This window comes from Geotrypetes seraphini, chromosome 8 (assembly GCF_902459505.1).
Source record: "Geotrypetes seraphini chromosome 8, aGeoSer1.1, whole genome shotgun sequence".
Lineage (NCBI taxonomy): Eukaryota > Metazoa > Chordata > Amphibia > Gymnophiona > Dermophiidae > Geotrypetes > Geotrypetes seraphini.
The window spans coordinates 35,286,672-35,531,604 of record NC_047091.1 but is presented as its reverse complement, the minus strand read 5'-3'; the positions used below and the strand labels follow the sequence as shown (position 1 = coordinate 35,531,604).

The 244,933-nt window shown below is 45.5% G+C and overlaps 5 protein-coding genes across 9 annotated transcripts; 3 read left to right on the top strand and 2 right to left on the bottom strand.

The window, feature by feature from the left end:
- Window positions 1-14,086: 14,086 nt before the first annotated feature.
- PDIK1L (PDLIM1 interacting kinase 1 like) lies at window positions 14,087-18,700 on the bottom strand. Of its 4 annotated transcripts, none has more exons than XM_033956868.1 (3): window positions 18,396-18,700; window positions 16,475-16,776; window positions 14,087-15,242 (listed from the first exon to the last, which is right to left on the bottom strand). In XM_033956868.1, exons 2-3 carry the CDS (start codon window positions 16,757-16,759, stop codon window positions 14,502-14,504), a joined length of 1,026 nt encoding a protein of 341 aa, XP_033812759.1. In that variant the 5' UTR covers window positions 16,760-16,776; window positions 18,396-18,700; the 3' UTR covers window positions 14,087-14,501. The 4 variants fall into 4 exon arrangements, with proteins under 4 accessions (XP_033812759.1, XP_033812758.1, XP_033812761.1 ...); XM_033956867.1 differs by lacking the exon at window positions 18,396-18,700 and adding an exon at window positions 18,059-18,381; XM_033956870.1 differs by lacking the exon at window positions 18,396-18,700 and adding an exon at window positions 17,747-17,975.
- Window positions 18,701-67,472: 48,772 nt separating this feature from the next.
- On the top strand, window positions 67,473-85,012 carry TRIM63 (tripartite motif containing 63). 2 transcript variants are annotated; one of them, XM_033956801.1, is made up of 9 exons: window positions 67,473-67,768; window positions 68,263-68,429; window positions 68,854-69,019; window positions 70,028-70,123; window positions 73,302-73,535; window positions 74,316-74,338; window positions 77,005-77,129; window positions 82,653-82,751; window positions 84,495-85,012. In XM_033956801.1, the coding sequence occupies exons 1-9, from the start codon at window positions 67,610-67,612 to the stop codon at window positions 84,503-84,505; spliced, it is 1,080 nt and encodes a 359-aa protein (XP_033812692.1). In that variant the 5' UTR covers window positions 67,473-67,609; the 3' UTR covers window positions 84,506-85,012. The 2 variants fall into 2 exon arrangements, with proteins under 2 accessions (XP_033812692.1, XP_033812691.1); XM_033956800.1 differs by having other exon boundaries at window positions 68,851-69,019.
- Window positions 85,013-87,791: 2,779 nt separating this feature from the next.
- SLC30A2 (solute carrier family 30 member 2) lies at window positions 87,792-127,119 on the top strand. The gene is made up of 8 exons (XM_033953900.1): window positions 87,792-88,047; window positions 90,657-90,874; window positions 93,427-93,573; window positions 102,418-102,571; window positions 108,626-108,806; window positions 109,742-109,847; window positions 110,030-110,164; window positions 126,636-127,119. The coding sequence occupies exons 1-8, from the start codon at window positions 88,001-88,003 to the stop codon at window positions 126,779-126,781; spliced, it is 1,134 nt and encodes a 377-aa protein (XP_033809791.1). The 5' UTR covers window positions 87,792-88,000; the 3' UTR covers window positions 126,782-127,119.
- An 8,619-nt stretch (window positions 127,120-135,738) lies between these two features.
- Window positions 135,739-167,752, bottom strand: EXTL1 (exostosin like glycosyltransferase 1). The gene is made up of 11 exons (XM_033956788.1): window positions 165,676-167,752; window positions 150,798-150,891; window positions 146,058-146,165; window positions 143,024-143,143; window positions 142,336-142,468; window positions 142,124-142,242; window positions 141,919-142,014; window positions 140,294-140,380; window positions 139,958-140,118; window positions 138,387-138,558; window positions 135,739-136,211 (listed from the first exon to the last, which is right to left on the bottom strand). Exons 1-11 carry the CDS (start codon window positions 166,608-166,610, stop codon window positions 136,023-136,025), a joined length of 2,214 nt encoding a protein of 737 aa, XP_033812679.1. The 5' UTR covers window positions 166,611-167,752; the 3' UTR covers window positions 135,739-136,022.
- A 21,659-nt stretch (window positions 167,753-189,411) lies between these two features.
- Window positions 189,412-244,447, top strand: PAFAH2 (platelet activating factor acetylhydrolase 2). Its single transcript, XM_033955631.1, has 11 exons — window positions 189,412-189,535; window positions 202,255-202,367; window positions 204,105-204,255; window positions 204,565-204,661; window positions 209,693-209,761; window positions 228,285-228,426; window positions 231,296-231,409; window positions 232,773-232,864; window positions 240,992-241,162; window positions 242,726-242,874; window positions 243,728-244,447. The coding sequence occupies exons 2-11, from the start codon at window positions 202,278-202,280 to the stop codon at window positions 243,820-243,822; spliced, it is 1,170 nt and encodes a 389-aa protein (XP_033811522.1). The 5' UTR covers window positions 189,412-189,535; window positions 202,255-202,277; the 3' UTR covers window positions 243,823-244,447.
- Window positions 244,448-244,933: the final 486 nt, after the last annotated feature.

The window sequence follows — 244,933 nt, the reverse complement described above, 5'->3', positions numbered from 1 at the left end:
CTCCAGTAATCTCTCTCTTCTAATAGTGTGACCAATATAAGACAGTCGTAACTTCATTATCAATGGCGTAGTAAGGGCCCTTGGCATGTTGGTGGGGACACTAGCACCCCTCCTCCTCTCTATGCTCCCGCCTCTTCTGACTCCTCTGCTCACCACGCGCGCACCCCCTTCCCTTCCCCATATTTCTAATTGAAGTTGTTGCTTGCGGCGGTCAACAACTTGCTCCTCGTGACCCCATCGGCTTTCCTACTGACATCATTTCCTGGTGCCACACATAGGAAGTAACATGAGAGGGAGAGCCAACGGGGTCATAAGGAGCACGTGCTTGACCGCCACCTTTGAATATCTTGATGAGAGCCTTCATTGAAGGGCGACCAAGCGCTATTCTGTGGAGTATTTCCTCCCTGCTAGTTGCTTCTTTGTTTACAAAAGAGCCCAGGAGATTGAAACCCTATAACATGTATTCTATCGCCTTCAAGCTCAAAATCTTCATCATTTTCTGTGTTCATGATCTTTGTCTTGTTTATGTTCAGTTCTAATACCATGTTATGACTTTTCAAGTTTCAAGTTTCAAGTTTAATATGTATTTGATTAATCGCTTTGTCATTATTCAAAGCGATTTACACGTAATTAAAATTACAATATAAAAGAAATTTTAAAATAGATAAGGGCTAACGGGACACCAACAATTACAACACGAACTGGAAACGAAGGGATAGGTGGGGGAAGAAATTACAATATATTATAGCAGAGTGGGAGACAAAAATGGAAAACACATATGGAAGGGATAAAAATAAAGATGATTGAATAAAGGTTGTGGAGAAAAGAAAAGGTTATTTCCAAGACTTATAAAATATTATTAAAAGAAATCAATAGTGTTAAATTGCGAAGGCATCGTTAAAAAGGAAAGTTTTCAGTTTACTTTTGAATTTTTCTAAGTTGATTTCTTCTCATAGATAACTGGGGAGAGAATTCCAGGTTTGGGGCGCTGTGACTGAAAAGATATACTGCCGGCGCGTATTTATTATTTTTAGCGAGGGGATCGTTAATAAATGCTGTTCATCTGATCTTCAAGTTCTATTAGAAGAGTAAGGGATTAATAATTTATGAATAAAAGCCGGAGTTTTGAAAAGAAGAGATTTAAATGTGAGTAAGCTAAGTTTGTATATTATTCTGTGGGCCACTGGAAGCCAATGGGCTTCCTTAAGAAGAGGAGTTATATGCTCAAATTTTTTAGCTTTTGAAATAAGCCTAATGGCTGTGTTTTGTATAATCTGTAGACGTTTAATTTCTTTTTGTGCTATTCCCTTAAACAAAGCGTTGCAGTAATCTAATTTCAAAATAACAAGTGAATGAATGAGAATTTTCAGAGAGTCGGTACTGAGTAATTGTGAGATAGAACGTATTTGTCTAAGTCTAAAGAATGAGGACTTAATGACGCTACTGATATGGTCATGAAAGGAGAGTTTGTAATCCAAAATTACTCCGAGTATTTTGGTTTTTTGTACAACTTGTAAAGGAAGCCCATTAATAGAGATTGGTAGGATAAGTTTAGGATTATCTTTCCAGGGAAAGAGCAACATATTGGATTTATTGATGTTTAATGCAAGTCGGTTATTGTTTAACCAGTGGTGGATTTTTCCGAGTTTTGTATTAATTAAAGTTATGTCAGATGAGTTATTAGTATCTATGGGATGCAGAAGTTGTATGTCGTCGGCATAAGCGAATGTATTAAAGCCGATTGATTGACATAAAGTCAACAGAGGTGCTAGAAATATATTAAATAAGAGTGGAGACAATATGGAACCTTGAGGAACGCCGTGTGTTGTAGAGAAAGTATCAGAAATTGTATTGTTGAAGAAGACGGCTGAAGAACGATTCGAGAAATAAGATTGGAACCAAGATAAGACTTGGTCTGTGATGCCTATTGATTGAAGCCTATATAATAATAAATCATGATCGATCGTGTCAAAAGCCGCCGAAAGGTCTAGAGAGACTAGAAGAACGGATTGATGATGGTCCAAGAAGTAATGGCTTTGACTTTGCTCAGTAGATACAGCACGTCTTCTTTGCTGCTGGTGATGAGCGTTGTATCATCGGCATAGCGCTGGTTGTATATATTTCGGCCACCAACTTTGAAACTGACACTCTCTTTTTCCAAATTTGCTTTTCTGAAGATGGTTTTGCCGCACAAGTTGAACAGGTAAGGTGACTGGATGCATCCTTGTCTGATGAGAAGTTTTATTGGAAACCAATCAATGTTGCTGTATTCGGTTCTCACTGCAGCTTCTTGATTTTCATATCGGCTCTCTATCAGCTGAGTTATGTGTTTGGGTATTCCCATGGGTAATTGTAACAACGGTGAAACTAAAGTAAATAGAATTGCTAATCAATGCGATGGTTTTGCTTGTTTTTGCGTGCAAATTAACTCAAAACACAGCTTGATAGTCGACAAGCAAACACGCATTTCATCATCCACCATCTGCAGTCATTCTCTCTTTTTTTTGGTTTTTGATCAAATTTTTGTCACATCTGAAAATCCAAGTTCGTAAAGATACTGAAAGGAGATGTAAACAACAACAAAGTCTTGATTGATTTGTTGCTCAAGTTAGGATAACTACCGCATAAAAAAATTTTAAAATAAAGCTAACATTACTGGCTGTTGGTTTTCAAGGACCAATCGCATCAAAGAATGATGCTTATCTGGGCGGTTGTATCCTTATGCACACAGATGCTCATAACTTTGACACTCTTGTGTACGCGACGTACATGTCATCTGTTCTAGTGTATATTTATGAAGGGAATTATTTAAAAAAAAAAAGTAAAATTCTGGAATCTCTCATGCCACACCAGGAATCTCCTCGGGGCACATAGATTGAGAGACCCTGCCTTAACAGAAAGTTCTAAGGTAGCTTGAAACCATCTCCTAACTTCAGGTTTCCTCAAAACCTCCAAAACTACTTGGAATCATATTTGAAAATAAACTTAGTTATCACCAACAGCTAAGTGCAACAGATCAGAAATGCTTCAATAGCTTAAGCATGATCTGCTCCCTCATAAACCTCTTAGATCAATCATCACTAAACATTCTAAGATCCTCATTAGTAATCTCAAAACTTGACTACTGTAACGCGCTCTATAAAGAAATAACTCAAAAAGAACTCAGAGCGTACATTTAATTCAAAATACAGCAATCAAGTTGAGAACAAAAGCAAAAAAGTATGATCACGTTACACCTCTCTTTATCAATGCAGATTGGCTTCCCATCTCTCACAGAATAACTTATAAAATTCTACTTCTAGCTTTTAAAATATAATCCTCCCATTCACCACAATTTCTAGATAGACTTCTAACCCCCTATGCTTCCAACAAATCTCTCCATTCAAGCAACCAACAACTTCTAGCTATACCCTCAATGCGACAAATTATATATGACACCACCCGCTCATCTATCTTCTCAGTTAATGGCCGGAATTATGAAATTCCAAGCCAATTCACCTAAGAGAAGAATCTTCACTTGACCGCTTCAGATCCAATCTAAAAACTTTCCTTATTAGAGATGCGTTTGACTTGTGATTTCTCTTCATCCGCAATTTAGACTAGCACATCCAGAATCCCTCTCCTATTGTACTAACCTTTCATGTTTTACTCTCCTATTCAATAATGCCTACCTTGACTCACACTGGCTACCAATATGTGCTCAAATCCAATTCAAATTTTTTTGTCTACTATACAAAGCGATAAACAGATCTGCACCCACCTACCTCAACAACCGTCTAAATTTCAATTGTACATCCAGAATAACAAGAACCCAGAATCTATTCGCCTATCCACCGCTCAAGGGAACTCAGGGAAAGAAGATGTACGATGGCCTCTTAGCGACGCAGGCAGCGAAACTGGACCCCTTTATCTCCAACTTGTTATCAACTACAAGTGACTTTAAATCATTCCGAAAAGAAATCAAAACCCTACTATTCAAAAAAACTATACAACCTACCAACCGACCCAACAAGTAGCCAACCCTAAACTCTTCTTCCCTACCAGTATTCCTCAATTCTCCTCCCTTCCCCTTCTTCTCCCCTCTGCCTCCTTTATTAAACCTTCCCTAAGCAGTAATCCCCCTGTATCTATTATGTAAATGTCCCCTAAAATGTAATGCCTGTATCTACTGTGTAAACATCCCTCCCAGCTTTCTTATACTATATCCCGCTTAGAAATGTAAGCATCCCCTAAATTGTAACTTCCTGGAAATGTCCCGCTGTCTTATATTGTAATCCGCTTAGAACTGCAAGGTAAAGGCGGAATATAAATCACTAATGTAATGTAATTGTATTTCTACCCTTCATCCTTATGTTTCACCTTGTTACCTTAAATTACCCAAGTTTGTCTGTCAGGCCCCTTCCCTTGTTTAAAAGCAGACTGAAACCCCACCTTTTTGATATAGCTTTCAATCCTTAAACCCTACTCCCTCTGCCCTCCAACCCAGCCTGCTGATTATCCATTTCCCTTAATGTATCCATGACATCCTGTTTGTCTGTCTTGTCTACTTAGATTGTAAGCTCTTTTGAGCAGGGTCCGTTTTCTTCTTCTTGTGACTCTGTGCAGCGCTGCATGCATCTGGTAGTACTATAGAAATAATTAATAGTAGTAGTACAGTACTCCCCCAGTATGTGCAGGGGTTCCATTCAAGGAACCCCCGCAAATCTTGAAAAAACGCAAATACAGTTTTTCATGGGGGGAGACTGGAGAAGGCAGTGGGAGAGGCAGGAGAGAGTAGCCGGAGCGCTGGTGAGTGAAGGAAATTGCTCACAGTATGCTCCGACTGCCCTCTTCTGACTCCCAGCTGTCCTCTCCTGGTCGAAGGTTTGCGGTCCAAAAATACCACGAAGGACCAGGACCGCAAACCGCCAACCGCGAATTTGCAAGGGAGCACTGTAGTAGTAATACTGTCATGTCATCTAACATTCTTTTGCAGTATAATTGTAATCTCTGATTTTTCAATATATACACCGCTTAGAAATGTGATAAGCAGGTCAACTAATTTTAATAAACCTGAAACTTGAAAACAGCTGAGGGTTGCTACTCATGCCCAATTTGTAAACCTACTTGAACAGCCATTCTGAAAATAGTGAGTTATCCAGCTTGTGTGCATACCGTCAAATGCAGCAGATTATACCACTAAACCTGTAGCAGAATTATAGGGCCTGATATTCTGATATCCTGCTAGACGTATGCAGCGCTGAACATTAGAACATCCAATACAGTCCCTTCTCAGAAGAGCTTACAATCTAATTAACAGACAACATAAGAACATAAGAAGCGCCATCTCCGGATCAGACCTTCGGTCCATCAAGTCCGGCGATCCGCACACGCGGAGGCCCTGCCAGGTATACACCTGGTTTATTTTATAGCCAACCATACTTTATATGCCTCTCTCAAGGAGATATGCATCTAGTTTGCTTTTGAAGCCTAGGACTGTCGATTCTGCAATAATCTCCCCTGGGAGAGTATTCCAGATGCCAACCACTCTCTGTGTGAAGCAGAACTTTCTGACATTAGTCCTGAACTTGTCCCCCCTTAGCTTCATTTCATGTCCTCTTGTCCGTGTCAAATTGGACAATGTAAATAATCTTCTCTGCTCTATTTTGTCGATTCCTTTCAGTATTTTGAAGGTTTCGATCATATCCCCACGCAGTCTCCTTTTCTCAAGGGAGAACAATCCCAGTGTTTTAAGTCGATCCTCATATACCAGTTTCTCCATACCCTTCACTAGTTTGGTTGCTCGTCTCTGCACCCTCTCCAGCAGTTTTATATCCTTCTTTAGGTAGGGAGACCAATGTTGGACACAGTATTCCAAGTGGGGTCTGACCATTGCCCTATAAAGCGGCATTATAACTTTCTCCGATCTACTCGAGATTCCTTTCTTTATCATGCCCAACATTCTATTTGCCTTCTTTGCCGCTGCCGCGCATTGTGCTGACGGCTTCAGGGTCCTATCTATCAGTACACCCAGATCCCTTTCTTGTACACTTTTTCCCAGACTTGCACCTGACATTCTGTACTCGTATTCCTCAGGGAGTTCCTCAGGCATGGGTGCTTGCAAGGAAGTGGGGTTAGGAGATAAATGCAACCTTGAATAAGTGGGCCTTTAGCAAGTTTTTGAATACTGCCATGGATGGAGCTTGATGTAATAACTCAAGGCAGTTTGTTCCAGGCGTATGGTGCAGCAAGAGAGAAGGAACAGAGTCTGGAATTGGCAGTAGAGGAGAAGGGTACAGGCAAGATATGATTTACAACCAGGAGAGGCTCTTGGTTGTTTAAACCACCTATTTGGGTCTAATCGGGCATTTTCAGCTCAACTTACCAGGACTGTGCCGCTAAAAATGCCGTTATTATTCTGTGGGCAGGATCAGCACTTAATCAGTTAAATATACCACATAAAAAGACAGTCCTTTCTTTATGCGTTTTTTATGGCCGGTTAGTGCTATCGCACTTAATGGGCTATATTTTGGCCAGCTCCATATCCCCAGCAATTCAATGCGAGCCTAGACATGGCCCAGCATTGAATTTCTGGGTATGATGTGGTGGTGATCAGCAAAACTCTGATCACTGTCAGCTATCGGGCCTATAGATTTTCAAACAAAGCAGAGAGATATCATATCGACTCAGATATAGAAATAATGTATAACCATATGGAAAAGCGACAACTGAAGTCCAGAAAATCCTGAGTGGTGTAGTACGGGTAAAAGTGGATTGTTTTTGTACTCCATCAAAAATTACAAAGACGAGGGGACCGTCTTTTTTTCACTCAGAGAATAGTTAAGCTCTGGAACTAATTGCCAGAGGATGTGGTAACAGACAGTTATTGTAGCTGGGTTTAAAAAGGGGCTGGGCAAGTTCCTGGAGGAAAAGTCCATAGTCTGCTAATGAGAGAGACATGGGAGAAGCCAATGCTTGCCCTGGGATCAGTAGCATTGAATGTTGCTACCATTTGGGTTTTACTATGGAAACAGAATACTGGGCTAGATGGACCATTCATCTGGCCCACTATGGCTATTCTTATGTTCTTAAGATTTATGAACATGTACCTAGTTGAAAGGGGAATATATTTAATGACAGGTGAAATCTTACAGAAACTAAATGGTATAGATCAGGGATTGTAAGCGTAATCAATCATGCTAAAATTAATAACACAGTGGCTGCTAAACATAGGGAAGAGCAACCCTGTGTTAACTAAACAAGGAGAAGGTATTATTATAGGCTCCTTTATAGGTGACATGGAAATCCAAATTACTGGGGGGATTGGGCCAAGCACCTTTTTGCATCACTGTTTAAGGGAAGTTCCACTTGTTGGTTGAAATTCCACTAAAGGTACTAGTTGCAGCCATTGTAGGTAACAGAGTTGCCTAAACCTGCAGCAAATGTATGACCGTATTTGGGAAAAGGTGCCGAAAGCCTCCAGCTATCAAACACTGAGGGGAGATACGATAAGAAGTCTATAAAATACTGAGTGGAGTGGAATGGATAGATGTGGATTGCTTGTTTACTCTTTCTAAAATACTAGGACTAGGGGACATGGGATGAAGCTACTAAGTAGAAAATTTAAAACAAACTGGAAGAAATGTTTCTTCATTCAACATGCAACTAAACTCTGGAATTCATTTCTGGAGAATGTGGTCAAAGCAGTTAGCTTAGCAGGGTTTAAAAAAAAAGGTTTGGATAATTTCCTAAAAGAGAAGTCCATAATACATTATTAAGGTGGACTTAGAAATAAGCAGTGGATTTCCCCAGGATAAGCAGCATAAAATGTTTCACTCCTTGGGATCTTTCCAGGTACTTGGGACCTGGGTTGGCCACTGTTGGAAACAGGATACTGGGCATGATGGACCTTTGGTCTGTCGCAGTATGGAAACTCATGTTCTATTAAAGCAAACAAGAGTCCAAGCCCCATCCTTTTATGTAAAAAAAAAAATAATAATAAGATAGTTACAAAAGTTCAAAACATGTAACTTTTACAGATTTTTTTTAAATGTCAAAGGCCCATAAGCAATCAACCATAAGATCCACTACAGGCAAAGTCACATACAGAAAAACACAGAACATTGACGAGGCCAGAATTTAATATTTCAGGAATATAGTAACATAGTAGATGATGGCAGATAAAGACCCGAATGGTCCATCCAGTCTGCCCAACCTGATTCAATTTAAATTTTTTCTTCTTAGCTATTTCTGGGCAAGAATCGAAAGCTTTATCCGGTACTGTGCTTGGGTTCCAACTGCCGAAATCTGTTAAGACTTACTCCAGCCCATCTACACCCTCCCAGCCATTGAAGCCCTCCCCAGCCCATCCTCTACCAAAAGGCTATATACAGACACAGACCGTGCAAGTCTGCCCAGTACTGGCCTTAGTTCAATATTTAATATTATTTTCTGATTCTAAATCCTCTGTGTTCATCCCACGCTTCTTTGAACTCAGTCACAGTTTTACTCTCCACCACCTCTCTCGGGAGCGCATTCCAGGCATCCACCGCCCTCTCCGTAAAGCAGAATGTCCTAACATTGCCCCTGAATCTCCCACCCCTCAACCTCAAATTATGTCCTCTGGTTTTACAATTTTCCTTTCTCTGGAAAAGATTTTGTTCTATGTTAATACCCTTCAAGTATTTGAACGTCTGAATCATATCTCCCCTGTCTCTCCTTATTAAATTCTAGGAAAAATGTTGATCTAGGGGCATTAACAAATTTTCACAGCTTAAGTCAGGAAGGATATTTTCTCACTCTACTGTGTCTTCCTCTGGAGAGTTGTTAGGCATTTAGGGGAATATCAAACTATATCGATCTCTCCTCAACAGAAGTGTAGATTCTAACCAGGCAGAGTCCACTCCCTTTTCTTTTAAGGATTTCTCCCTCTCCCTTCCCCAAACACACTCTGGAAGCTCTTTCTAATTTTTTATTTGGAGGTCACTAATTTGAACTTCAGCCTTTGCTCCTGTCTTTTTTCCAAAAATAATCCCAACATAAATATAGATGACGTTGGAAGAACTGGTCCAACTTGTTAGCACATCGTATGTAGGTCAAGCCTGGGGCACTCACCCTGTCCTGCCTCATAAAGTACCATCCATTCAGTTAGGAACTGCGGCTGTGTTGTGCCATTTTACATTACAGTTACCAAATGACTCCACTTCAGTAGCATATGCTGAACCAGGTCCTGGTTTTACACATCCATATCCTCTTGGGTTTGTGCATGTTAAAAAAAAACCAGAAACTAGAACAAGCTCTGAACTAGAAATGGAAATAAACCCACAATAACTTCTAACGAGGCAGTCTTGCTGTTAGAACAGAGAGAGGCTTGATAAGAAATCTCTTTACAAATTTCGACACACCAGAAAACCACACTGAAAGATCTAATCTGTATAGAAAAGAGTAAGAATTTGAACACCCCAATTGGGACATTCACAATTCCAGCAGCATTTTTAGAAAAGGCTCTGTCAAATGCAAGCCTGTGTAAGATTCAAAAAAGGATATACATGAGGGCACATGTTAGTTACCCTCATATATAGCAGGAACAGTCATTTTGCAAATGTACAAGCACACAGAGTATCAGTAACTTGGCAGCTTCCACATAGAAGTGGATTTCACCACTTCCATGTGTGTCAGCAGTTATACGTATAGAAGAATCATTTTACATACCTATGCAATATAAATACTGTCAACAAGTGAAGCAGCATTTTTTTTTTTAATTGGGTGGCAGAAATTAAGAATGACTTGCCTAATCCCTGGACAAAACAAGCTCTTTTTTTAACTCTCTCTTGAACTGATGGGGAATATTTTCCATATATATGTATTCTTACTATAAGATAATAAGACATAAAAATTTTCAGCCTACCCAAACCATGCCTCCAAGTCTCTGCATCCTTTTTTTTTTTTTTTTTGGGGGGGGGGGGGGGTGTAGGGGATCTATAAACAGCAGCTTTCTGAAAACTGTGTATATGCTACCATTTCCATGTGTAGATACTTTGATTATTTTGTGTATAAAATAACTTAAAAAGCAGGCTCTGAAGCCAGTGAAACTCATATTTTACCTGATTTTGCATAATCAAGTATTTATTTAAATAATATAATTTATGTTCTTATATTTTCCATCTTCTCTGTACTATAGCCCAACAATAAATACTGCTTTTTTTCAATTTGGTCTACATATAAATCAGTCAGCACAGGCTGTGTGCTTCTCATCCTACAGAATCAGTAGTCTGGCACAGGAAAAGAAATGTGACTGAAGAATGGAGGGGAGGGGGATTAACACCCTAGCACCTGACCCTACCAGTGGCAAGTTGATGTAATGAACATTACCAATAAAGGGAGGATTAAAGTCCCTGCTAAAATTGAAATACAGTACTCATAATAGAAGGCTCTACTTAGATGACCTGTAAAGACTCCTGACAGTTCTGAACCCTAGAAGAGGAGTGGCTGCTTGTCTCCATGACAAAGCAATGTGTTATCAAATACCAGACTCGAGGTTTAGCGTGACACTGTAGTTTAAAACTAAAGAAAGATTGGTTCAGCCTTTCAAAAGAGCAACATTTAAATTAAGAGGAAAAAGCAAAAAAAAACAAACGCACCACTACATTCATAAGTACAGCTGGCCAACTGATCTGTACAGTCAGTCACACCCTCTCTCTCTCCTCATAAAATGGAAACAGGAAAGCATTGTGAAAGACAAAACCTATGCCTTCCTGAACTACAGAAAAATATGGTGGTTAGGTAAAGGTAAACAAGTTATTTTACATTACACTATGGGCTCCTTTTACAAAGCTGTGATAGCGGTTTTAGCGCATGCTGAATTGCCCTGCGCGCTGGACACTAACGCCAGCACTGTGCTGGCCTTAGTTCTAGCCGTGTAGCGCGGGTTTAGCGTGCGCTAAAATGCTGTGTGTGCTAAAAACGCTATTGCAGCTTAGTAAAAGGAGCCCTACATTTCTTGTAATCCACAATTACCTTCTAGTTCTATGCAGAATTACAAAAATAAGGAGGCTAGGTCAAAACTAGGTATTACATAGCAAGGTATAAAAATATTGGGAAGAAGAAAATATTTCTAAGAGAGGAAGGTCTTTACTGTTTTTCCTTTCAGAACATTCTACACAGAACAAGCATACTTTCTGGGACAATGCATGCAGAAATCAGACATTTACGGCCAATTAGGCTCAAGGCAGTGCACACTTTAAACTACAATTCCCTACAGATCTTCCATTTTTCCACAACAGCTGTCAAAATCCCATCAGACCCTCCTCATATCCTAGACAAATGTTATTTTTAAAAAAATTAAAGTTGGGGATTGATCTTCTTCCCAAATAGTAAAGTCCCTTCAAATTTCAGAGAGGATGAAGAGCCTATTCCATAAAGTGTAGTTACTTACCTGTAATTTAGGTTCTCCGTGGACAGCAGGATAGTCAGCCACATATGGGTCATATTTACCAGTCCTTTAGATTCAGAACAAAAAATTTAAAGCCCAATATCAGTAAGTCAGAATCACAGAGTAGAAAAGTAGAGTAATTGGAGTCAAGAGTCAAAGGTTTGGCGTACTGACTCCATAGCCTAGGTTTCTGTTGTAGCTACTGTTGGCTTCTCTTCCAGCAGAGGCCATAAGCACATGACCTCCATGAACCTGGAATGATATTTTTATTGAATATAGATTTAAAAACAAACCCCCTCTTTTATTAATGCGTAGTGTGGGTTTTAGTGCTGGCAGTGGTGGTAACTGATGCTGCTGGCACTAAAACCCACGCTATGCGTTAGTAAAAGAGGGGGAAGTTAGTAATGATCTGTGGTGCTGATATATTAAGACATTTACTGAACACAATTTCATTTCTAAGAGTCTCCATTTTTAATTTAGACTTTATTTCAGTCAAGAACTTAATAAGTTACACAATCATTTTTCCCTTTTTGAAAATTTTCTTCATAAAATATAGTTTATAATTTGTAAAACAAAATGTAAAAAGATTCTGTTTTGCTCTGTGTTTTCCCCCTTACTATTTCAAAGAAGTGCTGAATCATTAGTCCATTTTGTGCTGGTGGAGTCGCTCGGGAGCTTCTAAAACAGTCAAATTTTTATATTTCTCCATCTCTTAAAAGGACTTTTTATTTAAAAAGGGGAGGGGAACCCCCTGCACAGTTCAGAAGTGCTCCATGCTAAGCTTAAAAATAAGTAAAAGTTGTAAACTAAGAGCCTGTATTCTCCGAGATTCAACCAAACAGATGCCAGTGTACCTCAGATTATTAGGTATGCTATCCTTCTACTACTTCCTATAAAGGGCTAAAAAATAAAACCCAAATACTATGTTCTGACACTAGTATTCACTTACTGACACGTTTTTCCTTTATACACACGCAAACATACATTATTTTAGGATGACTTGTTCTAAACATCTGGCTTCCTGCTGTAATACTGAACAACCTGTGCACCAAAGACAGTGCAGGGATTAGGCATTCATTTTTTCCTACTACAAAGGTGTGCAGCATTAAAGTAGTGAGGCATGTGCTATAATTCCGTTGAACCCAGAGTACCCTTGGTACACAGGATGTGCAGTAAAATGAACTCTAGGAAGAGTGGTCTTCCACCTCGCACTCTTTTTCAACAGAGATACATAGGAAAGGACCCTACAAACATGCATTACAGATATGCCTGGGAAAAAGCACTGGTTTTTGAAACAGGCTGAAAACTGGAGAAACATTTAGCTGCAACATGGTCCAAATAGAATCCATTTCACTTCCACTAAATGTGGAAACAAGTGCAAAAAAACCCCCAAAAAACAATTTAAAAAGCTTAGAATATTTGAAGCCACAATTTCACTGGACTTCCACTGCATTCTTGAGCAGCACTTTCAGTGCCTTATGACGCCCAGCACCAACTGCAACGGTTCCATCAGTCTTACCAACATGGTTCTTGTTAATGGAAGCTTTGGGTCTGATCAATCTCAAGGATTAAAAAAACAACACTAATCAAGCAGAACACTGGTAAAAAGGACTCCACAGGTAGCAGTATAAGGAACTATCCAAAATCCAGGCCAGTCTTTCAAGGAAACTTTTCAATAAACAAAAGATTCTTATGTAAATTGAAAGTTTCTATTTCTGAACTTCCCCCGCATTCAAGAAGCCTGTTTCCCCCAAGCATTAGAACTGGATTGACAGTAATCAGTGCTGACCTTGAAAAGAAAAGGCATTCCCAAAGAAGCAAAGATGGGTCCTAACACTGTCAGGTCCCTGAGATACTAGAACTCCTTAGCTGTAATGTCAGGAAAACTACCTGATTCCTGAAGCACATACTAGCCCTCTATTGCAGCCTCCTGCAGAATTCACACCTGTAAACAATAATGCAAACTGGTGTATACCCCCTTTGTATACTTGATGAAGAGAGGGAAAAAGACTATTACATCGCCTTAACACATTATATTCTTATTTATAGTGTGGGCTTAAATCTTAACCTGTACTAGAGATTTACTACTTTAATGTATTGCAGATGCTAGTCTTTCAGCATGCCATGTTCTTGGGTTGCAAGTATTTACCTTCCTGAAAACAGAATATGAATTTACAGGCCAATGCTGTAAGTTACCTGCTTCCTACTCCAATTAATTCTATCCGTTACAATGGCCTTACTGACCTAAAGAAATAACTGTCTTTTCAGTGGATTTTAATCAGATGAGTTCATTATACTCAGTGTCTCTGTGCATAAGAAAAGTGACTAACATCAAGCCTTCCAAAACCTTCTGCCTTTGAAGCAGGAGCAGATAAAAATAATTCACCCTATTCATAACTTATCCAGGCATGTTACTAGCAACACAAAAAATGGGCTTTACATGCCATAAGAGCCATAGATCATCTAAAGTGACCAATTAACATTTTCAAAGCACAAAAAATATCTCTTGTGTATGTACCTAGATAAGTATGAATGAGGAGTGTAGGGAGAGAAGGGGGAAACCCATGTCTCATTTTGTAACCCAGCTCAACAACAGCCACAAGCATCCTAGACCTGAAGTAAATAATTTAAGAGAGGCAATTTTCAAAGTCTGGAATGAAAAAATTCACACACCCATACAGACAAATATATACATAAATATTTATAAATTTTACACCCCCTCCCCTCCCCAGATTTGCACTGCCAGCATGCAAACCTCTTGCCCCAGCGGGTTTTCTAATACTCCTGCAAGATAGCGGAATGTTTAAAAACACTGGGTTAAATGGCTGGAAACCAGGACTTGGAAACTTCCTGTTTTACGCTCTCAACTCAGGTATGGGATTAAGGTTATACCTGCAACACTGGTTCTATACAATCAAAAAGTCTAGCTTTCTTTTTAAATTAAAAAAAGAAAAACATACAGGGAAAAGTTATTACACCTTTAAGGTTTGAGTTTGGCTAAGTATTTTTTTTGCTTTGCTCAGTAAGACTTTACACACTGCTCTCCAAGTCCGTGCCTCACTCAACAAGAGGTTTGCATATTCTGCAAACGTCACGTGTCCCAGTTGGTATCTTTAAAAGCGATTTGGACAAGCCGGAGCTCAAGTTCAAAGGCGTCTGGCCGATCCTGGGGATTGGCAGCCAGCATTTCCTTAATTAGCTGTTTCATGCGAGCGTTCATAGACTTTTTCTTTACAGGAATCAGCAGCTCCATTTTGGGATTTTCTAAAAGTGCCTCCCCAACAGGCACAATCTCAGTTCCTTGTTTTACATAACTCCCTAAGAGCTCTTTCTTTGTCTCTGTGTCCACAATTGTGATTCGTTCCAACATGGCCCAAATTATAATCCCTAGTGCAAAGATATCTGCTTTGGCGGTGTAATGGCCTTCCCAAACCTCAGGGGCCATATAGAAATCTGTGCCACAGGCAGTGGACAAGAAGCATTTGTTCACATTCACAGGCTCTTCGGGATTCAGTCCCGAGGTAGAACACACTTTACTCAACCCAAAATCAGCCACTTTCAGAGTAGGTTCTAAATTGCTGGCATCCATCCTGGTTTGAGAGATCAAGATGTTGTCTGGTTTCAGATCACGATGGATAATCTGATTCTTGTGCAGAAATGCTAGGGCACTGCCTAGCTGCAGCATGAAACTGGTATTGGTTTTTCGACTGGGCTTCCGAGACAGCAGGTACTCATTCATGTCCCCTCCATCACAGAAATCCATCACAAACCACAAGTAATATGCACTCCGGGGATCGAAAACAATTTCCCCTTTTAATGAAGTCTCTACAAGCTGAAAAGAAAAAAAAATATTTCACATATCTTCAGAAATAGAGCACAAGTACAGTTTAGTAGAAGCTAGCTAATAAAGAAAAGTTATCATCATCATGTGTGTAACAAGCCCTATACCCAAGGCTAACCAGGTAAAAACTTACTCAACGTCAATTAACTAAATCTCCCCAAAGGTGCTGTGTAATCTAGAATAGCCAAACCTTTGCATTTAATACCCTTTAAACTACAAATGTACAATAAAGCCAAGCTATTGTTATTTCCTGATGCAGAATATTTATTCAGTTCTTTGTTAATTAAATAAATATCCTGCCATTGGAAGCAAGCAGGTCTGAGTCTACACCACTCAAGTCTTTGCATCACACCTTGCAAGCAACATCTAACCCCTGGAATGACTAGCTATGAATCTCGTTTACTCTTTCCAAAACTACAAGGACTCAGGGGCACGCAATGAAGCTACTAAATAGTACATTTAAAACAAATCAGAGAAAATATTTGTTTACTCAACTAATTAAACTCTAGAATTTGTTGCCAAAGAATGGGGTAAAAGAAGTTAGCTAACAGGGTTTAAAAAAATGATTTGGATAAGTGCATTTTCAGCTGAAACCAAAACTAATCCCCACCCATGCAGACTAAGTCCTGACAGCCCAAGCCAGTCATGCCCCCCCCAGAAGAGAGCATGTGCCACTAAGCTAGTCTCTTCCCCCAAACCACTTGGAGGCCCTTCCACGTCTACTTGTAACCACTCTGGTGACAAAGTGGTCTCTTTGGGGCAGGAGCTATTTCAGTTACTCCTGTCTCCACCAATTCCTCTATAAAAATGGTTGCAGACGTTCATTTAATGTACCATTTTACATAGAGTTAGCCTCTGCAAAAAAAACCCACATACACTTTTCTGCAATTTCATCCACAAAATTGTGCACAGACACTGCACTAACCCCACACCAACATCTGCACACCGTTGCTGCATCAGTCCCCTGACAGTGCAGTGCTTGTTTCTTCACCTTTGTCACCTTTGATTACAACCAGATTCTGCATTTCAAAATATTTTACTGAGCAGTGGAAAAGCCTTACCAGCAGCATTGCAAATCTTTGATCCTGAAATGTAAAATCTGCATCTCAGGTAAGGTAATTTTATTCAATTTGTTATGTGTATTGTTTGAAGACCATACTGCATTTAAAAATAAAGGAACTAGTGTGACCTCCTTTGCAACATCTCTGCTCAGATCTCCATACCTGCAAATAAAGGGAGGAACTGGAGCCATGGGACATCCTCTGCACCATACCGTCCTTCTGCAAGATGCACTCTTCTAGATGAATCACGTTTGGATGTTGACTCTGAATGCTGCTGAGCGCCCAGAACTCACGCAATGCCAGCTCCACATTTTCTGGAGCATGGCATCGGATCTTTTTAACTGCCACCCGTGTGGAAGTTTTCCTAATGACTGCTTCATACACCACGCCGTAACTGCCACGACCAACCTCCCGAATTAGGTCGTACTTTGGCTGACTACTCACCATCTTCAATATCCAAATCTCTGCAAAGAAAAAAAATAGCACAGGCCCTTAGGAATGTTGCTGGATGGCCAGTCATCTCTCATTAGAGCCTTTCTATTCCAGGCTCTCTGACACAATTTTTACATTGTGAACTATGAAACAAACTATCCCCAGAAGTTAGAAACAATTATATGTTATTACGGGCACAACACTGATTAATGGAGGGGAGCTCAGGAAGGATGAAAAAGGGGCATAGCCTTCGGGACAGATAGGGAAGTTCTAAGTACCTGTATTTTATTGTTTACAGGTACTTATGATCTGTAATATACTTAAATGGTACATCAAATGTTAATAAAACATAAACTGTATACTAGGAACACCTTTCCTGTTAGCTTCTAACACAGTGGTCTCAAGCTCCAACCCTTTGCAGGGCCACATTTTGGATTTGTAGATATTTGAAGGGCCGTAGAAAAAAAAAAAAAGTTCATGTCTTATTAAAGAAATGACAATTTTGCATGAGGTAAAACTCTTTCTAGTTTATAAATCTTTCCTTTTGGCTAAGTCTTAATAATAATATTGTAATTTATAGCTAAACAGACATATGATTTTAAAAAAAAAACTGTTTTATTTTACTTTTGTGATTATGATAAAAGATACCGAGGTGCTTCGAGTTTGAGACCACTGTTCTAACAGACGCCTCCAATTTCGCTGTGGCCTGCATGCTTTCGCAATAAACACAGAACCACTACCCGCTCTGTTTTGGGTTTCTGAAAAAAAGAGCAGTTACCGATCCAATATACTACGACAGGAACGGCAGCAAAGGCTCCTGTGTCTGTTTCAATACATGGGACGGGCAAGGGGGCGGGTACAAGTCACACAGATCTGTTAGAAGCGAGGCGCTCCGCTCACCCCCCCTCCCCCTCCCGGGCTCTTTTTCACGGCTCTCGTCTCACGAAGCAACCGACAAGAAGAGTCGCACACCCCGCTGCCCCCCCCCCCCCCGAGCCTTACGTGGAGCGCCGTGCAGGGCCGCGGGAGGTGCAGGCGGGGGGGTCGGCAGCCGAGATATGACCGGCCGGGAGCAGGACAATGGGGGGGGGGAGCAATGAGCCGGGCAGCGCAAATAAAGAGCTGCTCCAGGGATACGTCGTTGCAAAACGGGAGGCGGGCGACAAGGCCCGGGCGCTGCGGCGACGACGGCGGCTTCAGGGCACACGGGGGGGGAGGGGGAGAAGGCCCGAGGCTCGCTGACAGCTAGGCCGCGCGAAGCAAGAGGGTCCCGCCCCCCCTTCCCTCGCCATTTCCGCGGCTCGCGGTCGGTACCTCAGCGCCGCGGGCTCCTGCCGTCCTTTTCTCGCGCTTTCGATTTCCTCGCCGCCGCCATCATCCGCCGGCTCGCGCGCCAGCCTTCCTGCTCGGCGCGCGCGCCTCTCACTCGCTCTCCTGCCGGTCTCGCGGACACTCCTCCTCTCCCCCTCCCCTCTCTCGCTCAATCTGCTCGAACCTTTTCCCTTCGCGCGAGCCCAGACGACGACTTCCGGCAAGCGCGCGGGAAAATCAAGGTACCCCTAGATGAACACCCAATACGCATGTGTTTTACGGCCCGTATAGTTATTGATTAATGCATTTGTCCAGCTCGCCCTTCCCTCCTTATCCTCACTTTTGTTAATGCCGTCGCGCGCAGCGGCGCGTGCTTCTGTTTACATCGCGTCCTGTCACTTCAGTCCCTTCCCCTTCCGTCTCATCCTCTCCTGTTCTTCCTCCGAGCCCCGACCCCCTTGTACTGCACAACAGCGCCCAGTACCCGCCCCTTTCGCGGGCATAACGAGGGTTTAAATTCGGTGCACGCGCTGGGGAATGGCTCAGACGCGCCTCTCCAGCGACGAGTGGAGGGGGGGGGAGGTTGTAGTTGTAAGCCAAATGCCAAGCGACACGAAGGCGAGGCGTGCGTTTTTTTTTCTTTCGTGACGTCCACGTTTTCATTGAAATATTTTATCATAAGCAGGTTGCGCGGTTGGTTTGGCGTGCTCTAGGTGGAACGAAATAGAGGCGTCCTGAAGCTCCCCTCCCCCCATATGGTACGATCCCGCCTGGTTTCCCGTCTCGTTGTGGCGCAAGGGGACGCGGGGGTCTAGTCTATTGAATTAATGGGGGAGTGGGTCTCAACTTTCACCTCTCATTGTCCGTTTTGTAGAATGTGGGGTAATTATTGATCCTGTTTATATCAACACCAGTGTGTGGTGATATAACGCTGATTTTATGTTACACGGCGCTAGTGGGAGCTTGATACTTGTATTAAACACTAGTGGTCGACCACCCCGTCTTGCTTGGTACGTCCCGTCCAGTGACTCTTTATTAACGGGCGGAACGCGCGCCTTGGGAACAGTTTGTGTGTAGCGCTTGGGTGGGTTTATTTCTTCTTTCTGGTCGTGGTATACTGTAGGTTCAGTCAAAAAGTGAATGAGAACTAAAGGTCCTTCCTCGCTTGTCGTTCTCTTCGTCCAAATGCACCGGCACAGCCGCCATAACGCTCCTTCCCAGTTCTCCGAGCGTTACCTTTAGTCTTTTTTTTTTTTTTTCTGAAGGGTGACAGCCAGGCTGCCCCTGTTTCCACGCTTGCTTTATAAAGACAACTAAGTAAAAAGTCTAAATACACCATAACACTCGCAAAATAGAAAAGAAACACGCCCCCCCATCATCTCCATGATTTTCCTTCTACTTTCTGATTCTGTATCATAAACAGAAAGCGTGAAGTGGATGAGGGGGATGAGCCACTTGCTTGAAGGACAAGGCGTTTCCCAACAGATGTAGAAATAAAAACTTAAAAGGAAACCAAATATAATACAGGTAGTCCTCGACTTACGATCTATCCAAGTTACGACTGACCTTACCACGTGACTTCCGCTCTCAGAAGAAAGAAAATGTTGTTAACAGATTGCTTTAAGATGATTAAAATATCATTACCCAGTCTAATATTCTTGCCTTAATTTAACATATGCCGACTTACGTCCTGATCCACTTACGACCTAGCAGTCGGAACCAATTGTGGTCGTACGTCGACGACTACCTGTACCTTTTTATTGGACTAACCCTCCCTTTTACAAAACTGTAGTGCATTTTGGGTTTTTTTTTAGCGCCGGCCATGGCAGTAATAGCTCCAACGCTCGTAGAATTGTCGGAACTGTTACCACTGTGGCCGGCACTAAAAACCGCACTACGGTTTTGTAAAGTGGGGGGGGGGGGGGCCTTAATGGAGTTTATGATTAGCTTTTGAAGGTAACCCTTTTTTCCTCAGATCAGGGTTACTTACCTTCAAAAGCTAATCATAAAGTACAGTACATTAAGTTAGTCCAATTAAAAAGGTATTATATATTTTTTCCTTTGTTTTTGTTTTATGTCTACATATTACTTTGCAGTGTGGACTAACTGGCCACCACACCTTTTCACCAATTGATGAAGAGCATGCATTTGGAAATTCATACCTTCTTGAGGAGAACCCACTGAAAAGTTTGAAGGTGGGCTGCTGGAGATGGATATTGATGCACACTAGTCGGCACTGTGGCTCCAGTGATATGTTTGATTTATTAGGATTTATTTGCCATCTTGTTGAAGAAATTCAGCCAGGGTGGTGTACAGTGAGACTGAACATAAGCAATTAGCAAATAACAATATGCATTATGGCACAGTATGCTACCTAAATACTCATAAAATCATCTTATTAGCGTGGAGGGTGCCTAATTCTGAGGTTGGATGTTTTGTGCAAGACATCCAAAAACCCAGTAGGAAAAATGTCCATTTTCAAAACTGCCATACATCTATCTTTTATTTTTGAAAATAAGCTAGGTATAAATTTTGGTCCTTAGGATGTCTGCCTTTTTTGCCCGTTTTCAAAAACGTCCTTGTGAAAAAAGCAAATTTTGTATATGTATCCATTAACTACTCTGATTGCGGCAGAGGAATCCCCATTAGCTGAGCCAGTTTTGGGGGTTCCTGGCGGCTCAGCTGATGGGGATTCCCCCTGCCAGGATCAGCTGTGCTACGGAGCCCTACACCCCTCCGCCTGACATCTCTGCCCCCCCCCCCACACACACACACACACACTCATCCTCCCAACATTCTTGGGCCCCACCCACATACTTTCAGATGAGAAAACAGCAGGAGGGAAGCCCACTCCTTCCTGCCTAATGTCATGTGCTGCAAATGATGGGGCTTCTACCTCCCAATGCATCTTGGGATGCAGTGGGAGGGGCCGAAGACCCTGATTGGCTCAAAATCCCAGGAAAGAGCCTTGAGGTACACCAATCGATAATGGGAAGGCTGTGGAGGCGGAACCACCATTGCACACACTGAAGGTACAATGGGAGAGAGAAGAAGAAAACCAGGAGAGGGCAGAACCCTGTAATCCCAACAAAGACAGGGTATCAAGAAGTAGGCGATGATCAAAAGTATCAAAGGTGGCAGACAGATCGAGAAGGATGAGGACAGAGTAGTTACTGTTTGGCCTTTATGCCATCATGTTTCTAGGTGTGCTGAGATCCAGCCCTCAACAAGCAAGAAGATATACACAGGACAATCAAAGTAACCACAGCTTTTGGCAATTCCAGCCGCATGACTTTAAACATTAGCACAAGTATCTTCAACTGAATTCTCCAAGCTACTGGTAACCAATGCAACTTGGCCAGCAAAGGCATTACAGAAAGAAGGTGGCATTGGCACTCTTAAGTGAACTCAATGGCAGATCTACGTGGATGCATAAAAGTGGCCCATGCCATTTGCACAACTTATATTCTATAAGATACATGTGTCAATACCCAGCACATGCCCATGCTCCACCCTCATGCAGTTGCACACTAAGGAACTTAACTGCACATTTTAGAGAACAGTATCAAGCACTTATGCGTGCAATTACTACTACTGCTAATTTATCATTTGTATAGCGCTGAAAGGTGTACGCAGGCTATACATTTAGCATTCAATAGATGGTCCCCTCTCAGAAGAGCTTACAATCGTAATTTGAATAGATAGATGGGGCATCTCAGGGTTGGGGAATTTATAGCAGAAGGAATGATACAATGGGTAAAGGTATCTGACGGTGAGTGGGAGAAGTCAAAAGCAGCTTCAAAAAAAAAGTGGGCTTTTAGCTTGGATTTGAATACTACTAGAGATGAAGCATGATATATATATATTTTTTTTTTAATTTATTTATTTACTTATTTTTTTTTTATTCTTTATTATAATTTGAAATAATATACAAGCATTACAACTTGTGCAGGAAAAACGAAAGAAAACAATTGACAATCTCAGAATTAACTAAGAATAGTGTTAGAAACAAATTATTTTCTTCTTAGACCTCAATAATTTCTAGGGAGGGGTCATAATGCATGGGACTAGAATTTTTATAAATGAAGAAAAAACCAAATGAAAAAGGCTTAAATGGTGACTCCTTTCTATCTACAATTCCATCTTTTTTTATCCCCTGGAGATCTTTAAGTCTAGAAAAGTCTGCAGATGGTCTGGAGCATGATATATTGACTCCGACAGCCTGTTCCAGGCATATGGTACAGCAAGGCAGAAGGGATGGAATCTGGAGTTGGCAATGGAGGAGAAAGGTACAGATAAGGGAGACTTACCAGATGAATGGAGTTCACGGTGGGGGGTGGGAGGAGGCAGAGCATAGGGGGAGATAAGTGAGATTGAGGGGCTACAACGTGAATGCACTTGTAAGTCAATAATAGGAGTTTGAATTGTATTCAGAAATGAATGGGGAGCCAATGAAGTGACTTGAGGAGAGGGGTAATGTGAGCGTGGCGGCTCTTGCAGAATATGAGTTGTGCAGCAGCATTTGGTATAGATTGAAGGGGGAGAGATATGGTTGAGTGAAAGACCTGAGAGAAGTACGTTGCAGTAGTCTAAGCGAGAGGTGATGAGAGCGTGGATAAGGGTTTTGGTAGTGTGCTCAGAGAGGAGAGGTCAGATTTTGGTAATACAGAGGAGGAAGCAACAGATTTTAGTGGTTTGTTGGATCTGAGTGGAGAAGGAGAGAGACGAGTCAAAGATTACCCCGAGGTTGCGAGCTGACAAGACACAGAGGAGGAGAGTGTTATTCACAAAAAAAGAGAACGGCAGGAGGGGGGAGGTGGGTTTAGGCGGAAAGATAGGAGTTCAATTTTAGATGATGGTGAGACCTTCAAGCGTCTGTGTCGGACAGGCAGGCTGAGATTCAGGTCTGAATTCCTGTAGAGATGTCTGGTGTGGCGCTAATCTTACATGTAAGAACTACTATTCTATAAAACTGTGTGTGTTATTAGCGTATAACTTTAGGCATACTTTGAGACAATGGAGGTTAAGTGACTTGTTGAGATCACAAGGTGCAGCAGTGGGATTTGAACCCTGGTTTTCAGACCACACTGCTCTAAGTTTTAAGTAAGAAAAAAAATGAATTATATGCCAGAAAGTAAATGCTGCCATAAATTATCCAGTATAGCTAAATATAGCAACCTCCACCTAGTCTAGGAAAAAACACATTTGTAGCACAATATAATTGCATATACAGTACATTTTAACTATTATAAGAACATAAGAATTGCCGCTGCTGGGTCAGACCAGTGGCCCATCGTGCCCAGCAGTCTGCTCCTATGGCGGCCCTTAGGTCAAAGACCAGTGCCCTAACTTAGACTAGCCTTACCTGCGTATGTTCTGGTTCAGCAGGAACTTGTCTAACTTTGTCTTAAATCCCTGGAGCATTCCAGTTTTCTACCACTCTGGGTGAAGAAGAACTTCCTTACGTTTGTACGGAATCTATTCCCTTTTAACTTTAGAGAGTGCCCTCTTGTTCTCTCTACCTGTCTTTATCTACTAAGTCTATTCCTTTCATTATCTTGAATGTTTCAATCATGTCCCCTCTCAGTCTCCTCTTTTCAAGAGAGAAGAGGCCCAGTTTCTCTAATCTCTCACTGTATGTCAGTGGTTCCCAAACCCTGTCCTGGGGGACCCCCAGCCAGTCGGGTTTTCAAGATATCCCTAATGAATATGCATGAGAGAGATTTGCATATAATGGAAGCGACAGGTATGCAAATCTCTCTCATGCATATTCATTAGGGATATCTTGAAAACCCGACTGGCTGGGGGTCCCCCAGGACAGGGTTTGGGAACCACTGCGGTACGTCAACTCCTCCAGCCCCTTAATCATTTTAGTCGCTCTTCTCTGGACCCTTTCGAGTAGTACTACAGCGACCAAAGCTGGATGCAGTATTCCAGGTGGGGCGAATCATAGCCTGGTACAGCGGCATGATAACTTTCTTCGATCTGTTTGTGATCCCCTTCTTTATCATTCCTAGCATTCTGTTTGCCCTTTTCGCAGCCACCACGCATTGCGCAGACAGCTTCATTGACTTGTCAACCAGTACTCCCAAGTCTCTTTCCTGCGGGGTCTCTCCGAGTACCACACCAGACATCCTGTATTCGTGCAGCATTCATCAGTAGGAAATTACAGAAGCAATCAGTACATTAGCATGTAGGATGCAAATGTGATATCAACATGGCTTCCAAGGAGAAAGGAAGAGAAGAGGGGAAACAAAGAGAAGATAGAAAGTGAAACAGACAACACCATTACCAAAATCCAGAGTCAAGAGTGAGAGAAGAATAGGGTCAAATTAACCATCTATTTCATATCTGCTGCCGTATGGAAGAACTTGGCCCTTTTCCCTTTTTGAGTTCTCAAAGCTAATTTATTTTATTCACCTTTATTTCTGTACATTCAAGTGGACTAACAGTGGCCATGGACTTTTATCCCAGTGGGCACTGGAGTAGAGCAGTAGCAGGACAAAAGTGACATCTACTGGTGAGTGAGGTTACTGTTTATAGCACAAATCCCATAATCCCATTCAGTGAGTCGATGACTCATAATCCCCTCTTATACTGTGACTGTTCAATTCATTTTATGGTTTAATTTATAACCCAAGTTTCTTTGGTATGATTATCTCTTACAGACCTTGATTATATATGTATTTAGTCTAGCTTACCAATTCACTCAAGGTGAGATACAATATGTAGGCCAAGAAGTGTGAATAATACTAAATCTGAGATCCTCCCATTGCCTCTTAATTATTTTCCCATCTCCCATAATACCACACTTTTTTCCTCATCCATTCTCAATCCACATTTTGATTTGGAACACCAGAATGAAACCTCCCCATCAACCCTCATTCCCCAAAAGATAACATATTGAATTGTGACTGTTCTAGTAGCTTTACTGAGTCCAAAAAAATGGCATTTTTTTGCAGTTTCAAAATTCTTCAGAATGAATAAACTCCTAAAAAGGACTTCCTATCATTCATTTTGTATTCTGGCTTTTTTTTCTACAATGAGCCAGAATACAAAATGAATGATTAGGAAGTCCTTTTTAGGAGTTTATTCATTCTGAAGAACTTTGACACTCCTGAAGCAGGCCATTTGGGCTAAAACATATACATGTCGGGTCATTGATTTTCTGGATGAATAAAGCACTTTTTATGAAGATTGAGTTCACCAGGTTTTCATTGGACATTTCCACCCTTCATCTTTTGTCTTTGTTCTTTGTGGATTTGGTTCTCCTGTTTTTTTGTTCCATTTTTTTGCAGTCTGTCATATGACGGAAGATAAGGACCAGAAGGTCCATCAAGTCTACCAAATTCCCATCCCTTAATACAATATCATCAACTTCACCCTGTCTCTGTCTTTCTCCTTTTTTTTTGTATAATCATGTTTATTAGGCATAGCAAACCATGTACAGCAAGTCAAGCATTAGTACATAACCGGTGAGAACAATCACTATGAAAGAAGTAATGCAATTATACATGGAAACATGGATAACAAGAATAGTGCTACATGGCTTAAACCAGCCCAGTTTTTTCTTACGATGAAGTGCTTACAAGCAACGAATCCCCAAACGATTCACTCAATGGTTCTGCATACCAACATCCATACACCTATCATACCCCAGTCTCACCCAACCATTCAGAGGACGGTCCTGTCTTGGACCGTCGTATCGCCATCAGGACCATCACAACTGTCAACCAAGGAGTACAGTAGAAATAGAGACACGTAACATAAACGGGTGAGTAAATATCAACCATCAATAACCCTCGGTATAGTGAGCATAGAACAAGGCAAAAAGCATGTCATTTCAGTTCAAGGTAAGGGCATAGACAGGAGACGCTGCCATAGGGTGCAATAAGCAACCCACGAGATCTGTGTTCTGGAGGTATATGTGTCTAGTTCAAATCTGGCATGCGTCTTCATTCTGGCCAACCATATAGGGAAGGTAGGGGCTTCCGTTGTGGACCATCTCTGTAATACTAGCGATTTGCCTAGAAGGATAGCGTGCAGTATAAATTTTTGCTCCGAAATGTCCAGGCCCTGTTGCGTTAAATCTTGTACATCCCCTAATAAAAGCGCTGCAGAGTTCCAGGTGAAAGAACAGCGAAGAATATGTTCAAGGCATCGGTGAATTAGGCCCCAGAACGTGAGCGCCGGGCATTCGAAGAAGGTATGGAGAAATGTACCCGGAGCGGATGTGCAACGGACACAATTAGCGTCAGTCCACAAATGCATGCGTGCTCCACGTACTCTAGTTATGTACCCTCTATGTAGTAACTTGAATTGAATTTCCTGTAAAGAAACTGCCTTCACCAACAAATAAATGTTCTTGAAAAACGCATGTAAATCTTGTACAGTGACACTTCTTCCCATTTCATGCGACCAGTCCCTGGCCAAGATCACCAGAGACAGCTCGGGTTGATGATCCCGACAAGCAGAGTACCAGCGAGAAATAGAGTTCATGGAGAATGGAGTCTCCAGTAGAATGTCATCCAGGGACCCACTCTCCCATCGGCCAGCATAACGGGCAATCTGGGGGGCGATATAGTGTTGAAGTTGTAAATATGTGTGAATGTGTCTCGAGGGTAGGCCCCAGGCTGTTTGTACCTGAAGAAAAGAGGGGAAACACCCTCCCCCCAGGTTTATAAGCGCCCCCACTGTAGTGTCCCGCACTCCCCGTGTTGATAGACCCCCCAGTCGTGACATACCAGGAGGGAATTCAGGATTGCGGAGTATAGAGAGAAAAGGGGAAAAATCGGGCGTTCGGGTCTGTTGTTTTCTCCACCATACCCAGGCCTTTCGAAACGAGCTCAAAAATGGCAACAAGGGTAAGGACGAGGGGGAAGAAGAATGTGTACCTGAACGCCCACCCGAGCATCCGTGGATAAAGGAAGAGAAAGATAAGGGTAGGCAGCATGTGTCCAGGAGGTCCGCAGGGGAAGGAGACGAAGATGGATCCGGAGCTAGGTGTGCGTGCATCCAACGAAGCAAGGCTGCTACATTGTACGCACGGATGTTGGGTAAATTCAGGCCGCCGTGTTGTTTTGCACATAACAATTTGGAATGACTAATGCGGGGCGCCCTGTCTCGCCAGATAAATGATCGAATAGTGGCGTTGTACGCACGTTCATCGGAGGGCGATACCCAAACAGGAATGGCTTGTATGGGGTATAAGATTTTGGGAAAAAGTATCATTTTGACCAGTGCGACTCTGCCCATTAAGGATAGAGGCAGGGCCTTCCATCGGTGACATAAGGTTTTGATTTTACCAATTGCCGTGGAGATGTTAGCAGCATATAGTCTCTTGGGGTCACAATACAACATGATACCCAGGTATTTAAGTTTCCCTGGGGCCACTCCCACTCCTAATTTCTCGGTCCAGCGAGGGGTACCCGTCACCCCAAGAAGTAGTGCCTCTGTCTTGTCGAAGTTTATCTTGAGGCCCGAGAAACGCCCAAACAATTGTATAAGAGACATGAGACGTGGCATGTTGGAGTCCGCATGGTTAATGTAAAGGAGCATGTCGTCTGCGAATAGACTGATGCGGAATTCTCGCGTCCCCACGCGGAGGCCCTCAAGGTGCGGATCTTGCCGTATACGCTGTGCAAGAGGTTCTAAAGATAGTAGAAAAAGAAGAGGGGATAGCGGGCAACCCTGACGTGTCCCACGGCCTAGCGGGAATGGTGCCGACAGCTCCCCGTTCACCAGGAGCTGCGATGAAGGACGCGTGTAGAGAGCCGTGATCCACCCCACAAAGTCGCCAGAGATGCCAAATCTCCCCAGGGCCCAAAAAAGATGTTCCCATGAGACCATGTCAAAGGCCTTTTCAACATCCAAACTGGCAATAAGGGCTCTTGCCTCAGAGGGGTGGGAGGTCTGCAATACCGACACGACCTTCAAGAGGTTGAGGGAAGCATGTCTGCCGGGGACAAACCCGACCTGATCTTCGTGTATCAGGTGCGGAAGGAAAACATTCAATCGTTTCGCAAGTATGCTGCCTAATATTTTGACATCCTGGTTAAGGAGTGATATCGGTCGGTATGATCCCAATTGGTCCTGCGGGCGGCCCGGTTTGGGTAGGATAATAACATGCGCTCGGTTGTGTGTATCCCCAGGTGGGAGAGCGGTTAAGAGTCCGGTATAGTAAGATTGCAAGGCTGGGAGGACCGTGGGGGGCAGCAACTTGTAAAACTCCGGCCCCATGCCATCAGGGCCTGGAGTTTTTGCAAGGGTGAGATTTCCAATAGCCGTCTGGATCTCCTGCCCCGAAATAGGGGAATTCAATGTGCGCTGTTGTTCCTCGGTTAAGGATGGTAAGGATAGATGTGTAAAAAATTTCTCTCTAGCTTGAGGGTCGTCCGGCGATGCCGAGTAGAGGTCTCTATAGAAGCTGACAAATTTCTCAGCAATATCCCCGGGATCGGTGTGGAGTCGACCCGCCTTATCTTTGATGCTAGTGATGACATGTCTGGCCTTTGGCGGTCTTACTAAATTGGCTAGCATACGTCCCGTTTTGTTGCCCCATGCGTGCAGCTTATATTTATAGAAATATATGCTTCTTTGAGCTCGCGTGTCAAGGAGGTGATTAATCTTATCTTTCAATTGTTTTAAAGAGGACCTGATTGAAGGGGTAAGATTAGATATGTGCACCCGACGCATCTCCTGAAGCTCTCGAGTGAGGGCAAGGAGCTCTCCCTCGCGGCGTTTTTTCAGAGCGGAGGAGTATGCCAATATGTGTCCGCGCATGACAGCTTTCGCGGCTTCCCAGTAAACGACCGGTCCCACATCCAGCACAGAATTGGTACAAAGGAATTCCTCCCATTTTTTTGTGAGGAATTCATGGAAAGTTTTGTCTGTGTATAATTGTGGGGACATGCGCCAGATTCGTTCTCCAGAGGACCGCAAGAATTGGAGGGCGATGTGCAGTAGAGAGTGGTCAGATAGGGTTGGAGCAAGCATGGCAGCCGATGCAAATTTAGGGAACCAGGCTTCTGATACAAGGAAATGATCAAGTCTAGAGTAGGACAAATGAGGATGGGAATAGAAAGAGTAATCGCGTTCCTCGGGGTGGAGAGTTCTCCAAACATCCAACAATCCCAATTCCCTCATGAGATAGTTCACACCCTTATCAAAATGCGCTTTGGGGGCACGTTTCGCTGGATGACAATCCAGTGCGGGGTTAGCTGTTATGTTAAAGTCTCCCCCTAGCACAATTAAGCTGGATGTGTGAGGGGTCAGAAGCGTGACCAAGTGTGAGAAAAAATCTGGAGAATAGATATTAGGGGCATATACATTGCAGAATACAATCTGCTGACTCCATAGGTCACCCACTAGCATGATATATCTCCCCTCGGGATCTGCCACCTGGTGTTGCACAGTGAACGGTATTCGTTTGTTTATGAGAATGGCCACACCCCGTTGTCTAGAGCTATAGGAGGCAAAGCCAAGCTGTCCCACCCAATCCCGTTTCAACTTACGATGTTCGTCATCCGTGAGGTGTGTTTCCTGGAGAAATGCAATGTCCGTGTGTTCCCTTCTGAGATATGCGAGGAGCTTGGTTCTTTTTATGGGAGAGTGGATCCCGTCTACATTAAGCGAAGATATTTTCAAAGAAGACATATTAGTACATATGCATTATAAACAAAGCAGTGAAATACAGAGAAAATCATGGAGCAGGGGACGTCCCAGCTAAATCCCCCCTCCGCAGTTATTGACAGCAATAGATATTTCATAGATTTAATGAACATCCGGTCCTGGTGGCGATAATCAGCAATCCCATTCAACCCCCCCTCAGACATTCTCATGCACACCCCCCATTCATTCCTCCCCCCCACTAGCAGAACATAACAGAACAAAACCCCCCTCCCCCCCAAACCATGTAACCTTCCTAAAGTGCCCACTGAAAGCGGGAAAATCGAACAGTGAACAGAGAACCGCCCCGGGCCACGCCCCACTTGCAGTGCAAAATATGAACACAATGAACAAAGAAAAAATGCCCTCTTGGTATAAACCCTTTTACAATATATCTTCATGTCAGCGGAATGTAAAAGGAAAAAAAAAACAAAAAGAAAAACTGGTTACAGAGGTACAACCAAGAGAGGTTCATAGAAAGAATTAAGGCATTGAAGGACCAAACTTAGGGATTCAGAACGGTCACTGTGCTGTTCACGCACTAATCTTCTGTGTAGAGGCAAATGGGAACGTGCCGCTGTGCAAGTCCAAAATTCCCCTCTGTCATCCATTTCCGACCCGCAGCAGCGGGTTTCAGATGCCAGGGTACGAAGCAGAGACTACAGTCATTGTTTGTGGAGGTTCAATGAGGATTATTGTCCGGAGGAAGTGGCGCAGGTAACTGCTGAATGAACTTCTCCAAATCTCTCGGAGTTTCAAAGTAGAGGGTTTTGTTGTTATAAAGCACCCTCGCCCGGGCAGGGTAGAGCAGGGACACCCGAATATTGCGTCGATATAGTGTATTGCAATGAGGCGCCATCGCCTTCCGCCGAGATGAGATAAGGGGAGAAAAGTCTTGGAATATCAGGATCTTTTTGCCATCATAGAGAAAGTCTACCCCTTTGCGGAAGTGCGCCAATATCCGTTCCTTTATCGCAAAGTTGAGAAACCTGGCGAGGACTGGACGCGGCCGCGTGTCGTCCTCCGCCCGTTGGCCCACATGGTGTGCTCGTTCTATCTGAACAAGTAGGCCCGGGTCTGTGTGTTCCAAAATTTTCATTAGCCAGTTCTCTAACCCCTTGCGTAAATCCACTTCCCGGATTGTTGCTGGTAACCCTATGAACCTCAGATTCTTTCTTCTCCCTCGGTTTTCGTGGTCGTCCACGCGGTCCTGCAGGGATTTGTTGGAGGTTTCCAGGGTGCGTATTCGTTCTTCAAAAGCAGCGGCCTGATCTTCCTGGCGTGCCACCCGATCCTCGACCCGCTGCAAGCGGCCTGCGTGGTTGTCTAGGCTTTCTTTGATGTCTTCCATGAACGTGTGTATTTTAGCCAGCTTATCCTCCATTACTAACGTTAAGGATCGTGTCAATTCTTGCACTGCAGCCTCCTGTAACGTGAACATAGGCACTTCGTGGGTGTCCGCCATTTTTGGCTCTTGCAGCTTCGCCTTGTCTCGTGTGCCCCGTTGCGGTTTGGAGGTCATCGCTCGCGCTGTGCACCCTGAAAAACCGTCAGCGCGGTCAGCGAAGTGAGGGGTAGTCAGAGGTCCGTTCGAACACGGAGAAATGTCGATTTAGTTCAGGTAATGTGCAGGTTTAGTGCAGCGCGGCCCGGAGCCGTGGAGAGACACGTCCGCTCAAGCGCACGGCATCACGTGACCCCCTGTGTCTTTCTCCTTTATAGCTAATGATTCTCTGTTCTTATCCCAGGCTTTTCTGAGTTTTTCTTTGCCACCTCAACTGGATTGACTTCTTTTATCCAGGAACCAATGCATGGATATTAACATGCAATAGGCAAACCTTCAACCTTCTTCCCCCCCCCCCCCCACCAATTAACTTTTACACCCTTTGCCCATCCCCCAATAATCATATTCATTCCAACACCACCCTTCCAGAATAATCTGAGTAAATGGACTATTTGGAATGTGTTGCCCTGCTGGTAACTTTGAGTTTTGTGGTTGTTGTCGGTATTACATTACTGTGTGTTGGCAGGTCCAGAGTGCAAGCAAAGGACTCTGGGATATTATATTAAACAAATCTGACCCTGGGAATGTTAGTGCAGATAGACTGAATAGCTCCTGGTCATTCAGTCTTACAAAAGACATTAGAATACCACTAACCCCTGGATTCTGTAACTGGCGCCCATGTCGGATTACATGTCAATCACGCAACAGCGACAATTACAGAATCGCGCCTGATTCAGCTAAGATAGGTGGCTGAAATGTAGGCTCAGAAAAACCCTGGCCTATATTTCAGCCATCTATCTATGCCACCTCAGAATCCTAAAGACAGCTCATAGCAGTGGAATTTATTTTATTTATTTCTTTCTTCCATTTGTGCGTTGCACATACCTATACAAGCTCTTGGTGACAGTACAGAGGAAGGGGTTAGAAGAGGGAAGGGAGGACAATGGAGGGCAGGAAGATGCAGGAGAAGAAGAGGATACAAGTGATTAGGTATCAAATAGATGAGTTTTCAGTTTCTTCGGGAATTTGGTGTGGTTAGGTTCCGTCCTGGTCATTTCAGTAAGGTCATTCCAAGCTTTTACACTTAGAAAGGTGAGCATGGAGTGGAAAACATGTTTGTATTGCAGATTTTTTGTGGAAGGGAGATTTAGAAGTATTCTGTTGAGGGTTCTGCAGGAAGTAGGCCATGCCTTGGAAAAGAGCTGGATGAGAGGAGCCGCAGAGTTTTCGTAAAGTATATGGTGAATGATGCATGAAGTTTTGAAGCTGCCAGCTCAGCTGATCAGGGATAAAGTCCACTGCCGTGATCAGCTTAAGGCAGCTGCAAGCTGGCTTTAGGATCCTGCGGTAGCATAGATAGGTAGCTGAAATGTAGGCTTGGTATTTCTGGGTTTTTAATGGTGGTTTTTCAATTAACTTAGCCGCCAACTCCTAAAATACCAGTATTTGAGATTAAGAAAGTACCCTTGGCATAGTATTGGGGAGTATCCTACACAGCCCTGGAATTTCAACAGATGCTTAAGGAAATCAGACAAAGAATGGCTCCAGTTGTTCTTAAAGACAGGTGCTTCTTGACAATTGAAAGCCATTGTTTCAAACAGACACCAAATTATGACAGAAGATAGATACTATTTTTAGAACAAACTCAAATCTTTGTAAAGACAGGCTGCAGCACCTTGATCTCTCTCTTGCTTATCTCTCTCGGCCTCCCCTCTTCTCTCTCTTCTTCCTCTTCACACCTATACACCCACTATTCAGAAACACACATACACCATTCATTCAGGCAAGTCATAGACATACACACACTGAAACAGCTCTAACTGTATACTCTATAATTGTAAAAGCCTATATCTATACAAAATATATTTTTTATGTACCACCTGTCTGTTTCATAATTCCACTTCCCACTGCCTCTTTGAGGGTTGAACCCAGGACCCAAAAAAACAGAAGAGAATGTAAAAACACAAAGATTAAAGTTATCAGGACCTATTGTTTTTCTCTGAATGCAGCTGCTCTTTTGCACCCTCCAGAAGCTGTTGCCCATTGCCTATTCTTGTCTAATGGTTGGGCCAGCCCTGCTTTTGTACATATTATCCAGAGATGATGATATCCATGAACTTTGGATACTAGATTTTTCCCTTCTTGAGATGTTGTCTGTGTAATTGATGGCATCATAGTTGACGTAGAGGGTCATTTTATATAAGGATATCTATAAAAATAGCTTAAAATGATAACTATTTTATTAAATCATACTCCATGGCCATCCACATTAGCAGGAATGAAATGTGTGATTGATGTTTATTTCTTAGACTTCCTGACCCCTGTCCCTTTCTGAATTTCTTATATGACGGAGAAATCAGTGTTAGACATGCAGGGGATCAGGAAAGAAACTGGGGAGAGAGCCCCAAATCCTGCCTGTAGACTAAAGTATGCCTCCTCCTCCTTAAGGCAGGCTTGGAGCACCCTGTGGCATAGGAGCCCATGGCAAGTGCCCTATTTCTCATCCCCTAACATCAAAAAGCCTAAGAATATATATATGTATAAGGAGGGGTCAGTCTCAAGTGCAAATCAGTCCCAAAGACCTGCTCCTAGTCCTTTGTATTCTATCTTTGCATACGCAGAGAAAGGGGAGACATGATCGAGACGTTCAAATATATCATGGGCCGTATCGAGGTGGAAGAAGATATCTTCTTTCTTAAAGGACCCACGGCAACAAGAGGGCATCCACTGAAAATCAGGGGTGGGAAATTTCATGGCGACACCAGAAAATATTTCTTCACCGAAAGGGTGGTTGACCGCTAGAATAATCTTCCACTACAGGTAATCAAGGCCAGCAGCGTGCCAGATTTTAAGAAACGATGGGATTGGCATGTGGGATCTCTTCATGGAGGGGGTGGGTCACAAGTGTGGGCAGACTAGATGGGCCGTGGCTCTTTTCTGCCGTCATTTTCTATGTTTCTATGCACCCTTACCATTCAAAAGGAGGAAATTGTATTAAGTTAAATTTGATGTGGTTTACACAGGGTGACTAATCAGCTCATGGGAACTTCCTAAAACCTTTTTATAAGGAGTTCACCTGGATATATCCTCAGCACAAACATCACCTTTACCCACAAACATCACCTTCCATCACCCCGTGAACCTTTTAAGTGCAAAAGTGCCTTTTTTATATACCCTAACACCAGCCCTGAGCAAAGAAGATGAAATCCCAAAACTACAAACAGGAGAGAGTCAGAAGGCTGCCTTGTGGGTTCTGATTAAGGGCTCCATGCTAGAGAGTTGCATGGGGACAGAAATCCCCACCCGTCCCCGCTAGGATCCTCTCCGTCCCCACCCGTCCCCGTCAGGATCCTCTCCGTCCCCACCCATCCCCGCAAGGAATGGGGATGGGGATAGGAAGGGAGTGATTAAGGAGGATAAAGAGGTAGCTGAGAGGTTGAACACGTTCTTCTCGTCGGTCTTCACGAGAGAAGACACATCTAATATACCGGACTCAGAGGAGCTCATGAGTGGGGAACAGGCTGAAAAATTGGAGCACATAGAGGTAAGTAAGGAGGATGTCCTCAAACAGATAGACAGGTTAAAATGCGGCAAATCACTGTGCCCGGACGGGATCCACCCAAGGGTTCTGAAGGAACTAAGACAAGAAATAGCGGGCACAATCCAGCATGTTTGCAACCTATCCTTGAAAACTGGAGAGGTACCAGAGAAATGGAAATTGGCGAATGTCACACCTATCTTCAAGAAGGGATCGAGGGGTGACCCCGGGAACTACAGGCCGGTGAGCCTGACTTCAATTATAGGGAAGATGGTGGAAGCTATGATCAAGGACGGCATTTGCGAGCACATCGAGAGAAATGGCCTACTGAGAACAAGCCAGCACGGATTCTGTAAGGGAAGGTCGTGCTTAACGAATCTTCTGTACTTCTTTAAGGGAATAAGCAGTCGGGTTGACAATGGGGAACCCATAGACATCATTTACCTCGATTTTCAAAAGGCTTTCGACAAGGTGCCACATGAAAGGCTGCTTAGGAAGCTGTGGAACCACGGGGTGGGAGGGGATGTGCACAGATGGATCGAGCACTGGTTGTCGGGTAGAGTGCAAAGGGTCGGAGTAAAGGGCCAATATTCTGACTGGCGGGGAGTCACGAGCGGTGTGCCAAGGGATCGGTGCTGGGGCCGTTACTCTTCAACATATTTATCAATGACCTGGAAAAGGAGGCAAAGTGCGAGGTTATAAAATTTGCAGACGATACCAAACTGTGCGGCAGAGTTAGCTCCAGGGAGGAGTGTGAGAACCTGCAAAAGGACCTAGACAAGCTGGAAGACTGGGCAAACAAATGGCAAATGCGCTTCAACGTGGAAAAATGCAAGGTCATGCATATAGGGAAAAAGAACCCGTTGTTCAACTACAAATTGGGGGGGGGGCATTGTTGGGAGACAGCAGTCTTGAGAGAGACTTGGTGGATGCATCACTGAAGCCATCTGCACAGTGCACAGCAGCCTCAAAAAAAGCCAACAGGATGCTGGGCATCATAAAGAGGGGCATAACAACCAGAACGCGGGAAGTCATCATGCTATTGTATCAAGCGATGGTGCGTCCACATCTGGAATACTGCGTTCAATATTGGTCGCCGTACCTCAAGAAGGACATGGCAGTACTTGAGAGAGTCCAAAGGAGAGCAACGAAACTGGTAAGAGGGCTGGAACACTGCCCATACGCCAAAAGGTTGGATAGGCTGGGGCTCTTCTCTCTGGAAAAAAGGAGGCTCGGGGGAGATATGATAGAGACCTTCAAGATCATGAGGGGCATAGAGAGGGTGGATAGGGACAGATTCTTCAGGCTGAAGGGGACAACAGGTACGAGGGGGCATTCGGAGAAACTGAAGGGAGATAGGTTCAAAACAAATGCAAGGAAGTTTTTTTTCACCCAAAGGGTCGTGGACACTTGGAATGCGCTACCGGAGTAAGTGATCAGGCAGAGTATGGTACAAGGATTCAAACAGAGACTGGACGGATTCCTGAGGGATAAAGGGATCGTGGGATACTGAGAAAGCTAACCAGAAAATAAGTATAGAAACCCAACCAGGTCGTGCATGTGCAAGACCTGAGGGTTAGGACTTCGATGGGAAGATAGGACTCAATAGGAAACCAAGGTGGCAAGGGGGCCCCTTCTGGTGATTCAGACAGGCAGGAGCGGACTGCTGGGCAGGATGGACCTATGGTCTGACCCGGCGGAGGCACTGCTTATGTTCTTATGAATTACCTCCATCCCCGCCCGTCCCCATAAAAAGCAGCAATTACTTCTGACAGGATCATCAATTCCACAGTTTCTTTTGTGTTTGCGCTGCTGTTTTCCTTGTGGAATCTCTTTGATGGAACCCTTTTTTTGTTTTCTGTTCAGGTAATTAACTTATAAACCCCCTCTTTTACTAAGGCTGACGTGTCCATTATATTATATGGACGATCCTGCTTCCAAAGCCTTCCATCCCTGTGGGAGTCCCTTGGGCTAGAGGGGGGTCCCCATGGGCCAGAGGGGGGTCTCTGTGGGAGTCCCGTGGGTTAGGGTGGTATTTCCACAGGACCCCCGTGGGACCTGCAGGATTCCCGCGATCCCCGTTCCCGTGCAGACCTCTACTCCATGCACAGAACTAAAACACTGGGTTGGGAGCGATTTTCATTTGCCAGGTGATGCTCAATACAAACAGCAGGCAAATTCTGTGAACATTGTTTGTGTTGTGTATCGTGGTGAAAGGGAGAGGAACTGTGCCTGGCGCCTGCACATAAGAGTAGAATTCAGAGCTCTGAAAATGTATATGTGATGAGATATATAATGGTATTTGTCATCATAACGTTAGAAATTAACAAGAATCTCTATACTTATCATCTGGTTACCCCATTCTTTATTATTTAATGTTTTACATTGGGGAGATGTTTTTAAGGCTTTATTCTGTTATATCTAGAAGCCCAAAGAGTAGCAACGTTCCAGAGCTGAGATTGTGATGTCATAATGCCTCATTCCACCAATGCCTAAGAGCCAACCTCATCAATGATGTCACAATGACTTGATTGTCCTTTACTAGGCTCACATAAGAACATAAGAGTTGCCATACTGGGACAGACCGAAGGTCCATCAAACCCAGGATCCTTTTTCCAACAGTGGCCAAACCAGGTCCCAAGTATTGGCTACAATAATCGTAGTTGCATGGTATGCTTTTGAGTGTCTGCACCTTTCCTTTGAACTTGTTAATCTTCATCTGCTCTAAGAGGCAGAGCTGTGGACACTATGGAAATGACAGACAGCACACGGTGACTGATGAATTTATCCCAGCATCATCAGCCCTTCTTACCACATGATTCAAGAGTCAAGGCAGCCCAGACATCTGGTGTACCTTCTACCATCCTAGTTAACCTATTATTTGCACTATAAAATCTCCTTGGAAAATGCCTTAATAGAGTTGTGGTAGATCAAAGCAAAACCTTATAAGCAGATGGCACCATTTTATTCAATTAAGCCTCAGCTTCAGCTTAGTCCTCTGGTCCCAGAGACTCATGTAAGTCTGTGTCTGGAACTAACATGGTTTTATTATAGCCCTATCCTTTAACTTTGTTCTGTCCCAGTAGTGAACATTTGAAGTCCTTCTGTCTTTATTTTTAGCACATTTCAACATGTCTAAAAAGAGCTAAGGGGTTTGGTTCAAACTATTTATTCATATGAAGGCATAATAATTTATGTACGCTGAGGGAGAAAGAGGAGTGGATCTGCCTGGGTTCTACACAGTAGTCTTAACAATGATCTAATCTTATCAGATTCCATTTACCATATTTGCCAGCATATAAGATGCACCCTCTTTTTCATACACATTTTTAAGAAACAAAATATGTGCGTGTACAGTGCCGCCTTCCCTGTCAGGCTCTGCACCCAGCCCCCTCCCTGCCAGGCACTACTCAGCCCCCCTTCCCTCCCAGACTTTTCACCCTGTCCCCCCTCCCTGCTTTGTCTGTCCTACCTCCTCTGCTGTTGGAATCCCTAGTGGTCCAGAGGTACAGCGGGCAGGAGCAAGCTTTCCGTGCTCCTGCCCTGCTGTTAACCCGGTCAGTCGCTACCATGGCTGGCCCGAGTTCTTCAGCTGCTGAGCGGTACTGAGTAGGGGCATGCTGTGGCACTGCTGCTTGACGCTGAGCGGCTTCCTGAATGGATCCCATGAATTCTCTCGGGGCAGCGACCGGGTTAGCAGTGGGGCAGAAGATCTCCACTCATCATCGAAAAACTACACGAATACAGCTGGGAGGTGTTACCTCATGCTCCCTACAGTCCAGACATGAGACCACCAGACTACGACCTTTTTCCAAAGTTGAAACAACCTATGCGTGGACATCATTTTGCATCTCTGGAAGAGCTTTCTTCCGCCGGTACCCAAGCCATTCGGCAACTGAACAAAAACAGTGTCTTGGATGGTGTCCCAGACGTTGGGACTCGGTCATTGCAAATCAGGGAGACTATATTGAAGTATTGTAAAGAAATACTTGAAAAAATAAAATAAAACATGTAAAAAAAAAAAAAATAGTGTGCATTATTTATGAAATGACCCTCGTAGGTCAGAGTTTTCCAGGCCTACATTTTCAGTGCATATCTTTATCATGAATAGCACCTACCATAGTAGGCCGCTTAATGCCACTTCTGGCGTTAACCATGCCCACAATGGTGTTAGGCGGCTGGTGCCGGTAGGTGTTTTATTGTCAACATTTTTTGCCATTTTAAACGGCGTTTCTTAGTGAACTTTAAGACCTAAGTTTAGGCTCCTTTTGTAGAATTTCCCGCTAAGGGCTTAACACCGTGTAGTAAAAGGGGCCCCTCAGTACCCCTGTCATTCATTAGCAGGTTACAAGGGAAATGCTGTACATTAAAGCATCTTGTGATACTTTGCTTTTTTGCATGTGCTAATCAGCGGTGCAAGGCCTTGGCTGAGCTCACATCGGCTGCCGCTTCTCCACTTGTGTGGCAGGTGGCACTGCGGCTCTTCCCATAGGGGTTTAGGATTTTGATATACCGCTTTTCTGTGGTTCACATATTACACAGAGGTAGTTATTTTGTACATGGGGCAACGGAGGGTTAAGCGACTTGCTCGGAATCACAGGGAGCTGAAGCAGGAATCAAACCCAGTTCCTCAGGTTCTCAGGCCCCTGTGCTAACCACTAGGCTCCTCCCCCACACACCTCCTGTTAGCCGTCTGGTTCTAAAACTCAGTACATAGGAAGAGATGAGAGGGCCAGAGCCAGAGCAGTTCCTTCTCCAGCTCTTCCTCCAGCCAGAGAGTTGTCTGCCAGTAGCATCCTACCTCCCTCCGCACAGTTTTGTCTCTACATTTGCAAACAAGGCTAAGTGTATGGACCATAAGAATAGCCATACTGGGTCTAGCCCAGTATCCTGTTTCCACAGTAGCCAATCCAGGTCACAAGTACCTGGCAGAATCCCAATAGTAGCAAGATTCTAGAACTTAAATTGTGATGTCATAATGCCTCATTCCACCAATGCCTAAGAGCTAAACACATCACTGATATCACTTGGCTCATATAAGAATAGCCATACTGGATGAGACCAAGGGTCCATCTAGCCCAGTATCCTGTTTCCACAGTAACCAATCCAGGTCACAAGTACCTGGCAGAAACCTAAGTAGCAGCAACATTCCACACTACCGATCCCAGGACAAGCAGTGGCTTCCCCCATGTCCGTCTCAATAGGAGACTATGGACTTTTCCTCCAAGAACTTGTCTAAACCTTTTTAAACTCAGCCACATTAACCAGTGTTACCACATCCTCTGGTGACGTGTTCCAGAGCTTAACTATTCTTTGAGTGAAAAAAAAAAATATTTTCTCCTGTTGGTTTTAACTCCACTGAGTGTCCCCTAGTCTTTGTAATTTTTGATGGAGTAAAAAAAAAAAAATCGATGAACGAACTGATAAACCGTCAGTAATGGAGTAATTGTCAGTAATTGTCGCCTAGAGCTTGTATATGTATGTGCGACGCACAAATGGAATAAATAAATAATAGATGTTATTGCTGATTCAAAACATGCCTAAACCTGAAATGCATCACCTTCTCATTCCTCCTTTTTTGCAGAGGCAATGCTTTATGGTTGGGCTCCAGTGAGCAAGTTACTGCATGCGGAGCCACGTGCACAGTTATGGGAGGAGAGGGTGCTGGGGGATGAGGTGCAGTTCCTAATCCATTCACTGACTGAGATTGGAGGAATGAAATAGGAAATCCACACCACACCTTTAAATAACAAGAGATCCTCAGAGTCAGCAACAGATGCTCCTGTCACCCTCTGGCTCAATTACAAAAGAGCAAGTTGCAAAGTAGAATGGAGCCTGCCCCTGTTTCACCCTCTGCAAGGGAGCTTCAGTATAAATGTCCTGCCCTCTCTTTACCCTTCCTATTCCACTTTCTTCTTGCTCTGTGGTAGTGATGGCTTTAGTCAGATGCCCCCATCCTAAGGCACTACAGGGCTGGTGCTGCATTACCATATTTCCTCCCAAACCTCCACACCCTTCTCTCCTTACCACTGTCTCCCACACTCCCCTAAACCTAGACTAGGGGTAGGCAATTATGGTTCTCGAGAGCCGGAGCCAGGTCAGATTTTCAGGATATCCACCATGAATATGTATGAGATGGATTTGCATGCACTGCCTCCTTGAGATGCAAATGCATCTTTATTGTGGATATCCTGAAAACCTGACCTGGCTCCGGCTCACGAGGACCGGAATTGCCTACCCCTGCCCTAGACTGTAGTGAATGCAAGGATCACAGGAGCGAACCTTACAAAATGCTTGGACATGGTGCTGTGGATGCTGATGTTTTTGGCTAAGCCTGAATTCACAGACACCATCCACCGCACAGAAGTAGCAGATCCCGTGCATGCAAGTTTGATCCTCATAGTCACTGCAGTCTAAGGGTTTTCTGGAGAACAGGTCTTGGGAAGAAAGGGGGAACGATGGCAGTGGGAGGGGCAGTTTCAGAGGCCTGGAGCAGGTAAGGGATATGAAATTTTGCCACTCTAGGCAAAGGCCTAGCAGACATGTGTGAACCCAGGCCTGGAAGAAAGAAGGAAGCAAGATCATCTGTGCATCCTCTAATCCTACAAATGACAACATTTCAAAATTATTTGGTATGCCAAATACAATACAACTTACCCCTCTCTGGACATAGTAAGGAACTTGCTCTATATTGGAGGTACTCGACAGCCACTGGTTCCTACGTCAAGATGCCTTAGTTGGTCATGTCTAATATTACCGTTAGAATTTCTACCAAGACTTTGCTCCATAGAGGCTGGCTGGAAGGATTATTCAGCTAGGAAAATTATTTCACTTCCAGTTTGTCAAAATGTTTAGCTGCTTTCTATCTAACAATTTCAGCCCACCAAGATTGCCTAATCTCTACCTACTATAGTACTGCAGATCCCATCTTCACCCTCCCTTGCTTAAGTTAGGCATGCAACTGGCACAATTCTGTAAGTTGTGTGTCTAACCGATTTGTCGTGCTCTAAAGATTAACGCATGCTAAGGCATCCATTATATTCTATGAACGCCTTAGCATTTAGCGCGCGCTAAATCGGTTAGTGCACCTTAATAAAAGGACCTCTAAAAATAGGAAAGCAAAAGCTTAAAAAGAGACAGAACGAATAATGCAGACAAGAGGTTTAAAATATCCTTCGTCAGTTTTCCTGTATATTAAAATGAAATAGTCCTGATTCAAAATAGGGACCATGTACTGACTATATAAATAGGCTAATAATTAGTAAAGTGCTGGATCAGCCATTGAAAGTGGTGGGAAATAAGTGAGTCTTTAGTCCAGTTTTGAATTTAGATTAAGAGAGTTCCGTAAAGAAGGTGCTAGATAATAGAAGGCAGAAGAGCGTGGTGAAGCTAGCCGTGCTTGGGACGGTGATGGAAGAAGTAATTTGTGATCATGAGTAGAACAGGATGGAGTACGGGATGGAGTGTAAGGAGGATAGGTATGATACTGAGTACAAGGTACAGTAAACGCACAATGAGTAAGGACCTTATGTTGAATGCGTCGAGCCACCGGGAGCCAATGATGTTCTTTGGAAAGCGGTGTCACATGATCGAAACGCCCTGCTATGCATAAAAGCCAAATAGAAAAATGTTCAACCTTTTCAATAATGCGTTTTGAGAGCCTTGCATAAGCCGCATTACAGTAGTCTAAACTACCACTACCAATGACTCAGAATCAAAGTAAGCTGTGAGGACTGATCAAAAAAAAAAGAGTATATGAAACAAAATTGTCTCAATGCCCAGAAGCATGCTTTTACTTATGAATTAACCTGAGGTTCAAAAGACAGTCTATTGGCAATGATAATGCCTAGATACTTAAAATTCTTGACTAAAGTACAATAATAATAATAATAATTTATTTTTTTGTATACCGCCCCACCGGTAGTTCTAGGCGGTTTACAAGAAGGGAACTGAGACATTTCAGTAAAAAAATACAGTTTGAAAACAAAACAAAACACATTGCTACTAAATACAACATCAGTTAAATACATCAATTAAAAATACAATTACCATAAATGCATGCACCATCGTAAATATGCTAAGAATGTTGTTTATCAAATAGGTAAGTTTTCAGTAATTTCCTAAATGTAAGATAAGAGTAGGCTTGGGCAGTCAAAGGGCTCATCCAGGAATTCATCTTCCCTGCTTGATATTCTAATGTCCTGTCCAAAAAGGTTTTATAGCGACAGGCTTTTGGGGTAGTAGGGAAGAATTTCTGGTGCATGTCTTTGACTTGAACAATTTCAAGTAAAATACCAAATAAGAAGGTAATAAACCAAAGAGAGCCTTATAACAAATGCACCCAAATTTAAAAAAACGCTCTGGCCTCAAATGGCAGCCAATGTAGTCTGGCATAAAAAGGACTGATATGATCATATTTCTTAAGATCAAAGATAAAATGGACTGCAGCATTCTAAACTAATCAAAGTCACCCAGAGGGTGGTGGACGCATGGAACGCTCTTCCAGAGGTTGTGATAGGCCAGACCACAGTACAGGGGTTCAAGGAAGGTTTGGATAGGTTCCTAAAGGATAAAGGGATTGAGGGGTACAGATAGAAGCAGAGGTAGGATATAAAAATGGTCAAATCACTTCACAGGTCAAAGGACCTGGTGGGCCACCGCGGGAGCGGACCACTGGGCGGGATGGACCTCTGGTCTGACCCAGTGGAGGCAACTTCTTATGTTCTTATGTTCTTAGTAAAAGTCTTTTTTGGTAACTCTAAATAAACGATATTACCAGTGATAGAAGGACTGATAAACAGCTGAAGAAGGCAACCCATGATCCCAACAGCCGACAGACTTGGTCATATTAAGAATCAAATGATTGTCATGCACCCAAGAAGCAGTAATATCTACATTGGGAAAGATCAAATGGACACAAACATGAAAAGCCTTGGGGTGCCTCTCTCTATATGTTACCTCTGCTGGTGGATAATACCAGGCACTGACCACCCTCCCAGTTCCGCTGAGTCCTGCTTTCAGTACTTTTGCAGTTATGTCTCGGTGCCCATTGAGAGAGGTAGTGTTAATCGAAATGAATAGGGATCTGAACTTTTTGATGTTACATAAGAATTGCCACACTGGGACAGACCGAAGGTCCATCAAACCCAGTATCCTGTTTCCAACAATGGCCAACCCATGTGCCAAGTACCTAGCAGGTTGCCAAGTAGTAAAACAGATTTTATGCTGCTTATCCTAGGAATAAGTAGTGGATTTCCCCCAAGCCATGTCAATAATGGCCTATGGACTTCTCTTTTAGGAAATTATCCAAACCTTTTTTAGACCCTGCTAAGCTAATTGATTTTGCCACATTCTCTGGCAACAAATTTGTGTTTAATTACATGTTGTGTGAAGAAATATTTTCTCCGGTTTTTTTTAAATCAGCTACTTAGTAGCTTCATCATACGCCTCCTAGTCCTAGTATTTGTGGAAAGAGTATTGTGACCATATGGCTCCAGAAAAAAGGGGACAGATTGAGACATCTGGGTTTTACTTCCATTGAAAGCAATGGAAGAAAGGAGAACAGATTGAGACATCTTGGTTGCTTTCAATGGAAGTAAAACCCGGATGTCTCAATCCGTCCCCTTTTTTCTGGAGCCATATGGTCACACTAGGAAAGAGTGAACAAGCGATTCACATCTACCCTTTCCATTCCACTCAGTATTTTATAGACCTCTATCATATCACCTCTGAGCCGTCTCTTCTCCAAGCTGAAGAGCCCTAGCCGTTTTAGCCTTTTATTATAGGGAAGTCATCCCAACGCGTTTTTCATTTTTGCTATATCTTTTTTGAGTTATGGCAACCAGAATTACACATGGTATTTGAGGTGTGGCCGTACCATAGAGCGCTACAAGGACATTATAACATTTTCATCTTTGTTTTCCATTCCTTTCCTGATAATTCCTAACATTCCATTTGCTTTCTTAACCACCACCGCAAATTGATCTGAGGGTTTCAATGTACCCTCAACAATGACACTTAGATCTGAGAGTGTGGCACAAGGGTTATAGGTACAGCCTCAGCATCCTGAGGTTATGGCTTCAAACCCACACTGCTCCTTGTGACCCTGGGCATCACTTAATTCCTCTTTGTCTCAGGTACATTAGATAGATTTGAGCCCACTGGGACAGACAAGGGAAAATGCTTGAGTACCTGAATAAATTCATGTAAACCATTATGAGCTCCCTTGGGAGAACAGTATAGAACATTAAATTAAAAAAATAGATCCTTTTCCTGGCCATTAACTCCTAACGTGGAACCCTGCATCCCATAGCTATGGTTGGGTTCCTCTTTCCCGCAATGCATCACTTTGCACTTGCTCACATTAGACATCATCCACCATTTTGATTTCCAGTCTCACAAGGTCCTCCTGCAATTTTTCACAATCCTCTTGTGATTTAACAAAGTGGAGTGAGATCTGTGGGAATTATACATCTGTCTATCATCAGTAACCTGTGACTAGAACAAGATATAATTAACCTGTCCCTCTGCCAACCTCCACCCCTCAGTTCCTGTTGCCAAGAGTGGCAGAAGGCAAGTCAGCTGGAAGAATCAATATTTATGACCTGGGTTCCTGGAGAAATTTGGAAGCGAAGCTGGACCATGTGAGCCTGTTGTTGTTATGTTATCTGACCACCTTCAGAACTCCCTGCCCCACATGAAATTCATCCCTTGTTCGCTGGACCTGTCCTGCCTTGGCTTTCTGGGAACCTTGTGAAACAGCAACTGGACGTAACCCAATCTTCTCTGCTGGGCTTTTCCTCTTTCCAAAAAATAACTGCTGCTGTTTACCCCTAACTGGCACTCTCTTTGCGAGCCATCCTCCAAATCAGGCTTGTACAGTGTGCAAATTAAAAAAAATGACTGTATAAAGCGACTGCACTTAATTGCCTTCTGGGTGTTCACTACATTTTAGAAAATTGCTGGAAACTTTTTTTTTTTCCCCCACAAGCATTGTTCTGTTAGCTGTACCTAATTTTATATTGAATATTTAATCATTTATTAGAATGAGGATGATATGGGGCTCCTTTTACGAAGCCGGGGTAGCGGCTTCAGTGCGCACGACTTTTCATCACGCGCTAACCCCCGCGCTAGCCAAAAAACTACCGTCTGCTCAAGAGGAGGCGGTAGCAGCTAGCACGGACAGCGGTTTAGCATGCGCTATTACGCGCATTAAACCACTACTGCGCCTTCGTAAAAGGAGCCCATAATGTTTACATTGAGACCTCCATCTTTTTTTTTGCTCTTGTCTGTGATGAGAATTTTAAGATTTTTTTGTGTACTTAAGGGTTCTGTAAATTAACTGTGAGCCGCTTTGAGTAAAAGCGGAATACAAATGTTTTAAATTTAATTTAAATGAATAAAGCTATATCTGCATAGCATTGAAATGTATACTTCTGAAGTGGCTGGAAGTGGATGGCCCTGACTTGTCGTTATGGAGGACTCGACTGATCACGCTTCTGATGTGGGAATGCAGAGATATTGTAGACTTCACCTCGCTTCAGGGACGGTTCTTTCAGCGGGTGTGGAAGCCTTCTGGAATACAATGACTCCCTTGGCATGGAGTCGCCTCTTGAACTCTTAATTTTCGCCTGTATTTCTACTACTGTTAATTAATCCCTCTGCTGTTGGTGTACTAATTTTTTGTTTGGAGACACCCTGGGGGGAGGGGGATGGGTGGGTGGGGTGTAGCGTTGATATGTTAAAATATTTTGAGCTGGCTTTCATTTGTAAGATTTTTTTTATACCTTTGGCGTATTGAGCTCACTTGATGAAGTTTCAGGGAAATATTTTTAAAACCAATAGGAGGAAATATTTTTTTCACTCAGAGAATAGTTAAGCTCTGGAACGCATTGCCAGAGGTTGTGGTAAGAGCAGACAGCGTAGCTTGTTTTAAGAAAAGTTTAGACAATTTCCTGGAGGAAAAGTCCATAGTCTGTTATTGAGACAGACATGGGGGAAGTCACTGCTTGCCCTGGATGGGTAGCATAGAATATTGCTCCTTGGGTTTTGGCCAGGTACTAGTGACCTAGATTGGCCATCGTGAGAATGGGCTACTGGGCTTGATGGACCATTGGTCTGACCTGGTAAGGCTATTCTTATGTTCTTATGTGAGCCAAGTATAGGACAATCAAGCCATTGTAGTATCACTGATGAGGCTGGCTCCGAGACAACGTGGAATGAGGCATTATGACATCACAATCTTAGCTCTGGAATGTGGCTCTCATTGGGGTTCTGGAATCTTGCTACACTTTGAGATGCTGGAATGTTGCTACTCTGGGTTTTGGAAGGAACCGTATATGCTGGGAGGAGAGAAGCTGATATGCACGGACGGGGAGAGGGACCTTGGGGTGATAGTGTCCGAAGATCTAAAGGCGAAAAAACAGTGTGACAAGGCAGTGGCTGCTGCCAGAAGGATTCTGGGCTGTATAAAGAGAGGCGTAGTCAGTAGAAGAAAGAAGGTGTTGATGCCCCTGTACAGGTCATTGGTGAGGCCCCACTTGGAGTATTGTGTTCAGTTTTGGAGACCGTATCTGGCGAAAGACGTAAGAAGACTTGAGGCGGTCCAGAGGAGGGCGACGAAAATGATAGGAGGCTTGCACCAGAAGACATATGAGGAGAGACTGGAAGCCCTGAATATGTATACCCTAGAGGAAAGGAGAGACAGGGGAGATATGATTCAGACGTTCAAATACTTAAAGGGTATTAACGTAGAACAAAATATTTTCCAGAGAAAGGAAAATGGTAAAACCAGAGGACATAATTTGAGGTTGAGGGGTGGTAGATTCAGGGGCAATGTTAGGAAATTCTACTTTACGGAGAGGGTGGTGGATGCCTGGAATGCGCTCCCGAGAGAGGTGGTGGAGAGTAAAACTGTGACTGAGTTCAAAGAAGCGTGGGATGAACACAGAAGATTTAGAATCAGAAAATAATATTAAAGATTGAACTAGGCCAGTTACTGGGCAGACTTGTACGGTCTGTGTCTGTGTATGGCCGTTTGGAGGAGGATGGGCAGGGGAGGGCTTCAATGGCTGGGAGGGTGTAGATGGGCTGGAGTAAGTCTTAACAGAGATTTCGGCAGTTGGAACCCAAGCACAGTACCGGGTAAAGCTTTGGATTCTCGCCCAGAAATAGCTAAGAAGAAAAAAAAAAAAAAAAAAATTTTAAATTGAATCAGGTTGGGCAGACTGGATGGACCATTCGGGTCTTTATCTGCCGTCATCTACTATGTTACTATGTTACTATGTTACTATGTTGACCAGGTACTAGTGACCTGGATTGGCCATCGTGAGAATGAGCTACTGGGCTTAATGGACCTTTAGTCTGACCCAGTAAGGCTATTCTTATGTTCTTAGAGAGGACGAGGACGAGGCCTACATCGATGGACTAGTGCAGGAGCTGTCCCAAATCACCGAACAGACCCGTGACAGGTCCCTCACTGAGACACCAGGGCCGTCGACGCCGAGTCCAATTGTAGGAATCCAGGAGATGGCTGGAGACACTGACTCCTGGCAGTTAGTGACCTCCTCCACAGGTAAACATAGGAGAACCCCCCCCATATCTACAATTTCTTCACCTCCTTATTCTTTCTCTTACCAGGGTAGCTCCACATCGACTCCACAACTCAACCTGAGAAACAGATTCCAGGTCTTGCAAGAAGGGACTATCGACGTGAAGCAGGAAGAGACTACCGACTTTCAACAAACGACTCCATCTCCGGTCACAACAGATCGACCCCCCCCAGAGGAAGCGCAGAGTAATAGTCATCGGGGATTCCATGCTGAGAGGCACCGAGGGACCAATATGCAGACCGGATATACAGTCGAGGGAGGTCTGCTGCCTGCCAGGAGCAAGAATACAGGACGTGACCGCCAGACTTGATAGACTTCTCAGCCCCCGGGACCACTTTCCCATGCTGCTCATCCACGTTGGAACAAATGACACTGCCAGGAACGTGCCGGAGGACATAGCTAGAGACTTCGGAGCTCTAGGAGAAAAGCTGAAACAGACAGGAGCACAGGTAGTATTCTCTTCTATTCTTCCTGTTAGGGGCAAGGGAAGGGATAGAGATGAGCGCATCCTGAAGACAAACGAATGGCTACAACGATGGTGCCGAGAATTGAACTTCGGATTCCTAAATCATGGAGAGGCACTACAGGGACTCCAGGGACCAGACGGACTTCACCTGACCAGCAGAGGTAAGAACGTCTTCGGACACCGTTTAGCCCGCCTACTTCGGAGGGCTTTAAACTAGGTAAGTCGGGGGAGGGTACCCACTTATATACCAGTGCAGTAAGAAACAATCCTGATGTGGTGATCCAAAACAGCGCTTCTAAGTCCGAGGTAAGTACTCTCACTGCTAAAGGTTCACTAGGAGACACTTTGAGTCAGACAAGAATCTCTCTACAGGGATTTAACAAACGCACAGAGTGGAGAGCTATGTATGTTAACGCACATAGTTTAGGGAATAAAATTTTAGAACTGGAAACAGAAATTGTGAATGCCAACTTAGACGTGGTGGCTATATCAGAAACATGGTTCACGGACTCCCATGGGTGGGATACAACTATACCAGGATACAACCTGATTCGACAAGACAGGGAGGGTAAGCTAGGAGGAGGGGTAGCACTTTACATCAAAGAGAACATCAAGATAACCAGGATCACAGATGTTAAGTACACCGGGGAATCCATCTGGGTTAACCTGGCCAGAGGTGGAGAAAAGTGCCTGTACCTTGGTGTGGTATACAGACCTCCAAGACAAATAGAGGACAAGGATAACGAATTGACTGAAGACATTGAAAATATTACTCTACGGGGGGACACTGTTCTGCTAGGGGACTTCAACATGCCCGATATAGACTGGAACACACTCTCAGCAACAACTTGTGGTAGCAGGAGGATTTTGACGTCCATGATGGGAGTACAGCTCAAACAAATGGTACTAGAGCCCACTAGGGCCGAGGCCATCCTAGACCTCGTACTTACAAACGGCGAGAGTGTCTCGGAGGTCTCAGTGGGAGAAAAGCTAGCTACCAGTGACCATAACATGGTATGGTTCAACCTCAGGAAAGGTTTCCCTAAATCACAAACTAAAACGAGGGTACTCAATTTCCGGGGAGCTGATTTCGCACGTATGGGAAATTTCGTCCAGCAGACGCTGCAGGATCAAGAAGCAACTGATAATGTGGAAACCATGTGGTCAAACCTGAAATTGACCCTACACGAGGCAACTATCCGCTACATAAAATTGGTACATAAACAACAAAGACACAAAAAACCCCAATGGTTCACTGAAGAGGTCTCGTACCTCGTCAGGGAGAAAAAAAGAGCATTTCTTTCATACAAACGCACGGGAACAGATGAAGCTAACATTGAATATAGGACCAGGTCTGCAGCAGTCAAAACAGCAGTCAGGGAGGCCAAGCTCGCAGTGGAAGAAACTCTAGCAAAGAACATTAAGAAAGGGGACAAATCCTTCTTCAGGTACATTAGTGACAGGAAAAAAAACACAAACGGGATAGTACGCCTCAAAACTCTGGATGGGAATTACGCGGAAACAGATCCCGATAAAGCCAAACTACTGAATGAATACTTCTGCTCGGTTTTTACCTGCAAGGCTCCAGGGAATGGGCCACATCTGGAAGCAACGTCAAGCATGGAAGACCCATTTCAGAATTTTGAGTTCACACCAGCTGATGTCTACAGCGAATTGTCAAGACTCCAGGTGAGCAAAGCCATGGGTCCAGACGAATTGCACCCAAGAGTGCTCAGAGAGCTGTGCGAGGTCCTGGCGGAACCATTAGCCATGCTCTTCAATCTCTCCCTAGAGAAGGGGAGAGTCCCCCTGGATTGGAAAACAGCGAACTTTGTTCCTCTGCATAAAAAGGGATGTAGGGCAGAGGCAGCAAATTACCGACCAGTGAGTCTCACATCGATCGTATGTAAACTCATGGAAACACTAATTAAACGTAAGTTGGACATTATCTTGGATGAGGGGAATCTTAGGGATCCTAGTCAACATGGATTCACTAAGGGTAGGTCGTGTCAATCCAACCTCATCAGCTTCTTTGATTGGGTAACAGGAAAGTTGGACTCAGGAGAGTCTCTGGACATAGTATATTTGGATTTCAGCAAAGCTTTTGACAGCGTCCCACACCGCAGGTTACTAAACAAGATGAAATCAATGGGGTTGGGTGAGACGATAACTGCATGGATCAATGATTGGCTGAGTGGTAGACTTCAGAGGGTGATGGTCAACGGTACCCTCTCTGAAACATCAGAGGTGACCAGCGGAGTGCCACAGGGCTCGGTCCTGGGTCCTCTCCTTTTGTAATATATTCATAAGGGACTTGACACGAGGGCTGCAGGGTAAAGTGACATTATTCGCCGACGACGCAAAACTGTGCAACATAGTAAGTGATGGCGTTTTACATGATAGTATGACACAGGACTTTCGTACGTTGGAAATCTGGTCCTCGACATGGCAGCTAGGCTTCAATGCTACGAAGTGTAAGGTCATGCACCTCGGTAGCAGAAATCCGTGCAGAACTTACACCTTAAATGGAGTAACATTAGCTAGAACCTCAGTAGAAAGAGATTTGGGAGTAGTCATCAGTGCAGATATGAAGGCTGCCAAGCAGGTGGAGAAGGCCACATCCAAGGCAAGGCAAATGATGGGATGTATCAATAGAAGTTTCGTCAGTCGGAAACCAGGAGTCATAATGCCGCTGTACAAGACCATGGTGAGACCTCATCTGGAATACTGTGTGCAATTCTGGAGACCACATTACCGTAAGGACGTGCTTAGAGTCGAGTCGGTTCAGAGGATGGCCACTAGGACGATCTTGGGATTCAAGGGTCTCTCGTACGAAGAGAGACTGAGCAGACTGCGGCTCTACACTCTTGAGGAGCGCAGGGAGAGGGGGGACATGATTGAGACATTTAAATACATCACAGGACGTGTCGAGGTGGAAGATGACATCATCTTCCCCAGGGGACCCTCGACCACAAGAGGGCATCCGCTTAAACTCAAAGGGGGGAAGTTTAGGGGTGACACCAGGAAGTATTTTTTCACGGAAAGGGTGGTGGATCACTGGAATAAGCTTCCGGTGCAGGTAGTCAAGGCCACAGGCGTTCTTGACTTTAAGAGCAAATGGGACATGTACGTGGGATCCCTACGTAAGACGATTCACTAGCATCTAGACTTATTAGGGTGGGTCAGTAGTGTGGGCAGACTTGATGGGCTATGGCCCTTTTCTGGCGTCATCTTTCTATGTTTCTATGTTTCTATCTTATGTGACTGGTAGTGACCAGATGTGACCAAGGAAGATCAGAAGACTGGGAAGGACCGGGAAGTGACCAAAGAGACTGGGATAACCAAGCCGCAAAGGAGATGGTTTGGGTAGGCTAGAGTAAGCTTCAATGGCAACTCTAATGGAACCTAAGGACCGTACTGGGTGGACTTCTATGGTTTGTGGCCCAGAAGAAACTAAGAGAAAAAAAAGACAATTCAATTCAGTCATGAAATTATAACGCATGTAGTTACAGGGCAGACCGGATGGACCGTTCAGGTCTTTATCTGCCTTCATTTACTATGTTGCCTTGCATATATGCACAAAAAATTCATCAGGATCATCTTTGCTGTATTTTAACATGCTTTGTTGGTTTTCTGGTTCCAGTAAAGTCGACTCATCGATATCATGTAGGGAGGGTGGCTCCCATGACTACCAGTCTTCTGGAGCCCGCCTACGTCCTTTTCACGTGTCCTTCAGATTTATACAATTTTTCAAGAGACTTCTCTTACAGCTTATATTCATGAGAAGAATTCTAGGATTATTGCCAGTTAAACCTATTTTTTTCTTCTAACTAATGAAAATGATGAGCATGTTCTTGGAGTTCTTCATTGCCAATGGGACAGGCATGGACTTATCCTAAAGACAGAAGAGTCTATAAAGCCCATTATAGCACAACTGTGACTCAGTTTATTCATCTCTTTACGTCTTTACCCACTAGCATATATAAAGGAAGAACATCGCATCCGGTAAACTCTGTCTGAGTGAATGTCGAAGCCAACTCAATATGAAAACAATATCAGCACCACTGGCATCACTTTTTTTTTTTAAGCACAGCCAAATTTTTTCAGACTGCTCTCGGAGAGTTACAGACCATGTTGTAGACACCCCTCTGGATAAAAACCGGATAAACTTTCAAATTGTAAGAAAGAACTATGGATCTTTAAACTAGATCCAGTAATCCAAAATGGTCTTAATATGGAAATCAATTGATCCTTGCTTAATTTGCCTCTAGCCAGGGTTTATTCCCATTTTATCATTTCCATCTAGCCCCAGCCATCATCACAGCAGGGTCATTGTCAAGAGTGGGCAATCAGCAAAATTGCCTTCAGCCTCATGTCCTTTCGGGCCCCACAAGAGCCCAGTCTTGCTATCTGACATCTCAGGAGTACCAAGAACAGCAGAGGAAGCTCATGTGGTAGGGTACTGGAAAGTACAATTCCCTTCTCCCCATCCCTTGCTCTTCAGTCTTTGGGAGGGCCCAAGTTCAGCGGAAACACCCTGGGGTTTGCACTTGTATTATGTCAGCCCTGCATTGCAAACTCTGACCTTGACAGGACAACAAAGGACTTGGAATTGGCAGCAAAATTTTAAACGGTAGCGCGTCGGCATCTCTGCTCGAGAAAAACTTGCCAAAGGCCATAGGTGCATTTTCCTTGAGCAGAGACACCGACGCGCTACCATTTTAAATTTGCTGACAATTCCAAGTCCTTTGTTGTCCCCTGAGGAAGGCGACGTAGTCGCCGAAACTTGGATCTTTGTTGGGACCATATTCTCTTTGCTCATCAAGGACTTGTTTTTGGACTTTTGACAATGTGCTAATAAAAGAATATGTAACTGGAAGTTGGTTTAGACATCTCTCGTGCCTCATTTTTTGGTCGTTCTGTCTTACCCTGAGGCTTGGTACCTTTGTTTTCTTGGCCAGGGATTGTAGACCAAAGTTTCTTCTAGAAACTAGGACAGCCTAGCCTAAGCCTAGCCACTGGCTGTTGTATAATGACTGAGATTCTCTTACCACTCTTCCCCTTCCCCCCAAGCACCAGCTGGGCCAAAGAACAGAAGCTAAGCTCAGGAATCAAAAACCAAGTTTCCCACATGACAGCACTGTCGTTGAGCTTCTGAGCCAGGCCGACCCACAGATGAAAGTTTTTCTCCTCTGTCCTTTGCCAAGGTGAGTAAGGGAGCGCTGAAAGTTACATTCACCATGATCCGATCTGGAATCTCACTAATCTTTCTAGCCTACCAAAGGCCTCTCCATGCAGGCATTTGCTGAGAGGCTTTATAGTGCAAGAAACCAGGGGAACCAAAATTAGCAGGTTCACTCTAGCTGAACTCCTAGGCCAAGACTGTGAACTCACGGCCCCTTTGGGTGAGAAAAAGGGGAGGATTCTCTTTTATTAATAGACAGGCAGCATGGTGAGAATATTCCCGGAGCAGCTGCACTCAAAAAGATGAGGATCATTGATGCAGCAGGATTTTATTATTTTGTATAATTTTATTTTAGTTTTTTTAAAATTTAACTCATTTAAAAAAAATATATATATATTAACTCAGTTTTTGTTTAAATTTAACTCAGTTTTTTTGTTTTTTTGTTAAATTTAACTCAGGTATATAAGCTACTAGCTGATTACCTGGCATTGCCCAGACATTTATTTATACCAAAATGTCTCCCCCCACCACACACACACACACACATATCCTACCCTCCAAGTGTCCCACAGGAATGTACTTCTCTATGGGGCTGAACTTGGACTTAAACGGCATCGTTAGTGTCAATATTCATCTCAGTGAGCCTGAAAACTATCTGGTAGACACTAATATCTGTCGTTTTTGATCATTTTTATATGTCATCCCCTTCCCACCCCCACAGTATTTTTCCCAAGATAGTAAGTCATTTGTATACCAAGTTTGGTTGAAATCTCTCTATGCGTTTTGGAGTTATGCTGGAACATACACAGATTCATCCAATTTCATATATACAGTAAAACCTTGGATTGCAAGTAACTTGGTTTGCAAGTGTTTTGCAAGACAAGCAAAACATTTGATTAAATTTTAATTTGATATACAAGCAATGTCTTGCAATACAAGTACATACAGTATAAACACATCACAACTGAGCCGATGGTTCTTCTTTCTCTGACGCTGCAGGAGTGTAGTGGCTGTTCTAAAGGAGCCACGTCTTGCAATACGAGTATGTGTGGTATTTTGTATTAAAGTTTTTGGGTTGAGCTATTATTTCCTATGGGAAAATTCACTTTGATATACGAGTGCTTTGGATTACAAGCATGCTTCTGGAACGAATTATGCTCGCAAACCAAGGTTTTACTGTATAGATTTTCCTTTCCCTGAGGGTTCAGTTTTTGTACCAGAGGCAAGGGCGGGATGCAGTCTTCTTCCTTCTAGAAAAAAATAGATTTTAAGTCCCTGCATGCAATGGGGTAAACCTAGGGCTGGATCAGTTGCCTGTCGGGCAAATCTGGATCCAATTGGTCACCTTAAATGGGAACTGAAAGTCAACCAATCAGATGGAAGATCTCTTCTTACTGGACTAATACAATGCATCTGTGGCTAAGGGGGTCCTTTTACTAAGGCACACTAGTGCATCTTAGCGTGCGCTAATTTTTAGCACACGCTAAGATGCACTAATGTGCCTTAGTAAAAGGACTCCTTAATCCAGGGGTAGGCAACTCCGGACCTCGAGGGCCGGAATCCAGTCGGGTTTTCAGGATTTCCCCCAATGAATATGCATTGAAAGCAGTGCATGCAAATAGATCTCATGCATATTCATTGGGGAAATCCTGAAAGCCCGACTGGATTCCGGCCCTCGAGGACCGGAGTTGCCCACCCCTGCCTTAATCTCAAGGCCTCAAGTACAAATTGTTGATGAGTTTAATTTAAATGCCAAGGCCAGCAGTTGAAGATCAGGCCAAAAGTAATTAATGATAATGTTTTACTGGCCTCACTCTAGAGCAGTGGTTCCCAACCCTATCCTGGAGGACCACCAGGCCAGTCGGGTTTTCAGGATAGCCCTAATGAATATGCATGGAGCAGATTTGCATGCCTGGCACCTCCATTATATGCAGATCTCTCTCATGCATATTCATTAGGGCTATCCTGAAAACCCGACTGGCCTGGGGTCCTCCAGGACAGGGTTGGGAGCCACTGCTCTAGAGCAGTGTCTCTCAAACTGTGTGCCACAGCACAGTGGTGTGCCCCCCCCCAAAACTCTGGGTGTGCCACAAGAGATTCCAGAATTTTACTTTATTGTTAAAAATTCCCTTCCTAAGTATACACTAGAACAGATGACATGTACGTTGTGAATACAAGAGTCTGCCAGTGTTCTGAGTGTCTGTGTGCATAAGGATACAGCCGCCCAGACAAGCGTCATTCCTTGGCGCGATTGGTCCTTGAAAACTAATGGCAAGTAATCTTATTTTTATTTTTCTACGCAGTAGTTATCCTAACTTGAGCAACAAAACAATCAAGGCTTTTGCTACTGTTTGGATCTTCTTATCTTTGCGAGCCTGGATTTTTCAGCTCTGACAGAAATTAAATCAAAAAAAGAGAACGGCTGCAGATGATGGATGATGAAATGCATGTTTGCTTGTCGACTATTGAGCCATGTTTTGAGTTAATTTGCACTCAAAAACAAGCTCATCCATTGAACATAAGAACATAACATAAGAATTGCCGCTGCTGGGCAGTAGCGTACTAAGGGGGGGGAGGTCCGCCCCGGGTGCAAGCCCTGAGGGGGTGCTCCCGGTCTTGGCGCTCAGTCCCCCCCTGAAGGATCGCTCGCCCCCCCTGGCCTCCCCGCACCACCTACGAAGCAGCCCGTAGCGGGATCGCGATGCCAGCGATCCCGGTGCTGCTTCCTCCACTGCGGTCCCGCCCCTCCTCTGATGTCAGAGGAGGGGCGGGACCACGGAGGAGGAAGCAGCTCCGAAGCAGCGCCGGGATCGCTGGCATCGTGATCCCGCTGCGGGCTGCTTCGTAGGTGGTGCGGGTAGGCCAGGGGGGGCGAGCGGTCCTTCGGGGTGGGTCGGGGCATCAGGCCTTCAAGGTGGGGCGGGCGGGCAGGTAGGCAGGCAGGCCTTCAAGGGGGAAGGGGGGTGACAGGTAGGCAGGCCTTCAAGGGGGAGACAGGCAGGCAGGCTTTCAAGGGAGGGACAGGCCTTCAAGGGGAGGGACAGGCAGGCCTTCAAGGGGGGGAGGACAGGCCTTCAAAGGGGGGACAGGCAGGCAGGCCTTCAAAGGTGGGACAGGCCTTCAAGGGGGGGGACAGGCAGGCAGGCTTTCAAGGGAGGGATTGGCCTTCAAGGGGGGGACAGGCAGGCCTTCGGGGGTGCAGGCATTCAAGGGGGGGGACAGGCCTTCAAGGGGGGGATAGGCCTTCAAGGGGATCAGGCAGGCAGGCCTTCAAGGGGGGGCACAGGCAGGCAGGCAGGCCTTCAAGGGGGGGCAGGCCTTCGGGGGGGCAGGCCTTCAGGGGTGGGATGCAGACCTTTAAGGGGGGGACAGGCCTTCAAGGAGGGGGGCCCTGGTGTAGAAATACACGGAGGGAATAGGGGGGTTCAAAGAGACGCGCATATGCCAGACTTTGGGTGGGAAGAAATAATGGGTCTGAAAATAGAGAAGAGGGAGAGAGATGATGGCCCATGGTTTTTAGAGAGGGAAGGAACAGAAAGAGAGAGAAGTTGGACACAAGGGATGGTGTGGAGGGGGGATAGAGATACTGGATAAGAGGGTAGTTGGGAAAAGAAAGGGAGAGATGGTGGACCCTGGGATGGTGGGGAAGGAGGGAGAGATGCTGGATGAAAGAGTAGTTAAGAAAAGATGGATCTGTGGAGGGAGACGGAAAGATGCCAAACCTCCTGGGGAGGGAAGGGAAACGGGGAGGACAGAGATGGCAGATGGATGGCTAGCATGCAGAAAGAAGGAAGAAGGGAGACCCTGGCAAGCAAGTTATCAGAAGACAACCAGAGCCTTGGACCAACAAGATTTGAAAAATAACCAGACACAAAAGATAGAAAAACTAATTTTATTTTCAGTTTTGTGATTACAATATGTCAGATTTGAAATGTATATCCTGCCAGAGCTGGTGTTAGACCGCAAACGTGAGCTAGGATTTAACAGAGAGAGGAAAAGTCCGTTTGTTTCTTTATTTTACTTACACCACAGCGCCAGTGTGGTTAGGAGAAGCCAAAGGGGGGTGAAAAAGCTATAAAATAAACCCACCAGGATGTTTGAAAAAAAAAAAAAAAAACCCACCCAATTGGGCAGGACAGTTGAATCGAAAAACCAATTCAATAGGATGAATCGAATCGAAATATTTTTTTTTTTTTCTTGAATCGGGCAGCACTAGTTTGCGCTACTGTCTTAGACTTTAGGACCTGGGATTGGGGAGAGATGGCATCCTCAGTACTTTATAATGCAAGTGAAACGAGGATTTGATCAGACTTTTGAAGGGTCTGCAGAAGAAAAATATTGTATAGGCCGGGGACATGAGACAGCAGGAAACGGGAACTTTTCTTCCTTCTATTTTTGTGAATGGCAAGGCTGAAGATGTCAGAGAGTTCAGTTAAAATATGTGCTTGATAAGAAAATATAATAATGTGTTTTATAAAGTTTTTAAGCATTGCTGGCATACCCAGTGAGGTGTTCCTAATGGTGGTGGTGGTGGCAGCGTGTCAATGTGTTGAGAGGAAGAGGTGGTCTGGGAAATTCTGCTGAGCAAACTCCGGGCCCATTTCCACCCCCCAGTTAGTCCACTCCACTCAACTGGTTCACACACTGAGTGGGTCTTTGGGTGTTGTGTCTGGGTAGTTGTTTTGGGATCTCTTCCAGTGGTTTGTCAGTATCTCCTTCTGGGCCAAGGAAGGAAACTTTGTTAACCTTAGCATTGACCTTCAGAATATGTTTGTAACAGCGCTGCTTGTGTGGCATTAGGCTATGTAGTGATCGAAAGAAAAAAACAGACCTTTGCACATTTTTGCACTATATGGTGGGTATATGAGGAGATTCACATTTCCTGCACAGCTAAGTCCTTGTGAAGTTACCTTGTTCTTTCTGTATTTGACATCTAGCAAGGTCTCTGTTTGGAAGGAAAGATCTAAGCTTAAAAATGAAGTGACCAGAAGTTATAGTAAAAGCAGATAGCGTTGCTGATTTTAAGAAAGGTTTGGACAAATTCCTGGAGGGAAAGTCCATAGTCTGTTATTAAGACATGGGGGAAGTGTCTGCTTGCCCTGGATCGGTAGCATGGAATGTTGCTACTCTTTGGGTTTTGACCAGGTACTAATGACCTGGATTGGTTACCATGAGAATGGGCTACTGGGCATGATGGACCATTGGTCTGACCCAGTTAGGCTATTCTTATGTTATGTTCTCATCTGTAGGGACCTTTGTTTTCACTTCTTATTTTAATGTATTTTTTTTCTGGGAACTTATCAGTGTTTTTTAGAATGGGAACAAAAATGGAAGATAATTAATTTGTGTGGAATGGGGAGGGGTTACTAATTTCTTCAGCTAAATAATTAAATTCACCTCAACCAGACATAGGAGAATTCACATACCATTCACACACCCTCCATCCAAAATTGTCAAAAGAAAAAAACTGTTCGACAACCTCCTAACACTCGACCCCCAACTCTACAACCTATTGACCTCGACCACAAACTACAAAACCTTCAAAAAAGAAATAAAAACCTTTCTATTCAAAAACACATAAAACCGAACTAACACAATCAGAACTGTCCCAAGCATCACCTGCAACTACTCCATATGTACTTCTGATGTCATGACAATTCAGACATAATTTATGTTATGTTTGGAATAATGGTTACATATATGAGGTTCAATAAAAGAAAATTTTCAGAGCTTGTTTCTATTATGACCATTTATTTTTCATGGTTATTACAAAAAATATTTTTTTACATGGGGGGGTGTCAAAAAATGATGGGCCCCGGGTGCCACATACCCTAGGTACGCCACTGCTGCTGGGGCAGACCAGTGGTCCATCGTGCCCAGCAGTCCGCTCATGCGGCAGCCCTCTGGTCAAAGACCAGAGCCCTAACTGAGACTAGCCCTACCTGTGTACGTTCTGGTTCAGCAGGAACTTGTCTAACTTTGTCTTGAATCCCTGGAGGGAGTTTTCCCCTATAACAACCTCCGGAAGAGCGTTCCAGTTTTCCACCACTTTCTGGGTGAAGAAGAACTTCCTTACGTTTGCCCTAACTGAGACTAGCCCTACCTGTGTACGTCCTTGTTCAGCAGGAACTTGTCCAACTTTGTCTTGAATCCCTGGAGGGTGTTTTCCCCTATAACAGACTCCGGAAGAGCGTTCCAGCTCTCCACCACTCTCTGGGTGAAGAAGAACTTCCTTACGTTTGTAGGGAATCTATCCCCTTTCAACTTTAGAGAGTGCCCTCTCTTTCTCTCTACCTTGGAGAGGGTGAACAACCTGTCTTTATCTACTAAGTCTATTCCCTTCAGTACCTTGAATGTTTCGATCATGTCTCCTCTCGAGGCCCAGTTTCTCTAATCTTTCGCTGTACGGCAACTCCTCCAGCCTCTTAACCATTTTAGTCGCTCTTCTCTGGACCCTTTCGAGTAGTACTGTGTCCTTCTTCATGTACGGCAACCAGTGCTGGACGCAGTACTCCAGGTGAGGGCGCACCATGGCCCGATACATTGGCATGATAACCTTCTCTGATCTGTTCGTGATCCCCTTCTTTATCATTACTAGCATTCTGTTCGCTCTTTTCACCGCTGATTAGCAATTCTGTTCTATCTACTTTTAGTTTCACTATTATTACAATTAGCCATACATAGCTTAAAGAACTTGAAATAAATAACTCTCAGATTTAATTTTTTGTTGGTTTTGCAATTTTGTAATTCCAATTATAATGTGCTGCGAAAAATATTTGCTCCATTTAGTATGCCGGAGCTAAAAAAGTTCAAGAGGTTGCTCTGCACGACTGCACAGACTGTTTATCTGTCCTTTCTGTGTGTAATTTCCAGTTCTGTCCTCATTCTGTATATCTACAGAGATAAATGGCTTTGGTTATGGTAGGAGAAATGCAGTGCAGATTAAGGGCTCCTTTTATGAAGGTTCATTAGCTGTTTTAGCGCAAACTACAGTGCCGCACGCGCTAGACGCTAACGCCTTCATAGAGCTGACGTTAGTATTTTCCATGTAGCGTGGGGTTAGCGCACGCTAAAAACGCTGGCGCACCTTCGTAAAAGGAGCCCTAAGTGCTGCTGTAAGTCTGGCCATTGGAATTCTGAGTTCTGAGCTTTGCAGTGAATTCTTCTCGACATGGAATGTGGCTGCTTGACTTATAACCGGTACTAAAGGGTATAAGTCACCAGGGTATTTCACCAGTTTTGTTAGAGGCCCATACAAAACGTAAGATGTTAAGGTTCTCAGTGTCTTTACCTCTTAAGAGCATAAGAGTTGCTATTACTAGGACAGACCGATGGTCCATCAAACCCAGTATTCTGTTTCCAATGGTGACGAAACCAGGTCCCAAGTACCTGGCAAGATCCCCAGGATTAAAACAAAATCTGCTTATCCTAGGAATAAGCAGAGGATTACCTCAAGCCATGTCAATAATAGCCTCTCTTTTAGGAAAGTATGCAAACCTTTTTTAAACCCTGCTAAGCTAACTGATTTCACCATATTCTCCGGCAATGAATTCCAGAGTTTAATTACACATTGTGTGAAGAAATATTATTTCCAGTTTGTTTTAAATCTACTATTTAGTAGTTTTATCACATGCCCCCTAGTCTTAGTATTTTTGGAAACAGTAAACAAGCGATTCATATCTACTCTTTCCGCTCCACTCAATATCTTCCCTGAGCCATCTCTTCTCCAATCTGAAGAGCCCTAGCCGCTTTAGCCTCTCCTCATAGGGAAGTCATCCCATCCCTTATATCAGTTTTGTCACCCTTCTCTGTACCTTTTCTAATTCCGCTATATCTTTTTTGAGACGTGGCAACCAGAATTGTACACAGCGTAACACTTAGCTGTTGTGCAGTCACTTATGTGTGTAAATGTACACGTGCCCATGAAAGTGCATTTATTGTGTACAATCACACGTGCAGTGGGCGCTTAAACATGGGCAACCCCGCTGTAGAATTTGCTTTTTGTAGTGATCTGCCACTGTTGTCGTTTTGGTTCAGCTTCTCTGTGCCACTAACTCCACAAGCCGCAGGAGCTGCTGTAAGTGCCAAGAATAGACACAGCAGAAAATGCTGGACAAAGGCTCTTCAGGTTTCCCTCCCCCCCCCCCCCCCCCCCAGCTCTCTGCTGTTTTTCTGCCCAGGACCTCTTGCGTGTCCTACTCAGGCCTCGGCAGCTGATCTATCATCTGACGGTCGCCTCTTTCACAAGAGAAGAAATTTCCAGTTAGAGTCTGTTTATCAGTCCCATGCATTTGGACTTTTTTTTTTTTTTTTTTTTTAATTGAATGAAGCACAGATTCATCAGATAAAAGGACTCGGTGCTCTCTCACTGAATTGCACTGTGATCCTGGACAATTTACCTTCTCCCCTGATGCTTTGATCTCCCCAACTGTAAGAGAGTCTGATAGCCACGCTGTTCTTTCTCCCTTCTTTCTTTTTGAAGCTCTCATAAAAGTGACTTGCCAGAGGCATATTGCCAGGCTATGCACCCTAGATATGGCTGCACACACGCTTCGCAATTTCATTTAGCAGAGTGGCATCATATGGAAAAACAAATAGCTGTTTTCTGCAGTTTTTGCTGTGAACAATATAAATCTTGTTCCTGTCCAGACAGACACAGTTTAGGAGAAGGCAATTTCTACAGTCAGAGCAGCACTCTAACTTAATGGGGTGGGACAGTAGAGTGGGCAGACTTGATGGGCTATAGCCCTTTTCTGCCGTCATCTTTCTATGTTTCTATGTTTCTAAACCTCGAGTTATGGTTGTGGGAGCTGCATTTTTCCTAAAATTCCCTTGTAAGTGCCTTCTAACATATGGGAATGACAAATTTATTTTTGTAGATCCATTACAGTTGGAAAATTTCTTGAAATATAAATCTGTGCAGAAAATTTCAGATACTAATTTGGTTGAAGGTAAAAAGTGACTTATTTGATTGAGGCCTATTTTGCCTGCCAGGAATACAGTACTCCCCCGATATTCGGAACCCCCGCGAATCTCAAAAAATCATGACTATGGTTTTTCATGGGAGAGCCTGAAGAGGGCAGCAGGAGAGCAGCCGGAGCGCCGCGAGTGCAGGAAATCACTCGTGGTATGCTCCGACCGCCTCTTCCTGCACTAAGTCGGGCCTTATCCAATCAGGAGCTGCGTGTCAAAGCAGCTCCTGTTTGGATAAGGCCCGACTTAGTGCAGGAAGAGGTGGTCGGAGCGTACCGCGAGTGATTTCCTGCACTCGCGGCGCTCCGGCTGCTCTCTCCTGCCTCTCCCGCTGCCCTCTCCTTGTCGGTGGTTCGCGGTCAGAAAATACCATGAATGACCGGGACCGCCAACCGCGAACGACCAGGGAAACACTGTACGCTATTTTGTTTTACTTTCTTTACAACTAAAGTGTAGTAGTATTTGGCTCCATTAATGTGGACTGGAATTGAAGTCTATTTTTTCCTGATCAGATTTATATTATGTATGACATTGTTTATTTTCCTGTATTTGTTATCTTTTAATAACAAAAATCAATAAAATACAAAGTAAAAAAAAATATATATATATATATAAAAATCTTGTTCCCTCATGTACTGAAAATGTCACAGAGCAAAATGTCCTCTATACTAAACTGGTCTTAAAACAGTTTTATCAGGTTGAGTAACCCGCTGCTATTTGGGTGCTGATTAGATACCAGGGTAACTTGTACCTATGTTTATGCAGTGGCATAGTGGGTGGCCGGCGCCCAGGGTGGTGATGTGCCTCTCCTGCCCTCTTCCTTGACCCCCCGCTGCGCGCGCATGACCACACCTCTTCCCCATTCCTTTTTAACTTCGGCGTGAGCAGCAATGTCGGCGCTTTCTCCGATGTCACTTCCGTCTCACCCTCACTGCGCCACCGAGAGGGTCGTTCAATGTCTTCATTTCATCCAGTGTGGGTCTCCTTTTAAAGACGGCTAAGAAGTGCAAGTCCTTTTTAATTATTTTTATTATGTAGTACTTTCAAGAAATAGCCATCTCAAGTTTCAAGTCTATTTAAAATTTCTTATACCGCCCAATCAAACCTTCTAGGCGGTGTACAAATTCATAAAAACATAAAGCATACTTTAGCTAAAATACAAGTTTAAGCTGACATTGCATCACCAAACAGTAACAATAATTTTCGAAGACTTTTAAAAACAAAGACAAACAGGAACAAAAGGTAAAAAGGCAAGAACTACAATAGTCAAAGTAAAAGAGAACAATTAAGGAAAAAACAATAGGAGGAGAGGCTGCTATCAATAATGTTGAACTCAATTGCCCTGAAAAGGACAGTTAGGTCTCGAAGGCATCAAGAAAGAGAAATGTCTTTAGCTTTGTCTTAAAATTATTAAGAATTGATTCTTCGCGTAAGTAATTTGGGATACTATTCCAGAGAGAAGGGGTGGCGACAGAGAAATAATAGACCTCATTGTATTTATATACTTCAGTGACGAAATAGAGAAAAGGTTATTGGCTGTCGATCTTAGAGTCTTAGAAGAATTATAAGGAGTAAAAAGATTATTAATAAATTTGGGTTGATTGTTTTGTCTGGTCTTAAATGATCTGGTATCTAGAGCGGTGGCATTCACTCCCTGTCCTCAAAGGCCACCAATGGGTCAGGTTTTCAGGATATCACTAATGAATATGCGCGAGAGAGATTTTCATGCAATGGAGGTAAGTAGGTATGCAAATCTCTCTCGTGCATATTCATTAGGGATATCCTGACAACCTGACCCACTGGCAGCCCTCGAGGGCCAGGACTGAATGGCAAAGGTCTGCAAGGAGAATACCAACTCAGAGTTTTGGCACAGTTCAGTTACAACTAAGGAGGAAGGAGTAGTGTAGTGCTTAGAGCTCAAGCCTCAGCACCCTGAGGTTGTGGGTTCAAATCCTGCACTGCTACTAGTGACCCTGGGCAAGTCACTTAGTCCTGCATTGCCCCAGGTATGTTAGATAGATTGTGAGCCCACTGGGACAGATAGGGAAAATGGTTGAGTACCTGATTGTAAACCTCTTAGATAACTTTGATAGGTGGTATATAAAAACCTGAAATAAAATAAATAAGCTCTAAGGCAACAGGTATCAAACCTGGGGACAAAGGACCGTCAAGTGGAGGGGGTTGGCACAGGTTGGCACTGTGGAAGCATAATTTTGGAAGTGTATTTTGTCTTTCAGCGCCAAGTATAATTTATAAATTATGAAGCTTGAGTAATTAATTCACTCTATAATTACAAATTGCAGCAACAGAATCGATAAACTTGCTGCTTTCCACGGAATGTACTCCCTGCCCGCAGTAGGAAACAGAGTAGAGGCATCATCGTTAATTACTAAACCACACACACAATAAAAAGGAAAACCCAGCAAATGCAGTTGCTAAGATAACAGACGTTTCAAACAGTACCTGCCTCTTTCAAGTGTCTAATCTACCCCACCCTCAAACCCTAGAAATTTTCCACCTCAGCCTGCAGATTCCCGATGCTCCTCCTCTCTCTTGGTAGGGACCATCTGTTTTTGACACCGTTTTTTAATTGTAAATTTCAGAGATTTACAATCCAAGTAAACAAGAACTGGATGCATGCTAAATTTCAAAGAAAGTGAAACATATAGGCAGTCATGACGCAACACCTGAGCAGCCCACTTAATCTAATCTAGTCTAATCTGGATTTCTGAATCACACTTCTCCAGTACAGGTTCAAGGCGATTTATAAGCTAAGAGGCCCATATACTACATAAGAATAGCCTTACTGGATCAGACCAATGGTCCATCAAGCCCAGTAGCCATTCTCACGGTGGCCAATCGAGGTCACTAGTATCTGGCCAAAACCCAAGGAGTAGCAAAATTCCATGCTACTGATCCAGGGTGAGCAGTGGCTTCCCCCATGTCTATGGACTTTTCCTCCAGGAACTTGTCCAAACCTTTCTTAAAACCAGCTACGCTATCTGTTCTAACCACATCTTCTGACAACGCGCTCCAGAGCTTAACTATTCTCTGAGTGAAAAATAATTTCCTCCTATTGGTTTTAAGAGTATTTCCCTGTAACTTCATCGAGTGTCCCCTAGTCTTTGTAATTTTTGACAGTGAAAAATCGATCCACTTGTACCCATTCTGCTCCACTCCGGATTTTGTAGACTTCAATCTTATCTCTCCTCAGCCATCTCTTTTCCAAGCTGAAAGCCTTAGCCGTTTTAGTCTTTCCTCTTACGAGAGGAGTTCCATCCCCTTTATCATCTTGGTCGCTCTTCTTTGAACCTTTTCTAATCCCACTATATCTTTTTTGAGATACAGCGACCAAAAATGTACGCAGTACTCAAGGTGAGGTCATACCATGGAGCAATAGAGAGGCATTATAATATTTTTAGTCTTATTTACCATCCTTTTCCTGATAATTCCTAGAACTCTGCTTTTTTGGCTGCCGCCACCACATAGTACACCAAAAATTTCTTTTTCTTGGGTACTGACTCCTAGCAACAGATTAGCATTCATCCCGAGGTGCATTGACTTTGCATTTATCCACATTAAATTTCATCTGCCATTTGGATGCCCAGTCATCCAATTTCCTAAGGTCTTCCTGAAATTTTTCACAGTCCTCATGTGTTTTGACAGCTTGGAATAGTGTGTTATCTTGAAATCTAATCATCTCGCATGTCATTCCAATTTCCAGATCATTTATAAATATGTTAAATAGGGGTACGCCAAATCAGTTAATAAAAATGTAACATAATTCAAGATAGATCAAAGGGAAATGAATTTGGATTTAATTTACACCTTGTCAGTAGTAGTTCAAGACAAATTACCCAGACGGCTTACAATGTAAATATGTACCTTAGGTAATGGGGGGGAGGGTTAAGTGACTTGCCCAAGATGGCAGCATATGGTACAGGGATTCGGATACTGGTATCCTCAGCCCAGTGCTCTAACGAGATACTCCTCCATCCCATTAGGTTTATGTGTTGTGAGAAGGTTTACGTTACCCTTCCATGAACCACAGTTGCTTAATACACTGACTTTAGACTGCGTTCATTAAATGGGTAGATTGCAGGGGTCACATTTGGTTAGAAGCTTAAGGGAGTTAAGAAATGGCATTGTATTCATGTACTGCTAATTCTCCAATGTCATCCACAAACTCTCCAGAGATCCCTAGAAATTGCCGCTTTGTTTCCGTATCCAGTCTGGACAAGACGTTCTCATTTCCTCTCCTGTTTACAGACCTGCATGTCCCAGGATGGGCGATTGCTCACTTCTGCATGTGACACTGAGGCTGTGTTTCAGGGGAATGGAGAAATCCAAAGTCCGCCCATCAGATTTGGGCAAAGGAATCTGTGACAAGTCCTGTCCATCCCAAGGACATGTGACCCTGAGACAGGCTATAAATAAACAAGTAATAAGATCTGGAAGTAAAGGCAGTCTCCAAACTGGGAACTGGGCAGAAGAGCAATCTCTTTCTGTGAGTAAAGTGAGAGCAGAGGAAGCCGAACAGATTTTCTTTTAGGCACGTTATCGGAAGAAGAACCATTCACAGGATCTTACTTGGAGGCACCAGGCAATATCATGGATTACCAGCCAAGCATTATCGGGGACTCAAATCCAATGGACAATCTGGAGAAACAGCTGATTTGCCCCATCTGCTTGGAAATGTTCACCAAACCAGTGGTGATTCTTCCATGTCAGCACAATCTGTGTAGGAAGTGTGCCAATGATGTCTTTCAGGTCAGTATCTCCAAGTGTTAGAAACCAGCCGCATTGAACGGAGGCAGGGCAGCGGCCTTCCCTGGCGGCTGCTTTTCACTCTCCGTTCTTCTCTGGTTTCTCATACTTGGTTCTCCTCAAAGTTCTTTTCTTTTCTTTCCCCTTCTCCAGCTTGCATTGGTCCAAGTCGCCTCTCCCGGCTAGTATACGTTCCCCCCCTTTCTTTGCCGCTGTAGGCTACTATTTCTAACCTCATGAACAGTAGCTGTTCTTGAGTTTTGCCAGGGAAAGGCTGTGTTCCAAGCAAGAAAATAATGGAAGAAGCAGTTTGTATCATAAGCTGGGATAAGACATGGTAAAAATGGCTCCTGATGTAAAGCTAGGCATAATGAGACCAGAGATCTATGGTGGTGAACGAGAGACTATAGAAAAGACACTGTTATGATTAAGACTATAGATTGGTCATTGGTCTTGGAAGCCCATTGATTGTGTCATTCTGTTGATGGTTCCTGCAGGCAGGTAACCCATATTGGCAGTCCAGAACCAGCTCCATCTCAGGTGGGCGCTTCCGTTGTCCTTCATGCCGCCATGAAGTCATTTTGGACCGTCATGGTGTATACGGCCTCCAGAGGAACCTTCTAGTGGAAAATATAATTGACGTCTACAAACAGGATTACTCAAGGTTTGAAACACTGCTATTTTCTTTTCTTTTCTTTTTTTTTTTTTTTTTAAAAAAAAGGCTGTCCCAAGCTCATTGTCATCAAGCTGAACTGAGTTCAATGATTCTGTACATTAAGGACATAGAGAAAATTACAAATCCACAAAGCTTCATTAATACCTACATTTATATATGCAGAACCTGGTCTGCAGTTCCTTCTGTGAGAATGATTCTGCAAACTCATATCTTACTTTATAAAAATATCCTAATCTGTATTTCCATCTAGTTTAGATGTCCTGTGTTTGGTAACGTTCCATCTATATGCATTGCTTCCTTTTCTGCAGATAAGATGTAGTTCTCATTTCATTTTGTGTCTTTTGTAGCCTGTGACGTAGGGTCTATGATTTTTCCCAGTATGACTAAACCTATTGCTTGCTTTGTTTAGCAGACCTCTGAAGAAAGGAACGCACCCTATGTGCAAGGAACATGAAGACGAGAAGATTAACATCTATTGTATGACTTGCTCAGTCCCTACGTGTTCCATGTGCAAAGTATTCGGAGCTCACAAGGACTGCGAAGTCGCTCCACTTCAGAACGTCTACCAAGGACAGAAGGTACAAATCATCTCTATACCCTATGGCCATAGGTGTCCCCTGATCGTAAGAAAATTGATCATCAAAGCTTGTAATGCAAGAAATGTCAAAATGTTAGAAATCTGGGAGTTTCTGTTGTGAGCAACAGCAGGGCTTGTGGTGTAGGGCTCGATTGGATGTTGGAGGAACTTGAGGACTTCAGGAATCAATGGGAACAGAAAAGCTGAGAACAAGCTGAGGGTCTTTCACCATACATAGTGGGGTGTTGGGGAAATTATACCCTGATAGGGGAGAGAATATCGAGACTTTTTTTTTTGCTTTTGTGCTGATGAACTATGAACTTCAGAAATAGTCCCAGAGCTCGGAGATTGTTGGGTATAAATAGAAAGAAGTGACTGCAACCCTGAAGAAGCTGAAGTTTAGGTCACAAATTTATATTTAGACTCACCAGAGCTGCATTGCAGCAGTGCCGGGGTCTCCAGCAAGCCCAGGGAGGGCTCCTCACCAGTGGGAACTTGCTGGATTGTCTTCTGAGGTCCCCATGGCCTCCTCACCAGTGGGAACTTGCTGGATTGTCTTCTGAGGTCCCCATGGCCTATCTGTCCAGTGAAAACTTCCACTTTCACTACAGAGATTTCTAAGCTGAGATATCTAGCTATGTAATTTCCTCCAAGACCAATGTACTGTACATAAAAACCTGGGGAAAGGTAGTGATAGGACAGCTTTGAATGTATTGTCATGGAAACACTGATTGTTGCCATCATGATAGTATGAGATATCAATGTTTGTGCAATGTGAAATTATATAGCAAAGCCCAGGCCCTTTTTTTTTTTTTAACCAGTGTTATTATTAGCTATTTGTGCTTCATTTTTCTACTGCCTATTTCACTCCTGAAGAGCTGCAAACTTTGAACAGTGCACTTTTGTCCTGGCTCCATCCTTCTAACTTGCCTCTCTTCTTGCTGAGATCTCATTTATCCCTGTCCAGCAGTACAAGAGTTAATTTCATGTTTGTCTCCATTTTTCACAGACAGAGCTGAGCGGTTGCATTTCCATGCTGATGGCTGGAAACGACAGAGTTCATACCATCATTAGCCAGCTGGAGGAGTCCTGCAAATCCATTGAGGTGAGGAATGGGGGAAAAAAATGGCCAACTCCTAGGAAACATGAGTGATTGCGATGAAACCCAATGCCTTGACATAGGTGAGCTCAGGGCTGCCCACAAGGGTCTTCTGCACCAGCCACAGTTGGAGTGTGGTCTCCAGGAGCCAGCTTCCATAGTTTTTTAGGATCAAATGCCCAGTTTTAGTTCATTGATTTATTGGTACAAGTGGTTTGTGCTTGACGGTTGACAATTCGTGTATCCCAATAACTCCCAACAAATGAAAGATCAAAGCGGTTAACAAAAACGAGAAGAAGAAACAGAAAATATGAAATTATAAGAGGTATTTTCTAAATAAATAAGTCTTGAGGTTTTTATGGAAAATATCACAAAGGCAATGATGTTCGTAAATCAGGGGGTAAGGAGTGGACATAAGAATAGCCTTACTGGGTCAGACCAATGGTCCATCAAGCCTAGTAGCCCGTTTTCATGGTGGCCAATCCAGGCCACCAGTACCTGGCCAAAACCCAAAGTGTAGCAATATTCCATGCTACCAATACAGGACAACCAAAAGTGAACAGCCTGCCGGCTAAAAGAGCCACTCCAATTTTTCTTAAAAGAATCCCTGAGAAAGATGGAAATAGAATTAGAAAAAAGTCTCTAGTCCTGGACTCTGTTAGATTAGATGGGAATGATAGCAAACTCTATAAGTAAAGGTTCACACTAACAGCTGGTCCCTGGTGCAAACACATCTTGAGTATGGTATACAATTCTGTTCACCCCCATTTCAAAAAAGTATAGTGGAACTAGAAAAAGGTTCAAAGAAGGGCAATGATAAAGGGGACACGACAGCTCCCTTATGAAGAGAGGTTAAAGCAGTAAGAGTGCTTCTTCTTGCAAAAGAGATCACTGAGGGGGGATGTGCCAGAATTTTTTCACATCATGAGAGGAATGAAATAGTGAATGGTTGTTAATCTTTTAAATGCCACAAAAGCAAGCGGACACTTATGAAACTAATGACCAGCAGGCTGAAAATAAAATGTAGGATGTATTTTTCCATGCAGCACAAAATTAGGACGTGCTCAAGATGATTACCATAACAGGGTTCAAAAGAGGTTTGGGAAAACTCCTTGAAGGAAAAAGTCTATAAAAATGAGTAGGATACCCAAAAGATTATATTGGGAATAATTCTTCCTTAAATCCAGGTGTATTGGGCTACAAACAGATTGAACTTAAATACACTGGGAAATCAAACAATTATACCTCTATAGAGGTTACTAATTAGTGCTCAGAGAACCGTTGTTACTAAGAGACCGTTGGGTGAGCAAAATTTGCCCACTATCACTGCACTAACTGTACCTTTAAGACAGGGGTGTCAGTCCCTCCTCGAGGACCGCAATCCAGTCGGGTTTTCAGGATTTCCCCAATGAATATTCATAAGATCTATTAGCATATAATGAAAGCAGTGGATGCAAATAGATCTATGCATTTTTATTGAGGAAATCCTGAAAACCCGACTAGATTGCGGCCCTCGAGGAGGGACTTTGACACCCCTGCTTTAAGATGTTCAAAAATTGGTCTTCTTCTCATATACAAAAACATGCTTTATAACTTTAAATAGGTGATAGACTTCGCTTTTGGTGAAGACTTCATTGGAACATTACATTATAAATTCAGTGGTCCTGATGCGTTTCCCTAATTGCTGCTTCAGAGAACCCTTGCCATTACAGGCATTTTTTCGCTCCTGCCCACACCGTGTCTGGAACAAAAGATAAATAACAATGAAGTGCACATTCATAACGATTTACAACAATACTACTCAAGACAAAAGCTAAGTCTGTTTATCACCTGTTTAAAGTTATAAAGCAAGTTTTGTATATGAGAAGAAGACCATTTTTTGAACATCTTAAAGGTACTTTTAGTGCAGTGATTGAGAAACGAGCCGTTTTAGTATCAAAATGAGTAACCAGGTAGACTTAAGAGAGCCAATGCTCAGCCCTAGAAATGAGCTATAAGGAATTGATCTACGTGTTTTTGGGATCTGCCAAGTACTTGCAACCCTCCCCCCCCCCCCACTGGCCACTATCAGAAACAGAATAATGAGCTCAGTGACCTTGATCTGACTCTGCATGGCTTTTCATTTGTTCTTCTGTATTTATTTATTTACTAGTTTTTTAGCTCGTTACAGTAACGGGTGCTAGAATAGATGTATAGACTTAGGCATTTCTTTCTTTCTTTCTGTCTCCCCCCCTATCCAGCAGCATCCCTTCCCTGCTCCCCCTGTCCAACAGTAGCCCTTCTCCCTTCCTTTTACCTCTCCCCTGTCCAGCAGCACCCCTTCCCTGCTCCCCCTGTCCAGCAGTAGCCCTTCTCCCTTCCTTTTACCTCCCCCTGTCCAGCAGCACCCCTTCCCTGCTCCCCCTGTCCAGCAGCAGCCCTTATCCCTTCCTTTTACCTCCCCCCTGTCTCTCTTAGGCAGGCTCTCCCACCCTTTTACCTCCGGCTCCTTCACAACGCCGAAGAGCTGCGGTCATGTTTCCACACGCTGTCTGTGCTCTTGGCAGCGGTGCCTTAACCCCTAGAGGCCTGGACATTTGCTGTTTGTCGAGGCACATTCTGGCTGGGGTGTGGGAGAGGGGAAGCCATTGCCACATATGTGCATGAGAACGAAATCGCCACAGGTTCCTACTGTGCATGTGGAAGCACGGAGGCACGGAGACACGCAGATTGAAGTGTGCATGTGCGCTAAGGGTTTTATTATAGCGGATGGTATTTATACACTACTGCCTATCAAAGTTATCTTAGCGGTTTACAATAAGATGCACCAGCATTTTCCTTATCTGTCCTGGTGGGCTCACAATCTATCTAATATAGCTGGGGCAATGGAGGATTGAGTGACTTGCCCAGGGTCACAAGGAGCAGTGTGGGATTTAAACCTACAACCTCAGGGTGCCGAGGCTGTTGCTCTAACCACTACACCACTCCTTCCTCCAAGGGAACGACTGATATCAAAAAGCAGAAGAGGTAGAATAAAGTTTAAAAACTAGAGATCAGATGCCACCGGTGTCCTGAGCAACTGATTCCACCAATACCCCAGATAGACCAGTTGTTTTTCTGGTGATAAAGGGCCCAGTTTTCTAGCTCACCCACCACATCATTTTTGAAGTCATCTACTGGAAGTGTGTCCCAATTTCTTCTGCAGGACAACAGCCGGCAAAAGAAGGAAACACTACAAAAAATGTTTGACACTCTCAGTGAAATCCTGGAAGCAAAGAAAAATGATCTTCTTCAGAGGATCACCAAGGAGCAGGAAGACAAGACCGGATTTGTGCAAGCCTTGATACTACAGTACAGGCAACAGCTGGAAACATCTGCCAAACTGGTGGAGAAGGCCATTCAGGCCATGGATGAAACAGTGGTAGCTGCTTTTCTCATGGTAAGTGACCCTGCTGCCTTTTGAAATTGTTGGGGCATTGTCAATGGATCACTCTTGAGGATCTGAAGCCCTGATGGTCATTTCCAAGTAGGGAGAACCCCTTGTTCTTTTCTGGAAATTAATTTTCATTGAATCTTCCTTTGGTGTCACCCAGAGGCCCTAGAAACCCAGGCCGGATTGCCACATGGGACTCTGCACCTTCCATCCCTTCAAGGCATAACCAGGGCCTCACCACTTTAGAATCAGGCTCACCCGTTGAGCAGCAGTAGCAGGAATATCTGAACCACCTCGTGCCCACCCATGTTAACCTCAAGTCCTAACCTAAACTTTAGTTCTGGCTAAACCACTGTTGTCCTCTTATCTCATCATTTGCTACTCCTTCTGGTGCCCTCCTGCCACGTTGAACCCAAAGCTGGATTTTAAGCTTACAAAGCCCATAAACTGGGCTGATGGGCAAAGGAGTCAAGAGATTGGAGGAGGAAGGCCTAAACCCCAGTTTTGGATGCCTTCAAAATTTGGTGCCTTAGACATGGGCTTATGTCGGCCTGTGTCTAAATCAAGCCTTGGCCGAACCCCCTTTTGTACCCAACAGGTTGGGTAAATTTTTTCATGAAAAATGCAGCCAGTATTTAAAATCATTTTCTTTTTATTTATTTCTTTTAACATTTATTTTCTTGCCTAAAACCTCTTTCTTCTCTCTCTTTCCAACTCTTCACTTTGGTTTTCTGTCCCTCCTTTTCGACGCTTGAACTCTTCTTTGGGCTGTCTCTCCACTTATAGGATGCAAAGCAACTCATTAAAACGTAAGTCTTTGTCTGCTGAAACTCTTCATACCCTGTCTCCCAAAAGTGGAACATTCATTATCTAGACCCATCCATTAAGTTCTGAACTTTAGTTAGCACCGATTCACTGTGGAAATGCACTTGAAATGCAGAATTCAATGAAATGGAAGAAAAATTAAATTTCTGCCTAGAATCCACTGCATTAGGGCCAAAGTAATTCAGTTCATTTGTCCTTTTTCCCCATTTTCAGACTTTTGCCAGTTTTCTACATCTTGTTTTTAATAATTTTTTTAATGCAAGCAAATCAGTGGTACACATGTTAATTTGTAAGTTGACGTGTCAGATTGATTTTGTATGCATTAAAATGTTTAAGATGTATTAACAAACCAAATAGACTGAATGCCTCCTAGCCACTAATGACTCTCCAGTTGCTGTGGGAAATGCAATCATAATGGGTCTCGTTATGAGGTCCTGGGGGGGGGCTCCAGTCCTGTATGGAAGGATTCGGTGCTTTGACAGTGGCTATATAATTCCATGTCAAAAGCGCTAGGCTGATTCTGTTCTGGTTTACCCCATGGTAGGGGGGGGAGGTTAAGGGTAAAGATTTGCCTATGACTAGAGAAAGACATGGGGACAAATTTTTCCCCATTCCTGCGGAAACTCATTTTCTCGTCCCATCCTTGCGAGTTCTTTTCCTGTCCCTGCCCCATTCCTGCAAGCTCCGTCCTCATCTGCACAAGCCTTAAACACTTTTAAATCCTAAGTAGCAACATTCTAGAGCTGAGACTGTGATGTCATAATGCCTCATTCCACCAATGCCTAAGCTCCGTCCTCAACTGCACAAACCTCAAACACTTTAAAATCCTAACTAGCAACATTCTAGAGCTCAGATTGTGATGTCATAATGCCTCATTCCACCAATGCCTAAGCTCCATTCTCATCTGCACAAGCCTCAAACACTTTAAAATCCTAAGTAGCAACATTCTAGAGCTCAGATTGTGATGTCATAATGCCTCATTCCACCAATGTCTGAAATCTGTCCTCATCTGCACAAGCCTCAAACACTTTAAAATCATAAGTAGCAACATTCTAGAGCTCAGATTGTGATAATGCCTCATTCCACCAATGCCTAAGCTCCGTCCTCATCTGCACAAGCCTCAAACACTTTAAAATCCTAAGTAGCAACATTCTAGAGCTCAGATTGTGATGTCATAATGCCTCATTCCACCAATGCCTAAGCTCCATCCTCATCTGCACAAGCCTCAACACTTAAAAATCATAAGTATTCGAGGCTTGTGCGGTTAAGGCAGAGCGTACAGGAATGGGGCTGAGACAGAGATGGGATGGGGAATTTGTCCCCATCCCGGCAGGAATTCAATTTCCATGCCCCTTTTGCTCCCAGGGGTGCTGGGCAGTACTGGGCAATTGACGTTCCCATGGCATCATATCCGGTCCAAGGTTTTGAACTGTTGTTTAGAAATTAGACTTTACAATGGGTAAACAAAAGGGAGAGTAGCTAAGGAGTTTTCTGGGCAAGTCACTAGACCATTCTCTGCTATGCTTCAAGATTTTCACCCCAGAGTTTACTATTACTAACTTATACTGTATAATAATAATAATAATTTTATTCTTATATGCTGCCATACTGAAAAAGTTCTAGGCCAGTGGTAGGCAATTCCAGTCCTCGAGAGCCGGAGCCAGGTCAGGTTTTCAGGATATCCACAATGAATATGCATGAGATAGATTTGCATCTCAAGGAGGCAGTGCATGCAAATCCATCTCATACATATTCATGGTGGAGATCCTGAAAACCTGACCTGGCTCCAGCTCTCGAGGACTGGAATTGCCTACCCCTGTTCTAGACTGTTCACAACAAGGTGAGCTAATACAGTGGTTCCCAACCCTGTCCTGGAGGAACACCAGGCCAATCGGGTTTTCAGGCTAGCCCTAATGAATATGCATGAAGCAAATTTGCATGCCTATCACTTCCATCATATGCAAATCTCTCTCATGCATATTCATTAGGGCTAGCCTGAAAACCCGATTGGCCTGGTGTTCCTCCAGGACAGGGTTGGGAATCACTGATTAATACATGGGATACAGATAAAATACAAATTAGAAAAATGGACTTAAAGACAGGAAGCATTTACAATATAATGCAGAAATTACCGGCATGGCAGGGAAAGAAGTAATACATAAAACCGATCAAATACATCAAGTTGAATATAAGGAACTTGATGGAAAAAAGGAAGCAGAATGCACTGTACATATTTATATGCCGGTGCTTTCTCTGTCCCTAGAGGGCAATGGAGGGTTAAGTGACTTGCCCAGGGTCACTAGGAACTGAACCCACTTCTCCTGGATCTGCTGCAATAACCATTAGACTACTCTGTATTCTTGGGGGAAGTAAGGCATGCGTGCCTCTGAGCATAGTAGCCACCCGGGGATCAGACACTTTTAATTCAGATCTTTTCAAGATTGTTAAAAAAACAAACAAACCCCAAAAAAGCCCTGCCAGCTTTGTGGCAATGCTAAGGGCAGTGGAGGAACAGGATGGACTCTTGATAGACAGGGCAACTGGACGGACGCCCCGGGCCAAGACTGCCTTAGCTACCAATAGCTGTTATGTGGCGGTGCTTTTTGCAATAAGACAGTCATCACTGCCTCCTTGTTTTCACACCTCACAGAATCTTGGATGCTTCAAAAGGCTGTCAGCTGGAGAAGACTGAGCCGGGCTTCGAAAACATGGACTACTTCACCTTGGACTTAGATCACGTCATTGCGGACATGAAAACAATCGATTTCGAAACAGGTATTTGCTACTATCGAACTCATCAGTGAGCAGTGGTGTGGCGAGGGTGAGACATGCCCCTTCCCCGCCCCCCTCTCTGACGTTCCCGGTGCGAGCAGCAAACCCCAACCTGCTGCTTGGGCCAGCATCGGCTCTTCCTCTGACATCACTTCCTAGGGTCCAGGAAGTGATATCAGAGGACGAGCCGACTCCGGCACGAGCGGCAGGTTGGGGGTTGCTGCTCGCGCCACGAACGTTAAAGAGGTACGAGGGAAGTGGCGCACGGTAGTGGGAGGGGGGCAGGGAAGGAGTGGGGGGAAGGCAGAGAGGAGGACAAAATGTGGCTCCTTGTCAGTGGCGTAGTGGGAGTGAGTGGCACCTGGTGCGGTGGCACCCCTCTCCTGCCCCCCTTCCCCGTACCTTTTTTATCTTCAGCGCGAGCGTTCACAAAGTAGCTGCTTGCGTCAGCTTTGGCGCTCTCCAATGTCATTTCATAGGCACAGGTCCTGGAAGTGACCTTAGAGAGCACTGATGCGAGCAGCTACTTTGTGGCTGCTCGCACCAAAAATAAAAAAAGGTACGGGGGAATGGGCACGTCCTGAGGAAAACTGCGTCTGGGACGGATGCCCCCTTCCCCCTACACCTCTCTTACTACGCCACTTCTCCTTCTGTCAGGAGGGGAAGAAAACTGCAGCCACTTCCATTCTTTCGAGCACAAATGTCTAGGCCAGTGGTCTCAAACTCGCAACATTCCAGAGCTATTATGATGTCATAATGCCTCATTCCACCAATGCATAACAGACAACCTCATCAATGATGTCACAATGGCTTGATTATTTCTATACTTGGCTCACATAAGAACATAAGAGCTGCCATAGTGGGACAGACCAAAGGTCTGTGGTCTCAAACTCGCGGCCCAGGGGCCACATGCGTTCCGCCGGGTACTATTTTGAGTCCCTCGGTATGTTTATCGTAATCACAAAAGTGAAATAAAACAGTTTCTTGCTCATATGTATCTTTAGCTATAAATGACAATATTATTATTAAGACTTAGCCAAAAAGAAAGATTTATAAACTATAAAGAGTTTTACCTCATGCAAAATTGTCATTTCTTTAATAAGACATTAACTCTTTTTTCTGCGGCCCTCCAAGTATCGACAAATCCAAAATGTGGCCCTGCAAAGGGTTGGAGTTAGAGACCATGCCAAAGGTCCATCAAGCCCAGGATCCGGTTTTCAATAGTGGCCAACCCAGGCCCCAAGTACCTGGCAGAAACCCAAAGAGTAGCAACATTCCAGAGCTGAGATTGTGATGTCATAATGCCTCATTCCATCAATGCGTAACAGACAACCTCATCAATGATGTCACAATGGCTTTATTATTTCTATACTTGGCTCACATAAGAACATAAGAGCTGCCATAGTGGGACAGACCAAAGGTCAGTGGTCTCAAACTCGCGGCCCACCAGGTACTATTTTGAGGCCTTCGGTATGTTTATCGTAATCACAAAAGTGAAATAAAACAGTTTTTTGATCATATGTCTCTTTAGCTATAAATTACAATATTATTAAGACTTAGCCAAAAGGAAAGATTTATTATCTATAAAATCTTTTACCCAATGCAAAATTGTCATTTCTTTAATAAGACATTAACTATTTTTTTCTGAGGCCCTCCAAGTACCAACAAATCCAAAATGTGGCCCTGCAAAGGGTTGGAGTATGAGACCACTGGTCTAACCGGTAGTGAGGGGAGGGGGGGGGGAAGAATTCCCTTTCAAAGAGAGAGAGAAAGCAAGAGGAATTAAATCCAAGACACAACAGCATTTCAAATCTGAGCTGTTCAAATGTGCGTCACTTCAGAGGCTGACACTCGAACCATTTGCACTGATATGAAGCAATATCTTAGTATGGTACAAGCATTATTTATTTATTTAAACATTTATGGACTGCTGCATCCACTGTTCTGCACAGGTTACATAAAAGCACACATAATGAAATTATAACATACAACAATCAACATATACCCCCCCCCCCCCCGTTACAAAACCGTAGTGCGGTTTTTAGAGACAGCCGTAATAGTAACAGCTCCGACACTCATAGGAATTCTATGAGCGTCGGAGCTGTGACCACTGTGACCAATGCTAAAAGCATGCTACAATTTTATAAAAATGGGGGGAGGGGTTAATTAGGTATTTATATACCTCCTATCTAAGCGGTTTTCAATCAGGTACTCAAGCATTTATCCCTCCCTGTCCCAATGGGCTCACAATCTAGAGTTACCTTTTGAGGACATGTCCGGGGGTCCAGATGGCTTTTCCAGCACTTTATCCAGGTTTTGAAAAGCATCCAGAAATTGCGTCGGACAGGGAGGAAGTCCGTGCATGCGTGGATGCCACGTAATGACATCACACGCCTGCGCAGACTTTCTCCCTGTCCGGGGGTCCGGATGGCTTTTCCAGCACTTTATTCAGGTTTTGAAAAGCATCCAGAAATTGCGTTGGACAGGGAGAAAGTCCGTGCATGCGTGGATGCCACGTAATGACATCACACGCCTGCGCAGACTTTCTCCCTGACCGACAAGAGCAAACAGCGGGAGGGCGCAGGCTAGGGCGGGATTAGGGTGTTTACAGGGCGAGGCTGGGTGAAACTGGGCAGCCCTGGGGGGCGGGTCAATGGGTCCGGATATTCCAGCTGGAAAATCTGGCAACCCTGCTCACAATCTATCTAATAAGAGGAAGTGGAGAATTCAGGGTCACAAGGAGCAGTGTGGGATTTGAACCCACAACCTCAGGGTGCTGAGGCTGTAACTCTAACCACCAGGCCAGTAGAAAACACAGAGTCAAGAACGAACTGGAACCAAAGGAAAGAAAAAGCTATCGGAAGGTGTTCCAATTTATCCAGGATAATTGGTTAAAATAAAGCAAAAGGATGGGTAAATTTCCTTGATTAAAATTCACAAAGTACCATAAGAACATAAGAAGTTGCCTCCGCTGGGTCAGACCAGAGGTCCATCGTGCCCAGCAGTCCGCTCCCGCGGCGGCCCATCAGGTCCATGACCTGTAAGGTCATCCTTGTCTAAAACCCTTCAATCTATACCCTTTCATAATCCTATCTCTACCTCTCTCTAAATCCCTCAATCCCCGCATCCTTCAGGAACTTGTCCAATCCCTCTTTGAATCTCCTTAATGTACTCTGTCCTATCACAGCCTCCGGAAGCGCATTTCTGGTGTCCACCACCCTCTGAGTGAAGAAAAATTTCCTAGCATTAGTTCTAAACCTGTCCCCTTTCAATTTCTCCGAGTGCCCCCTTGTTCTTGTGCTTTCCAATAGGCTGAAGAATCTGTCCCTTTCTACCTTCTCTATGCCTTTCATGATCTTGAAAGTCTCTATCATGCCTCCTCTGAGTCTCCGCTTTTCCAGGGAGAAGAGCCCCAGCCTTTCTAACCTGTCAGCATATGAAAGGTTTTCCATACCTTTTATCAGTTTCGTCGCTCTTCTCTGAACCCTCTCAAGTATCGCCATGTCCTTCCTGAGGTACGGTGACCAATATTGGACACAGTACTCCAGATCCCACGATACAGTGGCATGATCGCTTCCTTCGTCCTGGTTGTAATACCCTTCTTAATAATACCCAACATTCGGTTTGCTTTCTTTGAGGCTGCTGCACATTGTGCCGTTGATTTCATTGATGTATCCACCAGCACACCCAGGTCTCTTTCGAGGTTACTTTCCCCTAGCACTGATCCCCCCATTTTGTAGCTGAACATCGGGTTCTTTTTCCCTATATACATGACCTTGCATTTCTCTATATTGAAGTTCATTTGCCATTTATTTGCGCACTCTTCCAGTTTGTTTAGGTCCCTTTGTAGGTAAAGATCAGGTTGAAGCTAATCAAATATATATATATATATATATAAAATAAAAGTGTGTAAATGTTTAATAAGATACACCGGAATTAAGTATATCTTTTATATTCCTTAACATCTTCGTAGCTTTCTGGATGCCAAGAAAATGCTGTAAGGGTAGCAGTAATTGAAGGCCGGATGTATATAACACGTTAAGCCATTTCTTTATAATTTTGTTTTTTGCTTGTGATCTCCCTGTGTCTGAAATCTGTCTTTTTCCCATATTTGAGGTCTTCCTAAGAGTTTATAGTTATTCCTGGGGAAAATGTTTTTCAATTTAAAAAGAACTGTACTGCAAAGATTTTCTTTTGATTTTTATGTTAATATTGGAATTTACTTGGTTGTTATAGGATACTCTGATTTGCTGTAACAAGTGGATACTTGTGATATAGTCTGAAAATGCATAAATAAAAATATTTTAAAAAATTAAAAATTAAAGTGTGTCAAATGGTGGAATCCATTTAACTGAGCCATAGAGACGAACCTTCAAAGACGAACCTTCAAAGACTCCAGCGGATTCAGAATGCCGCTGCTAAGCTTATCTTCGCAAAAAGCAAATTCGACCACGTCTCACCGCTTTTGTCCAAGCTCCACTGGCTTCCGATAATCTCCAGAGTCCACTTCAAATGTGCCTGCCTTACTTTCAAGATCCTACACGGCATCCTCCCCCCCTTTATTCCTCTTTCTTGGAATTCCTCTAACCCCAATTCCACCAGATCCACCCAAAAACTGAAACTCTCCTTTCCCTCTCTAAAAGGCGTCTTCCTTGTAGGAAAACTAGGTTCCTCCCTTCCTTTTAGAATCACTGAGCTCTGGAACAACCTTACCTCCCCTCTTAGGAATCTGAGCTCCCTCCAACTCTTCCATAAACATCTGAAAACCTGGTTATTCTCAAAAATGTAACTCTTCCTCCCTCTCTGATTATTCTAGTCCTCTAAATTTCCTCTTCATCCTTCCCTCCTCTGGAGTTCCTTTCTACCCTAACTCCTGTTAACCGTGTCGAGCTTTGCGAATGTAGAGATGATGCGGTATACAAACCTAAGGTTTAGTTTAGAACTAACTTATCTTTTTAAGCGCGGAGCTCCGTATTCAGCATTCCAGCTTAATCTCTGGCTGGTTGAATATCCACTCGCCGTAAAGATATCTTTAAGCGACTGCTAAACATTAACCCCACAGGGGTTTAATTTTAAATATTGCTCCTCTGATATTTGCCAAACTTGAGAGCAGAGAGATAGAGGGAAGGTGGCGTTGAGAGTCGCATGACTTTCTGTGATTCCACCATATTGAATTCTCTATTCTAATCCATGCGATAATGCTTCCTGAGGCAAACAGTTAGTGTGTCAGCAATTGCTCACTACGACATGACCTACTGGAATATGTTATTTTTTGATATTGTTATTTAGCTGTTGTTATTACACTCACGTCTTTTAAAGTAGTAATTCAAGGTGAATGACATTCAAATACGGTAGGGATTTCCTGGACCCCAGAGGGATTGTATTCTAAATTTGAATCTGAGGTAATGGAGGGTTATGTGATTTCCCCAAGGTCACAATAAACATCACTGGGATTTGAAACCCAGCTATTTTGGCTCTCTGTTGGTGCCTGCAGTGCTTTCTAAACAATTTGTTTCTTTTGTGAAGGTGAGGAGGAGGAGGAGGAGGAAGAAGAAGAAGAAGCAGAGGTGGACGAAGAGGACAATGACATGGAAGATAGGGAATCTTCAGAAGGGCGAACGGAGGGTAAGCAAACACCCGAGGAACTTGAACTGGGGCATAAGCTGGGAAACTGGATTCTGAAAGTATCTGGGAGGTGTCTGCCCCCAAATTGGCTGGGCACATCATTCGAATGGGCGAAAACAAAAACATCCTTTATCTCAGGGCTTATGTCCTGGTTGGCTAACTGTGGCCAAGAGCATGTTTGAGAGCATAGTGGACAACAAGTATGAAGAAAGATTGCAAAGTCCCTTCAAGGACAATTAAGAAATGGCATAGAAATTTTTAAAAATTAGGCTACGCTGGTTAGGGCACTTTAATTTACAGATGTGCACGAGTTAGGCCTCCTCTGGAGATGGTTTTCAGTGTTCACTTGCGTCTAGATCAGTGGTTCCCATCCCTGTCCTGGAGGACCCCCAGGCCAGTCAGGTTTTCAGGATAGGCCTAATGAATATGTATGAGAGAAATCTGCATATCATGGAGCTGCCAGGCATGCAAATCTGCTCCATGCATATTCATTAGGGCTATCCTGAAAATCCAACTGGCCTGGGGGTCCTCCAGGACAGGGTAGGGAACCAGTGCAACAGATGGTCCCTGCTCAGAAGAGCTTACAATCTGATTTGGGGTTGGGGAGTTTCTCGCACCTCTCTCTCTTCCCTCTGCAGTTGGGTAGGGAAGGATGCAGATTTGGATTCAGGATTTTGGTGTCCTTTATCACAAGCATTGGTGTTGGTGGGGGGGAGGGGGGGGGGAGAAGCTGTTGGTTTATGGGTAGAGGGTGCTGATGCAAAATTTGGCTCAGGGTGCCACAGTCCCTTGAGCCTGCCCCATCATGAGGACCCCTGCCCTAGCACCCACTGTAAGGAAACTACATGGTCTTTGTCTGTGAATCCCCTTCTCCTCTCTCTGGCCAGGATTTTCAAAAACCCGCATTACTAAGCGACGGTCTGCTACCACAGCCGTTTTGATGCCGAATCTAAAAACCCGAGACATTCTTTAAAAATCACGCACGCAAATAAGATCGGCGGACAGCAGCAAAGATTTCCTACATTTGCATGTGCCCATCACTGATGAACGCATGCGCAGAAAAACGCCGTAAAAAACCCTCACCACTCTCCTGCTACACTATTGGACAAATGGAAGGGAGAGCTGGGGAGAAGCAACGTCGACTTTTTTGAATCACGCATAAAACATGCCTTTCTCTCCCCAAAACTACTATAATTCAGGTAAATCTTACAATTTGTTTTTAATGTAAAATTTAATCAAGACCCACAGCCAGAAACACACAAGACAAGTGTATCATACATGCACTCAAGAAGAAACATTGGCTTTTAACAAGCGTGCATAAAACATGCCCGTCTCTCCCCAAAACTCAAAAGAAGCGTGATTTTACTACCCTCCACTAAAAATATATAGATTCACTTTTGTTTTTCATTAGCCAGAGTCAAAACACAAGTGCTGGCATTGTAACAGCACCCCGAGACCAGTCGCAGCTTTTTGTCGCCAAAAGCCAACGCCGCTCTTCGAAAATGCCTCGGCGATTTTTAAGAATCCACCAGAGGGCTCATTTCAATGTTAAAGAGCCCATTTGCACGCCATTGTCGGAGACTGCTAGAAACCTCGCTAAACACAAGAGAGAATCCGTTTTTGATAATCCGCCGCTAAAATGCCGGAAAACAGTTTAGCGATGGCGTTAAAGTTTTGTGAATCTTGCCCTTTGTGATGTACTTCTCTCCAGCGTGTTACTCAGACTCTTGTTCTTCATTTCAGGGCAGCTGTAATTTACTGAACGAAAAACTAAGATGAAGATCGCCCTCCCTCCGGCACAAAAATTCAGCGCGACTGAGCAGGACGACAGCACAACCAGCATCTTCAGGGAGCTTCGGGGAGGGCGGTTAGGAAGACGAAGGCATGTGAAAGTCACATGAGTCCGGAATACTGAAGGAGAACTTGCTTGAAGCAGCTACAAAGAACACTTTTCTATAATGTATGATATTTCTCTGTATATAATTGGACAAAGATTTATTTGTATTTTGTAAGGAAATATTTATGTTTTGGTATGTGGTAGGCCACTGCTGACCTTATGGTGCACTTAATGATCAGCGTTCATAGCAGCCTGCATGAAGCGGATGCTGGCTGGCATACTGGTGAACGTGGCACCCTGCAAAGTCTAGAAAGGAATGCACTATGCTTGCTTTATTGCATCTCTGAGGTTTTAAGTCATTTTTTTATTATTTATTGCCTATGTGCTGTATTGCCTGTGGCTAGAATAAATCCAACAACAAACTCAAAAAAAAATCATGCATTTGTCCAAATTCTGTATAAAAAGCTCCCAGGCTAGAAGGAGATGGCTCACTAAACCTTCTCCCCCCCACCTTGATTCCTTACAGGGTAATTCTGTAAAAGCCTCCGTTATTGAAAAGCACAGGTGCACTTTGAAATCATGCAGACTGCTGAATTTTCCAAAAGCGAAGGGACACGTGTGTACATTCACTTTAAAAATCCCCAAGGAACACTACACACGTGCATTTCTAAAACTGTTCTTAAGTCTGTGAATAACTTTTCCACCATCTACACAAACCCAGGGAGCAGGAGGGGCTGCCTCCATCAAACTGTAGACTCGGGGTTTCTATGAGGAATGGGAGGGAGCTCTCCAAGATTAGATGATGGTAATGGGAGGAAAGGGGGAATGAAGCCCTGTCAAGATGAAGGCCAAGTAGGGGACACCGAGGGGTTAGATGGACAGGTAGTGGGGAGGGGTGGAATTTTTGTAACACTACAGTATTTTTTTTGCCTCAAAGAACATTCTAAAAGTTTCCAGATACAAGTGCATATCTTGCTTTACATATTTGAGGAATAACTGTGAAGAGATTTTGTTAATATTTTTGATATTCCTTGCAAGTATCCCATAAAAGATGGTACAGTAACACTTTTGGAAACTTTCTGTGGGTAAAGTTAAGGCATACACACTGGGTGGCCAATTCCTGAGGGTAGCCTGGGAACTTTACAAAATCTACAACAGTGGTGGAATAAGGTGGAGTGAAGCATCCCAGTGCCTGGAGGAGTGGGAGTGGGGGTGGGGCTGCATTGCATCCTTGCTTATGTTTGCAGGAACAGGGAGAGGGAAAAGGAAGGTAAGGAGGGCCACCCATCTCCCCTAACACACCCCAGACTAGAAAGTCAGGGAAAGGAGGGTGCGGAGGATCCTGGTTGTGGGCCAGCAGTTACAATACATTATAAATTGTGACTTATATTCCGCCAAAGTTCTTACAAGTTCATGGCAGCTAGCAATATATTTCTGTTACTGGGAACAAACCCAGTTAAACTTAAAGCAATGACAAATATTCAAATAGAACATTAACAGTAGAAGGTGATACATTTTGAGATAAAAATATTTTAAACAAGAATGTCTTTAAAAGTTATATTGACCTAGCCATCTTATTAAAATAGGGAGATCATTCCATTGAACAAATGATCTAATTGTCTTTGGTGAGGGAAATTGAAGCTAGAATGGCTTCCGTACAATATGACCTGGTCTTCCTGCTAATAAAGAAATCAATTCCACTAAATTCTATATGGCGCCATATTAATAATGGCTTCTAGACTTTAGGACAGGGGTGTCAAAGTCCCTCCTCGAGGGCCGCAATCCAGTCGGGTTTTCAGGATTTCCCCAATGAATATGCATGAGCTCTATTAGCATACAATGAAAGCAGTGTATGCAAACAGATCTCATGCATATTCATTGGGGAAATCCTGAAAACCCGACTGGATTGCGGCCTCGAGGAGGGACTTTGACACCCCTGCTTTAGGAAGTTATCCAAATCTTTTTTAAACCCTGCTAAGCTAACTGCTTTTACCACATTCTCTTTGTCATCAGGCATAAACTTACCCTCAGCTATTCAGCCTGCTGCCATTCATGGGCTCAATTAGACCCAGTTATTCAATGCCAGGGTACCCACATTAAATATCCACATTCCAGTCAATCTTTAATCGAGCACTTACTTGGTTAGCAAACTGAAAATCACCACTAGCCAGGTAAATCCTTGCTCACACCCACTGTCTATTAAGTGCTCCCAGCCAAGGTGATTTGACTAGGTAGGAACCTGTTACCAGGGCAGGATTAACCAATAAGCGAAGTAGGCACGTGCCCAGGGCCCGAAATGGTCAGGGGGGCATGATGAAGGAGGGCATCAACATTGTTTTTTCCAAATGGCGATGAGCCCCTCCAGCATCGATCGCCAATGCGGGCCACCCCCGATCGGCAACGCGGGCCCCCCCATCAACAGAAAGTAAAACAAGCAAGCAACGCGGGTAAGAAAGGCAACGGGAACTATAATTGTGCAAGCGGTGCTGTTTGCCCAAAGCTTCCCTCTCATGCAGCTTCCTGTTTCCGCCTGGGCACCTGGTGGGGTGGGGCGGGGCAGGGGGCCCAGTGTATTTGTGTGCCTAGGGGCCCTCGACAAAGTAATTCTGCCCTGCCTGTTACTCAGTTAAAACATTCTGAATAAGATTGTAAGCCCACATGAACAAGGAAATAACTTGTGTCTGCCTTAAGCTCAGATTTGGAAATAATTAGTAATTGTGGATGGCATGAGATGTTCCAATAACTTGCCCTGACAGTTTGCCATAATAAATTAATAAGGAACTTGACATCAGCTTTTACAAATATGATGCCATATGTTATGGGATATTTACAGGGAATATCCAGCAAATCTGTTCAGGCAGTTATTTCTCTGGATATGAATTAACCATCACGCTTTTGATCTGGAGCAAACTGGGCCACTTCCAAGGAAAAATACCACCCCCTCCCCTCACAAATTTCGGGACCCCCAACCCCCACAATTTGAAGATCCTTCTCAGTACCACCCGCCCAGACAATTGCTGTGACCCTCCACGGGACGGCTGAGGGGGGGGATGGTAAAGTCGCCCTCCCCCCTCCAGCAGTATGGGGAAGAGAGGGTGTGGCTTCATGGGACCTGGAGTGGTTTCTTTCAGTTGCGGACAGTCCAGGATTTCTAGCACTGGGGGAGAGGGAGGGGGCAGGATCCTGGCGGAGGGGGGTGGAAGCGTGGTCCGGCTGCTGGAGGGAGGAGGGAGGCCAGGTGGGGAGAAGAGCAGAATTTGCAGCCGGTTTGCTGCCCTGGCTTTGGAAGTTTGCACACGACTCGGGCAGCGCTACACACGGACCCCGGGAGAGAGATAAAAAGCGTTACACGCGGGGCGGCTGAGGGCTTAAGAGACACCGGATAGGACAGGGCTGTGATCCCGGGCCAGGGATGGAGGGAGAGGACGAGAAGCGGCGCCTCCTGGAGGCCAAAAGCCAGTGAGTACGGGGGGGGGGGGGGGGGGGGTTATAGTCTCTGCTAACGCTCTGGTGGGTTCGGATCCCCAACTATCTTTGGGGGGTTCCAAACTGAACCCCCTCTCTAACTATGCACTCCCAGAGTTAGGTCAAAGGGCAGCTAATTTGGAAAAATGTCCAAAATGCATCATTTTAAAAAACTTTTGGCTGTGATGGCATTTTATCTGTTTTTTTTAAATCATATATTTAACTCGGACCATTTCAGCAGTAGCTCAAGGCATTGCTTTCAGGGAGGCTAGGTAGAACTATTTTGGGTGTGTTTTGGGTTTCTTGAAGATCACTGGTCCAATGAAGGTAATATCAGCCTCATTTACTCAACTCTTTAAGCCAACGATTGCTTTTATGAAATTCATCTCCACTTAACCACTCCCATAGATATTAATGGAAACAAATTGGAGCTGCTGCTGGGCTGATCGTCATCAGAATAGGGTTAGCAGATTTCCTCTTAAAAAAAAAAGGACACCTGGCCCCATCCCCTTCTACTCCGCCCTGTTCTGGCCCTAGCTCCACCCCCCCACATGAACATGTCTCCTTTAGAGAATTTTACTTTAACTAACCACCAAATTAATGGGCTATAGGCAAGCCGTAACGCATGAATTCCTCAGAGTGCCACACGATTTTAACGTATGGTAACTGTCCTCATAGGAATCTTTATATTATGCGATTTTTTCCTATTATATTTACTTTTTTTCAAGTTATAAAGTGCTTGCGCTTAATATTGTAGTAGCAAATATATCTATTACTTAGCTTTTTCATAAACGAACTGGGTCTGGCTCAATCCCCACCGACGCGTTTCATTATTTCATCAGGGTCGGGGAAGGAGAACACAGAGCAGTATGTTATCTTAGCAAAATGCTAAATCCTTAGTTTGCGAGCCGGAAGGATTTAGCATTTTGCTAAGATAACATACTGCTCTGTGTTCTCCTTCCCCGACCCTGATGAAATAATGAAACGCGTCGGTGGGGATTGAGCCAGACCCAGTTCGTTTATGAAAAAGCTAAGTAATAGATATATTTGCTACTACAATATTAAGCACAAGCACTTTATAACTTGAAAAAAGTAAATATAATATGAAAAAATCGCATAATATAAAGATTCCTATGAGGACAGTTACCATACGTTAAAATCGTGTGGCACTCTGAGGAATTCATGCGTTACGGCTTGCCTAAAGCCCATTATTTTGGTGCCTAGTTAAAGTTTTGTTAATTGACACGATAATTTGTGCACTAGTTTGTTTTTGAATTCCTTTAGAGAAATGACACAGGGACAGAATTTATCCCTGTGTTGGCAGATAACCACAGGAAAACATCTTTAGTGTCTATCTCGACCTCAGTCCTTCTACACCAGCATTCTTCAGTGCATGGCTTGAGTGTCAGTGGCTGAGCCCATTCACACACTGATTCTTATGTGAGTCAAGTAAAGGATAATGAAGCCATTGTGACATCACTGAGGTTGGCTCTTATTGGTGGAATGAAGCATTATGACATCATAGTATCAGCTCTGGATACCAGACATATCCGAGTTTTCCTGGACATCTGGCAGCCCTATATCAGAAGCTGTGCAGATATCAAGCCATGTATGTAGAGAAACCGGAAAGTTTTTTATTTGGTCTTTATAGTTAAACAGGTAAGCTGCATAAACTTTGTAGGAGGACATAGAGAAACAGGTAACATTTTAGTAGCATCACCTGGTAGATGAAATAACTCCCCTTTAATCTGATCTCTTATTTCCTTTCAGATATTTATTTAATTGTTTTTCCTTTAGTTTATTTTTTATTTTTTAAAGCTTTTTTATCCAAAGCATTTCCGCCACACCAGATTTAAACAAATTGCTGCTCATCAGAACAATCCTTCCCACCCAAACACAGTTGTGTGCAATATTTCTGGCTGGCTCCAAGGAAAGTAGGGAATAAGAGTCTCGCCCCTCCCCCCCTCAAAGAAGAACAAAAAGTTTATCGATTATAATAATTAAAAAAAAAAAAGAGAGAACCCCAAGAATAAGACCAAACCAGAAAACTTCTCAGCCAAGCAACAAGATTTACATTTTGAGGCTTCTGTTTTTCCTGCTGCAGAGTAGAGGTCTACATGGGAACGGGGATCGCGGGAATCCCACGGGTCCTGCGGGGGTCCCGCGGGAATCCCCCCTAATCCACGGGACTCCCACGGGGACCCCCCTCTGGCCCACGGGACTCCCACGGGGACCCCCCTCTAGCCAATGGGACTCCCACGGGGATGGAAGGCTTTGGAAGCAGGGTTTGGTTCGTCCATATAATATAATGGACACGTCAGCCTTAGTAAAAGAGGGGGTTCCACCAAAGAGATTCCACAAGAAAAACAGCAGCGCAAACACAAAAGAAACTGATGATCCTGTCAGAAGTAATTGCTGCTTTTTATGGGGACGGGCGAGGATGGAGGTAATTCCTTGCGGGTACGGGTGGGGACAGAGAGGATCCTGGCGGGGACAGGTGGGGACGGAGAGGATCCTGGTGGGGATGGGTGGGATTTCTGTCCCTGCGCAACTCTCTACTGCAGAGGACTGTGGATTAATTAAGACCTTTCTGTGTGATGCAGTTCGTATGCAGGATTGCCCAGCAAGGACTTTCACGGCCAGGTGTTCACCTACAACATGCCCGATCTGAATTCCATTGAGTTTGGCCGCCAAGGGAACCAGCACTGCCATTCCAGCCGCAGCTCGGGGAATGGCTATGATCCAGACAAAATCAGGGCTCGGCGCAGGCTCTATGTAGCGTCTGTGGTCTGCCTGGTCTTTATGACTGGCGAAATCATTGGTAAGAAAATGAGGGAACTGAGGCATGCAGTGGGTATGGTGTGTGTTTGGCGCTGTTTCATTCTGCCAATCCGATAATTGACATAGAGCTTAGAAAAATATATACCTACGGATTAGTGTTAAATGTTTTGATCAGTTAAATTTCATACACGGAGACTGAATTTAGAGTCACCCCTGGTTGGAAAATGTCTTTTGACCTGAATGGGTCCTGTGCTAGCTTGTTTGGAAGGAGGGCACTTTGCTTTGCCTGATGGGTGGATCTATGTTGTGTTGTTAGCAACAAGGCACTCCATGATGTCCGCATGTTACCCTCTCCCCTTGACCCCCCTCCCATCTCCAAATACAGAATTTTAAGGGCAGGGCAAGTCACATTGATTGCTCCAAGTTAAACTAGGTTGAGACTTGCCTGCCTCATCTACAACTCGTTAGCTACCCACACTTGGTTGGATTATAGGTCATCTTGAGTTCCGAGCTCATGTTTTCCCCTTGGAGAAGATGAGCACATGAATTCATTCTCTCTCGGAAATATAGAAACTGGATTATACTTAAAAAATATATATATTTTTTTTAAAAATAAAGTTTCAAGTTTTAATTAAAATTTGATAAAAACGCTTATAACGTTTCTAAGCGATGTTCACAATAATAGAGAATGTAAAACAATCACGACATACAGACAAGACAAACTTTGGCTAACAAACGTAACGGGAGCAAGAGGAAGGGAGGGAAGAATTTCTTCAATAGTATTAGGAAACGTTAACAATAAAGGAAAAAATTTTGGGTCGGGGACACGACAAGAGAAAAATTTCTTAGTAAACAGAAGACGTTTAGAGCTTAAGCATTATAATATTTAGATGCGACGAGGCTACTCCGCTTAAATTTCAAATGCGTCCTTCTAGAGCAGAGTATCGCAAACTGTGTGCCACGGCACACCAGGGTGCCTCCTGAGATTTCTGGTGTGCCGCAATATGCTGGCGAGGAGGAGAGCCGGCCACGCCGGCTCCCTGCCTGCAAGATGGGCCTCTCGTGGCGAGAGGCACGTCCTGGAGGAAGTCAGCCAGCGTGGACAACTCTCCTCCTGGCCGGCGTCTCTCCTCTTCTCCCTGCGCCTCCCAGATCCCTGTAACGGTGGGGTCGCGGCAAGATGGGCCTCCGCTTGCGCGGACGTTGACTTGACATCGCATCGACTTCCAGGTGCCTTCCGGCCGTGGCACTGCATTTAGTGTGCCGCCGGCCGGAAAAGTTTGCGGGACTGTTAGAGAGAGAGGTTTTCAGGGAGAAAAATGAAGGCAGATATATCCTCTCCAGTCTGCCTGTCCATACCATCTACGCTCCCTTTCATTCCCTTGTAAATCCTATGATTTACTGGTCCCAAGCTTTCTTGAATCGGGAACAGTTTTCATCACTACTGGGAAGGCTGTTCCATGAATTCACCACCCTTCATAAGGAGCTGCAAGGGGGGGGTCTTAACAGTTCCCAGGTGTTCTAGATTCACAGTCCTAACCCCTAGGCCACACCTCGACCGGGCTCATTCAACAGACTCGGTCTCTTGCTTCGGGACCCCCGTCTCCCATGCAAGAGTGGGACACTCTCGCCACTGCCTCTCCACTCTGGCACAATGAGCAAACCCTGCTGCTGACCTTGTGATGCATGACGTCAGCCACCGAGAATGCCAGTCAGGAGGTTTTGAGAACCTGCTGCTCTCTTCCCATCCCTTGGCAGCAGTAGACTGGAGGCCAGCCAGAGGGTGCAGCTGAGAATCTCACCAATATTACTCTCCCGTGGCCGCTCTCTATGTGCTAGACTGCCCTCTTGTGGACATTCATTATATTTCATCTACTAGCAGACTTACATATGTGCGTAGAGGGTGAAATTCTCTTAACTGGGCACTCTGGTGCCACATGAAGACAGCCTGTTTTGTAACAGCATCCGGGCACTCGGATGTCATTATAGAATACTAGCATAGCCCATCATTTGTTCATTTAACATTTGCATACCTTCAATTATAGCAGACAGTTCTGTATAAGTTGTGCATGAAAGTGGCAGCTCTGTCCATGCATCACCTTTGCAATTATATACTCTCCCAGTTACAATGCAGCCTTATAGAATAGAACAGTGTCTCGCAAACTTTGCGAGCCGTGGCACACTAAAATGGCAGCTGCGACTTGAGGGCACCTGGAAGTGTGCGGATGTCGAAGTGATGAGGTCATGCGTGCGTGATGTCATGACGGCATGCGCAGAGGCCCTCCAGACGGGACCCTGAGCTGCCAGGGGGGGGGATGGGGGAAAACAAGAGACGCCAGGGAGGAGACGAGGTGCTGGTGGCGGCTGACTGCTTAAAGGATGTGCCTCTCGCCGTGCACTGCGGCACACAGTTTGCGACACAGCGGAATAGAGGCTAGTCACTCTGCTGACAGTACGTGCTTAGGTGTGCACTTAATCCGTGGAAGTGCTGGTGTTCCATTCACATATACGCACCCACTCGACAGAATTGCCCTTACAGGGCGCTCCAGGCCGTCTGTTCTCTCAGCTTGTCTCTCTGCTCCAATTCTTTAGGTGGCTACCTGGCCCACAGTCTGGCTATCATGACGGACGCAGCTCACTTACTGACGGACTTTGCAAGCATGATGATCAGTTTGTTTGCCCTGTGGGTGTCCTCACGCCCAGCTACGAAGACTATGAACTTTGGCTGGTACCGGGCAGGTAAGATATGTGAGATGAGAATTCCTGCTTCCCTGAAATGCCAGCGAGGGAGGTGTGAGTATGCAGGGAAACCTAGTTCAGTGGAATGTGCTATGTTTTAACCAGGGTGGAACCTGGGGCCGATGGTGCTAGAACACAGGGGAAAGCTGTGGTGTTAAAATAGTGAAGATCTTGGGCAAATCACATAATCCTCTGTTGCCTCCGTTACAAACTCGAGCCCTCCAAGGGCAGAACAAACTATTGTACCTGACTGTACACGTTTTAGTAGCTTTCAGGATTGCAGATGCTACAGTATATAAGAAGAAATATCCACTTTGAAAGCAGACAAATAAGAATGACCTGAGTTACTTGAATTAACTGTTATTAATAAGTAGGAATATTTATTAAACATAAGAACATAAGCAGTGCCTCTGCCGGGTCAGACCAGAGGTCCATCCCGCCCAGCAGTCCGCCCCCGCGGCGGCCCAACAGGTCATGACCTGCCTTAATCACCAGAAGGGGCCCCCTAAGTTTCTCATCGAAGTCCTATCTTCCCATCAATGTTCTAACCCTCCGGCCTTGCACCTGCACGACCTGGTGAGCTGTCTATACTTATGCAACACCCCAGCACCTCCCTCAGAACCCCACGATCCCCTTTTCCCTCAGGAATCTGTCCAATCCCTGTTTGAATCCCTGTACTGTACTCTGCCGGATCACTTCCTCCGGGAGCGCATTCCATTTGTCCACGACCCTTTGGGTGAAGAAAAACTTCCTTGCATTTGATTTGAACCTATCTCCCTTCAGTTTCTCTGAGTGCCCCCTTGTACCTGTCGTCCCTTTTAGTCTGAAGAACCTGTCCCTGTCCACCCTCTCTATGCCCCTAAGTATTTTGAAGGTCTCTATCATATCCCCCCTGAGCCTCCTCTTTTCCAGAGAGAAGAGCCCCAGTTTATCCAGCCTCTCAGCATATGGGCAGTTTTCCAGCCCTCTTACCAGTTTCGTTGCCCTCCTTTGGACTCTCTCAAGAACTGCCATGTCCTTCTTGAGGTGCGGCGACCAATATTGAACGCAGTATTCCAGATGTGGGCGCACCATCGCTCGATACAGCGGCATGATGACTTCCCGCGTCCTGGTTGATATGCCCCTCTTGATGATGCCCAGCATCCTGTTGGCTTTCTTCGAGGCTGCTGCACACTGTGCGGATGGTTTCATGGATGGATCCACTAGCACACCCAAGTCTCTCTCAAGTCCGGTGTCTTCCAGCAATCTCCCCCCCATTTTATACTCGAACAACGGGTTCTTTTTCCCTATGTGCATGACCTTGCATTTATCTACGTTAAAGCGCATTTGCCATTTGTTTGCCCAGTCCTCCAGCTTATCGAGGTCCCTTTGCAGTTCCTCACACTCCTCCCTGGTCCTAACTCTGGCGCAGAGCTTGGTATCGTCTGCAAATTTTATAACCTCACACTTTGCCTCCGTTTCCAGGTCATTGATAAATATGTTGAAGAGTAGCGGCCCCAGCACCGATCCCTGCGGCACACCGCTCGTGACTCCCCGCCAGTCAGAATATTGGCCCTTTACTCCGACCCTCTGTAGTCTACCTGACAGCCAGTGCTTGATCCATCTGTGTACGTCTCCGCCCACCCCGTGGTTCCACAGCTTCTTAAGCAGCCTTTCATGTGGCACCTTGTCAAAAGCCTTTTGAAAATCGAGGTAAATGATGTCCATGGGTTCCCCTTTGTCCACCTGACTGCTTATTCCCTCAAAGAAGTACAGAAGGTTTGTCAGGCACGACCTTCCCTTACAGAATCCGTGCTGGCTTGTCCGCAGTAGGCCATTTTTCTCGATGTGCTCGCAAATGCTGTCCTTGATCATTGCTTCCACCATCTTCCCTATAACTGAAGTCAGGCTCACCAGCCTGTAGTTCCCGGGGTCACCTCTCGATCCCTTCTTAAAGATAGGTGTGACATTCGCCAGTTTCCAGTCCTCTGGTACCTCTCCAGTTTTCAAGGATAGGTTGCAAACATGCTGGATTGCGCCCGCTATTTCCTGACTTAGTTCCTTTAGAACCCTTGGGTGGATCCCGTCCGGTCCCGGTGATTTGCCGCTTTTCAGTCTGTCAATCTGCTTGAGGACATCCTCCCGACTTACCTCTATATGCCCCAATCTTTTGGCCTGCTCCCCACTCATGAGCTCCTCTGAGTCCGGTATATTGGACGTGTCCTCGCTCGTGAAGACCGACGAGAAGAACGTGTTCAACCTCTCAGCTACCTCTTTATTATCCTTAATCACTCCCTTCCTATCCCCATCGTCCAATGGCCCCACCTCCTCTCTCACTGGTTGCTTCCCCTTTACGTAACTGAAGAATGCCTTGAAGTTTTTTGCCTCCCTGGCCAGCCCCTCCTCGTATTTCCCTTTTGCTTTTCTAATCTCTCGGTGGCATTCCTTTTGGCATTTCCTGTGCTCCTGGTGATTTTCCTCCGTTGGATCCCTTTTCCATTTCCGGAAGGACACTTTCTTGTCACTGATTACCTTCTTTACTTCATGTGTCATCCAAACCGGGACTTTTGACCGCTTGTTCTTGCGGCCTTTCCTGAAACTGGGGATGTACAGTTTTTGCGCTTCCTGCAGTGTGTCCCTGAGAAGGGTCCAGGCGCTCCCTACAGTCTCCATCCTAAAGCCGTTCCTGAGCTTCCTCCCCACCATTTTCCTCATAGCAACATAGTTCCCTTTCCTGAAGTTGAGCGCAGTCGTTGCGGTCCTCCCCACTATGGGTGACCCCCTTTCTAATGTGAATCTGATCACGTTGTGATCACTGTTGCCTAGTGTTCCTCCCACTTCTACCCCTCTTGCAGGCCCCCCTAATCCGTTAAGGATGAGGTCAAGAGTAGCATCCCCTCGCGTCGGTTCCTTGACTAGTTGCTCCATGAAGCAGTCCCTCACAGCTTCTACGAATCCTGCTTCCCTCGTGGAGTTGGAGTGTCCCGTACTCCAGTCTATCCCCGGGTAGTTGAAGTCCCCCATCACTGTTACACTTCCAGTCCTGCATTCCTGTCTCAGTTCTGCTTCCAAGTCTTGTCCTATTGTTTCTGACGCACCAGGCGGGCGATAATACAGCCCCAGCTTTATGTCTGCACTCTTCTTTCCCGGCAATTTGACCCATAGCGATTCTAGCTCCTCTGCCTTTGTTGCCGTATCGATCCCAATCGAGTAGATATAGTCCTTTATATACAACGCTATGCCTCCCCCCTTCTTGTGGGTCCTGTCCCTCCTGTAGAGCTTGTACCCTGGCAGTGCCACATCCCATTGATTTTCCTCTGTCCACCAGGTTTCTGTAATTCCTATTATATCCAGGTCCTCCCCCTTGGCCATGACTTCCAGTTCATCCATCTTAGCCATGAGGCTTCTTGCATTTGCGTATAAGCACTGTAGGTCCCGGTGTTTGTCCTCCACTTCTGCCTTTACCTGGGCCGCCTTCCCTTGGGTCTCGGGCCGTTTTCCCGCTCCCGGTGCCTCTGCTGTGCCCTCCGCCTTTACCCTCGCAACTCTCTTCCTCCCCATGTCCCCTCCACCCTACCTCCCCGCTTTTCCTCGGGGAGTACCAGCCCCCTCCTGTGCTATCGTCCCCTGGGCCTTGGTTTGTTCCCCCTTGCCTTGTGTCTCCCCTTTGCCCTGTGGCTCCGCCTTATTGCCTTCTGTTTGCACCCTGGTGCCATCTTGTCCTCCTGAATCCCCTGTTTTCCCCTTCCCCTTAGACTTCTCCCAGCAAGTTGCTGTTACCTGGTGTTTCCCTCGCTGTCTGATCGTGAGTTCCATCGGACCCCCGTCCTCCTCCCTGCAGTCAGCCCATTCAGCATCTTTTCTTGATACTGCTGTCCGAAGCGTCATCAGGTCAGCTGTCGGCTTTCCCCCTCTCTGTAGTTTAAAGCCCTCTCGATCTCCTTCTTTACGTTGGCTGCTAGTATTCTTGTTCCCGCCGTGCTCAGGTGCAGGCCATCTCGCCTGCACCTGAGCACGGCGGGAACCTTTTATACTACCTTTTTTTTGAAGATATAATAAGCTAGCTTGCAATTTAAAAATCAACAGGAGAGTTACTGCAGGAGAGAAACAGGAGAGTAACTGCAAAAACTTGCAAACCTGTCAATCAGAACTGGCCAGATACCAGACGATTGGAGGAAAGCGAACGTCACGCCAATTTTCAAAAAAGGATCGAGAGGAGAACCGGGCAACTATAGACCTGTGAGTCTTACATCTGTCCCCGGCAAGATGATTGAATCACTGATCAAGGATAGCATAGTTCAGCACTTGGACACACATGACTTGATGAAACCCAGTCAACATGGATTCAGGAAAGGGAAATCGTGTTTGACGAATTTACTCCAATTCTTTGAGACCGTGAACGAGCAAATTGATAGTGGAAAGCCGGTGGACATAATATACTTGGACTTCCAGAAAGCATTTGACAAAGTTCCACATGAAAGACTTCTCAGGAAACTACAAAGCCATGGCATAGAGGGAGATATACAAAGATGGATAGGCAAATGGCTGGAAAATAGGAAGCAGAGAGTGGGCATAAATGGGAAGTTCTCCGACTGGGAGAAAGTGACTAGTGGTGTACCCCAGGGCTCGGTACTTGGGCCGATCCTTTTTAATATTTATATCAATGACCTGGAAAACGGAACAACCAGTGAGATCATCAAGTTTGCAGACGACACAAAACTCTGCCGGGCAATCAGATCGCAGGAGGACAGTGAGGAACTCCAGAGCGATTTGTGTCGGTTAGAAAAATGGGCGGAGAAATGGCAGATGAAGTTCAACGTGGAGAAATGCAAGGTAATGCATTTAGGCAGTAAAAATAAGGAATACGAGTACAGAATGTCAGGTGCAACTCTGGGAAAAAGTGAACAAGAAAGGGATCTGGGTGTACTGATAGATAGGACCCTGAAGCCGTCGGCACAATGCGCGGCAGCGGCAAATAAGGCAAATAGAATGTTGGGCATGATAAAGAAAGGAATCTCGAGTAGATCGGAGAAAGTTATAATGCCGCTTTATAGGGCAATGGTCAGACCCCACTTGGAATACTGCGTCCAACATTGGTCTCCCTACTTAAAGAAGGATATAAAACTGCTGGAGAGGGTGCAGAGACGAGCAACTAAACTAGTGAAGGGTATGGAGAAACTGGAATATGAGGATCGACTTAAAACACTGGGATTGTTCTCCCTTGAGAAAAGGAGACTGCGTGGGGATATGATCGAAACCTTCAAAATACTGAAAGGAATCGACAAAATAGAGCAGAAAAAACTATTTACATTGTCCAATTTGACACGGACAAGAGGACATGAAATGAAGCTAAGGGGGGGCAAGTTCAGGACTAATATCAGGAAGTTCTGCTTCACACAGAGAGTGGTTGACATCTGGAATACTCTCCCAGGGGAGATTATTGCGGAATCGACAGTCCTAGGCTTCAAAAGCAAACTAGATGCATATCTCCTTGAGAGAGGCATATAAAGATATGGTTGGCTATAAAATAAGCCAGGTGTATACCTAGCAGGGCCTCCGCGTGTGCGGATCGCCGGACTTGATGGACCGAAGGTCTGATCCGGAGATGGCGCTTCTTATGTTCTTATGAAACAAGAATAGCCTTACTGGGTCAGACCAATGGTCCATCAAGTCCAGTAGCCCGTTCCCACGGTGGCCAATCCAGGGGCTCCTTTTACTAAGGTGCTCTACTAATTTTAGCACATGCTAGATGCTAACGCCTCCACAGAGCTTGCGTTAGTATTTTTCGTTTAGCGTGGGGTTTGCGTGCACCTTAGTAAAAGGAGAACCTAGGTCACTACTACCTGGCCTAAACCCAAAGAGTAGCAACATTCCAGCATCTCAAAGAATAGCAAGATTCCGGAACCCCCAATGAGAACAACGTTCCAGAGCTGAGATTGTGATGTCATAATGCCTCATTCCACAGTGCCTCAGAGCCAGCCTCATCAGTGATGTCACAATGGCTTAATTGTCCTATACTTGGCTCATGTAAGAACTTAAGAACAGCCATTCTGGGTCAGTCCAATGGTCCATCAAACCCAGTAGCCCATTCTCACGGTGACAAATCTGGGTCCCTAGTACCTGGCCAAAACCCAGAGTAGCAACATTCCATGCTACTGATCCAGGGCAAGCAGAGGCTTCCCCCATGTCTTAATAAGACTATGGACTTTTCCTCCAGGAATTTGTCCAAACCTTTCTTAAAACCATATGTTTAAAGAGCAATGTAATGAAAAAGGCCTTGCCGTGGCTGCTCGCAAAACCTTTATAACTGTCTCAGACCTGCTGAAATAAGTAAGTCTGTAAAGCAGCTGAGCCGCTCTTAAGTTTAGAAAATGAGACGTTTAATGGGTCAGTTCACTGCGTTATTGATTATAGCATTTCTACAATATTTGAATTTCAGCAAAATATAAATTATAGAGGTTTTTGTAGTGGGAAGGAGCTCGGTCAGTAATTTCCTTTCTCCAGTGTCATTTGGCAGTTCGGACATGGGGCATTGTAATAAAGACCATTGTGATATCGAGATTTATTTCTCTCTAAAGGAGGCCGATGAGAACATAAGAATTGCTGCTGCTGGGTCAGACCAGTGGTCAAAGACCAGTGCCCTAACTGAGACTAGCCTTACCTGTGTACGTTCTTGTTCAGCAGGAACTTGTCTAGCTTTGTCTTGAATCCCTGGAGGGTATTTTCCCCTATAACAGACTCCGGAAGAGCATTCCAGTTTTCCACCATTCTCTGGGTGAAGAACTTCCTTACATTCGTATGGAATCTATCCCCTTTCAGCTTTAGAGAGTGCCCTCTCGTTCTCCCTACTTTGGAGAGGGTGAACAACCTGGCCTTATCTACTAAGTCTATTTCCTTCAATTTCAATCATGTCCCCTTTCAGTCTCCATTTTTCAAGGGAGAAGAAGCCCAGTTTCTCTAATCTCTCGCTGTACGGCAATTCCTCCAGCCTCTTAACCATCTTAGTCGCTCTTCTCTGAACCCTTTTGAGTAGTACCGTGTCCTTCTTCATGTACGGCGACCAGTGCTGGACGCAGTACTCCAGGTGAGGGTGCACCATGGCCCGGTACAGCGGCATGATAACCTTCTCCGATCTGTTCGTGATCCCCTTCTTTATCATTCCTAGCATTCTGTTCGCCCTTTTCGCCGCCGCCGTAACAAGAGTGAGGCTGACACTTAGTTCTATGTAGTTGGTCAGGAACAGCTCCCAGCTGGCTAACTTTGCACGTGGCCAGTTATCCTGCGGTATTCAGTGGGAGATAGAAGGCTATGTTCCATTGAATATCCGGCTTAGCGGATTGGCTGGTGACCGTCTTTTGCGTGACATATCCAGTCACCGTCAGTATTCATTGGTTTGCAAGCTAAAGTCGCCAGTCAAATAGAGTCAACTAAAAGAGTGATTTCTTTGGCCATTCAGATTTAGCCAGCTAACCAACAAATTTTGGCCTAATCCAACTATGTCTGTTAGCCAAAAATAGACCGTAAATTCAGTGCCTGTCGCTGGATACAGCGTCTGCATTGAATTTCCAGGTCACTACGGACAACAGGAAATCGCCAGCAATATAACAATGTGAAAAGATTGACGAGCTGGAATATAAGGCACTGAAGACTTTTGCTCTGTTTTTGTTAATTTCTGAAAAAATGATGTGCAGTGGTCTGCTTTTTCTGCGCATAATTTTCCCATTAGAGATAGTGTACATATCTCCAGTCTCACTCTTTCCCCTGGAACTCCTCTTTACAATGTGTAAAATTTACTTGCATTGTCAAATAATATGCGGAGAAGCTAGCCGTGACGTCCCTGGGGGGAACACCATTTTACCTATGGGGAAGGGTTTTGATTATTGCCTTTCATAGACTAGGGGGAAAATCAGAAGTTGACAGGTGCTCCAGGGAGCAGTGCTGTTTACAATATTTAGAACTGGTAATCAAGTGGTGCTTTGTTAGGGATGGTATAAATCAAATATGGTAAAGGTTCTGTGGAAAGAAAAGCCACGCTTTGGAGTAGAGAGTTGCGCGGGGATAGAAATCCCACCCATCCCCGCCAGGATCCTCTCCGTCCCCACCAGGATCCTCTCCATCCCCACCCGTCCCCACAAGGAATTCCCTCTATCCCCGCCCGTCCCCATAAAAAGCAGCAATTACTTCTGACAGGATCATCAATTCCACAGTTTCTTTTGTGTTTGCTCTGCTGTTTTCCTTGTGGAATCTCTTTGGTGGAACCCTTTTTTTTTGTTTTCTGTTCAGGTAATTAACTTATAAACCCCCTCTTTTACTAAGGCTGACTTGTCCATTATATTATATGGACGAACCCTGCTTCCAAAGCCTTCCATCCCCGTGGGAGTCCCATGGGCCAGAGGGAGGTCCCCGTGGGAGTCCCGTGGGTTAGAGGGGATTCCCGCAGGATTCCCGCGATCCCCATTCCCATGCAGACCTCTACTTTGGAGTTGCTAGGGATAGAAATTCCAGGTGTGGCAGAAAGGAGTATAACAGTTGGGGTTTTCTACCATCTAATTAAGGTGGTAAAGTAGACTGAAATGTTATTTGTAGTAATTTTGTACACCATGCTTGTGCCTTTCTTAGACTGTCCCATTTAGCGACACCCTTCCCCCTCCCCCCCCCCGGTCACTGCCAGTTTAAGCCGTGACATGGACCATCTCTGGAATCTAATCTATTTTGTTAATTGTTCAACAATATTTCCCTTTTGGTGCCAGTCTGCACTCTGGTTAAACATGTGCATGCATAAGGTTTGTTAAGAGGATGGTCAGTACCTTGCCTTGTGGATCTCCAGATCTGTTATCCCTGTGTTTGGATTTTCTCCCCCTACAGAGATTCTCGGAGCGCTGTTGTCTGTACTTTCTATCTGGGTTGTGACAGGCGTCCTTGTTTACCTAGCAGTGGAGAGACTCTTATCCAACGACTATGAGATCGAAGGAGGGACCATGCTCATCACCTCTGCCTGTGCTGTGGCTGTGAACATCATGTAAGTTCGATCTCCAGAGTGGTGCAGCGGATGGAGGAAGAGGATGGCAGAATTGCAGCTTGCCAGCTGAATGGCCGTATTATTCACTGAGCAGTGTGGTTTGTGCTGGCGCTGTGGGATGCCCTGCCAGATCCTTTATGCCCAGAGCTGGAGACTTATCAACTATTTCTTATTTAAAATGATTTGACCACAAATATCATTATTCATATTTGCTTGAATAATAGTCTAAAGCTGAATGCTATGAAAATTTCACACAAGATTTCTCTGGTGTCTGTGCTAGGCTGGCACGAAACTTTCTGTACACATCACTTGACCTTTTGTGTTGTGAAGCTATTGCTCTTATCTTGTGTAAATTTGCCGCCTGGATGTCTTGCCGCTAAAACGGAGCTGCTCATCTTCCTGCCTAAACCCACCTTCCCCGTTCTCTTTCTCTGTGGACAAAACTCATCCTCCCTATTTTGTCTGCTCGCAGTCTTGGGGTCATCTTTGACTCCTCGCTCTCCTTCACTTCCCGGATGCAACATATCGCTAAAACCTGCCGCTTCTTCCTGTATAACAGGGATGTCAAAGTCCCTCCTTGAGGGCCGCAATCCAGTCGGGTTTTCAGGATTTCCCCAATGAATATGCATGCGATCTATTTGCATGCACAGCTTTCATTGTATGCTAATAGACCTCATGCATATTCATTGGGGATATCCTGAAAACCTGACTGGATTCCGGCCCTCGAGGAGGGACTTTGACCCCCCCTGCTCTATAATATTACCAAAATCCTTCCTCTCTGAGCACACTACTAAAATCCTTGTCCTTTATCACCTTGCGCTTAGACTACTGATACTCTCAGACCTCCCACTTAGACATCGCACTCCCTTCCAATCCATCCAAAATTCAGCTGCAAGACTCGTGTTCAGTGAGAGCCGCTATACTCCCGTTACCCCTCTCCTAAAGTCACTTCACTGGCTTTCTGAATACAATTCAAACTCCTCTTACAAATGTGCTCACTCAGCTGCCCCTCCCTATCTCTCTTCACTTATCTCCCCCTATGTGCTCCCTCCCCCGCGAGCTCTTCTCAGCTGGTAAGTCCCTCCTATCTGTGCCCTTCTCTTCCTCTGCCAACTCCAGGCTTCATCCCTTCTACCTTGCTGCGATATTGCTTGGAAAAAGTTGCCCAAATTCCCACAGCAGGCTCCGTCTCTGGCAGTGTTCAAAGTGCCTTCAACTCCTAACTCCTCTCACCTTGGGTTCTGCATCTTTAAACTCTGTATGTATGTCATGTCATGTCTGGCTGGCGGATAGGAAACAGAGGGTTGGAGTAAAGGGCCATTACTCAGACTGGCAATGGGTCACGAGCGGAGTTCCACAGGGGTCGGTGCTGGGACCGCTCCTGTTCAATATATTTATTAACGACCTGGAGGCAGGAACAAAATGTGAGGTTATTAAATTTGCGGATGACACCAAACTATACAGCAGGGTCAAAAACATGGAGGACTGCGAAGATCTCCAAAAAGATCTGACAACGCTGGAAGAGTGGGCCAAAAAGTGGCAAATGAGCTTCAACATAGGGAAATGCAAGGTCATGCATGTGGGGAAAAAGAACCCGATGTTCACTTACAAAATGGGGGGATCACCGCTAGGGGTGAGCAACCTTGAATGAGACCTGGGAGTGATGGTAGACACAACATTGAAGGCGTCGGCGCAGTGCGCCACAGCCTCAAGGAAGGCAAACAGAATGTTGGGCATCATTAAGAAGGGTATCACGACCAGGACGAAGGAAGTCATCCTGCCACTGTATCGTGCAATGGTGCGCCCGCACCTGGAGTACTGTATCCAGTACTGGTCGCCGTACCTCAAGAAGGACATGGCAGTACTTGAGAGAGTCCAAAGAAGAGCAACTAAGCTAATAAAGGGTATGGAGGAACTCTCATATACTGACAGACTGAAAAAGCTGGGGCTTTTCTCCCTGGAAAAGCGGAGACTTAGAGGAGACATGATAGAAACCTTCAAGATCATGAAGGGCATAGAAAAAGTAGACAGGGACAGATTTTTCAAATTATGGGGGACCACAAGTACAAGGGGGCACTCAGAGAAATTGAAAGAGGAAAGGTTTAGAACAAACGCCAGGAAGTTATTTTTCACCCAAAGGGTGGTGGAAACATGGAACGCGCTACCAGAGGATGTGATAAGCAGGAGCACGCTACAGGGTTCAAAGAAGGTTTGGATAGGTACCTGGAGGACAAAGGGATTGAGGGGTACAGATAAGAGTAGAGGTAGGTTATAGGGATAGGATTAGAGGTAAGTTATAAAATTAGTCAAGGACCACTGTTCAGGCAAGTAGGCCTGATGGGCCGCCGCGGGAGCGGACCGCTGAGCAAGATGGACCTCTGGTCTGCCTCAGCGGAGGCAACTTCTTATGTTCTTAAGTTAGATTGTAATCTCTTCTTAGCAGGGACTGTCTATTAAATGTCAAAATGTACGCCTTTCGGTGCTATATAAGTGATAAATAGTTGGTAGTAAGAAATTTGGCTATAAGTGGAATATTTTTGGCTTTTTATATATTATAGGAGAGTGTTGTTTTAAATATTACCTAAAGAAAATGAAACAAAGTCCTTATGGTAGTTGTCAAAGACCCACCAAAGTTCTATGCATCATATATAAGGCATCAAATTCTCACGGCATAGGCCAATTGAAAAACTTTACAACCTCCACTTTAAATAATTGTTAAAGCACAAAGTGAATATAAGAACCTGGAAAGTCAACTGAACTTAAGCAATTTTATGTCAAAGGAAAAGCAGTTGGACACAACCAGCCCAGAGGGCTGCAGGTTGCACATAGCTCTCAGTAAAATGATAGCCATTGATGTTGGCCTTTCTCCATTGCAGAAGGCATTGACTAAAAATCTGGCATTCACTCTAGAGCAGGGTTGTCCTATGTTGGTCTCTGAGGGCCATGATCCAGTTGGGTTTCCAGGATTTCCCCGATGAAATTGCATGTGATCTGTTTGCATGCTCTGCTTCCATTGTATTCAAATAGATCTCATGCATATTCCTTTGGGGAAATCCTGGAAAACCCGACCTGGTGAGGGCTGAGGTTGGATGGCCCCTTCTCTAGAGCCTAGATGCAAAAAGACAATATTTCAGAAAAGGTTATCCTGCCAGTGTATGACTAGTTTTAAAGATACTTTGCAAAATACCATTAATTAATGCTATGAGAATCCCCACCACCACCACCACCACCACCACCACCACCAATTCATGGACTTCTGAGAAGACAACCGAATCCTTTTGCAAGACTTACCACCCGCCGGATCAATGATGGCTTCCAGTAAAAGTTTACTGTTTTGCATTGCGAGTATTTTTTCATGGAAGTTGCACTGGAGTTTGCCAGCTTTTCTGACAGAGCTTCGGCAGGCAAATTGAAATCTTTGGGAAAAATCAAGTTCACGATGTTTTAGGAGATAAGGGAACCGACGTGAGAAAAGCCCTGAGGGTTACAGAGGTGTGTGATCTGAAGTGCTTTGCACATGCATTCCAGTTAGGCATGCATGATTCTTTATTTTCCCAAGCTTCCATAACAACGTTAACATATTATTAAGAAGACAAGTTGGACCCTGGCCAATATTGTGACTGGATAGAACTCAAAACACAGGATAACATTTTTCAGCGTTAGAACATAAAGAGGGCCACGCTGCCTTACCTCTCTGAAGTGGATGATGGTAAGGGAGTAAACATTAAGCAGTGGGCCTCAAAGAACGGTTTGATATCCTCTCTTAAAGCCTTTTGAACAGTTGACCTGTGAAGCAAATAATTCTTTGTCGTTAACTCCAATTGCTTTGCTTACAGCGAAGTCTTCTCTACCTCTGTAAAATCTTTGATGGAGTAACGAAAGTAGTTTCAAAGAAATCGGAGTAATTTTTTCATGTCTTGTCAGAGGATGTATTTCTTGCGGTTGCCACATGCATCGACCCGAGGTTTTAAATGACAAATAAGAATAGATGAATTTAAAATGGACTGAGGCAAAAATAAAATTTTTCTCGACTATACGTGAACTTGTTGACTTTTCACATGACTTAAGCCAGCCTTGAGATAATCTGGAATTAACTGAAACTGGAGATTAGAAACCTTCCAAAACTAAAGTCCGGAAATTCTTTGGAATGCATCTGAGTTGTTGGTTTTGGGTTGTTTGTATTTTGTTTTTTTTGGGGGGGGAGGGGGCTGCACGAGATTCTATTTTTATCGTTAAGGGCTCCTTTTACGTGCGTTAGTGATTTAACGTGCGTAATAGTGAGCGTTAAACCGCCGGATGCACTAGCCGCTAATGCCTCCTCTTGAGCAGGTGGTAGTTTTTAGGCCAGCGCAGGGGTTAGCGCATGATGAAAAGTCACGCGCGTTAAACCCGCCAGTGCTGCTTCGTAAAAGGAGCCCTAAATGTTCTGATTTAGGAAAAATTCCATCAAAAACTGAAATGCACAACAAATTCCTTGCAGAGCCGTGTTTTCCAAGAAGCGAAGACCCAGTTCTGTGGTGGAAACTTTCCCAGGCCCGAGGATATAAGCTAGACTCGCATGTCTGGCCATTCCTTCCACAAGTGCGCCACGTGACAGGCTGAGCAGCAGCGTCGGGGCCATATTTTCCGAATCGAGAATCTGACTTTCCCGTGAAAATGGAGAACGTTTTGTTCTTTCTGAAATCAAACTTTGCAAATGTTCAATAGGTCTCTTAAGAGCACTTCTTAGTTGTAAGGGAGAAGAAAAGAACAATAGTGGAGTTATTAAAAATCATAATAAAAGATTCCCTATGCACGTCACTAACCGTAGTAATATCGTTTCATTTTAATGTACTGTTAATTATTTGTGTTCATTTTTCAGCCAAATAATGTCCTCAATTATTTGTACTGTATTCAGCTATTCATTACAGTAAAAAAAAATCCCTCTCCTGTTGCCCCCACTAGGGGTCTCTTCTTTGTACTTTGCACTAGACTTTTCTTCTCTCTTTTTTTTTTTTTTCTATCGTTTCCTGTCTTAACATTGAAGTTCTACCCATTTGCCAGAAGCTTCTAATTTTAGCTTGTAACTATTTCAGTGTGTCAAATGTGAAAGAACTGCCCGACATTGCCACTTGGATGTCTTGCCACCATCTAAAACTGAACTCCTTATCTTTCTGTCTAAACCCACCTCCCCCTTCTCGCCGTTCTCTCTTTCTGTGGATAACACTATCCTCCTCCCTGTCTTGTCCGCTCGCAATCTTGGGGTGATCTTTGACTCCTCTCTCCTTCTCTGCTCAGATCCATCAAACTACCAAATCCTGTAACTTCCTCCTCTATAATATTACCAAAATCAGTCCTCTTCTCTTTGAACACACGACCAAAACCCTTGTCCACGCTCTTTATCACCTCGCGCTTAGACTATTGCAACGTACTTCTCTCGGGCCTCCCGCGCGCCTCTCGCCTCTTCAATCCGTTCAAAATGCTGCTGCGTGACTCGTATTCTGTGAGAGCCGCTATTCTCACATTACCGCTCTCCTCAAGTCACTTCATTGGCTCCCCGTCCATTACTGAATACCGTTTAAACGCCTCTTGCTGACTTACAAGTGCATTCGCTCTGAAGCCCCCCCATAGCTCTCTTCACTTATCTCCCCCTATGCTCCTCCCCGTGATCTCCGTTCATTGCGCAAGCCCCTCTTATTTGCACCCTCTTTTTCACTGCCAACTCCAGACTCCATCCCTTCTTTCTTGCCGTGCCATATACCTGGAACAGGCTGCCTGAATCAATACGTCGTGCTTCCTCCCTAGCAGCGTTCAAATCCAAGCTAAAAGCCCGCTTTTTTGAATCTGTTTTCAACTCTTAACTCCCACTCCCTGCTGTCAGATACCTAGACCCACTATAATCTCCCCAACCCTGAAATGTCCTGTCTAAATTAGATTGTAAGCTCTTCTGATCAGGGACTGTCTATTGTATGTTAAAATGTGCAGCGCTGAGGACGCCTTTCAGCGCTAAAGAAATAATAAATAGTAGGAGTATATAAGAAATATAAGCGGGCATATTCTGTTTCTCTGTTGCAGAATGGGGATCAGTCTCCATCAGCCTGGACATGGGCATAGCCATTATGGATCTTCAGATTCACATTCCTCAGATTCTAGGGACCAGCGGGACCCCAATGTGCGAGCGGCTTTCATCCACGTGCTGGGGGACCTGCTGCAGAGCATTGGGGTTCTGGTAGCCGCTTTTGTCATCTACTTCAAGGTAAGAGTTGGTTCTAGCGCCTCTTATGCCTGAAGGAACACTGCACGGCTTGTATGGCGCTGAATTTAAACATTATTGTGCGGCAGCGCTGGCATTTGTGACGCTCCTCAATCCCTCTCTGCCCAATCTCCAAGACACTGCAGTAAGAAGAGGAAAGGCGTACGACTGCGCATCGGGTCATGTTTTCCTCTGCACCCGACTGTTCGTTTGAACAATGCTGGTGTCCAAATAGCTCTGTAGTTCAACGAGCGGTTGGATCTAGGCTGGCAGAGGAGGAGCACGTGACCTTGTGTGCGTTCAGGAAAGAGGGGAGAGGTGGGAGCAAACCAAGCTCTCAGATAGGGTGATGGTCATTGATGCAGGCTGGGGATGCGCTGGAGGGGAGAGGGAAGGCTTAGTGTATGCCATGGGGGGCAGAGCAAGATTGTGTGTTCATGAAAATTGCTCTGTCTCTTCCCCCACCCCCCAATTCTGAGAGTTTGTAAAGGATACAGGATGGGAGAGAGCAAGCTAAGAGTTCCACTGGATTGTGGGAATCAAGATTGAAGGTGCCCATGGGGGAGGGTGGGATGGAGGAACAGTGAAAGCTAAGGAGTTGGGGGAGTGCCTGGGGGGAAGGGAGAATGAGAGGTTGGGGTATTGCATGTAGAGATAGGATTAGGGGCGTTACCGGAATTTAAAATGAGAGAGCTGCAGGTGGAGTTACAGGGAACCGAGGAGAGAAAAGGTGGAAATCATGGAGAATGCAGATGAAAGGCTTATTGTGTGTTTGGAAATATCTCTTCCAAACGTTCATTACAGCCCTTAAAGCAATATCCTCTCTTCATGTTTGTGACTTGAGAAGAGGACAGTTCTCTGCAATTACCGATGATCTCTCTCCAGCTGAAATGGTAGGATCCCTCTTCATCACAAACGTAACCTTTCTCTCTTTCCAGCCTCAGTATAAAATGATTGACCCCATCTGCACATTCCTCTTCTCCGTCCTGGTTCTGGTGACCACACTTACAATCCTCAGGGATGTCTTGCTGGTGTTGATGGAAGGTGAGAAGTTCAGGGCTTCCTTTTACCTAGTTACGCATGTTCTTCATCTCTCTCTAGACTTTCAAAAGAGGGACGAGAGTAATGAAATTTCTCTCACTGAAGACCCTTCCCACCCCCAATCTTCTATCTATCTTCTTGTGGGTGGATTTGGTACTTTTTAACCCAGTATTTACCTTCTGTAGGGACACCAAAAGGAGTGGATTTCAATGACGTCAAAGAAACATTGCTTGCAGTGAATGGCGTGAAGGCCCTTCACAGTCTCCACATCTGGGCTTTGACAGTGACCCATCCTGTTCTGTCTGTCCACATTGCTATCCGTAAGTAACCTAGATTCTCTGGCACCGAGAATCGGGGACAGCTATATTTTCTGCAGGGCCTTTCACACAAATTTGACCCTATGGAGGTAGATATAATAGACATTTCAGAGACTTGGTGGAAAGAAGACATTGTGTTATCTGGGTACAAATTATATCTCAAGGATAGAGTAGATCATATTGGATGGGAGGTTGCGCTATATGTTAAAGAGGGAATTGAATCAAAACAAAATAAACATTCCTCATGACATAGATAACAGTGTGGAATCCATATGGATAGAAATTCCATATGTGAAGGGAAGTGTTATACTACAGTCCCCGGGACAGAATGAGCAGACAGATGTTTGCAGAGACTAGGAAAGCTGGGGAATTGGGCAAAAGTTTTAATAATGGGTGATTTCAATTACCTAAGTACACTATAGAGGATAATTGGTTATCAAACAGTCATACAAAACCATGTCTCATATATCCATTAGATAAGTTTCAAGTTTATTCATGGCTTGATATACCGACCATCACATGTATCTGGGTGGTTTACAATATTAAAAATTAGAAAGGTCTAATATAATTTTTGATTTAGATGGGGTAAAATAAAAGTAGGGTAAACCTAAAACTATGACGAATTAGGACTGATTAGAAACAAAATGTTTTGGGGGATAGGGAAGTTTTAATTACAATGATAAATAAAAATAAAAGGAAGGGAAGGGGGAGTAACGAAAGGGAAACAGAGATGTCGCTTCTTAAAAGCTTCCCCCCCATACACACTTATTGGTAGGCATCTTTAAAGAGAAATGTTTTGAGATTTGTTTTAAATTTACTTAAGGAATTTTCATTGCGAAGATAAAATGGCATTGCATTCCAGTGCGAGGGAGCAACTACTGAGAATTTCTAGTATAGTATAAGGTCCTTGATTGAAAGTACTGTCAATAGGTTTTAATTCGTAGATCTAAGGACCCTAGGAGGGGTATATGGAATGAGATATTTATGTAGAAAGACAAGTAGGTGAGAGGCCTTGATTTTAAAACTTAGAAGGAGAATTTTATATTTAGTTCAGTGAGAGACCAGTAACCAGTGTAACTCTCGAAAAAGTGGGGAAACATGATCATATTTTTTAGCCTTAAAAATGAGTTTGATTGCGGTGTTTTGGATCAGTTGTAATCTACGGATTTCTTTTTGAGTTATACCATAGTAAAGAGAGTTGCAGTAGTCTATATGTGAAATAATTAGAGTGAATTAAGAGTTTGGATTGAAGAAGGTTCAAGAACAGAGGTTAATGGAATGAATTAAACGAAGTTTGTAGAAGCAATTATCCCAGGACAAGCAGGCATGATATTCTCACATGTGGGTGACGTCATCTACGGAGCCCCAGCGCGGACAGCTTTTCAAGCAAACTTGATTGAAGTTTCAAGTTTGCTACACTGCACCACGCATGTGCATGCCTTCTTGCCCACTAGAGGGCGCATCCCCACCTCGTGGTCCTCAGTTCAGTCTTTTCCGCGGAGCCAGAAGCCCTGTGGAATTTGTGCTCTTCTTGTTAGCCTTCTGACACCGCGGCTGAGTGTTTTCCTCTCGGTCGCTGTGCTTACTTTGTTTTTTTATTTATTTGTGTAGCGGTTTTCGTCGAAAAAAAAAAAAAAAACAACTTTTATTTTTCTTCCGTTCGGCTCCGGGGGCTCCCGGGAGCCGCGGCCGCAGGACCTCGTTCGTTCCCGGCCGGGTTTCGTGTCCATGTCCCGTCCCTTGACGGGTTTTAAAAAGTGCACCCGGTGCGATCGTCTCCTTTCGATAACCGATCCTCACCGGTGGTGCTTACTTTGCCTAGGCCCTGAGCACCCGACCGACTCCTGTACTCGGTGCTCTACTTTTCAAATCAGGGCCCTCCGCCGCCGTCGCGCTCGTATGGCGGAGCTCTTTGCGGTGGACGCCGGGGCGGGGAAGGCCTCGACGTCGGCCTCGGTTTCGGCCCCGGCCTTGACCTCGGCCTCGTCTCTCTCGACCTCGCCCCGACAGCCCGCTTCGTCGAAGCCGGTCTCCTCGACCCCGAAGTCGACGAAGGGTAAGTCTTCACTTCCTTCTTCTCTTCCAGCCTCGAAGAAGCCATCCTCAGGCTCATCGACGGGGGCGGGTGGGTCGTCCTCGGCCCCGCCCCGAGCGTCGAAGTCGGGTGCCCCGCGGGAATACTCGAGACCGAGGTCGCCCTCGAGGAAGCACCCGCCGGCCCCGGATCTACCTGCCATGATGGCGGTGCCGGCCTTTCAGGACTTACTCCGTGCGCTCATTACCTCGGAGCTGTTCGGTGCCCTCGCGCACCTCCAGCCGCCTTCGGCGGCCCCGGCGTCGGTGGCCTCGGTCTCGGTACCCTCGACTTCGGCCCCCGGGACGGCTTCGGCCTCGGCCCCGGCCTTGCCCTCGACCTCGGCTGACCAGCCTGAGCGGAGCGTGCGGCCTCGGGACAAGGTGCGGAGGGTTCGGAGGATCTCCTCCTCTTCCTCCTCGTCGAGATCCTCCCGGGGCTCCTCGCCCTCGGGTCGGCCTCGGGCGAAGCGTCGATCAAGGAAGCCCAAACGTCAATGGGTCTCTCCTCGACGACGCGGTCGCTCCTCGCTGACCGGGGCCGAGACCCTTCGGGTCTCCGAGCTTCGCCTCGATAATCCGAGGCTTCTTCGTTCCTCCAAGGTTGAGTACTCGAGGGACTCTTCGCCAAGACGGAGGGGGCGTGCCTCGGTCCCCCATACCCCGGGGACTTCCCGAAGGGGTTCCTCGGGGCATGGCCAGTCCCCGACCCCATCGAGGTCGCTTGGTGTGGCCTCTTGGGGTTCGGGTTCGGGCACGGGGAAGGAACCTCGTTATTCTCGTGAGGCTTCCCCTTCCTGCTTGGCGATGAGGGCTTCTCGTTCTCCCTCGCCGCCTTCGAAGCCCTCCTCCTTTTCACGATTTGTGCTGGATATGGGGAGGGCTTTGGACCTTGATCTAGCGTCAGGGTCGCAATACACGAAGGAATTTTTGGAGGAGCTGGATTTGCCCTCTCCTCCCAGAGAGACTCCCCGGCTACCTCTTAACAAGGTTCTACACCAGACCTTCCTGAGGAACTTGGACTCCCCTCTTACAGTCACAGCAGTTCCATCTAAGATGGAGTCGAAGTACCGCACAGTCCCTTGTAAGGGCTTCGATAAAGCGCAGTTGTCTCACCAGTCGTTGCTGGTTGAGTCGGCGTTGAAGAAATCCCAGCCTTCTCGGGTCTCTGCTGCGGTTCCCCCCGGGCGAGAGGGGCGGACCCTGGACAAGTTTGGTCGTCGCCTCTATTCCAACTCCATGATGGCTGCCAGGGTCCTTAATTATGTTTCCAATGCACAGGGACAATGTAACAAATAGAGTCAGAAAGACAGATTAAGCAATGAGAGGAAACTGACTCAATTAGTAAAGCCAACATATGAGAAGAACCTCCTAGACTGCAACGTGGCTCAGAGATATATATAACTCTAAAGAGGGGAAGGCAACCCCCTCTTGAACTGAGAGTTTTTTCATCCAATCATAGCTTGATATACAGTAAAGGTAGGTTCAACTCAAGAAGGCATTAACTTATAACTGTATTCAATAATTCTGAATGTTACTGCTTTCAAAAATTTTTAACAGAAAAGGAATTGCATCCAGATTGCACAGAGGGTGTAAAAAATACACTTAGCTTGTATGCAAAATAACTTCTCAGGGTCCCGACGTGGCCCCGTTTCGGCGACTGCTTCAGGAGACCCCGCCACTCGAGAGTTAAAATTTTGCAAAATGTCACAATAGTGGAAATGTTCAAACTGTGATCTGTAACACAACACCACAAATACGAGTAAAATGCATTAGATACAGGCGTAGAACCTCAAAAACTACTGTATCTGTGCATAATTCATAAGAATTACCAGCTGACAAGAGAGGAGAGCACAAAAATAAGATGAATACATACCGGTCAAAGAGCTGAAAAATTCTGAGCAACGGAGAACGCCGACTCCCGCTCTGGTATTTAAACCCAAGGGGGGGAGGGGGTGCCCGTGCAAACGAACGTGATGACGTCATGAGTTCACAGTGCAGAAGAAAAAAATTCCTTTATTTTTGCTGATGATGCAGAACGTAAAGAGACAGAAGTGGACGTAATCAAAGGAATGCTATCCATTCAATTTCGTTATTGAGGCCATTCGGGTGAAGGGAATTCAAATTGAAGATCCATTTCTGTTCTCTTCTCCACAGGATGCGGGCAATATCTCCACCCCTAGGGCAAATTATACAGTCCAGAACCGTGAAGATAAAATCTTCCAAAGTATGATGAGCATATTGCCAATGTTGAACCAAGGGTGCCTCCTGCACCCCTGTGCGAATACGACTCATATGTTCACCAATCCTGAGTCTCAACTGATGGGTAGTGCAACCAACATAAATGAGCTGACACGGGCATGAAATAGCGTACACAACATGATGTGAATTGCAATCTGTACTTGACTGTGTATACTTCAAGTGAGAAGGAAGTTGCATATGTTGGACTGTAACACTGTGAGGGCATATTTTACACCGCCCACACGGAGAATGTTGCCCCCGTGGGGATTGTAAAAGAGGTTGACTCAAAAATTGAGAATGAGTGAGTTTCTGTTTAAGATTCAAAGCTTTTGAAAACGCAAACCTGGGAACCTCATGAAAAGCTTCATGATACTGTAAAATTGACCAATGACGTTTGATGATTTTCTTAATTTGAAACGCATGAATGGAATATGGTATCACACATACCAATGAACAAGGTTTAGGTTCAGATGTTGATTGTAGTAGCAAAGATCGATTGGCATATAAACCTCTTTTGTAGGCTTTCTTAAGTAATGTAATGTAATGTAATTTATTTCTTATATACCGCTACATCCGTTAGGTTCTAAGCGGTTACAGAAAATATACATTAAAATTATAGGTAAGGAAGGTACTTAGAAAATTCCCTCACTGTCCCGAAGGCTCACAATCTAACTAAAGTACCTAAAGAGAATAGAGAAGTGAGAAGTACAGATAGATGAAAGAATAAGAAATAAACATTCTAACAAGATTGTATTGAATTGAGTTTTTAGAAGGCAAAGAGAGAGGATAGAGAGGTATAGATGCAGAAGATTAGTAAGATTAAAAATAATTAATAAACTGGAAAAAATAAAAAATAAAAAAATAAACATCAGTCTACAGTTTCAGTTTCAATGATGAAGTGGATCAAGTAAGTTTTGGAGGAAAGATGACGTTCCCATAAAAAGGACTTCTTTATGTAAGAGGTTTGGTTGATAGTCCAGGTTGCTAAGACTCCTCGTCTGTGATGGTCTTCTTTATATAATCCTTATGACTCACTGCCCTTGCTTCAGCTGTTACTATGAACGACTGCTACAAGATGACTGCCATAGATGAGGCATGTGGTGAGTGTTAGTGTTCTTCTTCTGCATAAAAGCCACCCAGTACTAATTTTGGTGTAAGTAGGTGCCGCAAGATCTGGGACAGACAGGGAACTCCTGCTTTGCAGCTGCTGCGATCTCCATAGCACTCGGTTTGTGCGGCCTCGGTGGGAAACTCTTAAGAAAAGCTGAGCTGATTGATGTTGTGATTTCAGTGCAGAAGCCCTCAGACTCAGGATGGACAAGCGCCGAACAGGCCATTGTTGCTGATGCCAGGAGTGCAGGAAATAGGGGGAAGCAGCGAAGATGACCGCAACGACCACGGGACGCCATGGCCGGCGAGTCATCCGCTCCAGCATGATCCACCAAGCACATCCGGTCAGTGGGCTCCGTGGGAGGCGCCTCTCAGCTCTCTCATCTGCAGACCATCTACCGCAGCAACGCATCAGCACAGCTTTCGCCCCAAGATCCCGGCTCGACCGCTGCCTCCGGCCGCCTGCCCGAGATCTGCCACCTCTCTCCCCGCTTCCAAACAGGGGCAAACTGCAGCACGTAGTCTCCGGTACACAAGTACTGCTGACGGATAGCCTTTTAGTAAGAATCTGTGCCTGACTTCTTCTGCCTTGTACACATATTCTTCCACCGTAGTACACAGTCTCCTAAGGCGTAAAAATTGTCCAACAGGTATATTATTTCTTAGATGTTTAGGGTGGAAACTATCATATTGAAGGAGATTATTCCTGTCAGTGGGCTTACGATAAATTGATGTCTGAAAACTGCCCTGATGTAAAATAATCTTGATATCTAAGAAGGAGACTTGATGACGATCCTTAGTCATGGTAAACTGGAGATTAGGATCACAACTGTTGAGCCAATCGAAAAATGCCGACAGGTCTGACTCTGTGCCAATCCAAACGGCAAAGACATCATCAATGAATCTTCTCCAAAACAAAAAATGCTGCCAATGCTCAGATGAATATAAAAACCGTTGTTCAAACTGTGACACATATAGGCATGCTATAGAGGGGGCCATTTTAGACCCCATAGCAGTACCCTTAATCTGTTTGTAAAATTGCTGGTCAAATTGAAAATAGTTCATACTGAGTGCCACTTGTGCCAACTCCAACAGGAAATGGGTCCTGGATGTAGAAAACTCCAAGTTATGTAGCTCTGCTCGAATAACTTCAATAGCTTCACGCTGAGGAATATTAGTGTACAAAGCAGCAATGTCAAAGGTGAGTAAGATGGCATCCTGGGGTACATCTTGAAAAGATGACAAAAAATGGATGATACTGGTGGAGTCCAAAACATAAGAAGGAGCAAGCGGGACCCTGTCCTTGAGGTAAAAGTCTACAAAGGCTGATAAAGGTTCAAGGAGAGATCCAATGCCAGATACAATCGGTCTGCCCGGAGGGTTAGATAAAGATTTATGTATCTTCGGAACAAAATAAATAACAGGTATCCGAGGGTATGGACAATTCAAAAATCTGAATTCCCTCTCAGTGATTACCCCCTTTTCAAGAGCTTGAACCAAAAGGTGAGAAATGATGTCCTGTATAGATTGCGTAGGGTCCTGCTGCAACTGCTCATAATATGTGGAATCACTAAGTTGACGATGTGCTTCCATAATATAATCATGAATATCTTGAATAACCACTCCCCCTCCCTTATCTTTGCTACTACAATCAACATCTGAACCTAAACCTTGTTCATTGGTATGTGTGATACCATATTCCATTCATGCGTTTCAAATTAAGAAAATCATCAAACGTCATTGGTCAATTTTACAGTATCATGAAGCTTTTCATGAGGTTCCCAGGTTTGCGTTTTCAAAAGCTTTGAATCTTAAACAGAAACTCACTCATTCTCAATTTTTGAGTCAACCTCTTTTACAATCCCCACGGGGGCAACATTCTCCGTGTGGGCGGTGTAAAATATGCCCTCACAGTGTTACAGTCCAACATATGCAACTTCCTTCTCACTTGAAGTATACACAGTCAAGTACAGATTGCAATTCACATCATGTTGTGTACGCTATTTCATGCCCGTGTCAGCTCATTTATGTTGGTTGCACTACCCATCAGTTGAGACTCAGGATTGGTGAACATATGAGTCGTATTCGCACAGGGGTGCAGGAGGCACCCTTGGTTCAACATTGGCAATATGCTCATCATACTTTGGAAGATTTTATCTTCACGGTTCTGGACTGTATAATTTGCCCTAGGGGTGGAGATATTGCCCGCATCCTGTGGAGAAGAGAACAGAAATGGATCTTCAATTTGAATTCCCTTCACCCGAATGGCCTCAATAACGAAATTGAATGGATAGCATTCCTTTGATTACGTCCACTTCTGTCTCTTTACGTTCTGCATCATCAGCAAAAATAAAGGAATTTTTTTCTTCTGCACTGTGAACTCATGACGTCATCACGTTCGTTTGCACGGGCACCCCCTCCCCCCCTTGGGTTTAAATACCAGAGCGGGAGTCGGCGTTCTCTGTTGCTCAGAATTTTTCAGCTCTTTGACCGGTATGTATTCATCTTATTTTTGTGCTCTCCTCTCTCTTGTCAGCTGGTAATTCTTATGAATTATGCACAGATACAGTAGTTTTTGAGGTTCTACGCCTGTATCTAATGCATTTTACTCGTATTTGTGGTGTTGTGTTACAGATCACAGTTTGAACATTTCCACTATTGTGACATTTTGCAAAATTTTAACTCTCGAGTGGCGGGGTCTCCTGAAGCAGTCGCCGAAACGGGGCCACGTCGGGACCCTGAGAAGTTATTTTGCATACAAGCTAAGTGTATTTTTTACACCCTCTGTGCAATCTGGATGCAATTCCTTTTCTGTTAAAAATTTTTGAAAGCAGTAACATTCAGAATTATTGAATACAGTTATAAGTTAATACCTTCTTGAGTTGAACCTACCTGTATACCTCTCAGTTCAAGAGGGGGTTGCCTTCCCCTCTTTAGAGTTATATATATCTCTGAGCCACGTTGCAGTCTAGGAGGTTCTTCTCATATGTTGGCTTTACTAATTGAGTCAGTTTCCTCTCATTGCAGGGTCCTTAATTACGCATTCATCTTCTCATCCTATTTAAGGCAGATGGTGAAGGCGTTGCCCAGGTATTATGGGGACATGCCGGATTCCCATAAGGAGGATTTTGGAGCCTTTATGGCCAATTTATCTCAGCTGCGTCTCTACCTCTTTCACGTAGTTTACGATGCCTTTGAGTTGGCCTCTCGCGTATCCGCCTTTGCGGTAGCGATGCGCCGTCTCGCATGGCTGCGCACTTTGGACATGGACCCGAACTTGCAAGAACGTCTGGCCAATCTCCCCTGTGTTGGCTCCGAGTTGTTCGATGAGTCCTTGGAGGCGGCGACCAAACGCTTGTCCGAACATGAGCGCTCTATTGCCTCATTGGTCCGTCCTAAACCCCGGGCTCCGCCGCAGAAGCCATTTAGACCTCCGCCCCGGCGTCCCCCGCAGCAGGGCAGAGCGTCCCAACCAAAGCCTCAGGCGCAAGGAGCGTCTAAACCCGCTCCGTCTTTTTGACGTGATGCGCGGTTGGTGGCGGGCCCCCTCCGCACTGTCGAAGGACCCCCTTCCTATCGGGGGCCGCTTGCAGGCCTTTCTTCCAGCCTGGGCCGAGATCACGTCGGACGCTTGGGTGCTCCGGATCATCTCCGAAGGTTACTCACTCAACTTCTTAGCCAGTCCGCCGGAACATCCGCCGGGGGCTTCTCTTGGCTGTCGAGACCAGCTTCCTCTTCTCCTGTCGGAAGCCAAGTCCTTGTTGAGCCTTCGGGCGGTGGAACCTGTTCCCCCGAACCAAAGGGGACGGGGTTTTTACTCCCGATACTTTTTGGTCCCGAAGAAGACAGGGGACTTACGCCCAATTCTGGACCTCCGAGGGCTCAACAAGTTTCTTGTCCGGGAGAAGTTCCGTATGTTGTCCCTCCCAGTCCTGTACCCTCTGTTAGACTCGGGGGACTGGATGTGCTCCCTGGACCTGAAAGAAGCATATACTCATGTTCCGGTGCATCCCGCCTTCCGCAAGTTCTTACGGTTCCAGGTGGGGGAGTTGCACCTCCAGTATCGCGTCCTTCCCTTCGGGCTGGCCTCGTCTCCTCGGGTGTTCACGAAGTGTATGGTGGTGGTTGCGGCTGCCCTGAGATCTCAGGGGCTGCAGGTCTTCCCCTACCTGGACGATTGGTTGATCAAGGCTTCTTCCTGGGAGGGGGTTATCTCAGCGACCCGACAGACTATCATTTTTCTTCAACGTCTGGGGTTCGAGGTGAATTTTCCCAAATCGCAGCTGTGCCCGGCTCAATCCCTTCAGTTTATCGGGGCCGTGCTGGACACGGTTCGCCTTCGTGCGTTCCTTCCCTCGTCGAGACTGGAGGCTCTTCTTCGCCTGGCCCGTCAGATTGTGCGGCAGCGCTCCATTTCTGCACACAGGCTGATGATTCTCCTTGGCCACATGGCTTCGACAGTTCATGTCACGCCGTTTGCCCGATTGTATCTGAGACTCCCTCAGTGGACCTTGGCCTCCCAGTGGCGTCAGGATCGAGACCCGCTCTCCCTTCCTGTGACGGTGACTCCTTCCTTGAGACGATCGCTCCGTTGGTGGACCAACTCTTCCAATCTTTCCGGGGGTTTGCTCTTTCTCGTCCCTCCACATCGCAAGGTCCTGACCACGGACTCTTCGGAGTACGCGTGGGGAGCTCACCTCAACGGTCTGCGGACTCAAGCGCTATGGTCGGCGGAGGACCGTCTTTGTCACATCAATGTGTTGGAGCTTCGTGCCATTTTTCTGGCAGCTCGTGCCTTCGGTCATCTGCTGCAAAATCAGGTGGTCCTGGTACGGACGGACAACCAAGTGGCAATGTATTATGTCAACAAGCAAGGGGGGACGGGCTCTTGGTCCCTGTGCAGGGAAGCTTTGCGCCTTTGGGAATGGGCGACCTCCCAGAACATCTTCCTGCGGGCGGTTTACATTCAGGGAGAGAAGAATTGTCTGGCCGACAAACTCAGTCGTCTTCTCCAGCCGCACGAGTGGTCGCTAAACTCCCGAGTTCTGCGCAAGGTCTTCGACCGCTGGGGGACTCCTCAGGTGGATCTGTTTGCCTCCCCGGAGACTCGCAAACTGCCCCTCTATTGTTCACGGATTTACTCCCAGGACCGTCTCGAGGCAGATGCCTTCCTTCTCGACTGGGGAGGGAGATTCCTTTATGCGTTTCCTCCTTTTCCTCTGATCTTGAGGACGTTGGTTCACCTCAAGTCATCCAGAGCCACTATGATTCTCATCGCGCCTCGTTGGCCTCGTCAGCACTGGTTCTCCCTGCTCCTTCAACTCAGTGTCAGGGAGCCTCTACTTCTGCCTGTGTTTCCCTCTCTGCTGTCTCAGAGTCGGGGTTTGCTGTTGCATCCCAATCTTCGGTCATTATATCTGACGGCTTGGTTCCTTTCCCCCTGACTTCGGCGGTCAGGGAGGTGTTGGAAGCCTCGCGCAAAGCCTCGACTCGGCTTTGTTATTCCCAGAAGTGGACCAGATTTTCATCCTGGTGTACCTCACACCATCTGGATCCGAGTTTGGTTCCGGTGTCCTCGGTTCTGGAATATTTGTTGCATTTGTCCAAGTCTGGGCTGAAGACGACTTCCATCCGGGTACATCTCAGTGCTATTGCTGCTTTCCATCAGCATCTAGAGGGACGTTCTCTCTCTCTTCATCCTCTGGTGGTTCGTTTCATGAGGGGTTTAGTTAATGTTAATCCTCCTCTGAAACCTCCTCCTGTGGTTTGGGATCTTAATGTGGTCTTGGCTCAGCTGATGAAACCTCCTTTTGAGCCGATTGATAAGTCTCTTCTTAAGTTTCTCACTTGGAAGGTGGTCTTTTTACTTGCGCTTACGTCGGCTCGTCGGATTAGTGAGCTACAGGCTTTGGTTGCGGACCCGCCCTTTACTGTGTTCCATCTTGACAAGGCGGTTCTTCGCACCCATCCTAAATTTCTACCTAAGGTTGTGTCTGATTTCCACCTCAATCAGTCTATTGTTCTTCCGGTGTTCTTCCTGAAGCCCCACTCTCATCCTGGAGAGGTGGCGCTTCACACGCTTGACTGTAAGAGGGCGTTGGCTTTTTATCTCCAACGTACCAAGTCTCAACGTACCAAGGTTCCTCAATTGTTTTTGTCCTTTGATCCTAATCGGTTGGGACATCCTGTTTCCAAGCGCACCTTGTCCAACTGGTTGGCTGCTTGTATTTCTTTTTGCTATGCTCAGGCTGGTCTTACGCTCCATGGTCGAGTCACGGGGCATAAGGTCAGAGCTATGGCAGCTTCGGTTGCTTTCCTCAGGTCTACTCCTGTGGAGGACATATGTAAAGCTGCCACTTGGTCTTCGGTTCATACGTTTACCTCCCACTACTGTCTGGACACTTTGTCCAGAAGTGACGGCCGGTTTGGCCAGTCGGTGTTACGTAACCTGTTTTCCTAAATTGCCATCCTCCCACCTGCCCTTTTTTGGTTGGCTTGGAGGTCACCCAACATGTGAGAATATCATGCCTGCTTGTCCTGGGATAAAGCACAGTTACTTACCGTAACAGGTGTTATCCAGGGACAGCAGGCATATATTCTCACAACTCGACCGCCTCCCCGGGGATGGCTTCTTTGCTGGTTATGGAACTGAGGACCACGAGGTGGGGATGCGCCCTCTAGTGGGCAAGAAGGCATGCACATGCGTGGTGCAGTGTAGCAAACTTGAAACTTCAATCAAGTTTGCTTAAAAAGCTGTCCGCGCTGGGGCTCCGTAGATGACATCACCCACATGTGAGAATATATGCCTGCTGTCCCTGGATAACACCTGTTACGGTAAGTAACTGTGCTTTTTGGTCACAGAATAAGAGCTCACACAGCACGTAACCAACCACACTTTCTCATTGCAGAAAAAAGCCTCAGATTAAAAGAGCATTCAACCATAAGTTAAAACAATGGTACGTAGAATGGAAAGGCTCATCTTCGTTCATAGGCAAAAAAACTCCACATATAGTCAAAAATATTCAAACATAGCTCCTTGCATATGAATAAAAGTTCTTTTGTGTGTAAGCTCTTCTTATCAAAAAGTAGAAATATGAAGCCCAAATAATTCTGCATACACTGGATATTTGATTTACTCCAATCCTGTATTGGCGTTAAAAGAAACACCAGTACAGTTCTAACATTTATCTATCAATCAGCTTCATCCATCCAGGTGGAAGTGTTGATCGCGATGGAGTTCCTGTTTCATGGTAAAAAAAAAAAAACAACCACTGCCTCGGTGAAAAAAATCAACAGTTCAATCTCACAGGCTTTCATTCAGCAGAGCCGGTTTTGTATGATTTTAATTACTCCAGTATTGACTGGGTACATTTTTTTTTTAACATCAGGAAGTGCTAGGGTGATAAAATTCCTAGATGTCATAAATGACTGCTTCTTGGAACAACACAACTGGTTCAGGAACCAAAAAGAAGGGGAGCCATTTTAGATTTGGTCCTTAGTGGAATGCAAGGCATGGTATGGGAAGTAATTGTGTTGGGTCTGCTGGGAAACAGGGATCATACCATGACCATATTTGAGCTGATATCTGGAGTGATGTCGCTAAAGAAATCTACTGTAGTGGAAAAGGTTCCAAGAAGAGCGACCAAGATGAAAAGGGGATGGAACTCCTCTCGTATGAAGAAAGACTAAAGAGGTTAGGGCTCTTCAGCTTGGAAAAGAGACGGCTGAGGGGAGATAGGTTTGAAGTCTACAAAATCCTGAGTGGAGTAGAACGGGTACCAGTGGATCTATTTTTTTTTTTTTTCTTTCGCTATCAAAAATTAGAAAGACTAGGAGACACTTGGAAGTTACATGGAGATAGTTTTAAAACCAATAGGAAGAAATATTTTTTTTCACTCGGAAAATAGTTAAGCTTTGGAATGTGTTCCCAGAAGATGTGATAAGAGCAGTTAATGTAGCTGGTTTTAAAAAGGGCTTGGACAAATTCCTAGAGGCAAAGTCTGCTATTGAGACAGACAGACACGGGGGAAGCCACTGGATTGGTAGCATGGAACGTTGCTCCTATTTGGGCTTTTTGTCAGGTACTGGTGACCTGGATTGGCCACCATGAAGATGGGATACTGGCCTAGATGGACCACTGGCCTGACCCAGTAAGGCTATTCTTATGTTTTTATTATTCCTGATGGGATACTGCGCAGTGCAGCATTTCCGCAGAATTACGCAATCGTACAGAGTTGTTCTTTTCCTGTGTAGAATCTCCTTCAGCGACGGTGTCGGCTTCATCGGGTTGTGGTATTGGCAGCGATTCCCACACGTTGCCTTGCCGCTAAACCGGAAGCCTCTCTGTGGCAGAGGAGAGGCTTCCGGGTTAGCGGCAGGCAGGGTGCGGGAATCGCTGCTGAAGCCATGACCCGCTGTAAGCAACTTTAGTTAAGGAGAGAGAATACAGGGGAGAGGAAAAAGGAAAGACACTGGCATGAGGGGGTTGGGGTGAAAAGAAGGAAAGATGCTGGCACCAGGGGGTTGAGATGAAAAGAAAGAAAGACGCTGGCATGAGGGGGAGGGGTGAAACAAGGAAAGACGTTGGCATGAGGGGGTTGGGGTGAAAAGAAGGAAAGAACGCTGGCATGAGGGGGAGGGGTGAAAAGGAAAGAACGCTGGCATGAGGGGGAGGGGTGAAATAAGGAAAGAACGCTGGCATGAGGGGGTTGGGGTAAAAAGAAGGAAAGACGCTGGCACCAGGGGGTTGAGATGAAAAGAAGGAAAGATGCTGGCATGAGGGGGTTGGGGTGAAAAGAAGGAAAGACGCTGGCATGAGGGGGAGGGGTGAAAAGAAGGAAAGACGCTGGCATGAGGGGGAGGGGTGAAAAGAAGGAAAGACGCTGGCACCAGGGGGTTGAGATGAATAGAAGGAAAGATGCTGGCATTAGGGGGAGGGGTGAAAAGAAGGAAAGACGCTGGCACCAGGGGGTTGAGATGAAAAGAAGGAAAGATGCTGGCATGATGGTGAGGGGTGAAAAGAAGGAAAGACGCTGGCACCAGGGGGTTGAGATGAAAAGAAGGAAAGATGCTGGCATGAGGGGGAGGGGTGAAAAGAAGGAAAGACGCTGGCACCAGGGGGGTTGAGATGAAAAGAAGGAAAGATGCTGGCATGAGGGGGAGGGGTGAATAGAAGGAAAGAACGCTGGCATGAGGGGGAGGGGTGAAATAAGGAAAGAACGCTGGCATGAGGGGGAGGGATGAAAAGAAGGAAAGATGCTGGCATGAGGGGGAGGGGTGAAAAGGAAAGAACGCTGGCATGAGGGGGAGGGGTGAAATAAGGAAAGAACGCTGGCATGAGGGGGTTGGGGTGAAAAGAAGGAAAGACGCTGGCACCAGGGGGTTGAGATGAAAAGAAGGAAAGATGCTGGCATGAGGGGGAGGGGTGAAAAGAAGGAAAGACGCTGGCATGAGGGGGTTGGGGTGAAAAGAAGGAAAGACGCTGGCATGAGGGGGAGGGGTGAAAAGAAGGAAAGACGCTGGCACCAGGGGGTTGAGATGAATAGAAGGAAAGATGCTGGCATGAGGGGGAGGGGTGAAAAGAAGGAAAGACGCTGGCACCAGGGGGTTGAGATGAATAGAAGGAAAGATGCTGGCATGAGGGGGAGGGGTGAAAAGAAGGAAAGATGCTGGCATGAGGGGGAGGGGTGAAAAGAAGGAAAGACGCTGGCATGAGGGGGAGGGGTGAATAGAAGGAAAGAACGCTGGCATGAGGGGGAGGGGTGAAATAAGGAAAGAACGCTGGCATGAGGGGGAGGGATGAAAAGAAGGAAAGACGCTGGCATGAGGGGGTTGGGGTGAAAAGAAGGAAAGACGCTGGCACCAGGGGGTTGAGATGAAAAGAAGGAAAGATGCTGGCATGAGGGGGAGGGGTGAAAAGAAGGAAAGATGCTGGCATGAGGGGGAGGGGTGAAAAGAAGGAAAGACACTGGCACCAGGGGGTTGAGATGAAAAGAAGGAAAGAACGCTGGCATGAGGGGGAGGGGTGAAAAGGAGGAAAGACGCTGGCACCAGGGGGTTGAGATGAAAAGAAGGAAAGATGCTGGCATGAGGGGGAGGGGTGAAAAGAAGGAAAGACGCTGGCACCAGGGGGGTTGAGATGAAAAGAAGGAAAGATGCTGGCATGAGGGGGAGGGGTGAATAGAAGGAAAGAACGCTGGCATGAGGGGGAGGGGTGAAATAAGGAAAGAACGCTGGCATGAGGGGGAGGGATGAAAAGAAGGAAAGACGCTGGCATGAGGGGGTTGGGGTGAAAAGAAGGAAAGACGCTGGCACCAGGGGGTTGAGATGAAAAGAAGGAAAGATGCTGGCATGATGGTGAGGGGTGAAAAGAAGGAAAGACGCTGGCACCAGGGGGCTGAGATGAAAAGAAGGAAAGATGCTGGCATGAGGGGGAGGGGTGAAAAGAAGGAAAGAACGCTGGCATGAGGGGGAGGGGTGAAACAAGGAAAGACGCTGGCATGAGGGGGAGGGGTGAAACAAGGAAAGACGCTGGCATGAGGGGGTTGGGGTGAAAAGAAGGAAAGAATGCTGGCATGAGGGGGAGGGGTGAAAAGGAAAGAACGCTGGCATGAGGGGGAGGGGTGAAAAGGAAAGAACGCTGGCATGAGGGGGAGGGGTGAAACAAGGAAAGACGCTGGCATGAGGGGGTTGAGGTGAAAAGAAGGAAAGACGCTGGCACCAGGGGGAGGAGATGGAGACATCCTTGTACCATCTAAGCCAGACATGGGCAACTCCTGTCCTCGAAGTACGGAATCCAATCGGGTTTTCAGGATTGCCCCAATGAATATGCACGAGATCTATTTGCATGCACTGCTTTCAATGTATATTCATTGGGGAAATCCTGAAAACCCGATTGGAGTCAGGCCCTCGAGGACCATAGTTGCCCTGCTCTAAATTCCCCCATGTGATGGTAGCCAACCCCGGCCTTTCCTCCTCTCTGAAGTCACCTCTACTTTGAGACTGAGCCTCTTAATTTTCCTTTTCGTGCTGCTTTGCTATTTCATTTCAGATGAAAACACAGATGCCCAAAAGGTGCTGAAAGAAGCCAGCCGTCAGCTGCAGAATAAGTTCAACTTTTATACCACCACCATCCAGATCGAGAACTATTCAGAGGATATGCGGGATTGTAAGGAGTGCCAGGTCCCCTCGGACTGAGTGGGGGGGAGGGGGCCGATAGTCCTCATTGCGGATGCTCGTGAGACAGCCTGGAGCCTGGGTGCTATTACTGCCCCAAAAAACAAAAAAAAAATTGCTCTTCTTGCTTAGGCCAGTTGGTCTGTTGCTCCCGCTTTACAACGAGAAGGAAACCCGTGGCTGGGATTGCAGAAGCTCCAGCCCCTGCACCTGAAGTGTTTTCCCTCCATCTTCAGCAGGCTTCAGTCTAAGCAAAGGCTCAAAACTGAACTGATACCGGATCTCTTAATGACTGTTTTATGCCACGTTATAATGCTGGAGGCAGCTCTTGATACTGTAATAAAGTGATTGTACTCGTATCTCCCTCCCCCCTCTTACTTTAATGGCTCTCCAGCCTCCTCTTGATGATTAAATGGGCAATTGTGTAATGGGGCTCCACATTCATATGCCCAAGGGCGGGTAGAGAGAATTGCCACATGTGTACGTGGTAGCAGAGCTCTTAAGAGCTGTTTTGTAGGTGTGTGTAAGTGGCACAGCGGCGTATTTGCATGCGTGGAGCACGGAGGGGGCGGGGCATTCTGTTATGGGAACTTGCAGGGCACAGCTGGGCGTGTTCCTGCTTCATCCACATGATGACCACGGTTAGTCCTGCTCTGTGGCTGCTGTAAGTGTATCTGGGCTGGTTTCCAACCCTATCCTTTTTCGGGATAGCCCTAATGAATATGCATGAAATGAAGATGATAGGAATGTAGATCTGCCCTGTGCATATTCATTAGGGCTGTCCTGAAAATCCGCCTGGCTAGTGGTCCTCCAGGACAGGGTTGGGGCCTACTGTACTACATGATGTCCAGGGAAAAAAAGACCCCCCCCAACCTTTTTCCAAATAATCCAAAAATGTCCTACAGCAGCAGAAACATCTGCCTGAAATACAAAACATTTGCATCATTTATTTTTCAACAGGATGGAGCTGCAGCACATCAAGCTCTGAGAAACATGATGGCAGATAAAGGCCAAACGGCCTATCCAGTCTACACATCCACAGCATCCACTATCTCCTCCTCTCCCTATTGGCTAAGGCATTGTGAGGTCATAGAGCATTATTGTTATAAGCTAAGGCTCTTAACACTTGCATTGTGAGGTCATAAAGCATTCTGGTTATAGAAACATGGAAATAGCTCACAAAAGGTTCCACAACATAACCCCTATCTACGTTACATCCAAACTACACCAGTACACCCCCAACCGCTCCGAAGCAGAAAGACAACTAAGCACCCCTCCCCCGGGAAGATCTCTCCAGATGGAAATGGCATGCAAGTGCTCCTACAGCCAATTTATACTGCAGCTTTGGATCCAGCTGCCTGACCAGATAAATCACAAAACTCAGTGATGGCATTCCGAAGAGCAACTGACGGACCCTCTTTGTATCTCCCCTCCTATGTACCTCCCTATCCTTCCCACTTACGTCCCTGATCTTCTGTGATTGTTAGTTTTACTGCAACTATTTTCTTTGTAATCCATTCTGAGCTTCCGGGAGGATGGGGTAAAAACCGAAATGAATAAATGACGGCAGACAAAGGCCTAAGGGCTCATCCAGTCAGCCCGTCCACTATCTCCTCCTCTCCCTGAGAGATTCCACGGCTCAGCTGATCGGGGACTCTCTTGCCACGATCAGCCCAGCCGGCCATGCCTACTTTTTAACATTTGAAATGTAGGGAGATGCCTAGGGCCACTTAAACTCGCCCAAAACCACTTCCGGGTGAAACTATGCCCACACCCAGCCTTGGGCGAACTTAAGTGTCCCATCTCCAGAGACCTGCAACAAATGCTTATAGTGTAGGTGCCTGCCTCAGGGTATTTTTTTAAAATACCATGCATCCCGATTGGCTGCCAGTTTATAGAATCAACCCCTCAACGTCTTAAAAACAGGCGCCTAACTGGGTAACATAACTAAAGTGTACCGACAATTCCACGTGACATTTGCATGCAGGAGAAATGTGTGCCGCTGCTTCCGCCGTTCCCGCTGGTACTCTGAGAGGAGGTATGGGGGGGAACCCTCTGACTACACTTAGAAGTGCTCATGCTCCCATTGGGGTCCCCCCAGTACACAGAAAACTCCCGTTCTCCTTCCCTTTTTCGGTGTTCGGGAGTTTTCAGAGTTGTGGGGGGGGCTCCCCCACACACTCACTCCCCTCCCAACAGGATCGCGAGCAATTGTAAGTGTAGTGGGGGGGGCCCTTCCGAGCATCCCCTCGGAGTGCAAACGGGAACGGCAGAAGCGTCGGCACGCATGTGTCCTACACGCAAATGTCACTGCGGGATTGTCGGCGCGTCAAAGTCCTGCACGCTTTTGACGGGTCCCCCTTTAGGTACACTTTAAAGAATTTGGGGGGTTACTGTGAAGCACTGGAGGCACCTAACGAAAGTAAAGACTGCATAAATAAAATCAAATTGATGTTATTTAATTATATTTTCAAGCCATCTGATACAATTCATATAGAGTGGTACCTTGGATTACGAGCATAATCCGTTCCAGTCGCATGCTCGTAATCCAAAATGCTCGTTTATCAAAGCGAGTTTCCCCATAGGAAATAATGAAAACTCGCTTTGATACGTTCCCACCCCCCGAGGCCAGCGGCGCTGCTCTATTCCCCCCCACCCCCACCCACAAGAACCGGCACTGCTCCCCCCGAAGGCACCCCCTGCGATCGGGCACCCCGCCCCCCCCGCCGCTGCTTACTGTTTTCTGGGCACCGGCACTGGCATGTCCTGTGCGTTGGTGCCGGTGCCCGAAGATCGGCCTCCTCTTCTTGCTGGGTCTTGAGCCTCTGCGCATGTTCAAGGCCTGCGAGTTCACGTTCTTTCTGTGAACTCGCAGGCCTTGAGCATGCGCAGATGCTCAGGGCCCAGCAAGAAGAGGAGGCCGATCTTTGGGCACCGGTACCAACACACAGGACATGCCAGTGCCAGTGCCCAGATGACAGTAAGCAGCGGCGGGGGGGTGCCCGATCGCTGGGGGAGGATGCCAGATCGCGGGGGAGGGGGGGTGCTCATAAATCGAGCCATGCTCGGTTTCCGAGGCACCGATTTTGCAAATGTTTGCTCGTCTTGCAAAACACTCGCAAACCGGTGCACTCGAAAACCGAGGTACTACTGTACTTTTAATTGTTATTTTGACTTTATTTATGCAGTCTTTACTTTCATTCATGTAAAGAGTATTCTTTTCAGACCAAAAGACACACCCCTGAGACAGGCCGCCACCTGGGGCCCGAAACACAGACTGTGTCGGGTCACCAACCGGATCCTTTCAACATAAGGGCATCACGTTCATAGGACTCTCTACGTGTGCTTTTAGTCATTTGTTTCTGTATTTATTTTGAATTTATAGAAATAAAAGATTGTTTGTCTCGAGGCTGACGGGTTCTGTCCCACTCCCCCCTTCTCTCTTTGTTGGAGAGAAGATTGGCCATATCTGAGCACAAATCAAATTTTCACTTTCTGCCCTCTAGATCTCCCTTTTTGAACTCAACACCCCACAACCGCTCCTTCCAGAACAGTCCTGCAAAAGATACAACTGGACATCTTTAAATTAAAAACTTTTCCGCTTGTAATGTACATATGTTATGTATAAAAAAAAGTTGCCCAGGAAAATGATCAATTTTAAAATGACTTATCCTCCCTGCCTGTCTGTCCTCTGATGGTTTTTGGAATTTGTGTTCTTGTAGCTCTATTGTTTGTTTGTTTTTTTTGTTTCTTTTTATTACAGCTGCTGTTTGTTACATTATTTTATTGCAAATTACATTGGTTGCTTGTGGAGGCTCAGTATTATTGTTCAAGTTGGGCTGTTTTTGTTACAAGGTTTTATATGGTGCAGCCTCTACTTATCTGGCTAATAGTTTTTCCATAGCTACGCACAAATGCAGTAGAAAAACTCATGCTCTGTTAAATTCCCCTTCTGTAAAAGGTTGTAAAAGCAAGAAATTCCTAAATCACTCTTTAGCATCTCAGGCAGCTTTTCATGAAAAAGAATTTTGATCATTGTTGCTCACAGCTGTTTCTTACAGACATTTTAGAAAACAGCTAAAAACCTATCTTTTCTCCAAATACCTGACTAGCTGACTCTTTCAAATATACGATTATGTTTAATGTTTATAATCTTTTGTAAACCGCATAGAACTTTTTGGTAACGCGCTCTGTAAGTATAATGTTGCCCCTCCACTCCTCACTTTTCCTAATGGTTAAGCTAGTCTGGTACGGGAATTCCAGAGCGCGGGGGTCGGGAATTCTCCAATTATTCTGAAATGCTGGCATCTATGTTGCCAGCCTGTCCTGCAGGGACCAGAAGTGGGAGGGGCAGTTCCTCGGCCTCAATCATTTCTCAAAAGTTTTCACACGACGCTTTCCCATGGAGTTATTTCTAGATCTGGTGAATCAGCCAGGAACCAAACTGTGTTGCTGTCTTTGGGCAGCAGAGGGCGCCATTGCCCGTGCTCTAGCTGCTCTTTGTGTGCTGATTTGATTGGGTCTGACAAAAAAAAATAAGCCCTCACTAAAGATAATTGGTATTAAGCATCTAGAAATTTTTTCAATCACTACACTTCAGCTGTGGAACGCTTTACCTTTATACCTAAGAGAAGAAACAATAATTGATCATTTTAAAAGTACAGTCAAACTTTGTTCCAGCAGCATGCTTGTAATCCAAAGCACTCGTATATCAAAGCAAATTTCCCCTTAGGAAATAATGGAAACTCAGGTGATTCGTTCCACAACCCAAAAACTTTAATACAAAATACCACACGTCCTCGTATTGCAAGACCTTGTTCGTTTAGAACAGTCACTACACTCCTGGAGCGTCAGAGAGAGAAGAACCATCGGCTCAGTTGTGATGATGTAACATAAGAACATAAGCAATGCCTCTGCTGGGTCAGACCTGAGGTCCATCTTGCCCAGCAGTCCGCTCATGCGGCGGCCCAACAGGTCCAGGACCTGAGCAGTAATCCTCTATTTATACCCTTCTATTCCCTTTTCCAGCAGGAAAATGTCCAATCCTCTCTTAAATCCCAGTACTGTATTCTGCCCTATAACGTCCTCTGGAAGCGCATTCCAAGTGTCCACCACACGTTGAGTAAAGAAGAACTTCCTGGCATTTGTTTTGAAACTGTCCCCTTTCAACTTTTCCGAATACCCTCTTGTTCTTATATTTTTTGAAAGTTTGAAGAATCCGTCCCTCTCTACTCTCTCTATGCCCCTCATGATCTTATAAGTCTCTATCATATCTCCTCTTCTCCAGGGAAAAGAGACCCAGTTTCTCCAATCTCTCAGCGTATGAAAGGTTTTCCATCCCTTTTATCAGACGTGTCGCTCTTCTCTGAACTCTCTCGAGTAACGCCATATCCTTCTTAAGGTATGGCGACCAAAACTGGCACGTGTATACTCGTATTGCAAGTGTATACTCGCTCATTTAGAAGTCATAGTAACGTAGTAAATGACGGCAGAAAAAGACCTGAACAGTCCATCCAGTCTGCCCATAAGTTATACTCATTAAAAAAATATAGGATTAGATTAACTTGTCTCTTCTTTGATATTTCTGGGCCGTAGACTGTAAAGTCACTACACTCTTGCAACGTCAGAGAGAGAAGAACCATCGGCTCAGTTGTGACGAGTGTATACTGTACGTACTCGTATTGCAAGACCTTGCTTGTATATCAAGTTAAAATTGAATCAAATGTTTTGCTCGTCTTGCAATCCAAAGTTTTACTGTAAATTAAAAAGCTTCATATTTAAAGATGATTCTCCATCGTAAACCTAATATAGGGGGTCTTTCACTAAGGCGTTCTAGCCAATTTAGAGCATGCTAAATGCTAACATGCCCATTATATTCTATGGATGCATAAGCATTTAGCACACCTTAATTAAAAAAACCCATAGCCTTTTAAATTTTATTTCCCATTTTTCTCTTTTTTTTTTCTATCTTGTAACCATTTTTTGCTTTTATTCATTATTGTAGTTCTTTCCTCTTTTCCTTCATGTTCTTGTTCGTTCCCCCCCCCCCCCCCCAGGGAATATCAATTCAGGTATTTGTGGTTTTGTAATGGATATATCTGTATTGTTTTTACCTGTATTTTATATATATACTAGTCATTAAGCCCGTTACATTAACGGGTGCTAGAATATGTCTATCTGTCTTTCTTTCTTTCTGTGTCTCTCCCTGCCCCTGTCTCTTTCTTCGTCTCTCTCCCTCCCACTGTCTGTCTTTCTTTCTGTCTGTCTCTCTCCCTGGCCCCCTTTGTCTGTCTGTGTTTCTTTCTTTCTGTCTCTCTTCCTGCCTGCTGTCTTTCTGTGTGTCTGTTTTTCATTCTCGTGCGCTGCCTGCCTATCTTTCTGTCTCTCTCCATGTCCCCCTTTTTTCTCCCCCCAAAGCAAACCAAGATTGCTCCCTGGCCCCCTTTCCCCCCTCCCCCACTTCCCTGTGCAGCAACAGCAGCATTCCCCCCTTCTCTGTGTAGCAGCAACAGCATTCCCCCTTCCCTGTACAGCAGCATTCCCCCACACTTCCCTGTACAGCAGCAGCATTCCCTCCTTCCCTGTGCAGCAGCATTTCCCTTTTCCCTGTGTAGCAGCAGCATTCCCCCCCCACTTCCCTGTGCAGCAGCAGCATTCCCCCCTTCCCTGTGCACCCACCCCTTGCCTGCTCCCCCTGTTCCCTTCCTTTTCCCTCCCCCCGTCCAGCAGCATTCCTTTCCTGCTCCCCCTGTGCATATGACCCACAGAAATCTACTTGCCTCACAGAAAAGCGCTGCACCGCGCTGTTGCTGGCCTCGGTGTCTTCTCTCCACTGCGGCCAACCCTAGCGGAAACAGGAAGTTGTGAGAGGACGGGCCGCAGTGGAGAGAAGATTGTGAGACCAGTGGCAGCACAGCAGCAGCGCTTTTCAGTTAAAAGCTGTGAGCAGGCGAGAAGGAGTAGGAGGAAAAATAGATGCCGGCAGGGGTGTTTGGAGGTCAGGGCGCGTGCGGCAAGCCGCCGCTCGCGCCTGAAGATTTTAAAAGAGTGCTTGGCGTTGGGGCGTGTGCGGCAAGCCGCCGCTCGCGCCTGAAGATTTTATGGTAATTGTCGGATGGCTCAGTGTGGTCCCTATGCAGCAGGAGCTGAAAGCAGCGCTGGGGGCTTGTGAGAGGAGCCGCCGCTGCTGGCGACCAAGGTAGGTTCTGGGAAGAAGGCTGGGGACTCGCGCATGCGCACTCCTGCGACCACAGACCTACAGCGCACGGAACACGCAAATAGGAGTGCGCATGCGCGAGTTAGCCTTTTATTATATAGGATATATACTTGTAATTCGCCTAGAAATTCTTTGATAGGTGATTATATCAAATTTGTATGAACCTTGAACTCTATATAGCAATGAATCTCACACTGGGTGCCTCCTGAGATTCCAAGTGTGCCGTGGCACACTGAGGAAGAAGAGAGGCGCTGCCAACTGACTTCCCTACATGGTACAGCCGGCCATGCCCAATTCGTCGAAGGCCTGCATGTTTCCCCCTTCTCAAGCGTCCTCCAGCTTTCCCCCTGGCCTCCCGGTCTCACCTTTTAAAGCTAATTACAGCAGCTTGCAGAGGATCGCCGGTAGGTAAAAAGATTTTATTTTCAATATGGTGATTGAAATGTGTCAGTTTTGAGAATTTAGATCTGCTGTGTATATTGTGTGTATATGAAAAACGAAAGGAAAAAATTGCATTACAATTAGTAAAGGGGATGGGATCTGGGTGGGTCTAGGGAGGTCTGTGGTTGGGGTACTCGGTTGATACTTGTTAGACTTAGAGGGTACTTAGCTTGAAGTAGGCAATCAGCTGGCGCCAATGCCTCTCCTCTCTGGCCCTTTTCCCCGCTGGAACCCCTTACTGGTGCCAGCGGGATTGTCGGCGCGTCAAAGTCCTGCACGCTTTTGACGGGTCCCCCTTTAGGTACACTTTAAAGAATTTGGGGGGTTACTGTGAAGCAGTGGAGGCACCTAACGAAAGTAAAGACTGCATAAATAAAATCAAATTGATGTTGTTATTTAATTATATTTTCAAGCCATCTGATACAATTCATATACAGTGGTACCTTGGATTACGAGCATAATCCGTTCCAGTCGCATGCTCGTAATCCAAAATGCTCGTTTATCAAAGCGAGTTTCCCCATAGGAAATAATGGAAACTCGCTTTGATACCTCTCAAGGCCTGTCTGAAGGGCCTCTGCACATGCGCGATGTCAGCACACTTCTGGGTGCCTCGAGCCGTGGCCACTACCTTTAGTGTGCCCCGGCTCGAGAAAGTTTGAGAGGTGCTGCTGTACATAATAAAATTATCAGGACTCCAGATAACTGGATATATTTGCATGCATAAAAGAAAAAAAAAAAAACTTTTCTGTTTTACAAGTTCGCATAGGAAACCTTGTGTTTTTAACAGGTATCATCAGAGCTGGTTGGGCTGAAAAAAAAAAAAAATTGGCATAATGACAACCGTCCTGACTCTCTTTCATTACAGAAACTGCTAATTCAACCTGTGTATACCTGACTGGTCTGAAATCCCGGTACACCGACCTTAGTGCACAGGACATTGGCGTGCCAACAATTCCGCTCAGTCAAATGCGCACAGCGACAAGTGCACACATGAAGGGAACGAAATTGTTGAGGTGCAATTGTAAGTGTAGGGGGGGGGTTGCGGCAATCTTTTAATTTAGAGCATGTCGGCATTGAGCACACCTCCCTAAGAGCGCTTAATTGTAAAAGGTTCCTCCCACACACACACCCTCAGAATGAGAGCCCCAAACCCCCCCCACACCTCCCTGAGAGCGGAAAACAGAAGGAGTAGGGTGGCGCGCATGTGTCCTGCTCACAAATGTCGGGGCTGAATTGTCGGCGTGCCAATGTCCTGCGCGCATTTGTTGGGTCACCTAAATTCCAGAACATCTGCACATAAGGAAATCATTCCAGACCATGATCTCTGCAATATTTTATTAACTTTTCAGCATAGGGCGGGGGCAAAAACCCCTATACAATAAATATGAAAATTCTTGTCTGAATACAAAGTCCACAGTTCCAACATGAGGTTGCTCCACCAATAACAGTCCACTGTTCTACAGAGGAATTCCAGTCTTCTCCAACAGAATTGGGCTTCTCCCGCAGGTCCTTCATTAAAAGACACGTGGGATGCTAGTGACTTGGGCTCAGGTTCATGCTGGAATATTTATCAGCTGTGAGGCGGCGAATTGCCCTCTTGATTTTCTAGGGTTTCTCCAGATGCCGGTACTTCTTTCGCACCACAGACACTTGGTCCTTAAAAAGGACTGGGTCAAAGCGGAACTGCGAATGCACCAGGGGCATGTACCCAAACCAGGATACAAACTGGTTGACACAGTCCTGCCGCTGAGAGAAGCGCAGATTCGCCATGGACAGGGCGGAGCTCTTTAGATTCTGAGGACATTCAAAGAGAGAAAGTATGAGAGAAAAAGGGAGGGGCGGGGGTTGGCTTTAGTCAGCAGGTGCCGTGCACTGCCCATATAGAGAAGGACCCTGGCGCAATCCTTAAGTCCCTGCCTTCGATGGATGCTATGGAGACAGCATGCATAGCCTCCTGAGAGGCAGGAAGCCTCAGGCATTGCTTAAAAAGAGCGTAATGTCGTTTCCATGTCACTGTTCTACCGGTAACTCAGCATTCATCACATGTCACAACTGAAGCAAGCCACTTCGGTCACCGAGTGGCTGGGTAAAGGGCCCAGGACCACAGGGTTCCTCAGTGACCTCTGGTACACGACCTCTGGCCCAGAAGAGGCATTGTGATGACCAGAATTGGTATATCGAGAGAGGGGGAAGATATCAAGTAATTGCAGATCTCAACCCTGGTTCCAAATGAGTTAGGTTAAAATAATGAGGGGGGAAAAAAAGAGTAATGAGGAGACTTAGAGGGTACTTGGAGCCCGTAAGCACTAACTAAGCATTTTCCCTTAGACACAAAGTGGGAAATTTTGTACATGGCATCCAAATGGACAGGCAATCTCTTATCAATCCTATGTAGGCGCCTATTACAGAATCGCACCTAACTGAAAGCTAAGGCACCTATAATGTAGGCCAGGAGCAGTGGTCCCCAACCCTGTCCTGGAGGACCACCAGGTCAATCGGGTTTTCAGGCTAGCCCTAATGAATATGCAGGAGAGAGATTTGCATCTAATGGAAGTGAGAGGCATGCAAATCTGCTCCATGCATATGCTTCCGCCCAACAACATTTTGCTGTCCTCGTCCAATCAATCATCCTTTCCAGACTGGACTATTGTAACTCCATCTATCTAAGTCTAACCAAGAAAAATCTTCAAAGACTTCAGCGGATCCAGAACACTGCGGCTAGGTTGATCTTCGCAAAAAGCAAATTCGATCATGTTTCCCCGCTTCTGTCAAAACTTCACTGGCTTACGGTGATTTCTAGGATTCACTTTAAATGTACCTGCCTAATTTTCAAGATCCTACATGGCATTCTTCCTCCCCTAATCCCACAATCATGCAATTCTTCGAGACCTGACACTACCAGATCCACCAACATACTCAAACTATCTTTCCCCTCGTTAAAAGATGTCATGTATGCAGGTAAATTAGGGAAATCCCTTTTCTTCAAATTCACTGAGCTTTGGAATAACCTCCCTGCCCTGCTGCGGAACCTAGGCTCATTCCAATTATTCCGAAAGCATCTGGAAACCTGGCTTTTCTCCAAAACATAAAGCTATCTATTGAAAATGTAAAGCTAGCTATCCTCTTCATAACCTCTAATTTCTTATTATGTCCTTCCCTCATCTATTGAATTACCTGTAAACCGTGCTGAGCTCTATTTTTATGGAGATGATGCGGTATACAAACTTAAGGTTTGGTTTGGTTTAGTTTAGTTTCTCTTCCTCTCTCTTTTTTTTTCTCTCTCTCTTCTTTTTTTTCTCTTTCTCTCTCTTCCTCTCTTTTTTTCTCTCTCTCTCTTCCTCTCTCTCTTTTTTTTCTCTCCCTCTCTCTCTTTTTTTCTCTCTCTCTTCTTTTTTTTTCTCTCTCTTTCTCTCTCTATTCCTCTCTCTCTCCTCTTTTTTTCTATCTTTCTCTTTCTCATTAAAAGGCATCATGTATGCAGGTAAATTAGGGAAATCCCTTTTCTTCAAATTCACTGAGCTTTTGAATAACCTCCCTGCCCCGCTGCGGAACCTAGGCTCATTCCAATTATTCCAAAAGCATCTGAAAACCTGGCTTTTCTCCAAAACGTAAAGCTGTCTAATGAAAATGTAAAGCTAGCTATCCTCTTCATAACCTCTAATTTCTTATTATGTCCTTCCCTCATTTATTGAATTTACCTGTAAATCGTGTCGAGCTCTATATGGAGATGATGCGCTATATAAACTTAAGGCTTAGTTTAGTTTAGGGCTAGCCTGAAAACCCGATTGGCCTGGTGGTCCTCCAGGACAGGGTTAAGGACCACTAATCTAGAACAATCCAGATCTAATGAAAACAACTGCTTTGTGAAAAAAAAAAAAAAAAAGCCACCCTCATTTGTCAAATGACACCGTCTTAGAACCAGTACAAGCACCCCTTGTTACTCTGTGGTCATTACCGATGCTAGAGTACCTGCTGGGAGGGGGGATCTCTGTGCTCTTTCTTCTGGGACACTTTGATTGGAGGTAGTTTGGTGACAGCCGACACCAGAAAATTCATCAGGATGTCCTCACAGTTTGAGATCTGATCGACCAGGCTCCTCAGTCTGGCAGGCAAGTAGTCCGTGAAAAGACTATGATAATACCTGTGGGAAACATTGCAGACACTAGCTGGGAGCATCATTAGCCATAAATCATATAGGTCGTACTCATTCCTACTTCAACTAACTCAAAACTGATTGTGAAAACTTAACGTTTAATGCGACCGCACTATAAATACACCGACCATTGTTGTAAATAGCTCAGTTTTGCTATGGATTGCTCAAAAGTTCCATTGAGGAATCAACTCTGCTTTAGATCAGTTCTAGAGAATGACAATTTCCCCATCCCGTCCCTGTGAGTTTCGCCCCTGCCCCATTCCTGTAAGCTCTACCTTAAACCGCACAAGCCTCGAACACTTATGATTTTAAAGTGTTTGAGGCTAGTGCAGATGAGGACAGAGTTTAGGCATTGGTGGAATGAGGCATTATGACATCACAATCGGAGCTCTAGAACAGTGTTTGTCAACCTTTTTATACCTATGGACCGGCAGAAATAAAAGAATTATTCTGTGGACCAGCATCGGTCCGTGGACCGGCGGTTGAAGAACAATGTGCTAAGTCGGGGGCCAGACCCCGCCCATCTCTATCCAATCTCCACCCCAGACCCCACCCCCATAATAACACTATTTTTTCCATTCATTTTTCACAGATATACAATATAATCTTATTAACAACACATAATAGTTAACCACAAAATTAAACTACACAAAGCACACTGACAGCAGATGTAAATTCTCAAAATTGACAATTCAATCACTAAATTCAAAAATAAAATCATTTCCCCCTACTTTTGTTGTCGCCCTTCCTCCATACTATGCCTTACCTTCTGGCCTGCTCCCGCCTGGCCATTTTATGACGCCCCTGGTATTATCTTCAGGCCCGCTCCCTCTTCCTCACTGAAGCAGTGCAATCTCGAGGCGGTTTTAAATGACTGAAGAGGCATTTATTTTGCAAGATGAAATATGGGCATTAAGAAACTTGCATTTGTGAAAGCGCTGGTCGCGTACCTTGTTTGTTTTATATGGATCTTATTTTTATTATGTATGTTTATATTGTGAGACGCCTTGGGAAAGGCGGGTTATAAATAGAATAAAACAAACCAAAAAATCATCCCTAAAGAACAATGGTCTCAAACTCAAACCTTTTGCAGGGCCACATTTTGGATTTGTAGGCACTCGGAGGGCCTCAGAAAAAATAGTTAATGTCTTATTAAAGAAATGACAATTTTGCATGAGGTAAAACTCTTTATAGTTTATAAATCTTTCCTTTTGGCTAAGTCTTAATAATAATATTGTAATTTATAGCTAAAGAGACATATGATCAAGAAACTGTTTTAATTTACTTTTGTGATTATGATAAACATACCGAGGGCCTCAAAATAGTACCTGGCGGGCCGCATGTGGCCCCCGGGCTGCAAGTTTGAGACCACTGCTATAGAAGGTACCTATGGTAAAATGTAGCCGCGGTGAGAACCATTGAGAACTCGTTGGTCCATTTTGAGGTGTAGCCCCATCGGTTCCTACTGGAATCCCAAAAGTGGCTTCTCATGGGAAATCCAACAATTCGGTCAGGGAAGCTCTTCCAAACGACAAAGGCGAAGTCTACCTGCAAGTCCCAAAAGAAAGAGATCAGCATCCGGGTACAAGAAAGCCATCCAGCGTAAACACTCCATGGCTTTCGTCAACCAGACTCGGGACAAGGATCATTTGGAACCCATAGGAGGCAAATAATACTGACTGCAGGTTTGGCCCTGGATCTCATCCTTCTGGACAAGCCTCACCTCACTGGTTGACAAGATGGTGGATTCGTCCAAACTTAATACTGCATCTGTCAGAATATCGTCATAAGGGTAGAAACGATGACTCATCTGATGCACAAGAATAAACAGGGACGTGTCAGTGTAAAGCAGACTCTATCATAATACAAGTCAAGCTATATAACTCTAAAGAGCCAGGGCTTCCAAATTAGGAACTGACTTGCTTCTCTTTGTGTCTCTTTAGGTCATCTTTCACAGAAACAAAGGTCAACCATTTGGTCTGGGTGATATGCTGGCCAGAATAACTTAAGAACAGCCTTACTGGGTCAGACCAATGGTCCATCAAGCCCAGTAGCCCGTTCTCACGGTGGCCAATCCAAGTCACTAGTACCTGGCCAAAACCCAAAGTGTAGCAATATTCTATACTACCCATCCAGAGCAAGCAATGGCTTCCCCCATGTCTTTTTCAATAACAGACTATGGATTTTTCCTCCAGGAACTTGTCCAAACCCTTCTTAAAACCAGCTACGTTATCCGCTCTTACCACAACTTCTGGCAAAGCGTTGCAGAGCATAACGATTCTCTGAGTGAAAAAATATTTCCTCCTATTGGTTTAAAAGTATTTCCCTGTAACTTCATCGAGTGTCTCCTAGTCTTTGTAATTTCTGACGGAGTGAAAAATTGATCCACTTGTACCCGTTCTACTCCACTCAGATCATTAGGTTTTGAGAGTTATCTTTTCTTCATCAGGTCAACACAATACAACACAGGTGTTCTAAAACATTTTTATTGAATATATTTCCATGTCTCTAAGCCAGGACTTTCCAAACCTGTCCTCAGGACCCTAGTCAACTTGTCAAGATATTCATAATGTATATACATAAATGAGATACATTTATTTATACTGAGTCTCCAGAGTTTGCAAATTTATCTCATACATATTCATGTGGAGATCCTGAAAATTCAATTGGATATGGGGTCCCCAGAGAAGGTTGAGATGTCACTTAGGCCCAACCTAACTTTACTCATTGTACCCTCAGGAAATGCTCTTCATGTGTTGTCATGCAACTCCTAAAGCAAGAATTAATGGTAATATCTGTGTAAATCACTTTCGTAGTAACATCTGAGGTGCAGTTATATTGCGAATCACCTAACTGGGCAGAATATATGGGCTGTTTTGACATTTATCTACTTTCATGTTACCATGTTAACCTGCTTGTTCGGGATATTCTTGCACAAATGCATTTCTACGTGGTTGTCTAACGCTCCTTTGAAGACGTAGCATATTTTATCTGAAAAGGCAGGAAGTGGAACTTATTCATTTTTTTCACTTGAATGTTACTCAGTTATGAGCTGAATGACTTTCAGGGAGCTGTAAGTCACATTAATGAGACTGTCCCGCACTGTCCCTAGACCAAGGTGTCTCGAGACACTGCCTACAGCTGTCTCCTTTCCTCCTCACCTAGCGGTTACAGTAATGGGTTGAGAACCAGCAGATCTAGGTTCAAATCCCATTTGATCCTGGGCAAGTCACTCTGTATCCCATTGCATTGGGAACCACTGTAAGCTTATTACACTGGCATACAATCTGTTATAAAGCTCCTGATTTAAAACAGAGTATTAAGGCTGAAATGAAAAAGAAAAATCACCTTCCTTTTCCCTTGAATGACTTTCAAAGGCACTGCTGTCAGAGGCCATCTATCACTTGTAGGAGGAGGTTTCTCAGAATTCCATAGGACCAAGATCTAACGCCAAGAAAGAGACACGGGTAAGACAAGGGAGGGGGGGACACCTGACGAAAAGGGAGGTGAAGGTGAAAGAGGGCTCCGTGCCCGAGTCTAAGGGCTGACAGACCTGTGCACAGTGCTGAGATCCAGAGAGTGCCTGGATAAGTTTCAGGACTGGCTGGGATTGGGAAACCACTGAAGATGATAGCCAGATGACTGCTGTGAACTTGCTGGAAGGCTTCAGGCCTAGGAGGAATAGAGAGAGATAGCTGAGGACGTCCCAGGAATAGGGCAGCTTGCGAGAGGGTCTGCCAGGGTATTCTCCAAGTCCTTCCTTACCACGATTGAGATAGTAAAAAGGGAAGTCCCTCGGGTGTGTGGAATACTGCGGCAGCACCAGGAGCCCTCCAGGCAGAGTGTTCCAAAGAAAGTACTGACGCGAGCGCTGCCCATATAACCGATCCTTTATGATCTGTAAGAAAAAAGTGGTATGATTTGTAGTATCTTACCCAGAGGGACAGGCCAGTAAGCTTTTGAGGAATTTCTGAAGCTAAATTCCATCCTAATTAGGTCTTAAGAACTACTGGCATAGCAAGGGAGGTTGGCGCCCGGAGCAGTACTGCCGGGCATCGATATGCCATGTGCCCCCCCCCACTCTTCTCCACTGTACCGTGTGCCCCCACCTCTTGCCCACTGCTTGAGTGCCCCCTGTACCTCTTGAAATGTTTGTTGGCGTGAGCCTTGGCACCCTTGAAATGTTTGCTTCCGCTGGTCTCGGCACCCTTCTGATTTCACATCCTGGTCCCATGATCAGGAAGTGACATCAGAATGGAGCAGAGGCCGGACCGCCCCCTGCCCCCCATCGCCTCTCCTTACTATGTTAAGAACATAAACTCCCAATAAAGAAACTCATTTCCACCAAAACCATGAAAGTGTCTCTGTGCAGTTCTCAGCCTCAGCTGTGCAGCAGGACTGGAGCCTCTTCGTGTAGAGGTCATCAGAGGTGAGACCTGGTCATACACTTTACCTCCAAGGTGGTCTGCACGATCTTCTCCACAGAAGAAAAGTAAGCTTCCCACAAAAACTGGGTCTGCTGCCGGTAAGCCAGGATTTTATCGCTGTGAATGCAGCGCACTGTGGATGGGATCTAGGAAAGAGAAGACGTGGAAAGAGTGAAAGGATAAGGGCAAACATCCTAGAGCCCCCTCTTGGAGAGGGTAGCAACTTCCTATCAATGTCATTCACTGCCATCTTCATAACATTTCAAAAATCCCTACAGCTTCTCATATTGGTGAGATCTTGCCAGGCATTTGTGACCTGGGTTGGCCACTGCTGGAAAACAGGATGCTGGGCTTGATGGACCTTCGATCTGTCTCTTATGTGAGCCAAGTATGTTCTTATGTTCTTCGGTATGTTCTTATGTGAGCCAAGTATAGGACCATCAAGCCATTGTGACATCACTGATGAGTTTGGCTCTTAGGCATTGGTGGAATGAGCATTATGACAACACAATCTCAGCTCTGGAATATTGCTACTCTTTGGGTTTCTGTCAGGTATTTGTGACCTGGGTTGGCCACTGTTGGGAAAACAGGATACTTGGCTTGATGGTCCTGTGTTCTGTCCCAGTATGACAACTCTTATGTTCTTATGATCTAATAGCTTCGCAGCTAGGAAGAAACACACCCAGACTTGCAAAAAGTAATCTCTACCCACTTCATACATTTTGAGTTTAAGTGTATCACCAATCGAAACAACCATCTCGCTGGTTTATTAATAACTAGCTGATGCCCCGGCGTTGCACGGGTATTTAATTATAGCAATAACACTGTAAATGGATTCAAATAAAGATACTTTATAGTGGTGAATGAAAGTATTTTTTTACAGCTTAATAAAAAGTACAATAGTCAGATTATAATGTGAAATATTTGACAAAATGAATACAATACAACTAACGAAAAACGTGATTATAAACAACAATTTTAGTTTCACCTCCTGGAGCAAGAACATATAAATTCTTGGGTGAACCCACCCTTGAGCAAGCAACATAGAGTTGTGGGCCGCGAGACCCCCAGAACATATCACCCCAGGTAGTGAGGGATCTGCATACCAAGTTTCGTTCAAATGGGTCAAGCCGTTTTTGAATTACTGTGAGAATGGCAGCTTTTTACATTTTTTCCATTGACATGAATGGGTGAAATCTGATTTTCTGTTTGTAGCTCCGCCCACATGTGCAGGTGGGCCGCGAGACCCCCACAACATATCACCCCAGGTAGTGAGGGATCTGCATACCAAGTTTCGTTCAAATCGGTCAAGCCGTTTTTGCGTGATCGCAGCACATACACACATACATACCTCCGATTTTATATATATAGATACATAATAAAATAATAGACCATAATTGCAAAATAACAAAAATATACAGGGTTTATAAAATGGATAGCAGAACCAGAAAAGAGACAAGACCGTTATATCTATGGGTTCCAAACCCGACAGGCCTCGTCTTTCCAGACGCTCCACAACAGAAAATAAGAAAAGCAGAAAGGCTATCACGTTGATCTCCGAAATATCAGACAGGCCTGTTTTTGAAACTCAGGGCTCCTTTTACTAAGGGGCGCTAGCGTTTTTAGCGCGCGCTCAAGATTAGCGCGCCCAAACCACGCGCTAAACAAGAAATACTAACGCAAGCTCTATGGAGGCGTTGGCGTGTCGCGCGCGCTAAAACCGCAAGTGCACTTAGTAAAAGGAGCCCTCAGTGGTTTGTCCCTGCATTTTTGTGACTTATTAGTCGTTACTTGAACAGAAGAGATTATCTAACTATGAGGGCTTTAAGATTTTAGTTTGCCATTTAGATTACGTTTGTTTTAACTGATGTTAACCGATTAGTTCTTTTAAAATCCTGATGCTGGCACATAGGACATTCTTTGAGTTACAACCATTAGATCTCTCTAATCTAGTGTTATTTTACACACGTAGGGCTCCTTTTACGAAGGTGCACTAGGACTTTAACTCGTGGAATAGCACGCGCTATATTGCCGCTGGCGTCAGTTCTAGAAGCGTAGCGTGCGCTAAAAATGCCAGCGCGCCTTTGTAAAAGGAGCCCCTAGTCACTCGTTGAGATCTTTAAATGACAATTGAGGAGCTGTTCCCCGTATCTCAAAGGCTCACCTGGCCTCAAGCAGAAATGGGGCATTTTTCTACTTAGTTCCAATATTGTGGAACAATTTACCAGTAGAGTTAAGGAAGGAAGAATCACTTCAAAATTTTAAGAGACCAAGTATTCCTTCCTCGAGGACAACACAGCTCTGGATTTAATTTCAGCACGCTAGTGGTCAGCCAGTCTGTGATCACAGGGAGCTCACTGTTAAAGGAGTCTAAAACGTATGGAAAATCTTGGTTGAAAGTGATTAAAATCTGAACGTCAACTGCCTATACAAAAGATACCAGTTCCATAAGCTGAATGATATATTCAGTGGCCAAACAGAAGTGCGCTTTGCTGGTTCCATTCTGTGTCTGTGGGGTGATCTCACTTTTGTGGTCAAGAAAGTGCGTGACCTCCAGAGGTGTGGGACAATGACATTTCGATGGCATGCCCCCCCCCAAGAAAGTGACGCCCATCACAATCCACAATGTGGGAAGTTCTTGCCTAAAGTACACCAGTTTGAGTGAATTTCTTCAAGAGGGGTGGGGGTTAAATAAATCCTAATAAAAAAGTGAATTTCAGAACACAGCTACCATGTTTCCCCGAAAATAAACCCTAGTTGAAGTGCTGGATTCTCCAGCAGCAGCACTTCTTCTCCCCCCCCCCCCCACCGGCTGACCCTTCCATCTCTCCCTCCCATCTGAACCCCACTCATTGCGAGACCAACATACCTTCTTTCAAACGGCAGAAATCTAAACAGGCTGCTTCGTGGCCTTCTCCCGCCGGGGCATTCTTCTGCCGCATCACTGATGATGTCATCAGCAACGCGGCCCCAAATTAATATAAGACAGTGTCTTATTTTCGGGGAAACACGGTAGCCCTTGGGGGGTATCTAACAGTGCCGTCACGCCTCTCCTCTCACCTGCAGAAGGAGCTTCTCATCTCCTACAATGGCTGTCTTCTTCCAATCGATGACTTCGGAGAATGGCAACTCCCAGCCGTTACTGAGCAGAACTGGGACACAGGCAGCCTGGATCGAGACCAAGACATTGGCAAGTAAGAACAAGAATTATACAGATCTGTCTCACAGATACTTTAAGAAATTGATTCCCTGGCCCCAATCCACCCTCCCCACCCAAAAAAAACCAATAAATTACACAAGAGCGTAAGTGGTGGCATACATTGAATGTAAAATGAGAAAGCCCTCAGGATCAGTAGGAGCATATTAGAACCCCCAGGTGAAGCTTAATTCACTTTTAAGCCCCTAATTTCTTCCCTCCTTCCTATCACCCCAATAAACTCTTCCCCCCCCAAAAAAAAAGATCCTATAGAAATGCATAAAAATGTGCGAGCACTGATGGCCCTTTGAGTTCTGTAGGGTTACCATATTTTGGGCTGCAAAACCCCAGACACGTGGTCCCGCCCCATTCTGCCCCAGCCCCACCCACTTCTACCTCCAGCCCCGCCCACCCCACAAAACCTCTTCTTCCCCGACAAGCTCTGGCCACGTCTGGTGGACCTAGAGCGTGTGCGGATGTGTGTGGCATCATCCGTGCATGCTCAGAGGCCCTCCAGATGCGGCCGGAGCTCATAGGGGCTTCCAAAAACACGGACAAACTGCCGGGTTTTGGAAAGTCGGTCTGGGCTCCTGGACAGTCCTCTAAAAATAGGACATGTCTGGGTTTTCCCAGACATCTAGTAACCCTATGTTGTTTCTGCAGCTGTTCTTTTCTGCTCCCTCCCTTGGAAATTGCTGCCCTTGGCCGTTACCTATCTGCCTAAAGCTTAAGTCATCCCTAAGTGTTCTCCCAGTACCCAGTGAGAATGCAAGCAATCTGAATAAAAAGCACATATATTTGTTTTCTAATCCTGGCTCCGTTATTAATGCTAATTATTATTTATCTTCAAGAGTTCTGAAAGATAACTAAGGATGGTTATTGGTGATGTGCTGTTGGCTAATCCCTAATGAGTCTATTCATTTGACTGTTTTTGGACTCTAGCCAAGACGACGTATCATCACAAGCTATTCTGCTGGTGACCATTTCTTTTGAAAAGGATAAATCCAATGTGTTAGGATCATATTTTAAGAAAAAAAAAAAAAGACCACCTGTTTGGTGCAATGAAAATTCAGATACGATAAAGACACCTATGTTGCATAAATGTTTATGAGACGAATCTTTCATTTGAAAGGAGGCTCTGGAACGAGAAGACATGGGATGAAGGTAAGAGGTGAGAGGCTCAGGAGTAATCTAAGGAAATACTTTTTTACAGAAAGGGTGGTGAATGTGTGGAACAGTCTCCCGGAAGTAGTGGTGGACACAAGAGACTGTGTCTGAATTCAAGAAAGCCTGGGTATAGGCGGTGTCAGGTCAAAAGCGCGCCGGGACAAAGGCGCGAGCAGACAATTGAGCGCAGTGTGGAGGCGCGCGCCGAAGAAAATTACTGTTTTTAGGGCTCCAACCGGGGGGGGGAACCCCCCCACTTTACTTAATACAAATCGCACCGCGTTGTGGGGGGTTTGGGGGGTTGTAACCCCCCCAATTTTACTGAAAGCTTCACTTTTTCCCTGTTTTTAGGGAAAAAGTTAAGTTTACAGTAAAATGTTGGGGGTTACAACCCCCCAAACCCCCCACAATGCCGGCGCGATTTGTAGTAAGTAAACTGGGGGTGCTCCCCAACAAAAAACCCCCGTCGGAGCCCCTAAAAACAGTAATTTTCTTCGGCACGCGCCTCCATCTTGCGCTCATTTGTCGGCGCGCGCCTTTGTCTTCCGCGTTGTTGTCTATGAACCGGGATAGGCACGTGGGTTCTCTTATAGCGATGTCCTGCAAACATTTTGGCACTGGGGCACATTAAAGCCGGTGCCGCGGCAGGAAGGCGCCCGGAAGTGCGTGGCCGTTTACACGATGACGCAGAGTCCCTCCAGCTGGACCCTGCATTTATCCCTTTGCGGGGAAGGGGGGGAGAGCAGGAGAGGTGCCAGCGAGGAGTAGTATCATTGGCACAGGCTGATAGCCTACAGGATGTGCCTCTTGCCGCGAGAGGCACGATCTGTAAGCAGTCAACTGGTGCCTCTCCTCCTTGCCAGTGTCTCGCAGCACACAGTTTGCGATACATGGTCTTAGAGAGAAGAAGAGATAATGGTTACTGTGGATAGGCAGACCAGATGGGCCATTTGGCCTTTGCCATCATGTTTCTATGTTTCAACTCATTCACATAATATGCTGCAGCGTCTAGGAAACCGACCATGGACCATTTGCCTCAGACAGGCTGCCTAAGGCTCAAGCTGATTTGAGACCTGCCTGTTCAATAGTCTGTTGAGGGCTTCAGGAAGGAAGGAGACATGAAGCCAAGCTCATTTTTCGAAGGCATTTTACAACCCAAAATTTCGCGCGAGGGGGGAAGGGACGGGACGAGACCCTTATCCGCAGGGAGAGAGGTGTATAAATTTCACCAGCTCAAATTTGATCTCTACACCTTTAAAACTGGGGTTTTTCTTTTTTAGATGGGAAGAGGGGAGGGTTCATTTGCTCGAAAACAAAAAGGCTTCCCAAAAGTAGGGCATGATTTTACTTCCAAGCAACATAAACTAGACTGAACCTCAGGGAGGAGAGAGGCTGATGGCTGACCACGGCGCTGAAAAGGAATTACTGGGATGGTGGAGAGGGGGGGGGGTTCCAGACCTGAAACTGCTCCAGAAAAAGCAGGTCTGGAACAGGAAGCAGAGGGAGTGGTGGAAGCTGAAAGAGGAGACAGAGGCAGAAAGGGTGCCGGCACCAGTCTGGACCACAAAGACAGGCAGCCAGCCAGCAGCCCGGAGCTGAGCTCTGCACACAAACACCCCCCTACCCTCCTCTCCCACACTGTTACGCTTCCTTACCCCAAGGCTGGAACACATACATCCAAGCCCTCAGAAACTTACTTTTCAAGAGCTGAGACAGGCGTAATATGAAAATCTAGTAGGGGAGCTGGACACAGAATGAGGAGGTGGCGGGGGCCTATGTCATGAATATCAGGGCAAAAATTTGGTATGTGCAAGGTCACTGCCCCCAAGAGATAAGAGCCTGAAGGAGGAGGATCTATGGGGCTCTCAAGGTCACGCATGAATGGAAGAAGCAATAAGCACAGCTCATACATTGCGCTTCAAAACTGATTCATTGGGGAAATCCTGAAAACCCGACTGGATTGTGGCCCTCGAGGAGGGACTTTGACACCCCTAAACTAGAAGGAAACCCTAAGGGCATCTTGTAAATTATTGCATGACTGCAGAGTGAGACAAGGAATGTAGGAAAAGGTGGTCTATTCATATAGTATCTGGTGCAGTCCAGGCAGGATAAAGGTGACGGTGATGATCTATCCTAAGCAGCTCCGTCTCTAAGAAATAATTTTTTTTTTTTTACATGAAATTTCATTCCAAATTTTTCATCAAAATACAAAAATGAAACCACATCAGAAACATTGCAAACATTGAGGACAGAGGAACACAAAATGCAAAAAGAATAATATAAGAGATAGACTCTCCACGCCTTTCAATACAAACATTATATATGAATAGTGAAGGAGGAACAAAGTAAGGGGGAGGGAATTAAAAATTGAAGGAAATAAAGAATTAATGCGTAAAGAAGAGAAAGAAAATGTCTCTGAAGCTAAAGAAAGAGGAAGAATTGTAACGTTATACAGATTAAACACAGTTAAGAGAAATTTTGTCATTATAAAGAATTCAAACAGGTCTCAAATATGGCCCAGTTTGTGGTAGCTTTATTACCTAGAGGCAAGGACCTGGAAATTAGTACCGTAATTCACGCCTATGTTGTACTAGGACTGATTGCCACCAGTAACGAACGTTTAACGAATCAAAGGATTTCCAATCAGATCTTAGGGCATGTTGAGATTCAGGAATCATAATCATTTCTTAATAAAACAAAAATCCTTCTGGGGAATGGGTTTCATGGGTGGTAGAGTCAAAGGCAATGTTAGGAAATTCTACTTTACGGAGAGGGTGGTGGATGCCTGGAATGCGCTCCCGAGAGAGGTGGTGGAGAGTAAAACTGTGACTGGGTTCAAAGAAGCGTGGGATGAACACAGAGGATCTAGAATCAGAAAATAATATTAAATATTGAACTAAGGCCAGTACTGGGCAGACTTGCATGGTCTGTGTCTGTATATGGCCGTTTGGTGGGAGGATGGGCTGGGGAGGGCTTCAGTGGCTGGGAGGGTGTAGATGGGCTGGAGTAGGTCTTAACAGAGATTTTGGCAGTTGGAACCCAGGCACAGTACCAGGTAAAGCTTTGGATTCTTGTCCAGAAATAGCTAAGAAGAAAAAATTTAAATTGAATCAGGTTGGGCAGACTGGATGGACCATTCAGGTCTTTATCTGCCGTCATCTACTATGTTACTATGCCAGTTATCACCAGGTTTGGAACTGGGTCCAGCTCTGGGTGGAGATGTTCAGGCCAGGTTCACGTGAGCAGAAACTTCTGGGACACCTGTTATTCCTTTCCTGTTTCAGACTATATCTGAATGAGAGGCACCGGGACAGAAATGAACAGCAGATCGCCTGAGTCTGGCACGGCCTAGGGGCAACACGTTCGAGCCCAGCCCCTTACTGAAGGATACCAGAGACGAGAGACCTGCCTTGGGTGAAAGTTCCCCATCGTGTTACCTGCAGGGCTTCTAGGAAGCGGAAGGAGCCCAAGCGCCGCCCTCGAGGGATGAGGCAAAATGTGGAGTTCCTGAGCAGCTCCTGATAATCGAACCTGAAACAAAACGTTAATGGTCATTTTCTTTGAGAAACTTTGACCTTGGCTCCCGAATACTCGAGAGGAACCTGGGAGAATATATGCAGTGAGACGTTTGTGCGCTTGTTTTTCTGAGTTGAGCACACCCAAACAAGTAGATTTCCATATTTTTGGGGGATTAGACATACAAAGAAAACAGAAAAAGGCGAGCAATATTGCTCAAATTCTTTATTGTTATGAAGACTCGACACGTACGTGTTTCGCCCGTAGGGTCTGCCTCGGGAGTCTTGGTCACAGTGCAAAACACTGCATCACGTCTGTCATCTTGTGTGTGTTAAAAAAAAAAAACCCACAAGATCAGGCTGTTGTGGCAACACACGAAATCAGCCAAAGCCACCGGATGAAAATGCGTTTGCCGTGCGTCGCCTTTTTCTGTTTTCTGAGTTGAACACCGTGAAAATGGCTCTGCTCCTTAGACTCCTGCAGATAATGATGATCTGGATTGAGACTGGGCTTAATGGACCCTTGGTCTCAGTATCACCGACGTAGCGAGGGTAGGAAGTGCCTGAGGCGGTAGCGCCTGCCTTGCCTTCTCTGCTCCCTCCTTCCCCCCCACCCCGCCGTATGCGTGCCCCTTCCCCCGTAACTGTTTAGCTTCCCCAGTTTGAGCAGCGTCCCCAACTTGCTGCCTGCGCCGACAACGGCTCTCTCTCTGACGTCACTTTCTAGTCACGGGACCCGGAAATAATGTCAGAGAGGAGCACCGAGGCTGGTGTGAGCAGCGGGTTGGAGCTGCTGGTCGCGCCAGTGAAGAGCTAGAGGTACGGTGGGGGGGGGGGGTGAAGGCGCAGCAGGGAAGGAGCGGGAGGCAGCGAGGAGAAGTGCCGGCACCTGCAACAAGACGGCGCCCGTGGCGGTCTGCTCTCCCCCGTCCCCTCCCCATCCCCCTCACTACGCAACTCCTCAGTAGGCCTGTCGTTACAAAAGATAGCTGAACAGAACACTTGCTTTCCAAGCAGGTCAACTGAACGACTGGCTGGGTAACATTATCACGCACTCCTCATCCTATCTAAGCTTCAGCAAATTAGTAAAAACAAACTTGTTTAACCGATTTGTAACCTAAGCCCTCTTAAGCCTAATCTCTACAAAGCTAACCGAATTGTCTCCCAAGATCTCTTATGCCTTACCTTTGTATCCTGCTCACCTGTATTTTGATGACTTTACATTGTATCTATATTCGCTGATTGTCCAGCTCTTCTTTGTTGTAAACCGCCTCGAAGCCTTATATATGGCTTTGGCAGTATATAAGAATAAAATTACTATTATTATTATGTTCTAACATGCCTAGGGTTACCAGACGTCTAGATTTCCCCGGGCATCTTCTCCTGAGGCAGTCGTGTGAGACCATCAGTGCTCCTTACTGTGGTTCTTGCATGTTACCAAAATAAACTTGTGGCTTTTACAGCAGCCAGAACAAACACACGTCTGCCGCGATCTGAGGGCGGCACCTTCCATCCCTCCTGACTGTGTAATCCTTTCATTAAATATACTGTTTTCTTTTTGGAATATAGTTAATGCTTGGATGGGGGGCTAGAAGGGGCTGCACTTTGAGTGCAACTCTATAGCAATCTGCCTCTTGTATGCACCTACTTTCCTTCACAAAAAAAAACCAAAAAAAAAACCTAGTGGAACTGGATAAATGCACACGAACGCTGTTAGGTGCAAGCATAGAGCTGGTATAAGTGCTCACACCTAAATGCCAGAGATATGCGCATAATTTATAGTGTTCTAAAGTTGCACATGTGTGAGTTCCTGGAGGAAAAGTCTGTTATTGAGAAAGACAAGGGAAAGCCACTGCTTGCCCCAGATCGGTAGCATGGAATGTTGCTACTCTTTGGGATTCTAGAATCTTGTTACTCTCTGGGATTCTGGAATATTGCTATTCTTTGAGATTCTGTATGGAATGTTGCTACTCTTTGGGATTCTAGAATCCTGTTACTCTCTGGGATTCTGGAATCTTGCTATTCTTTGAGATTCTGCATGGAATGTTGCTACTCTTTGGGGTTCTAGAATCTTGTTACTCTCTGGGATTCCGGAATATTGCTATTCTTTGAGATTCTGTATGGAATGTTGCTATTTCTTGGGTTTTGGCCAGGTACTTCGGACTTGGATTGGCCACCATGAGAACGGGCTACTGGGCTTGATGGACCATTGGTCTGACCCAGTAAGGCTATTCTTATGTCCCTCATAGGGTTACCAGACGTGTGCGGGCGTCTAGAAGGCTTTTCAAAACCTGGCCCTATGTCCGGGTTTTGAAAAGCAAATCGCGTCGGACCGAGCAGAGCAGGCTGAGGGGGGCGGGGCTAGAGATGAGGCCGGGGCGGGGCAGGGGTGGGTGGACCTGGGTGGGCCTGGAGGGCGGGTCTATGAGTCTGGATTTTACATACATAATATCTGGTAATCCTGCTCCTTCAGCAGTGAACATCCTTGAGATAAACAGGGAAGATGTCCTGAAGGCCAAGGGTCTTAGAGTAGCACCAATACATGTAAGCAAAAAAAATAAATAAATAAAACACAACAAAGTCAGCACCAAATCCTAGCAGGATGTACCCTGAAAAATAAGATACTGTAAGCTCCCAAAATGGGGGAAAATTCATTAAACAACCTACTTCCAATGGTGAGGGAAGGTATTTGAACAATGTTTGGATGATCTGTCTGGGAGGCTTTATCGCTGGAAATGAGGGGCAAAACCGAAATAATTAATCCAGCAAATCTGCACAATCAGAAAAGATTTCCTGGCTGGACCACAGGTTTATGTTGTGAACTTTTAACTATGGCATCCTTTCAGAAATCCTGGCTGCTTCACGCCAGCACCCACAGATCTGGGCCCTAGGGTAGCTTGTACAGAGAACACTTTGAGCCCCCACGAGGCTCGGTTATCTACTTGCTTGCATGTTCTTGGCATTCGTACTAGTAAAACCCAGATGTCTCCTTTTTTGGGGGCCTTATAGTAACCCTAATCTAGTGTATCGCAAACAGTGTGCCTCCTGAGATTTTACGTGTGCCGCGGTACACTGGGGAAGAGGAGAGAAGCCGGCACCGGATGACTCTACAGGACGTGCCTCTCGTGAAGAGAGGCACGTCCTGTAAGCAATCTCCCGACACCGGTACCTCTTCTCTCTGCCGGCCCTTCTCTCCAGCGCGGGTCTTTCTCTTGTCGCAAGGCCCGTTTGAAGGGCCTTTGCGTATGCCATCATCACGCCGACGCCTGCGCACCCGGAAGGGTGTCTCGAGCCGGGGACACTAGGTTTAGTGTGCCCCCGGCTTGAAAAAGTTTGCAAGACACTGCCCTAATCCATACAAAGAGTCCTATACATGGAGAGGACCTCAGGGTGCTGAGGCTGTAGCTGCAACCACTAGGCCACGCCTTCCTCCACACAATGAATATTGCAGAGTAACTGTAAAGTGAATGATATTTTATTCTAGTAATGAGAAAAAAGACCTCAAATGCTACCCCTGTGTCACAAACCAAAGTTTCTTCGTGAAGACACTTCAAAGGAGTCAAAAAACCTCATTACGGAAACACAAAATGTGCAATAATACAATATTTGCTGAAATTGTTACAGGATCAGTTTGCAAGTGCACATAAATTCTTTTTTTAAAACTTTTTTTCTATGTTTCATAAAAACATTAAGGTTTCTTGTGCAATGCTAGTAACAGCCACGCTGAAGAGCAAAGTAAAATGTTCTTGCTCGGAGAGTAAAATGTATCACAACTTGGAACACCAACATAAAAAGGCACAATTCGGAGTCTAATCACAGCGTGTGAACTCCGCAGTTGCTGAGAAATAAGAACATAAGAATTGTCATACTGGGACGGACCAAAGGTCCATCAAGCCCAGCAAACTGATTCCAACAGTGGCCAACCCAGGTCCCAAATACCTAGCAGAAACCCAAAGAGTAGCAACATTCCAGAGCTCATATGGTGATGTCATAATGGCTCATTCCACCAATGGCTAAGAGCCAAACTCATCAGTGATGTCACATTGGCTTGATTGTCCTATAAATCACTCCTTCAAATAATAGTGCTCCACACTTTATCACCAAAAATACGGATGGATTGCTGCTTAAGCCACACTTCTTACATGAAGTTGAATAAAAGAGATTAATAATGGATCTCAAGCGCTCACTGTTGCACTACCACTAGAACAAGTCTCGGTCCTTTACACTCTTTATTCTTATCAAGATCTTTTTAATTTTTTTTTTTTTTTTTATTTCACCTTCTTTTAATCAATATTTTACTAAAATCATCATAATAATCCCCTCACATTGTAATTATTATGATTGTACTTAACTTAAAGCGAGGTTTTACTGCCCAATCATGTCTCTATATCTGAGCTTCTTCAGGAACAGTCTTGTTGGACTTAACACTGTTTGTTGTATTCTATTGAATATCATATCCAGAATCTTCAAGGTTTTAGATCTTTTCTAGTTTTTAGAATCCTCAAGTTTTTAGAATCTCCAAATTACTGTGGATTCACACGCACATTAAAGCGTCTGTTGTCACTTCCGGAATCTTAGCTCAGCTCACATTAGAACATACTGGGACAGACCGAAGGTCCATCAAGCCCAGTAAACTGATTCCAACAGTGGACAACCCAGGTCCCAAGTATCTAGCAGAAACCCAAAGAGTAGCAATATTCCAGAGCTCATATTGTGATGTCATAATGGCTCATTCCACCAATGGCTAAGAGCCAAACTCATCAGTGATGTCACAATGGCTCACATAAGAACATAAGAATTGCCACACTGGGACAGACTGAAGGTCCATCAAGCCCAGTAAACTGATTCCAACAGTGGCCAACCCAGGTCTCAAGTATCTAGCAGAAACCCAAAGAGTAGCAACATTCCAGAGCTGAGATTGTGATGTCATAATGACTCATTCCACCAATGGCCATTCCACCCCAGCCCCACCTTGTTCTGCCTCCAACCCACCCTGTTCTGTCTCCAGCCCCACCCCCTTTCCCATAAAGCCACATTTGGAGGGCTTCCAGCATGCATATTGGGTGTGGATTCACACTATTCTATAACAATGCATGCATCTTAACGGCCCACCCTCTGGCCCATCCATGTCCATCCTGTTGCCACACCCCCTTTACAGATCCTCATGGAAACACGTCCTATTGCGTGTAAATGTCTTTTCACATAGATCTGCCATTTCTGCTCTGTTTCAGTGCCTTGCATTCATCAGAACACTTTCCTACACCATAAACTTGGCGCAGAAGTTGTGCCTAATGTTAGATGCCATATATATAGAATTTTCTTTCAACCGAACAATTCACCAGCTTGAAACTATGTTTGAATGATATATAGAATTTTGTCATCTGTCTGTATAACATAGTCATACATCATGAGCAACATTTCATATGCCTAAGTGTCCAGAGAATGTGGTGAAAGCAGATAGCTTAGCAGGGTTAAAAAAAAGTCTGGATAATTATCTAAAAGAGAAATGCATAAGCTATTATTAAAATGGACTTGGGGAAATCCACTGCCAATTCCTAGGATAAGCAGCATAAAATCAGTTTTTCTCCTTGGAATCTTGCCAGATATTTGTTACCTGGGTTGGCCACTAGGGGAAACAGGATATTGGGCTTGATGGACCTTTGGTCTGTTCCAGTATATAAACACATCAAAGTAGGAACTGAGACAATATAGCACCTGTTTTCATGTGACATACAAGCACACATTCCTAGGGGCTGAGCTGAGGGTGGTACATATACCTGCCTAAGCACCCTGTTATAAAAGTGTTTTCTAAATGGCCTGAATTTAATTTGTACTCCGCTTTCTGTCACCAGCAGGCCTGAGGAGAGGGAGGTGCAGCCAGTACATCGCTCCAGGGCCTCTGAAGCTCAAGGGGTCCCAATAAAGCCCAAGAATCATCACGAAAACCGAAACCTGTTGTTGTCTCGAGAAGGAAATGTCCTTACAAACCAAGACAAAGAATGGCGCGAGAAATTTCACGCACAAGATTGCGAAACGTTGCGCGAGCACAAAGCTATAGAAGGCCATGACAACGATAAAATACTTTTCAGTGACATAATACGGTGCATTCAAAATTCAGCGAACAAAAACTTGGGAAAGTTGACTATCAACGAGTGTTCTCACGTGTTCATTCCTAGCTTCAAACCTATTGCTCGGATTACTCCTCCTTGCTTTCCCACCGAATCCCGGGAGGAAGAAGAAAACGGGACACGAGCCACGCTGATTCATCGTGGACCACAAAGAAGACTTTACAGGACAGCGAAGGAAGAAATAATTCCACAGGTAAAGTTCACTGTAAATGCCGTAATTGTAGCATAAAGGACCCACTGACATTGTGTGCCTTTTTGTCTACGTTATCGACAGATTCGAGACTATAAACGGCTGGACGGTTAGTGGAAAGACAATCGCAGTATTGTCCTAACTTTAGAACCACTAACAAAATTCTCGACAACAATACGACAAATTTCTATGTTCTATATTTCATTTCAGGTACTGGCCTTAACATGTCATCTCAAAAATCTTTGTACCGGGGCCCGGATTTTCTCTCGGCGGCCCTGCTCATCAGGAAACACTGAGCCATGAGATATGTCCATTCTGTGTGTCCTGCCTCTGCCAGTTTCACCAGCACACCCTACGCCACAAGTTTCCTGTGTCCTCTGCAAAAGAAACAGCAATTCACAAGATGCGAGACACTAGGTGTTGTGTTTAAACAGTCACAAATGATACTTCAGAACCTTAAGTGCCTCCAAATACTGGAAACATGCCTAGCGCTTAAACTGATTCAACAGCCTCATTGAAATCTGGAATATGATGGAAGGAATAGGGGTGGGGGAAAGGCCGTATGTGGCTGGCATCAGGGGTCCTGGCCCTCGCTCTGGTATTCCTGGCTTTTGGAATGAAGTCAGGGAACGCTTCTGAAAAGCTCTCTTTCATCAGGGCACAGAAAGGCATGTGTTCGGTGGGTCCCGAGAGAGCCAGAGCTGTGAATAAGGTCCTTGCTTAGTTTTTAAGAAGGTTTAAGGTTACAAGTACACATGCAACGCTGGCATTGCAGGAATGCTGAGGTCAGACAAGCGCAAGGATTTTACTGCAAAACTAGCGGAGGGAAAGGTCAAGAAGAAAGATAACGTAAGGCAAAATCTTTCTAGTGAACTCAGGACCATAGGGAGCTACAATGGTGCCCTGTGCGGCTCAGCCAGTGCTGCCCCCTGCCCTGCGCACTTCACCACCACTGAGAGAAGATGGTGAGCTGGGGGCAATTTTCACACCCACTCCATATTTTCACATTATGTGCCTGCACCGCTTACACAGCCTTTGTTGCGGTACTGTTGGGCCCAAATACTTTTCTTGGCGTTCTCTTTTCTCCTCTTCTTCTCTCATTCTCTGTCTCCCTCCCTCTAACGCTTCCTCCGTATCCTCCTTCCTCCCTGGGCCTCTTCCCTTTCTCCTTTCATTCTTTGGTTCTCTTCCTGTCTCTTGTTGCTCTGCTCTCTTTGATAATTCTCAGCCCCCACCCCTTATAAACAGTCTTCTCTCCTTCTCTACTCCTGTTTGCTTCCTTTGTGGATCCCTGACTGTAAGGATCCGACATTTAATTCACGTTGAATATATTCTACATCTGATGGATGCAAGAGAAAAGCAGAGGATTCAGTGGGAGGTAGAACCTGGCAGGTGGCTGCATAACTAAAACCGTTAAGACAATTTATTCCAATTCTCAAGTCAGCAATTAGCACATAAGAAACACGTTTTAGATCATAAGGCAAGTTGTCTTTTTAAATTATCCCTAGCATAAAGTTCTCCTGGTCTCACAGTCTTGTCACCAAAAGAAAAGAGAAAAATCTTCATTTTCCTCCTTAATTAATTCCTGGGAGCATTGAGCGGCCAGGAGCAGTTCCACATTGAGCAAAAAATTCTTCTTGTTAGGTGGATGTGAAAGTCAGAACAGCTGTTAGGAAGGGGAAAATTGCAGCTAAAGGAGAACTCGTGGAATAATGATTCTGATTTCTACCCTTAGGCCAGAGGTTGGTAGAGTTACCTGTTTTGTTGAAGCAAGCAAGTGGCCCCAAGGGACGTGGCCTGAGGAGTCTGAGCAAATCAGGACCATATCCACTTATGGCCGATTCAGTCACGGGGCACAATTGTAGTGCGTGCACTTGTCCATGCACACAATTATCGGAGCGCAATTGTCGTGTGCGGATTTGTCGGTGTACCATTCCACACAGGCATCTAATATATAAACTGAATGTCCTCAGTATAGCCCTAAAGTGACTGACTGGGTTAGAAACCGGTTGAGCAGAAGGTGAAAGAGGGTTGTGGTAAATGGAGCTCACTCAGAGGACCAGTCGTGTGCCGCAAGGTTCAGTTCATGGGCCTGTTCTTTTTAACATTTTTTGCAAGTGAAATTGGTGAAGGGTTGTCTGGGAAATTTTGCCTCTTTGCAGATGACGCCAAAATCTGATGGTGCGGCTACTAAAACGGATAGTGGTCTTTGTTATAAAGCAGGGATCTCAAAGTCCCTCCTTGAGGGCCGCAATCCAGTCGGGTTTTCAGGATTTCCCCAATGAATATGCACTGAAAACAGTGCACGCACATAGATCTCATACATATTCATTGGGGAAATCCTGAAAACCCGACTGGATTGTGGCCCTCAAGGAGGGACTTTGTGACCCCTATTATAAAGCATATGGGGACAGACTTAAAGATATCAATATATATAATTTTGAAGAAAAGTGAAAGATTGGAGATAAAATAGAGACATTTAAATACCTCTGTGGAATAAATACACAAGAGGTGAGTCTCTTTCAATTGAAAATTGAAGATTGCGCCAGAAGCAAAAACACAGTAAAATCTTTTTTTTTTAGGTAAATTAAAAGCAAGAAGCTGGGAAGAGAATTGGTTGGACCGCTAGATGACTGAGGGATGAAAGGGGCTCTCAAGCAAGACGAGGCCATAGCGGAGAGATTAAATGAATTCTTTGTTTTAGTCTTCACCGAGGAAGATGTGGGGGAGCTACTGGTGCCAGAAATGGTATTCAATTCTGATGAATCAAAGAAACTCATATAAATCTCCATAACAGTGGATGATGTAATGGGTTAGTTTGACAAATTGAACAGATTGAACAGTAGCAAATCATCTGGACCAGATGGTTTACAACCCAGAGTGCTGACAGAATTGAAAAATGAACTTGCAGAGATATTGTTAGTAATTTGTCATTTTTCTTTCAAATCCAGCATAGTACCAGAAGACTGGAGGGTGGCTAACATGATGCAGATTTTTAAAGAGTCCCAGAGGCAGTGGCATAGTGAGGGTGAGAGGCACATCTCCCTCACCCTTGTCTCCACCCCCCCACTCCTTGCCTGATCCTGCCTGCGGCGCACCTCCCCCCCACTCCTTCCCTGATCCCGCATGCTGCATGCGCCCCCAAACCCCGGCTTATGGGCCTGGGTCCTCCTCTCTATAGTTCACTAGCCCACCCCCCCAGACTACTTAAGCCACCTCTGTGCAGCTAGGCTTTCCTAAACCAGATGCTGATGTTCTGGAGGCAGATATGTATGTTCTTATTCTGATTTTTATGGTGGTGGGGGGGGAGGTCAGTGATCACTGGGGGAGAGTGTAGGGATCTGCACTTTGTCCCTGCAGTGGTTATCTGGTCACTTTGGATACCTTCTGGGCACTTAGACCTGGTGTTAGATCTCTTATGTCACAACGTATATGTTTCGTCTACGCAGTCTCGTCAAACTTTAAATTATCGCTGCAGGATGACTAAGTTTGGTTGGCCCACATCCCACCCACCTCCAGCCCTAAGCACTCCTCGAAAAACTTCCCTTTTCACTCTGGACGCACAGCGGCAGTCAAAACGCCTAAGATGCCTCTAGATACGTCTAAAACCTGATTCGATTATCGGCGCTTGGACAACCTGTCTTTTTGATCATCCAAGTGCCAACTTGGGCGGGTTTTTAGACATATTTAAGTTTCGATTATGAGCCCCTTAGTATGTGTCAGGTTAGGATCAAAACTTGATTCATAAACTTGTACCAAAATTATGTATGTTTAATCTGTAACCCATTCTGAGCTCTTTGGGAGACAACGGGATACAAAATGAGTTAAATAAATATGCCCCCCCCCATCCCATCTCCCTGCTGGCATTCATGTTGGCGCATCTTTATAGAATTTGGCCTCAATGATCTGCCTGGCTACTGAAATCAAACAGCCAGTGGCAATTTTCTAATTTTTTTTTTTTTTTTAAACCCGTCCAGGTCAGAACCAGAGCAGGTTTCCACCCTCCAGTCTGGCAGTCGTAGGCAGTGGCAGGTTCCGAAAGATTCCAGGACAGTTGCCAAAGGTTTTAATTTGACGCCCAGCAGTAAATCACCACTGCAGAGGTCTAAGTTAGGTATGCAACTGAGCCATCCACTCGGTCAGTCCCTGCAAACCGATCCCCTGACACGCTCAATATGCGTTCCAAATGGAGAAGGAGTGAAAAGCACATTTTTCATTACAACAACAAGGGGCAGTTGTGTGAGCTACTGGACTCCAAAGTATTCCCTCTGCAAAACACATCCTTCTCTGTCAACCCTGTACACAGAGCGCACTGCCCTGCTGGCCCTCCATCTGTAATAAATGGATCATTTTTCACTGATAAAGCCGCGGTGAGTCCCAGTGTTCGGCCTGATTTATGCCTCTAGTTGAGGACTTCATAGATTTGGTAGAAGAGGTGACTTTGAGGGAGGCTCCTGAGGATGAGGCGTATGGCGATGAGGTTTGTACGCCACGGACTGCTGTAAGGATATTAGACCACAGCCTGTCCTGGGGGGGGGAAGATGTAACAGCTGCAGAAGGGGAGAGAGCTGGAGCTCTAACAGGAACAGCAGTGCCAGTTGGCACAGGCCAGTTGGCACAAACATCGAAGGCCGCTGTGGGCTCCCGCTGACCAATCAGGCCTGTGCTAGCATCTCCATCTCAATATGATAATCTCAAGGCAGGGATCATGTTTCTGGGACATTAATAAAACAAGCGATCCAGACAGTGGCATACTTAGGGGATGATCATTTTTTAACACTCCCTTCCCCCCTATTAAAATATATTTTTAGTAATTTTAGTTAGTTTTATAGCCAGTCCTCTCCAAACGGGTTACAGTTTAACATTCACAGTGTTACAATATTTATTTATTTAAGTATTTATATACTACTGGTTTACATTCAGGTACTCAAGCATTTTTCCCTCTCACAATCTATCTAATGTACCTGGGGCAATGGGGGGATTAAGTGACTTGCCCAAGGTCATAAGGAGCAGCATGGGTTTGAACCCACAACCTCAGGGTGCTGAGGCTGTAGCTTTAACCACTGCACCACTCTAGATATCAAAATCTTGTGTTTAGAGTTCTTCTTTTCTCTCTCCTTCTCTTTTCTGTTCCTCTTTTACTCAACCAACCGCTTTAAAAAAGCGACCCCACCCAATATGTTTTACCCTACTCCCACTTTCTCCTTCTCTTCTCAAAATATGTTTCTTTTCCCCTCCTTTCCCTTTTTCCCCTCACTTTCAAGTCTGTCCAGTTAATGTCTTTGATGTTCACTTTCATCATTTTTAAATATCTATTATTTTTCCTTCTTTTTAAATATTTTATTGTTAACCGGCCAGATACCTGTTGATGGTCGGTATATTAAAAGTTAATAAACTTGAACTTGAAACTTGAAAATGCAGCAGAAGTGAGCCAAGTACAGGACAATCAAGCCATTGTGACATCACTGATGAGGTTAGCTCTTATTGGTGGAATGAGGCATTATGATGTCACAGTACCAGCTCTGGTTATCAGAGGCTGAAACTCTTCACATTATTTATTTACTCAAATTTATGTACTGTTATCCCAGTGGAGCTTGGAATAGTTTTATATGAATTTATTCAGGTACTCAAGCATTTTTCCCTCTCACAATCTATCTGATGTATCTGGGGCAATGGGGGGATTAAGTGACATGCCCATTGTTACAAGGAGCAGCGTGGGTTTGAACCCACAACCTCAGGGTGCTGAGGCTGTAGCTTTAACCACTGCACCACTCTAGAAATCAAAATGTAGCAGAAGTGAGCCAAGTACAGGACAATCAAGTCATTGTGACATCACTGATGAGGTTGGCTCTTATTGGTGGAATGAGGCATTATGATGTCACGGTACCAGCTCTGGTTATTATAGGCTGAAACTCTTCACATTATTTATTTACTCAAATCTCTATACTGTTCTCCCAGTGGAGCTTGGAATAATTTTATATGAATTTATTCAGGTACTCAAGCATTTTTCCTTGTCTATCCCGGTGGGCTCACAATCTCTCTAATGTACCAGAGGCAATGGGGGATTAAGTGACTTGCCCAGAGTCACAAGGAGCAGTGTGGGATTTGAACCCACAACCTCAGGGTGCTGAGGCTGTGGTTCTAACCACTGCACCACACACTCCCCGATATAACATTACATAGGGTTACAACCTCTCCAAATCCATGCAAGCGCTGGGGTGTAAACAAAATCATCAAAAAAGACTTTTCCTCTCGCTTTTAGGTCCTAGCTCAAACTTGGCAGAAGCATTCCAGAAGTCAGCCACAGCAGAGCTACGTGATAAGATTAAAACATGTTGTCACTGCTGTCAGATACCTAGACCCACTGTATCATTTCCTCTACCATAATCTCCCCACCCCTGTAATGTCCTGTCTAAATTAGATTGTAAGATCTTCTGAGCAGGGACTGTCAATTGCAGTGGTCTCAAACTCGCGGCCCGCCAGGTACTATTTTGAGGCCCTCGGTATGTTTATCATAATCACAAAAGTAAAATAAAAGTTTCTTGATCCTATGTCTCTTTAGCTATAAATGACAATATTATTATTAAGACTTAGCCAAAAAGAAAGATTTATAAACTGTAACGAGTTTTACCTTATGCAAAATTGTCATTTCTTTAATAAAACATTAATTATTTTTTTCTGAGGCCCTCCAAGTAAGTACCGTCAAATCCAAAATGTGGCCCAGCAAAGGGTTTGGGTTTGAGACCACTGGGTTAGAGAATGTGTTGGGGCAGTAAGTTAACTAGTGAAATCCCTTCTAGGATAAAAAAAAACGCTTGAAGAGTAAACTTGTACAAAGTAATGAAGGACGTCTTACACCCGGGACATTACTCGATTTTCTTTCGTGTCCTTCTCGGCGTGGTGTATTCATCACTGGTCCTCTTCATATTTTTCAATTAATCTTTTTTGGCTAAATTTTTAATATGATGTGAAAATTAAAAAAGAAAAAGAAAGAAGCACTTAGGCCCAAATTCTGTAACCAATGCCTAATATTAGGCCCCTATTTTTGAGGCGTTTATCTAAATTGAATAACAAGCTCAATTATTGAAATTTAGGCGCCTATCAAGAAAGAGCGATCCTGTAACAAGGCGTCTCTAAAAATTTAGATGACCTTCAAAAAAAATAGGCGCTATGCGTAAGGCGTGGCTTCGTGTTAGGCGCCTTGTTACAGAACTGCTGCTCTTAAGCGTGCTTACGTGCTCGCACGGGCACCTAACTTTTAGCTGTTCCTAGAACTGGCCTATTTCTTGGGCGCCTCCAAAATAGGTGCCGCTCGGCGCGATTCATTTAACAGCGCACAATTTTACTTGAATCGCACTGAACGGTGCCTATAGAGGCGCCTAATTGTTGGGCACTTCTTACAGAATTTGCCCTTTAACTTTAGGCCGACGGTTACTCAACCGTTTCACGCCTTGGTTTCATCACGGCCCTTGTTACTTCTTCAGTGGATCAAATCCACATTGCTTCATTGCAGCTGGATTTAAAGGTATCATATTAACTCGTAAAAAAAAAAATTTTGTGTTAATTTGTACCTACATTTAATGTGAAAAACCGTCGGCCTAAAGCAGGGATCTCAAAGTCCCTCCTCGAGGGCCGCAATCCAGTCGGGTTTTCAGGATTTCCCCAATGAATATGCATGAGATCTATGTGCATGCACTGCTTTCAATGCATATTCATTGGGGAAATCCTGAAAACCCGACCGGATTGCGGCCCTCAAGGAGGGACTTTGAGATCCCTGGTATATACTGTACATTAAGACAGTGGTCCCAGACTCTCAATTGGGTTTTCAGGATCTCCCTAATGAATATGCAAGAGAGATTTGCATATCAGAAAGCAGCAGACATACAAATCTCTCTCATACATATTCATTATTTCAGTGGCTAGAAGGCTCATTGCCTGGCAATTAAGAATTCTTAAGAAAGGGATGCTGTTAGTGTAGCCCAGGGGAAGGGAACTCCGGTCCTCGAGAGCCGTAATCCAGTCGGGTTTTCAGGATTTCCCCAATGAATATGCATTAAAAGCAGTGCATGCAAATAGATCTCATGCATATTCATTGGGGAAATCCTGAAAACCCGACTAGATTGTGGCCCTCGAGGAGGGACTTTGACACCCTGCCCTAGTGTAAAGTCAGGAAGGGAGCACAATTTTGACTACACGCTCTCCCCTTTGAGCCAACAAATACCAGTAAGGGACACACCCTACTGCCAAAAGTAAGTGGAATTCACTGCTGCTCTTATGGTTTACTAATTTGATATGTTAAATAATTATTTTTTGCTTATGTTTGTTACCGGGACTGTTTGCTGAAATACTGAAAAAGGCAACTAACTTTGGGGGCTGTTGAACTCCATACAGAACACAGCCTGAGCAGAGGGAAGCAAGTTAACCACTGGACTACTGCTTTTGAGCCAGGCAAGGGTGCAGGATTCCTCCTGAAAGGACTTACTTCTTGTATTGGTCATTATCCCTGGAGCAGCGGGAATCCTTGTGTTTCTCCCAGTCTTTACCGTGTTTGCATGTGGTCAGGGAGATGATATCCTTCCCATTGTGGATATGGTGCAAGGCGTTCCTGGTGTCTGACCCGATCCCGGTCAAATAGCGCTTCCCTTTGAACACCAACAAATACTTTTTCCTGGGGGGCACTGTGTTCTGCTTCAACCAGCCCTTGTCCCCACCCTTCTGAGGGTGATCCTTCGAAAACAAAGGAAGGGAGATATCGAACCCAGGCCTGAAATGCTCTGTGTAGAAGCTCGCCTTGGCAAGGATGGCCTGTCCAAAGTCGAAACCCAAGTCTTCGGTATAATTGGGCCAAGTGCCCGAGTACAAATTAAATAGCACGTGGTTTCGTCCGTCATTCCAGAGAGGAAATCCTTGAATCTTCTCGTTAAGGTTACGGATATACTGGAAGGAAAGACGATCCCGGTCCAGAGTGTCAATGTTTAAAACAAAGAGACAAGCCTCTTCTGGGTTTGATGTGTAGTAATTTGACTCCTGTATTGAAGTTAGGATCTTTTGGTAGGTCTCAGAGACAGAGTCCTCTTTCTCCAGAGGGTAGACATAGACTTTGAAGCCATGCCTTTCACACCTGGCAAAATCAAAGCAAGTCTCCATGCGACATTTGCTCCTTTTGTAAACAGTCGCTCTTGACTGTCTCTGGGCTTTGGGGGATTGACTGTAATGGGCTCCCTCACTCTCGAGTTCATCAGGGGTTGCAAAGCTGACCAGAAGGTCTCTGTCCATCCACTGGGGCCAAGGTCTGAACTCTTCAGCTTTCTCCCCGGTCAAGAAGACGAGCTGCCTCAGCTGAGTTCCTCCAATGTAGAAGAGGAAAAGCCATGAGGCAAAGAACGTTATCAACATGAATTTCTTCCTGGCCTGCATAGGTTTATCTCAACATCTGGCACAATCAGAAGAGCAGGAGAACTCTGCAAGTGTGTCGACCGGATTCTGACACAATTGTTAAAGTCTATAACACTGGGCACACTCACAGCTTCAAAACCCAAGAGGTAGATGCCCTCTTTAAATGTCAAACATCCATTTGTATGCCTAGGAGTGGGGTGGGGTCTCACTTTCTGCTATTATTTCCTCCAGCAGGGGTTAAAAAATCAGATTTGTCCGCCTCCACCAAAGCCGTTAGCTCCTGTTTCCTCATTTTAGAGGTGGCATCTTTAGGTCTTTGCAAGAGTGTATTAAATGGTGAAAGATTGAGTAACTGTGATCCCTTTTTTTTCATTATTGTCTACTTGGGCTTTCAGGCTCCGCCATGAAAAGGTCACACAGCTGAGCTCCTTTCATCCATGCCTTTATCCTGTCATTCCAGCCGTCGGGAGGTACTTGCTGCTCTTTCAGTTCTGATTTAAAAAAAAAAAAAAGGTTCTTTGAGTCCTGTGGCCTATTTCGTGCAAGAAGTGAAAGCTGTGGGAGGGCTTAAAAGAGCAGAGAAGGGTCCCCAGAGGCAGCTCTCTTGCAAAACCTGCTGTTTACTTTGCACTCCTCCAGGGCAGGCTGCCTCTCTGATACTGGGAGGTTTCTTCCTTACCTTGAGGGGTAACGGTGCATCGCTTTCTCGGCCTTTTGGGGTTCTCAGTGCAGCAACTCTTTGCACTGCCCAGGGGTTCACATCAGCATTTCTAGCCCTTGGAGGTCATTTAGGACTTAGCCTCAGCAGTATCCCCTGCTCTGCTTCTGACACCCCCAGATCTTCAGCCCAGATATTTATTGACCTGGCTACTTCGACCGCCTCCTTTCCTCTGCAGAGCACTTGGACAGCCTATTTAGGTCTCTTTGGAAACTCTGGCCGCTCATTTCCCCTTCGATCATGTCTCCTGCGGTCAATATCTTTGCCCGATCCCTGCAATTTCCCCCTCGCCTGATCTCCATCAACAGTAGCTTGGCTTGCCCCGCATCCTGCCCACCTCCGCACTCTGGATCGTGCCCGCAAGGCTTTCTCGCCCTACAGATCATCCGGAGCTCTGCATTTCGCCCCTTTGCACCCGCCAAATCCTAGCAGCGCAACGTTCTAAAGCCGCCTTCACAACATTCGAAAGAGCCCGCCCACCGAGGCGCCCATTGGCTCCCACGGCCTGTGAGGCGGGGCTTCCCCGTCGGATTCGTAAGCGAGCTCAGCCGCCCAGGAGGGCGTTTGTGACGTAGCCGGGGCGGGTCCAGGATCTGTCACTGTCATCATGGGGACCAACTTTTGCAAAATTATTGCCGCTCTCTGGACACAGTCAAGGTGTTTGTTCATATAGTACAGGGGTGTCAAAGTCCGTAATCCAGTCCGTAAAGCAGTGCATGCAAATAGATCTCATGCATAGGAGGGAATTTGACACCCCTGATATATTGGGAGCTCCCGTGGAGGGGGCTGCTTTGACTGTCATACCTTCCTCACCCCACTCCAACCAAGCAAGGAATATGACTTGGTATTATATTTATTGTCATAAGAACATAAGAATTGCCATCTCCGGATCAGACCCTGGGTCCATCAATTCCGGTGATCCGCACACGCGGAGGCTCTGCCAGGTGTACCCTGGCATAGTTTTAGTCCCCATATCACTGTATGCTTCTCAAGGGAGATGTGCATCTAATTTACCCTTAAATCCTAGAACGGTGGATTCTGCAGTTACTTCCTCTGGGAGAGCATTCCAGGTGTCCACCATTCGCTGCGTGAAACAGAACTTCCTGATATTCATCCTGGACCTGTCCCCCCTCAGCTTCAGTCTATGTCCTCTTGTCCGTGTCACATTGGACATTGTAAATAACTGCTTTCCCTGCTCCATTTTGTCGAATCCTTTCAGTATTTTGAAAGTCTCGATCAGATCCCCTCGCAGTATTCTCTTCTCAAGGGAGAACAACCCCAGTCTCCTAAGTCGTTCCTCATAGTCCAGGTTCTCCATACCTTTCACTAGCTTTGTTGCTCGTCTCTGCACCCTCTCTAGCAGTTTTATATCCTTCTTTAGGTATGGAGACCAATGCTGGACGCAGTATTCCAGGTGCGGTCTGACCATGGCTCTGTAGAGTGGTATTATAACTTTCTCTGATCTACTCGTAATTCCCTTCAGTATCATGCCTAGCATTCTGTTTGCTTTCTTCGCCGCCGCTGCACATTGCGCCGACAGTTTCAGGGTCCTATCTATCACACCCAGGTCCTTTTCCTGTTCAGGATATCCACAATAAATATGCATGAGATAGATTTGCATCTCAAGGAGGCAGTGCATGCAAATCCATCTCATACATATTCATAGTGGAGATCCTGAAAACCTGACCTGGCTCCGGCTCTCGAGGACCGGAATTGCCTACCCCTGGCTTAGTCCAACACATGGATCAAAGCAGTTAACTGACAGAATTTTTAAAAGCCAACCTAACATTAGGCAAAGAACTCCAAAAATAAGAGAGCACTTTCTCCTAGGACAAGCAGGATGAGTCAGCCACATATGGGTGTTGTCCCAACACCTCCCAATTTGCGGATAAGCTCTCCAATAGCTCAGAGAGATTTTTTTTTTTTTTTTTTTTCTCTGAGCACGTGCAGTGCCCGGGCCCCACTGGGCATGCCCGAGCCCTACCCATTTCCCCCTGCTTCCCCCTAATCCCCAGTCTTTAGTTTCCGCCCGTTCCCATCGGTCGGATTTTTCTACAGCTCTCCATTACAACTTTTCTACTCATCAACTTGAAGATGCCTGAATCATCTAAAGAAACAACTGGGATGCAGGAGGAGGATGAACACACTGGATCCTCATGAATTGTGCGCCCACTGATTGGATCCGGCGCTCGAAGTTTCCGTGTGGCTTGCATTGTGCGCACATGTCACCACGTGCACGCAAGCTAAGGAAGAGGGCACTGAGAGACTTCATGAAGAGAAGTGAGGCCCGAGAATCTTCCTCCAGCAGCCATCCTCATCGGAGCGTAGCAGCGGGGGATCCACAGACGAATCCGGTGAGGAGCCTCCAGGACATCCTGGCTCAGTCAACCCCCCCGACTGCAACTTGCCCGGTCGAGAAATCTCTCCCGGAAGTCCTGCATGCTGTTGCTAGCCGCCAGCCCCTGCAGGAAGCCAATAGGAGTCTCACCAGACCGAGAGATCTCTCCAGGAGTTCCTGCATGTTGCTGCTTACAGACAGCCTCCGCAGGGCATGAAGAGAAGTGAGGCCCGAGAATCTTCCTCCAGCAGCCATCCTCATCAGAATGCAGCAGCAGGGGATCCACATGCTACAGTGGCAAGGAGCCTCCAGGATGCCTTGGCTCAGCTAATCCCCCCGCCTGCACTTGGCCCAGTAGAGAAATATCTCCCGGAGTCCCTGCATGTTGCCGCTTAGAACCAGCCTCTGCAGGGCAGCCAATAGGAGTCTCGCCAGACCGAGAGATCTCTCCAGGAATCCCTGCATGTTGCCACGCACAGCCATCCTCTGCAGGGCAGCCGATAGGAGTCTTGCATGCTGCTGCGTAAATCCACAGCCTCTGCAAGCAACAGATCGGGGCTTTCACCCTCCAGACGGCATGCTGCCTCTTTCAGCCAGCCTCTGCAGGGAGCCGATTGGGGTTCAAAGGTAAGTCCTATCTGCTTGTTTTTGGGGTAAAATTCTTGGGGTATTAATCGACGATAACTTATCCTATCATGAACATGTCTCCTCTATTGTTAAAAATTGTTTTTTCAAACTACGGCAGATAAGATCTATCGCCAAATTTCTTAATTCTTCGTCCTTAAAGATTTTAATCCATTCATTCATCATAGCAAAAATCGACTATTGTAATGCCCTATTTTTAAATATTACTCAAAAAGAAAAAAGGAGACTCCAAATTATCCAGAATACGGCCATAAAACTAATTTATAACGCTAAAAAATTTGATCACGTATCCCCATTGTTAATAGACGCGCATTGGTTACCAATTCATCATAGGATTCTTTATAAACTGATGTTTTTAATCTTTAAAACTCTAGCATTTAGCGAGCCGCAATTCATATCTAAATCATTGATTCTATACAAACCCCAACGATCTCTGCGTTCACCCGATCAAAACTTATTAATTGTGCCTTCTTTAAAAATCATTGGAACGAGAAGAGCAGATATGTTCATTGTTGCAGGTCCACAATGGTGGAATTCCCTTCCCCAGTACAATGGAACGTGATGTTTCATCATTTAAAAATTTTTTAAAAACTTATTTGTTTAGGGATGCTTTTGACCTTTAAAACTTCTAAAATCTTCTATTCTGTTTTAATTAATATTTATGAAGTATGCCTTGCAAATTTTTACCCTACCTTTTGTTCTTCCTTTTTTTCCTATACCCTCATTGTAACTTTACCCCCTTACCTATCTCTCATGTTAGTTATTATTAGATTTTATTGTTATTTTGTTAAAGCTTCTTTACTATATTATGTACATCGCCTAGTAATTTGAAATAGGTGATTCATCAAAAGTGAAATAAACTTGAAACTTGAAACTTTGGGAAAACCTCTGATAATCTGTTGCAGCCCCGAGGGCTCTGCCCCACCCTCCTCCCAATCTGAATTTAAGGAGAAAGAATCTCCCATGCTTCTTTCCCTTGGAGGGGACCTGCAGACCTCTCCCCCCAGTAGGAGACATGCTGCCCCAGAGTTCAGCTTATAAAGGACATGCTGAAAAAAAAAAAAAAAAAACAACTCGATGTTTCTTTCCCTCTTGGGGTCCTGCAGAGTCTACAATTCACACCTTTCCCACCCCGCCCCCCCGCCCCCTCTCAGGTTGGGAACGAGGAGTCTGCCTTTCTCAGCAGGCTGCTGATATCTTCAGAGATGCGGCATGTCAGACCATGCCTCTCCAAGGGTGGGGGTTTGAAACTCCTCAGTCTAAAAAGCTGTTTGCTCTTCATAAAACCTAGGCAGAGTGCTTTTCCAGCTAGCATGAGGGACTCTGTACTATTCATGATTTCTATAGCATTGAAAGGCATATGCAGCGCTGTACAGTTTAATATACAATAGGCAGTACAGCAGCAGAAGCCCACTCAAGAGGCATTATCACTCCTCTTTCTCTGCCTCCAGGCACAGTGGGAAACGCAGCCAGGTGCACTGGCACAGATGAAGGGGTGTATCCTGCCCCTTCTCTGCAAGCTCTCCCCCCCTCTCAAGAAGGACAGAGAAGGGCGGTGGGGTACATGGAGCCACCCAACCAGTCAAGTGGAGCAGCACATGAACCTGCGAACCACCAGGGGTGGGACCAGCAGCCACAGTTAATCCTCCTGCTGATCCACTCCTCTCTCAGCGGGCTACACTCCCCACTATGTCCCCCTTTAGACATGGCGCAGTTCAGCGACATGCCATGCACCCAAGCAACGGAGGAACAAGCTACACACCAGCCTCCAGCCATGCCCCGAGTCACAACCCACAAAAATAAATAAATATTTACTAAAAAGACCCCCCCCCACAAACGAGGACACACCCCAAGTCCCTCCAGAAACTCACAGCCTTTCTCAAGATCCACGTGGGTGGACAACAAGTACCCAAGACAGAGTACTACAAGGCCTGAACTACCAGTACCAGTACTTCACGCAGGCAGTGGCGATTCCAGTCCACAAGAACCTCCTGGACTGCAGAGACGAGATTTGGCTGACTCCCTCCTCAGGGCAACCAACATCAAGGAGACTGGGATTGAAGTACCAGATCTTTCCAGCCCAGGGATTCGACAACCCGCAGCAGCCATACATGGACAGTGCGGTAGCTTAAGAGAAGCAGGGCAGCACGACCCCTCCCTCCAACCCCCGTCAGGGAAGGACCTGAAAAACCCTGGTTTCCACGGGGAAAAAGACCTTCGAGGGCGCAATGCTGAGCGCACGAATTGCTGCGCTCCAGTTCCAGATGCGGCTTTATCAGGAGGCCAGTGAGAGGAAATAAATAAATAAAATAAAATAGAGACTCCAGCTCACAACTGAGCCAGTCCACACTGGCAGCAGTCTGTGCCCCAGCGCTCGCAACAGTAACATAACTGCTACGCAAACAAGCACCGCCCGAGGGGCAGGGGCATCCAAGGGCAGCCCTCTCCCCAAGACAAAAACAGAACCTTGACCACCCTCCGGCCCAGCAGGATCAGATTGTCTGCGAAGGCTTGGCCCAAGATCACCATCGACCAGTGGGCCCTCAGCATCATCAAGCAAGGATTCCGAATTCGTCTCCACTCCCGCCCCCCCCCCCCCCGAGTGGGCGGGGCACCCTCCATCTGACGACCCAACTTTCCTGCAGCAAGGAGAGGACCTGCTTCGGCAGAATCAATAGAGGCGGTGATGAACAGAGGAGATCACCAAGGGGTTTCTACTCCAGGAACCCCCGCGTCACCATGGACAAGGACAACGCTCGTCCCTGGATCTCGGTAAGCTCAACAGATGCATACACAAGGTCCAGATGCACTCTCTGGGTACAGTCTTGGCCCTGTTACAGCCCGAGTATTGGCTAGTATCCCATGCACCCAGCCCACAGGAGGCATTGTCGCTCCTAAAGCCAAGACAGTGCCTCCAGTACAAGGTCCTGCCCCTTGGACTCTCAACGGCTCCAAGAGCGTTCACAAAGTGCGTGGCAGTGGCACATCCTCGCCTTCAAGGGGTGCGCGTCCTATCTTATCTCGACAGCTGGCAGCCCCGTCAACCACCATAACCCTCCTCCAAGAACTGGGGTTCCTCATCAACTACATGAAATCCCACCTGATACCCACCCAGGGGATATCGTTCATCTGGGCAGTCATCGACACCACGCAGACCAAGGCCGTCCTACGGGACTACCAGATCGACGGCATGACATCCCTGGCCCAGTGCATCCCTGCCAGCAGCTCATCGTCAGCACGCTCCGGTCTTTGTTGTGCAGCACACCAGACTACTCATGTGATCCCTGAAAGGGCACCTCAGACGTCACTGGGACCAGTGTACGCAACCTCTGACCACCCACCCACTGGAGCTCAGGGCCTTAGGGAATGCCCTCGAAACCTTCAAACAGGCAGGGCAGTCCTCACCCAAACAGAAAACCAGGTGGCCTCGCACTATATCAGCAAACAGGGAGGGACAGGGTCAACCTCGCTAAGCAAGGAAGCTTGCCACATGTGGGAGTTCTCCAACTCCATTCAATGCACCATCCAGGCAACTTACCTCCTGTGGGAGCAGAACGACCTGGCAGAAAGACTCAGCCACCAGCTGGATCCTGATGAGTGGTGTCTCAACCCAGCGGCGATGAAGAAGATCTTCAGCACCTGGGGCACACCGAGCATCGACCTGTTTGCAACCGAACCGAACTCAAAATACTCGACCTTCTGCGCAAAGAGATCATCCCATCGCCGTCTCAGCCCCGACGCTCTGTCTGTGAGTTGGAACACCCTAAGTCCTGCAGAAGATTCTTCAGGACAGAGCAACGGTGATCATGATTGCCCTGTTCGGGCTCCTGCAACCATGGTTCCTGTTCCGGCAAGGGATAGCGGTTCACCCACCTCTCCCCGCTCCCGATCAGTGCAGTTCTCATTACCCCCTCCATCATGACCTGCGTTCCTTAGCCCTGACCGCATGGATGATGAGAGGATGAACCTACCACAAGACGTGGAGCACACTCTTATGGCAGCCAGAAGACCTTCAACAGAAAACGCTATGGGTTGAAAGGGAGAAGGTTCCGCTACCAGTGCACAGACACGCAGCGAGACCCCTACAACTGCCCCATACCGGACATCCTGCAGTACATACTGAGCTTATCTCAGGGGGACCTAAAACCCACTTCCATCAAGGTCCACCTAAGTGCAATCACGGCATACCACGCTGGCCTAGACAGCAAACCAGTGTCGAGGCATCCAGTAATCACAAAATTTCATGAAGGGACTGTCCAATCTGCACCCACCGGTCAGACCACCACCGCCCGGATGGGACCTCAACTTGGTGCCGCATCATCTCACCTCGACCCCTTCAAACCTTTGGGGGAGGCAGATCCCGTATTCCTGGCTGGGAAAACCCTGACCATCGTGTCTACCGACACACTCCCTCATGAGAACAGGATGGTACCCAGAACCCACCCCCGATTCTTGCCGAAGGCGGCTTCAGCGTGCCTCCCGGCACTCTACATCTCCCCACAGGGAGGCACACTGCCACCTCAGCAACACCTCCTGGATTGTGTGCGGGCCCTGACTATGCAGCAGATTAGACAAGCCTCAATTGTTCGTCTCCTACGACCAAAACAGACCAGGACTTCCGGCCACCAAACGCAGGCGCGCGCGCTGGATATAAGAGTGCATCCCCTTCACCTATAGAAAAGCGCAGCATCAATCGCAGGTGGGAGCCAACGCCCACCAGCGCAGAACCATAGCCAACACAATGGCACATCTGCACCACACACCAATAGGGGACATCTGCGATGCAGCCACTTGGTCCTCCATGCACACCTTCACCAAGCACAGGTTCCCTCCCGGGAGGGACAGCAACCACTAGCACAGCCTTGACAAACACTGATCAAGTAGGGTGTTATAAATATCGACAAACACTGTTCAAGTAGGGTGTTATAGATATTGATTAAGTAGGTCTTCCAGCACTCATTCCTAGACTGAATGTGGAATAGGCAAGTATGAATTCTCACATGCAAGTACGATTTGTCACTGTTGACCAGTTGGTTTCTCACTGTTCATTGATTGTCATTGACCAATTTCACTGTTCTGTGAGTTAAGTAGGTCTTCCAGCAATCCTGTCTAGTCTGAAGGTGGAATAGGCAAGTATGAATTCTCATATGCAAGTACGAATTGTCACTATTGACCAGTTATGAATTGTCACCGTTGACCAGTTGGTTTTCTCACTGTTCATTGATTGTCATTGACCAGTTTTCGCTGTTCTGTGAGTTAAGTAGGTCTTCCAGCACTCCTGTCTAGTCTGAATGTGGAATAGGCAAGTATGAATTCTCATATGCAAGTACGAATTGTCACTGTTGACCAGTTACGAATTGTCACTGTTGACCAGTTGGTTTTCTCACTGTTCATTGATTGTCATTGACCAGTTTCGCTGTTCTGTGAGTTAAGTAGGTCTTCCAGCACTCCTGTCTAGACTGAATGTGGAATAGGCAAGTATGAATTCTCACATTCAAGTACGAATTGTCACTTTTGACCAGTTGGTTTCTCACTGTTCATTGATTGTCATTGACCAGTTCACTTTTCTGTGAGTATTATTGCTCAGTTAACACAGCACTTTATCTAAAACCTTGTTTCCACAACTTTACCTGCTTTGCCTGATTACCCTGCCCGGCTCGGCCTCCACAGCCAGGCGAGGGATGCACAAAGCGCTAAGGCGCAGGTCCAGTCGGTACATCCCTCGGCTAGGGAGTCACCCATATGTGGCTGACTCATCCTGCTTGTCCTAGGAGAAAGTCCACGGAGAACCTACGTTACTTACCTGTAACATAGGTTCTCCGTGGACAGCAGGATAGTCAGCCACACAACCCACCCGCCTCCCCGTACGGCCGACCCGGCCACAGCTAGGAACATCCTGGGGATTAGGGGGAAGCAGGGGGAAATGGGTAGGGCTCGGGAATGGCCAGTGGGGCCCGGGCACTGCACGTGCTCAGAGAAAAAAAAAAAAAATCTCTCTGAGCTATTGGAGAGCTTATCCGCAAATTGGGAGGTGTTGGGACAACACCCAAATGTGGCTGACTATCCTGCTGTCCACGGAGAACCTACGTTACAGGTAAATAACTACACTTTCAGGCTGGGGCATTAAACAGCCAGGACAGGATAACTACAATCTGCAGGTTCAATTGTTCAAACGTGCAAGAGGAATAAAAAAAGGGGTTAAGGTAGGGCAGGTGTAGACAATTCCGGTCCGTGAGAGCCGGAGCCAGGTCAGGTTTTCAGGATCTCCCCCATGAATATTTATGAGATGGGTTTGCATGCACTGCCTTCTTGAGATGCAAATCTATCTCATGCATATTTATTGTGGATATCCTGAAAACCTGACCTGGCTCCGGCTCTCGAGGGCCGGAATTGCCTACCCCTGAGGTGGGGTGTTGGATTTAAGGGCCCCTGTGCCAGGAGGGAGTGGGCATCCCTCATGCCGGACTTTTACTTAAAGATGGGGGTCAGGGGTGTGGGGAGTCCTGCAGGCTGAACCAGGAGGGAGTGGGTTTCCCTCCTAACAATTTTTTTTATTTTTGGAAGTTTAGGGAGTGAGGGCTGGCCGGGATTCCAGCACGAGTTTTTAACAATTTTTAGTGAGGATGGATATTGTGTGTGGCATTTTAGCCCGTAGCTTGACATTTGAAGACCACACTCAAGGGCAAATTCTATAAGAAGCGCCCATAAGTTAGGCGCCTAATTAGGGACCGTTCAGCGCAATTCAAGTAAAATTGGGCGCTGTTTAATGAATCACGCTGAGCGGAACCTATTTTGGAGGCGCCCAAGAAATAGGCCAGGTCTAGGTACAACTAAAAGTTAGGCACCCATGCGAGCGCTTAAGTACGCTTAAGAGCAGCGATTCTGTAACAAGGCGCCTAACACAAAGCCACGCCTCACATGCATAGTGCCTATTTTTTTGAAGGCCGCCTAAATTTTTAAGAGGTGCCTTATTGCAGAATCACGCTTTCTTGATAGGCGCCTAGGTTTCAATCAGTGCTGATTAAAAAGCCTAATTGAGCTTGTTCGTCAATTTAGAGAGACGCCTCCAAAATAGGTGCCTAACATTAGATGTTGGTTACAGAATTTGGGCCTTAGGCTATTTCGGAGGCGCCCAACTAGATAGGCGCCTAGCTAAATTGAAGAACAAGCTCAATTGAGCTTTTTAATCAGCACTGATTGAAACATAGTATTGCATCTATCGGTGCACAAAATGACAAATCGCAATCTTTTCCATGGTTTGTAGCAGCCTCTAATAATCGTATGTAAATGCATTACAATGAGCTCATCAATACTCAAATGAGCACTCTGAAGGCGCCCATAGGAGGGGCCTAAGGGATCTGGCCAATCGGAATGTTATGCCACTCCCAGTGCATCCCAGAATGCACTGGGAGATGGGCCTAGGATTCAGGTTGGCCGAGGGGCCTTAAACACCTAGGCCAATCAAGGCCTTAGGCCCCTCCCTGGTGCATCCCAATATGCACTGGGGAGGGGCAGGCCTGCCATTCCAGTGAAGGTGGGCCTGCCGACCGGACACAGAAAGGACCCGTCTGGCAAGCCATCTAAAAAAGGTTAGGAGGGTTCCAGGTAGGGGTAGGCTTGGGGGGGGGTCCAGGTAGGCTACCTTTGTGGGAGTGGGGGGTGTCCAGCAGGAGAGATTGGGCATCTCTCCTGCCAGTGATCATTTGGAGGTTCGGGGGGGGGGGTTCGGCAGGAGAGATTGGGCATCTCTCTTGCTAGCGATTGTTGGGGGGGTGTCCAGCAGGAGAGATTGGGCATCTCTCTTGCTAGCGATCGTTGTGGGGGGGTGTCCGGCAGGAGAGATTGGGTATCTCTCCTGCCAATGATTGTTGTGGGTGGCTTTGGGGGTATCCAGCAAGAGGGACTGGGCATCCCAGCTGCCAGTAGTCCTCACGGGAGCGGGGGGACAGGTTGCCTGGGCCGCTAAACTGATCACGGCAGCTGCGATCAGCTCAGTGGCAACCCAATCAGAACTTATAAGTTCCGTCCAGACAACCTCATCATACTTTCGATTATCGCTGCAGGATGACTAAGTTTGGTCGGCCCACATCCTGCTCACCTCCCGCCCAAACCACTCCTCGAAAAATGCCCCTTTTCACTCTGAACGCACAGCGGCAGTCAGAGGCCTAAAATGCCTCTAGATATGTATAAAAAACCGTTCCCAGTATCGGCACTTGGACGACCTGTCTTTTAGGTCATCCAAATGCTGACTTTGGCGGAATTTTAGACATATTTTCGTTTCGATTATGAGCCCCATAGCATTTTGTGAAAATGTAGCACTTCCAGATCTAAATTCTACACGCTGTGGCAAAAAGAGAGGGAAAGTGATGCATGGAAAAAGTTCCTCTGAAATGCAAGAATCAATGCTGTCTTTTGTTCATGATGCAGAATCCCGAACACTGATGCAGCCAGGATTAGAGTCAGCCCTTCTAAACTTGTACGTTCACAGCATTACTGGATCTTATTGTCCTCCAGACAGTGGCAAATAAATCACTTGTCAGGCACCAAAAGGTTGAAATAAGTTCAAAACCAAGGGTTCAGTCTGCCTTTTTAATTTTTTTTTTTTCCACTTAGGTTGCTTGCCAGTGGAAAAAAAAGTGCCCCATTAACTTTCCAAAAACAGTGAACCTTTCAGGCATGAACCGGTGAAAGAGACGTAGTCGGGCCTGAATGCCTCTGTTTCTGGGGATTGACATGAGACCAGTGCTGATTGTCTGGCAGGTCATACCAGGTCACTGACCCAGAAACTTTCTGAACTTGCTTCATTTGTCTCATTGCAATTGGAGTAAGGCATCTCCCCCTCCTCTTTCTTTTTCATAAAATTACCACCGGCTGAGATCCTTTCTAGCAGCTTTGAGAGCGAATTTCTTCAGTGCATTGTGCTATGGCAGATGAATAGTCCAGAGGTGTTATACTGCTGTGAGCGGAAAGACTGTCAGACTGTAGATTTTGGTTCACATCATTTTCAGTTGTAGCTCATGCTTGGCTATATTCAGGTATACTAGGTATTTCTCAATCCCTGGCAGACTCACGACCAATCTGACGCAATGGAGGGTCAGCGATTTCCCAAGTTCACAAGGAGCAGCGTGGGATTTGAACCTAGAATCTCGGGTTCTCAGCTCTGTCAAAACCATTAGGCAGCTCTTCCAGAAACTGTTGTGTCAATATGACTCTTCTGGTAAAGTACTGAAGGGAGGTAAATAAGCCTGCAGCAGGAAGATGGGATTTTCACATAAAACTGGCAAATTAAATGCCCTACTTTTTTCTTTCTGTAGCCCAGTGGTGTAGCCAGATGGTCAATTTTGGATGTGTATAAGCCCGAGGAGGGTGGGCATGAAATTTTGTCTTCATACCCACCCTCCCCCCATTCTCGGATCCCTCCCCAGCAACCCCCCAAACTCAAAATATAAATACTGAGCTGATAGGGAACGCCAAGCCTATTTTCCATCAGCCAGAACTCCTTTCAAGTTCAGAAGCAGTTGCATGATGCTGGAGAAGAAAGTCTTCAGTTGGCAGAGTTTTGAGATCCCTCCAGCCAGAAGAAGATTATGCCAATTTTAGGTGGACAGTGGATGGGCCTCTCCCCCTTACTGGTTCCACCCATGGCTATGCCACTGCAGCCTCCGTGTGTCTGATCAAAACCTGAAGCAGGAAAGCAAAGGACCCTGAAGCCGTCGGCGCAGTGCGCATCGGCGGCAAAGAAGGCAAACAGGATGTTGGGCATGATAAAGAAGGGAATCACGAGTAGATCGGCGGGCGTCATAATGTCGCTTTACAGAGCAATGGTCAGACCACACCTGGAGTACTGTGTCCAGCACTGGTCTCCCTACCTAAAAAAGGACGTGACCCTGCTGGAGAGGGTGCAGAGGCGAGCTACGAAGCTAGTAGAAGGTATGGAAAATTTGAGCTACAAAGAACGCCTCAGAAAACTGGGCTTATTCACCCTTGAGAAGAGAAGACTGCGAGGGGATATGATAGAGACTTATAAAATAATAAAAGGATTCGACAAAATAGAGCGAGAAGCATCGTTATTCAAGTTGTCAAATGTGAATCAGACAAGAGGCCATGGACTGAAGTTGAGAGGCGACAGGCTCAGGACAAATACCAGGAAGTTCTGTTTCATGCAGCGTGTGGTAGACACTTGGAATGCTCTCCCGGAGGAGGTTGTGACAGAAACAACCATTCTGGATTTCAAGGGCAAGTTGGATACACACCTTCTTGCAAATCACATTGATGGATACGGATAAACAGGTCTTCATTGGGGAACACCTGGCTTGGCCTCCGCGTGTGCGGGTCACCGGACTGGATGGACCAATGGTCTGATTCGATAAAGGTGTTTCTTATGTTCTTATGACTGCCTGATTCATAATCTCAAACCTGATTACTTCAGTTAACTAAGCACTTGATTACTGGGGAGTAGAAGGGGAGGGTACTTTTTTTATAGCATTGAAGCTGAAGAAAAAACATCACTTGTACTTAATTACTACTAATAATAATTATCACTTATATAGCGCTGAAAGGCGTATGCAGCACTGTACATTCTGACATTTATAGACAGTCCCTGCTCTGAAGAGCTTACAATCTAACTTGAACAGACAGGCATGACATATAGGGTGAGGGATGCAGAACCCAAGGTGAAAGGAGTTAGGAGTTGAAAGCACTCTCAAAGAGGTGGGACACTGACAATTAAGAGAGGTACTGTATCTAAGCTTTATCAACTTTCATCAGAAATTACTACAAAGATCATGAGACTCAATTGACAATAATGGGAAACAGTGGATAAATTAGATGGATCTGTGTCTGTTTAGATAGCAAAATCTGAGTGTCCAGAAAGATCCCTATCTCTCTGTCTTACCTTCCCCTTTTCCTAGCCCCTCCCTCTTGCCCTATTTCCTAACCCACACTCTCTCCTTCCCACCCTTCTTCCTCTGTCTTGGTTCTCCATCTCTGCTCCAGAAAGACCCTCTCTCAGTATACTGTAATCACAGTATTGGCCATGGCAAAAAACCTTGACCTCATTCGAAGAAAGCTGGTCCTGGTAGACCACCAATAAGCTATGAAGTCAGCCTACAATATCATAACCCTTTTAAGGTACCATGCCAAGGTCCTTCCCCAAATATGCTCTCATGTACATTGGCACTAAGGCCCTATGGTGTCTACAGGTAGGGCGCCTAAAATTTTGTAATAGGCACTGATAATTGAAAAAGTCATTAAAAGCCAATTAAAAATGATTTCAAATACTGAAGGGAATAGACTTAGTAGATAAAGATAGAGAGAACGAGAGGACACTCTCTAAAATTGAAAGGGGATAGATTCCGTACAAATGTAAGGAAGTTCTTCTTCACCCAGAGAGTGGTGGAAAACTGGAACGCTCTTCCGGAGGCTCTTATAGGGGAAAACACCCTCCAGGGACTCAAGACAAAGTTAGACAAGTTCCTGCTGAATCAGAACGTACACAGGTAAGGCTAGACTCAGTTAGGGCAAACATAAGGAAGTTCTTCTTCACCAGAGAGTGGTGGAAAACTGGAACGCTCTTCCGGAGTCTGTTATAGGGGAAAATACCCTCCAGGAATTCAAGACAAAGTTGGACAAGTTCCTGCTAAACTGGAACGTACGCAGGTGAGGCTGGACTCATTTAGAGCAATGATCTTTGACCTGGGGACTGCCGCATGAGCGGACTGCTGGGCACGATGGACCACTGGTCTGACCCAGCAGCGGCAATTCTTATGTTCTTATGTACACAGAAGCACCCACTGGCAGATGGGTATGGTGTGAGGCAGATTTGGAGTGGAGTTTAGGCGCCTGTATATTAGACCAAAAAAACATACGGATGCCTAAGTTGTACACACCTACCAGTGCCTAAGTCAATTTAGACGCTGGTAAGCGCAATTCTACCACGGTGCCTAACTTTGATTGACATATGGTAGGTGCTATTTTCCTAGGTGCAGAATGAGTTAGGCGCCATTTATAGAATCTGGCCCTAAGTACAGTGGCATAATGAGGGTGAGAGGTGCCCGGGGCAGTAGTGCCACCCTCCCCCTTCTCCACCCCCACCTCCACATGCTCCTTCCCCACCCCCTCATGCCACATGCGTGCCACTTCCCTTCCCCCATTCCTCCTGGTGTGAACATGCAACCCCCAACCTGCTGTCATGCCAGCATCCTCTCTTCCTCTGATGTCACTTCCTAGGCACGGGTCCAGGAAGTGAAATCAGAGGAAGAGCTGACACTGGCGTGACAGTAGGTTGGGGGTTGCTGCTCGTGCCAGGAGCGTTACAGAGATATGGGGAAAGGAGGGGGTGGGGAGGAGGATAGGTGTCTGCGCCCTCACCAAAAAGTCACTTGGGGTAGACTGACCCCACACTGTGCCAAAGGGGGAAAAATTATGTAAATGCGTCTAAAAGGTTAAGCGTCTATATACAATGGTTTCCAATCCTGTCCTGATGGACCCCTAGCCAGTGATGTTTTCAAGATATCTCTAATGAATATGCATGAGAGAGATTTGCACATAATGGAAGTGACAGGTATGCAAATCTCTCTTATGCATATTCATTATGGATATCTTAAAAACCCGACTGGCTGGGGGGTCCTCCAGGATAGGAACCACTGGTTTATAACATAGGCGCTTATCTCTTGTCATTCACACTTAGACACCTATCACAGAATTGCGTCTAACTTAAAACTTAGGTCATGGTTTTAAAGGCCTACATTATAGATGCCAAAGTAGAGAATAATGCCTAGCGATGCCTAAGACCTTCTCCGCCTCTAAACATACCTACTTTAGAGTTAGGCACCTGTCTTTTGTAGAATCAAGCTTAAGAAGATAGGCGCCTATCACTCAATTTTTTTTATTTTTTTTCAATTATGAGTTGTTAAAGCTTATAACTGAAGCCAATTTACTAATTTAGATCTAGTAGTCTGGCTTCCTTGTTGGTTCCTTACTCCTTTACACATATTTACAGGGTTGTTCTAAGAGAGGTTGGGATGTCAAAATTACAGGATGGGTGACAGTGCAAAACTGGAAGATCATCTAGGGCAGTGTTTTTCAACCTTTTTACACCTATGGACTGGCAGAAATAAACGAATTATTCTGTGGACCAGCGGTTGAAGAACACTGGGCTAAGTCGTGGGCCAGACCCCGCCCATCTCTACCCAATCTCCACCCCAGACCCTGCCCCCATAATAGTACTAATTGCACCTTGCACGTCTCGAGCCTCATCTGGAAGCCTTCCCTCTGACGTTGCAATGTCAGAGAGAAGACTTCCGGTTCAGGCGCAGGATGCCCGTAGCAGCCACTGCCTGTGGCTTTGTGAACTGAATCAGTTAGGAAGAGGGAGCTGGCTCGAAGATAACGCCACATCGATTGCACCGTGAACCGGCAGTTGAAGAATACTGTTTTGGAAAGATGCACGTGCTGGCCCTGTGGACAGGCAGAAAATTTCTGTGGACCGGCACCGGTCCATGGACCGGTGGTTGAAGAACACTGATCTAGGGTGCCTGACAGCCTCGCACCAGCTCTAGCTTAATATGTAACAAGTTTTGATCTTCACAAGAGCTTGAAAAATCTTTCTGCTCTTGCAGGATGCAAAACAGTTTAACCTACAGGCCCTACAGCGTGGGCCACATTTCTTCTTTTTTTTTTTGTATATCATGTTTATCCACATTTCTAATTGAATCGTATGTGCACTACAGCTTCAGTTTTTGGAAGGGGCCCAACCACTTTTCTTGAGACAGCAGTAATTATGGTAGTATTGAGGTAAGATGGGAACTTTCTCTGAAAACAATCAAACACATTTTTGTCAAATGGGAAAATGGCTTCCAGACCAACTCGAGCTTCTTCTGACTTTGGGGTTAGCTTTGTCAGCATCTATTCTGTCTAAAAACAATCTCACTTTCACTTTAATTATATCCCTCCAGCTCTTTTTCAGAGGCCTCAAATATAACAAGCTGCAGTCATAATATCAGGAATTACAAACTCAGTCAATTCAGGGGTAGATCTGTAACCAGGAGGGCTTAGAGACGAATGCCAGAATGAAGAGCAATAGAAATTATGTAACAGATGCTCATCCAAACCCTGGCATCTGGGCAAATCTCCAGCACTATCGTCACCTAATTATCCGTCTCATGTATCCAACACACCAGTAAAGTCAGCAGTTATAAGTCTACACTGAAAGCCACACAGTGCATTGTGCAAACCTACTGCAATACTACAGATCCTCCGTATTTCTCCATTGCTTGTATGAATTCCAGACCCCAGCAAACTGCACACCTCTGAAAGCAATGATGTACGATAGATGGAGGAAATCAATGGGTCAGATGAAGCCCAAATAGTATGTCAGCTCCCATGCAAGGAAGGGATAAAAGTTATTTCTCCTCATTCCTTCCCTCTGTCTTAGCTATGCAGTGAAAGAGAGTGGCTCTGGAGATTAGTCATGCATTTTAGTTACGAAATTGATATTTCCTTGTTCTGTTCTGCAAGAAAACATGTCATCCAGATCAACAAGCTTTTGTGACAGGCCCTTTCACAAAACAGCCAAATGTTTTGGAAAGTTTCAACCATAAATGCACCCCCCCTCCCCTCTCACCCACGCCCAAGTGCTCACAAAGGCAGCGATTCATTCATATTTGACAGAAAACTATTCATCAGCTTTAGCAAATAAATACGTCTCGTATTAATTTTTAAAAATGATTCAGAGGTTCGGAATATTTTTAGGGGAAGTCAGTGTGCAGAATTCTAAATCAATCGCCATGTTGTGCAAAAGCACTTCATGACTACTTTGTTGTCAGGAAGCTCTTTTACGCACCGTTAAGACTTCGCAAGCCCCAGATCTGAACATCCCAAACTACACATGCTTCACATGAATCATCTCGCAGTCATCCTTGCTAAGCCTCTCAGGAAGTTAGTCCAGATGTAAGCAAGAACCACACTTGCATCAAAATCCCATAGAAAGTTTTGGCCAGGATCAGAATAAGACGGTCTCGTCCTTATTTTTTCCACCACCCTCCGCTTTCTTTCCTGAAAGATAATCAGTATGACCTGGTAGCTCTTCAGGATCTTGTATTTCGGTCTTATTAGTCACAGAGACTCTCCCCACCGGACACGACAATCCAAACATTGCTTTCATATTTCTTAGCTGATCTGGCATGGTTCTAAGTGGGATTGATTACCGTAACATTAGTTGGGACTGCCTGCCTCTTGTATTCATTCCCTACACGTTGTGCAAAATTCTGCAGTACAGCTACTGATTGAGTCTTTCCAAATTTGACCATGTTACCTCTCATCTTCTTAAACTTGGATAGCTTCCTATTGCCTTCTGTGCTAAATTTAAGCTGCTTTTGTTGGTCCATCATGATTCCTCTTTTTTATGTATGCAATGTCTTACAACCTTATGTTCCTGCATGGACATTGTGGATTGGTCACACCTGACTTGCTGCGATTGAGGCTTGAAGAGATGAGGCAAAGAGCTTTCTTAGTAGTTAGCCTCGTGAATAATAATAATGATAATAACTTTATTTTTCTATACCGCCATAGTCAGACGACTTCTAGGCGGTTCACTTTGAAGAAGGCTGGACATTCAGCGAATTACAAATGCATGAGGGGAAAGTTACAGAAGAAAAAGGGTTGTAAGGGGAGGGAATGTAAGAGGGGTGGGAATTGCATGAGAGATTGCTTCGGGATTGTAGGGGGAAAAAGCATAGTGAGCGTAGATCGGTCTGTTTAGGTGATGAATTTGTAAAACAGAGTGGTTTTGATTGATTTTCAGAATGAGTTGTAGGTCTGTCTGGTTTTATTTATGTAGTTTCCAAGCCAGGATTGTTGTCTGTTAGCTTGGAACATGAAGGTTCTGTCAAGGTAGGATTTGTATTTGCAGCCAGTGATTTTAGGATAGGCGAAGATGTTTTTGTTTCTGGTTGTTCGTGTGGGATTGTGTAGAGTGAAGTGTGTTTGCAGGTAGGAAGGTGCTAGGCCCCAGATTTGTTTGAAGCAGATGCATGCAAATTTGAACTGTATTCGCACTTCCATTGGTAGCCAGTGGAGTTTTTTGTAGTATGGGCTAATGTGGTTTGTTTTCTCAGTCCGAAGATTAAGCGAACTGCAGTGTTTTGTAGTAATCTCAGTTTCTTTATTGTTTTTTTGTGGGATACCCAGGTAGACGATGTTGCAGTAGTCCAGGGTGGATAGGATCAGCGATTGTACCAGTAACCTGAAGGATGTTATGTCAAAGTATTTTTTAATAGTCCTTAGCTTCCATAGTGTATAGAAGCATTTCTTCACTGTTAAGTTTGTGTGGTCAGCCATGGTCAAGTGCGTGTCTAGTGTGATACCCAGAATTTTTATGGTTTTGGAAATCGGATATTCGTGGTCGTTTATTTTTAATGATGTTCTCGTTATTTTGTCGTTGGGGCTTGCCAAGAAGACTTTTGTTTTCTCTATGTTTAGTTTCAGTTTGAAGTTGGTGGTCCATTTTTCGATTTCTATCATTGTGTGTGAAAGGTTGTCTATAATTTCAGTCGAGAGATTGCTGAAGCGCCATTTGCTGCAGCAGGCACTGGACTGGCTGTACTTTGTGACCTATGTGATGACTTGACTGTGTTTTCAGCTGGGTTTGTATAGATGGAATATATTTGTTTGGGTATATTCAATTGCATAGCAAGGGTGAGTGGCACCCCTGCCCCTTCCCAACTCCCCCTGCCGCACGCACGCCCACCTTCCCTTGTACTTCTTTAATCTTCCCGGCATGAGCAGCGTCACAAACTTGCTGCCCGCATCGTGTCGGCTTTCCCGTTGACATCACTTCCTAGGCGAGGGACCCAGAAGTGATGTCAGAGAGAACCGACACCGACGCGGGCAACAAGTTCGTAATACTGCTTGCGCCGGGAAAATTAAAAAGGTATGAGGGAAGGGAAGGGAAAGGACACATGTTAGGTACCTATTATGGAGGCACCCATCTAGATAGGCGCCTATCTAAATTGAATAACAAGCTCAATTAAGCTCTTTAATCAGCAATAATTGAAACTTAGGCGCCTATCAAGAAAGAACGATTCTGTAACAAGGCGCCTCTAAAAATTTAGGTGGCCTTCAAAAAAATAGGCGCTATGCATGTGAGGCGTGGCTTTGTGTTAGGCGCCTTGTTATAGAATCGCTGCTCTTAAGCGTGCTTAAGCACTCGCATGGGCGCCTAACTTTTAGTTGTGCCTAGAGCTGGCCTATTCTTGGGTGCCTCCAAAATAGGTGCCCAAATAAGTACCGCTCGGCATGATTCACTAAACAGCACCCAATTTTGCTTGAATCGCGCTGAACGGTGTCTAATTAGGCGCCTAACTTTTAGGCGCTTCTTATAGAATTTGCCCTTAAGTGCCTTTGTTATTGATTGCGTGGAGGATACTTTAGGCTGGGTATTGTCTGTTTGTTGGGTGAGAATGGTATTGTTCTTTTTTTTTTTTTTTGTAATTTATGGTATTGTAATTTAGCTTTGATTTTAGAATTGTAATTCTGTTTTATGTTTATAATTATGTACGTTCATTTTTATGGAAACCGCTTTGTTGAAAGGCAGTATATAAAATTTTAAAATAAATATATAGGAACCGATTCTATAAAATTTAGAAGCCCATTATAGAATCATGCTTAGCGTCACCTAAACCTGCCTAGGTGGCATTCAATGTCCACACATTTAGGGATCCCCAATTTATGCCAGGGTTTTCTTTGCCTTAAGTGCCTAACTCAAAAAGACACGTGTGATCCGCCCCTAACCACACCCACTTTTAGTGTAGGCGCCCTGGACTAGGCACCTACTTTGTATAGAATTGAGGTTTTTGAGTTACGCGCTTTACTTTCAATTAAGTCCAATTAAAGCTGATTGTGAGGTGTTGAGTGCCAATATTGGCACTGATTAAGCCTATTAATTAAGTTAGGCGCCTAAGTTTAGATGGACTTTAAAGAATCAGGGCCTTGTTGTTCATCTTGATTATTTGCATTTTAGTCCTGACTGTATCATACATATAATTATTAATATTATAATTATTAATATAATCTTATTACACTACTCTCTACCTCACTAAGGTCTTGCAAATTTTACAGGTTACTGGATGTTTTAACAATGCAACTTATCAGCATTCTGTTTATGTGAGGGGTTCTTTGGGGAATGCTTGAAATAAAGGTCTGAAATTTTGACTGTGCAGAGGGGTTTTTGTACATTTGACTCCGGGAAGATTATTTGTTAGAGCAGCATGTAAGAATTACAATGTGTAGGGAGGAGATTGCATAAGACCCTGTGGAATTTGGCATCTCATTGGTTCTTAGAGAAACCTATACTGGTGTCTATTTTTGCATAAAAAGATTTAAAATGAAAATTTGCTGGTATTAGTCATTAGTGATGTTATAGCTGTGCTCCACAAGGAGGCAGTCCAAGACAACAGGCAAGAGGATTCATCTGTTGTTGAAGAACTGTAAGTGACAAACAAGTTGCCTTTGGTGGGAGGCTGGAAATCAGAAGCAGCCCCTTTCTAGTCAGAAATGGATTGCCACAAATAACTCTTCCTGAAAAGCCTTCTTTGGATCCGGGAAGAGTGTGGGACCATGACTGGGACCAGCAATTGCTTGTATCTCTCCTCTCTCATCCACCCCCCCCCCCTTCCCCTATCTCTCTGCTTCTCAACCTCTGCTCCCTTCCTTCCTGGTATCTCTCTCTCTTTCTGAAACTCACCCCCACCCCAACCCAGTCCCTCCCCACCTCAACCCAGCCCAATCTCCCCCCCCCCTTCCTTCCTGGTATCTCTCTTTCTGAAATTCACCCCCCAACCCAACCCAGTCTCTCCCCCCTTCCTTCCTGGTATCTCTCTCTCTTTCTGAAATTCACCCCCCAACCCAGTCTCTCCCCCTTCCTTCCTGGTATATCTCTCTCTCTCTTTCTGAAATTCACCCCACCCAACCCAGTCCCCCCCCCCTTCTTCCTGGTATCAATCTCTCTTTCTGAAATTCACCTCCCCAACCCAGTCTCTCGCCCTACCCCGGTGCGCGTTCTCTCTCTTCCTCACCCTCCCTTCCCAACTGCAGCACACAAGCTCCTTCCCATCGCTGCGCCCCGCCCTTCCTACTTCCGGCTTGCGCCCCGCCGGCAGCCGGAAGTCGCGTGAAAGGAGGGCGGGATGCGGAAGAGCCGAAGTTAAAAAGAGTTGCCGCCGGCGACGTCAACGACGAATTTGGAAAGTAGGACCGGGGGAAGGGAAGGGAAGGGAGGGAGAGCCGGTCCGTGCTTTGGGAACGGACGCAGAGGGCGGTAGCAGTCCCGGGAAGCAGACGAGAGAGTTGGCGGCTCACGGAGGCCAAACGTCGGGGTTCCCGACATGAATATGCATGAGACCTATTAGCATAGCATGAAAGCAGTGCATGCATATTCATGGGGGAAATCCTGACCCCTCCCCCCCGGCCCTCGAGGACCGACACCCCAGGGCTCGGCTGCTGCTAATACTAAAAGGGTGCCCAAATGTAGATTCTCCCCCCACCCCACCCCTCAATGCTGGACCAGGATTTTGGCGCCCTTTAGTGAGGCACCTGGCCCGTAGGTTAAACCGACCTTAGGGGCCACCACCCTAACAATGGTTTTTCACACTATCGGCAACCAAAGATTTGGGGTGGGGAGTTCCCTCCAATCAAAAAAAAAAAAATTCCTCTACCCCCTGGTGCCAGCGCTGAGGGTACAGGGGGTACGTGAGAATACCCCCAGTACATAGGAGCCAGCTCTGTGGGCGCTTGAGCACCCCCAATATTAAGCAAACTCTCTGACAGTGTCCAGGGAGGGGTATTTTCCATTGGGGTTTAGCACCCCATTATTAAGCAAACTCAATCAGCTGTGTTGAGTTTTGCATTGCCCCTGGTTTTGAAAAGTTGATTTCCATGGTCAGTGAACATAGGGTTACCATAGGGCAGGGCTGCCCAAGTCCGGTCCTCGAGATCTACTGGCAGGCCAGGTTTTCAGGATATCCACAATGAACATGCATGAGAAAGAGATTTGCATACCAAGAAGGCAGTGCAGGCAAATCTCTCTCATGCATATTCATTGTGGATATCCTGAAAACCTGGCCTGCCAGTAGATTTCGAGGACCGGACTTGGGCAGCCCTGCCATAGGGCTCCAGGATGGATGGATTGAGATGTCTGGCTTTTACTTCCAGTTGTTTTCAATAGAAGTAAAACCCAGATGGCTCAATGTGTCCACTTTTTTCCTGGAGCCCTATGGTAATCCTAAATGGACTGCTCTCCCCCTTTGAAAAGGCATCGTAATGAGTTTATAAAACTGACATTGCCTCTTTCCAAATCTTCCTGATAATGATGTAAATTTGAGACACCATGAAACCTCCATTCAAATACCATTATTAAAGCTGTCACTTGTTCTTGGAGCATGTGTGAGATGCTACATGTATCCTTCTCAGCCTTTGGGTTAAGGTTGTCAGGTCTCAGCCATAAGATTGGGATGATCTTTTGGGTGAGAATGAAAGCCTGAAAGATGGGAGAGCAATGCTAACACTCTACTGCTTTGACCCTATTGGGCAAATAGTGGAGGCTATCACTATTGCTAACCTAAACTAAACCTTAAATTTGTATACCGCATCATTTCCATAAAGATAGAGCTCGGCATGGTTTACAGGTAATTCAATAAATGAGGGAAGGATATAATAAGAAATTAGAGGTTATGAAGAGGATAGCTAGCTTTACATTTTCAATAGATAGCTTTACGTTTTGGAGAAAAGCCAGGTTTCCAGATGCTTTCGGAATAATTGGAATGAGCCTAGGTCCGCAGCGGGGTAGGGAGGTTGTTCCAAAGCTCAGTGAATTTGAAAAGGGATTTCCCTAATTTACTTGCATACATGAAGTCTTTTAACAAGGGGAAAGATAGTTTGAGTATGTTGGTGGATCTGATAGTGTCAGGTCTCGAAGAATTCCAGATTAGTGGGATTAGGGGAGGAAGAATGCCATGTAGGATCTTGAAAATTAGGCAGGTACATTTAAAGTGAATCCTAGAAATCACCGGAAGCCAGTGAAGTTTTGACAGAAGTGAGGAAACATGATCGAATTTGCTTTTTGTGAAGATAGAAACATAGAAAGATGACGGCAGATAAGGGCCATAGCCCATCAAGTCTGCCCACACTATTTACCCACCCTCTTAAGTCTACTGACCCCCTAAAGAATAATTGTAATTATACTGTCACTCTACTGACCCGCTCATTCAGTCCTAGTGACCCTATCCCTTGGCATGACCTCGTAGGGATCCCACATAGGTATCCCATTTGTTCTTGAAGTCTGAGATGCTGCGTGCCTCGACCACCTGCACTGGAAGCTCGTTCCAATGCTCAATCACTCTCTCCGTGAAGAAGTATTTCCTGGTGTCTCCACGAAACTTCCCTCCCCTGAGCTTGAGCGGATGTCCTCTTGTGGTCGAGGGTCCCCTGAGAAGAAAGATATCATCTTCCACCTCTACCCGTCCCGTGATGTACTTAAATGTCTCAATCATGTCTCCCCTCTCCCTACGCTCCTCGAGAGTGTAGAGCTGCAATTTGCTCAGTCTTTCTTCATACGGGAGACCCTTTAGCCCCGAGACCATCCTGGTGGCCATCCGCTGAACCGATTCAACTCTGAGCACATCCTTACGGTAATGTGGCCTCCAGAATTGAACACAGTATTCCAGATGCGGTCTCACCATGGCTCTGTACAGTGGCATCATGACTTCAGGTTTCCTGTTGACGAAGCTTCTCTTGATACAACCTATCATTTGCCGTGCTTTAGATGAAGCCTTCTCCACTTGAGTGGCTGCTTTCATGTCAGCACTGATGATTACTCCTAAGTCTCGTTCTGCCGTAGTCCTGGCTAAAGTTTCTCCATTCAGGGTGTAAGTTCTGCAAGGATTTCCGTTGCCGAGATGCATGACCTTACATTTCTTGGCGTTGAAGCCCAGCTGCCAGATCAAGGACCAACTTTCTAAAGTACGCAGGTCTTGCTCCATAGCATCCTGAAGATTACAGCCGTTTACTACATTGCATAGTTTGGCGTCATCAGCGAATAAGGTTACCTTGCCTTGGAGCCCTTGAGTCAGATCCCTAATGAATATGTTGAAGAGGAGTGGGCCCAGGACCGAACCCTGTGGCACTCCGCTGGTCACCTCCGACATTTTAGAAAGGGTACCGTTGACCACCACCCTCTGAAGTCTGCCACTAAGCCAATCTTTAACCCATGCAGTTAGAGTCTCTCCTAATCCCATAGATTTCATCTTGTTCAGCAGCCTGCGGTGTGGGACGCTGTCAAACGCTTTGCTGAAGTCCAGGTACACGACGTCCAAGGACTCTCCTGAGTCTAGTCTTCTTGTTACCCAGTCAAAGAAGCTTATTAGATTGGACTGGCATGACCTACCCTTGGTGAATCCATGTTGGCTGGGATCCCGGAGATTACCCTCGTTCAGGATTGTATCTAATTTGTACTTAATTAGTGTTTCCATGAGTTTGCACACTATTGAGGTGAGGCTTACCGGTCTATAGTTCGCAGCCTCAGCCTTGCAACCCTTTTTATGTAGAGGAACGACGTTGGCTGTTTTCCAGTCCAACGGAACTTTCCCCGTACTTAGTGAGAGATTGAAGAGCACCGCCAACGGTTCTGCCAGGACATCTCTCAATTCTCTGAGCACTCTTGGGTGTAAATTGTCCGGTCCCATGGCCTTGTTTACCTTTAGCCTTGCCAGTTCGTTGTAGACGTCCCCAGGAGTGAACTCAAAATTCTGAAACGGGTCATCCACGTCTTGTATTATCATCAACTGTGGTCCGTGTCCCGGTGCTTCGCAGGTGAAGACTGAGCAGAAATATTCATTTAGTAGTTCTGCTTTTTCTGAATCCGCCACCGCGTAGTTTATCCCAGGACAAGCAGGCATGATATTCTCACATGTGGGTGACGTCATCTACGGAGCCCCAGCGCGGACAGCTTTTCAAGCAAACTTGCTAGAAGTTTCAAGTTTGCACACTGCACCACGCATGTGCATGCCTTCTCGCCCACTAGAGGGCGCATCCCACCTCGTGGTCCTCAGTTCAATTTTTTCCGCGGAGCCAGAAAGCCCTGTGGATCTGAGCTCCAGTGTATTGCCTTCTAGCTGCCGCGTTTCGTTGTTCTTTTATTTGAATAAGTTCGCGGTGCTGCTTTCTTGTCTTTTCGTTTCTTTTCTTTTCAAAAAAAAAAAAATATATATTTTATTTTTCGTTGGGCTCCGGGGGCTCCCGGAAGCCGTGGACGCGGGACGTCGGTCGTTCCCGGCCTTCTTCTTCGTTGATGTCCTGTCCTGTTACGGGATTTAAAAAGTGCAGCCGGTGTGAGAGGTTACTTTCCATCACTGACCCTCACCGGTGGTGCATTGTCTGTCTTGGGCCGGATCATCCGACAGCGTCGTGTGATCGCTGTGCTACTTTCCAAAACAGAGCCCTCCGTCGCCGTAAGGCCAGAATGGCGGAATTGTTCGCCGTCGACACGCCGCCTAAGGCCTCGACGTCGGCCTCGGCCTCGGCCCCGGCCTTGACCTCGGCCTCGGCGTCCTCGGGGGCCTCGGCTTCGCCTCGGCCCTCGTCTTCGAAGGCGTCTACAGGGAAGCCGGCTTCGGGTAAGTCCTCTGTTCCATCCCCTTCAGCAAAGAAGCCATCTTCTACTCAGGCTAAGGCGGGTGGGTCGACCCCGGCCCCGCCTCGGACCTCGACTTCGCACACCCCGAGGGAATACTCGAGACCGAGGTCGCCCTCCAGGGAGTGTGCTCCGGACTCGGAACTCCCCACCTTCGTGGGGATTCCGGCCTTCCAGGAACTCCTTCGAGCCCTGATTTCATCGGAGCTGACGGGGGCCCTGGAAGTGTTGCAGCGGGCTGCGGTTCCGGCGGCCTCGACCTCAGCCGGGGCGCCTTCGGTCTCTCCTCGACTTCGGGAGCCCCGGCCTCGGTGACCTCGGTCTCGGGTACTGTGGCCCCCTTAACCTCGGTCTCGGCCCCGCCCATGTCCTCGACCTCGGGGGGGCCGCCTGAGCGGAGTGTGAGGCCCAAGGAAAAGTTGCGCAGAGTGCGCCGTCTTTTCTCCTCTTCCTCGGGGTCTTCCCGGGACGCCTCGCCCTCGACGCGACCTCGGACGAGGCGCCGACCGAGGAAGTCTAAGCGGCCGCGAGGCTCGCCTCGGCACGATCGTTCCTCGCCGCTCAGGGGCGAGGCGCTGCAGGTGTCGGAGTTGCGCCTCGACAACCCGAGGCTCCTCCGATCACCTCATGGGAAGTCTTCCCGTGCCGCCTCGCCGAGGAAGTGGGAGAGTGTCCCCCGGACCCCGGGGTCCTCACCCAAGGGTTCTGCGAGGCGGAGAATTTCTCCTTCCCCCTCGAGGGCCTTGGAGAGGGGATCCTGGGACTCGGGGTCAGTTAGGGATCCTCATTATTCCCATGAGGCCTCTCCCCTCTCCTCGGTGGGGCGGTCGAGAACCCCGTCTCCCCCGGCCAGGCCGTCCTCATTTTCCTCCTTTGTTCAGGACATGGCCCGAGCCCTGGGGTTAGACCTGATGGTCGGTTCTCAATACTCCAAAGAATTTTTGGAGGAACAGGACCTTCCCACTCCTCCTAGAGAGGTGCCTAGGCTCCCCCTCAACAGAGTCCTTCTGCAGACCTGGTTGAAGAACTTGTCAAACCCTCTTACAGTCACGTCTGTGCCTTCCAAAATGGAAGCGAAATATAGGACGGTGCCCCCTAAAGGGTTCGAAAAGGCGCAGCTCTCCCACCAGTCTCTTCTGGTGGAGTCTGCCCTTAAGAAATCACAGCCCTCACGGGTTTCTGCGGCGGTTCCACCCGGCAGGGAGGGGCGGACCCTGGACAAGTTTGGCCGTCGCCTCTATTCAAATTCCCTGATGGCCACCAGGGTTCTAAATTACGCCTTCACCTTTTCCTCCTATTTGCGTGGCATGGTGAAGGACCTTCCTCAATATCGAGACTCGTTACCGGACTCCCAGAGAGCAGGATTCGATAAGTTTATGTCCAACCTGTCTCAATTGCGGTTGTACCTATTTCATGCGGTGTATGACGCATTTGAGCTGGTTTCGAGGGTGTCGGCCTTCGCAGTGGCCATGCGCCGCTTGGCCTGGCTTCGCACCCTCGACATGGACCCAAACCTGCAGGAACGTGCTTCGGGCGGTCGAACCGGTCCCCCAGGACCAGCGGGGTACGGGGTTTTACTCCCGTTACTTTTTGGTTCCAAAAAAGACCGGGGACTTGCGCCCCATACTGGACCTCAGGAAGCTCAACAAATTCCTGGTCCGGGAGAAGTTTCGAATGCTGTCTCTCCCGGTCTTATATCCTCTTTTGGAGGAGGGGGACTGGATGTGCTCCCTCGACTTGAAGGAAGCATACACCCATGTTCCGGTGCATCCCGCCTTCCGAAGATTTTTACGATTCCAGGTGGGGGATTTGCACCTACAGTACAGGGTCCTGCCCTTCGGCCTGGCTTCATCTCCACGAGTCTTCACGAAGTGCATGGTGGTGGTTGCGGCAGCCCTGAGGTCTCGTGGACTTCATGTGTTCCCTTACCTGGACGATTGGCTTATCAAAGCCCCGACCAGGGAGGGGGTTATCTCAGCGACCCGACGGTCTATTGCCTTCCTGCAGAGCCTCGGGTTCGAGATAAACTTTCCAAAATCTCAGTTGTGCCCGGCTCAGTCTCTTCAATTTATAGGCGCGGTGCTGGACACGGTGCGCCTGCGCTCCTACCTCCCGCCCCAGCGGTTGGAAGCCTTGGTCCGGATGGGCCGTCAGGTTTCTCAACTATCGATGGTGTCGGCCCACCGCATGATGATACTGCTCGGGCATATGGCGTCGACGGTCCACGTCGCTCCGTTTGCCAGGCTGCATCTGAGGATCCCACAATGGACCCTCGCTTCCCAGTGGCGTCAGGAGTGCGATCCAGTGTCTCGCCTCATTGCGGTGACTCCGCTTTTGCGGAAATCGCTGCGTTGGTGGACAAACTCTTCACATCTGTCCAAGGGTTTACTGTTTCTCACCCCTCCGTTTCGCAAGGTTCTGACCACAGACTCCTCGGAGTACGCGTGGGGAGCCCACATCGACGGTCTTCGCACGCAGGGCCTGTGGTCTGCCGAGGACCGTCGGTGTCACATCAACGTACTAGAGCTTCGAGCCATCTTTCTAGCACTCCGAGCATTCGTTCACATAGTGCGGAATCAGGTTGTCCTCGTCCGCACGGACAATCAAGTGGCAATGTACTATGTGAACAAGCAGGGTGGAACGGGCTCTTGGCCCCTCTGCTCGGAGGCTCTTCGCCTTTGGGAGTGGGCGGTCTCCCGGAACATCTTCCTTCGGGCGGTCTACATCCAAGGAGAACTGAATTGTTTGGCAGACAAACTCAGTCGACTTCTGCAACCGCACGAGTGGACTCTACACTCCGCAGTTCTGTGCGAGGTTTTCGCTCGCTGGGGAACGCCACAGGTGGATCTGTTTGCCTCACCGGAGACCCACAAACTGCCCCTGTATTGTTCTCGGACGTACTCGCGGGACCGTCTGGAGGCCGATGCCTTTCTTCTCGATTGGGAGGGGAGGTTCCTGTATGCGTTCCCTCCTTTTCCTCTGATCATGCGAACGTTAGTACATCTGAAATCGTCCACGGCCACGATGATTCTCATCGCACCTCGGTGGCCGCGTCAGCACTGGTTCTCCCTACTACTTCAGCTCAGTGTCAGGGAGCCTCTTCTTCTGCCTGTGTTTCCTTCTCTGCTGTCACAGAGTCAAGGATCCATGTTACATCCCAATCTGCAGTCATTACACCTGACAGCCTGGTTTCTTGCTCCCTAACTGCGCCTGATCTGTCTCAATCGGTGAGGGAGGTATTGGAAGCCTCACGCAAGATTTCGACGAGGCTTTGTTATTCGCAGAAATGGACCAGGTTCTCTACCTGGTGTTCGTCTTTTCACCTGGATCCGGTGTCGGTTCCGGTGTCCTCGGTTTTGGACTATTTATTCCACCTGTCGCACTCTGGCCTGAAAACCACTTCGGTGCGTGTTCATCTTAGTGCTATTTCTGCCTTCCATCAACATCTGGATGGCCGCCCTCTGTCGCTCCATCCTTTGGTGACACGCTTCATGAAAGGGTTACTCAGGGTTTGTCCCCCTCTTAAGCCTCCTTCAGTCGTGTGGAATTTGAATGTGGTTTTGGCTCAACTGATGAAACCTCCTTTTGAGCCACTCAACAAGTCTCTCTTGAAATTTCTGACTTGGAAGGTGGTGTTTCTGATTGCCCTCACCTCCGCTAGGCGGATTGGGGAGTTGCAAGCCTTGGTTGCGGACCCTCCTTTCACTGTCTTCCATCATGACAAGGTGGTTCTCCGCACCCATCCTAAGTTTGTACCTAAAGTTGTTTCTGATTTCCACCTCAATCAGTCCATTGTCCTTCCTGTGTTCTTTCCTAAGCCCCACTCCCATCCTGGCGAGACGGCGCTTCACACGCTTGACTGTAAGAGGGCGTTGGCATATTACCTTCAACGCACCAGGTCTCATCGGAAGGTTCCTCAATTGTTTTTGTCCTTCGATCCCAATCGATTAGGGCATCCGGTTTCCAAGCGCACTCTGTCTAACTGGTTGGCTGCTTGCATTTCCTTTTGCTATGCTCAGGCTGGACTTCCGCCCCCGGGTCGAGTCACGGGGCATAAGGTCCGAGCGATGGCAGCTTCAGTGGCTTTCCTCCGATCCACTCCTATGGAGGACATATGTAAGGCTGCCACTTGGTCTTCGGTTCATACGTTCACCTCTCATTACTGTCTGGACTCTTTATCCAGGAGTGACGGCCGGTTTGGCCAGTCAGTTTTGCAAAATCTGTTTTCCTAAATTGCCATCCTCCCACCTGCCCTTTTTTAGTTGGCTTGGAGGTCACCCACATGTGAGAATATCATGCCTGCTTGTCCTGGGATAAAGCACAGTTACTTACCGTAACAGGTGTTATCCAGGGACAGCAGGCATATATTCTCACAACCCGCCCGCCTCCCCGGGGATGGCTTCTATGCTAGTTATGGAACTGAGGACCACGAGGTGGGATGCGCCCTCTAGTGGGCGAGAAGGCATGCACATGCGTGGTGCAGTGTGCAAACTTGAAACTTCTAGCAAGTTTGCTTGAAAAGCTGTCCGCGCTGGGGCTCCGTAGATGACGTCACCCACATGTGAGAATATATGCCTGCTGTCCCTGGATAACACCTGTTACGGTTAGTAACTGTGCTTTCCGTCCGGTTGTCTAAGGCGTACTATACCGTCTGTGTTCCTTTTCCTATCGCTGATATACCTAAAGAAGGATTTGTCCCCTTTTTTAATGTTTTTTGCCAGAGTTTCTTCCACTCGACGTTTGGCCTCCCTAACTGCTGTTTTGACCGCTGCAGATCTGGTCTTATATTCTACTTTAGTTTCTCTTCTCTGGGTGCGTTTGTAGGAAAGAAATGCTTTTTTCTTCTCCTTAATGAGGAGTGAGATCTCTTCAGTGAACCATTGGGGTTTGTTGTTTCTTTGCCGTTTATCTACTGATTTTATGTAGCGATTAGTTGCTTCGTGTATGGATGATTTCAGGTACGACCACATAGTTTCCACATTGCCGGTCTCTGCTTGGTCCTGTAGCGTCTGATGAACGTGATCTCCCATACGTGCGAAGTCGGCGCCCCGAAATTTGAGCACCTTTGTTTTTGTAATTGATTTAGGGGATCCTTTCCCAATGTTGAACCATACCATGTTATGGTCGCTGGAGGCTAGCGTATCTCCTACCGAGACCTCTGAGATGCTTTCCCCGTTTGTGAGTACCAGGTCTAGGATCGTCTGGGCCCTAGTGGGCTCCGTTACCATCTGTCTGAGATGTACTCCTTTTATGGAGTTCAGAAGCCTCCTGCTGCTGCTGGTTGCTGCTGAAAATGTCTTCCAGTCTGCATCAGGCATGTTGAAGTCCCCTAGCAGCACAGTGTCACCCCGTAGAGTTATATTCTCTATGTCTTCAATTAATTCTGCGTCCATGTTTTCCGGTTGTCTTGGAGGTCTGTATACCACACCAAGATACAGGCATTTTTTACTACCTCGTGCCAGGTTAACCCAGAGGGACTCCCCGGTATACTTGACATCAGTGATCCTGGTAGTTTTGATGTCTTCTTTAATGTATAGTGCTACCCCTCCACCTAACCTGCCCTCTCTGTCCTGACGAAGTAGATTGTACCCCGGTATAGCCATATCCCACCCATGTGCGTCAGTGAACCAAGTCTCGGATATCGCCACCACGTCCAGGTTGGCATCCCTTATTTCAGTTTCTAGTTCTAGAATTTTATTGCCTAAACTGTGTGCATTAACATACATGGCCCTCCACACTTTGTGTTTGCTGAGTCCCTGTAAGGCTATTCCTGACTGAGTCTGTGTGGCTCCAAGAGAACTGTTTGCATATTGGGTCCTTACCTCGGAATCTGAGTGTCGACTCGTCCCATCAGGATAGTTCCTTTCCACCCCAGTATATGAGTAGGCCCCCTCCCCCAACTTACCTAGTTTAAAGCCCTGCGAAGTAGGCGGGCTAGTCGGTGTCCGAAGATGTTCTTACCTCTGCTGGTCAAATGGAGTCCGTCTGGTCCCTGTAGTCCTTGCAGCGCCTCTCTATGATCCAGGAATCCGAAGTTCATATCTCGACACCATCCTCGTAGCCATTCGTTCGTTCTCAGGATGCATTCATCTCTGGCTCTTCCCTTGCCTCTAACTGGTAGGATTGATGAGAAGACTACCTGCGCACTTGTCTGCTTCAGCCTCTCACCCAAGGCTCCGAAGTCTCTGGCGATGGTTTCTGGGGTGTTCCTGGCAGTGTCATTCGTACCTATATGGATAAGAAGCATAGGAAAATGGTCATGAGGTGTAAGTAATTTCCCTAGGCTGGTGGTGATGTCCCGTATTTTGGCACCAGGCAGACAGCAAACCTCTCTTGATTGTGCATCCGGTCTGCAGATTGGTCCCTCGGTGCCCCTCAGCATGGATCAACCTAGCCACAGGGTTCTGGATCCGCTGAAGTCTTTGAAGATTTTTCTTGGTTAGACTTAGATGGAATTACAATAGGTCAGTCTGGAAAGAATGATTGATCGTACAAGGACAGCAAAATGTTGTTGGTGGAAGCAGGATCTCACTTTCCTCAACATGTGAAGACTAAAAAAACATTTTTCCCAGAGAGTTGCTGAAATAGAAGGATTAATGTTATTTTCTCACTTGTATAAGTGCAACTAACTCCTGATAATCTCTTCTGGATGATGATTTGTTATGCATAGTACATTCGAGGATGTTGTGTTCAATAATTATAGCACAACAAAGAAAATTGGGGAGACCCAATGATCCACAGTTAAAACAGTCCTCCGATGAAAACAAAAACCTGTGGATACAGATGTAGGGTCCGGTTGGATTTTTACCACTGTATTTTTTATCATTGTAATTTTTTCATTGAATTTTCATGTTTTTATATGTCAGTATATAATAAATTATCTCCAGAACATCTGTATCCATAGTTTTTTGTTTTTGTGTTCAATAATTACGCATTTATGGAGTATCATCACTGAGAATGTTTTCATATGTATCTGCCTCTTAAAAAGAGATTGGAGAAAGAGGTGTAATATACCTGTAAAAGATAAGAAACACCTTATCCCCCTCTTAACATTGAGGCCCCCTTTTATCAAGCCGCGTTAGGATCTTTTATCAGGGGTCGCTGTGGTAAAAGCTTCGATGATCATAGGAATTCTATGAGCATCGGAGCTTTTACTGTACCGGCCAGCGATAAAAACCCTAATGCAGCTTGATAAAGGGTGCCTAGACCATTAGAAAGGAATCCAGTCCCAGCATTTAGTGCAGGAGGTGGGGGCCTTTATTCCTTAAAATCCAGAGATCTGCAAAGCTTAAATAAAATGGACATTTTTGGATGTTCAAAACACCAAGGATCTTGCTGTGGTAGCGATGCCACAGTAAATGTACCGAAGCCCGTTCATTTCCTATAGTCTTTTGGTGGATTTACCATGGGAGCATCACTGCCATATTTGTAAAAAGGGACCTAAATTTGGAAAAAAAAAATATGAGTGCTGGAAAATAACATAATAAAATTTTATTTTTTAAAGAAAAGGAACAAAAAAAAAGAGAAAATTTTACGAGATAGAGAATGGGATTTCTCCCACCTTATTTTTTTTCATTTTGGAAGTAAAACAAACAAACAAAAGGTTCCCTTGAAATGGAATATAACAGATGTAGATGTACACAAAACCGATTACATGCTCTGGTAGGTACCATGTAACATAGTAAATGACAGCAGATAAAGACCTGAACGGTCCATCCAGTCTTCCCATGTATGTACATATATTGAACTTTTAGGTGGTTCATTTTATTATTCATTACCCTCCCCCTTTACAAAACCGTAGTGTGGTTTATAGCGCCAGCCACGGCAGTAACAGCTGGAGCTAAAATCCACGCTACAGTTTTGTAAAGGGGGAGGGGGGTTTAATAGTGGGAAATTTCAATCCCAGCAATGTTTTAAGGAGCCAGAATTCTAATATGACATATTCCCCCGCTTTTACTAAGGCGCGCTGGCCGTTTTAACGCACACTAAATGCTAATGCGTCCATAGAATATAATGGACGTGTTAGTGCACGGTAAAACGGCTAGTGCGCCTTAGTAAAAGGACCCCATTATGCAATAGTGATGAGCAGATTTTAAATCTCATCAACATTCATATTCTAATAAGGTTTTAGGATTACAACTCATGGGATATGGAATTACTAGGCAATTTGTTGTCAGCAGATTGCTCATGCAGGAAAGGGTTGAGAAAGGATAGTTTACTTTTGTTTAATGAAAAGAACATTATATATAGTGCTTTCTACTTTTTTTTTTTTTTTTTTAAGGGGAGCTGGCTTGTTGAGGAGCCATGGGAGGCAAGCAGTCACTGGGGCTGCCTCCTGGGACAGGACCCCACCAGGTGGCCTGCACTGACGTGATGGTAGGCCTAAAACGAAAGGTACTTAGACTTCTTATATTTGGGTTTTTGCCAGGCGCTTGTGACCTGGCTTGGCCATCGTGAAGATGGAATACTGGACTAGATGGAACATAGGCTATCCTTAGGTTCTTGCTTCTTCCTCTAATGAGAATAAATTTTGATTCAATTGTGGTTATAAAGATTGCTTTTCTTTGCTTATTGTAGTTCACCCTATCTTCCACTGTATTTTAGTACGTCTGTTATTATCACTGTCTGCGTTTTAACTATGTTTGTTCAATTGATGTTATACGTACCTCCCTCTTTTTAATTATTATTGTAGATCACTTAGAAGTTTTGATAAGTGATTAATCAAATTTTATAATAAACGTGAACCTTGAAACTTCTGGTAGGTTAAAGCATCTAAGAGGTAATATGTAGTAGGTTTGCTTAACAATTTGCATTAGATATTCAGACATAAAGGGGGTATGTCACAATGAATGTTTCACATTTGCTGATACAGTAGAATCTCAGTTATCCAGCACCCATGGGGATTGGTGGATGCTGGATTACTGTTTTTCTGGTTGCCTGAGAGTTACTGAATAATACAGTACTGTTCAAGGATTGTCTGCCAGATGGCAATTCCCTCCCTCCCACCCAAAGCACCAGCGTGGCAGCAGTCCTGAGCCACAACACCCCCCTCCCCTCAAGCCCTGAAGCAGGAGGCAGTCCTGAGCCAAGAAACCCCCCTCGCTTCCTCCTTCCCTTACTTACCTGAAGTGGCAGCCAGTCAGCAGGAAGCCGCTTCCAAAACAGGTTGCTTGAGGACAGCCCTGGCAGGGCCTTTCCTCAGGTCGAGAGGGAGGTGGGGTTCACAGCTCAGGAATGCCGCCGCTTCTACTGCTTCCGAGGTTTAAGGGAGGGAGGGGGTTCGGGGGCATTTTTTTTCATTGGCAATTTTTGTGCCGGTTAACTGAGATTCTACTGTTTGTGGGTACTGAAGGAGTCTATGATCTGAGGAACTAGCATACATGCTTACACAAACACCAAGAGGAACTGCCTCTATTAGATCAACAAAAAGTGAACGTGGATAAATATATAAATATCAATAAATAACTTGTTCCACTTAATCAGCTGAGTGTATTATCTCAACGGAAGAAAAAACCTCAAGTTTGCTCTGGCAGGGCATAAATGCTCAAGCCTCCTCCACCCACATCGTCGGCAGAAAATTAGATCAATACATGAGAGAGAATCTCTGCTCTGTGGAGCTTCTAATCTAGTCAGGACTTACAGACCTGAACCTGCAAGAGTTTAATTTAATTAGAAAAGATGGTTAAAGCTTGCAAATGTTTAGGGGTCCTTTTCAGAGATGCAGTAATAATTGGTTTTAGCACACCAAGACCATTTTTACCACAGTCATAAAAAATTCCAATTTTCTAGTTATTTCATTAATGGCCTGTGCTAATATTGCAAATTGACATATAGCCATGGGAACGCGTACCTCTACCGTGTTATCTCGAATATAGATGTGCTAACTGTTTAGCTAGGAGCACCTGCTCCACCCCTGAAACACCTTCTAAACATTTTTTGGACAATATTCACCGTTCAGTTAGAGCGCCCACATGCAGAAAATAACACTGGGCGTTTTCAGTCATTTTTGCTGCATTAGGCATGTGTTAGAACCTAACACAGCTTTGAAAAGGGCCCCTTATTATACAGTTTCGTAGGAATGGCCATTTTTTGGCATAGTTGTAAGTGGGATGCTGTGTTCCTTTTGCACAGAGCTGTTTTTTCAGGCTTTACTACCCCTGCCTTCCTCATGAAAGAACAGAGCAGCCACTCTGGATCCCGGAGTATCAGTACTTCCGTGGACTTGCCGAGTTTCTGAATCTGAACAGCAGATGGTGGGCTGCATTGATCAACATTGCCTATGGTAAGAGCTCACCCTGCCGAGGTTTATCAAAAATTCATTATTACCAGGGCAAGGCTCAGAGCATAAAGTGTACACTAGTCATTATTAATCAATAATTATTAATTTAATCACGGCACTGGAACAAAGAATCCCACATGCTCATTGGCTGAATGCCGGTGGAAATTGTGTGAGCAGTCTGACTGGGCCCGTGAACCTGTGAATAACTTAGTTCGGCCCCTCCCAAATTGCACACCTTATTAATCATTCCATCAAGATCTTGGCCTTCCCTTCAAGTCAAGCACTTATGAATCTTATTACTTTCTTCCACAGGTTCCTGTAAAGTGCCAGTGAGCTGGAATGGGCCTTTTAAATCTACTGGCTCCAAGTTCCCCCTGATTATCTTCTCTCACGGACTAGGAGCCTTCCGGTAAGAAGCTGAGTGTTTTTGAAAAGTGCAGATTAACATAAGCTTCCAACATGTTCTAACTAATGAATGTTTGCTGGCCAGTTTGCATATCCAGGCAGTTCACGTTTCCAATACAGCACAAGGATAGTGAGATGAACCAACAGCACTTCAGGGAGTTGAGAGGACGAGATGCCAAACCAGAGGGGAAGTTGAGACAGAGGAAAAGGTGCTAATGAAACAAGAGCATGTAAGAGTAGTTAGTCCATCCAGTCTGATCAGTTGTCATTTCTTGGTTTTCTTCAAATGTGGATACAAGAGGATTGGGAGGGAGGGAGGGATGCTAGACACCATGGAACCTTTTAAAATATATCCTATTACGGAGAGGTGGGTCAGGTTAGTTGGGATAGCATATGCTGGGTGTTCTCAAGGACATCAGATGGTAGTGAGATGGGGGGGGGGTACTAGACTACCAGGGCAAAAGCAAAAAAAAATGTCAGCAGCTGGTTTTATGTAAAATAATTTTTATTGAAATTCAATATAAACAGATAAACAACAAAATGTCTGAACAGTACTTTCTTGTATACAATGCAAACCCCAGTACATCCCCTCCCCCAGCGAACCTAGATGAAACCTAGGAACTGCGGTAATGACAATTATCCAATAACGTGAAAGATCAACAATGCAAACAGCAAAATCAGAATATGTACAGGAAAACCAATCAGCTTATGCTACTACTTGAGCTCTAAGACAGAGGTTCTTAACCTAGGGACCATAGATGGGTTTCAGGGGGTCCATGAGGGTCAGATAAAGATTATCATTTTATATTCACTATACAGTACAGCCCGGTACTGTTGGTTTTTCTCACAGATAACGAGAGAGTAGATGTAGTAGGAGTAGATCTGTTTTAATTTGCACAAGAGGATTGCATTTCATAATTGTAAAAAGAGCGGCCATTGTTTTTTGCATAAAAAACCATTTGCATTAGATTGTTTACTTTAAAGTTTAATAATACTTTGTGTATGTCATATATGTATGAGACAATCAAATCTCGATAAATAAAGTACATTATATTAATTGCAAGCAAAATTGAAGGGGGTCCATAGCTTTAATCGATTTCTTAAAGGGGTCCGTGACTCCGAAAAGGTTACAAATCACTGCTCTAGGAATAGGTTCCAGTGTGTAGGGGCTACTCCTTGAAGATCCACCGATGGGTATTGCATGCAGTTTCTTTGGATGAGGGAACAGGTGGTGATTATACAATAATGTGTTTATGTTTATTAAAACTTATATATCGCCCTTTGCAATAACAGCAGAGCGGTTTACAATTTTAAACACCAGGAAAAAGGAATTCAATTAACAAGAAAGAGGATAAAAATTCAAAATTAAATTAAACAAATAGACCATCCTCTTAAAAACCTACAAGGCTGTGGTCTGGAATCCTTCCCCAAATTCCCGTCCAGAAGATCTTATAACATTAAGGACTCCTTTTACTAAGGTGCTCTATGCATTTTGCGCTAACGCACCCATTATAAGTCTATGGACACATTAGAGTTTAGCGCATGCTAAAACGGCTAACGCACCTTTGTAAAAGAGGGGGTAAGTATTGATAGTCTTCTAAGGATATGCTAAACAAAAAAGAGAGCCTTTCAAAAGACCTCTAAATTTTTTGGAATTTTTAAGTTCACTTAAGGGGCCTCAAATTCCTGAACATATAAAAGGAAGTTTAGAAGAACCTATATCTTTAAAAGAGTTAGAAACAGCATTGAAGTCTCTTAGAGTTGGATCCGCTCCAGGTGGTGATGGATATACGGTAGAGTTCTATAAATTATTTCAAAATACTTTGTTACCCTATTTGTTAAAATTATATCAATACCAACTGAATAAAAATTGTATATCAGGTACTATGGCAGATTCATTAATTATTGTCTTACCAAAACCAAACAAAGATCATACTTTGGTATCAAACTACAGGCCTATTTCATTAATTAATGTAGATGGTAAACTTTTAGCCAAAGTTTTGGCATTAAGATTGGCCAAAGCTCTCCCTTTTATTATTGATACTCACCAAACAGGATTCGTTGCAAGAAGACATTCTTCCAATAATACCAGACTGGCTTTTCATACTTTAAATTTAACAAAAGATATTCAGGATCCGGCATTCTTAATTTCTTTGGATGCAGAAAAAGCCTTTGACAGAGTTGAATGGTCTTTTATGTATCAAGCATTAGAATGGTTTGGTATAGGGACTGGTTTTATTCAAATGATTCAGACATTGTATAGCTCCCCTGGTGCTAGGCTATATATTAATAATAATTTATCAGATAGATTTAGTTTACAAAGGGGGGTTAGACAAGGTTGTCCTTTGTCTCCTTTGCTTTTTGATGTTGTTCTGGAACCCTTGTTGATAGCTATTAATCAGGCAAAGGAGATACAAGGAATTCCGTTTTCAAGTTGGGAATATAAGCTCTCCGCTTATGCGGATGATATTCTGCTTTATTTGAGGAAACCAGAGACTACTATTCCATGTTTGCTTGAATTGATTGAAAAATTTGGAAAGTTTTCTGGGTACAAGATTAATTGGAGCAAATCGGAAGTGCTACCACTTAATGTACATTGTACCAAAGGATTATTTGATTCATTTACATTTGTTTGGAAAGAAGATGGATTAAAATATTTAGGAATCAATATCAAAAGTAATATTGAAGATACAGTAAAGGAAAATGAAAAACTTTTATTAAAGAAAGTAACGGAAATGTGTGAGCAATGGAATCCTTTATATTTATCTTGGTGGGGGAGAGTTCAAACAATTAAAATGATGATATTGCCTGTGGTTTGTTATCAAATGAGTATGATACCAGTTTTTTTTCAGGGGTCATTTTATAAAAAGTTGAATGGTATTCTTACAAAATTTGTTTGGTTGGGGAAAAGACCTAGAATTGCTTTAGTAAAGTTACAAAAAACAATTGTGGAAGGGGGGGTAAATTTTCCAAATTTTTATAGGTACCATCAAGCCTATATTTTAAGACAGGGTATGTATTGGGTCCTTCCAGAGCTCATGGAGAATGTCCCAGACTGGTTGTATTTGGAATGGCGACTCATGTTTCCTATACATTTGGTTCATCTTTTGAGTATACCAATGCCTAATAGATACAAAGGGAATAGAATTTTGATTGATACTTGGAAGACTTTGAGATATGTTACTAAATTATCACCTATTCCAATTTTTAAATCATTAAATCAATCCATTTGGCTAAACTCCAAGATCAAAATAGGCGGTCATAAAATTCTCTGGAAACAATGGATCATTGCAGGAATAAGAACTTTAAATGATGTTATTTCAAATGGTAAGCTGCTTAGTTTTTCACAGCTGCAACATAAATATGGTTTTACTAAGTCACAAAGTTTTAAATGGTTGCAGCTGAAGCAGGCTATTCAGGAGGGGTTCCCTGAATGGAAAGATCTTGATACTCAATATAGTTTGGAAATCCTGTGTTTCCAGGCGGATTTCTTGGGTCACCAAGCCGCTAAGTGGTATAAATTGATATATGGTTTTACAAATAAAAAACAAAAAACGGGTCTAAAAGACATTTGGAGCATTGAGATTAAGCATCAAATTTCTGCTTCTCAATGGCCACGAATTTGGTCTTGGAGAATTAGATGTACAGTGTCGGCATCTATGAGACAGACTTGGTTCTTTTTGTTGCATAGAGCTCTTTTGACCCCAGTACGTTTACAAAAGTTTGATAGCTCTAGATCTAATAAATGTTGGCACTGTAATCTAGAAGCAGGGACTTAGGATCATCTAATTTTTTATTGTCCTTGTATTAACGCCTTCTGGAAGTCAATTTGGTCTCAAATTAATTATTTTCTAGAAAATCCAGTTGCTATGTCATATGATACAATTTTGTTTGGAACAATGATGAGAGCAAAGAGTCAAATTTCAGCAAATAATAATAAATTACTAATGATTATGACAGGGGTTGCCATTCAAAATATAACTAGAAATTGGAAAGATTATACAAGACTTAACTATACTTTTTGGTGGAATTCTATATGTAATATTTAAAAAATGGAACGAATTCTTGCTATGCAAAAAGGAAATTATAACATTTAAAAAAATTTGGGGGCCATTGATTGAATATTCGAATGATTAGACACTTTTTTTTTATATAGAAGAATAATATGATATGGGATTGGGAGGGTATAATGTGTGAGATTCAAATAAAATGTTGATATGTGTGGAAGGGAAGGGGGGAGGGGGGATAATATAAGATTTAATATTATATGAAGTAAACAAGTGAATTGTATGAATATTGAATGATTATTGTATACTTGTTATGAGATATGAAAATGAATAAAGAATTGGAAAAAAAAAAAAGACCTCTAAATTTAGTATAAGAAAGTTCAGTATGCAATTCCATAGGAGGAGAGTTCCATAAATATGGTGCAGAAGAATAAAAAAAGCTGATTTCCATGTTGAAGTTGATCTTGTTAACTGAAGTGATGGTAAAGACAACTGCTGAGCGCTAGAAAATCATAAGTTTCTAATTGGTTTATATGGTACCAAAATCTTTGATAGTATTCAGCTTTAAATCTTTAAAGGTCAATGTATCAATCAAAATTTTATGGGCAACCAGTGGTTCTCCTTCAAGAGTGGCGTCACAAAAACAAAACCTTGGGTAAATTCAGATCCCACTTTCCACATTAACAACAAAAAAGCATTTACTATCCTGTCAAGATGATTGGAGCAAATGTCCTATATTGACTGTTCTCAACTAGAATCTCAGCATGCCCAGGTATTCAGGGACAGGACCATAGATCCGTGCTTATAGATTTTAAAACCACAGTGAAGTGACAAAAGCCACATAGCACGGACAGTAGATACCAAGCACTATGTTATTGGCAGAGAGCACGAATCCAACTACAGTATCGTGATGTGAGGAGCACCAGGGAGCTGCAGACAGGCACAAGCCTTCATTAGACTTCCTGTCCCAAAGAGCTTATGACCTGTGACCCTACGCTTATAAGATGAGCTGTCCTTTGTGTTTGTAGAACATTGTATTCATCAGTCTGCATGGAGATGGCATCACGAGGATTTCTTGTGGCAGCAGTGGAGCACAGGTGAGCAAAAAACTATCTTTAGAAGCATTAATGATGTGTGTCCCTAGGCTGCTGCTTTCTGTATTGCCTCCCAAGGATAAGACAAAATCTGTGGAGGGGAGTTTTAAGGAGTGGAGCCTGAGACTTTGATTTTTGTTGGAGGAAAATGTATCACAGAGCAGGCTGTATGTAATTCTGGTGACCCCAGTGGACGGAGCAATTGTCTTTTCTCAAGCAGTAGCCACCTTTGCATTATAAAAGTGATTTTTCTGCACTTAGTCCCATAAAATGCATCCAGTGATGGGAACATTTCCACCAGTTGATGTGGGCCGAAGGGGATAATTTGGCCTCCATTCTGCATTTTGGTCCATGGCCTCTTTGCCAGCAGTTCTAGTGATCTGGGCATCAGGTACTTAAAAGGCAGTTCCAAAAGTTGGTGCCAAAATTCAGGCAACAGTAGCACACATATGTGATAAGTTTAGTGCCAGTAATTGAAAGTTGTGTGTGGAAGCTATTCTGTAACCGGTGTGCGGAAATCACGTAGGACCAGATTCATGAAATGGGGCTGGAAAGTAGGTGTCTGGAAAAATTTGCACTGAGCACTAGTCTGTAAAAGGCACTCTGGGCGGAAAGCACAGTTACTTACCGTAACAGGTGTTATCCAGGGACAGCAGGCAGATATTCTTGACTGATGGGTGACGGCACCGACGGAGCCCCGGTAAGGACAATTTTAGAGTGATTGCACTTTAAGAACTTGGAAAGTTCTAGCAGGCCGCACCGCGCACGCGCGAGTGCCTTCCTGCCCGACGGAGGCACGCGGTCCCCAGTTAGGATAAGCCGGCTAAGAAGCCAACCCGGGGAGGTGGGTGGGACGCAAGAATATCTGTCTGCTGTCCCTGGATAACACCTGTTACGGTAAGTAACTGTGCTTTATCCCAGGACAAGCAGGCAGCATATTCTTGACTGATGGGTGACCTCCAAGCTAACAAAAAGAGGGATGGAGGGAAGGTTGGCCATTAGGAAAATAAATTTTGTAAAACAGACTGGCCGAAGTGTCCATCCCGTCTGGAGAAAGCATCCAGACAATAATGAGATGTGAAAGTATGAACTGAGGACCAAGTAGCAGCCTTGCAGATTTCCTCAATAGGAGTGGAACGGAGGAAAGCTACAGATGCTGCCTTAGCTCGAACTCTATGGGCCGTGACAGAACCTTCCAGTGTCAGTCCGGACTGAGCATAACAGAATGAAATGCACGCTGCAAGCCAATTGGACAATGTACGTTTAGAAACGGGGCGTCCCAATTTATTCGGATCAAAGGACAGAAAGAGTTGTGGAGTTGATCTGTGGGGCTTAGTACGCTCTAGATAGTAAGCTAAAGCCCGTTTACAGTCCAAAGTATGTAAAGCCTGTTCTCCAGGATGAGAATGAGGTTTCGGGAAGAATACAGGCAGGACAATTGATTGGTTGAAATGAAATTCCGAGACAACCTTAGGGAGAAACTTTAGATGTGTACGCAGAACCACCTTGTCATGATGAAAGACTGTAAAAGGTGGATCAGCAACTAGTGCATGCAGCTCACTGACCCTCCTGGCAGAGGTAAGAGCAATAAAGAAGACTACTTTCCAAGTGAGAAACTTGAAAAGAGCTGTAGCCAAAGGTTCAAACAGAGGCTTCATTAAGGCGGAAAGAACCACATTGAGATCCCAGATTACAGGAGGGGCTTTAAGAGGTGGTTTCACATTGAAAAGACCCCGCATGAATCTGGAAACCAAAGGATGAGCTGAGAGAAGTTTCCCATGAACTGGCTCATGAAAAGCAGCAATAGCACTGAGGTGGACTCTGATGGAAGTAGACTTGAGACCAGCGTCAGACAAAGAAAGAAGATAATCTAATAAGGTCTCCACTGCAAGCGAAGTGGGATTATGATGATGAAGAAGACACCAAGAAGAGAACCGTGTCCACTTCTGATGGTAGCATTGAAGAGTGGCCGGTTTCCTGGAAGCATCCAGAATAGAACGAACGGGCTGAGACAGTTGAGATCAGCCCGAGAGATACCAAGCTGTCAGGTGTAGAGACTGGAGGTTGGGATGCAGAAGGGTCTCCTGATGCTGTGTAAGCAGAGAAGGAAATAGAGGAAGAAGAATGGGTTCCTTGGAACTGAGTTGAAGTAGAAGGGAGAACCAATGCTGTCTGGGCCACCATGGTGGCTTGTTCCCTCTTGAGCTTGAACAAGGTTCGTAACATGAGAAGTAGAGGAGGGAAAGCATACAGGAACAGATTGGACCAATCCAGGAGTAATGCATCTGCTGCCAGACGGTGAGGAGAATAGAGTCTGGAGCAGAAGAGGGGCAGCTGATGATTGTGAGGAGCTGCAAAGAGGTCTATCTGAGGAGTGCCCCATTGAACGAAAATGGACTTGAGAGTCAAAGGATCGAGAGTCCATTCGAGGGGCTGGAGAATTCTGCTGAGATTGTCCGCTAAGGAATTCTGCTCTCCCTGAATGTAGATAGCCTTTAGGAATAAGTGGTGATCTGTCGCCCAAGACCAAATCTTTTGGGCCTCCTGACACAAGAGGCGAGAGCCTGTCCCACCCTGCTTGTTGATGTAGTACATTGCAACTTGATTGTCTGTGCACAGTAGTAGAACTTGAGGAAAGAGAAGATGTTGGAAAGCCTTGAGGGCATAAAACATCGCTCTGAGTTCCAGGAAATTGATGTGATGCTTCTTTTCCTGGGCTGTCCAAAGGCCTTGAGTTTGAAACTCGTTCAAATGAGCTCCCCAGACATAAGGGGAGGCGTCAGTGGTGATGACTAGTTGATGAGGAGGTAGATGGAACAGAAGACCCCTGGAGAGATTTGAGGATATCAACCACCATTGTAGAGATTGACGAAGAGACGATGTTACAAATATGTGTCGTGAGCAAGGATCCGTCGCTTGGGACCACTGGGTAGCTAGGGTCCATTGAGGAGTGCACAGGTGAAGACGTGCGAAGGGGGTGACATGAACTGTCGAGGCCATGTGACCCAAAAGTATCATCATTTGCTTGGCAGAGATGGAGCGTTGTGGAAGTACCTGCTGACAGAGAAATTGAAGAGTGTGAAGACGGCAGGAACGCTCTCATGAGGACTGTGTCCAGGACCGCTCCAATGAATTGAAGTCGCTGAGTGGGGATGAGATGAGATTTGGGTAGATTGATCTCGAACCCCAGAAGTTGTAGAAAAAGGATGGTCTGGTTGGTGGCAAGGAGCACTGCCTGAGAGGAAGTGGCTTTGATTAACCAGTCGTCCAGGTAAGGGAAGACCTGAAGATGATGAGAGCGTAGAAAAGCAGCCACCACAATCAGACATTTGGTGAATACTCTGGGAGAGGAGGCAAGGCCGAAGGGTAACACCTTGTACTGGTAATGACAGTGATTGATCATGAAGCGGAGGAACTGTCTGAAGGCCAGATTGACCGGGATGTGAGTGTATGCCTCTTTGAGATCGAGGGATCATAGCCAGTCGCCTTGATTGAGAAGAGGGTAAAGAGTGGCCAGGGAAAGCATCCTGAATTTTTCTTTGACCAAGCATTTGTTGAGATCGCGAAGATCTAAAATGGGTCTGAGATCTCCTGTTTTTTTGGGAACCAGAAAGTAACGGGAGTAGAATCCCTGCCCCTTCTGATCTAGAGGAACTTCCTCTATGTCGTTCAGAAGAAGGAGGGATTGAACCTCCTGAAGAAGGAGGGAAGACTGAGGAGTGTTCAAAGCAGACTCTTTTGGGAGACTTTGGGCAGGAAGAGTCTGAAAGTTGAGAGAGTAGTCGTGGCGGATGATGTTGAGGACCCACTGATCCGAGGTGATGATCTCCCAACGGCTGATGAATAGAGAAAGACGTCCTCCTAGTGTAGACTTCACCAATAGAGATTCGTGCGGGAGCTGAGGTTTATCGAAACCAGGTATGGGGATAACCTTGTATAAGGAGTCCAATTTACGAGGACTCCTGGAATAGTCAAAGGAGTCTCAAGATTTTTCATAAAAAATCTCCCTCAAAATATCATGGAGGGGTAACTTAAGAAATTCCCTTGGAGGCTGGTCAAAGTCCAGTGCATCAAGGAATGCTTTGGATTTCTTGGACTCAGCCTCCAAGGGAATAGAAAGAGACTCACACATTTCTTTCAAAAAAGAGGTGAAAGAGGCAGAGTCTGGTTTAGAGGATGGATCTTGAACTAAAGGATCCTCATCACCAGAAGAACATTCACCTTCAGAGAGGAGAGGCTCTTCGGAGTCACCCCACAGATCAGGATCTCTGATTTGGAAACTTCGATCCCGAGACTCCGGTGTCGAAGGTTCAAGGTGTCGGGATTTACGTAGTGACTTACCCGACCTCAAGGAAGCGGTACCAGGAGAGGTTAAAGGTTGTACCGGTGCCGAAGTTTGGACAGCCTGATGTGAAGCTCTCGGTTCCGGCGCCAGAACAGGCATGGATACCGAGGAAGCTGAATGGACCGGTACTGATAGAGTGGAAGCGGACAATATAGGCTGCCCCACTGTCGGTACCGGTGGCTCAGAACGGACCGGGACTGGAAGGTTCGGTGCCAATAGAGCAGGAAGGAGTTACTGTAACTGCTCTTTAAGTTGCACCTGAAGGACGGCCGCAATTCGCTCGTCCAGCGAAGGCACCGGTACTGCTTTCTTTTTCTGCGGTACCTGTAGTGCCGCTCGACACCCAGAGGATGAGGAGCCCGAGGACGAGGCAGTCACCTCTATAGGGGCGGAGTGTTTGTGCGGGCGCCTTGTGGTCGGCAGGACTGGACTCGCTGCCACAGCGACCGGAGGGCGCTCCAACGGGGAAGGCTTCTTAGCCGGCTTACCTGACTGGTGCGACGCAGGCGCGGTGTTGCGTGGCGTCGAAGAAGTGGGTGCCAATTGCGAAGGAGCCGACGCCGGGGTCGATGCCACAGAATCAGCCATGTCGGCACCGAAAAGTAATTTTTGTTGAATGAGTCTATTCTTCAACATTCTTTTCTTTAAAGTTGCACAACGGGTGCAGGTGGAAGCCCTATGATCCGGACCCAGGCACTGCAAACACCAGTTGTGCGGGTCGGTCAAAGAAATGGGCCGTGTACACCGCTGGCACTTCTTAAACCCTGGCTGAGGGGGCATGAAAGTGAAGACGGCCTCTGCCAAATCGAAGGCCGAGGGCTCGATGATGGCAACAGGCCCCGCCGGGGCGAATCCGAGAAAAAAGATAAAGATTTTTTTTTTTACGAAAGAAAAACTGAATAAAAGGCAAACAAAAGAAGGAAGAAACTCTTCCTCACAGAATTTTCGCGAGCGGGAAGGTGAAAAAAGTACTTTTCAACGGCCGTTGAAAAGAACGCGTCTTCTTAGCTCCGTGGAAACTAAGAAACTGGGGACCGCGCACCTCCGTTGGGCGGGAAGGCACTCGCGCGTGTGCGATGCGGCCTGCTAGAACTTTCCAAGTTCATAGAGTGCAATCACTCTAAAATTGTCCGTACCGGGGCTCCGTCGGTGCCATCACCCATCAGTCAAGAATATGCTGCCTGCTTGTCCTGGGATAATGCTTTTTATAGAATTATGCTTAGTGCGTTTTGCAGTGCCCAGTTTTGGACACAAGAACTTACACCAACTGAAACCTGGTGTAAGATTCAACAATTTTTCTTGAACAGCACCTCAATTCCAACAAATACAAAAGTAAAACATTAAACAGAGAACAAGAAAACAATGATAGGGCAACAAAGTGATCAATCAGTGGTAGCATGACAAACCAGATATCAAGCGAGGCCCTTGCTAGATGTCACAAAGAACTCCAAAATGCAGCCCCCTTATGTTGCCCACCCTACCCTCCACATCCCCAACATACAACCCCCTACAGCAGCCTTTCCAAAGCTCTATACCCCAGACCACCCAATTCCCCAACCCCCCCCCCCAAGATCCTAAAATTGTGGATAGAAGAGAAATAACCAAGCCAACAGAGGATGCCATTATAGTATATTCAAAGTCTGGCTGCATATTCTATGTAAAAGGGAATTTAAGTAAGGATCCCAAATGCCTAAAAAGCATTTTATTCATTTTTAGATTATAAACAATTTTTATTGACTGAAAGAAGGCGGAACCATAAGAAACAGCAAAATACAAAAGACATCGAAAATAGGCGGGAAATACACTAGAACAAGGCATAACAGTACAAAGTCATGTGTCATTTATAGCTACCCGCTAGTCCCATGAATCCCAGAAATCCCTTCCAATCCCCCCTACCCCTCAAAAAGGGAGTGAATTGTGAGCTTACCTCTGTGGCGCACGGGAGTCCGAAAACCCCCTGAGCACGAAAAGCCCAAGGAAGGACCAGGTAAGCCAGTCCTACGAAAAAAGGGAAGAAACACGCACCCCCCCCCAGGGTCTGGAGTCTGATGACCCTAGGACAGGGGTAGGCAATTCCGGACCTCGACAGCCGGAGCCAGGTCAGGTTTTCAGAATATCCACAATAAATATTTATGAGATGGATTTGCATGCACTGCCTCCTTGAGATGCAAATCTATCTCATGCATATTTATTGCGGATATCCTGAAAACCTGACCTGGCTCTTGAGGACTGGAATTGCCTACCCCTGCCCTAGGGCATCCACCAGCTCTGGGCATACCTTCCAAGAGACAAGCCCCTCCCCCTATTTATTCATTTTTATAGCCCGTCCTCCCCAGGAGCCCAGTAGTAGTAATAGTACACTTCTTCTGTTTATAGGTGCCCTTGGCGTCTCTTGCTTCCCAGCCCATCGATTCGTGAAGACTGATTCTCCACCCTCAATAAGAGAGCAAGTTGTTTTGAGGTCCACTCCTTTAAGATGGGCTTCTGTCCCAATACATTCAGGTTCCTGACCCAAAGTCTAGGCCCTCTCCCCTGAATCCCGTCTCAGTCCAGCAGACCCAACAAAAGAGCCTCCAGGGAGACTGCCTGAAACCTAGTGTAAATCCCGGCACGTAGCCCTCCAAAGTCAGTAATTCTTTGGAGTCCCCTGACCCGCCCAATCCTCTCCCTTAGCCACGCCCTTTTTGGGTTGCACATAAGAGGATTTGAGTGCAGGTCTTTATAGAATCGCAGGCAGATCCAGGCGCAAATTCAAATTAGAGCCCATTAAGGACAGTAATTGATAATTAACAGCTCATTAATTTATTTGTGCATGGGTCTCAGGATCTCATGCAATTTTGGGCCGTCAAATTTAAGCACTGTTTATAGAATCTAGGGGTTAGTATGCAACTGCAGGAGGTGCACATGTGGGCAGAACATGTGATTATCATCAAAGCAACAAGTGGAACATATAGGAAACTATCAGTTGTTCACATTGCACAGCCCAGATAAGCATGCCAGTGTTGCCATTGACAGGACATAAGTAAGTACGGCAAACTGCATGCCTAGAAAGCAATACAGAATTGGCATTAAGCGCCCCCTTGTGGCACCTAAGTGTTGATGCCAATTTACAGAATAGTCCCATAAACCAAAAGTGGCAATAATTAATTTTTTATGAGGCTGACATATTTTTGTTAGGATCCCTCTTTCCATGGTTTAGGCTTTTTGGAAGCTCCTCCTGTTCAGTTAAGTAAATGATTCGCTACTGTGCTGAGCTTTCTTAGAACCTCTTTTAGCTTTAGACTAGTTAGTGCAGAGTAGCACAATACCAGGGTTTGGGCACCCTAAGCCTTCAGCCTTTCACTCCTCCCAGTTAACTAATCTGCCCCTCCCCCGAAAAAGGAACGACATCATGCTTTTAAATAAATGGGTAAATGGGCTGAGAGCATAAGAATAGCCTTACTGGGTCAGACCAATGGTCCATCAAGCCCAGTAGCCCATTCTCATGGTGGCCAATCCAGGTCCCTTGTACCTGGCCAAAACCCAAGAGTAGCAACATTCTATACAGAATCTCAGAGTTGCAATATTTCAGAATCCTGGAGAAAGCACAGTTACTTACCGTAACAGGTGTTATCCAGGGACAGCAGGCAGATATTCTTGACTGATGGATGACGGCACCGACGGAGCCCCGGTACGGACAATTTTAGAGTGATTGCACTCTAAGAACTTTAGAAAGTTCTAGCTAGGCCGCACCGCGCGTGCGCGAGTGCCTTCCCGCCCGACAGATAGTCCAACACCAGTCCCACTGCTGTAGACATGGGATTATGGTGATGTAACAGGCACCAGGAAGAAAACCGAGACCACTTTTGTTGGTAACATTGAAGAGTAGACGGTTTCCTGGAGGCATCAATAATAGAACGGACAGGCTGAGAAAGGAGAGCGTGAGCCGAAGTCAGCCCGAGAGATACCAAGCTGTCAGGTGCAGAGACTGTAAGTTGGGATGAAGCAGTGTTTGCTGATGCTGTGTAAGCAGTGAAGGAAACAGAGGAAGAGGTATGGGTTCCCTGGAACTGAGTTGAAGTAGAAGGGAAAACCAATGCTGTCTGGGCCACCGTGGAGCGATGAGAATCATGGTGGCTTGTTCCCTCTTGAGCTTGAATAAGGTGCGCAGCATGAGCGGAAGAGGAGGGAATGCATAAAGGAAGAGATTGGTCCAATCCAGGAGAAATGCATCGGGTTCCAGACGGTGAGGAGAGTAAAGTCTGGAGCAAAACAGGGGCAGTTGATGATTGTGGGGAGCTGCAAAAAGATCCACTTGAGGTGTGCCCCATTGGGAGAAAATGGACTGGAGAGTCGAGGGGTCGAGAGTCCATTCGTGAGGTTGAAGAATTCTGCTGAGATTGTCTGCTAAGCAATTCTGTTCCCCTTGGATGTAGACTGCCTTCAGGAATAAGTGACGAGCAGTCGCCCAGGTCCAAATCCTTAGAGCTTCCTGACATAAGGGATGGGATCCCGTCCCTCCCTGTTTGTTGATGTAGTACATTGCAACTTGGTTGTCTGTGCAAATGAGAAGAACCTGAGGAAACAGGAGATGTTGGAAAGCTTTGAGGGCGTAAAACATCGCTCTGAGTTCCAGGAAATTGATGTGGTGTTTCTTTTCCTGTGTGGTCCAAAATCCCTGAGTTTGGAACTCGTTCAAGTGAGCTCCCCATGCATAGGGGGAGGAATCCGTGGTGATGACCAGTTGATGAGGAGGTAGATGGAACAGTAGACCTCTGGATAGATTTGATGATTTCAACCACCAAAGAAGCGACTGTCGAAGAGACGAGGTCACAGATATGTGTTGTGAACAAGGATCCGTCACTTGTGACCACTGAGTCGCTAGGGTCCATTGAGGAGTACGCAGGTGGAGACGTGCGAAGGGAGTGACATGTACTGTGGAGGCCATGTGTCCCAAGAGCACCATCATGTGATTCGCAGAGATGGAAGGTTGCTGGAACACCTGCTGACAGAGATAAAGGATGGTGTGAAGGCGGTTTGGAGGAAGAAAAGCCCTCATCTGAACAGTATCCAGAATGGCTCCAATGAATTGAAGTCGCTGAGTTGGAATGAGGTGCGACTTGGGTAGATTGATTTCGAACCCCAACAGTCGAAGGAAGTAAATGGTCTGATCCGTGGCTTTGTGAACGGACTGAGGAGAAGGAGCCTTGATGAGCCAGTCGTCCAGGTAAGGGAAGACTTGAAAGTTGTGGGAGCGGAGATAAGCTGCGACCACAATCAGACATTTGGTGAATACCCTGGGCGAGGAGGCTAGGCCGAAGGGTAGCACCTTGTATTGGTAATGATGTTGGTTGACAAGAAAGCGAAGATATTGTCTGGACATCAGATGAATTGGAATGTGAGTATACGCCTCCTTGAGATCGAGGGAACATAGCCAGTCTTCCTGAGAGAGAAGAGGGTATAGGGTGGCAAGAGATAACATCTTGAACTTTTCCTTGACCAGACATTTGTTGAGATCGCTCACCAGCCAGGCGTGCCTCGTGGGAGAGGAGAGTGAGACACCAGCACCGGCAGGAAGCGGAGGAGAAGGGCTGCGGAAGGGAGACTAGCAGCCGGGAGACCAGCAAGCCTAGGGGTAGCGGCGAGAGGTAGCTCCGCCCCCCCTCAGCGTCATCGGACAGACTCCCCCTTAAAAGGGGAGGAGTCAACGGCGCGAGGCAAGAGATCGCTCACCAGCCAGGCGTGCCTCGTGGGAGAGGAGAGTGAGACACCAGCACCGGCAGGAAGCGGAGGAGAAGGGCTGCGGAAGGGAGACTAGCAGCCGGGAGACCAGCAAGCCTAGGGGTAGCGGCGAGAGGTAGCTCCGCCCCCCCTCAGCGTCATCGGACAGACTCCCCCTTAAAAGGGGAGGAGTCAACGGCGCGAGGCAAGAGATCGCTCACCAGCCAGGCGTGCCTCGTGGGAGAGGAGAGTGAGACACCAGCACCGGCAGGAAGCGGAGGAGAAGGGCTGCGGAAGGGAGACTAGCAGCCGGGAGACCAGCAAGCCTAGGGGTAGCGGCGAGAGGTAGCTCCGCCCCCCCTCAGCGTCATCGGACAGACTCCCCCTTAAAAGGGGAGGAGTCAACGGCGCGAGGCCGTTCGGCGCGCGGCGAAGGCGAGCGGCAAAGGCGCTCGCCTTAGCGAGAGCGCCTTTGCGAAGGGCCTTGCAAGGGACGAGTATCTACTATCAAGAACACCGAGGAGGACTGAACGGTAAGGAAGCGACAAACACAGAAGGTAAGGAACAAATCCACACATACAATCAAGGTGAAGTAGAGCGGAGACAGCACACACAAAAGAGACAGCAAGGCAAGCAACATAAGGAAGCAGCAGGCAAGGGACACAAGCACACACAAGGGAAGCAAGAAATGGAAGCCCAAGGAAGTCAGAAGGTGAGCTTTCCGGTCTTCTGTATCGGCTGCAATATGTATGACTACCTCCCTTCGGGGACCCAGGCATACATTTGCAATCGATGCATGGAGATGGATAGCTTGAAATATCAGGTAAGACTACTGGAAGGAACAGTGATGGAACTCGAAGACAGAATCCGAGCACAGGAGAAGATTCTAGTGGAGTACAGTCCAAACGACGAGGTCAAGGAACTAGAAATGTTCATAGAGGAAGCTCATCAGCACCACGTAGAGATCCCAGGGCTGGAAAACTGTACTCAGGAAACCGATGTGAGGAGAGAAGACACCCATGCAAACACAGAAGAAACCGAAGACGAGGTAGGAGACAACCGCACACCAGGAGGAATAGTGAGAGCACAGGAAGACATCGCCCCACCCAAAGAACAGGAAAAAATTTCAAGAGTATCATTGGAGGAAGAAGACTGGCCCTACTCCAAGGACGTGGACCAACGCCCCCCAAGGAACTCCCGAATAAAGAAGATGGGGATCATCGTAGGCGACTCCATCATACGACATGTGGACAGCTACACCGCAGGAGGAAGAGAGGACAGAGTCGTCACCTGTCTGCCTGGAGCAAGAGTGAAGGATGTGACCAACAGGATCTCCAGGATCATAGATGGAGCAGGGGGAGAGGACACCGCTGTACTTATCCACGTGGGAACAAATGATGTGAGCGGGCGGAAGTATGACAGGGAAGAGCTGAAGGGCCAGCTCCGCTCTCTCGGAAGACAACTGAAGATCAGGGAGGTGAAGGTGGCCTTCTCTGAGATCCTCCCAGTACCAAGAGCGGATGGAAAGAGACAAGGGGAATTGCAAGTAATCAACGCCTGGATGAGACGATGGTGCGAAGAAGAAGGCTTCGACTTCGTGCGCAACTGGACGGCGTTCTGGGGAAAAAGCAAGTACTACAGAAGGGACGGACTACACCTCAACAAGGAAGGAGCAAGAGTTTTGGCAGGCAACATGAAGAAGGCAATCGAGAAGGCTTTAAACTGAAAGACAGGGGAAAGCCGACAGTCGACCACCGGTCGATGGTACGGATAGTAGGATGCCCCGACGAAGAAGCCAAGGACAACTACACCTACACAAGAGAAGACGACCTCACAGCCAATAAGGGAGAAAAATCAGGAAGGGACAACTCAGACACAGGAGGGGACGACCACACAGCAAACAAAGGTGATAACACAGGAGCAGTAAAGGATACCGTAATTGAAACTACAGGGAAGGCCAAGAGTAGAAGGTCCAAAAAGGTAACACGAAGGGAACTTAGATGTATGTATACGAATGCTAGAAGTCTGGGTAACAAAATGGGGGAACTAGAGACAATAGCAAGACATGACATATTGGATATCATTGGCATAACAGAAACATGGTGGAATGAAGAAAACAAATGGGACACAGTACTACAGGGATACAAACTGTATAGAAGAGATCGAGTAGGGCAGAAAGGTGGAGGTATTGCTCTATATGTTAAGGAGGGAATAGATTCTGTTGAAATGGTTACAACAGAAATGAAAGAGAAGCTTGAATCACTCTGGATCAAAATTCCTGGTCAATATGGCGCAGATACGAAAATTGGCCTTTACTATCGTCCACCAGGACAGGCGGAGGAAACTGACTCAGAAATGATGGAGGAAATCAAACAAGAATGCAAGACAGGCAATGTAATTATATTGGGAGACTTCAATTTCCCAGGGATAGACTGGAAACTAGCAACCTCCAACTGCGGCAAGGAAGCCAAGTTCCTGGAGGTGCTAGGGGATTGCTTCCTGGAACAAATGGTAAAAGAGCCGACAAGAGGCAACGCCACCTTGGACTTGGTCCTAAATGGCCTCACGGGACCGATAACAGAAGTGGAAGTCATAGTTCCACTGGGAACGAGTGATCACAATGTAATCAACTTTAAACTTGACATCGGGAAAGGGAAACATGCCAAAACCTTAACCACCACCTTGAACTTTAAAAAGGGTAAATACGATAGCATGAGAGCCATGGTAGAAAAACGACTCGAGAAGATGGTGGACAAACTTGAAACGGTTGATCAGGCATGGACCCTACTGAAAAAAACTATCACAGAAGCACAAGATCTCTACATTCCGAGGATTTCCAAAGATCGGAGAACAAAGAGCAAAAGAGAACCGGCATGGCTTACCATACAGGTGAAGGAAGCCATAAAAGAAAAGAAGGACTCTTTCAAAAAATGGAAATGCATAAAGACAACCGAAGCCTGGAACAAACATAAAGATGATCAGAAGAAATGTCACAAGGCGGTGAGGGATGCAAAACAGGAATATGAGGAAAAAATAGCCCAGGAGGCCAAAAACTTCAAGCCCTTCTTTAGATACGTGAAAGGGAAAAAACCTGCAAAAGAGGCAGTGGGACCCCTGGACGACCAGGGAAGAAAAGGGTACATCAAGGAAGATAAACAAATCGCAGACAAACTAAATTCCTTCTTTGCGTCCGTCTTTACGAAGGAGGACACCTCAACAATACCTGAAGCGGAGAAAGTGTTTGCAGGAGAAATAGAAGACAGCCTCACCACAGTTGAGGTGGACTTAGACCAGATATACTATCAGATCGACAAACTTAAAAGTGACAAATCCCCTGGACCGGATGGGATTCATCCGAGAGTCTTAAAGGAATTGAAGTTTGAAATCGGAGAGTTATTGCAAAAACTTGCAAACCTGACAATCAGAACTGGACAGATACCGGACGACTGGAGGATAGCGAACGTCACCCCAATTTTCAAAAAAGGATCGAGAGGGGAACCGGGCAACTATAGACCTGTTAGTCTTACGTCTGTCCCTGGCAAGATGGTTGAAGCACTGATCAAGGATAGCATAGTCCGGCACTTGGACGCATACGACTTGATGAAACCCAGTCAACATGGATTCAGGAAAGGGAAATCATGTTTGACTAATTTACTCCAATTTTTCGAGACCGTGAACGAGCAAATTGATAGTGGGAAGCCGGTGGACATAATATACTTGGACTTCCAGAAAGCGTTCGACAAAGTTCCACACGAAAGACTTCTCAGGAAACTACAAAGTCATGGCATAGAGGGGGATATACAAAGATGGATAGGCAAATGGCTGGAAAACCGAAAGCAGAGAGTGGGCATAAATGGGAAGTTCTCCGACTGGGAGAAAGTGACTAGTGGTGTACCCCAGGGCTCGGTACTTGGGCCGATCCTTTTCAATATTTATATCAATGACCTGGAGGAAGGAACATCCAGTGAGATCATCAAGTTTGCAGACGATACAAAACTATGCCGGGCAATCAGATCGCAGGAGGATAGAGAGAAACTCCAGAGCGACTTGTGTCGGTTAGAAACATGGGCGGAGAAATGGCAGATGAAGTTCAATGTGGAGAAATGCAAGGTAATGCATTTAGGCAATAAAAATAAGGAATACGAGTATACAATGTCAGGTGCAACTCTGGGGAAGAGTGAACAAGAAAAGGACCTGGGTGTACTGATAGATAGGACCCTGAAGCCGTCGGCACAATGCGCGGCAGCGGCAAAGAAGGCAAATAGAATGTTGGGCATGATAAAGAAAGGAATCTCGAGTAGATCAGAGAAAGTTATAATGCCGCTTTATAGGGCAATGGTCAGACCACACTTGGAATACTGTGTCCAACATTGGTCCCCCTACCTAAAGAAGGATATAAAGCTCCTGGAGAGGGTGCAGAGACGAGCAACAAAACTGGTGAAGGGTATGGAGAAACTGGAATACGAGGACAGACTTATAACACTAGGATTGTTCTCCCTTGAGAAAAGGAGACTGCGTGGGGATATGATCGAGACCTTCAAAATACTGAAAGGAATCGACAAAATAGAGCAGAGAAGATTATTTACATTGTCCAATTTGACACGGACTAGAGGACATGTAATGAAGCTGAGGGGGGACAGGTTCAGGACTAATGTCAGGAAGTTCTGCTTTACTCAGAGAGTGGTTGACACCTGGAATGCCCTCCCAGAGGAGATTATGACAGAATCGACCATCCTAGGCTTCAAGAGCAAACTAGATGCATATCTCCTTAAGAGAGGCATATAAGGATTTGATGGACTATAAATTACGCCAGGTGTACACCTGGCAGGGCCTCCGCGTGTGCGGATCGCCGGACTTGATGGACCGAAGGTCTGATCCGGAGAAGGCAGTTCTTATGTTCTTAATATTGGTCTGAGATCTCCGGTCTTTTTGGGTACAAGAAAGTACCGGGAGTAAAATCCCAGGCCTTGCTGGTCCAGAGGAACTGGTTCGATGGCATTGAGAAGAAGGAGGGAGTGAACCTCCTGAGCGAGGAGGAGGGCCTGAGCCTTGGTGGAAGCAGACTCTTTTGGCAGACTTACAGGTGGAGGAGTCTGAAAATTTAGGGAGTAGCCGTGGGCGATGATAGCAAGTACCCACTGGTCGGAGGTGATTGCTTCCCATCGAGATAGAAAAACTTGTAGTCGACCTCCTATGGGCTGAGGTAGAGGACACGAGGGAGGAAGACTGGCAATGTCCTGGAGAAAGGAGTCAAAAGGGCTGCGTCGACTTAGGTTGAGTAGCCGGTTTGACAGCAGGCTGCTGTTGTTGACGAGCCTGTTGTAGCTGCTGACGCTGTCTGCGAGGTTGAGGAGGATGAGGCTGAGCCGGTCGAGCAGAAAACCTCCTTTGATATGAAGGTTGTTGCCTGAATGGACGAGGAGGAGGAGGTTTCTTCTTGTTTTTCAACAAGGTGTCCCACCTAGTTTCATGGGCGGAGAGCTTTTGTGTGGTGGTATCCATGGACTCCCCAAACAGCTCATCCCCTAGGCAAGGAGCATTGGCAAGCCGGTCCTGATGGTTTACGTCCAGTTCTGAGGCCCGTAGCCATGCCAACCTTCTCATTGCTACAGAGATAGCAGTAGCTCGAGATGTCAGTTCAAAAGTATCATAAATAGAACGGACCATAAACTTCCTGAGTTGCAGAAGACTAGAGGTACATTGCTGAAAAGCAGGAAGTTTACGGTCCGGAATATACTTTTGAAAAGAGGTCACCTGTTGAATGAGGTGCTTCAGGTAAAACGAGAAGTGGAAAGCGTAATTACTTGAACGGTTGGCCAGCATGGCATTTTGGTAAAGACGCTTTCCAAATTTGTCCATGGCCTTTCCTTCCCTACCAGGAGGGACAGAGGCATACATACTGGCTCCTGCAGTCTTCTTTAGGGTTGACTCTACCAACAGGGATTCATGGGGAAGTTGGGGTTTGTCAAATCCAGGGATTGGAATCACTTTATATAGAGATTCTAGTTTTCTTGGGGCTCCTGGGATTGTCAAAGGAGTTTCAAGATTCTTATAAAAAGTTTCCCTCAAGATGTCATGGAGGGGTAACTTTAAAAACTCTTTAGGAGGTTGGTCAAAATCCAAGGCATCCAAAAATGCCTTGGATTTTTTAGAGTCAGACTCTAAAGGAATAGACAGGGTGTCTGACATCTCCTTTAAAAATTTTGTGAAGGAGGAGTGCTCTGGCTTAGCAGTAGTATCCTGCACCGATGGTTCCTCCTCATCAGATGTGTAATCCTCCTCGGTACCGAGGGGATCATCCGAATCGTCCCACAAGTCAGGGTCCCATACCGATTGTAAACGGCCCTGGGAAAGTGGAGTCGATGTATCAGTATGTTTAGTCTTGCGTACCGATTTACCAGACCGAGTGGAGACGGTACCAGGGGAATGTAGTACGGTACGGGGTTCAGAGAACAGTACCGGTTCCGACCCCGTAGGAGTAGCACGCCGTTTTGGTTCTGCTGACAGAACAGGCATGGACAAAGATTTTTGTGGTGCCGAAACAGTCGATGCCAATAACAGAGGCTGTTCGACAGACGGCACCGAAGGCTCAGTCGGTACCGACACTGGAAGGTTCGGAGACAATAGAGCCGGGAGCAACTGTTGGAGTTGCTGCGTAAGCTGGACCTGGAGGATAGAGGCAATGCGCTCATCCAACGTTGGTCCCGATGGCACCGGTACCGGTTTTTTCTTGCTCGGTACCTTCGGTGCCGCTCGACGCTCGGGTGAAGTCGATGCCGATGAAGAGGCCGAGACTTCAATGGGAGCGGAGCGTTTACGGGGCCGGCGCTCAGTCTGCAGGACTTGGCTCACTGCATGCTCGACTGGCTGGCCTAGAACAGTAGGGGAAGGCTTCTTAGCCGGCTTACCTACAGGAGTCGACACCGACGATGGATCTGGCGGTGCCGAGGTAGTCGGAGTCGATTTGGAGGAAGTCGTCAACGTCGATACCGGTGCAACTTCCATAGCGGTACCAAAAAGGATCCGCTGCTGAATTTGTCTATTTTTTAAAGTTCTTTTTTGTAAAGAACTACAGCGGGTGCAGGTATCAGCCCTATGGTCCGGACCCAGACACTGGAGGCACCACTTGTGTGGGTCGGAAAGGGAGATAGGGCGTGCACACCGCTGACACTTTTTGAAACCCGGTGACGGGGGCATGAAGGGAAATACTGCTGTAGCAAAATCGAAGCCCGAGGCTTCGATGGTGCCAACAGGCCCCGCCGGGTCAGATTCGACAAAAAAAAATGAAAAATAAGAATTTTTTTTTTTTTTTTTTTACACAAAAGGTAAAAAAGAAGGAAAGAAATAAAATATGAAGAGAAAATTACGCGCGAGCGGGAAGGCAAGTGAAATAGAAAAAAACTTCCAACAGCCGTTGGAAACACGCGTCTTCTTAGCTCCGCGGAATTAAGAAAACTGGGGACCGCGCGCCTCTGTCGGGCGGGAAGGCACTCGCGCACGCGCGGTGCGGCCTAGCTAGAACTTTCTAAAGTTCTTAGAGTGCAATCACTCTAAAATTGTCCGTACCGGGGCTCCGTCGGTGCCGTCACCCATCAGTCAAGAATATGCTGCCTGCTTGTCCTGGGATAATAACAAGATTCTAGAATCTCAAAGAGTAGCAACATTCCATGCCACCGATTAAGGAAAAAGTTGAATTTGTGGTTCGTTGAGTTAGTGTCGCTCTCAAGACCTATTGTTTTGCTTTGACAGCAGCTGCTCTTTGTTGCCCCCAGAAGCTGCTGCCCTAGGCAACTACCTAGTGTTGTCTAATGGTTGGTCCAGCCCTTAGAATACCATATGGACCTTGTAGAAGTTGTTCATTCCAAAAGTGTGAAAAGAGAAAAGGGCAAACACAAAAATAAGAAAAAGGACCAGAGATCACAAGGTTCATTCTAAAAAGGACTTCCCTCAAAGTTCCATTTGAGGCACTAGGTACCACGCAGTTTGTTTCATCCTTCATAGGGCCTCTGAGGAAGGTTAAGTTTAGTTGAAACACGGACTGTTTCTCACATTGTGAGCATCAAACATCAGTGATGTATATTTTGTACCTGATATGATGAATTCTAAAGTTGTTTTTACCTGATTATTTGAATAAACAATACTTTGGATCTCCAGAGACTTGTGTTCCTCCTTGAGCTTTTCGAAAAGAGAAAAGGGACCTGGGAAGATGAACTTTTGAATAAGGTTTTATGTAAATTTCATAATTACTTATGTAAACCACTGTGAACATCATGGCGGTATACAAATAAAGACTGCAAGACCATTAATGCCGTAGTCGAGGTAAGTTATCTGGGAGGGTCAGTAGTCTGTTCCTGGCTCTCTATTCCCCTTTCCAGTTGTTAGCTCATTGCTGAGTGGATGTGCATTTATTACTCTTTGCGCCTTTGTTTTTAATAACTCTTCCTTCAAACTCTACTCTAAGTCATCATCTCCTTCCTCTAGAGACCGTTCAGCCTCTGCTACGTATTTTTATAAGGCAGAATCGCTTGGGAGTGACTGTCCTCAAGCTCCCCTTGAGAAGGAGTGGATTGCTTTCCAAAAGATGCAAGCAGGACAGAAGGAGTTTCACCTACGAAATTCCCAGGTACTGTGGAGTTGGGAAGACATCAGACAAAAGCCAGTGGGCGTGGCAGAGACAGCGGTCTACAGCAGCATGGGGAAGGGATTTTTGGTTTAGCTCATGCCTTTTTTTAGCTGTAGCTCAAAGTGAGTTACATTCAGATACAGCGGGTATTTTCCTGTCTCCAGAGGGCCCGATATTCAAAGGACTTTGGCCTCTATGAAAATTTACTAGGGCTTAGAGCGGTGTCTCTCAAACTGTGTGTCCCGAAGAGATTCCGGGTGTGCCATCAGAGATTCCAGAATTTTACTTTATTTTAAAAGATTCCCTTCCTAAGTATACACTAGAATAGATGACATATACAAAAGTCTGTCAATATTATGAGCGTCTGTGTGCGTAAGGATACAACCGACCGGATAAGCATCATTCTTTGACGCGATTGGTCCTTGAAAACTAACGGCAAGTAATTTTGGTTTTATTTTTTGTGCAGTAGTTATCCTAACTCGAGCAACAAAGCAACCAAAGCTTTGCTACCGTTTGGATCTTCTTACCTTAGCGGTTATTAGCGCAGGGAGCTGCGCTGCTTTTGACACTCATAGAGGTCACTGATTTTTTTCAGCACTAGGTTTGTAAAATAGGCAAATGAATGGTAGGCCTACATTTGTAAGTATAAATTTAAATTCCCAAACTAAAATGTATTTCCAGCTCAAAATGTAGACTCTTCAATTTTGTCTGAAGGGAGCCAAAATATAAGTAAGATTTGTCTGAAGGGCTGAGCTAGTGGCGGATTAAGTGGGATTTGAACAGGGTTCCCCTGGTTCTCAGCCTTCTGCTCTAACCATTAGACATGATTTTGATAGGATCTAGTGGAAAGGGCCTAGATAGAGCCACAAAACCCAAATCCGTTTGCTCATTTATAGAAGTGCATGCTCTCATTTCCATTTCATTCTGCATGTGTAGTATTTTTTATGTGCATAAAATGAAGTGAAAATCCGTCTGCACGCTTTTACAAATTTGCATGTAACAGTGAGCTTGATGGTTTATTTATCGTGTGAATGCATTTACTTTTAGGTGCCTAAGTAAGAACTGGGGACTTAGATTTTTGAATGTAAAATTAGTTCTTCCTGATTTCTAAATGTAAATACTTAGGGCCATATTCTATATATGCCATCTAAAAAATTAGCACTGACCACTATTGCACTAAGCACGGTTTTATAAAAGTTAATGCGCTCCTTATGGAATCACACTTATGCGCTGGTATGCGTCATAACCTTTAGGCGCACTGATTTTATGCCACGGAAAACTTGGCCTAAATGCCTTGCCTAAGTGGTGCGCACATTGGCGCATAGGCAAAAACTTGCACATATCGTATATACTCGAATATAAGTTGAGACCCTGTTTGTCCTCCAAAAAAGGAGGAAAAATGGTTGTCTAGAATATAAGAATATTCAAGTGCCCTGCCCTCTCCCTGCCAAGCCCTTCTCTCCACTGTCAGGAACTGCACCCAGCAGCCTTTCTTCCCTCCCTTCCTCCCTCTCCCCCCCACCGCCCCGGTCAGGCTCTGCACCCAGCACTCTTCCTTCCCTCCCCTTTCAGGCACTGCACCCAGCACCATTCCCTCCCTTCCCTGTCAGACACTATACCCAGAACCCTTCCTTCCCCTGACAGACTCTGTCCCCTCCCTCCCAGGCTCTGCCCTCTCTCCCTGCCCTATTCTCATACCTCTGCCGATCCCTGGTGGAGGTGCGGCGGGTCCTCTGCCAATCCCTGGTGGAGGTGCAGTGGGCAGGAGCAAGTTTTCCGAACTCCTGCCCCGCTGCTAACCGGCTTCACAGATCCAGTTTGTTCAACTGAGCGGCACGAGCAGCAGCATGATTTGGCGCTGCTTCTAGGCGCCGAGCAGCTTCCTTACTAACTCCCGTGAATTCTCAGCAGAGGGAGGAGGAGGGGGGTAGAGCCTGGCGGCAGCAACGACAATGGCCTAAAAAATTCTGGGAGGGGCGTTGGCACAAATATAAACCAGGACCCTCATTTTTGGGCCAATTTTTTGGCCCAAAAATCCCGGTACCTCAAAACCACGCCCCTTTTAAATACTTTGTGCTATGTGCCTACCAAGTTGTGCGCATAACCTTTAATTCAATTAACATCATTTATGAGGTGTTGATTGCCCATTATTGGCGCCAATCAGGTCTGTCAATTAAGTTTAGTAAATTTCAGGATGTTTGGAGGCCATTGACAGAGTATTGTAATGAGTAGATATCATTTTTCCCTTAATAATACAATTGAAAATGAAGGGATAGGGAGGGAAGGCTTTCTTATTCTTTATTAAATACTTGAATTAATAGGAAGAATATATTGTATAATATAAGTGAATGCATATGAAATGGGAGGGATGGGAAGGGAGGGATAAATTTTATATATTTAAGATGTCTGTAATGGAAAATCAAGTGATGTTTTTAAGTTCAAATGTTATTTCCGGATACACTTGTAAGTTGTAAAAATGAATAAAGATTTTTTTTTTTAAATTAAGTTGTGCGCATACATCGTCTGTGCACCGATATACACATACAACTTTAGGTGACATATACAGAGTTTGGCCATTGAAGATTAGGTCGGGAAGCTCAGCGCAGATTGAGGTAGAAATTTGATGGCCAGCTGATCTATAAGTGCCTCCAATTTTGAAATGGCTCAGTTTGAATTTAGGGATCTCTTTCCAGTCAGAAGGCACCTAAATTCAGCTGAGAAGTCAGGAAGCTCGAGCCCTTTAAATGTCAAGCCTGTGTCTTCTTTTATAATGCTGTTCTTATGTTGCTGGTAAGAGGATTCTCTGGTAGTAAACTCTTTGTTTACCTGGGTTACCCAGAGGTAAAATCAAGCTGCCACCTCGTTGCAGGTTCATCAGAGGGCCAATGAATGTGTTCGAGTCCTGGGCCTCATGAGGGACATCGACAGTGGCAAAACGGTGACAAACATCTTACACTCGGGCTTTGAGCTTTCTGCACTGAAGGTATTTTAATCTATCTAATAGAGAGAGCAGTGATAAGGCAATTAGTGAGAAATAATGACTCTCATTGTACTGAAGGTTGATCTATGTTGTTTCCCTCAGCTCTCATCAGGAAAGGGTTGATTTGTTATTAGGGCCTTATGGTCATGCTCCACTTTGGCCTGAGAACTCTCAGGCCACGGTGGAGCATGTCCATAAGGCCCTAATAACAAATCAAATATAAAATGTGGCTTCAGGGAAAAAAAACCCAGGTTGAACAAGTCTGATCTAAGCAGTTTGACCTTGCTAGCACTTTTCCAGGCTGTGACATGACCAGACTCTACTCCCTCCCCCCCCCCCCCCGATGCTGTAAAACAAGGCACTTTTAGGTGCCAAAGTAAGAACTATCAGGAAGAACTAATTTTACATTAAAAAATCTAAGTCCCCAGTTCTTACTTTGGCACCTAAAAGTGCCTTGTTTTACAGCATCGGGGGGGGGGGGGGGGGGAGTAGAGTCTGGTCATGTCACAGCCTGGAAGAGTGCTAGCAAGGTCAAACTACTTAGGTCAGGCTTGTTCAACCTGGGTTTTTTTTCCCTGAAGCCACATTTTATATTTTGTAACATTTGGAATGCTAAGACACATCTGTGTGCACATACTCGCACTCTCTCTCTCAGAGCCTTCACCCAACCTTTTTCTTTGTCCCCTGTACACCCCCACAGCCTTCACCCAATTTTTCTCTCATGTCCACCTCGTAGCCTTCACCCAGTCCCTTTCTTTTTCTGCCATGTACTCCTTCAGCTTCCATCCAGTTTTTCCCCTCACCTGGCTTCAGCAAAAGGATTTCTGCTTCTCTGCCGTGACTTGGCTCCCTGCAAGCTTGAGCCATGCTGGAAGTTCAGGTTGGTCTCGCGGTTTCAAGTCTTGCGAGACTTAAAACCATGACACCAGACCAAACGTCTGGCACTGCGACTTAGCTCCCTGTAAGATTGGTCTTGCGGTTTCAAGTCTCACAAAACTTGAAACCACAAGACCAATTCAAACTCCTGGCGCTATGCAGCCCAAGCTTTCAGAGAGCCGAGCCGCAGTGGGGAAGATTCTGAGGTCAGGAAGTATCAGTTGTCAGACAGGGTTCTGGCCTGCAGGCAATAAGTTGGATAAACCTGCAGTTTAACTTGGTCTTAGCCTGTGCAGAGAGGAGAAATACGACCGTCATTATATTGAACATCTCAAGATGTTCTTCCATCTTGTGAAACTGATAACTTCCCCGTGGTTTTGTGTGGAGGTGAGAGAGCTGACCGGATGGGGCATTCATTCTCTGTATGAAGAGAGAGTCTGTAAATAAAGCTTCAAAGATCAGCTCTTCAAACTTTTCATCATCTTCACAGAACAGCATTGATCTGGATAAAGTTGCCATAATGGGCCACTCTTTTGGTGGTGCGACAGCCCTGCTGGCTCTGATAAAAGATGACCTGTTTAAGTGAGTATCGAAGCTGCGGTTTGGGCTTTGTTCCTTATGCAAGACATGCAACACAATAGCAACTTGCAGATCTTCCTGGATTTTCCCATTTTTCTCCTAATTGTAAGACAGGTATTCTACCGAAGTACGTACCTGTGGCACCAGCCAGCCCCGAATTTTCAGAGGCAAGCTTCACAGGGAGTTTTTTTGTGGAAATGTTGCTTTCAGGTCTGCGGATACTTCAGTATAATACATGTCTGTGGAGTTAAAAATGACCCTTCGTGGGTTAGAATGGGGTGTGATGTAAAACACCCACTCAGTTAGCTATACACATTTAGTTATTTTAAGGTTATTGGTTCCCGAGATTCTACCAGTTAGCCAGCAATATTTTTTTTTAATATTTAAATATTTATTTCAATTTTTCAAATTATACAACTATCAGTATACAGCATTCTTCAGTCACTGCATTAACAAAGTCAACAACTATTAACAAGGCTCATCACAGAAAAATGCTCTTGCTCCACACTAAATGCGCCCCAATCCCCCCTTCCACCCTAACCCCCCCCCCCGCAACACACACTTCCCCATCATCCTACCCCTAGTAGACCCCCCCTCAGAACCCCTCCCATCATCCAATGAGCAGACCAGGCAGAAGTGACCGAGGATACTCTATAAAGAATCCAACAGGTCTCTAATTTTGATCCAAGTTACAGATCGTGTCAGGAACTTATGGCGACGAGTAGCCACTGCCATCTCCATCCTCCCAATGGACAAAATTCTAGTCTTCCAATCTGATAATAAGGGTGCAGCAGTGTTTTTCCAGTGGTTAGCTATGAGGCATTTGGCAGTAGCCAGACCCCAACGACGTAGTTTAGTCTGCCAAGGGTATTCTCTTTCATTAAAGAGCCCCAGAAGACACGACTGAGGAGACACCTCTACCAGATCTCCAAGCAGGGAGGTCAAAGTACTTGCCACCTCTGTCCAAAATGGACCAAGAACCACACAATCCCACCATATGTGTAGGAAGGAACCCTCGTGGATCCCACATCTCCAACAAGTAGCATTAACCCCGGGAAACATTTTGTGTAACCTCACTGGAGTATAGTACCATCTTGTCAGTACTTTGTAAGCATTTTCTTGGACCAGAGCACAAGTAGAAGCCCAGGATACCTCCCTACAGATAGCTTCCCACTGTGCAGTAGTGAAGAAAAACCCTAGATCTCGCTCCCAGTGTTTCTGAAAGGAAAATTGTACAGTTAAGTGACCTCTCCAATATTGGTACAACACTGAAAGGGGTCGGGGCACCTGCCGAAGCAGCAACCAGAGATTCTCAAGAGATTCCTGCTCAATGCTCAAAGGCCTTCCCCAACCCTGAGCCTGCATGAAGTGTCGGATCTGAAAATAGGCCAAATAGTCCCGGTCCGGTAAGTTATATTTCTGCTGGAGCATGGCAAAGGGCAATATCCCGGTAGTTCCCAACAAATCCCGAAACACCCTCAATCCACTCTGGGCCCATCTATGAAAAACCCTATTATCTCTCCCAGCCTGAAATTTAGGTTCAAATTGTATCGGAGCCAAAGAAGAAATCAATGTACCTTTACCCAACCGAGCCCGAGCTTGACTCCACACCTTAGCCAAGTGTTGTACAAATGGATTAGGTATACCTTGGATCCACGAGCTAGGGGACCCAGAGACCCAAAGTCTATGTTTCAACCTCAATCCGCCCCCTGAGGTCTGTTCGAGCATAACCCCGTTTTTATATTCTCCCAAGTCCCACTCGAGGATCATTTTCATCTGAGCTGATTGATAATACCATTCCAGATTCGGGAGTCCCCTCCCACCCTCAGTTCTAGCCGCCCAAAGCACCGTTTGGGATATCCTAGGAGACTTTCGTTGCCAAATAAAACTGCGCAGTTCCTTCCCTAACCCCCGGAGCTCCCGAGCTGGAACCCGCACTGGTAATGTCTGGAACAGGAACAGCAACCTTGGAAGCACATTCATTTTAACTAAAGCAATCCTGCCCCACCAACTTAACCAAAGGCCATGCCACCTTTGCAAGTCAGCTCTTATTCGACGGTAAAGGGGTTGGTAGTTCTTCTCGTAAAGTAGGGTTATATCTTTGGGTATATAGATGCCTAAATATTTAAGTCCAGAAGTTACCCATCTAAAAGGAAAACCACCCCGAATGTTCTCCACTTCCGTGGGCGTGAGAGTCAAATTCAAAACTTCCGTTTTATCCAGATTGATTTGGAACCCAGAGACTCCCCCATACGACCCAAAGAGTTGCACCAGGTGTGGAACGGAAACCTCCGGCCTTCCCACATAGAGTAAAATATCGTCAGCAAACAGCGCCACCCTGTGTTCAACTCCATTCATCTCAAATCCACGTAAGTCTGGATGATTCCGAATGCTCAACGCTAAAGGTTCAATAGAAAGAGCAAACAATAAAGGTGAAAGCGGGCACCCTTGTCTAGTCCCTCGACCAATAGAAAAAAAATCAGTATAAGATTGATTAATACGTAGACAAGCCCGCGGGTCCTTATAAAGAGCCCTAATCCATGTAATAAAGGTGTGGCCCAACCCCATGCGGTCCATCACATCCCAAAGAAATTCCCATAGCACCCTGTCAAAAGCCTTGTCCGCGTCTACTGACATCAATACCGATTTATCTGACTGAAGGCCCGCTCCCCATAGCAGATTAAGGGTCCGCCTAATATTATCGCTCACCTGTCTACGCTGTATAAATCCTGCCTGATCCTGGTGAATTATTGATGGCAGTACTTTACCCAGGCGCAAAGCAAGCACTTTGGCTAAGATTTTAGCATCTAGATTCAGCAGTGAAATAGGTCTGTAGGACCCACATAACAAAGAGTCTCTCCCTGGCTTTAAAAGCAAAGTAACCCCAGCCTCCCCCATAGTATTCGGAAGACTGGATCCCTGTGGGATCCCATTCGCCACTCGCGCCAGAAGTGGCCCCAACTGTCCTGAAAATTGTTTATAAAAACACCCAGTATACCCATCTAGTCCCGGTGATTTCCCATTCTTCAACTTCTTAATTACTCCCAAAATTTCCGCCACTGTAACTGGTTCTTGTAAATACGCTTGGTCCGCCGCTGATAGTCGCGGCAAAGGAATGGAGTCCAGAAAAGCAGCCTGAACTTCCTGATCTACCAGATCCGGTTTACTATACAGTTCAGAATAAAACGCCAAGAACTCCCGTCTAATCTCCGAGTCCACCACCTGTATATCCCCCCTCTGTACCCCCCGTATCCGTGTTATAGTTGCTCTATTCTGCCTTATTTTAATATATCTAGCCAATTGAGCTCCCGCCTTATTACTATGTTCGTAAATTTGAAGTCGGAAACGTGCTCGCATCCTATCAATTTCATCCACCTGAAGTTGGTATAATTCATCTCTCACCCTCTGTAACTGGATCAATACCTGTGTATCCCGGGATCCCTGATGGGTCCTCTCCAGTAGAGACAACCTCTGGCGCAACTGGAGGAATCTCTGGGTTCTGTATCGTTTGAATCTGGCCCCCCATTTGATAAGTTCCCCACGCACCACTGCTTTTAAGGCGTCCCACAATACAGCATCAGTAACTTCCCCATTATCATTCTGTGTTAAATAGTCTGTTATCGTGTGTTCCACCGCTGCGTGCACCACTGGAGAGCCTAAAAGAGACTCATTAAGCCTCCAGTATCTGCGCCCCCCCCCGATCCAGCATCCCAGTGCAGGCCACCCAGACAGGTGCATGGTCAGAAATATGCATCGGCTCTATCTCAGCTCGGGAGATCCCTCCCATCTGATTGCGATGAGTCCACAACCCATCCAGTCTAGTATAGGTATTTTGAGCATGAGAATAAAATGTATACGATTTCTGTGATCCATGTAGAAAGCGCCAACAATCCACTAAACCCAATGAAGTCATCAATTTGCCTAGTGCCCTAGCTGGACTTTTCAGGGATTTACGCCCCCCGCCCGAATGGTCCAACACTGGATCTGGCGGAACATTAAAGTCACCCCCCAAGTAGATAGCCCCTCTAACGAAAGATCTCAAGTTAGATTGAAGGCCCTTAAAAAAAGCCACTTGAGCTGAGCATGGCCCGTAAATATTAATAATTGTCACCTGTTGGCCCTGCAGCACTCCCTGCAGAGCTAAGCAACGCCCTCCTTTGTCCCGATATATGTTATCCACTTGAAGGCCCAACCCTTTTCTCACCAGAATGGCCAGCCCACCTGCCCTTTTAGTAGCATTCTCACTTTGATGCGTCCAGATTAAGTCAAATTGTGGTCTTTGAAGCAGACCAACATCACGGGGTCTCAAATGTGTCTCTTGTAACAGACAGATATCCCAGTTCATACGTGTTAACTCCCGAAACACCATGCTCCTTTTACCAGGACTATTCAGCCCATTGACATTCCAGGATCCAATGAGAATCTCCGGTTCCTTATCCCTTACCTGCTGCCTGGTCTGCTCCCTCCGTCTAGCCATTCCCCTCCCACCCCCCTCCCCCCTCCAATTAGCTGATTTACCCAAATTGGAATCAGCCATTACTAGAAATGTACGTCATTTCAAAGAGGCTCATTTAGATTGCTTACATAGTCTCTACAGTCTCACAAGCCGTTTATACATTCAACCTTCCCCCCCCCCCCCTTCATAACTCTACATTCAGCAAACCTACATACTCTCTCAATAATAGCACAATAAGAAAACTTGGCTAAAACATAATCCCAAATCACAAGGAAAGAAGAGCATATGCAGGTGACCCTTAAAATGAAACAGCACAATACTAGGTAGACTAGTGAAAAACCTACTCCCAAATAATGGAATCAGTGCGAGGCATGTTACAGTGATACCTAAACTACTAAAGAATCCTTCAAACAAACAAAAGATCCACCCTCCACACCCACCCACCCCCATCATTCTCCTTTTCACAAGCAAACATGCAATCCAGGTGTTAAAACTAGAAAAGTAAATAAGAACCATTCAACAAGGTCTCAACAGGAGGGCAAAGCAGACACTTACAACCTCCTGCCCCAGATAATTCTACAACAACAAGCCCACAGTCTTTCTATCTCATAGAGAGATATCAAACGTAATCAGCCCCAGAACCATCAATTCCGGGTATGGGTCAGCAATTCAGGTGCCTGATGTGGAGGGCTGAGGAATCTCAGCAAGAGCCCCCATGTCCCTGCACGGTCTTCCATCCTCCGTCTCTGTCGAGCTCCGATTGCGGTCTACCACTGGTAATCTGCACCCCAAATCCTTCAATGCGATCCATGCATCTGCCAATGAATCCACCCGGCGATGTTTCCCATTCACTGTGATCAGCAGTCCAAATGGGAAGAGCCAGCGATATCGGTACCCCTCAGCTCGCATAAGTTGAGTAACTTCTTTAAAGGCACGCCGCTTTTGGAGGGTCACTGCCGCTAAGTCCTGGTATACCCCCACCTCTACTCCTTGCCACGTGAAGGTAGGATGACGCCGTGCAGCCTGGAGGATCCGTTCTTTGATCGGGAAGTCTCCAAAGCAAGCTATAATGTCTCTATTGGCCGTGCCTCGAGCTGGTCCTAGACTCCGATGGGCCCGTTGCAAAACTATAAGACTCCTGTCGGCCTGATCTTCTTCTCGCAGCAGGTCTGTACAAAAATCCTGGATCACTGATTTTGCATCCTTATATTGTTCTGTATCCGGAAACCCTTTAAAGCGCAAATTATGGCGCCGCGATCGGTTCTCTAAGTCCTCCACTTGGTTCTGCAGGACTTCAAGCTGGGATACCGCCCCATGCAAGTCTGTGGAGCAGCCCTGTACCGTGGATTCCACGTGAGTCAATCGGCTCTCAGTCTCCGTCACTCGAGTACCCAGCTCGCTCACTTCGGAGCGTATCTCCGCCAGAGCCACTCGAACATCCGAGCGTAGCCCCACCATTTCTTCTTTGAGTTCTCGAAACCATCTCTCCAAAGTCCCTTCCAGTAAACTTTCTCCCGATTCGGCGCCAGCCTGTGTGGATTCCGCTGATTTAGGCCCAGGTTGCTGCGCCATCTTAACAGAGGCCGATGGTGACTCCAGAGCATGCGACCTCGTTTTCACATTCACTGCGCTCGAGTATTGGAATTTCGCGAGCTTTTTCCTGCTCGCCATCCATTCACAGGTAGTATGCAGCTGTTACCAAACTCCCACTAGGCTGTAGAGAGGTTAGATTATACTGACGATATCGAGCCCCTCCGGAGCTCGAGACTTAAGCAGCCATACTTCTCCTTAGCCAGCAATATTACCAAAGCACCAAACAGGCTACAAAAAACACATAGCCCGAGTGCCACAAACAGAAAAAGAACAAAAGTGGAGAAAAAGACCTCAGCTAAGCTTCATGGGTCTAAAAAAACTCCACTCCTTTAAAAAAAAAAATAAATAAATAAAATTATATTTTGCATATCCTACAATTCTATGCGGATTACAAATTATTCAGGTACTCAAGCATTTTTCCCTAACTGTCCCGGCGGGCTCCCACTCTATCTAATGTATCTGGGGCAATGGGGATTAAGTGACTTGCCCAGGGTCACAAGGAACAGTGCAGGATTCGAATCCACAACCTCAGGGAGCCAAGGTTGTAGCTCTACAACCACCACCACACACTCCCATCACGCCTAACTGAAAATCAGGCTGACATTTAGGAGAAAACTCAAACACATCAATATCCAGCACTGAAAATATAAATAGCTCCAAGCACAAAAAAATCAAAAGACACTCTGTCAACAGCAATTCTTCCTTTCCAGATCCACCATGCTCTAAGAACCCAGATATCCAGTACTGACAGGGAAATTCCCCGTTTCGCCACAACAGCTGCAGCAGGGGTTAATATTTCAGCTGCATCTTGGGAGTTTGTGATTTATTGCTGATATGTTTCAGCGGACCTGCAAAGGATGAATTTAAGAGGGAAAAGGCTCAGGAGTAATATAAGGAAATACTTCTTTACAGAAACGGTGGTAGATGCATAGAATAGTCTCCTGGTAGAGGTGGTGGGGAGAAAGAATGTGTCTGAATTAATGAAAGCAAAGGACAGGAACATGAGATCTCTTAGGGAGAGAAGAAGTTAGGGGATTCTGCAGATGGGCAGACTGGATGGGCCATTTGGCCTTTATCTGCCATCATATTTCTATAAAGATGGCATTTTTAGCATAGTTTTTTCACCAGATTCATGTCAAAGCTTTTGCTCCCAATACTCTCAAAAGCAATAAGAAAATGATAAACTCCACTGCACTAGGAGATCACATCATATCATAGATTTTCAATTCTTTCATTTGGTTACATCAAGAATTAAGAAAAGTCCAGCTGCTCAAGGATGACTGACTTTCTGTGTGGAAGGTATCAACAAATAGGCTTCGGGGTCCAGTATTTGGTGATTCTGTTAGCAGTAAACCAATCACAACATATACTCTTATTTCCCTTTCACTGAAAGTGCTCAGAACCTTTTTGGTAAAGAGACCACAAACGAGGTCACACCAAGAAATGCGCCTCTCTCATTCAATCACAACACTTGAAATTTCCTCAGTCTTGAAAAACTCAATCCATCAATATTTTGTAGATATAGTATCTCAAGCACTTTACTGAAAATGGTTGAAAGAAGACTTGCGGGTTCTGACACGTTTTGCCAGACCGGCTTCCTCAGAGAACCCACTTCAACAAAATGCTTTAGTAGCCAAGTGATCTAATGTTCCATCTCCGGAGATGCGTCGGAACCCACAAATCATCTTTGGACCATTTTCAGTTAAGTGCATGAAATACAATGTCTACAGAATATTGATGGATTGCGTTTTTCAAGATTGAGGTTACTTCAAGTGCTGTGATTGAACGAGAGGAGTTCATTTAGGGGCATGACCCCGTTTGTGGTCTCTTTACCGAAAAGGTTCTGAGCATTTTCTGTGAAAGGGAAATGAGAGTATATGTTGGGTGATCTTTCTAATTTGATTGGTTTATTGCCTATTTTTTGAGTCACCCTAATGGGATAAGTTTACTTTTCCCAGCGTATATTTTGGGGGGATTCTGTTAACAGGACATCATATTTTGAATCTTCCAGGGCACACAGCTATGTCACGACCCACAGGTTTGGAAGCACTCCTATGCTGAATGGTTCTTTCTCATACTAGGTGCGCAGTAGCTCTTGATGCTTGGATGTTTCCGGTGAGGGATGATCTCTATTGTAAAATCCGGAAACCTGTGTTATTTATTAACACGGAGAAATTCCAGACTCTTGCCAGTGTGACCAAAATGAAGCGCCTGAGCTCCAGAAACAGCCAGACCAAAATAATCACTATTCTGTAAGTAAGCTTCTCTCCAGGTCTCTCTTTTCTCCCTACAAGCCAAATGCCTCTGTTTAAATCTAGATTCTCCAGCCTTGATCTCTGATGTGTATCTGTTAATAAGGAACCCTGCATCTGTTTCATCTCAATGAAGTTTCCATGCTTGTTAACACAGACTCGCCATTCCTGGTCTGTATCTAAAAAGATTTGCTCTTCCAAAATATGTATTCTGTCAGGCCACCTAGGTTCATGGCAATTAGGAGTCATGCATGATGTCATCCATTAAGATTCCAGTCATTTACTACCTCACTGCCAGTCACCACATCATGACGGTGCCCACAGCAAAGCCTTTCTGACACTCCCACATGACATCACCCTGCAGATGACCTAACTTACAGGGAGCCCCCAAGTTAAGAATAAGTTATGTTTTTAAAGCTGTTCTTAAGTCGGTTTTGTATGTAACTCAGAACTTGTAGATTTTAAGATTTTTGCTGCTTACTAGAGAATGATATGGGAAAAAAATTTGTCCCTGTCTCCGCCCCATCCCTGCGGACTCTATCCCCATCCCTGCCCTGTCTCCGTCCCCGCCCTGTCTCTGTCCTCGTAGACTCTGTCTAATCCCATCCACACAAGTCTTGAATAGCTATTTTATATTGAATGGCTATTGATCCTTGCAATGAAGAACACAGATCTAGCTCGTCGCTCATTCACACAGGAGCAGTGGCATAGCGAGGGTGGGTGGTGCCCCTCCCCCACGCTCTCACCTCCACACTCTCCTTTCCCACCCGCATCGCTTTCCTTCCCTTCCCCCAAGCTGCTGTAACACCAATGTCGGCTGTTCCTCTGACTTCACTTCCTAGGCGCGGGCCCAGGAAGTAATGTCAAAGGAAGAGCTGATGGCGCAACAGCAGCTTGGGGGTTGCTGCTCACGTCACGAACGTTACAGAGGTTCGGGAGAATGGAAGCAACGTGCATGTGTGGCAGTAGGGGGGGGCGGGGCAGAGGAAGGGTGCCTACGCCTTCACCAAGACGGCGCCCGGGGTGGACTGTCTCATGGCCTGCCCTCACTACACCACCACTGAATCAGTCAGTACCGCAGCAAAGACCTTTCCCTAATATCCAACAGTCCAGTGTCTCTCTGAATGGCCCCCACCAGCCAAGCAGCCTTATTCAGAAAGGCTCCTGCCATCATTACCAAAAAGGGACTTGCAAGACCCAGAAAGCTAATGTGCTCTAACAGAGATGTAGTAAACACAGTTTTCTGTCCAGCAGAAGATAACCCCAATGTCTAAAGCATTCAACATTGTGAAACAAGCGTTATACTTAATAGTTTAGGGAATTATCTAAGCAATCCAAAGACTAGTGTTTCTTTTCAATCCGTGTAGAAATACGCATCGGCAACCAAGTTGTACGTGATCTCTGTTCAATGGATTAATATTAATTTATAATCCTTGACAAGCCTTTGAAATGCTTGTTGACTTCAATGGTAATTACAATGCTCTCTTCTAAATGTGTAAACTTTATTGCAGTGCTCCTCTTCCTAGTTTACAAACTGCTTGGCTCTCTTGTTTTTGTTTCTAGAGGCTCTGTGCACCAGAGTCAAACTGATTTCACCTTCTTGGTGGGAGCTCTGCTAAGCAAGGTCTTTGAATCAAGGGGCACCATAGACCCGTTTGTGGGCCTGGAGGTCAACAACCAAGCATCACTGGCATTCCTTCAGAAACATCTTGGTAAGTGGAAGCAGTCTTTTTTTTTTTTTTAATAGTATATTTTATTAAATTTCAAAAAGAACCAAACAAATACAGAATACCACAGTGTACAAAGCACAAAAATAAGTACCAATATTCTTATCATATTTCACCAGGGTATACTGAAACCCACCCATCCACCCCCCTCTCAAAAGTCACACAAAACCAACCTAAGTCAATCCTCAATCCCCATTCCAGTGTGTCAGTAACAGAAAAAGTTAAACATTCAGCAAATGACTGCGAGCTCCGGGCGTCAGAGTAGTCCAAAAAGGTTCGGAAGCAGTCTTTAAACCCACAGAAAGCTGAAAATGAGTCAGGCAGTCCAGAAGAGCAAATCGTTAGGGTACAGAGTGATCAACTGTGAGTAGATTTGCACGGCTTAAAGAGCCAGAAGAAAACAGTTAGTTCAATTTCTGAAGAATATGAAATTCATAAACCTAATAGAATATTAGTTCTTAAACATACTTGTAGGGGAGGTTTGAGGAACGACTAAACAAATTATTTCTGAAATTTTGGAAAGATGAAGGCGTTAGTGGGTTTATTGAATTTGGACCCATACGAAACAACCAAGTTTTCAGTGGTAAATTTTATATTTGTGATACTTCACTAACCCACTTAATAACAAAGTGCGTGAGTGTATCTTACGGTTTACCCGAGTTAAGATAGCAGGATATCTCTTTTGTAATCTGCTCGATCATGAGTGTGATTGGAGCCCAAGTGGTATCGAGGGATAGGACACTGCAATCATAATACATCTCTTGCACTTTTCTTCCATGGTAGAATATGTTGGTTGAGCTGTCATCTCCTAACCTGCTCAGTTTTTGTCCCCATGTAGATCTGAAAGAGGAATTTCATCAGTGGAATGACCTGCTCGAAGGTATTGGCAAACATGTCATTCCAGAGGCTCCCTTTGTCCAGTCCAGCCTTTAACCAGTTGGAAATCTGAGATGCAAAGGGATGTCAAGCAGTCTGTTGGGGAGAGTGACGGTGCACTCTTGTTACTGTCCAGCCAATAATTCAGCCTGGAAATTAATCTATAATTGAACATAAAGCTCTGGATGTGCACGCAAACTATTTGAACTGTACCCAAACACAGTTTGACAACAACAGCTGGCCAGAAAGTGTATGAAACTGGAAAGAGAGTGTACCTCCTCCTGTCAGCAGCCACGCATGTGCAGACTTGGAGCAGATTGAAGAGCACTCATTTTCTGGTGATAGAGTCGGAACTAGCCAAAGATCCCATCCTTCAGCCATCAGAGCTGCATCGAGAGCACAGACATGGCCAGCATATGTATGTTTGGGCCTCGAGCAGGCTAGAGAGCACACACTCGTGCCATCAGAGCTGGCCAGAGAGTAATGGAGCTGATCAGAGATTACAAACTACACAGTGACTAAAGCTGGCGAGAGAGCACACTGCATGTATCAGTCACCTGAACTGGCCAAGAGTTCTTCCTCTGTGAAAACTGTGGTTTGGGGCTCAGAAAGTGCAGCAGTGATAGCATACAATGTATAGAAATATATTTTTTAATTCATTAAATGAATATATTGGAAAGTATTTTATCTAGTTTGGCAGCATTTATTAAACGGGACCCTTTTTATTTAACTTCTTAATTTCCCTGAACTCCCAAAACAATTGATCTAAGCTAAGCAAAATTCAGATTCCTTTCACCCTAGAGTCTGAAGAGAGATTTCAGCTCAGACAACTCGGTATATCAGTTGGGTTCAAATAGTTTATGAGGGTTCTGGTTTGGTCTCCCCTATGATCCCCCGTGTGAGCTCCGCTCAGCTGGCAAGTCCCTCCTTTCTGTGCTCTTCTCTTTGGCTGCCAACTCCAGACTCCATCTCTTCTGCCTTGCAGTGCAGTGCTTGGAACAAGCCATCCGAATCCCTACAGCGGGCTCCGTCTCTGGTGGTGTTCAAGGCCCAGTTAAAAGCCCACCTCTTTGAGAGTGCTTTTGACTCCTAACTCCTCTCACCTTGGGTTCTGAATCCCCAACCCTATATGTCACGTCTGTCTGTCCAAATTAGATTATAAACTCTT

Excerpts from the sequence above, each read along its gene's own strand:
- PDIK1L (XM_033956868.1), bottom strand. The coding sequence starts at position 16,759 with ATGGTGAGTAGTCAGCCAAAGTACGACCTAATTCGGGAGGTTGGTCGT. Across the intron at positions 15,243-16,474 it reads GTTCCTCCCTTTATTTGCAG|CTTGTAGAGACTTCATTAAA; the intron begins GTATGGAGATCT and ends TTTTCTTTTCAG.
- TRIM63 (XM_033956800.1), top strand. The coding sequence starts at position 67,610 with ATGGATTACCAGCCAAGCATTATCGGGGACTCAAATCCAATGGACAAT. Across the intron at positions 68,430-68,850 it reads TACAAACAGGATTACTCAAG|CAGACCTCTGAAGAAAGGAA; the intron begins GTTTGAAACACT and ends TGCTTTGTTTAG. Across the intron at positions 77,130-82,652 it reads AACAATCGATTTCGAAACAG|GTGAGGAGGAGGAGGAGGAG; the intron begins GTATTTGCTACT and ends TCTTTTGTGAAG.
- SLC30A2 (XM_033953900.1), top strand. The coding sequence starts at position 88,001 with ATGGAGGGAGAGGACGAGAAGCGGCGCCTCCTGGAGGCCAAAAGCCA. Across the intron at positions 102,572-108,625 it reads GCTGTGGCTGTGAACATCAT|AATGGGGATCAGTCTCCATC; the intron begins GTAAGTTCGATC and ends TCTCTGTTGCAG. Across the intron at positions 109,848-110,029 it reads CTTGCTGGTGTTGATGGAAG|GGACACCAAAAGGAGTGGAT; the intron begins GTGAGAAGTTCA and ends TACCTTCTGTAG.
- EXTL1 (XM_033956788.1), bottom strand. The coding sequence starts at position 166,610 with ATGCAGGCCAGGAAGAAATTCATGTTGATAACGTTCTTTGCCTCATGG. Across the intron at positions 142,469-143,023 it reads TCGTGCAGACCACCTTGGAG|ATCATAAAGGATCGGTTATA; the intron begins GTAAAGTGTATG and ends TTTTTCTTACAG. Across the intron at positions 142,015-142,123 it reads GATCTCAGCACTGTGCACAG|ATCTTGGTCCTATGGAATTC; the intron begins GTCTGTCAGCCC and ends TCTTGGCGTTAG.
- PAFAH2 (XM_033955631.1), top strand. The coding sequence starts at position 202,278 with ATGGGAGGCAAGCAGTCACTGGGGCTGCCTCCTGGGACAGGACCCCAC. Across the intron at positions 231,410-232,772 it reads TTGAGCTTTCTGCACTGAAG|AACAGCATTGATCTGGATAA; the intron begins GTATTTTAATCT and ends TCATCTTCACAG. Across the intron at positions 242,875-243,727 it reads ATTCCTTCAGAAACATCTTG|ATCTGAAAGAGGAATTTCAT; the intron begins GTAAGTGGAAGC and ends GTCCCCATGTAG.